At 36.8% G+C, this 288,358-nt stretch overlaps 2 protein-coding genes and 2 pseudogenes across 3 annotated transcripts; 3 read left to right on the top strand and 1 right to left on the bottom strand.

Annotated features, from left to right (window-relative positions):
• Positions 1 to 83,915: 83,915 nt before the first annotated feature.
• Positions 83,916 to 85,195, bottom strand: LOC105884224 (T-complex protein 1 subunit delta pseudogene; annotated as a pseudogene).
• Positions 85,196 to 123,766: 38,571 nt separating this feature from the next.
• On the top strand, positions 123,767 to 141,297 carry ZRANB2 (zinc finger RANBP2-type containing 2). Of its 2 annotated transcripts, XM_012787953.2 has the most exons (11): positions 123,768 to 124,109; positions 126,479 to 126,531; positions 126,615 to 126,723; positions 127,941 to 128,023; positions 132,443 to 132,519; positions 132,761 to 132,895; positions 134,022 to 134,191; positions 135,628 to 135,714; positions 137,643 to 137,801; positions 138,802 to 138,876; positions 139,427 to 141,297. In XM_012787953.2, the coding sequence occupies exons 1-10, from the start codon at positions 124,054 to 124,056 to the stop codon at positions 138,833 to 138,835; spliced, it is 963 nt and encodes a 320-aa protein (XP_012643407.2). In that variant the 5' UTR covers positions 123,768 to 124,053; the 3' UTR covers positions 138,836 to 138,876; positions 139,427 to 141,297. The 2 variants fall into 2 exon arrangements, with proteins under 2 accessions (XP_012643406.2, XP_012643407.2); XM_012787952.2 differs by lacking the exon at positions 138,802 to 138,876 and having other exon boundaries at positions 123,767 to 124,109.
• A 109-nt stretch (positions 141,298 to 141,406) lies between these two features.
• PTGER3 (prostaglandin E receptor 3) lies at positions 141,407 to 246,310 on the top strand. The gene is made up of 4 exons (XM_012787957.3): positions 141,407 to 159,623; positions 194,214 to 194,393; positions 230,690 to 230,781; positions 232,843 to 246,310. Exons 1-4 carry the CDS (start codon positions 158,727 to 158,729, stop codon positions 232,844 to 232,846), a joined length of 1,173 nt encoding a protein of 390 aa, XP_012643411.1. The 5' UTR covers positions 141,407 to 158,726; the 3' UTR covers positions 232,847 to 246,310.
• On the top strand, positions 167,878 to 169,289 carry LOC105884237 (RNA-binding protein 4 pseudogene; annotated as a pseudogene).
• Positions 246,311 to 288,358: the final 42,048 nt, after the last annotated feature.

Raw genomic sequence — 288,358 nt, 5'->3', positions numbered from 1 at the left:
TGCTAGACATGGGGTACTGCGCCACCCTTATTCTTTCTCCTAAACCTGTCTAAACCTTCATAAATGCAATTAAAACTCTCCTGAAACTACCCAGTTAAATGTGTCAACTATTACCTGGCAGTTTCTGACTGATAGTCACACCTCCATTGTTTCTTCATTAGATGTACAAAGCCACACCTTTTACTTTTGGGGCTTAAACACATCCTAGGCCATGGAAATGAGGAAATCCACTCTGGGTGGATCATTTAAAGGCTAAACAAAATCTCAAGGCTTCAACTTTTCTGGAAGATTAAGAAGTACCTTGTTGACCGCTGTCAATGGATGATCTTCACAGATGGGAACAAAAAGGACTCCTAAAAGCTATTCACTTCAGACAATGTATACTATGCCATTCATTTGAATGGAGGCTGGATGAGCTCCAGATATAGCCTCTGTCCCTTCCATCTCCCAGGAGATTGCCTCAGGATTCTGGCTTGAACAGAGCTTGGTGATCACTTGAGGCTAACATCACTCCTGTCTATGTAGTCCCACTTTGCTCCCCTTTCCCATTGCATGGAATTTTATCTAGTCTTGGTACAGTAAAACACTATATCTGCTCAAATGTTTTCTTTTTTATGCTTGGAACATGGCTTTTTGAACTTAAAATCAAGAATTGCTTCTTGGATTCTCTTATTTCCATCATTCCAGGGTTGATGAGAAAGCTTCCAAAATAGGAAGAGAAATGCAATAGAGCATGAAGTGGTATGAAAGCTACCAGTGTATACCCAACTGCATTTTCTTGCCACAAATTTTGATAGATTCTACTTCAGAATGGTAGAGCTAGTACATATGTCTCTCTCTCCTTCCAAAAATGTCCTTGAAATAACACAATAAAACTATAAAAGGAATAAACTTATAAAGGCACTGGGAGTACAATTATAAGATAAATATTTTAAGAGATAGCTGCCAAACCAAAGGCAAGTAAAACCCAATCGATAAAGAAATCATAATGGAAGACTCCAGAACTAGGGATATATGTGGGAGAAAATTGTAAGAGAAGTGAGAACTCCTCTCATGACAGACAGCCTGAATTGATAGGCACAGAGACTAGTAGTAAGATAAGAAAAGCTACAAAGAACAACAAACTGGCTATTCCTGGAATATGCCCTAGGTAGGCCTAAAGCCCAAACCTGTCAATAAGGTACCAGGCCTAGAATTTACCCATAATCTCCCCAGTCTTTCAATAGCACTGAGAAGTGTTTTGGGAATGTTACCAACTATAGTCATTTCAAATGTTAACAGACAAGCTCATAGGGAACCAACAAGTCATGAAATCTATGTGAGAATATCAAGGGTAGCACCCTGAAGTCATCACCCAGACCAAGCTGTATTATTAGAAGTCAAGCAACTTCATGAGGATTTGAAAGCAAGATGATCTTACTCATCCAACTGGCAATGTGGCTCTGTTTGTTGTAGTATATAGACAGTTTGTGTAGTGATGCCCTTTAGTGCTCAAAGGAACTTGTAGTCTTAGCCTTGTATGAGCAGTGTTCTGAAATCACATCATGATCCTGTTTGCAGACTGGTGTCAGGAGTGGGACAACAAACAACAAACAAACAAACAAATGTCAGATCAAATTTAGAGGCAGTATAATATAGTGGTTATAAGTGCAAGCTTTAGTTCCCAACTGCCTTTGTGTAAATCTTTGACATGTAGAAAGTATGTGATGTTAACCTCTCCCATCTCAGTTTTGTCATGTCCAAAATGGGGACAATACTTCAATTCTCAATATACATAAGGTCTTTATAAGATTTCAGTGAATTAATACATAAATATCCCATGTACCTGTCATATAGAAAATGTTTTAAATTGTCATTTCATTATAGTTATTTTAAGACATGGGTCTGAAAACATTTTCTGTAAAAGACAAGATAGTAAATATTTTAGACTTTACAGGCCAAATATGATCCATGTTGCATATTCTGTGTGTGTGTGTGTGTACAACTCTTTAAAAATGTAAAAATAAAAAATGCTTAGCTAACAGGCCATACAGAAACAGACTGCAGGTCAGATTTGGCTCACTGGCTGTAGTTTGCCAACCTTTGTCTTAAACATTCTTTCACTTTCTACTGAAGGGATGAATATCCATTCCTTTCTTATTAAGAAATGGCAGCTTCACACTGAAATCTAAATCACCTATAAAGGAATGAATAAAAAGGTAAAAGAAAATTATTTCTCCAAGATTTGTAGACTTAGAGAAAACAATTGCATTGCCAGTCTTTTCCTTATTTCAGCTGGGCCCAGTCCAAAAGAGTCATCTTCTCTAAACAAAATTATGCCTGTGAGAATAAATTATTTATCATCTTTAGATGAATTATGTTGACAACATTACAATTCAATATTGCTAGAAACCATGTATCATCCTGGAAATAAACTTATAGATGTCAATTTTCAGACACTTTCTGTCTAAACATTTTTCTACTTAGACTAACTAGGAGGGGTTCTGAAATGGATAATATTGAGCAGAGAGAAAATATATAAAGAAGTTAAAAAATTGGATCAAATTTAGTAAAATAACAGGAACTTCAGCACCAGGAATTTGGGAAAGGAATAACCAGGGGGAACAAACTGAGAAATGGTGCAACAGAACACAGCAGGTCGCCTGGCGCCTGCAGCCAGGCCACGCCCCAGAAGACAAAGAAAGGCCAGCAATCCTCTGTGGAAGTGACATTTGAACAAACCTGGTATAGGAACTCATAAGGCCTTCCAAGGGGAAGATGTTCCCTAAATGTATTCTGATACTAACTGGACACATAAATTGAGAGATTATAGTTTTATAGGGTCTCTAACAGATAATCTGAAGTATTTAAGCTCCAAGGAATCCCTTTCATGGAGAAGCACTCAAAATAAAACACAGAATTTTAAGAAAAATTTCTGATCATAGTCCAAATGAGCCTGTCAAGATTTTGGCAAAACTATATTCTAAATATATGGATCTCATGGGGCTCCATTTACCAAATTATAAGAATAAAGTAATTGGAATTTCATTTTAGGGAAATCATATAGTTAATACAAATTAACTTAGGGAGTATAGGCATACTATGCTGTGTTCTATGCAATTACATATATGTAGGGATATTTGAAGTGAAACTTCCTATTGCTAAAATTTAATGAATTTTCAGTTTTTTGTGTTGTGTGAAAATAAAAGCATTAGAAATAGACAAAAATTCTGTAATTATTAGCAAAGGAATTTCAAAATATTTAAATATAGTTTAAATATAATATTGAATATGAAATATGTTATAATCCAATGTGCTATTATCTATTTTGAGTTGAGTCTTGTGGAATGAGGCAATGTGACCTGCAGAAATTGTTCCACCTGAGATGGGGGTTATAAAATATTCTGATGATGCTTGACATTTATGTAGATGTATTATCTAATTGAAAAAAATTAGACTAATACAAATTATAAATACTTGTATATATCCATTATAATTCAACACCAATGATATCTGTCATAAAAGATAAATATTGACAAATGCCCATGGAAATGAAAAGTTAATGGTTAAAGGTTAGTTTTAGACAAAACTTCAAAGATTTGTCCTTTTTATTTCTAATTGTATATAATTCCATATGAAATACTAGGTATCTTCTACCTGTAGATTCTTTATATTTCCTTAGGGAAAAGGTAGATATATATATTTTTTTACTTTTTAGATAGTTTTTCCTCCAAAATGCTGATAAGGGGAGTTTTTTGGATAGCCAATTCTAGAAACTGTAGGCAAAGGATAAATATGGAATAAGAAAAGACTTCTAAATACAGGAGACAAAACACTGTTTGTTTAGAACATGTGGAAGAAGAATAATTTGAAAAAACGCTGCTTAGCATGGCAACAAGTAACATCAAAACTATCAGAAAAAAGAGAAAATAGATTAAAAATTCTCATAATAGAGCTAAAATAGAAATTTGGTTAAATTGAAAATATCAACATGAAATTGCCACTTTTTATTTAAAAAGAAAAGATATATTCTGCTCTATAACTCAAGTGGCTTCATTAGCATGCTGTATCCCTAATTCTCATATAAAGCTAAAATCTCTACTTGTATCCCCTAGATTTTATCTTTATTACTAATTTTTTAACAAAAGGAACTAGAGTCCCTTGGGCAGTGTGGCTGATTGCCTATTAAAGGCAGTAGAATCCAGGATGAGACTAAAACATCTTATTGAAGTTAGAAATCAAAGACTATTATTAATATTTTTGTTTTTGCACATGCCTATACCATTTAGATGTTTATTACTGTATCTGCATATGTGTAAGTATATAGTAATAAATAAGTAAATATAAGAAAATTTAAGTATTGCTTATTATAATTATATAATTCAGATCTACGTTGTATAACAATAGGGTGAAATCCCTGCCACTTTTATGTTCCATGCCTACTCGAAGACCTGCATGCAGTAAGAAACTCATTTAACAGAAAACACCATGGCAAATATTGTCAGTGGCTAGAAAAGAGTGAAAAATCTTTCTCCAAATGGCCACCTTTCACCCACTTAATTGTCCTTTGTCTTATTCCTGCTGATTAAAGAAGTGACAGGTGGGCTTTCTGGGAGTATCTTCAGCATTCTTCTTTCTCCTTTCTTCTCACCTGCTGGGACTCACAGACAGTTTTGCAGTCTCTAGTATTTCCTCAATTATGTTATTGCCTCCCTTACATGCTCTTCAAGCTCACACACAGAATATCCATACCTTTGCCCCCTAGGAAGATGAAAAACTCTTGGGGTTGTCATTTCCAATGGTGAGCTGATAAAACAGCTTTCTGTTAAAAAAAAAAAGTTATAATTTATAGCATTTACCTATTTATATGATGTAAATACTTTCACCATGTCTGACTGCAAGCTACCAACAGTTTAATAACTGGTTCACAAAATTCCTAAATGATCGACAAGCATCTCTTATGGATATGAGCTGGCTTCAACACACTATTGGTCCTGCTTTCTTCATTTTGCCTATCTCAACCTTTCTTTGTGCAAAAAGAAGTCACATCTGGTTGCCTTGGGAAACATTATTTCACATAAATTCACAGATCCCGCTTCTTTGCCACTCCCTAAATTCTATTGTTAGTATTCACACTGAGTGTTGGTAGCTGAGACTGAAATTGCCCACCTGGTGTTTCCTACTTGTTCGTGAAAGTTTTACACATTGTGTATGCAAGCATTGCTGAAAAGGAAAAGAGAAAGGAAAGGGAGAGTAAGAGAGAACAGGAAGAAAGGAGGCAAGAAAGAAGTATCATTCTCTCCTGTCCTTTATAAACTTACTGCTTGTCTTGTGTTACAGTCATGCTTGTACACATATTATCACAAGTGAAAAATACCTTGAGGACTTAACCTGTGTCTTACTCATTTCTGTTTCTCCCACAGCATACAGCTCAATGTCTAGCCCATATAAGCCTCAGTAAATATTTGTTTAAGAAAATGGAATGAACAGGTAAAAGAATTCCCAAGTAAAAATGATTAAATAGAAGAAGCTTATTTCAATATCAAGCCAAATAAATTAGTAGTCAATCTACCGATTTCTAAATTTCTCTTTGTTTGCCATCAATTCTCCACCAAGGACAGGTTGGTATAGCTAGCCCATCATCAGCATGCTCTCACAGTAGACATACTGCCTTTGATTTTTCCTCCTGTAATGAGGAATACATATCTGACTCCTTACTCTAAGGTAATACTTTTTGTTTCATTAAGATAATCACTCTTTGCTGAAAATAGATCAATTATTTGTTGGAAGACTGGTATTCAGTGTTATTTTTTTTCTTCCAGATGAAAAGGGCAGTCCCCACAGACATATTCGGCATGATGTAACTATCAGAATGGATTGGAATTTTTCTTTTAAGAGACAGGTTTTCACTATATCACCCAGGCTGGCCTTCAACTCCGAGACTTGAACTATCCTCCTGCCTCAGCCTCCCAAATTGCTGGAACTACAGGCAAGCACCACCTCCCTTGGCCATGAACTGGGTTTTACTTTTTACTCTTATCATTAAGATACCATTTAGAGCTGTCTACTGTTAAGATTATTTAGTTTGGTGCAGATAATTCAGTACTGAGATCTCTCAAATATTTTTCAAATTTAACTCAACTTAAAACTTAATTTTTTAAAAAAATATAAAAAAAACTATTCTCTCTAAATAAGAAAAGAAATCTTATATACTTCTGTTCAATTTTCACTTTTTGTTCATTTGTTTAATGTAGCAGGTATAAATCAAGCAAACATATTTCATTACTATCTATAAATCATCTAATTTCTATTCCAAGTATCTAGTCCCATCTAGTCCCAACCTCAGTTATTTCCAGGCTTTCTCCCACCCCTTGGTTTGTGCTGAGGTTCTAGGGTTTGACTCCAGATCTAAGCATTAGAACACTGATCACTAGAGGTATCCATCCACATTGGTAAGAGCTGGACTTTGCTGCAGCCACATGATACCATCAACTCCACCACCATGCCATTTCCACGCCATGGTTTATGCTTTAAGGGGCTCTTTAACAAGGCTGGGACCCCAGGTGTGGCATCTAACTTTCCTGGTTCACCATGTGAATATGTCCTTTGAAATCCTGCCACACTCTCGGGAGCTTCCAGGGAAAAAGTAAAAGTTTCCTCTGTTCAAGGACACCTGTCCTTCCCCCCCATACCAGAAAGAAGCTCTTTTTCATTTGCAGAAACTTCTGTCTTTCTTGGTTTCACACGGGGACACCAATTTCCCCTCTTCAAGTCCTATTATCCTCATTGGGCAAACTGAAGCCAGAAAATCCTGCCAAAAATCTTTCATGTGGCAAGGAAGTAGGGTACTTATTATGTGCTTGAATGGAGAACAGAAAAAGTGGAACATTCAAAGAGAAAAATCAACATATTAAAACTTCAATAAATACCTTAATAAAATCCATGTTAGCAAACTATCTGTCCAACATCTTTCTTCTGCTTAGGAATATCTGAGTTTAACGATTTCATTGTTTTAGTCCAGTTAGTATAGCTTTCTTATCCTTCAATTTTCCTCAACATATTAGTTTAGGTACATTTCTGTCCTTTCTATTTACTTGCTCTTTGCCCCCAAAAGATAACATTCTGTTTAAATAAAGTAGGTATAATAGTTGCCTAAGTTTAACTTCAGAGATCCTGGGAAGCCTGATCCCCATTTAAAGATGCTCATTTCCCTGTCACTGATGACTTTTATACTGTTAAACTACCAGAAAACTGATGCTTTGGATTAAGATACATAAAAATAATCCATGGATTCATCTATTCAATCAACAGATATTTACTGATCACATATATATGCCAGAGACTGCGCTAGGCACAAGATATACCACAATAAATAACCATAAATAGCTCCCCCTCTCGTGGAGTTTAGAGTGTATTCGTGAAGACAGACATGACAGAACTCATTTTTGAAATGATTATTTAATTAAAATGACAAGTGTTAGGAAATGGAGGGAAGTGTGGAAATATATAACAAGGAAAATTTCCTGAGGAAGCAGAATTTAGGTTGGAATTCGAAAGTAAGTGGAGAAGAGAAGAGAGTCCTAAAGCAGAAAAAGCAGCATATCTGGAGTCCTTGAAATAGGCACAATATTGTTTAAAATTTTAAAAACAAAGCAAAACTGAAAGAAGACAAAGGCGGCTGAACCACAAGGGTGGAGGAGAATGCCTCTTGAGGTCAAAAGGTGACCAGGGGCTACAATGTGCAGAGCTGTGTAAACCATAAGAAAAATGTTGGTCTTGATCAAACCTCCACCCACCAAGTGTCTTAGGCAGAGGAATAAATGATCAGGTTTCTATTTAACAATTCTGACTGCTGTGCGGAGGAAGGCAAAAATTGAATATGTAAAACATTATGCTGTTATCAGTTATTAGCATCCTAGTCTCTCAAATTCTATCCAACTAGCTGTTGACACAAGAATGTGACAATTAAAGCCATCAGACTGAGATCCTCCACATATCCACAGCCTCCCTGAACTGCAGCTTTCACTATACATCTCTCCTCTCCTTTCCTCATACCCTTTTTCTTAAAATAAAGTTTCTACCTGGCATGTCAGTTTCATCGCCAAGATCCCCATTTTAATCACATGGAGGTTTGTAATCCCCACCACCTTGCATATTTCAGCTGCATCTCTCTCTTATCATTTCTGCTTTATGACCATGGACTGGAATCCTGCCCTTGAACTCCAGTCTAGAGGGTGGAGCTTTTTACCCACCAACAGGTTCAGCTGATAATGCCTCCCCTAAAACTCCTGGTTACCATGCTTCGATGTGCCTGGACACCCCCTAAACTCTATTTCTCACTATCCTTACTGACACCACCCCCAGCCCAGTTCAAGCTTCTGTCTGTCCTTGCGTACTTCAATTGTTCCAACATTCTACTGATGTGTCTTCCTTTTTGGAATCTTGCTTCCCTCCAATGCTTTGGCTCACACTACAGCAGGAAAGATCTTTCTGAACCAAAAATTTTGTGCCATGTTATTTCCCTGCTTAAAACCCTTCCAGACTCTCATATTTCTTATAGACAAACTGCAAACTCCTCCTATGCCATACAACGCCCTTCATAGCTGAACCCCGTCTGCCTTTTCAGTCTTGTCTCACACACTCTCTGGCTTGCACTGTATGCTCTGGTCACTGTTAACTCATGTAGGAATCCCATTAGAGGCTGTACCAGCTGGGAAACTCACCTCTTTGGGGCACATTAGAAATATCAGGCTTACTAACTTGGCTCTCCAACTCCTTGTTTAACTGGCAAAATGAACTCTGGTGTTGCTTGTGGAAAAGGAGTCAGTACCCTCAAATGTAAATAAAAATATTCTCCTTGTCCCTAAACATACTGACTTATTAAGTATTGCTGCAAAATACATTTAGAATAACAGCTGAATGTGGCAGTAAGCTGAATTTCTAAAATCAAATAAAATGTGGCATAGTGATGTTTATCCGGGATGAGTCATTCATTTTATTATCTAAATTTGGCATTTTTAATATACTTCCCAAGAAGTTCCGTGGTTCAAAACACATGAAAGCTGAAAAAATAGAAGAAAATTGGTAACATTTTGCTGAATAATTCCACAGTATCAGCTCTGCTTTAATCCAGCTGAAGTGAATTACTAGGTGAATGTGTTTTGCATATAATTTTTCTTAATAGAAAAATCAATTTCTCCCTGGCCCCAAGAAATAAATATTGAACAAATAGTTTTCAAAATATCCTTTTTAAGGGGTGACAAAATGTTAGCTTGCCTTCGGGCCCTCATTCTCAGTGTGCTTATGCAAACCTCTGTGCTTTTTCACATGCTCTTTCCTCTCTTTGAAATAAGGTTCAGTTCCCTCTTGCTATTGCCTACTTAGCCTAGATAACACTCCTTTAAGGAGACCTCCCATGGCTCATATCTAAGGTAGGCTCTTCCTTATATTCTTCTACCTTTCTATACTACTCTTACCATTTTATTGTGTATCTGTTGCATATGTTGTGTATTTGCTCTTTTTTATTGTATAAATGTTCTGTTATTATATATTTGCTCTATTTTGTGTTCTTCTAGACCTTAAACTTCTGTGGCAGGAAATTCTATCTTTGTTAACTTATACATCCCAAGAACCTAGACCAGTTCCTAGAACATAGAAGGTGCCCAATAAATATTCAATGAAGGGAAGGCAGGGCACAGTGACTCATGCCTGTAATCCTAGCATTTGGGGAGGCCGGGACGGGAGGATCCCTTGAGGCCAGGAGTTCAAGATCAGCCTGAGCAACATAGTGAGATACCTGTCTCTACAAAATATATATTAAAAGAATTACCTGGGCGTGGTGGCGAGCCCCTGGAGTCTCAGCTCTTGGGAAGGCTGTGGCAGGAGGATCACTTGAGCCCGGGAGTTTGAGGTTGAGCCCAAGAGTTTGAGGTTGCTGGGAGCTATGATGACCCCATGAACTCTAGCCTGGGTAAAGAGTGAGACCCTATCTCAAAAAAAAAAAAAAAAAGAAAGAAAGAAAGAAAATAAATGCAATGAATATATGAATAAAAGAGTACTCCACATTAGAGCTCTCTGACTCTTGGCATGAACTGCCTGTTATCTATCACCATGACTTCCCATTACCATATTCTGCTTCAAACTGCATCATTGAACTGAATTAATGCCAGAGACAATTACAGCTGCTGCCACACATACCCAGGCACATTGTTTTCAACAATGAGTATAAGAAAAAGTAAATGCTAAGGCAATAGACACCATGAATTTATTTTTCATCTTCTTTTTTTTTTTTTTTTTTTTTTTTGTTTTGAGACAGGGTTTTGATCTGTCACTAAGGCTAGAGTGCAGCTTTATAGCCTCATAGCTCATTGTAGCCTGGAACTCTTGGGCTTAAGTGATCCTCCTACCTCAGCCACCCAAGAAGCTGGGAACACAGGTGCACACCACCACACCTGGTTAAGTTTTTTTAAATTTTTTGCAGAGATGGGGTCTCACTATGTGGCCCAGGCTGTACATCATGAATTAATTGCCTCCTTCATAACTTTGTTTATGGCTAAACCTCCACATATTTCTTCCCAGTTTTCATAGCAAATCCTTCAGGCTTTTGGCAAAACAGTTCAATTAATGAAGTTCCAACTCTGCAACTCCCAAAGGGCTACAGCTGGTGTGGCTCCAATAACTTCAAAGCTACAAAGAATGTCAGGTGGAGGTAGGTGCCTGAGCAATTATTGGTATACTGTACAATAAATAAAGATTTCTCCTTGCTGACACAATCACTCCAGAGTTGCAACAAGTGTTTACTATATGCCATCCTTTGTGTTGTCCTCTATAAATGCTATTTAATTTAATAAACATGTGAATCTTACAAGATAGATGCAACTATTTTATACCCATTCTACATATGAGAAAACTTAGGCCCAGAGAAGTTAAATGAATTGGCTGAGATAATCTAGTTAGGGAATCGCAGAGCCAGAAAACCAAATAAATCTGATTCCAAAATACAGATACCCTTAAGATAGCTTGCTTCCTTTTCCCAAAATAACAACTTTTAGAAGAAATGTAAGCTGGTCTCAAAACCAAAACAAGTTAATAAGAAACAAAATTACTCTTTCAGTTCGTGATGCTATGATTCTTCATTTTGGGTTCTTTTCAACCAGCTGTTGTATGATCTCCTTTGGGTTTAATAACATTTCTTTAAACAGAAAAGAGGTCTCATTTTATTTACATCTAAAATTAATTAAGAATTATTAGGAAGCATTCAGAAAAAAAGTCTAAGCAAATGACTTTGCATTCTGTAAAATATATGAGACACAATAACTGAAAGATCTTGCTACCATTTTGGAAAGAAATATGCAAAATGTTGCTCAAATTATTATCATTCATAATAGTTTTCTCAAGGAAATTGTAATGCCATGGTTACACATAAACAGCCCATGAATTATGGAATATTTTCCGAGAAAAGAGGTTGGCATATTGGTTGAAGGAAAAAATTAATTTAGAAGATGCTGGAAACAATACTGTATTATGGTGGTAGGGGAAGAGAAAGAAAATAGTGACCTAAAGAGAATTAATTATGGTTCTCCTTCCTCCTGCAGATTTTGGAGAAGGATGTGGCGGAATGTGTGTTTAAGAAGGAGTAAGTATAAAACGTATTTTATCTTAGCATGTTAATCTGACACAGGAAACAGGGCTAGTAAAGGCGATGTCGATAAAGTTAACATGTATTACATATTTGGGTATGCCAGAGTCTGTGCTAGGCTCTGTTCATGGCTCTTTACAGATTTTAAAAGAAGAGATTCCAAAATAAATAGACATAGTTTTGGGGAATAAAAAATGCTATCGTCTTAATTAAGGAAGAAAAAAACACAATTGTTAAAAACCATTTAAACTTTGAAACCAAAAAATAAAAAATTTGTGTGAACTTTCTAGGTTTCCAACATTCACTAGGGATCATGAGAAATTGGAAAAAATATATATATAGCTTTGCTCTGACATCAAGGGCTATATAATTTATGAAAGAGTTAAATCTGACGAGTAAGCATAAAATATAGTAAAAGTTGAGAGAAAGAATAAGTTTCAATAGCTTGTGGGGTCAAATGAGATGCTCAGGACTTGATCTGAACCTTAAAAGAAGTACTAGAATTAGATCAATTTCTCTAGATTGAAGGCATAACATGAGCAAAGCGACACAGGTGAAGTTCAATGTGACTTATTCAAGGCTATAAGATTTGCCTGACCGGAATTAAGAACATGTTCTGGGGAGAAGTGGGAAAGAGTAGACCTATAAATTGGAATGAGATTGTTGCAAGCCTTAAAACATATTATTGAATTGAAATACAAGATACTTGAACTCCAGTTGGTCTTTGAACTCTCTCTGTCACTCCATCTACCTCGCCAAAATCCAAGTTTGCAACCATACACCCAGATACCAACTTAGTAGCTTCCTACCTACATTCATGCCTCATTCCCAATAGCTTCACGTACAAGTGTTGCTTGACAATCCCAAGCAGGATTTGAGACAGGTACAGGTGCAGCTCCTTATCTCTTATGTAGAAAAAAAGTCACTCTAAAGGAAATTTCCTTTCCTAAGAACAGCATCCTGCTGCATGTAGCAAGCCCTTGTTGCAAAGCAGCAGCTTCTCTGGCCCTCCCCCTGCCTCCTTGGGAAAGGCATGGGCTCCGCTCTGCACAAAGGGCCCAGACAGTTAGGACCAATAGTGGGTGTCATCAGCCTACGATGGAAGACGTAACCTGGTAAGCACAGCTCACCCCTAAATCCAGCCCACGGCTGTCACAGTCTCTTCAGAGAGCCCCTGTAAATACTGTTCTCTACAGGCAAAGCGGTTTTCTTTCTCACATTTAGTGGGGGCTGGAGGACACCTTCTTCCAAAGGCGGAATAGTGTGAACGTGAAAGGCTGGACTCCGGCATAACTCGGCACCCTTCCTGCCAACACAGCAAGCTGCTTCTGTCAAATGTGCTGAGTCTCACGTCAACGGTAGTAATTATGTGGGAAAAGGTGCTCCTTGTAGCTACTCTGAGCTGTCGTGGTAAAAGATACTGAAAACTTGAGCACTGTTGGATTGTGAATTTGTTATTCTGAGTAGGACAATGCCTAATGGTGATTTTTTTTTAAAAGTGAAGCAAACATCTGACATTAAATCCTTTTTATGATATTTCCATAGAAATTGGAGGAACACCTACATAGTCCCTAACCTCAGGAAGGAATGTGAAAAGAAAAATGCGGTTTTTAGTGACATGGACTTTCATAGCTGGATGGAACATTCAGGATCATTAATAACCCCCTTTTCAGGTGAAGAAATTGAGACCGAGAAAAATTAGAAGATTTACCCCAAGCTATTATAGCTTTCACAGGCAGAGTATAACTATTTAGAGAATGTCCCAAGTGTCCTGCTCTTTCTGGTGATGCCATATGCTAATAACAACTAAGATTTGCAATACATGAAACAATAGAACATGTATTATCAGGCTTGTTCTTTACTGAAGTTCTGTGAGGGTAGTATTATTATCCCCTTTGCATATATCCAAAACCCAAGGCTCAGAGAGATTAACTGGCATGTCTAAATAGCTCATGAAAAAGGGGTTGGGCTCATATCTACATCTTTTGTCCAAAAGATGGCATTGGTACATGGTACCATGCTACCCATCTTGCAAATAGAGCCTAAGAGAAACCTCCTATTTCTCCCATTGCACTTGTGCAGGAGAATGTAGTTATTGAAAGGAGGCAACTGTTTATCAACCACTTCATTCAACAAGCAACTATTGAGCACCTACTCTATGCCAGACAATGATCTAGGTCACAGAGATACAGTAAGAAGAAAAATAGACAAAGTCACTGCCTTGAAGATAGTAAATAAAAATACAACATAGGTGCAGATGGTGGTAAGTTCTATAAAAGAAAAAGGAAGTAAGGTAAGAGGATGGAGAGTGTTTGGGGAGGTGATTACTAGTTACCCAGAGGCTCTGTCCTAACCTGAGAAAATCAGTGTGCACAAATTTTACATGCAATAATCAGCAAACAATAGCAAAGCCAGAGTCGATTTTTAGGAGTCCACAGCTATGTTCAGTGTTTCCAAAATAGCTACATAAACAATAAATAAAAAGTATAAATTGTATATTTACAAAAAGAAAACTCTAGAGAATTCTTTTTAAAGAAAAAATTTAAGACAGATTATATCAATTCTGTGGAAGAGTCATGAATCCTGATTGACAAATGTACATGTCATAAAAATGGGGACCCCAATCATTACCCAATAAATATAATTTTCCTGGTAGAAAAAAACCCCAAATCTTTCCAAAAATGAGGGATCGAAGGGGGAATTGGATAAAGTAGTCACTGGCTATGATAAAACTCTAATTCACAATCTTCCTAGAACAAAGCAGAGATCTTTTGGAGGTAAACTTCACCCTTTGAGCATCAGGGCAGACTATCCTGAAAAGAACCAAGTCATGTCTTTATTGCAGCTGGCTATGCTGGCCCTGGGAAAACTTGAGTAATTAGCAATACATATATCCATATCACCTTCTAGAGTCTTCCTTATTCACACAACCACATGACCACTTAGCCCTCTCACCCCAATATTTCCTCAGGAGCCAAAGTAGCTGTATATGGTTCTAGCTGCCCATGACCTACGGCTGTGGTCTCTCACCGTTCTCAAGAAATTCATCAGAGAAACAACACTAGGTAAGTACCCAACATGTGTTACATATTATATAATTTACTCTCAAAACAACCAGATGAAAGTAAACACTACTATTTTCATTTTACACATTAAGAAATTAAGGTCTATGGAAATTAAGTCTCAATCATGCCTATGGTCACATAGTCTCTTTCTCCTTCCAATGTAACCTGCTACTTGACCAGCTAGTTAATCTATGAAATGAGAAGGTAAGATCTACATTTTTACATTCTGTTGCAGTATTTTTAAGACAGCAACAGAAATTATACATAATCTTTGCAAAGAACTTCATTGTTTACAAATTTCTTGCATATTCAATATCGCAGTGATAAGAGAATAAGTTGAAAAGATGTGAGTTCTTACCATCTTCAAAGTTAAAATTCATATCTCTTATGTAGCTGCATGTATTTTAAAAATTTAGAGTTTGTAATTAATTAACTTTGGTTAGTATGAAGAATGAACAAAGCCTATGTATTTGGGATCCTTTTCTTGAGAATATTGCTGTTTGTTCTTCCCCTAAAAATAGAAGTACAGGCATAATTTTAAAACACAGAGATTGCATTTAAATTATACAATAGGTAGGAGATAATTAGATGCTGGACACCATGATCTGGCTAGAGAAATGTTTTGATTTTTAGTATTGTCAAATTTTATTTCCCAAAATAAATTAATATTGTTTATAATAGTTCTGCTAGACTTTGTTTAATCCTTGCAACAACTACAAGATGAAAATTATGATCTTCATTTTATAAATGAGGTGACTTGGGCTCAGAAAAGTAAAAGTAAAATAAATTCCCAAGTGACAGGGCAGGCATTTAAACGCAGGTGGATCTCTCCCTGAGGCTTGTGCCCTTAAACATTCCAAGGCTTTTTATGTGCCTCACTCTTATTACCGAAGCCCAAGCCTTACACACAGTCTGACTTTATTCATCTCCAAGCAATGCCAGAGGGTATCCAAGACTAGACACGGACCAGATTCTCTTACAGAGGAACAATGATGTTGGACCATCAGCAAAAGGCACTCTCAGAAGAGATACATACTTAGACCATTGGTTTGGCAATCCAAAAACATTTTAAGTATTAAATGCATTCTGCCACTCACAAAAATGAAGATGAATCATATTCTTGACTTCATATTAAAGTAAAAGATTCTTTTTTTGCATGATTTATTCTAAAATTAATACACCGATGATTCACAGCCCCTTATAATGTCACCTTTGGCCTACCATTTTTTATCAATGTATTATGATAGAAATTGTCTCTTTTGGTTTAAGCATATTCATCTGGAGGAATGTTATTATGGTCTGCATAAATAGCACTCAGTTGTTTTCAAAGAATTATTTTCTCCATCTGTTCAAATCAACTCTGTGTTTGTTACACTGAAACAGGTGACATTACCTACCAGAATTTTTTAGCTGTAAGGGACTTACTTAGCCCCCCTTGTGACCCTTTTATTAAATGATCTGGATCTATTTTACTTCTTTAACAAGTTTTGTCTGAATGTTGTTTTAGTCACGCAAAAAATTATAAGCCAAGATTTTTTTAAATACTGTACAGATTGCACATGGGGGGAGGGCCGGCAGTCTTTCACACCATGTTCATTCTCCGCAGCACAAATCGTCACCACAACAAAGAGCCTAAAACAAAAGCCAAATGCTGCATAAGGAGTACTTTTCCTCCTGAAAAAATTCCAACATTGGGGAGCATACTTTCCTCTGGATACACATGCATAATTTCCATTATTGTTAATGGGAGCTATACATGCATAACACCCATTACTGCTAATGGGAGCTAAGTGCACACACAAGGGTAGAATACAGTGAAATCTGTCTTAGAAAATCACCCAAGAGACTAGCAAAAATCAGTTGCCTGCTAGAGAATGGTTTTAAATTAAAAGCAGAACAGAACTGAAGTTGAAACCACAGGGGAACTGTTTAAACTTCAGGGAGCAGTGGGAATTGGCTTCTCTCTTTCTTACTCTATTCCAGTATCTTGTATTCCTCATCCATATTCTTGATGAGAGCCGATGACCTTGTGATCTGGAAATGAATTTCACACCTCCATCGATTCAAATGGTAGACTTGGGAATCCTTTGGTGGGGGAAGGAAGACAGCTACTCGATTATTACATCACAGCACGCGTGAAATACAAGTCACATGGTACCTTTAATGACAGTTAATGAACCAGGATGGAAACAGTAAAGCAATGTTATTGTGGCAATTTATATCTATCATTCATTAATCCTCAAAAACATCTGTTCTATTATTATGTTATTGCAAAAGTCAATGAAAAATAAACAGGAAAGTGATTTCCATCTACCCAAGTGGGCTATTGCATTTCCTTTGGCATTGCAGGGCTTTGGAAACACAGACTATTCCTACAGTATCTTAAAAGCACAGGATTTTGTCCTAGTCCAGTCTCTTCATTTGATAGGTAATGAAGTTACAGAGAAATCAGTGGGGTTTTTTTTCCCCAAGGTCACAGAATACTAAAAGCAGCTCTTAGGCCCAGAATCCAGAATTTTTGAGACTCCAGATCCACTAGTTTAATGTTCAAAAGCACAAAGTCTCCCAAAGACTTTCATCTTTTTTGGCTTTGCATTGGTCTCTAGGGACTAAATGCACAGATGGGTGGATGAGTTGCAAATTCTAAAAGGGACGATTCTGAAACTCTGGAGAGATGGGGACTAAATGTTCTGCATGCTACCAAAGTAATTGCAAGCTCCAGTTATTTTAAAAAATAGTTTCAAACACAAATCTCAACAAGTGCTTGAAAGAGGAAAAAATAAGCAGTGGAAACAGAAGGTGTGTTATTTCATGATTAAAAAAGAGGAATGGAAATACCATGCTTAAGATGATTTTCCTGTTCAATTTCCCACTTCTCAGTTATCCTTTTCAGATTGTAGTTGTAAGAGCACCAGTAATAAAGTCATTCTTGTATCATCTGTGTCACATATGTGACACGTATTATTTTTGTTATGCTTCATCCTCATTGACCTTGCTGTGGATTCACCCCAAAATGGGCAGGAACAGACAGAAAATATCACTGGGAACTGGCTATTGTTTGCAAGAGCTGTGAGCATATGAAACCCATATTACTTCTCTCTAACTCTCTTTCCAAGGAAGGGTTTTCTGTTGCCTTGTCTGCTAGACCCCTACCCCTCATAGGCTTGCAAATCAGGCCTAAGGGAAATCAAATGGGCAGTAAAAGAACCAGAAAAATTGATTAAAGTTCCATTCCAACCCTGGTATTCTACATATTCTGGTTTGTGGTTTTACAATAAATGTAATCCCTCCTTACACACTTCTTTAAAATTGATAGCCCTACTGATTTAAACCACTGAAGTAGGGGCAGTTTGATCAGGGGAGTCTTCCCTCAACCTGTCTAGTTAGAAATTTCAAGCAGAATAGAAAAGGTCAGGAGAGGGAAAGAAAGAAATGAGAAGAAAGGAAGAGAAATAGGAGACAGAGAATGTGGAATGACGAATGTAGTGAGGGAAAAAAAAGTAGAGGCAGAAATAGAGGGAATAGAGAGAATGAGAAGAAAGTGAAGAGGAAAACGAGCACAGAGAACAAGGCACCATAATATTTGGAAGGGCACAGTATAAAGCTGGTGTGTTGCAGAGAAAAGAGAAAAGATTCTGGAGCCTGAGTGAGTGGGTTTTATGCTCAGCTCAGCCTTTATTTGCCACGTGCTATTTAACAACCTATTTTAGTAAATAAACGTGCCATATCTCAGGTTCCTCGTCTGTCAGAGAAGGAGAAATGGCTACTCATTCTATTTCACAGTGTTGTTGTGAGTAGTAGATGAGGTAACACATGAAAATGCTTTATAAATCAACCATAAAGGGCTGTGTATAGGAATCCTATGATTCTGACAGCTTAACAAAGCAAATGATCAGAGACAAAAATGATCCCCAACTCCGAAGGCATTACCTTTGTCCAGCTATCAGAACACATCTTGATGACCTCGGAACATAAGCCTAATTTACAATGACCACCTTCATCCCAATTCCATTTTTTTCCTATACAATCGCTATCCAATGGAGAGCAAACACTTGGTGCCAAAAAAAAAGAAAAGAAAAAAGAAAGAAATCAGTTCACCATAGCATGTAATTTGATAAAACTCTTTCAAAAGTCAACAAAGAAAAAATGCCTTGACTAAGAGCAAGGTGGCCTTGGATTAGATTAAAAGCTGACTCTACCAGAAACCAATTCCAAGGAACAGAGACATGACTGCAGGCAGGGAAGGACCAAAGACCCATGGCTCAGAACACTGGTTGATCCAGACAGCTAGAAAGCTATTCATAAGGGGCATGGTCCCCACTGGCTCCTCTCAGCTACTGGCAGAAAAAGAAGTGGAACTCTAATTCATTCTCTGGAGTCCTGACATAATTCATTTTTGTTATTTTTTTGTGGCCTATACCACAAACTAGCTTCTGTTGAACCTCTTTTGTGTACATGATATATTTTTGTCTATTCATTTCTTCCCTTCCAACAAACTGTAATTTCTTTGAGGGCAATTACTGTGTCTTTTGTTGCTGTTAATCTGCAGACTTGAACAGTACAAGGCATAAAGTAGAAACTCAACTAATATTTATATGGTTTATTTATGTATGTATTTATTTATTTACCTTTCAATAGATTAAAAAATCATGTAGACATAAGCCATTTTATACAAGCACAGGCCAGCACATAGTTTACATATTAAAATAACTCTATAATTGATCATTTGCATAATTAATTAATTCATGAGTATAAACAAGTGCCTACAAAGCCAACTAGAAAGAACAATTTATTCTATAACAAGCATGAAGTCCTGCCAAATGGTGCTAGAACATCTAATAATCATGTTTCTAAAATCCATTTTGTTGTAGCTCTTAAAAAAGACAAAGGAACAGTGGTTTGGTCTCCAGACACATATTTGAGGATGATGTGTTCTATGAGGACATGTTGAGATAATTGTTTTGTTTCTAAGAAACATTGTTTCTTGCAATTCCATTTAATGGTTTATTTTCTTTGATTTGGAGTACACATTTTTCCTTTAATTAATATTAGCATTGCATAAACTATGCAATCCTCATTTATTCATCTACTTTAGAGACATTAAAAATAAATGTTTTCTTCTTGCAGGAAGATGGCACTATTGCTTCACTCTTAATTTAACATGATATAGTTCAGGGAATACTAGTTAAAAAATTAAAAGACACGGGTGTGGGTTCCAATTTTTATGTTTTATCAACATGTGACTTGAAAGGTTGCTAATTTTGCTAATCTTGCTGACCCTCCATTTCTTATCTGTAAATCTTTTTCTCCAAGAATAAAATCAGAGAATGTCTGATGTGAGTGTTGTCTATACACGCCAAGCACCATATTAAAATGTTCACAAGTAATAGTTATAACAATAGATACCACTTGTTTAATACCTACTAGAAGTTAGAATTGAGCATTCAGTATTACTAATCCTTATAAAAATTATGCAATATAGACATGATTTTTCTCATTTAACATATGAGAAAAAGGAGGCTTAGGGAGATCAATTAACTAACTTTTGGGGGATCAAACAGTGATAAAAGGGAAAAAACAGAATTTCAAACCCAAACTGACCAATTCAAATATGAAACAAGAAATATTCCACTGGATTTGAGATAAGCTATTCATAGAAACTTGCAGTCAGTTTGCTTTCATATGTCCCTCCACACACTTTTTTAAAAATTTCTCTTAGCAAGATGATCTCTAACATCCTTCATTTTTCTAGCTTTGGAGAGGACCAACTGGTGATGATCTGCATTACATTGTTTCTTGTCTTTTGAGGTTTACCTTTACTCCTCCCCATAAGATATATAGGATTTATGCAACATTGATGTTCATCTGATCTACATTGGTTTCACTGGACACTGGAGAGGACACATACAGATACAAGTAATATCTTAGGTGACAAGAGGTTAGGAGTGCTCAGATCCTTGAGCAAAATTTCCAAGTACTTTTGGCGTTGACATTGCATGGCATGAAATGACAAAAGGCCACAATAAGAAGATGAGATTACTGGATGGTACTTTTAAGGACAAATATTTCCAAGTTGAGAATGAATGTCACATTTTCAAGTTCACTTTCCCCAGATCTTTTGATAATGTCTCCATCATTTGTCATGGGATGTGGGTTAGTATAGTTTTGGGAAATAAGCTAAAGTATAAGGATAAAAAAAATTGTTTCAATATGGGAAAGGGGAAGTTTTCACCTATATAAATCTTTATCAAGATTTTCTTCTTGAAGGGAAGCCTTTAAGATGGAGATATCTGGTGGACACTAACATCATCAAAGGGACAAACTACATAGCACATACCTCTTGATATAATATACCTTGAAGGATGCAACATCATCTAGGTAATATTAACTAATAATGAAGAAACAATCACATAAATCTAAATTGAAGGTCACTTCACAGAACAACTGGCCTGGACTCTTATGGGGGTGCCAGAGGACTGAATTAAAATATACTACAGAATAAAGAGACATGCAACTAAAGTCAGTGTGGCGTTTCAGTACGGACGTTCTTTAACAAATTAAAAATAGAAATACCATATGAGCTAGAAATCTCACTTCTGTATATATATCCAAAGGAAATAAAGTCACTATCTCAAAGAGATAGCTGCATTCTCATATTCACTGCAGCATTATTCACAAGACCCAAGATATGTAAACAACCTAGGTATTTGTCAGTGGATGAATGGATAAAGAAAATGTGGTATATATACACAATGGAATATTATTCGGCCCTAAAAATGAAGTTTTGTCACAACGTGGATGACCTGGAGAACATTATGCTAAGTGAAATAAGGCAGGTGTAGGAAGACAAATGCTGTATGATCTCACTTACATGTGGAATGTAGAACAAGTCAGACTCATGGAAACAGAGAATAGAAGCGTGGTTACCAAGAGTCAACAGGTGGGGGAAATGGGAGATATTAGTGAAAAAGTACAAACTTGTAATTACAAGATGAGTAAGTTCTGGATACCTAATGCCCAGCATAATGACTGTAGTTAATAGTAATGTATACTTGAAATTTGCCAAAAGAGTAGATCATACACATAAAAACAGGTAACTATGTGAGGCAAAGGATGTGTAAATTAGCTTAATTGTGATAATTGTTACTGTGTATTATATGTATCAAAGCATTATCATGTTATGCACCTTGAATATACACAATTCTTGTCTATTTTACCCCAATAAAGCTAAAAAATGTTTTCAGAGAACAAAGAATGTTGAAACTCTCTATGTAGTATTAAACTATGTGCTGACATGGAAGGAAGACTATGATTTAGTCAAAAGGCAGGTTAAACAAATGTGTGTATATATATATATACACACACACACACACATACACACAATATAAAAATTATATACATACATATTTGTATGCTAAAAATAGAAATTCTTGGAAACAATGATGGATCAAACAAATTAGGCTGTGGAATTAGTTGCCAGTATACATAAATGTTGTAGGTTAGGCTAGCTTCTAGATGAGGAACAGAGTGCAGGACGTTTATTAGAGTGTGGCACAGGATGAACACCCACAGAGTGAAGGGGAAAGAGGGCTGTGAGCCTGAGGACAGCTTCAGCCAACCTGAGCTAAATGGTTAATGACAGCTATCAGGAGCTGTGTCAAGATAACAGTCTCTTAGTACACCTGCCTCAATCAGTCTTTGGGTAGTGGTTGCCCTGGGAAAGGTGTAACACTGGGCAAGGGGGACTCTGCAGCTGAAGCAAGACCTGTAGGAGCTGACCATTGAGGCTTGTCTCTGGAAGGCTCTCCCAGCAGCTCAGCAGCAAGCCCTTCCTTGAAGGAGGAGCTAGATGGCACATCTCCATCTTCACATGCAACTTATTTTCTTTTGTTTTAGTGCTCACATACTGCTTTTTTAAAAGTTTGGTTTGGCTGAATTGGGGAATCTAATTTCAACTGCTCAGTAAGAAAATTAATAGGCTTACATAAGCTCCACCCTTTTCATTCATAGCTCCACTACTGTATATGGGCTGTACATTAGCTCTTAAATTGTTTAATCTTGCTTAGTCTTTCTTAGTGCCAGCTATGGATTGAATTTTGTCTCCCTAAAATTCATATGTTGAAGCCCTAACCCCCAACATCACCATATTTGGAGACAGGATCATTAGAAGATAATTAGGTAAAATGAGGTCATAAGAACAGGGCCCTCATCCCACAGGACTACAAGAAGAGGAAGAGAGAGCTCTCTCCCCATGCATGTACACTCAAAGGAAAAGCCATATGCAGACAAAAGCAGCTATCTGCAAGCCAGGAAGAGGGCCCTCACCAGAAATCTAACCCTGCCAGAAAGTGCCAATTGCACTTTCCAACCTTCAGAACTGTGAGAAAACAAATTTCTGTTGTTTAAGCCACTCAGTCTGTGGTATTTTGTTATGGCTGCCTGAGGTGACTCATAGAGAGCAAATAATTAGACCATGTAATTGATAGTTCTTAGACTGACAATTTCATACATGATGATTTAATTCCAGTAAGAGTCTATACTAAAGTAAGGTCATATCATGTTCAGCTTTCTCTCTCCTTTTCTTTGTGTCCCTACACAGTGACGTGATTATACTGTTTGTACTTTTACATTTAGTTATCATTGTTTAATTTTACATTTATTTTACTGTTTAAATAAATGATTGAAATAGATTATGGAAAAAGTTACCTTAAAATTGGACTTAATTTTGTTGTTTTTTTTTTATGATCTTGGTGTCACTATGAAGAAACCAAAGTTCCCTAGGATTCTATGAGCCAGATTGGTTCATTTTTCTTAACTTTACCCTGGGATTCTAGGAAAACCATAGTTACTAAGAAAGTGTTAAAATGTTACAGTAACAGTAATATTTCCCTCTTGGCCAGGCTGTTTGATTTTTTTTTTTTTTTCTATAGAAGGAGAAGGTGCCCTTGAAAAAATTCATCCAATCTCACTTTTGCATTTTTGGCCACAATTGAAAAGGGGCTAGCCAAAGCACAGACATGGGAAAGGCATGTCTTTTATGTTTTGTTCAGTGAATACCAACTATCTTTTACAAGATTCAATCCATGGTTTGGGGTTTGTTATCACTGGGCCTTGAGGAAGAGAGCTAACCAGCCCAAGAGAATAAACTTGAAGATGTCATTAATTGAAGCATATAAAGTGAACGTATGTCCACATGTAAGTTAATGTATTACATCCCTAGGCAGAAATCAGAATATGTACTCTTTCAGATGTAACATTTTAATTGGCCTACCTGATAGAAGGTTAAATAAAATGTCCGCTAAACCTCATTACTACTCAATTGTCAAATACCTTCCCTGCAACATGACTAAAACTAGTAGAATGAGTGGGTGCAACCCAGAATTATGAAAGAACTAAAAGTTGTCTTTAGCAGCACTTTGCAACACAGAATTTTAAGTGGTCCCATTAGACCAACTACACTCTTGCTATTTTATCCAGTAGTTTTAAGTACAGAGCTGGGTATTTGAAATTCCCTTTCCATATAATAATCCATTTCAAATGCCCTCCTGGAAATTATCTCTGATAGTACATTTCTAATAAAATGACACTATTAAATGAAACCTAATCATCTGCCAAGAAAACAAAATACTATATCTTAATGTGATATTTGAAGATTTTTGTGGCACGAAGTAGTTCAAGAAACAAGAGATTGCCTTTCCCTAATTCCCCCCAGCCCCTCAAACAACACTCTGTAATGGATCATTTCATTCATAACAAAGATAGATGTCTGAAGATGAGCATTATGGAATATGAGAAGCCTTTGAAACTCCCCAAACTAAAGATGACATTCTAATAAAGATGAATTCATAATTTGCCATGATTATATTTTTTTACTATCTTCTGTGCTATTGTGAATGACCTATCCACATTTCCTCGTTCTTTCTCCAGGTTAACTGCCTGGATACTTGTTCCAACCATCTATGCCTCTCTATAGCCAGCAAAAACAAATACCACAGCATGTGCTGCTGTGCTACTGGAATTCCTTCTGTCAGAAAATATTTTTAAGCCTCTACTCTGTGCCAAATCCATTGGGGGAGAGCCCAGTGAAAAAGATAACTTCTGCCCTTCAGGATATCATTGTCTAGTGTGGGAGAGCACAGGTAGACACACAATAGTCATACAGTGTAATAAGAGCTAAAATTGAGAAAATACAAGGTGCAAGAGAAACACATAAGAAGGGATATCTAACACAGTCTTGAAGGGAGGGTCAAGTTAAAAGTCCATGGAGCGGTAATGCCTAAGCTGAAACTGAAAATGGAGTAGAGAACGGGATCAAAGAAAGATAAAGGTAACAGGAAGTGCAATGATTGGGAAGTAAACCAGGTGCATCAGATTTGTGGGAATTCAAGTAAATTGGTTTATTTACAGCTTAGTTTTCAAGGGAAGGTGGGAGACATTGTGAAAAATAAAGAAAGAGAAGTAAGTTTACAAGAGAGTGGAAGATGTGCAAGCTGCCTTGTGGACTTCAAACTTTATTTTAAGGGCAACATGAAGCACTGAAAGATTTTAAGGAGGGAAGTCACAGGATCATATTGGCATTTTGGAAAAATCCCTCTGGCTTAGATATTAATATGAAGAACACATCGAATTGAAGTAAGGACAGATAGAGATAAGGCCAAATAGTTGATTATAAAAAAAAAAGCTATTGCAGCAACCCAGTGTCAATAAGATGAAGAAAAAGAGATGAATATAAGAAGCATTTAGGAAATAGTTTTGATAGGACTCTATGTAGGGAAACGAGAAAGAGTGAAGAGTAAAATATGAGAATCACGTTTCAGGCATACTAAATTGGATATATCAGATAACAAATAATGATAGGAGGGAAAGGGTATGGAATGATGGAGAACTAGTCTTAAAACAAGATCTGTAGTTCCACTTTCACTGAAAACTATGAGAACAAGTAAGAACCAGTGAAATGCAGTAAATTTGTTGGTAAAATGTCAGGACTTTGAAGTAATTTCAATCTAAAGATTTTTAAAAAATAAAGTCAAAGCCAAAGTCATCTGCTAAGAAGAGAAGCAGGAAATATTGAGGTTTAAAGAGCAGAGGGAGGTGTGCAGAGCAGGATGGCTGAATAGAAACCTCCAGCCATCTGCGCGAACATCAAATTCAAAAGCTATCCATGCAAGCAAGCTCCTTCAGAAGAACCAAAAATCAGGTCAGTGATTGTACTATCTAGTTTTAACATTATAGCAAAGAAAGAGGCACTGAAGAGGGCAGAAAAGAAAGCCATCCCCCAGCAGTGCCACACCAGTGCACCAAGTGGAGAGAGAATCTGTGTGCCCAGGAGAGGGAGAGAGGAGTGATTGTGGGATTTTGTATTAAAAATCAGAGCTGTCCTGGCACAGGGGAACACAGCACAGGACAGAATTCAGCCAGTGCCCACAGTGGGAGCATTTAAACCAGCCTCACCAGAGAGAAATCCTCTGCCCCAACACCAGAGTTCCAGCTAGCCCACCACTGGCTGACAAAAAGCAGCCTGGGACCTGGACTAAATTTGTAAGATAGTTGGGCCACAAAGTCCTTGGGCAAGTCCTGCAGCAGTGCTAGCATAAAGCCAGTGGACTTGGGATGTATGTAACCCAGTGAGACAAGAGTGGTGGCAGCCAAGCCAGTGCCTGTGTCACACACCACCTCCCAACTATAGGCAGCATGGCTCAGGGAGTATCTTCCATGTGGGGAAAGGAAAGTGAAAAGTTCAGAAAACTTTGTTTTGCAACTTGAGTACAAGCTCAACCATAGTAAAATAAAGTACTGAGCAAGCTCCTGAAACCCCTGAGTCCAGGCCTTCATTCCTAGTAAGTTTTGAACTCACCCTGGGTGAGAAGGAAACATGTTTCCCTAAGGGGAAGTAAGTACTGGCAAGATTCACCACCTACTTACTAAAGAGCCTTTGGGCTTTGAAGAAACATCAGGCAACAGACACCACTGGCTTTGGGTGAGACTGGGCTAATATCAGGCATGACCTGGTACAATCACAGCTGTGGGGGCCACAAGGGAGTGCCCACATCACTCCTCCCACAACTCCAGCAGCTCAGCACAGAGAATGAGGGAAGGGAATGAGAGACCTTTCCTGATAATTCCAGGGAATTCTACCATATCTTACCCTAGTCCACCAAGGTGGTATCACCAGGAGTCTGCAAGAGTCACAGCATTACTGGGCTTGGGGTACCCCCAGTTATGATATAGCTGCAGCGACCAAAGACTTAGATCACAATACTCAATTTCCTTTTAATAATCTGAAAAGCCTTTTCAAGAAGGATGGGTTCAGAGAAGTCCAGACTGCAAAAATAAAAATAAGTACCTAACTCTTCAATGCCCAGATATTGACAAATATCCACAAGCATCAAAAACATGTAGGAAGACAAGACCTCACCAAATGAACAAATAAGGTACCAGTGGCCAATCCTGGAGTGATGGAAATGTGAATTTCAGACAAATAATTCAAAACAGCTGTTCCAAAGAACACAGTGAACTTTAAGACAACACAGAGAAGGAATTCAGAAGCCTATCAGAGAAATTTAACAAAGTGATCAAAGAGATTAAAATAATAATAAAAAAAATCAAGTGGAAATTCTGGAGCTGAAGAATTCAATTGACAAACTGAGAAATGCATCAGAATCTCTCAATACCACAATGGACCAAATAGAAGAACTAGTGAGCTTAAAGACAGGCTATATGACAATACACAGTTACAAGAGAAAAAAAAGAAGAAAGGATAAAAAAGAATGAAAGCACTTCTACAAGATCTAGAAAACAACCTCAAAGGGTAAATCTAAGAGTTACTGGCCTTAAAGAGAAGGCAGAGAAAGAGAGACTGAGGTAGAAGATTTATTCAAAGAAATAATAACATAGACCTTTCCAAACCTAGAGAAAGATATCAATATTCAGGCACAAGATCATAAAACACCAAGCAGATTTAACCCAAACAAGACTACCCCAAGGTATTTAATATTCAAGTTCCCAAAGGTCACATATAAAGAAAAGGTCCTAAGGGAAGCAAGAAAAAAGAAAAAAATAACATACAAAGGAGCTCCAATACATCTGGCAGCAGACTTCTCAGTGGAAACTTTACAGGCCAGGAGAGAGTGGCATGACATATTCAAAATGCTGAAAGAAAGAAACTCTTAAGCCAAGAATATCATACCCTGCAAAAATATGCTTTAAACATGAAGGAGAAATAAAGACTTCCCCAGATAAACAAAAGCTGAAGGATTTCATCAACACTAGACCTGTCCTACAAGAAATACTAAAAGTTCTTCAATCTGAAAGTAAAGGATGTTAATGAACAACAAGAAATGATTTGAAAGTATACATCTCACTGGTAACAGTAAGAACACAAATCCAGGATACTCTGTTGCTGTAATTGTGGTGTACAAACCACAGATTCAATGCAATCTCCATATCAATACCAAAGACATTCTTCACAGAAATAGAAAACATCATCCTAAAATTTATGTGGAACTACAAAAGACCCAGAATATCCAGAGCTATCCTGAACAAAAAGAGCAAAACTGGAAGAATGACACTGTCTGACTTCAAATTATACTGAAGCACTCTCTGTAGTAACCCAAACAGCATGTTACTGGCATGAAAACAGACACATAGACCAATGGAACAAAATAGAGAACTCAGAAATAAATCCACACATCTATAGTAAACTTATCTCCAACAAAGATGCCAAGAACATACAGTGGGGGAAGGAGAGTCTCTTCCATAAATGGTGCTGGAAAAACTGGATATCCATATGCAGAAAAATGAAACTAGATGCCTATCTATCACCATACAAAAATCAAATCAAAATGGATTAAAGACTTAAGACTTAATGGATTAATGGATTAAGACTTAAATCTAAGACCTTAAACTATGAAATTACTATGAAATTTCTATGACTATGAATTACTATGAAAAACTATGAAATTACTAAAAGAAAACATTAGGTAAAGGCTTCAATGATATTGGTCTTAGCAAAGACTTCTTAAATAGTACACCCAAAGCATAGCCAATCAAAGCAGAATTGGACAAATGGGATCACATCAAACTAAAAACCTTCTGCACAGCAAAGGAAATAATCAACAAAAGGAAAAGACAGACCAAAGAATGGGAGAAAATATTTGAAAACTACCCATCTGACAAGGAATTAATAACTAGAATATATAAGGAGCTCCAATCAACTCAATTGGAAAAAATCAAATAATCCAATTGAAAAAATGGGCAAAGGATCTGAATAGACATTTCTCTAAAGAAGACATACAAATGGCAAACAGGTATGTGAAAAAATGCTCAATATCATTAGTCATCAGAGAAATGCAAATTAAAACTACAATGAGATATCATCTCATCCCAGTTAAAATGGCTTTTATAAAAAAGACAGGCAATAACAAATGCTGGTGATGATGTGGAGAAAGGGAAACCCTCGTATACTGTTGGTGGTGTAAATTATTGCAAACATTATGGAGAACAGTATGGAGGTTTCTCAAAGAACTAAAAGTAGAACTACCACATGACCCAAGAATACCACTGCTGGATATATATCTGAAGGAGGGGAAGTGAGTATATTGAAAAGATATCTGCACTCCTATGTTTATTGCAGCACTATTCACAATAGCCAAGACTTGGAATCAACCTAAGTGTCTACCAACAGAGGAACGAATAAAGAAATTGTGGTATATATACACAATAGAATATTACATAGCCACAAAAAGAATGAAATCCTGCCATTTGAAACAACATGGATGGAACTGGAGATTATGTTAAGTGAAATAAGCCAAGCACCAAAAGACAAATCTCACATGTTCTTACTCATATGTGGAAGTTAAATATTAAATACAATTGATCTCATGGGGACAGAAAATAGAATGATGGTTACCGGAGGCTGGGAAGTGTACCAGGGAAGGACGGATAAAGTGGGGATGGTTAATGGTGCAAAAATATAGTTAGTTAGATAGAATGAACAATATTTGACAGCACAAAAAAGGGACTATAATCAACAACAAGTTAGGGTATATTTAAAAATAACTAAAAAAGTGAAGTTGGAATAGTCCTAACATAAATGATAAATACCTAAGGAAATGGATACCTCAATTACCTTGATTTGATTAATTCACATTGTATCCCTGTATCAAAACATCACATGTACCCTATAAAGATATATAATTATTATGTACCCACAATAATTAAAATATTTTTTAAATTAAAAAAGAGTAGAGAAATTTTGAAAAAGCTGATTTTCAGGATGGAATAAAAAGGGACAAGAAATCTATAGTAGAAATGTTAGGCAGTATTGATCCTTTTGAGGTTGGAGTTCATAAAATTAATTAGCATTAATGACAATTAAATCACATTAATTTTCAGAGATGTGTGATTTTTTTTTCAGTAATGTTCAGCCTCCTGGATAGAGAAGAGGCATAAAATATCACATTGATCTAAAGTTGAAGATTTTCCAGATGGCCAAGACATTAGGAAACAGTTCAAGAGATTTGAGGATAACAATAACAATAACCAAAATGTTTGAAGATGGGGGGTTTAGTGTGGGTAAAGCAGGAAATGACAACAGGAGGAGGCTGCCAGGAGAAAAGTAAAGAGGTCAAGGGATTAGAGCTCCTAATTATTTAAGGGACAAATCTAGTGATAGTCACAGGGGAGATGCCAGCATCACAAAAGAAAAGAAGGAAAAATGTGGGCAGAGACTAGAATGTTTTAAATTAACGTTTCAGAATTGAATGGAAACAGTTCGAGGTGATGGAAAACAGGAAATGATATGCTCTGGGGTTTAAGATAATAAAGGTAAAGTTCCCTGAAGTTGAGAAAGTGAAGAGAGCACAGAGAGACTGCTGCCATGGACGTACTGCCCTTCTGTACACTGAAGTGACTCAGGAAGGAGAGAGAACTGGGGTGAAGAAAAAGATTACAAACCCACTGTCATTTTCTTAAAAGAATAATGGGAAGTAACTGGCAAGTCAGATGATGCCCCTGACAATTTGGGGTGGAGGATAGAGTGAACTGTTCAGAAACAGATATTTTGTATGAAAATGAAAGAATAATAGTCCAAAATAAAAACTGAAGAATGGAAACCACTCATACAACACAAACCCTGAGACATGTCAGGGTAAGGATGTAGAGGGAAATGGCTTTCTACAAATACATCTTACTCCCCTACTCAGCACGAGGACCATCCTCCATGGGTTTGTCAAAACTGAATCACCATTTTGAATTCAGCTTATTTTATTTGCGGTTAATAGATCCCTTTCTCTTTCTCTACAAAACTAGCTGGGTTTTCATGGCATGAATATTTGGGACCCTAAACTACAGCTGCTGCACATCAATCTTACATGAGCACTGACCAAAAAAGTGCATGTGCTCACAGAAGGTGAGGACCACACTGAGTTTTCCCATCCAGGGATGGTCACCCCGATGTGTGTAATCAATCAACAGGAAAGGTGTGCCTTTTGAAAAGATCCTCCAAGAGGTCACTTTCCTAGGTGTGATCAATCTCCCCCATGCTGATCATGTTACAGCGATTACCACTCTATTCTAACAGCTTCTTCTCCTGGGAGAAACAAAACTGTGTCTGTGAATGTTTAGTGTGGTGTGTCTTGTCAGGTTAAATTACCTTGTAACATAACTCACTGTAAATTCACCTCATAAGTAAAAAGCAATTGGAGATTTTTAAAGCACCACCAAAAAGCATTCTATCTGGGGGTGGAATTATGTTGTGCAATTACAAGTGAACCATGCCAGTGCCCCTCACCATCAGTAGCAAGAGAGTCAGCACTTCTTTCAGTCAGCATGTAAGGAAAAAAAAAAAAAATGTCTCCCATGCTTTATGACCTGAAAAGTTCTTGCTGGGCCAAGAAAGTAGTATTTGTTCTTATGACCTTTGAAGGGCATAGAAAGAAAGCAAGCATTTAATGAACACCTAATGTATGTTATGCTAATCTCCGCACATACTCCCTTCTAGGAGACTCAGTATAAGTACCACCTCCCCTGGGGAACTTTGCTTGACCACCTCCCAAATCAAGGTGTGATGGTTAATTTTATGTGCCAACTTGACTGGGCCATGGAGTGTCCAGAGATTTGGTTAAATATCATTCTGGATGTGCGGTGAGGTATTTTGGGATGAGATGAACATTTGAGTCGGTAGACTAAATAATGCAGGTTGCCCTCCGCAATGTGGGTGGGCCTCATCCAATCTGTTGAAAGGTAAATAGAACAAAAAGGCTGAGTAGGGGAGAATTTTTTTCTCTCTGCCTGTCTTCGAGCAGAAATGTTAGAAGCTGGAACATGGGACTCAGACTCAGACTGCAGTTCATCAGCAATTCTGGTTCTCAGGCCTTTGGACTTAACCTGGAACTATACCATTGGCTCTCTATGGGTCTCCAGTTTGCTGACTACAGATCTTTGAACATATCAGCCTCCATAATCACATAAGCAATTCCTTATTTTACCCTGACTACTAGACAGTTTAGGACCCTATTATCTGTGTTCCTTATCTGCATGTGTATTCCTTAAATACTGTCTCCTTAATCTTGCTGTGTACTATTTTGGCTTCTTGACTAGAAGTTATTTGAGTAAGTCTTATTTCTTTTGTTATTATAAGTTGTTTATCTAATTCTTCTAGATACCTAGAATAGTATCTAGGACATAAGGGTGCCCAATGAATGGGAATAATTAAGTATTTAATACTCATGATATAGTCGATACTATTACTATTTTTCTGAGGAAACTAAAGTTCAAGATCATCAGGTAATTCATACAAAGACATGTAGTAAGTGGTAGGGTTGAGATTTGAACCTGAGAACATTTGAGTTTTAGTGGCTTAAAGATTAATCATTCTCACAAATCTGCAAATAGGCTAGTGTCTACACTAGGCTTGGCTTGAGAGTGGGAGTGATCCTCTGCTTCTGGCTGCAGCAACTGGAGCAGCTGTGTTTCTTACCGCAAGCCAAGGCAGCTACTCATGGAGCAACCTTCCTCCTTGCAGGGCAGATTTCTCTCACGGTGATAGCAGATGTTGAGAAGAAGGGTGGAAACATACAAGGCCTCTGAGGGCCTGTGTTTGGAGCTGGCATGCTGGCCTTTCCACCCACATGTATTGGACAAAGTAGGTGACATGACCACATCAAGGGGTGAAGAAATATGCTCCTCCCACAGTGAGGCCATGGCAAGAATATGGTGAAGAACCAGACAGGGAGGTGCTAAGAACTGGGCCAAAATTTCACTCCACCACTCTATCTCTGAGGTTGTTGTGAGGATTTAATAGGTAGACACATGTCACACAGAAGAAAGACTGGCATGCATTAAGAGATAAAGAAATGGGTTTTCTGTTTTTGTTTTTGTTTTGAGACAGAGTCTTGCTCTATCACCCAGGGCTAGAGTGCCGTGGCATCAGCCTAGCTCACAACAACCTGAAACTCCTGGGCTCAAGCAATCCTCCTGCCTCAGCCTCCTGAGTAGCTGAGACTACAGGTGTGCACCACCACACCCAGCTAATTTTTTCTATTTTTAGTAGAGATGGGGTCTTGCTCTTGCTCAGGCTGGTCTCGAACTTCTGACCTCAAGCAATCCTCCTGCCTCGGCCTCCAAGAGTGCTAGGATTACAGGCATGAGCCACTGTGCCCAGCCAGAGCTAAATAAATATTCTGAATGATCTATTTATATGTTACAAATGAGGTTGCCTCATGGGAAAGCCCTTGCTCTGTTACTAAGTAGCTGTAAGATTGTGATAAGTTACAGGGTCACCTTGTCTCTTTTTTTTAACCTACCACTCAAGTTTATAAAAGCTTCCTCACTTGCTTTATTGTATTGCTCAAAGGATCAAATAACATATAGTAGGTGATCATGTCTCAAAAATAGTAAAATATCCTGGGTATGCAAATTATAATATTCATATCTAATTCTGAATAACCATTTGGTTAAGGTCAGTAAATCCCTCCAATTGTAAGTGATAGGAAGCCATAGTTCTTATTTTATAGATGAGGTAAATGCTTCAAGGAACCAAAGTACTTCTTTTCTGGCCATAAATCCAAATATTGGCTGAGAAAAGATAGAATTAATGTTTCCTATCTTCTAGAAGTTAGCTGGGTCAGAAACTGAACACTGATGCTAACTGTTAAGGTTTATCATCCTTCAGCATGAAGTGGTTCACATTCAAATTTTAGAGGTTTAGGGTAGTAAGGAAATTTCCAGGCAACTACATAATCTCATCCACTCATTCAGCTAACAAATTCTCTAAATTCTAGGCAAACAAAGATGAAATGCCCCAGTGCCTGCTTTCAGGGACTTACAGCTATGGGGTTAAAGACCATGAGAGCTACCATATACCAAAGAAAACAAGCCTAAATACCATGAATTGTGAAATTAATTACCTCAGCTTCATGGATTTCCAGCTGTTCACGAGTCATATTCTATCCACTGTCCATCTCCATTGATGAGACAGAAAAAAAAAATTATATATATATATATATATATATATATATATATATAATTACCATGAAAACCACATGTAGAGAGAATGGAGTGGATGGAAGGTGGCAGCAGCAGGGGTTTCTGAGGAGGAAATGAAGACATGTCCTGGGATGGCATATACACTCAACTCTCTCACCGCAAAGCCAAGGCTCCAGAGTTCTGGAAGCACTCTCTTCTTCTCGTATACTGTTGTAAGACACAGGTAACTGATTGCTCAAGCACTTTCTAGGAAATTCATTTTAGGTAAGCCATGGAGTCATAACAGAATCTGCAGGAATGGTAGAGACTACTGAGGCAGGGCTGAAAGGGTTTCCATCTACAGCCTTGAGGGCAAACAGGCACCAAGTATGCTACTGGAATACAATATAGTAAGTGCTTTGCAGTGGGAACACAGGAAGAGAACTCAAAGTCTTGACAGGGAACAAAACTTACCAGCTGAGATTTAAAGATGAGTAGGAGGTTACCACGCAGACAAGCAGAGCTAAGGCGTTTCAAGCAGAGGCAACAGGTGCAAAGGCATAGCACATGAGAAAACAGAATCTCTTTGGAAAAGAATTATAATACCGTAGCTTATTCATGGGCAGTGTTTGTATGCAATTTAGAAAATATGAAGGCCCCTGTTACTTCTCTCTCTTGAGCCTATGATCTGGAGCAGTTATCTTAGAGTGTAAAAATAGAAAGCGAGGCCGACAAAACATGGTAACAATACAAGGAGACACACGTTAAAATGGAAATGTATACAAAAAGTGCTGTCATAGAGAAAAGAGGCCTTGAGGTATGCCTGAGGAATCAGGAATGCCTTCAAGTATTGTCTCACACTCTTGCAGAACCCCTGTTCCTTCTCTCCCTTAGCATTGTTGCTGTATTTGGCCCAACAAATCACATTCCTTTTCACTCATGGAAACTTTTCTCTCCATGACCCTGCATCTAGCTTCTATCAGTCTTTCCCTGACCCAGTTAATCTCTAAACCCCATTTCCTATGGACAGGTTTCAAGGTCTTTCATATGGAGCTCCTAAAATTTGGAAATTAGGGAATTCAGCTAGATGCCGGGAAGAAAATCACCTTAACACACCAACTACCATTCATTTTGTCAAGAGTTATTTATTAATCACATGCTGTGTGCTAGGCATTGCTCTAGGCAATGGGGATACAATGATCATAAAAAAAAAATCTCAGTTTCTGTAGCGCATACATTCCAACATCTTAGCACCTTGGCTCTATTCCTATGATCCAGCTGGAGGTCAGGTAAAAAATGATATAACAGAAACCCACTGTTCAGAGCAGTGGGTGTTATTAGGAAATTATGAAAGAAAAGTCCACTTCCTGGAGAACCACCATTCATAATGAATTTCTAAATAATATTGCCAATGAGACAGGATCATGTGGATCAGTGTATTTGCACTCTCTTTCTTTCCTTATTTTCTCTATTCCTACTTTTCAACTCTTGATTCATTTTGATCCAATTCCTGTTCTTGAAAATAAGATTAGGATTAAGCTCTGTGATAATCGTCACATCTTACTATAAAACAGCATTATTTGAATTCCTAATCCTATTGCTTTATAGTTCATTCTTCACAACTGTTTAGTTCCGGAACTTATTGTGTTAATCATTAAGAGCTTTAATTGATTTTGAGGAAAGGTGGTTGGAGCCCATTCCATTTCCCATGCATATCACCCTTCCCAATTACACCCCAAGAGTGGACCCATTGATGATTCTATTAAGTTTGGTCTTTATGTATAAATAAAGTCACATCATATGCATATTTAAGTTGCACTTAATTGACTTCAATCCCATAGGCAGAGAGAGAGATAACTTAAACACTGTAGGTAATTCCACTCACCATTCCACTCAAAGAGCACAAGCCCTAAACTAAGTGTGAAAACAAGAATTTCCTCAGTTTCAGGCCTCATGTGCCTCTCACAAATAAGTGTGGTTCCAATGTTTAAAGATAGCATTTTTTCATACAACATTGCCCCCAAATGCAAGCCAACCACTTCATCTGATGCCCAACTGCAGAAACAGAGCTCTGTTCCAATACTGAAAATAAACCTCAAAGTTAGATCTATTGAGAAACCGTATGTCAGTCCCCAAAGTGACATCCTTCTAATGTAATTCCAAAGGTAATTTTGCCTTACGTAACATTTGCCTTATAATCTGTCTTTAAGACTTAACCTCAGTGTAAAATATTATTTTATTCTGCTGCCAAACTGAGACTGATCCAAGATCTTTGAAGCTTATCTCTCTGACCTGGTGTAGCAGATGCTGTCAGTATCTTCCCATATGCTCTCTGCTTCCACCGCTTCTGCACACACCTTCTAAACGTCAACTGCCAGCATCTGCAACTCTACCTGAGGGCTTTGTCAGGCCACCAAAGCCTGCTCTGCTTATGCATGGGGCAGGCCCAAAGTGCAGAGAAATTAGCGAATACTAGAAGCAGCCCATGACAATGATTGACAGGAGATGACAAGAGGCTAACTCCAAGGTACATATTTCACAGTGACCCACAGAGTTCCCCAACTGGACTAAGGTAAAGTCGCCCAGAGTGGCAAGTTGCTTATGAAGACATGTATTGACTTTCTTTCATTCCCTTTCCCTTGCCTACAAGTGTTTTCTGGGATCCTTCCTGAAAAAATTACTCTTGAATCCTGTCTCAGGAGGAACGTTACTTCTGGAGGAAACTAAACTACAACACCCAGAATCCTTGCCCCTGTCTGTAGCATCAGACTCAAGAAGAAAAAAAAAATCATCAAATTGAGTAAAGCTAAATCCTCTGTCATTTCCTAACACCTTAATGGTTTCCTAAAGCTGGAGTTTACTTGGACATTTTTTTACCCAGCACAAACAGTCTCCGAAAGCCTAGTCTGAGCTCATGCATCCTGAGTTCATAGACCATGGGGTTGAGCATGGGGGGGGGGTGACATTGTGCAGTACATTAAGGAGTACAGGGATAAGAGGAATCTTTTTCTCTGCAAGCAGATAGCATCAGGACTGGAGTAACATCAGAAACCATGAGCTCATCCCACCAGGGTAGAGGGTGGTGGGCAGCACAGCAGAACTGTAGGAAGTCAATCCAAGTTGTGGGACCAGCCTTCCTAAGAGTTATATTGGAAACTTACCCAAGAAGAGACTCTAAATTTCCTCCAAAAGGAGTGGCTCGACTATGGCTACTGATTCAGGTGGAAGCAATCATCTAATAAAAAGAGATAGGAGAGAGACAATCACAGGAAAGGGTTTTAATTTAACCCAACTTCCCACTGTTTCTACCCTGAAGAATCAGAGCAATAACAGCATCTAATCTTGCAGAGTTCTTTACAGTTTGCAAAATACTTTCTCACAAAGGATTGACTAATTTCACATAATCTTCATAGCAGCCATCTTAGATAGGAAGCTGTTAAATAATCAGTATTACTATTAATCCTTTTCTACAAAGAAATAGGGGCTAAGTTTGGATGATTGTATAAATTCATCCACTGGTGAGTGGCAATACTGAAGGTCAGGCAGTTTAGGTGACTCCGGTAGATGGCAATGCTGAACCATCCTCAAAGCTGCCTTCAAACTTTCATTCATTTTTTTTTCACATATTTATTCACTCAAAAATATATAGCATGAGTCTATATGTAGCATCCTAGGTTGTAGACCATTCTCAACAATTGCTATAGAGATGTGTCTCTCAGTTCTTTTGAAAATACATGAGCACCTAACATTCATCTTGGAATCTCAGCAAAAATTCTGACACAACAGAAAGATTTGTGCAGTTAATTATTTTCTCCTTTCTATGTGCATGAGAATAAATGAGGATTGTGCATTCTGTTTTCTTTAATAAAAAAAAGTGAGTGAAGTATGTCCAGTCCCTGAATCATGACATTTTATTCATGTACTTCTCAAACAAGACCCCGGTCTTGTATAATCTTTGGTTTATATAATCTGCGTAACCTTTTCCCACACCTATACCTAAAAAAATATCAAACCTGTTGTAATGGTACAAAATTTGAACTTAACCAAATGAAATCCTAATCTGATACCTGATGTCATTTACCCATAGAAAGAGAAAAGTCTAGTGCTTACTTGGCTATTTTCTGTGCCTAGGGAGATGCTTGAACCTTTCAGCGGGAACACTGCTGTCTATTCCGTCCCTTGTATATGAAAGTTTAAAAATTCACATTTCCAGTGTGTTGATCCATGGGTATTGAGTTTGAAGAATTGCTGGTAGAGTTTACTTGCATGACCTAATTAATTTTAAGTTACATGCTTAGAACTTTCTCTGGGTTTAGGAACCTTTAAATTTGATGCATACACTCATACAAACCAAAATAGACAAAATAGTAAAACCCCATTTTAATGGGGAAAATCATTACTATTATTTCTAGATAGCAGATATCCAGAATTCCATAAAATTTCACTCTCAAGAGATAAGTATATTCAGAGTTACATTCCTTGAATAAAGCTTGAAATATTAATACATAGGAGACCCTTACATTTTTCAGGGCAAACAGAAATATAATACTCTCCTATAATATTGTTACATTTTGTCTCAGAAACTGTGGATTTTTGTTGTAAAAGTTGTGATTTTTGTTGAAAAAAAAGATTCAAGAATGTATTTCTCAACAGTGCTTTTGGCAATGTTCCCTCTAAAGTTATATTTTGTTGCAAATTTTCCTGTGGAAGTTTAAGATGTTAAGATGTCATGTTGATCTTTCACCTCAAAGGGCTTTAGTGATTTGAGGTGAAGTAGTACTAGTTGTCTCTTATTATGGTTCTTAACAAATACCTCATTAATTGGACACCCCAGTTATAGTCTCTACAATCTGTATATTTAATGAGAGCCATCTCCTTTTGTTCCCAGTGGGGTGTGAATGCTCCTCTACCACACCTCCTCCGTGCTGCAGTGTTCTGTATGCCAGCTGACGTGGAGTGTTCTTGGCACCCTCGAGACTCCAAATGACTGACTCTGGAATACATTGTATTTTTCCTGCAGTGACATTTGGGATTCTAGCTTGTTCCCTGGCTGGGGTCTAAGAGCAATCCACACCCAGGGCTGCCTTAGGCTTGAAACAGAGTCAGTCTGTTGAGTTTGTACTTCTAAACATTATTTATCATCTGATTCTCTTTAGGTGACCAGCAATGGTTAATATTCAATTTAAAAAATAAAATAATCTGTTCTGTGTATTTCAGAGAAAAATAATAAAAACAGAGCCTGACCACATTGATTTTATGCAGACTTTAAATTTCTTTTTTTTTTTTAGGGAATAATTATTTCATGTTCAGATAAATATAATATAAAAATAATCTGAAATATTCATACTCAGGGGAGACATGACCTATCTCATTCAAATGACAGAAAAATAGTTTCTAAATCACTGTAAATCATAAGGGTGTAGTGATAGAAAGGATACTAAAAAGGCCTTTTTATTTGCTTTTAACATTTTACCCATGCAGGATTGTATCTCATTTCTTTGAGAATAACCCTTTGGTGCTTATTACCGTGCTGTCTTTAAAAGCCATATCTGCTGACTTCTGTTATAATGAGCTCTAAAGAGAGAGAGAAAGACAGAGACAGAGATAGAGACAAAGGATTTTAATGGGAGGATGTCTTGTTGTTAGAACCAATAAAGCTAAAACAGCCCTGGAATGATAGATTACTTAAGTTTCATCATTTTCGAAACATTTGAAGAATATGCCAACATCTTCTTAGAAAGCTATTCTTTCTGCTTATAATCCCAAGCAGGAGCCTTCAGACATTGTGAAAGCACATTCACATTTCATTACCACAGCCGCCCAGGCAGCTGTATAGAAATCTATCAGTCGTTGATGTTTCTGAAGCACTGACAGGCAGTCTGCAGGGAAAATCAAATAAAAAGACTAACCCTAAATTAAAAGGTATACAGATAACTCTCATTTTTATGATGAATACATTTCAAATAAAACCACCTAAGAAACACACACACACAAACACATTTCTCAGTTAATACAAGCAAAGCTACAGTAAATACAAGAAACCCCGCTGAGACTAGTTTGGTACACCAGGAAAAATAAACAGACTTGCCCTAAAGAATACCCAAGAGCAACATGACACCAAGATAATTTGTTTTTCTGAAGGGTGAACAGTCAACTGAACCCTAACTCTGCATCCTCCTCATGGGATTGTGTTTATTAGAGCCAATCATTTAAATCAACTTCATAATCAATATCCATCAGTGGTATAGTATTTGGTACAGTGACCAAAGTCTAGTCATCGAAACCAAAATACACAGCCTCGAGGAAGAAAAGACTTGATTTCTAGGATACTCATGGGTAAGAAACAAAACTCTTTCTCCAATATTCTGCCCATTTCTTAGTTCTCCAACCAAAAATAAAATAACTTATCTACATGGCAAAAAGGAGCTTAAGCAATGGCAACTAATTGATAAAATAGATTAAAGTACTAAGAGTAATGAAATTAGATTGATGAACATGCTAAGATAAATTATCTTGGAAAAGGATAAATGAAGATCTTATAAAGAAAACCTGTTCTGAGTGAGCAGGTACATGTAAACCTACCAGCAAAAGTCAAAGGAGCTGAGAGGCCGAAGAAAGAGGCTTCTGAACCCAGTTTCTCAGAAAGAAACATTTAATAAGGACTTGAGAACAAAAGCTTGATCTCTGATGGCTAAGGCATGATAGATCCCCACACTGGCCCTCCAGAAAATATCCTTTGTATAATAAGCTTTTTTTGGTAAAACAGATGGAGCTACTCATATTAAATATTTTAGTCTTTCTTGCAAAACTTGTGACCACTGGGGAGGTTAGACAAACATCTTTATGTGGGGTTATCTGTGCTCCAGGAACACCTTTGGCTTCAAGATAGCAACACTCTTGTCATGCAACAGGCTGTTTTCCTACAAAACCTATGCTTTGTTTGTTTAAGACCTAAGAATTAAATCTGAAAAATATGAAACATGCTTAAGAGATGGGTGCATTCAGATGCAAACTTAACTTTTATTTATAAATACCATTAATATGAAGGGTAAGCACAGGAATGACCAATCTCTGAGGAACTGTACTGCCACAAACATCTCCTCATACCTATTCCTAACCTTTCTTCCTCTGCATACAGAAACAAGGAGTTTGCAACATATACCAAAGGTGTTATTTAGAACGTTTGTTAGTTAATCCTAATGAAAAGCTACTTAGGTAGTAAAGTACATTTTCTTCTTCTCACTTGAGTATATAATTCTAGTTCACAGAAATCCAGGGGAATGTACAATAATTTGTGTCACTGATCCTGACAGCGTGGACTGAGAAACTGGGTAATTGTATTCCCTGGAATCTGCCCATATTCCTAGTGCTACACTGTCTATCTGGAGAGGAATATCTCTACAATGATTTGGATGAATTGTATGATAGGGTTTTGTGTTCTGGCACACAGAACTGAAATATGATCTTCAATCTCACATACAGTGATTGCATGTGGCAGATTAATGTCAAAGAGGCTTTGAAAAAGGTAGGTTCATCATCAAAATTTTCCTCTAGTACTGAGTTATGATCTAATGTGTTTTCCTGCAGGGTCCCAAAGAGATGAAAGAAGATGGTTGGAAATATTATATAGTGCCCATAAAAGTGGTGTTCTTTCCCATCATTCAGAAAAAAGCAAGAAAAAGATTTCTAAACCATCATGTCCAGATAGCAGTCTATTGCGTGATCACTGAAACTCACCTAAGTTACTTTGAAGTGGATCATACTTTGAATGTCATTTTAACATACTGATATGAGCAGATACACATATTACCAATGCCTCAAGCCATTCACTCACTTTGGGTGTAATACCAAAGTGACCTAAGATTTCCGTGAGTGAGATAGAGTATAAATGAAGAAGTCATGGTTGTGGTTTTAATTTCTATGTAAACTATCTAACTGGGTTCTCTTACAGGGCCAAAGACTACCTTTCTTGTAGGGACCAATTTCATGCTATTGGTCTCAAGATGAACCAGTGTGGGTAGCCCAGTGTAGACTAGATCAGTGCTTCCTTCATTTGGCTGTCCCTCAAAATTGCTTTTTTTTTTTAAACAATTTTTTTTGCTTTTGTTTTCCTTAGGCCACCCAAACTTCTGAATCCTAACCTAAGATGATTCTGATATAGACATTTATCAGCACTTGGGGAATATTAGACTATACTGATCCTCAACTTAGGGGGGAATAAACCCAGACCACCAAAATGTAGTGGATCAGTCAAGTCAGCTCCAGTCCTTGTTTGCTGCCCCATCAAATAGTGATGCTCTCTGCTCCCTACTTTGGTAAGGTAGCTCCTGGAGGAGTTTTCAAGCAAGAAATAGCTCATTTTTTAGAAACCATGAAGACCCTCTCTAACCAAGCTAAGTATTCCTTATCTGCACCCTGAGCATATCTCTACCATTAAAGTTGCTAAAGTGTACTTTGATGTTCTATTAATGTTTCTACTTTCTCAATTAAGCTATCTTCCAATGTCCTTGAGAGCAAGGATAATTTTTGATTCCTCTTGGAGTCAGTTATACAATGTGAACCTCTTCTCAATATGTATCTTTTGTTCTGAAATAAAGTAGAATGCTGAAAGAAGACGCATGTGCTCACACACTATCTCTGACACTACAAGCAAGTTTCTTTGCCTCTTTGGTCTTCTGCTTCCTCAGGAAGGTGCTATACTAAATGAGCCTTCTGGCTTTTCCTAGTTTCATCCATCTGCTACTGTATATTTACATGTAATGAATTGACAACGGCTGGATGAGTAAGACTCTACTCTTAAGGAAATAATGATGTCTTGATTTCTTCTGATCTGCTTAGCTTAGCCACAGAACTGAGAAATATCCTAGGAAACTTGTATTTAATGTGCCTAGAATCTAAAATACTTGTGTCAACTTTTATATCCATTGGAGACATGAATTATACATATTATCTTCCACCTAATGTTGATCAATCATCCATTTGGCTTCATTGGGGTGCATATTACCAGAAATGGTTTTAATATGCTCCAAAGGAGCTGGAATCTTAATATTGAGGGGAAAAGAGAGAGAAAACAGAGTAAGTCAAAAACCATTTTGCCAAAAACTTTATGATTGAAATTATATCTTAATGGGATTTTTAAAAATCCTTCAGTGTCCCTTTCTGAATTTAAGCAGATGCAATCTAAAATTACTCAAATATTTACATTTCTTTCAATGGCTTTAATCCATTTTGTCACTTAATTGTATAAAGCTATCTTCTACAAAATAGTATACTGATATTTTGGAATAAATTGATTTTTATAAGTGGACATGGATAAAAAAGCTACAGATGGGGTTTTTATATACAGTTGTTTGCTCAGTAGATGGAATATTGAATCCTTCACCCATTAAATGTATCCCCACCACAGATTTGCTGCACCTGCTATTTTACATCTCAGTATTTTTCATATTGAATATTTATGGTCCTTTCAAAATAATATGGAGACACACTAAATGGTCAGAGACAGCTCAATGCTGACATCTACTGGATATATAATTGGATGCATTTACTGTCCAAAAAGAAATATTCTATATTCTGCTTTAAACTGTAAAAGTGTAAGAAACATGAAGCAATACTTACTTTGCTATACTTAATAAACATTTTTACTCGTTCTATATAAATTCACATTTCATATATAAACCAAGTATACCATTATATTTCCAAATGGATAATGTTGGGAGGTCAGAGAGTATTGGACTGAGAAACCTAAGGGGTAGGGGAAAGAAACTATAATGCTGTGAACGGGGATGAATTCAGGAATAATGCACTTTAGCCACTAATATTGTCCTTCAGCCACTAATTTGTTTCTGTGGTAAATGGTGCTTTCTCTGTGTGTAAATGGAAAATGTAGCTCCCACCCTCTCCTCATTTGGCCTTGGGAAATCATGCAAGTTCTGCTGTAACTATTCTTTCCACACCAACATGGTTTCTTTGGCAGATTTTTTCTTGGCTTCTATGGGCCTATTATGAATTATATCTTTATTTTGACAAGCTATATTTAATTATTATAAAAGTTGTTCCAATAGAAACAGTTAGACTTGGTTTCAAATTCTGGCTTGGCCTCTTCTATATGTGTCTGAGTGAATTAAGAAAGTTATTTAATTAGTTAACTAAAATTTTTTATATCAAAGACATTTAACAATATATATCATCTTAAAAACTTTTTAAGTACACACAACAATATTGTTCACTAGAGGCACAATGTTATACAGAAGATTTGCAAAATTGATTCATCTTGCATAACTGAAACTTTATACTGGCATACCTTATTTTATTGTGCTTCAGTTTGTTGCTCTTTTGCAGATATTGCATTTTTTACAGTTTTTTTTGTGGCAACCCTGCATCAAGCAAGTCTGTTGGTGCCATTTCTCCAACAGCATGTGATCATTTAGTGTCACTCTGTCTCATTTATGGAATTCTCTTGTAATATTTTGAACTTCATTATTATTATTATATCTATTTTGTTGATCTGTGATCCATGATCTTTGATGTCACTATTATAATTGTTTTTGAGTGTCACAAATCATGCCCACATAAGATAACAAACTTCATCAATAAATGGTTGTATGTGTTCTGACCATTGAGCTGTTCCCCTATTTCTCTCCCTCTCCTTGGGCCTCCCTATTCCCTTAAAAATAGTAATATTAAAATTAGGACAATTAATAACCCTACAATGGCCTCTAAGTATTCAAGTGAAAGGAAGAGTCACATATATCTTACTTTAAATGAAAAGCTAAAAATGATTAAGTTTGGTGAGGAAGGCATTTAAAAAGCTGAGCTAGGCAAAACTAGGCCTCTTGCGCCAAACAGATGGTCAAGTTGTGAATTCAAAGGAAAAGTTCTTGAAGAAGATGGAAGGTGCTATTCCAGTGAAGACACAAATGATAAGAAAGGGAAAAAGCCTTATTGCTGATAATAATTGCAGTGCAACTTTCTCCATAAGAGTCTGTGCAAAAGATAAAACCAGTCATAAAACTAAACCAGAGCATAATCCAGAGCAAAGGCCTAACTCTCTTCAATTCTATGAAAGCTGAGAGAGGTAAGAAAGCTGCAGAAAGAAAGTGTGAAGTCAGCAGAAGTTGGTTCGTGGGGTTTAAGGAAAGAAGCCATCTCTAAAGGTGAAGGAGCAAGTGCTGACGTAGAAGCCAAAGCAAGTTATCCAGAAGATCTAGCTAAGATAGTTGATGAAAGTAACTGCATTAAATAACATACTTTCAAAGTAGATGAAACAGTCTTATATTAGAAGGAGATGTCATCTAGTATTATCATAGCCAGAGAGCAGATGTCAATGCCTGGCTTCAGAGCTTCAAAGGACAGGCTGACTGTCTTCTTAGGGGCAAATGTAGCTGATGGCTTTTAGTTGAAGCCAATACTCATTTACCATTCCAAAATCCCAAAAGTCCTTAAAACTTAAGCTAAATCTACTCTGCCTGTGCTCTGTAAATGGAACAGCAAAGCCTGAATGACAGCATTTCTGTTTACACCTTGATTTACTGAATATTTTAAGACCAGCGTTGAGACCTACTGTTTGGGAAAAAAAGATTCCTTTCAAAATGTTACTTCTCATTGACAATGCACTTAGTCTCCTGAGAGCTCTCAGGGAGATGTACTAGGAGATCTATGTGTTTTTTTCAACTCCCTGGTCAATTTTCATTTGTTTTTATGCCTGATAACACAATATCTGTTCTGTAGCCCATGGATCAAAGAGTAATTTTTACTTTCAAGCTTATTATTTGAGAAATACAAATCCTAAAGCAACAGCTTCCATAGATAGTGATTCCTCTGATGGATCTGGGCAAAGTAAATTGAACTTCTGGAAAGATTGCAGAAGGAGTTTGAAAGAAGTTGATTCCAACTCTCATAGATGACTTTAAGACTTCAGTGGAGAAAGTAACTACAGATGAGGTAGAAATAACAAGAGAACTAAAATTAGAAGTGGAACCTGAATATGTGTCTGAATGGCCACAATCTCATGATAAAACTTGAATGGATGAAGAGTTGATTCTTATGGATGAGCAAAGGAAGTGGTTGCTGTGAACATTGGTTTTTGTGTTTGGTTTGGTTTGATTTTAATTTTTGTTGTTTTTGTTGTTGTGTTTGGTTATTTATTTATTTATTTATTGTTTATTTGAGACAAGGTCACACTCTGACATCTAGGCTGGAGTGCAGTGGTTCAATCATAGCTCACCACAGCCTCAAACTCCTGGGCTCAAGCAATCCTCCTGCCTTAGCCTCCCAAGCAGCTAGGTCTACAGGTGTGTGCCACCACCATGCCAGGCTATTTTTTTTTTTGTACGTTTTTAGAGACAGGGTCTTGCTATGTTGTCCAGGCTGGTCTTAAACTCCTGGGCTCAAGCAATCCTCCTGCCTGTTCCCCCAAAGTGTTGGGATTACAGATGTGAGCCACAAAACTTGGCCAATATTGTTAAAATAACAAGAAAGGATTTAGAATGTTACATAAACTTAGTTGATAAAGCAATGTTAGGGTTTTCAAGAATTGACTCCAAATTTGAAAGGAGTTCTATCGTGGGTTAAATGCTATCAAAGAACATTGCAGCAACCTTCAATTTGTAAAAAAAAAAAAAAAAAAAAAAAAAAAAAAAAAAAATCTGTGAAGGACAATAAAGCTACCCACAATAAAATGAGGTATGCTTATAGCCAAATACGTTTACTTTAAATGCTCAGATTAACATAATCTCTTGTGGTACTTGTTGGGGTTTCTCTCATAGCTCCTTCTCCAAACTAGTATGCCCTCTGGTTACAAATAATATCTTAAGTGCCCTGAGGGTGGAGGAAAGAAGGAACTCTAAATCAGACATCATCTCTTGTTTTTTCTTCTAGAAACTTGTTGGCCTCCATAAAAATGTTTCCTGACCCTTATGATTATTTACATCCCTCTGAAATCTGCTACTGAAATTCATGGCTAGTAAAACATGGGCTATTTTCTCAGCATGCCTGAGAATCTCTATGTGCATTCTGATGACTTGGCCCATGCTAGCTCCCACTCATATGACAGAGAATCTAAAATCTCAGCTAGTTTCCATATGGCCCTTGTCCAAAGCAGGCCTTCTGGCTCTGTACTCTTAGCTACCTCTGCGTCATCACTTCTGATTATTCAGGGACATTCTGCATCTTTTTTATGCCACATGGAAGCCAAGGAAGATGCCTAGTATCCAGTCTTCTCTCCACATTTATATATCAGACTATCATTCTCTTCCCCTCAGCACTCAATGCTGATGTGAGTGATTCTATTAGGTAGGGTCCTCTCAGAAACCCAAATAGGGAAGTAGGGCACAGCTCTTCATATTTCAACTTCCTGCACATATTTTATATTTTGATACTCTGTTCCAAAGTGGACCTTGGTGAGACAGGTGGATCCTATGGATAGAAATCACTAATATCTGAACTTTTCCCTCTTATATTTCATCTCTCTCTCTCTCTCTCTCTCTCTCTCTCTCTCTCTCTCTCTCTCTCTCTCTCTCCTTTGAAACTGAAAGGCCTTTATTTGTCTCCTCATTCCTGTCTGGCAGAGGCTTCCTCTACATCTTATACCTTTTCCTATTTCTCTTCCAAGTAGTCTTAAAACTGAAAGTCTATAGTTGAAGATGCTGTTGTATTAAGGAGTAAAAATACAAAGAGAAGGATTTTTCAAATGATATGCCCATACCTAAGGAAAACTTTTTCTCTTAGAGAAGATTGAGATGATTACTTTGATTTTAGTCATCAAATGAAACTTCTGTCCACACGGTCCAGGAAAAAAATGATATAACTTCAAAATAAAAACTACACAAGGATTAAGACTTACTACCTTCAAAGTCCCAGCCAGCCTATACTGCTATTCCAAAAGAAAAGGTGGAAGTAATTCTTCAGGAAAGATATCCCTGAATAAGACCCCATCTTTGTCAAGAGCTTAAATTGACCCTACACATGTTCAGACTTTTCTTTTCTAAATTGTTAGAGGGTTTAGTTCAAAGTCTTTTACCTTCTTAAGTGGCCAATGGACTGAGATAGTCGTCTTATAGTTCCTCTTACGATTACAAGAGAGCTGTCATGATTCCGGGCATTGCATCCAAGTGTGATGCTGTCCAAGGGCTCTTCCAGTGAAGTAGCAAAGGAAAATATGACTTAACAGGGAGTAATTAATAGTCTCAGCTACAGTATTATATATGCTCAAGGCAAGGGGAAGAACTGCAAATCAAATTTAGCCCTTTGGTAGTTGTAATTATTAGTAGTATTGTTCTTGTGAGGTGCCTGTCATTGTAGACCATAGTAAACGGGGTGTAAATTATCTTAAATAAAACCCTAACTTTAGCCTGCTGAACAGTAGGTAATGCTACCAATACCTACTGCTATAGGGAAGGTGAGAGGGATCCTGACACTTTTCATCTATTTGTCAATTTTGTCTTCAGAGCCCTGGTCTACGAAAGTAGGTTAAAATAGAGAATGTTGGTCACTTTTCTCAACCCCAGTCTATACACATAGTAAGAAATAGCGAGGAACCATCTTCCAATATAACCAAACAGAATGAGGAAAATTCAGCCAAATAATATTATAGTTGTGCCAAATGTATATACTCTACCTTAGAGCAGGACTAAGGAAATAGGCTTTCCTTACTTATAGTAGGCCTGCAACGTGATGTATAAAAATTACTCAGGTTAAGAATTAGGAGTTGGAAACAACATAATTAGATGGATGCCAAGTACCTCTCAAATATGCATGCCAGTCAGTATTTTCAACATCCGTCATCTTTCATCTCATCTCAGCTGCCAACAACTATCTTCAGCAGCCATTTGTATATATATTCAGTCAAACTGGATACCAATAAAGAATTCCTTTTAGTTAATAGTGTGTGTGTGTGTGTGTGTGTGCGCGCGCGTGCGCGCCCTTCCCTTTCACTTTAACTTAAGAAAAAGACCTGCAATTATCTAGTCTCAATTTCTGAATTCCCTAACCTCCACATCCATACTAATCACATGGGTGTACATTTCATTTACTTTCTTTTACCCAATCTACCTTCAGAGGGAGAAGAGAATGAGTGAGAAGTCAAAACTCAAGATAGGGGGACAGAGAAAATGGAGGATGGGTACAAAAAGAAACTACATCCTACGTGTATGGGAATTGCGAGACCTAGATCTAAAGCCATGTTTCGGTGTTGGTCACCATCTTTTTAAATCAGCTCCTCTGCTGACTTATTGTGTATTCACTACCAAACTCTAAGGTGGTGTCAATTAATGTGGGTAGGATAGTTTTTTCATTATACATGTCAGGCTATTGTACACAAGAAATATTCGAGATAGATCAGTCATTGTCATCCCAGTTCTAATATTCCTCTAAATAAAACTATTCCACAATAAGATCACATTGCTTAGACTCACGTTTGGAACTACAGAAACTCCTTCCAGGTATGGATGATTGGTCTAGAGGTAGACACTTGACCCAAGGGTATTCATCATATAATCTGGCCAATGACATATATGGCCTAACTGGAAAAAATGGACAAATTAGCCAAACTCTTTTTCCCCCCAGGAATCTGAACATAGCAATAGAGAGAAATTGCTAGTTGAAACAGAAAGAAGAAACATATGAGGCATAGCTAGTCACATTAAAGTAAAGGCACTAGAGTAAAACTACATGAGTTCTTCCTATTGAGGTCTTTAAAACCATTGAAATCGAGAATCACCCTCTGTCTCCATTCTCTAAGTGTCAGGGACCTATAACCAAGTTTATTCATTCATGCAAAAAGCATTTATTGACAACTGCTATGTACCAAGCATAATAGTAAGCTCAGAAGATACAGTGTTGGCCATGACAAATGTGATTACTGCCCTTATAGAGCTTGCAGTACAGTGATAAAAACACACTTAATAGGAGATGTACAGGAAGCTATAAGAGTAGTTAACAGGGACACCTAACTTAGCTTTTCTTAAGGGGGGGGTGTTATCTATCTCCATTATCTATTCATCCTTCAAGGCTACAATAATAACCCCAGCTAGAAATAATCACACTCTCCTCTGAATCCATTGGTGGTACTTCTATCAAAGCACTTGCTTCATGCCATCCTACTTTTTAATTTATTGTTTCTGAATCTTATTCCTCACTAATCTCTAAACTCTCTGAGGAAAGTAACAGTGTTTCATTTATCTCTGCATTCCTTCAGCTCACAAAACAATACATGTAGCAGGTTCGCAGAAATAGAATTCAGATACCACTCCAGTGTAATAGTCTCTAAAGAACACAGAGAACTAGGAAGATTTCCTAGTGATAATTTTTTCTCATTTTTACAGATGGTAGAAAGTCTAACTATCTTTCTGTGGGAGTCATTTTCAAATCCAAAGGCATTAAAGTTTCATGCAAATGGTTCACTTTGAGTCCTGAGAGAGAAACAGTGATGCTTGGTTTAAATGCTGCTAATTAAAACCGTAAGGGTAGGGTTACATTTTTAAATATGGGAAGTCCTGAAGGAAAAGCTGATCCCCAAAAGAAAGCCCTCTGATGGAGAAATGTATTGATTAGGATTCTCATGGTTGCAAGTAACAAAACCAACTAAAACTAATTTAGAAATTTAGTGTAAGACAACTTAGAAATTTTGTATAAAGTTAGGACAAAGAACTTAGTTGTGGCTGAAGGAAAACTGGAACCAGAAACTCAAATACTATCAGGGTTTACTCTTTGGCTCCTCTTGACATACCAGTATCATTTTTCTCTCTTGCTCAGATTTCTCTGCTCCTCAGACCTCACCACAACTTGATTATATCTGCAAAGACCCCATCTCAAAATAAGAGCACATTCCCAGGTACCAGGAGTCAGTACTTGAACATTATCTTTTTTGAGGGAAACAATTCAATCCTCTACATGTATTTATGGAGAACCTGGCTCAACTTTTTTAGTTCCATGTCCAAATTTGATAGGGAGGGACTCTCTGATTATGGTTAAATGCTCATCCTTGATTCAATCCAATTTAAAGGAGGTGTAATCATACTTTACTAACACAGTAACTTCTGCTATAGCCATATGGATAGTGGCTGGGAAAATTCCTAGAAATGAAGAAATAGGTAGTAAATTCCGTAGATGTCCACTAGAAGGAAGAAGAAATAAGAATTTAAGCATAAATTTATGAGTTAGCACAAGTCATATGGGAATAGGGATCCTATATCTAAGAGCCAAAGAGACTCTCTCAAAATGTTTTCTGGACTAATACTCTAATTCTCATGAAAGTCTTATCAACTCTTGGTCAAAAATTTAAAAGTGCTAAATTTCTGCCCAATGAAAGTCTATCTCAGTCAAAAGGGGAGAGGACTCTTTACCCTGATTTGCCTGAGTGCCTACTATGTGATTCGGATTGACATATATTTATTTATTCAACAAATATTTGTTCAGTGCTGCATATGTGCCATTTACTATCTTAGGCATTGAGTATATCAGTCAACAAAACAGCCTGTTATCTGGCCATTGGGTAGATTACATTCTAATAAGGAGAGATAGACAATAAGCAAAAAGTACAGCACACAATTAATAAATGAAATATCAAGCTGGGAAAGGGGCTAGGTTATTTAAATAAGAGGGTCAGGGAAAGCCTTAGAAAGAAGGTGACATTTGAGCAAAGACCTGAAGGAAGTGAGGAAGTAAAACATCAGGGAAGAATATTACAGTCCTGAGAAATAAGATGTGCCAAGACCCAGAAAGAACACTATGTCATATTAGAGAAATTGCAAGAATGTGTCTGAAGAAGGATAAACAAAGAGGAATTGAGATTGGAGAGGAAACAGAGTTCTAGGTCCAAAAGTTGCTTTGTACGTGATTTTAAGAACTTTGGATTTTACTCTTATAAGGGAAAACATCTCAAGGAGAACAGAGCAGTAATGTGATTTTGATTCATTTTTCTAAAGGGTCATCTTACTACTCTGTTGAGAACAGACAGCAGGTAAAAAGAAAGAGGAAAACAAGGAAAATTATTGAAAAACTGTTGAAATAATCTAAGCAAGATATAACTAGAGTAGTAATGGTGAAGTTGGTGAGATGTCAAATTCTGGGTATATTTAAAAAGCAGAACTGATAAGATTTGCTAATGTGAAGTGTGAATGGAAGGAGTCAAGGATGAGACTAAGGCTTTCGATCTACACAACTGGAACTTTAGAACTGTCATTTACTGAAATGAGTTAGAAACTGATTGCAGAGTTATACTTTAGGCATGTTAGGTTTGAGCTGCCTATCAGATATTCAAGAAAACATATTGCATAGGCAGTTAGAGATCATTTGTCTAGTTTAGAGAAGAAGGGTAGGTTAAAGATGTAATTTGGGAGTCATAAGCTATAGATGCTATTTAAACCACAAGATCAGATGAGATCACAAAGAGTGATTGAACTTAAACAAGAGAATGAGGAACTAAGCCCTAGTACCCTAACAATAGCCCTATGAATTTATTATCATCCCCCTTTTACTAATGTGGAAACAGAGGCTCAGACATGGTAGATAACTAACAAGATCAGAGTTAGTAAACTACAGACCCATCTATAAAACCAGGACTGCCTAAGGCCATTGTACCACACTGCATATGGTGACAAAGAGATCTGACATCTGTCAGTGAAACTAACAACCCTGGAAACACATTTCCAAATGATTCTCTAGGTCACTATATCCCAAATGCCTTTCCACATACCAAGTGCTTACTGAGGAGTTTGTAAAAACACAGATTGTGATGCATGTCACAATCAATGAATGAAAAACATCAGACCAGACAGTGTGAACCGAAACGGAAAATGAAACCTGCACACCTTCCTGGAGCCTAGTGTAGAGATGCCATCAACTCCATGCTGAGCAAGTGGACAGAGCCAAAAGGAAGTCAGGGCTGACTCTGGGCACCACATTGCTCTAAGAGAAGAGACGCAGTTTCTCAGGAAACACTTAACTTATGGCCCATTCACACAGAGGAAGATCATTCTTCTAACGCTACCTGAAATCCATTGAACTATTTGATCTTCACAGGTGATTCCTATTGAGCTTATTGGCCAGTAATCTCCAAATGAGATATAACCAAAAATAATCAGAGTTCTTTTATAAATATAAATCCCTAAGATCCGCTCAAGACTCAGTAATTCAGAATCTCCAGAGATCTGGGAGTCTGTCATTTGAAAAGCTTCCCAAGGGACTCTTATCAGTATCAGTATCAGTATCAGGTGGCGAACCCACGCATTGGAACCACTGTTGTAGAGTATTAAAGCTCCTAAGTCTTTTTCACATGTCCTCATGTTAAGCTATGAATCCCTTGTTGAATAGTGCATATACACTTTAAGTCTTTTTGGACATAAGTGCAGACTTATCATTGCATCGTTCAAAATAGTAGCCACTAGCCACATATGGCTACTGAGCACCTGAAATGTGGTTAGTCCAAATTAATATGTGCTGTAAATGTAAAATACACACTAAATTTCAAAGATGTAGTGGAAAAATGTAAACTATCTCATTAATTAATAACCATGTATTTATTATATGTTAAAATATTATTTTTGACCTATTGGGTTAAGTAAAATATGTTATTAAGTGTATTATTAAGGTTAATTTCACATGTCTTTTTACTCTTTTTTTTCTTTTTTTTTTTATTTCAGCATATTATGGGGGTACGAATTTTAAGGTTTCAAATAATGCCCTTTCCTCCCCTCCCCCCACAATACTCTTTTCAATGTACTTCCTAGTAATGTTAAAATTACATATGTGGCTTTCATTATTTGCTATTGAACAGCATTGACTAGGATGTATCCTTATTGATTTTTCTCATTGTTTGTTAATCACATTATATTCTGGACTCCCACAGTCCTTTGTTCATAACCCTAGAAGAGATTAGTCATAAAATACTTCAATTATCTTTTTACATGCCAGTCTCCACTACCAGTTTGTGAATGGTTTGAGGGCCTCGCCTTTGTTCACCTGTCTCCTCTGGACCTAGCACAAGGCGTGGCACCTGACAGATGTTCATGAACAGCTAATTCCGTTGTCTTCCTTGCCCTGGGCCACACAGATTGTTAATTGCAGAGCACAGACTCTAACTCAGGTTGCTTGACTTCTGCTCTAATGTGCTATTCATGACATCCCACTGCCTTAAACCCTTTCTCTAAAGATTAGCACAAGAAGCAAATAGAAGTAAAACTCAAATCAGTCCAATTTACTACTCATTAGCAGTTTTTATGAAGACTGGTTGTGGAGGAGATTGAAACTCAAAGCTAATGTGACATTTTGAATTATCTCAAGTTGTCACTTTTCCATGCTGTGCTTCACTCTCATTAAGAAAAGTAATCAAGATGTGGGCCTATTATTATACTGTGTCCCTCCCTGTTATTAAAGCTCAGCACTCGGAGGTATCTAATGTTCATGTTGCTGCTGCTAGCTTTTTTCGTTGGCACAAAAAGTTGTCTATTCATTTTTTTCTCTGATTAATGTTTTGGAGTTTCCCCTTTTTTTAGACTATGCCCTCAGCCTACCAATTAGGTATACATATTGATTTTCTCTGAAAGCATTTGCATTTCCATAACTTGATGGATACATTCAGGTCCTTTTATAATGGAGACATCCTATGATGCCTGCAGTTTCTTCTGGGACTGTCTGCTAACATCAGGACACCTCTGGGTTGTACAGGACCCTGGGAAAATACTTTTTATACACAGTATAATATAAACAATTTGACTTTAAAATGCATTTAGAAATTCACAGCCCATGTTAGGCAAGCTATCCAAATAAAATTTCAAAAATAATAGAGAAGAAATATTTATATTACTGTCCAATCAGTGTGTGTAAAGGTACTTCATAATGTCCAGCCACCATCTCTTTCCATTCAGGTCCAGAAAACATAGCTTTATCGTCAAGTGCTCTATTTATTCCTGGCTCATTTCATATCTCCTACCAAGAGAAAAATGTACCAATGCTGCTATTGCTCACAACGCTGTGGCTGTTCAGTGCCTTTTGTTGAAACATGATAGATCTTCTTGCCTCTGCAGTTCCCTAATACCATTTATTTAATGCTGGTTACATCATTACTCATGTAATAATGTAATCATTCATTGTGCCACCCATGAATATTGGCTTCCAATGACTCTTTCAAAGGTTGTTGCTATTTCATTGATGCAGGTCTTACCCAGAGTATTGAGGAAAATGTGAGTGATAATTCATTTCCCGATAATTAAATTTACTGTTTAGAATTTTTATTGCCTAAACAGAGGAAAACACTTCTTCCAAAAATGTCTTCACTTGAACTCGTGAAGCCATTTTCACTGCATTCTGAAAATGCGGTCTCTTTTGATGATGACCACCCCTGACTTCCACATACCACCACTAGCAAGGAGAATACAGGAAGGGCTCATGGGCACATTGAAAAGAATGGTTCCATTTATTGAAGGAATGGAGCCATTCAGCAAGCACAATGTAAGATCATCCATGCAAAGTATGTCATTGTCTTATCTATCAGAAACAACAGAAGGCATTGATTAGAAGAGCCCATTTCTGTTGCAGAACAATGATCTGAAAAGCCCTCCAAGCAGATAGTTGAGGCCACGCCAGGTGGACCGCCTGCCACTTGACATAGATCTTATAAAGGGGTTGGGATGGTGCTACAGTTGTCAGTGGCAGTGCGTATATAAGGTAAAATACTCCAACCACCATCACTACAGCCCTCCAGTGCTGTGGACCAGAGGTGGCACCACAATTGGAACACAGCTGGACAAGAACTGATACATGGCCTATATGTGCAACACAAGGCCTCAGATTGGAGTTAGCCCACAACTCTGTCCGTGACCAGAGCCCTGAACTCATCCTGTGTCATATATAAATGAGAATCATCCAAAATTTCATGTGATCCTGCAAAAGATATACCATCCCGGCCAGTAGGAACAATACTGTGATCATGCTCTGCGTCCCAGACAGGACTTTGATGATAATCTCATAGGCATAGGTCCCAGAGCTCCTCAGGGCATCTGGTCACATGAAAGGGTCAGAGAAGAGGATATGAGAGCACTACAAAGGAGATAAAGTGGGACTGATCCAGTTGTGGGCCACTCCTCTCTAACTGCACTGCAACCCTGGCAGTCCCAGGCATAAGAGGGAGAATTAAAAGTTTCAAGAGAGGTACTCCAAAGTGTGAGGGTGTCCCTGAGGGACTTGGGTAGCACTGGTTACAACATGAGGAATTTAGGAAGCAACATATTGAATTTAGGGATAAAGAGCTTTAAAATGCCTTCAATAGTAAACTAGAATGAAAACAGTATCTCCAAGGTAAACTGTAACATGTTACAGGAGAAAGGGAAATTCATAGCACACTCCAGGTGATGGCACATTTGTAGCTATGTCCCACTTACCAACCTTGTAGGTATATTTTAAGTTATATTTTTTTAAAGATTTGGGGTCTTGCTCTATCACCCAGGCTGGAGTACAGTGGCACAATCATATAGCTCACTGCAGCCTCCAACTCCTAGTCTCAAGCAATCCTCCTACCTCAGCCTCCCAAGTAGCTGGAACAACAGGCTCATGCCATCACACCCAGACAATTTTTTAAATTTTTTTGTAGAGACATGGTCTCACTATGTTGTCCAAGCTAGTCTCGAACCTCTGGCCTCCAAGGATCCTCCCACCTTGGCCTCTCAAAGTGCTGGGATTACAGGCATGAGCCACCACACCCAACCTATATTTTTTATAAGTCAGATGAATGTAACTCTGACCCTCCACCTGCCCACCACAAGGATGTGCAAAAACTCCTTTCCTAAGCCACCCCTCCAGGATTTACTCATGAATTTCAGGCTTGTTCCCTCTCCTTTTGCAAGTGTAGTTGTTTACTACACTTGCACATCCACTTGAGTCTGGTTTTGAAAGCTGTTTTGGAAATTTGCAATGTTTTCTTTTGGCCTAATAAAACTGCATAGTGTAGGGCAAGTATTAGTTACACAAAATGTGATCATGTCAAAGATTGTCTGTATCACCTGCTTTTTTTTTACCTTCTAGGCAATGTAGGATATTAGTAAAAAAAAGCTTGGCTTTAGAATCTTGTAGAATAGGATTCAAATCCTGCCTTTATGATTTATTAACTCTGAAACATTAGCAAGTTGCTTAATATCTTAGATTTGTAGAAGAGTTTAAAGATCCCCTCTACCCATCTTAATTCTTAGTGGAATCTTCAACTGGGTCTAGGAATCAATTGATACAAGACAGGTTAGCAGGAGAAAAGCAGACAAGTTTTATTAATTTTTACATGTATGTGAGGACCCTCACAAGAGAGTAAATATTCAAAGATATGGCCAAAGTAGAAAGCTTTAATGCTTTTTAGACAAAGAGCAATAAATTTTTGAAGAAATTTCAGGACAAAGAGATTTGAGCTAGGGGCAGTAAATTCTAGGGAAGTCCCTAGGAGACTTATGGGGACAGGGGGTGTAAAGCTAGTAGAAGAGAAGGCTTTCTTCAGTAAGTTTATTTATACAGGTCCATTGCAACAGCAGTTTTCAGTCTCTCATGATAGATTTTCTTACCCTGCTACAGAGAGGGCATCCTCCTCAAAGAAATTTTTATGGCAGGCTACAGGTAGGAAAGGACAGGTCAGATGGCCCGTTCTGCAATGACAGTTTCTCAAGTGCTTTCAGCCTGAAATAATCAATATGCCAAATCAGCATATTTGAAGTGATTGTCCTTCTTCAACTTCAATTTTGTTTTCTGTGAAATAGAGTAATCATGAAGATTGAATAGGATAATGCATGTAAAGTCCTTGGCAATAAGAGGCAAGCAGGACATCCTAGTCAAGTTCCCTCCTATTTTACTTTGCCAGTGGCCTCTGGCCCCATATCCAAGCACAGAGGGTTCCTGATTACCCAGTTCCCATTGATGCAGTATCTTGGCCCCAGACAAGCCCATGCTCACACTCCTGACTACACACTCCACACTTTCAGAGGAATTTGTGGCATTTGATTCTCTCGGGAATTCTGTTATTCATGACAACAGCAGGAATAAATGATTAGTTCAAAGGTTAGCTAGGTTCTAACATGACTAAGAACATAAAATAGGCACCACTCTGCATTAATCACTTCCTGCTTTAACATGGCCTCCTCTAATATATTTGTATCATAATCTTAAGTATCAAGTCACCATATTACCTTTATTGTCTAAAGAATATAAATTTTGGAGCATATACTCAAAAAGGAGCAAATTCTCCTTTGTCTCCCACTCACCCAACCCCTCACTATTGTCTGGGTTAACCAGGTAAATCTTGCAATTCAGGATCACATGGTCTGGATCTTTACCTCAAAAGAAATAGCAACAGATGATATTCTTTGGCTTTGACCTTTCACCCAATGGACTATCTGGAACCAAAAGCATCCCAAGTTCCTTTCCCTAAGTCAATCACCTTAAAGTGAACTTGCTGCCAATATGTCAATTTCTACTCTCTTGGAATTGTGGATGAAGCATTTGAATCGAGTAGCTATTTGGGACAACTCTGGTCTTGTCTTCTTCAAATCATGCTGTGCTTTCCAGACCAGTGTTTCTCAAACTATACTGCCCATTACAATATACTGTCCCACCTTCTCAAAATCCACATGTACACTTCCCATCCACTTATATTCTGAGATTATATATCTGGAATAGAGCTCAGGCTTTTGTTTTTTTCTCAAGCTCAAAGATGGCTCTGATGTGTACCAGTTGTTGAGAACCATTGTTGGAGACTGATGATTATTCTTGGATATAAAGCTATTCCTGGTTTTATATTCAGATCTAATTCAGATCCCCAAAACTTCTAGGTTTGGGGTTTTTTAAAAATATATTTCTTTCATCTAAAACTCTGTTGTCAATTCACACACCTTATCATTTGAAGAATATAACCATGGGAGACACAGAAATTCAGATTAGAAAATTAATTTGCACCTCCAGCCTATAAGAAAGAAGAACTACATGAGAACAGATAATCCTGTAGCAGGAGATTTGATTCAGATACTAGTCTCATTCTATTTTACATGCCCCATTAAATATTTTGAAATATCATGGTTGTTCTCTGTGACATCAGACTGAAATATTAGGGCATTCTTCAAAACATTCCTGAGCTTCTTAACAAATTCCATTTATAGATGCCTCCATTAATTTAGATGAATCTCTTGTAAAGTTAGTTATATATTTAGCTTATTCCACTCTTAAAACAATGAGTATTTAAAGTTTACTACTGTGGCAATCATTATATCCATTCCCAAATGTTCAGATCTCTCTTGCTTACCATGTGATAGGATTGCATTTCCCTACACATTGAACTCAATCATAGCCCTGTGACTTGCTTTGGCCAAAAAAATGCAAGTGAAGTCAAGTGTGTTACTTCCTAGAAGAAGGTGTAACAAGAAGTTCATGTCTCTCCATGTCCCCTTTCTGTCTGCCAGCAATGTTCTAGGTAATGATACTGTTATTAATTTGGGTTCCAGAATAACTAAGATAATGACATGGAACAGAGTTCCTATTTAGTTCTTTAGGAACAACACTGTTATTGTTTTAAGCCACTGAGATCTGGAGATTGGAACCCCAGAAACTACCTTTTAGGTAAAATAGTACTTCCTTCTATTTTTTTCTCAACTTCCTTAAAGTTTTATAAGTACCATGTTTCCCCAAGAATAAGACAGGGTCTTATATTTATTTTTCCTCAAGAAGACACCCTAGAGCTTATTTTCAGGGGATGTGTTATTTTTTTTTAAGTACAGTACAACAATCTACATTTATTCAAATATAGTTAAGTCGTCTTCTTTTGGAACATCATCATAACTCTCCAAAGCCTGAATTTCATCCTGAATTTCTTGCGACTCTATTTCCTTTAGAACCATTGGCCTCAATCTCTCCTGTCCAGCAATAGAGCTCTCATGGGGCAGATGAGAAGGGCTCCTCCTCTTCTTAATCACTCAGCGACGAAATGCATGGATTGTGCAGATACGCTGTGTAGCCACGCCTATCACTAGGTCTTATTTTCGGGGTAGGCCTTATATTGTGCAAATGCTTAGAAATCCTGCTAGGGCTTATTTTATGGGTAGATCTTATTTTCGGGGAAACATGATACTACTCGTTTTACTCTTCCAGTGCTACAGAAGTCAGTCTTCATTTTATTCATACAATTCATGATTTTCTGAATTTTTATGATATCCTTTATTCTCCCTTTGAACTCTCTGATCATACTTCATTATTCCACTTAATTTCCTAGATTTTTGCTCTTTTATAAAGCAGGTCCTCATTCCTTGATTTTAAATGCCCATATCTGAAACTTCTGTGATTCTCTTATAACTTGCTTGAGGTGTTAAGATTTTCTGAAGTAATTTAAATGCAAAGGAAGACAGAATGGAGTTTTCTGTTTTGGTTCAGTACTGTGCTTCCCTCCTATCCCTGGGAAAACAGTTGCCCACATCTCTAGAAGATTACCCTGGAATATTCTTTAAAGGAGTTACTGCCAGGCCCATTTATTGAGAAAGGAGTTTTACTATTTTAAATCTCTTTCTCAAATTCTTAATCTTAGCTCTTATGCACTTCTCTAACTCACATTTTGTTTCAATTGACTCTTAAAAACATAAAGCTCAGGGCGGGCGCAGTGGCTCACGCCTGTAATCCTAGCACTCTGGGAGGCCAAGGTGAGTGGATTGCTCGAGGTCAGGAGTTTGAAACCAGCCTGAGCAAGAGTGAGACCCCGTCTCTACTATAAACAGAAAGAAATTAATTGGCCAACTAATATGTATAGAAAAAATTAGCCGGGCATGGTGGTGCATGCCTGTAGTCCCAGCTACTTAGGAGGCTGAGGCAGTAGGATTGCTTGAGCCCAGGAGTTTGAGGTTGCTGTGAGCTAGGCTGATGCCACGGCACACACTATAGCCTGGGCAACAAAGCGAGACTCTGTCTCAAAAAAAACAAGAAAAAGAAAAGAAACATAAAGCTCAGTGAAGTATTTTGGCTTCACTTTGACTAGGTTCTTTCCTCCCATCTTAGCTTTGGCATTTATTTGACACTTTTCTTCTAATAAGGATAGGAGACATTGCTACTCTGGGTTCCACTATATTTCACCCTATGGTCAGTGGAATGGAGCACACTCTCTTGTTGACATCCAACATTTTATTGGCCTTCTTTAACACATTAACAAATAGAGATTAATATAATTTTTAATATACTTTTAACATAATCTATATAAACCTCATTTCCCAAGAAGCACAGCTTTTGGTTTTACTCTTATATCTGATGTTTAACAAACTATTTTTTGAAGTGTTTCTATGTTTCTTATTTGAACAAAAAATTTGAAAATTAAAACCCCCAACACTGTAATATTTTTTCTGAAGATGAGAAGGGTTCTAGCCAGTGGAAAATTTCTTTGGTATTTATATGTATTTAACCAATTCAATAATCTAAACTGTTTTTGATTTCCAAGTGTAAGACAATGGCATACACATTACTAATCATTTTATGGATCAGTTCATGGCATATTTTCACGAGCTACCTAAAGATACAGTTTTTGAATGAATTACAGAAGTTAGAATTTAAGTGATGAGATTTGTAAAAGTAGCTCTAATAGCATTGCCAGGAGATAGGAAAAAATCAAACTGAAGAAATGGTTTTTGTAATGGAGTCGATTTGCTCTAATAAAACGCAAAGGGCCTGTATAAAGCAGTAATGGTGACATTCTTAATAGCTGAAGACAGCTCTACCGGGAGTGCTGCACAATTACTACAAAGAGTGAATGAGGTGAGAATGTTTATCTATTGCTGCTTATATGCATTCACTTGCTCTCCTGTGATCTTTTAGTAAAACTCCAATCTTACTTGCTTGAGTTCTAGTTACAATCAAGACCCAAGTCAGAAACAGAAGCTTTTAAGTGGATAATGGAAGCCACATGCTTCACAGCGATCCCCGTTCAGTGAGTTATTTCAAACTGTTCTAATTCTTAATATTGTTAAAAGTTTCCCTTAATAATACCGCTACTATGCAAGGTGTCCTAGCCCTTTACCCTCTAGTTTACCGGTGCAAGTGGGTAACAAATGTTCCAGACCATAAGATCATCTCCATGGGAGTAAGGGAAAGATAACAGCTGGGCTACCTCAAGAGGAAAAGTAGCATTTCAAACTGTATAATAACGGAAATTATGACCACCTTCAGCAATGAAAAGTCAAATTAGTATTTGCTTAGCTTTCTTCTGGAACTCTAAGTTCCCCAGTCATTGTAAATATTTTTTAAAAATTCTTTTTTAATGGACACCACTCTGAGAGGCAAATATTCTGCTCTTCTATGTATGTGTTCCTTTCTCCTTCTTCAGTTTCTGGCATCTTTTATCTAGTCCTTTTGGGGGGAAACTAGGTTTATGAGTACACATTGAAATCTTTCTTTCTTGTGCTTAGATCAATGACATTTTTGCCTAAGAGTCCATTAGTTTCTGCCCTTAATTCTGGTTCTTCATTGGATGATCCAAGTTTATCTATACAAGCCATAAGTGGATAAGCAAAGGAGTTTCATGGGTATGGTTAAGAGCAGAAGAGAAATAAACCAATTATTACTTAAGAAGCTATCCTTCCTACTGCCAATTCTCATTGTCCAGAAACAGAGCCAGTACATGCTGTGAAATATCACTAGATTTTAAGCTTCAAGGAGCCAGGGACTTTTGTCTATTTAACTTACCTCTATAGCCCTAGGCTCTAGGTCATTTCCTAACACATAGTAAATCCTCAATGAATACTATGTTAATAAATAAATAAAAGAATAAATGAACAAATTAGCTCTGCCATCTGCTGAATAGGCTGAATGAGTTTAAGTGGCTTATCATTTCTGTAACTTGATTTCTTAACTTTATAAATAAACTTCTGCTAAATATTTAAGCAATAAACTTCTCAAGGTCTAGGATCTTCAATTCCATATATCTAGCATCTAGAAGTGCTTGTGGAGGTATAGAAAGAAAGAATGAAGATAGAAAAATGGGAGGATAGAAAGAAGAAAGAGGAATCTCAAAGAAGGGGAGGAGAGGAGGAAAGAGGGAAAGGCAAAATAAAGATAGGAGAGGAAAAGAAAAAATAGTCATAAAAATAAAGTTAAGCATTTGTTTAATAGTTTTATGTAGAAGATAAAAGAATATAAACTTGCATGTAGCTGTATGAGTATAGAGTCAGGAAAGGGAGGGACAACTTGGTAGGGATGGGGGCAGTTGTTTACTTATTTAATTAACATGAGTTGTAAATCTTACGCTTAAAAACTTCCTAAAGACTATAATAATTTTTATATCAACAATTAAGCTAGTGTAGAAAAAAGAAACATGCATCAGTGGACATTATGAGATTGCTTTTCTGGAATAATTCTAGAATAAATAAAATGTCCATGGCTGGTGGTTAAAGTATTTTCTTACCTAGAGGAAATTGTACTCAGTAACCCCATAAGAACCCTCCAAAACCTATGGTTATTTATTTGAAATCTCATAGAAAAGTGCTTTGAACTATTTAAGAAAAGATGTCATGAATATTAATGTAAATATACTGGCTAAAATGAATGGAAAATTCTTTCAACTTCAGATTCCATCAGAAATACTTTGATGGGCTCTTTCAGAAAGTTTGCTATACTTTTAAAATATAGACTTTTATCTACCAGTGTTGGCTAAATTTTGTTGTACATCGACACTGTGTGTATATAGTAAAACATTTTGACCAAAACTAAGGCTTTGAGCATGTAGCTAACTTGGTTGTAGTTACAGCACTTTGGAGGTAAATGAGCATTTTGCATTGAAATAAGAAAGAACAGGCTAAGATTTTTTTCCTATCAACCGGGTAAAAGTTTTACATATGCATTTGCTTACGATTGATTAAAAACCTGCGTACATATTAGTACACACACATATAATCTTTAGTTAAAAGCATCTTTTAATACATACAGAGTTCAAAAACAAAATTAAACATGGTGAAGGATGATGAAACAAAGAATTTTAGGTTGCTTACAAAGAACATCAATTCTCCATAATACCTCACATTTCCCATTTTATAATACATAGTTGTTTATTAATTCAGTAAATATTGTGCACTTACTGTGTATCAGACACAAACAGCTTTTATGCTGTTTACATTGTATGGTGAGGGAAGATTTAAAGAAAATATTTCTAACATAATGTCAAATAGTAATAAGTTCTATAAAGAAAAATAAAGCAGGGTAAGGGTATAAAAAGAGGTGGTGGAATGTCGACATTAGTAATGGAAGGTTTTCCTGAGGTGACATGTGAGCAGACTTGAAAGTAGTGAGGGAGTTAGTTAGCCAAGCAGTTATTTGGAATAAGCCATGGTGGCCGGAGGAAATTGAAGGCTAACGTGGTGGCCTTGGGTGTGAGGAACATTCAGGAGCTGTCATGGCTGAAGCAGAATCAGTGAGGGAAAGAGTGGTAGGAGAGTAGGTCAGAGAGGTAGCCAGAGCCTGCTTCCTATGAGCAGCAGTCCTCAACAAGGAGGAAGGAGGCATTTGGCCCCCAGCAGACATTTGGCAATGTGTGGAGAGTGCACGAGTGCTATTGGCATCTAGTGGGTGGAGCCCAGGGATGCAGCTAAACATCCCACAATGCACAATACAGTGCGCCCTACAACAAAGAATTATCCCATGTACATTATCCCACGTAAATTATCCCACGTAAATTGTCATAGTGTTAAGATTGAGAAAGTGTGATAAAGGACAATGATTTTCAACCCTGCATGCACAGCAGAATCACATGAAGGGTTTTTAGAAATACTGGCCTTACCCAGAAATTCTAGTTGGTTTTAGGGGTCTAGGCATCAGTAATTTTTCAAATGTAGATAAAGGTTTAGAACAACTAACAGTGGGCATGATAAGCACTCACCATACTCACAGTCAATAAAGCGCCTGATTGCTCTCCTTCTTTCAAGAGGGCAAGTTCCTTAAGGACTAGGGCCCCGATTATCTTGTTCTCAGCAGTATTTCAGTCTAGCACAATAACACACGTGAGGAACTAACAAGAGAATTGAAATTGAAATCGGAAATCAAAGTATCACATATGATGATTTCAAGATCTGCAGCAGCAACCTTGTGAATGACTTTGACTGAAATGGTCAGTGAGGGAGTTGTTTACAACTTTTGCCTTTGCTTTGTTGATGTAAAAATTAAAAAAGAAAATTTATTTTTACTCAAGCAACAAGGTTTTAACATCCACATTGCTGCAGTCAAAGCTTCTGATGACTCATTTTTTTCTGGAACCAAGAACTGTCACAGCCCTCTATCAGCTCCAATGTTTTATGTCTATTAAACATAGAGTCATGGCCATGCCAGATACTTCCTCTATCTTAAAATATTTTATCTTCATGGTTCCCTGATTGATATGAAGGATTTGAAATGTTTATATTTTTTTAATCTATTGATGCTGGGCACCAAGCAATACCTTTGTTGCAAGATTTCAAGTAAAAGGGGTACAAACAGTCAAAAACCACCAGGAACTCATAAGATGTAGGCAGAGGAAAAGGGAGACTTCCAAGAGAAGGCATCTACTGATTAGCCAGCCCTCTTCCTCTGTCTTCTTCTTGTGAGTTTTTATCATTTTTTAAATTTTCCATACAGCAGCCCATGTGATCATTTCAAATAGCAGTACCCTGCTTAAAATCTCCAGTGACTTCCCACAGATTTATGATAAAATCTAAACTTCTTAGTATGCCTTACAAGGCCTTAGTGATGTGTCTACCTACCTACCTCTCTCATCTCATCTCCTGACACCTAGAATTCTCACCTAGAATTCTTCAGCAATACTGGTTATCTTAGGTCCTCCAGTCTGACTACCCACATTCATTCTAGTCTTAGAGTCTTTGCCCTCCCAGAAATCTTAAACCACGCATGTCTCATCACATGAATAGCATGATTTGTTACTTGGCTAGCAGCTTAAATAACACCTCCTCAAGGAAGACTTCTCTGATCATCTAAACAGCTCCAACCACTCTCTATCACACTGCCCCAATGAAGACTGCACATAACACTTGGCCTGATATTTTTCTTCCTACTTATAAGGCAGTTTTTGGGGTGTTTTTTCCTACCTTATCAGAACATAAGTTTTATGAGAGTTTGGACTTGGTCTGCCTTGTTCATCATTGTTCCTCAGTACTTTGAGCAATTCCTATCACATAATAGGCACTCAACTAAATTTATTAGATAGACAAATCAAGACTGGTCTTTGAACCTGGTCTCCAAAGCCATTTCCTAAGAAATAAAGAGAATATCCTGTAAAAGCTAAACTTTACTATCAAGCCAACAAGCTAAAAAATATCCATTGTTTCTAAAAGGCCAGAGAGATGCTAACAAGGCAACAAATTTCTCTTCAATATGAGTTTAACATTGTGCCAAAGGCAAATTAATGTGTTTCTTTTGTATCTTTTGAAGTGCTCACCAATGGCCTGCAGTTCTCCTTAGTGAGGAGATTCAGTTAGAGCTACAGGACCCACGGCTATACCTGCTTTAAGCCTCTCCTGGACTTCAGTAGGAAAGAGTCCTCAGCCCTTTCAGAAGAAGAAGCTGTCATGCCTTTGGAGGTACAGAAGAGACCCACACTCTTGGAAGCACAGAAGAACATGTATACAAGAGAGGTAAGGTAAAAGGCCATCCTAAGGACAGTGGACACTAGGGGGGGGAGGACACACAGCAGGAAGCTTTAGCTGAGGTCAAATTTCATTAAACTTGAAATGTTATTTGGAGGTAGTCCTAAATGTACCAATTGTTATTTACTTTGTAATGTATCTCCTGTTATAGGCATCTCTTTATCCTCAATATATTTTTAGGAAGAAAAAAAAAGTCTCCAATTTACTATACAGGGTTTTAAATGAAAAGATTAAAATACCATAAATGTGCAAGCTGGAGGGTGTACTATGCCAGTTTTTGCATGGAATTTATTTGCAAAAAGTAAATGTCAACTTTAAGATCTCAAAATGGAATATAAGATGATACTACTGTATTGAATTCATAATGGCATTCAAAAATGCTACAATGAGACACATTACCAAATTGCAAATGATTTCAGGGTCTGTACATACAGATGGATCTTACTTAAGGTGTTTAAGTGCTAAGAGTCAATAGGTTAAAACAAATATACTCTATGTGACATTAATTCAAGTTAAAAGTTTTAAAACGGAAAGTGCTCTTCCACTAAATGGTAATGTTGTTCCCTAACAAACTGCCAAATCATGCCCTTGTCAGGAGAAATATGAAGAATATCAAAAGATATGCCCCCAAGTGCTTGAGAGGCAGAGTATAGCATATTAACTAAATCACATCTTTCAAACTGCAGTTCCTCCCTCCTGCTAGGCAGCATATCTGAGCAGCACTGATCCACACAGCTCCTGCACACACACAGCTCAGCACAGATATGATGCTACAACAGGGGGGCCCAGAGGCTTGCACACTTGCATAGGAATAAGAGGTCATGCCACCTTCGGTCCTCCAAAGATATCAAAAGTGCCTTTTAAGCCCTGCAAGATACTACCTGATCTAAGGCCTTGAATTCCTATGAGTGCAACTTACTGGAATTAAAAAAAAAGAATATTGTGCTGAGACTTTTTTGCTCGTTGTAATATCAATAATTTAAAAGCATTGTCCTTACATCAAACCATCCTAGAGTACATTTCTTCCATTGCCATCTTGGGATATTTCCATTATTAATTGGTCTTCTTCCTGATTCAAGCTACAAACACATCCCTTCCCAAAAGACCCTATATTTCCTCTCCAGCATGGCTGGACCCCTCCACCCATTAGATTGTTTACTAAACAGGTAAAAATACCAAAATTGATGCTAGGTGTTATTGCAGGTAGTTTTCCAATGAAACTGTGTAGACAGTTTCTCTAAGAGGGGAAGAAAAGTGTTAATTAATGTTCACATTTATAGAGGAAGCCCAGTCAGGAAGATTCTGTTTTTCATTTCCAGTAGTGACAAAGGCTTTGGAATGACTCTTCCCTTCTCCAACAAGCCTACAAGGACATATTTGTGACTTGCTTTTCTGGTGGCTGAGATCACCATAAGCAAGACATTCTTTTGAACACAGGCATAATGACACAGTCAAGGGATGTGGAGGGTGATATAGAGGAAGGTGAGGATGGGGGCCATGGAAAAACTCACATGAAGTTGGAAACTTGCACTCACGTTCTGCTATTAATCAATTACCTTTCTTTGCCTCAATTATTTAATATCTCTGAGCCTCATTTATATCTGTCAAACTAGGATGATAATGCCTAGCTTACAAAGGTGCTATGTTGTTATTGATACTCAGCAGTGAGTGTCACTATTCTAAATGCTTAGAACAAAGAAGGATTATGAGGAGGAGGAGTAAGAGAAGGAGAGGAAGGATGAGAAAAGGACCTGGGCACTTTATAGCTTTAACTATATAGTAAATGAGAACTAACATGGAAAAAAATAATTGGATGGCAAAGTAATAGGTCATTAGGACAGATTCTGACAACTGGAGCCATATGGACACAATCCCCCATGACACTACATCACCACCACCCCGACTATACTACCAGAACTCATGGAGAAAGCAGGAGAGATGTGAAGGTGAAAATTCTTAAGTGATTGAGGATCTAAAGTCAGTATGTTTACTCATAATTACTTAGATTAATTTTTCTATAATCAAACAAAATAGACTTGAAGATTATGTCAAGATCCCCAAAAGTAGATCCCGAGCCAGGGAATCGTATGCAAGTGAGTTATTAGGGATATACTCCTGGAAGAATCCAATAAGGGCAAAGGGGAAGCAGGGTTGGGAGGAGAAAGAAGCCAAGAAAGGCTTCACACAAAGTCTCACAGGGAACGGCTTCAAAGTATGCCCCAGAGTGGTCCTGTCCTTTGGGGTGGGACTCTCTCACCATCCATTGTCTGAGAGCTACCAACCGTGGAACTACCCTCTAGCTCTCTGAGCTCCTCAGTAAAGCAGCTCCAGTAGTCTGACGGTGTCCTCTGAAGAACAATCACAAGTGCAAGCTGAGGGAAGCAAAGGCACACTCCAGCCAGAGGAACAGGGCACAGGTGGGCAAAGGGATATGAGGGACTGTCAGAGGAGCATTGACAGCATCCAATAGAAGTAGAGGCACAGAAATGCCAAGTTACACTCTCTACACCTGAGAATGTGTTCTGAAGTATTATAATGGCTATAACCACAAGATAGAAATATTATAATAAAGTTATAAACAGTGGATGACCATGGAAACACCAAGGAGGCAGTGACCAAGTTTGAGGTAGATGGAGAGATTTTTAAGAGGCTGTATGAGCCCTCCTTTGAGGAGCCTTTGTGTTTACAGGAGTGTCTGCAAAGCGACTGAGTCTGGGACAATATCTTCATCCTTTGGGGTGGTTACCTCACATGCTGGGAACAAAGTCAGATCTAAAACCCTATCTGAAAATTAGTGATAAGAGTCAAGTCATAAAATCTAAATCCGTTTTCAGAAACAAAAGTTTGGGAGTTCAATAATTATAAGAAAAGTATCACAGGCAAGGAACCAGATGATGAAAATTGGGCATAAGGTCTGCCCACGGGTCAGGGTGACATGAAGGGTGGTTGGGGAGAGAGATGGAGGAATGTACAGGAGTCAGATCAGGGCCAGGTGTTGATGAAATGAATGAGTTTCCAGATGCAGAAGGAGCATATGGCATTAGAGAAAGAGCGAAAAGCTTATGCATGGAGCTAGCAGTTATTGTGATTTGAATTTGGTGAGGAGAGGGAGAGAAGGCTAGAGTGGTCACTTTTAGCTGGCTTGTGGAAGACCTTGCAAGCCATATTAAAACATTTTTACTTGTTCAGGCGGTGATGCAAGTGATGAGGGGGGGGCGGCTGTAAATACAAATGAAGCTTCGCTTAATCAGTGCTCACCTCCTGCTACCCCGTTCCTAAGTTTCATGGAAGACAGTTTTTCCATGAACATGGAGAATTGGGGTTGGGTGGTGGGGGAGACAGCAGAGCTCTGAGACCAGGTCCCTAACAGGCCACTGAACAGTACCAGTCCATGGCCCAGGGGTTGGGGACTATAGATACAGAGGATAAATTAGAGTGGAGACAGAGATGAAGAGATAGGTCTGAAGGTTGTTGCAAAAGTCCAGGTGAGAGATAATACACTATGTAATCAACATTCTTCCCAAAGAGAATTTGTAGATCAAGGAATTTGCATGTACCAGGTCATTCTTAAAAGTTCTTTATCTCTTTGCATTCTATTCATGCAGTGTTAACTGCTGAGGGAGGAAACAAAATCTCATCTACGTTTTAAAACTCTGAAAAAGGCTTGATCTTCAAAGTATCTTGCCCTTGCAGAAGAACATTACTGAGATGAAATATGAACTAGATTCTTTTCTAGCAAATCAAAAGCAGAAAGATACCTCAAGAAATAAAATCCTACTTCAGGCCTGTAATATTGGGGAAGTAAGAGAAATGAAATGATGAAAACATCTCAAATGGCAGAGAATGCTAGCATGAGAACTACAGAATGGTCAAACGATAATGGTTAGCAAGTAAAAATCACTAATGGTTGATAAGATAATAGATAATCTATAAGCACCTATCTACACATGCTAAACTAAAGTAATGATAATGAGATTGGAGATGAGGGGCAAGATTAAGGGGCTCCTTGAAGCTAGAATCAATAGAACTCGGTGCCAGGTTGCACACGAGAAATGAGGGAGACTGAAGAGTCTACTATGAAGCTTAGGGAGTGGAACTGAAGGAGAAAGAGCAATTTAGGGAGAGAAAGGAAATTAAGAGTCCAATTTTGTACGTGCTCGGCATCCGAGTTGGAGGTTTCTGGTAGGTGGTTGGAAATATGTATCCACCTGAGAGAAAAAGTGGCTCTAGAGATACAGAGGTAAGAACATCACTATTTAGATTGTACCTCTGCCCTAGAATGAGTAGGAGTTTGGGGGAGAAAATAAACATTCTAAGAATAGAACCTTGGGAAGTTCCAATATTAAAAAACCATCTCATAGAAAGAGGAAGATCTAATAAAGGTTATTAAGGAGTGGCCAGAAAGATAAGAAATGACTGGTATCCTCTAAACCAAAAGAGTCAAGAGTGCCCAGAATGAGAATACAATCATGACTTCCTTAGCCTGTGGATGGCTCCACCCATTACTCAGTGTGTGAAGTGCATGTAACTTAATCTCTTTGGAATTCAGTCTTCTCATCTGTAAAATGGGGATAATAACACCTACTTTATAAGGCTGTTGTGAGAACTAAATGACTTAATATATGGAAAGTGCTTAGAGCAGGGCCAGGCAGAAAGCAAATGCTGTATATATTAGTAAAAAGAAAAAGAATGATGCAGAGACAACTTTGGATAAATTGGTTGATGGCTTAACACAATTCATTAGATTTGACTATTAGAGGGTCACTGTTGTTGCTGAAAGGTACTGCATATAAAAGCACATACATATAATAATTTTTTTAAAAATGTTTACCTTTTTGTTTGTTATTTAAAGTTTGTGAAAATGAGAGATAAAATGATGGTAATATCCCTATAAAGAACAAATATAAAAGCTAACCTATGCACCAGAAATATATCAAAAACTAGATGAAGGATGAGTTTAGCACAGCAAACTAAAGTATGGAATTATCACCCACACAAATGTAAAAGACACATGGAGTTTTTATTATTAACAATATTAGGTGTCTGAAATCTCATTGGAGTCATTTTAGAAGCACAGATGGTCAGACAGATGTATGCTGTATGTGAATATGTGAATAGTAAGTGACACATTTTGTAGCTGGGCTAATCACCTTAAACTTACACATCTTTCTTTCTGATTATGACATTTCATGAAGAATGATACTGCTCTATAGAATAAAAATCCTTATTTATGAGCACTATTATATCTAAGTATCATATTGTTCAATTTTATAGCCAGAAATTATTACTATTCTGTATACTTAACACTTACTGTTTATTGTGTGCCAGCAAATACTAAGTACTTTATATGTATCTATCCATTTACACTTCACACCAACCCAATGCGGTAGTTAGTATTGACATCTCCATCTCACATGCAAAGAAGCTGAGCTACAAAGAAGGTAAGCAACTTGCCTTTGGTTACAAATCTAGTAAGTAGCACAGCAAAGACTGAATCCAAGTGGGCTGGCTCTAGAGCCCATGCACTTAGCCGTTATGCTACACTGCTTCTCAATTAAGAAGGAGAGAATAAAATAATTAAGATTAAAAGGAAGAATCTATGCTGCCTTTCAGAGATCTATCATATTTTGTTATGGATTAAATTGTGTTTCCCCAAATTCATATGTTGAATCCCTAATCCCCAGTACCTCAGAATGTGATGGTTTGGGGAGATAGGACTTTTTAAGGGATAATTAAAGTTAAACGACAGCATATGGGTGGGCCCTCATCCAATCTGGCTGATATCCTTATAAGAACAGAAAATTTGAACACAGAGAGACACTAGGGATGCACACACAGAGAGAAAGACCATGTGAAGGAACAGCAAAAGGTGGCCATCTGCAAGCCAAGGAAAGAGGCCTCAGGTGAAACCAAACCTGCTGACATCTTGATCTTGGATTTCCAGCCTCCAGAACTATTAGAAATAAATTTCTGTTATTTATAAGCCACCCACTCTATAGCACTTTGTTATACCAGCCCAAACTAACTAAGAAAAGAATCACATGTGCCATTTCCTCATAAGAAATCTCCTTTTGTGCATACATGTATCTTTGTGGTTTTTTCCCTTATTCTCTTTTCATATACTATACAATGTATGTATTTTATTACTGCATCATAGTGTTTAATTATTTTTAATTTTACATCATAGTATTTAGTTACAAGATATCAAAGAGTAAGCATCACTCAAGGAATTTACCTCCTCTTCTGGGAAAATGGTTAGTGTGGTTTTACTTGTACACAAGATAGTCGTATCATGTTCGGTGGAATTATGACCGTGTTATTGTCTTCGGTTGGAGATTAAGTATGGCTTTAGAAGACTTTCATGGGTGCCAGGTTGACAAGGGATAGATTTGGGGTGATGAATTTTATTTGTCAATTTGAATGGGCCACAAGGTATGCAGATTAAACATTGTTTCTGGGCATGTCTGTGAAGATGTTTCCAGATGAGATTAATGTTTGAATCTGTGGACTCAGATTGCCCTCTCTAATGTGGTGGGCATTATCCAATCAACTGATGCCCTAAATAAAACAAAAGGCAGAGGAAGGAAGAATTTGTTCCTTTTTATCTTGTCTCACTGCTTAAGCTGGGACATTTCAATTCATGTTCTTTTGTCCTTGCACTAGGATTTAGATCATTAGCTCCTCTGGTTCTTAGGCTTTTGGACCCAGACTGTATTGTATCACTGGGCTTCCTGGATATCTAGCTTACAGATGACCAGATGACAGATTATGGTACTTTTCAATCTCCACAATTGCATGAGCCAATTCCTCATCATAAATTTCCCTGTGTGTGTGTGTGTGTGTGTGTATCCTATTGATTCTGTTTCTCTGGAGAACCCTAAGTAATACAGGTGCCGAGCTCAACCCAGACACTTTATTTACTTTTTCTTGCTTAGTGTCTACTTTTCCTGTCCTTCCTGTGGATTTATTTAAGACCAATTCTTTCGTATCTTCTAGTTCTATGGCCATTTTCCAAATCCTTTTATCCAGAGATCATCTCTGATTCACACATATACCCACATGTACTATCCAAAAATTGTATCTATCTTCCCTAAATAAGCAGTAAAACTTTTCAAAAGAAAAAAAAGGCTTTTCGTGCAATGCTAAGAGACTGCAGAAAAATTAGTATCCCCCTTTAAAATATTAAGTGGCAAACTCTTGAGATTCCAGGAATTCTGTAACAAGTCCTGATTATGTCTTAATTAAGTTCTGCGTAGAGGTCACCATACATGTTTGTTTTATCTTGGGAGCAGTTACCTGGGATTCTTAGGACCTTCTCTTTGTATGTGAGTAACTAACTCACTTATGGCTCCCTGAAATCTTTTTCTAATCACCCCTCACAAAGCTTCAGAAATTTCTTGAAAACGACATTTATTACCTCTTTCTACTTTCTTAGGTGAACGGGAATAATCAAGCCTTCAGTAGACCTTAATAACAGTCTATATAATCAAGTTTGGCCTACAAAGAAACAAACCATGATGGTGGCTTCATAGTAATACTGTTTAAATAAATGAAGAAAGGAAATATAAAGCAAAAGAAAATGGAATCCATTGAAAGACAAACCATTTCAATTCATGACATTTTTTGAGACACATTGCCAGGATGGAGATGGATAGAAGTTGTAATTCAAAGATGTCCTACCTAAATCAAGTGAGTTTACTTAGAGGACACTATATTTACAGCATAATTTATAACTTATTAGATACCCCAGGAGCTTCAAAGAAAAATTAGCCATTTTTATTTTGAAATGTACAGTGTGTGGCTGGCTGGGTAGATCTTAGCTATGAAAAAGCTCAATTTTGAAATCCATTTGAATGTTTTTCTATTCTTGTAAAGTTATATAAGACTCAATATGTTTTAATAATTCTCCTACCTTCATATACTATCTCATTTTTTTGTAAAAGATTATTTTTACAGCATGTTTTGCCATACCCTGAAGATATTGCAACACTGCAAAGTTGGCCAGGCAGAAAAGTAATTCAAGATATGAACTGCAGAAATGACATCAGCACTGAGAATAGACCCCTTTCAGGTAGGAAGGAAGCCAGGTCAATAGCTTATTGATGGCAGTGAAGAATGATATCACATCTGGTACACAGAGCATGGGGCTGAGAGTCCAGAGACCTAGGCTATATCCCAGCCAGCCAGGCTACTGGTTCACTTAGTGAACTCGAGCAAGTCAATTGCCTCTGTCCCAAGTTCTCCACCTGCAGAGCTGTGATAAGAATATTCTTAATTCATAGGAATAGTGTCAAAATTAATGGTTTGTTATGAGACTTTGTGGAATAAGAATATGGGCCATGTACAGCAATCAGTGAAAATAAAAGAAAAATTTTGCTTGTTTTTTTCTACCCATTTTTTTTTTGAGAATCCAGTGTTTCAAGGATTACAGTGAAATATAATCAATATATATGCCCCCCAAATTCTAATACTATTAGAAGTCTATTAGTTCCAGCAGGGCAAGTTGCTGGAACATAATGAATGAACCACAATGAACCACAATTGCACAATGTGCAATATGGATCAATCTTGCAAAGAGATTTTTGAGCTAAAGAAACCATACATAAAATAAACATCTCTATGTGATTCCATATATATGTATATAAATTTCAAAAATAGACAAAACTGAGCTCTGTTATTATTGATTATAGGGTTACTGCCTAGAAAGAGCCAGGAAACATCTTTCTGGAGTGCTAGCAATGTCATTTTCATGATCTAGGTCATGGATATGTGGGTGTGTTTGCTTTGTGAAAATTGACTTGCACAATTATGATTCCATACTTTCTGTAGTATTCTATTCAATAAAAATTAATAGCATTTATGAGAAATGAAATTTTCCTTTATTCATTGTATTTTTCTAAATATGCATAGTAGTAAGTATTTATTTTCTTTAACAGCTTTATTGAAACATAACTTACCTAGAAAAAAATCAACTGATTTTAAGGTACCATTTAATACAAAATTTGACAAGTATGTAAAACTGTGTAACTACCACCATGCTCAAGATCTAGAAAAAAATAAATAAATAAAAACATATAGAACATTTCCATCTCACCAAAATTTCCCTTGTGCCCTTTGGCACTCATTCCCTTTGCCCTGGTTGGATCTCCGATCTGCTTTCTATTGCTACAATTTTGCCCTTTCTAAAAGTTTCATATAAATGAAATAATACAGTATGAAGTTTTTTGTGTCTCACTCCTTTTACCTAACATATTGTTTTTAAGAAGGATGCATGTTGTTATGTGTATCAGTAGTTCTTTCCTTTCTATTGTGGGGTTGGATTCCATTATATGGGTATAGAATAATTTGTTTATTTATTGAGCAGCTAATAGACATTTTGGTTGTTTTCTTCTCTTTTTTTTGATATTATGAATAAATCTGCTAGGAGCATTAGAATACATCTCTCTTTCACCTGGGCAAATAACTAGGAGTAGAATTTCTCAGCTTTGTAGTAAGCATATATTTAATTTTATAATAAATTTTCCAACTATTTGTCAAAATGGCTGTAAGATTTTGTATACCTATCAGCAACATATGAGAGCTCCAGTTACTCCACCTCCTCACCAATATTAGTATTATTGGTCATTTTCATGTTATGTAGTATTATCTCATCATGATTTTAATGTGCATTATTCTTATGACTATCGGTGCCATTTGTTTATCTTTTTGGTGAAGTGGTTGATCAGATTTTTGCCCACCTTTTTTATTGGGTTGTTTTTTACAGTTGTAAGAGGTCTTTATATATTTTATATAAAGATTCAAGTTTTTTGTCAGACATATGTGACTCATTTTTTTAAATCTTTTTTCACCATAGAAGATGGAATCAAGTGACTCATCTTTTTATCTTCCTAATGATGTCTTTCAGTGAACAAAAGTTTTTCATTTTGATAAAATTCAATTTATCAATTTTTATGGCTTGTGATTTTTATAAAATATTACCTTTATAGAAAATAAGATATTATATAAAAAGGAGCTGATAAATGACGAAGAAAGTAAGAAGTAGAACTAATTTGTCTAACTGGGGCAATCCCAATCCAGAGATTTAAACTATCTATTATGTAACTGTAATGGGTTGTTCAGAGGAAGAATAGTACAAAGATGAAGAAAGTTGCACATTGCGATCATAATGCATGACTGAAAAGGTAATTGGTTTAAGGTGGAGGGAAAAGAAGAAGATCAATTCTATTAATATAATGGAAGTTACTTGTCAGACATTCTTATCTTTGTTCAAATCTTCTTTCACAATAAACACCAAAGCAGAGGGAATCAGCTCTAATAAATCAAGAACAGTAAAAAGAGGAAAAATGTTTTATAAAGAAAAATTAAGGAAAAATAATAGAAAGAGGAATATGGAGAATGATTTAACTGAATAATTAAGCCATATTCCAGATAGGAAAGACAGAGAAGGGTATACTATTAAAATAAAAACATAAATTCAATTTCAGTACACAATCAAGTTTAAACTGTATGTGAAATAAGCAAAACACCTAACTATTGTTAATGGGAAAAGCATTTTGAGAATGGATTTTTCTAATTAAAATTTGTATTTTTTAATACCCTATATTATTCAATAAGCTAAAATTCCATATCCTCCAAAATATGTGTAGATGAAGTAACTATGTCATTTATCACTTTTTTTTTTTTTTTTTTTGAGACAGAGTCTCGCTTTGTTGTCCAGGCTAGAGTGAGTGCCGTGGCGTCAGCCTAGCTCACAGCAACCTCAATCTCCTGGGCTCGAGTGATCCTTCTGCCTCAGCCTCCCGAGTAGCTGGGACTACAGGCATGCGCCACCATGCCCGGCTAATTTTTTATATATATATCAGTTGGCCAATTAATTTCTTTCTATTTATAGTAGAGACGGGGTCTCGCTCTTGCTCAGGCTGGTTTTGAACTCCTGACCTTGTGCAATCCGCCCGCCTCGGCCTCCCAAGAGCTAGGATTACAGGCGTGAGCCACAGCGCCCGGCCTATCACTTTTAATTCATGTTGTAAAACCCAAGAAAATATAACTTTTGAAACCTTAAAACATTAGTGGGCTTTATAGCTGAATTAAAAATAAAATGAGAGGCTTATCTCTTTTCCTGGTATTCCTAGTGATTTTGGAAACACCCTATTAACCACAAGCACAAAACCAATTGCTAAAGTTTAAAGATAGACAAGATTTAAAATGAGCTCTGCCTCAAAATTATAATGTCAATAAAAAATTGAGGTGTTTTCCCCCCAGCCAGGGCAACTGTATAAGTATAATTTATTCATTTCTAGGAAAAAAAAAATAAATCAATAGGTTTAATGCATGTTGTATGTTATTTCTATAGAATGAGTAGACGGTAAAAGAAAATGCATACAAACTCATTATTTGATATTTTCAATATCTCGTGATACAGATAAGGAATACATTTTTAAAGATGCTTTTTCAACATATTGAGAGTTTGGGTTTTTTTTAAGACAGAAAACTTTCCTAAATTAGATTTTTAAAAAAAATTCTTCAGGATACTAAAGAAACAAGGGAACAGATTGCCTTTGATAAGAATCTTTCTTTTAAATGTGACAGAGATCCAATTTTCCTATCTAACTGGATTAGAGTAATTCTAAGTAATTTATCCTCCATTTATAGTTTAGGTAAATTCATTATATGTGAACACCTCGTATCTCCTCTCCTTAAACTCTTTTTGATCAACAAAATGTACACTTTTTTTTTTTTTTTTATGAGATGGAGTCTCACTCTGTTGTCCTAGCTAGAGGGCAATAATGTCACCGTAGCTCACTGCAACCTCAAATTACTGAGCTCAAGGGATCCTACTGCCTCACCACTCTGAGTAGCTGGGACTACAGGAACAAGCTACCGCACCCAGCTAATATTTTTTAAATATATATTTTGTAGAGATGAGATCTTACTATGTTGCCCGCACTGGTCTCAAACTTCTGGCCTCAAGTGATCCCACTGCTCTGGCCTCCCAAAGTTCTAGGATTACAGGCATGAGCCACTGTGCCTGGCCTTTAATGTACCTTTATAGTAGGAAATGTACAAAATCTCTATAGACTATTATACAAGTTATTATATTTTTCTTCATATTTTATTCATGTTTTTATGCTGAAGAAGGGAACTACAATTTGTTGAAGCCTAAAATGTAAGCTCCTCATTAGAACATAAGTTCCTAAGAATATTTCAGTTTCCCAGTAGATATAACCCCCTTACTAGAATGTAAGCTCCTTGATGGTAGCAATTTTATGAATTTTGTCTTGTTCACCATTATAACTCCACTTTCTAGAACAAAACTTGGAACACAGTAGACGTGTTCAATAAAAATGTATTACTGTATGCTGCTACATGCCAGCAGAATATTAGGCACTTTAATACATTATTTAAGACACCAATGTCTATAAAAATAAGAAAAAAATAGATATTACTCCTTTTGTCAGGTGAAAAATTGATTCTCAAAGAAATAGGTAACTTTCCCCAAATCTCTCAACTGTTAAGTAGCGCTAGCTTAACCAAATCCAGGACTTATAAGAGTACTAGCATGGGGCTGACATCGGGTTACATAAACCAGACATAAATTCAACTCGCTCTCAAAGACATTTAATTGATCCTTCTTCCCATATCCACCATGCAGGAATTGTTTTCCTACATATGTATGGCTCCGTACTCTCTGACTTTTTTTTACAAATGACAACAATCTTCTAATATTTTATAGAGAGAGAATAGAATGGTAATTACCTTTGTCTTTAGCACTATTAACTTAATTTTTTTAAATTATTGATAATTAAGTGATTTCTTTGAGATTCACAACTTAATGTTTTTATATAAATGTTTAAGTTTTTGTCAAATTGGGAAATTCTATAGGATAGAATACAAAAAATGACCATAAATTTTTTATAGCAACTCTTACCAAAAAGTAGTGTCTATTTCCCCACTCCATGTATCTGGATTGGCCTTCTGACTTTCTTTGACCAGTAGAATGTAGAAGTAACAACATGTGAGTTACAAGCCTAGGCTTCCAGAGACCTCACACTCTCACTTATGTTCTCACTCTGTGAATGTGAACTAACCCATGCTGTGTTGCTTCCTGAAAGATACAAGACCACATAGGGAAAAGAAGAAGCACTAGCCACCCCAGTGGAGACCCCAGAGTTAATGTGCAAGCTTCAGCAAACACCACGTGGAGCATGATAAGCCATCTTAGAAGAGCCCAAGCCAAATTGCCAACCACAGAAAAATGATTTTTGTTTAAGCCAATAGGTTTTAGGGAGGCTTGTTTTGCAGTAGTAAATAACTGACACATTCTCACTAAAGTCTCTTTAATATGTAGACATTATAGATATAGTTGGTATTTGAAAAATGCTACATATTTATCCTATAGAAGTTCTGAAAAATTCTTTTTCTCCACCAGTTTTATTGAGGTATAACTGACAAATAAAAATTGTACATATTTAAGGTGTACAATGTGATTTTTGATATACATGTATGTGTTGTGAAATGATTATAAAAATCAAGCCAATTAACATATTCATCACTTCACATTGTTACCATTTGTGTATGATAAGTATATTTAAGATTTATTTTCATAGTCAATTTCAATAATACTATAATATTATAATATAGTGTTAGTATTATTCATTATGTATACCATGCTGTATATTAGATCTTCAGAACTTACTCATTCAACCACTGAAACTCTTTACCCTTTTATCAACATCTCCCCACTTCCCCTACCCTCTAGCCCTTGGAAACCATTATTCTACTCTTTGTTTCTATAGGTTTGACTTTTTTAGATTCTACATATAAGTAAAACTAATTTGGCAGTTGTCTTTCTGTGTCTGGTTTATTTCACTTAGCATAATGTACCCTAGCTTCATCCACGTCACAAATGACAGGATTTCCTTCTTTTTTAAGGCTGAATATCCCCCACATTTTCATTATCCATTCATCCATTGATGAACCCTTAAGCTGATTCCATAGCTTGGCTACTGTGAATAGTGCTGCAATGAACATGATGTATAGATATATCTTTAACATACTGATTTCATTTTGTTTGAACCAATGTCAAGAAGATTTTCCCCTATGTTTTATTCTAATAGTTTTATAGTTTCAGGTATTACATTTAAGTCTTTAACCCATTTTGAGTTGACTTTTGTACATGGTATAAGATAAGGGTCTAATTTGACTCTTCTGCATATGGATACAACTTCTAGCATTGGGCTGAATAGAAATGGGAAGTGTGGGCATTGTTGCCTTGTTCCTGATCTTAGAGGAAAGGCTTCAGCTTTTCACATTTCATATAGTGTTAACTGTGGTCTTGTCATATATGGCCTTTATTAGGTTGAAGTACTTTCCTTCTATACCCAATTTACTGAGAGGTTTTTTTTTTTTAATAATGAAAGGATACTGTATTTTGTCAAATGATTTTTCTGCATATATTGAGATAATCATATGATTTTTATTTTTATTATGTAAATGTAGTATGTCAGGTTTTCTATTTCTTCATGATTTAGTGTTGGTAGGTTGTGTGTCCCTAGAGATTTATTCATTTCTCTTAGGTTATCCAATTTGTTGGCCTATAATTATAGTAATCTCTTATGATCTTTTGTATTTTTTTGGCATCAGTTGTAATATCACCTCATTTATTTATAATTTTATTTATAAATGTTTTTCTTAGATTAGCAAAAAGGTTTGTTAATTTTATCTTTTTAAGAAACCTCAGTTTTGTTGATCATTTCTATTATTGTTCTACTCACTATTTCATTTCTTTCTGCTCTGATCTTTATTATTTCCTTTATCTTGCCAACTTCCAGCTTAGTTTGTTTTTCTTTTTCTAGTTCCTTGGGGTATAAAATTAGGTTGTCTGTTATAAATATAGTTACCTCTGCCCTCTTTTAATTATCATTTGCATAAAATATCATTTTGTATTTCTTTCTTTAAACCCCTTCCTTTATTTCTGAAGAACAGTTTTCCAGATATAGTATTCTTAGTTGACAGTTTTTTCTTTCAGTACTTTGTATTATTCCACTGTTTTCTGGCTTGTAAGATTTCTGCTGAGAAACTAGCTGATAGTCTTGTGGGGTTTCTTTGTATGTAACAATTCACTTTTCTCTTGCTGCTTTCAAAATTTCCTCTATGTCTTTGACTCTTAAGAATTTGATTATAATATGCCTCAGTAAAGATTTCTTTGTGTTTAATCTATTTGGGGCTCCTGAGGATTCATTGATATGGCCATTTATTTTCCTATCCAGATTGGGTAGTTTTCTGTTATTATTTCTTTCAGTAAGATTTCTTCCACTTTCTCCTTCCCTTCTCCCTCTGAGACTCTCAGAAGTCATATGTGGAAATTGACTTATTTGATGGTTTCCCATAAGTCCTATAGCCTTTCTTTGTTCTTTTCCATTCTTTTTTCTTTCTGTTCCTCTAACTGAGCAATTTCAAATGACCTGCATTCAAGGTCATTGATTCTTTCTTCTGCTTAATTGACTCTACTGTTGAATTTCTTTATGTAATTTTTCAGTTTAGTCTTTGAGTTCTTCAGGTCCAGAATATCTGTTTGGTTCACTTTTATGATTTCTATGCCTTTGTTAAATTTTTCATTTTGTTAATATACTGTTTTCCTGATTTTATTTAATTGTCTTTCTATGTTCTTTTGCAGCTCAATCATATTTTGTTGTTGTTTACTTTAGAGACAGAGTTTCTTGGTCTTGTTGCCCAAGCTAGAGTCACTGAACTTCTATAAGAGACCATTTTGAACATTTTGGCATGCAATTTATAAATTTCCATGTTTTCAGGGTTGATTACTAACATTTTATTTTGTTCCTTTGGTGGTTTCATTCATGATCGTTGTGGCTTAGCATTGGTGTCTGCACATTTGAAGAAGTGGACAACTCTTCCAGTCTTTACAGACTCACTTGGCATGGAAAACTCTTCACCAGTCATCCCCATCCAAACATTCTGGGAAGGATGGCTAGTGGGGTCTCTGTGAAGACTTGCTTGGTATGTGGGTCAGCTCATGGTGAACCTGAAACCTAGGTACGTGGGGGCCAGGTCAGCACTGGGGTCTATTGGGGTAGGCCTGGACCCTGAGTCTGCTAGAGTGAGCCTTTACCCTGTGTCCACGGGAGCCTGGGACCACAGGTACTAGTCTGGAGACTGGAGCCATGGAGAATGGCCTGGCATTACGGCATGCCTTGAGCCTATATCTCTGAAAGCCAGTTTGGCTCTGGGGTGGGCATGGAGCTTGTGTGGGTCCACAGAGGTAGACCTGGGTCTGGGACTGCAAGAACCAAATTGATGCTGTGGCAGGCCTGGAGCCTGGGTTTGTAGAGGTCAGTTATAGCCTGGGGCCATGAGGGATGTCCTGGCATTGGCATGGGCCTGATGCTGGGGTCTTCAGTAAAGCCAGATGCTCACCTCACTCTCCTGATCCTATTGGGAATGGTACCCGTCTATGTACTGCAGTATGCAGGCTTTTGGGAGAGGTGACATGGATAATGTCAAACTGTACCTCCTACCATCTTTCTTTTTTTTTTTTTTTTTAAGATTTGCTATTTGTTTATTTGTAGAAGGAATCTAATTAACACAGCAGGGGTTATTATTGGGGAGAGGGATTAGCATAGTAAGATAAGGGAGGCTTTCATTTTTTCATTTTGTATCTTTGTGAACTACTAACTTTTAAGACAGCATGTATCTTACACTTTGATAGTTTTTATGCTGATGGACATTTATATTGGGCCACTTTTTCTTCTAAATACTTGTTTAAAAAAAACCACAAAAATCAAATGGATAGATGCCCATGTAGAGTAAAGGAAAATCCCCAGGATTAATCTATAAGAAAGTCAACATGTAAAAATAAACCAATTTCTTCCCTGCTTCTACGTTTTTCAAAAGTATCAGAAATAAAAGAATGTTGGGTGGAGAGTTAAATTAACCTGTCTTTTCAAACCAAATATTTAATATTTTCATTAAATCGTTTCAAGACAATTTCAAACAGATGCCAACTGAAAGACCAAGCTCAGGAATTCATAGAGGAAACAATCTTCCAAATAACAGGGACCACCAAGGCGATCATCTTCCACTCTAGCCGATGTACTGGTGGCCATTATGATGCCAGTCAGCCAGTTATCCAGATTATCAAGTGTTTACCACATCATCAATTTTCAGAATGCTCCAAACAATTTCAGTTGCTAGGGTCAAAGCACTCACTGAAACCAACAGAGGCTGGACAAACAGTTCCTCCAAAATGTTGGAAATGCCACCCTTTTGGACATTACAAATGAATTCAATGTCTTCTCTTTCAATATCCTTAATCACCATAATCTTCATTTTGTTCAAAAAATGTAATGCAAGATCACTAAGAGCATCTCTTAGAATAGACTTCTGTATGAGAAGGACATTACATCCTGTTTTTTTTAATTTGCTTCACTAAATTTAAAATATAGGCTCTTTGTTCTTGCAGCACTCGATCCATCTGGGCGTAGTCAGAAACCACTATTTGATTATCCATATCTGTTTTGGGAGCACATAAGCAAAACTGAATAAGCCCAATTTTAGCCTTTTCAACTCTGGTTATGCCAGAATTTGCCACTTTTTTGGGTGAGAACCAGCCTCTCCACCAGTTCACATTCATCAATTGTCCCACCAAGCTTCTTAACTATTTTAACATCTCTAAGATCTACACTAGTGGCTGTGGCTGGGTCAATCACTTTCGTCACTGCATTTACACTCATTGGAGAAAGTAGACTTGAGAGACAACCTTGGAGTTCAATAAAGTGGTTGCACTATTTAACAAAGTTTCTCTGTCACTTAGTTCCACAACCAGTCAACCACAAGTTGAGACATGTCAGTCAAGACTTCAATGCCCTTTCCCAAGGCCTTCTGGAATGACTTGGAAATGATGGTTGGATGAATCCCTTTCTGAAGAAGCTTAATGCAAGATTCCAAGAGAAAGCCAGCAATGATAACTACTGATGTGGTGCCATCTCCTGCTTCTGTATCTTGAGCCTTAGACAGCTCTACCAGCATTCTGGCTGCTGGATGTAATACCTGCATTTGTTTCAGAATGGTGGCACCATCATTGGTAATGGTCACATCACCTTTTCTATCTTGAATCATTTTATCCATTCCTTTTGGTCCAAGTCTTGTTCTAATAGCATCAGCAACCGCTTTCGCCTCAGAAATGTTGCCGAAGCGGATCTGGGCTGGCTTGTGGCAATCCTGATAGGCGCTTTTTCCGCGGCCGCCAGCTCCAGCTGACGCTGAGCTCCAGGGTGCCAAGTTCTCTGGCATGGCAAACTTGGCTGGGTCTGCACGGGTTCGGGAAGGACAGATGGACCCGGATTCAGGCCGGCCACAGAGTAACAGTAAGCGTCCACCAATATGTCTTTTCTTATTTCTGTGCTCCATTCAGGCACTATAATCTCTTACCTGGATTCTTTGTGAGTGTATTTTTGTTCATAGGTGGTTGTTCACATTGATATTTTTTGCGGGGACAAGCACTGGAAACTCTTATTCTGCCATCTTGCTAATATCATTCCATTGTTGGCCAATCACAAGTCCATAGTGCAGACAGGATTCCATAAAGATATATTCAGGTCCCAGTCATGCATCTCCAAAGTTCTGTCACTTCCGCTTTAACTGATGACTTTAACCTCAAGCTGGTAGCAGATGGTTTGCAGCCACTTCAATGTCAAATATCCCCTTACAAACTCGATTTCACATAATTTAAAAATCTATGATAAATTTATATACTGTATTATTAAGAATATTCCTGAGACTACTGATAGGAACCAAATCTTCCACTTATAGTTTTATGTATCTGATGATTAGAAAAATTTCCACACATTAGCTTTAGTTCCATACACTTCAAACCTTGTTTTTGTTCCACTACAAACATACTTTAGATGCCGGGCACCTTAAGACATATTTATATCACATATTCATACTACTTTGGCTATATACTAGTGAGTCACAACATTAATCAAGTTGGCAGAGTGGGCAAAACGAGTATGCCCGGAAGCTATTCCTATGCTAGAATGAGGAAGTCGTAACTTAAATATATGGGAAGTGATGGTGTGAGACACACACATATATTTCACTGAACTAAAATAAAATAAAATATATTTTCTACTCAAATTTCCTTAGAGAAACAATGTGCAGGGTGAGTCCAAAACCACCAAGCAGAGGAGAAATGCACTGGAAGAAAAAATCAGAATAGAAAAATATAGTACAGTTAATTGATTATAGTTAAACATATTGCACAATTTTTACAAATGTGTATGGCCATGTTAACACATTGCTAGGGTCCCTCTCAAGGTGTTGGAAATATTTACATACATGTAAGGGACCAGGAAGCTTAAGTTTCATTACCTTCAAGGTAGATCAATCTCCAATCTGCTCCCTCTTCCTGACTCCCTTCTTTCTCTTATTCTCAGAAGTAGCAGTAAATTCTTCCCCCTGTGTCTGAGCCCCTTTGGAATCCTACTTTTCTAACATGAGCACTTTTCCCAATCTGTATTCATATCCATTTTGTTTTTTCATTCTCTTTATTCCACACCTCAGAACTTGAATTTCATGGCATTTCAAGCCACCAGAAAAGATAATTGCTTGAATGTGATAATGGTGACTGACAATTTCATCTCCAAACTATTTATCAGTTCACACTACATATATCAGGAATCAAGAAACAGGACACCTCTTGTCAGTAAAACAAAAGAATCTTGTGACAGCATTTCAATTGAATTTTTCACCTGGCACTCACCACATTAGCACTCAGTTAAAATAACTCCATTCATTATTCAAAAAAAATGTTTTTTGATGCTCTAGACAAGGTAAATGAATTTATATACAAATATAAAAAGCTAATACTGCACCTGATCCCAGGTTTTCACCAGCTTCAAAATAACCTGTCTTGATTTATGATAACTTTTTTTATTTGTTTGCAACAATAAGTCAATCACAGGTCATTCTTTTCTACAAGTGAATCATGCTTTTCAGCAGAAAATGACTATGTGCAAAATAGTAAGCAAAACATGTCAATCTGAAAGCTCAAACTAAAGTGTCTCTTAGTTACTTGTAAACATTGGTAAAGATGCCAGTCCAAAATTTAAGTAAACTCTCAACTGTTCTGTAAAATGTACAGCTCAGATATCTGAGGGTTTGGGTAACTTCCCAAAAGTTATCTGTAATTTAGATTATCCTGTTTTCCATTGTACCCGCCTTTTTTGTTCCCAAAGACACTTCTTAGCCTTCTGGAGTCAGCAGAATGTGGTGCTCCAGGTCATGGGCCAAACTGGAAAGTTAAACCCAACTGTGTTCACATCACAGCTCTGCCATGACTGGTGGTATTTAGTCAAATTGTTCAAATCATCTGAGCCTCAGTTTTTTAGTTGATAAATTTCAGATAATAACACTATGTTCTTTATAGAATAGTTGAGTGGATTAAATGGACTGAGATATGCAATTTAGCACATTGACTAGCAAGAAAATATAATCACTTCCAATTATGTTTTCCCATTTATATTTTCCCATTATCATTGTCATTTTGTGCTGTGAAATATCACTGGAGAGTGGCCTAATAAAAGTGAAAAATAAGTCAACCTGCCCTTCTAGGATTGCTCCTAGCTTCTTATTTCAACCACCTAGGCTGAGTCACTTCAAAGCAAGAGCTTTCTATTGCTCCTCCTTTGGATACCACTTTAGTTTCAAATTTTATAAGATGGCCTTTGTCTCTACAGTTTTTCACATATATCTCATTCCAAATATATCTTCTTTACATATATGTTCTTCCAAAAAAACAAGTGCAAAGGCAAATATAAATTTAGCTCATCAAACTGTATTAAAAATACTAAATCAGACTTCTGGTTCTAAAATGGTGGTGTAAAAGCAAACTGGCTTCACTGCCTTACCCCTAGAAAACCAGAAACAAATATACAGCCTCAAGATTAACACCAGCAATATCCCAGAACTCAAATATAAGGAGGAGGCAGTTCCCAGGGCCACAGAGAAGTGAAAAGCGTCAAGCAGATGGTAAGAAATTCAGACTTTCATATCCATGTCACCCCTCCCCTCAATCTGCCTGGCACCAAATGTACAGAATTTTTTTTCCCAATTCAGAGTTTCTATACTTGAAAAAGTGAGATTGAGGTAGACAGTCAGCTTCTCCACTATCTTGGGTTCCCTTGAAGGAGATCTGGCTCTTCCTTTACCCACAGGAAGCATTGGGAGTCCCTGAAAAGAGAACTATCCCTAAAAACAGCCAGAGACAAAGCGAAGCAGCAGAACTACCATCCCCAGCCCTGGAAACTCTGCATGATAACTCAGACAAAGGAGATGCCAAATCAGAGTAGCTGTTCAGCAACATCATACCATACGAGGTCCATTCAGTAGGCATCCTTGGCCTGAAGCTCTAGCAGCCTTCCTACACTGCCAGGATAACCCTTTTAGGACCGCCCCCATTTGGTACAGGCAGTACTCTGATCATTTACTAAAGCTGAAGCAAACTGGGGCTTAAAGTGCCATCTAGTATCAAAAAAGAGGCATCAACCTAGTGAGAAAAAAAAAACAACCAATTATTCAATGCAAATACATAGTCGTTAATCCACAAGAAGCAACAGCAAACAGGGAACCATGACCTCCTTAAATGGACAGAACAATGAACCAGTGACTGATCTTAATAAGATGGCAATATGTGAGCTCTCTGACCAAGAATTCAAAATATCACTTTTAAGGAAACTCAATGATCTGAAAGATAACATAGGAAAGAAATTCAGAAATTTATCAGATAGATTTAACAAAAGAGACTGAAATAATAAAAAAAGGTCAAAAAGAAATTGGAACTGAGAAATACATTTGTTGAACTGAAAAAGTCATTAGAGGCTCTCTAAATAAGACTGGATAAAGTAGAGGGAATTAATCAGTGAGATCAAAAACAGCCTATTTGAAAATATACGAAGGGGAAAAAAGAAGAAAGAATGAAAAGGAACAAAGATTGTCTACAAGATATAGAAAATTACCCTAAAATACCAAATCTAAGAATTATTGATGTTCAAGAGGGAGTTGAGTAAGAGCAAGGGGTAGAAAGCCTATCAAAAAATAATAATAATAATAATAACATAAAACTTTCCAAAACTTGAAAAGATATAAATATTTTGGTACCCAAAAGTCAGAGAACATCAAACAGATTCAACCCAAATAAGACTATCCCAAGGAATATAATAAACAAACTCTCAGAAGATCCTAAAAGCAGCAAGAGAAAAGAAGCAAATAACATTTAAAGGAGCTTCAATGTGTCTGGCAACAGACTTCTCAACAGAACCCGTACAAGTTAGGAGGGAGTGGCATGACGTTTTCAAAGTCCTAAAAGAAAGAAACTGACATCCAAGAATACTATACCCAGAAAATCCATCCTTCAAATATCAAGGAGAGATAATGTCTTTACCACACAAAAGCTGAGAGAATTCACCATGACCAGGCCCATTTTACAAGAAATGCTAAAGGGAATTCTTCAATATGAAGCAGGGGAAAAACTAATATGCATAAAGAAATATTCGAAGGTATGAACCCACTGGTGAAATTAAGTACACAAACAAACCCAGAATACTCTAATACTTTAACACTGTAATTGTGGTGTGCAATCCGCTCATAACTCTAATATGAAGCCCAAAAGACCAATCTATAAAAACAATTATAGCTAAAGCAACCTGTGAAGAGGTAGACAATATAAAAACATGTAAATTGAGACCACAAAAGTCAAAATGTGGGAAGGTGAAGTTAAAATGTAGAGATTTATTTTTCCAATTTTTCTTTCTTTGTTTCTACTTTTTTGTGATCTAAGATACGTTGCCATCTTTTAAAAATAACTTATATTTTATATATTTACCATAAAGCTTACAAAATACATCTTACAAATGTATTTTATAAGCTTCATGATAACCAAAATGCAAAAACCTATAATAGATGCACTAAAATAGAAAGTACCAAATTAAAACATACTACCAGAAAAAATCAATCACATAATAATAATAAAGGAAAAAAGAAAGAGAGGATTTATGAAACAACCAGAAAACAAGCAACAGAATGGCAGTAGTCAGTCCTTACTTATCAATAATAATACTGAATAAAAATACTAAATCAATTTTAAGAGAAGGAAATACTGAGAAAAATTTCAAAACAAAGATTTGAAGATAGTTTTCATAAAAAAATGTTCTGGTGAAAAGTTCTAATGAACCAAATTTTATTTTCCATAAACTAGACCATTTTCAAAGTTTATCAAGTGCCTACTCAATGCCAAACACTATGTTAGATCCTGGAAATACAAAGACGTAAATGACAAAGTCTCTGCCCCGAAAGAGCACATTGTGCAGTTGAAGACACAGAGCCAACATGAAAAGACACTATAAAGTCTTGAAAGTACAAAATCAACAAAAAAGACAAAAAAAATGTTTCAGAATATAAAGCAATCCAGGACGATCAGTAAAGTTTTTACACAAAAGGTATGATTAAGGCTTACCTTTCACTAAAACATGAGATCATGAAACCTTAGACTTTTAAATTGTCTATAGTTACTACTTCAAAAGCTGACATCAGTATAATGGTTCTTAGTGGCATCTTGGAAGAATTGCAGACTTCATTCACTTCTTCTGTCTACCCCAAACCCACCTTATGTCATTGCTGACCTGGATGGTTAGACTGTTCTCTCAACTGAATCATGGTGGAGTTTTCAAAGAGGTAAAAGTCACAAACTTACGTGATTTCTCTCCCTTCCCAGATAGTTTAATGGTAATAAGGAGAGAAGAAACCTGGCTAACTCTCCCCCCATCTTTGCTTTTCTGTACCTGACTTCCAAGAGTGTGGTGAAGTAAGGCTAAGCTTGGGATCTGTACATATTTCTTTCTTTTTTCTCTTCAGCTGCTGTCTTTCTCTTCCACAAAGCAACCAAATCAATTGGCTTATTGACACAACCCAAGAGGGTCCAGGTGTCTTTATTTCACACCTTGGCAACAGCGAATGGAGTTTCCACAACATGGTTATGCTAATAACCAAATGTGGGTTGGATATTGGAGTAGAACTGGTCAGAACAAGCCTTTTGTTCTTCTTTGCTTCCAAGACATTCAAGCCAATTCAGTATGTACTGTATAGCTCAGGAGTGTTTTACCGAGTCCTGGTTGGTTCCATCTTGTTCTGTTTGGGAGTTGGGGAGTGAAATCCCAGCAATTGTTAAGCATGATGTCATTGTCCTCACTTGGTCAGTGTATCCTGCACTTGCACTTTCTTTGTGGATTTCTCAGGGAAGAATGGCTAAGGCAAGGCAGGATCTGGATACTGGTCCTCTGGTCAAATGGCATCCAAGTATCATATTAACATCAACTCTTAACAGCTCCCATTTCTTTATTCTGAATAACTCTGCCCAGAAGACATAAGAAGAAGTAAGAATATTGTATTCTGTCATGAATGTGTCCTCCGTCTGCCTTTTCAAATCACAAGCAATTAGTTGAGGACCAGAAGTAAACTCCTTATCTCTCTTACAGGTGGAGTGCAGGAACCTAAAAGACAGATACCGTTTTATTTTCACTGATTAAATATTGGCCAGTCAAACAGGATTTTCTTCATCTTCAATTTTAGCAACAAAAACAGCCAGATTCACCTGAAAGATCATATTCATTTTAGTAGACAAGTTTTAAAAAAGAAAAAAATGGTCCAGCCCTTCATTTATCTAGTAAAGCGTGCTCAGGCTGGGGAGGAAAAGTGGGAGGAAGAGGCAGGTTGATGGCAGTAGGCCCAGTCCTGCTTGTTCTTGGCTGGCCCTGGGGGTAAGTTACTGAACCTAACTTTGGCTGCCTTCACAGAAATCCTTATTCTGCGAGGAGTTTAGTATCTCTTATGCTCAGCTTTTAGGTTTAACCAAAACTTTGAGACAATGGGAAAGTCCCACTTAAAAACCTATTAAATTTATATACTTGCTCCAAATTCTGTAAAATGTCAGCAAAAACAGCAATATATAATGTAAACTCTGGAAATGTCAAAATAATCAATGAAATATCATAATTATTAAAGTTTTCTTCACAGTTGGAAAATTATCAATCCTCTTTGCCACAAGCAGTTCTGATTTTATTCTCAAAGCCTCCTTGGCTATTAAAAATAGATATATACAATGTATTTATAGATGTGCATCACACTCAGAGGCTGTGCCAGATAGATATGCATATCTGGTAAAATGGTAATATTCACAAGTCAGTTGCTGACTTTCTCTTTAAACCCTGTGGGCTGGCTATTTGTCAGTTGGCTCACAACAACCTTCCCAGCCTTCTGGAATCTCCTCTGTATCACAAGATGGCTGGGAGCCTGCAAACTGCATCTCACAGACTTCCTCACCAGCTGCTTTCCAATGAGGTTCTGCCAATGGGAGGCACTGTTGGGGGATTGAAAGGCAGAAGGGAAGGAGAAATCTTTGTGCGTTTTTTTCTGCTTCTGGTGGTGCATTGAAGCATTAGTGGAAGGGGCAGGGCAAGTGCAGTGTGATTCCACAGCAAAGGCAGACATGGTGCTGCACTGGCCACAGCAGCATGGTGCTAAGGGCTCTGGCTCCAACAGCAGCAACTGCAGCCTCTATAACAGAAGCCTATAGACCTGGGTTCCTGCAACTCAGTAGATGTGTGGGTTCCTAGCTGCCTACAAAGGGTGGTGATAATTGCAGCAGGAGCAGAACCTCAATAGTCTCATCAGTATGGCAATCCTAGACTCTGGGTAACCCCATTTCCTCTGCTGCTCCTCCTGCCAGACAGGTGGTAGGTAGGGGTAACCTCACTTCACATCTTCCCTCCAGTCTTCCTACAGTTTCCTAACCAGCTCTTTAAATGCTTTACTAGTTTTCATGAGTAAACATTTATTAATACACCCTCTGTGTCTTTCTTAACACTAATGAATCAAGAGAAAAATAATAAAGATACATATTTTTGTTAATTTTCCATACAGGCATTTACATACTTGCTGTAAGCTGCAAAATCTTATGATTTAAAAATAACTTACAGACACACAATTAGTAAATCTCTGAAGTGAGAAACATTAAAAAGTTACAAAATGTAAGTTAAACATGATAGATTAAACACATACATTCAATCTTGAAAAAGCACTAAAATAAGAGTAAAGGAATAAAGAATGTATAAAACCACTAGGACAAAGAAAATGGAAGAGGGAATGAGACAACAGGGAATAGTAGACAAGAGAAATCAATGAAATTGTGTAAGAAGAAAAGGACATGGACTAGTTGAAATTGATTAGCAGAGCTTAGAAAGCTGAAGTTGAAGATTCAAGTAGCAAACTCTCAAAAGACTCAGGATACCATAGAGCACTATTCAGCTTTAAGAAACAATGGTGATATAGCACCTCTTGTATATTCCTGGATAGAGCTGGAACCTATTCTACTAAGTGAAGTACCTCAAGAATGGGAAAAACAGCACCACATGTACTCACCAGCAAATTGGTGTTAACGGATCAACACCTAAGTGGACATATAGGAATAACATTTATTGGTGTCAGGAGGGTGGGAGGGGGGTGGAGGAGATGGGTATATACAACCACAATGAGTGAGATGTGCAACATTTGGGGGATGGTCACGCTTGAAGCTCTTACTCGAGGGGGAGGGGGACATGGGCAATATACGTAACCTTAACACTTGTATCCCCATAATATGCTAAAATTAAAAAAAAGACTCAGGAAAAAGCAAGCAAACAAATGAAAGTTTTATAAAAAGGCTTTGAGGAACCAGGTAGCTCTGAAGGCAGGCATATGGGATAGGGTAGGGCTGAAACAGGAAGATAGATTGAAAATCTGCATCAGGCACAGTTTGCCTCCTCAGATCCTCTACCCCAGTCCTTACATTTATGCTACTGTCTTACCCTACCTATCATTTGGTTCTTCAGAAAAGATGGACCATCATCTCTGGACTCAAGGACGATGGCATAATTAACTTCAAGAATGAGGCCCTAGCCTAGATATGATGATAAAATGAAAGTTTCTGTACTGAACGTTGACATCCCCACCCCAACTGACCAACCAACTTTCTCTGCTTAGAATGAGCTCAGGTAGGTTTTGCCCTCCAAGATAAAGATTGGAGGATTAGCTGCTAGGGAAACTTACTGGCCTAAGAGAAAAGATCTAGAGACCGATTTTCTGGGGTCCCCCAAATAAATGTCTTCAAAAGGAAACATACTTAGACCAACGTATTTCAAACTGGGATATGTGTACTTTTGGGGCATGAATAATTTCAAGGGTAATAATTTCTGGATCCTAAGCTTAACATGTACTCTTTCCTAAAATTTAACTGCCTGAGAATATTCATGCTAGTTTTTCTTATCCTTGTCACACTTTCAAAAAGAGGTATGCCTGTCATCCATTTTGCCATTTTACTATGGTACCTTAACCCTGAGTGTCAAAATCTCCAGAGTTCCAAATAATAGGACAATTCAAAATATTGGTGTTGGTGTTGAGAAAGTAAATGACTCTAATAACTGAATAATAAAATCTGAAATTAGTTTCAATTCTTTGCCTTAAACAAAATTCAAAGGAGATCTAATTGAGTTGACAGCTGGTAGATCATTAAAAATAATTTTTGGTGATAGATAACTATGTGATTTTTGGCATATAACTTGGAAGGAGTTCAAATATTTGAGTGACATTGCTGAAACAAAAACTCTTGCCATTCTCATCTACTTATTTATGGGAATACATTTTCTCAGATCTTGTATCCATAAAAACAAAAATAGAATAAATTGATGCTGAGTTTTGTCTCATTCTAGCAATAAGCAATATTCATCCACAGATATATACATTTATTGAACAAAAATTAGCCCAATTATCAGAATAATACATACATTTCTAATAACTTTTAATTTATGTTTATTATCTAAATAAAAAATTATTTATACTGTTTAGATTAATTGTGCATTCATAAGTACAATGAAAATTCAATGCAGAAGAAATTTTAACACCTAAAGTCTCACAACCACAAATTTTTAATTAGTTTTTCAATGTACATACATATTTTTGTCACAGGAAAATAGTGATCACTAAGACTTTCAGGCAGAAAGAATATATTAAAGTATGATACATCCTATTAGAAAAGTGGTATGGAAATAGGAATTCAGGGAAAAAAATGATAAATAATTTCTAACTGTTACAGATTAATTTTTCCAAGTATTTTAATACTGATTTTGGTGGGAATCAAAAGGATATATTTTAAAGAATGATAAAATTTTTGTCAATATTTACAATTTGCTGTAAACTATTTTACAATGATTTAAGCTTATGATGAGAAATTTTAGAAGTTACTTTAAAAATATGTGAGAAAGGATATGTTTTCAAAATTTAAGACCATTGGCCGGGCGCTGTGGCTCACGCCTGTAATCCTAGCTCTTGGGAGGCCGAGGCGGGCGGATTGCTCAAGGTCAGGAGTTCAAAACCAGCCTGAGCAAGAGCGAGACCCCGTCTCTACTATAAATAGAAAGAAATTAATTGGCCAACTGATATATACATAAAAAATTAGCCGGGCATGGTGGCGCATGCCTGTAGTCCCAGCTACTTGGGAGGCTGAGGCAGAAGGATCACTCAAGCCCAGGAGTTTGAGGTTGCTGTGAGCTAGGCTGACGCCATGGCACTCACTCTAGCCTGGACAACAAAGTGAGACTCTGTCTCAAAAAAAAAAAAAAAAAAAAAAAAAAATTTAAGACCATTGATTTATAACCTTAAAATTACCCCCAAAGTAACATAAAATTTGAGCCTAATGCAACAGTGAGTATTTTACGTAAGAGTTATTTCTGTTGTTAGCTGAAAGAAGCTTCCGAATATTTTCATATCCTGTTCAACTATACAGGTATTTTTATTGCACATTGTACATGTAATTGTGAGGCAATTGAGTAGCACAATAAAAGAATATCTTGTTTCATTAAACCTGGCAGAAAATTGGTGTGCCTGAATTTTATTATTATACAGGAGAATAATTAGAACTGAGATTTCTGGTTTTACCTAGAAATTCTTTTTTTTTACATGCACACAGAAACATGCCTATAGTCAAAATCTCTTTATTCTGACATTTTTGAGGAGTATGGGACATACAGAGAGACAGAAACAAGTGCTTGTTCATTTCTTTTGATGACTACTGGTGATGTTTACTAAACACAAGATGTAGATATGTAGATATGTGGATTCAGTGACTCAGTGCCCCCCCCCATAGTAAGCTGGCATACCCAGCCTCAAACAATCTTAATGATATTATTTATCCCAAGCCTCATCATGGTGCCTGGCACAGTGGTAATCAATATCTGTCAAATTACTGAATTAATGAAAGAAGTGAGATTTATTCATTCAGTGAGTTGGTTTTTAAGTCTTTTGCACATTCAGAAATGTTCTGTTAAAGTGTAAATTTACATTCGAGTTATACTGTCTGAACAGTGGTTCCCAAAAGTCAGCTGTACCGTGACTACATCAGTGTCTCCCAGAATATGTATTATAAATTTAACTTCTTGTACCCCCACTTCATACTACTACATTCCATACTTTGGGAATGTGAGGTCTGGGAATCTTCATGTTTAACAGGTTTTCCAGTTGACTGACATATACAGAATTGACAGGAACCTGGAGAATCAGTTTTGGAAACAAGAGAAACTGGGGCAGACTCATCTAGAGAATTAGAAAACAGGAAATATAGACAGAGTTGCAAGTAAAAAATAGTCTGGTCAGGGCACCACCGCTGGAAATGAAGCAATGCTAAACATTTGTCACTGTGCTTAAGATTCAAATTTGAGGAAAGAAGTGACTGCAGGTCTACCTTGGGTCAAGGTGATACCCCTTGTTTAGGGTAGGGTCAGGGGCATGCTTAGTAGTAGTTCCACTAGACTGCATCTGATCAAGGAGAGTTTTTTCCATAAATATAAATCAAAATGCTGCTAGAAATCAGGAATATTTTCTAGGAAGCCAAAAATAAAAATTACAGATATAAGACCATACACAATGAAATGGAGAGCCTTGTAAAGTAGCATGTACCCTGTCGACAGGAATGAAATCCCAGACTTTCACTTAACCTGAACACTATAGAAAACACTTCTGCATCAAGAGTGATTGAATAACCTTGAAATTTTTCTCTCTTCTCAGAGTCTGCAGCTCTGTATTACTAATTGAATTCCAAAATTATCCAGTTTTTTAAAACAAATATTGTTTGAAATCATTTAGAAAAATTAAATAACTGGCTATATCTGTAAGTTTTTTTGCTGTTACACATTTTAAATTTTATCTAATTACAGAATACTAGGTAATGTCTATCATAGGAAAGAAAATTATCTGCTCAGTTCTCAAGCCCTTTTAGCCAGTCTAACTCCTTCCACTCATCATATGAACACCATTCCATAAAGAAAACCTCAGTCATCTTATCCCCTAGCATTGTCAAATGAGGAAATTGCAAAGAAACCACCTGTTCACTCTCAAATGGCTTTTGCTCTTTTTGTATCTTATTTTTTGGCTAAAAAATTTTGGCCTAATTTTTGGCTCTGCAAATCTAATGTCCTCTCTTTCCTCTGACAGATTTCTTCTTCTTGTCCTCTGACAGATTTGAAGTTTGTATTTGCCAACTGTTTTGGCTCACTGCATTCCCATAGCCCTGGGTAAGAATTGCCTACTTTTCACCATCATGGAACCTAATTAATAACCCCTTCTCCAGCTTGGTTCATGTTGGCTGAATCATTCTCTGATCCTCATCGAAACAGGGAAGTTTAATTATATTCATAAATCTGTGACACAGGTGAATGTGGAGATGCTTACTCTTTAGCCAGGAAGTAATCATTGACAAAACATCTAAATAGTTAAATAACTGCATATACACATCATATTTTAGGAATTTAAATGTATATGTGTTCAGCTTTTCTAACTCATGTCATTATTCTTCCAGTGATAGATTGGGCATGGTACACTGCTTTGTGAAGAATACCTCATTACCTTTCACAGTTCTCTGAATTTCATAGTATTGCCTAAAAATGTCTTTTCACTAGAAGAGTCTAGAAGAAATGACACTCAAAAGAGAGTATGTTTTCCATTACATTGATCTTAGTCAGTAGACTCCAATGGGTGATTGAACTGCATACTGCTAATAAATCAACACACATTATACCTGTTCTCACCTGCATGTTAGTTTTTCATCTATGTGCTGAGTGACATTTACTGTTAAGCTAACGCAAGAGTTGCCTTTTATCTCTTCAGTTTGTTTTGGATTATTTTCTTTCGTATGTTTACCAATGACCAACCTCTTCAAAAATTCATATATACTGATGATCTATGTATCATATCCAGGAAAATAATTTTATTTCTCTCAAGAAAAATGTTACATATTCATTGACTCAATTCTTAGCTATGAAGAACACCTACTTTTCTTTTCAAAGCATAACAGACAAGAAACTACCAGAAGCCTCACTTTTTCCTAAGAACCGGCAGAAGGAGCCGTGCCCTGGGGTGGGAGTGAGGGAAGAAGGCATGTCAACTACAAATAGGCCCTGGAGCCCCTCTGCTAGGCCCAGGTATTGTAGCTGGGCCTCTTATTTGGACTCAAGTGACCACAAAAAGGGAAACCACTACTCTGTTCCTAGGACCTGGGGTGGAGGGCTTTGGCCCAGGTACTCTCGGGGTTTCATCCTCCTCAGTCAGGTGTCACGGTCTTTAAACAGTCCTGGGCCTTACTGCTCAGCACTCAGCACTCTGCCAAACAAAACCATTTATTCGGAAAACCCAGCCCCTCCAATAAGCTGTTGACACTGTTTTTCCTTGCCAAATCGGATTGTTGATTTGTTGTTCAGAGGTACAAAGTTAGTTGGTAATTAGATTGTTATTTGATGATGCCAGCCTGAAATGCAACCATCTAGCAAGAAATAAAGCAGGCATCTCTGGACATTATAAAAAAAAAAAAAATTTCATAATCAGGCTGTAGTTGAAGCTTTTGCTGGTGCCACAAAGAAGTCAAATGTAAAATAGGCCTGTAATAGAAGCTCACTGACTATTCACCTCAACTCTTTTCATACAGGGGATGATGTTGGTCCAAGTCTTATTAAGGTAAATGAAAAGATGATAAAAGGTAAATCTAATGCCATAAGATAAATTCCTAAAAATTGGCTGGTTCCACGCAGTAAATTAACCTGATTGTTTTAAAAATTGCTGCTGTTGTCTAATTCTGAGGTATAGTACTCAATATATAGATAATTTTCACTTGGCAAGAATAAAGCTCCTAATTAACATTTGAGGGATAACAGGAAAACCTACACCAGATATAAAAGTAATCAGGGCAGAGGAACTGCCAAATGGCACTGAACCTAGCATTAGAACATCTGATTTGATCTTCCACAAACCAGTGGCTGGGACACTATGTATGTCCTTGAGCCTACATTTCTTGATCTGTAAAATGAACGTAATAACACCTCCCTCACAGGGTAGTGGGGAAACTAATGGGAGATAATAAATATAAAAATGCTTTGTAAATTTTAAAGTGGTTGAGTTATAAGATACTATCACTTTGTTTCTTGTTAGTGCCATACCACAAGCCATTAAGGCATAGTAACAGTTCTGGAAAGTTCAAATTTAAGACAAAACATTTGTCAAAGCAATCCCATTGGAAGAAGCAATACAAACCAGCTTAATGAGTAGTCTTATGCTTCTGGATAGAATGGTAGATTACCAAAGATATTAAACGAGAGCCTCTACAAAAAAGGCTGTGCTAAAACGCACATAGAGCCCATGAGATCCATTCCGTAAGAACTCACACAGACAGCTGAACCCAGAAATGCCTGAACTGTTATCCAAGCAAACTTTCAAAAATTAATCAATTGGAGTTACTATCGCAACACCAACACAGATGAATACAGTGCAGTGATGGTCCTGGAGCATCTACATGTTTGCCAGATCCCTGTTAATAACTAGTTGAACAAAGAACTTTCTGGAAGAATGAAAAAAGCCACTGCTTATATCAGTGATAGAAAAAAAAATGGCTAGAGATAAAGACTGAATTAATGATAGAGGTGAGCACACAGAATAGCTACCACTTTAAAAGCTATGTGGCTTAGGCTTCCCAAAAGTCCCAGACCTGTCATTCTCCTAGCTACTATCACTCCTTACACCAAAGCTGTCAGGTCTGAATAATAGAAAAGCTTCTGTTGCTTTCTCCAGATACCGAGTTCACCGAAAGGGAGGCAATTTAACTATCCCACCATAGTCTTGGTTCTTTCTTCCCTGACAGATTCAATGTCTTTTGAGAATGATCTTCACAGCAATCATGAAAAATGAGAGTTGGAAAAAAATATTGTCACCAATTCTGACTAAGGGTTTAGTAAAATAGTTTAATAAGGCAAATGATAAAATTTTGGAGTGAAAAAAATCCCCCAAAACAGAATTTTCTCCCAAGCCTTCTTAACTTGGTTAAGACTACCGCTCCTGGCAGTTACTTAAGCTTAAGCAAGCATGTGTTTGATGGCTTTTCTGCATTTACTACTAATATTAATTACTTGTCAAATTTTATTCATATGTAGGCACACACTATGGGAGTTGTATCTCATCTTCTCTTTGTTAGTCCCTCTGTTACTAATTTGTTTCCACATTATTTTAACGAAATAATTACAATCATATTCCAATTGGCCTCTCTCCTCAAATCTTTCTCTCACTTTAATTCACGCAACACTACCAGATGTTTCTTCCCTGTTTGTACCATTATCCAATTCAAACTCCTTGAGTGGCTCACCACTGCATAGAAAATTAAGTCCAAATTTCCTAGCCTAAAAATTAAACATCCGAAAATACCAACCATCGGAGAGGCTGCAGAGCAACAAGAACTCCCATATGCTTCAGTGGAAGTGTATGGATAGGATCAATGTGGAAAGTCAATTCACAGTATCTATTAGAGCTGAACATGTTCATATTCTGTAACCTACAAATTCCACAAAAATAACAGCCATTTTGATAAATAAATTGAGGCATATTCATGCAATGGAATATCATAAAACAATGAACATAAATAAACTACAGATACATTCGACAGCATGTGTAAATCTCATTAACAATGTTGAGTGAAAGAAGTTACACACAAAATAATATACACTATCTAAGAACATATATATAGAATTCAAAAATAGGTAGCACTAGTCCATGGTGTTAGAACTCAGTGTAGTTTCCCTCAGGGAGAAAGAAAGATGTAGTGTTTGAGAGTGGATGAGTGGAGTTTCTGATATGTTGGACATGTCCTATTTTGTGATCTTGGTAGTGGTTTCATGGGTGTGTTAATTTTGTAATAATCTATTGATTGTACACTTATGATTTATGCATTTTGTTTTTAAAAATATAAATTCATAGTTTGGCACTTCATGATCATGTCTCTATGTATTTCTCAAACCTCAACATCAAGCTGCCACCTGAATATTATGTTTCAACTATATTGATTTATTCATGCATCCCAGACCAGGTTATATTATTTTTAACTGTATTCTTTTGTTTATGCTGCTTCTCACTGGAAATAATCTTCTATGTCTCTTCATAGCAAAATTCTATCTATTTCAAAGCTAAAATATACCTCTTTTATGAAAAGTCTTCCCTGATTTCAGCAGATGTTCTCTCTCCATCCTCTGATGCAATGATAATTTGAACCTCTCTTATCAACTTGATTTTAACTATCTCTGAATTACAGATTCATTATTTTTTCTTATCCTCTAACAGGTATATAAATTATTAGTGAGCCAGTAACTATGTCTTACATATCTTGAAATTCCTTTCATTACTTCATATGCCATCAGTATATGGTACTAAGTGGCTACTGGATGAATGTGTGAATAAATGAACAAGCAAATAAGCCATTGAGTCAGCTTCTTATAAAACACCTATACTCATTATGTAACTCCAATTGGACCCATGGATCAAGTTTCAACCCAGCCCAGGTAAGTCCTCCTGTGTCCTCTTGGTTCTGGCCAACAAACCAGTAGATAAATGGTGGAAAGTTATATAATGGTTTGTATCTTACTAAGCCCCCAAAGCAAAAGAAAGACAGACTGAAAGCCAGGAATTGGTAAATCTGCTACCAGCCCAAGACAAAATTGTGAAATAGGAATTGTTTCTTTCCCATTTTTCCTCCAATGCTCATGTCTGCCTCCACTCCCACCTCTGTGCTGTCTCCCTCCTCTCTTCCTTTATTTTCAGAGGTCAATAATGATATCTATTGATTGCTATATTAGTCAGCATTCTCCAGAGAACAGAACCCATAGGATACAATATGTGTGTGCAAATTTCCGTGTCAAGAGTGAAGTAGGAAGGTTATTGCCAGACCAGCTCTGCAAGGTTGTTGAAGTACCACGTTTTTGGCATGTGGCTGAGGCAGAGCTTCGCCAGATGTCCTTACACCCACACTGCTGGCTCATGGAAGAGTAGCCAGACACTGCAGAAATACCCTTCCTCCTGCAACGTCCTGCCAGCGTCCTGTGCTGAGAAAGTTTAACACAGGTCTCATTTTAAAGGAGAAATACTAAAAGGAATTGTCTATTTTCATAAAACATATATTGAAGGGTAAATTTGGAGCGCTGGGAGGCAATAAACTGATAACTGGCACACAGGCTATAAATATCAGTTATGGGAGTCAATAAATTCTCTTTTGGTTTTAGACATTTTCAGGTGGATTTTGTGAATATTGCAATGAACTATTGCTAGCTGATACAGAGCCCAGTCCTCATATCATCTTTAGCTAATCAACACTTTTGCATTGAGTATTGCTTGCTTTTCTGACAGTCATTCTCCCACCATTTCCCATTAAAATCTTTTTTCCCTGGTCCCATTTTCTTTTGGCTTACAATCCTACCTATTGTCTTTGATATATATGTTAACAGCCTATCAAAACATATTTTTATTTTAATAATAGCATTCCAGAAAATAAAGGCTTTAAAATAGAAGGATGATGGAGTTTTTAGGTATCTTGAGAAGTTGACAGAATAGCTATTTTAGGGTCACTATCACTGTGGGTTCTCCTCAAATAATTAAGCTATTATCTATAATATGAAATACAGCCAGAATGTTTCGTTGAATTAGTATTGCTATCAATTCTGCCTGCTCATTCTAGAATTCTACAATGACAACAAAACATAGCCCCAAAACAAATCATTTATTTCCAGTAGGAAATAAAAAAACCTAAGGAAGCAAGACTTAGACTAGACTATTTAAGTACAAAGCAAAGTATCCAATGCAAAAGACAATTGCTTTTTGTGTTTTTTTAAGAAACAGAACTTCCAGGGAGTAGAGGAATTAAGGTAATAAAAACTTTACTCCATACTATTGATGGTTAAAATAATTACTTTATGCAGTAGACTCCCAAGAAATGAATGAAAGTTTCCCATTAGATAATACCAGACAATATCAGCCCTTTGAAAAGTTTGATTTTAAGATTTATACTAATATCTCTCTCTTTTTTTTTTTTTTTTGGCTTCAGCAATTTCTCCTGTCTCAGTAGTCTTGTCTTCCTAGGGTTTTATAACCACAAAGTTTATTATTAAAAAGTTTTAGTTCACCTCAAATACTTTCTGTGCTATTTTGGAAAAGTATCCAGGGGAAAATTCACGTAAGAAGAGTAAACCCAATTTAACAGAAAACATGAAAAATTGTTGATGAAGTGCTTTCTGTGTGCGTGTGTTCAGCCCAAAGGAAGCATTGGACTGGCTCTGGGAGTGGGAGGCAGCGTGAAAAGATGCAGTATCTCCTCCTCTCCCTGTTTGTGTTGGATAAATGGATCATTTTATTGTCAGGTTGGCTGAGACTGAATGTCAACATTATACAGGAAGGTCCCAAAGGTATGCAACAGAGGGGATGCTATTCCAGCTTCCTTCAGTTGATGCTATTAAATGAGCTCACAGTCTGTAAGATAAAAGTTAGATAAATTGAAGGCCAATAAGTACTTGGTTTTATAGCAGTAGTTTACATTCAAACTCCTCATGAGTTTATATGTGTTTCTGTGGAAAGACTGCATCTCAAATAACAATTTATTTTATTATTTTTATTTTTTTATTTTATTTATTTATTTATTTATTTTTGAGACAGAGTCTCACTCTGTTGCCTGGGCTAGAGTGTGTGGCGTCTGCCTAGCTCACAGCAACCTCAAACTCCTGGGCTCAAGCAATCCTCCTGCCTCAGCCTCCCGAGTAGCTGGGACTACAGGCATGTGCCACCATGCCCAGCTAATTTTTTCTATATAGTTTAGTTGGCCAATTAATCTCATTCTATTTTTAGTAGAGATGAGGTCTTGCTCTTGCTCAGGCTGGTCTCAAACTCCTGACCTTGAGCGATCCTCCTGCCTCGGCCTCCCAGAGGGCTAGGATTACAGGTGTGAGCCACCACGCCCTGCCTCAAATAACAATTTAACTGATGAAATTTACCAGAGTAAACAAGCTCTGTAAATTGCTGTACTTATTGGTAGGGTTATTTTTCTTTCAATAACAATAGCACAATAGTCACTTAGAATGTATTAACATTCTAATCCCTAACAATGGACAGTACATTAGATTTAAAATATTAGAAACATATTCTATTTTCATTTAGAAAATTTTGCCCATGTTACATAAAGGAACATTCTCCCATTCATTTCACAAAAATTTATTGGTTACCTTCTATGTGCCAGGAAACAATGGTTTCTGCTTTTGTAAATCTGTCTAGCATATGAGAAAGTTTTATTGCTATAAAAAACTGTGATTATCATATGTTAAATGGGCACCACACTTCAAGCAGGATATAATAAAAATAATAACATTTATATAGTAATGCAATTTGCAAAGCACGCACACATATAATACACACACACACACACACACACACACACACGAGTTGGAGGGAATGGTAATATGCAATATATTTACCAATTGGTCCAGCACAGGTTCCAACAAACCAAAATGCAAATTGAATAAGATTGATTTTAGAAGAAATCTATGGAGTACAGAATCTCAGCCACTATGTCCACCTGTGAGTGTGGTTTAGAAAGTTCCCACTCATCCAGTGGCAAGACCTTAAAATTGGTCTTGTTCCCCCACCCACCACCACAAGTAAGACGAGGGCTAAAAAGGGGTCATAATATAAGCAATTAGAAATGGCTCATAAATACATATATATTACATGCATACTATGTGTTGGAAACTGTGCTTGGAGTTTGATCAAGACTTAAGTCAAGTTCCAAGTTACTAAGGCAGTGGTCCCCAATCTTCTTGGCACTGGAACATTTTCACGGAAGGCAATTTTTCCATGGATGGCTGGTTGAGGGGAGGGAGGGGTAGCTCAGGTGGTGACACAAGTAATAGGCAGCAGTTGTAAATACAGATGAAGCTTCGCTTGCTCACCCACTGCTCACCTCCTGCTGTATGCACCCCACCTCCTTCCTAACTTTCATGGAAGACAATTTTTTCATGGATTGAGGCTGGGAGGTCACAGAGCTCTGTGGCCTGGTCCCTAACAGGTCACTGACTGGTACCAGTCTTAGGCCCAGGGGTTAGGGACTACAGTATTGAGGAATAAATATAAAATAAAGAAGAATAAGCAAGAGTTATAGTAAGAGAACATTGACTATGGTGGAAGCAAGGTTGAGGAAAATGTTTGTATGATAGAGAATATTTTTTGTATGTTTTATCCTGTGGAAGAAGTTGTGGAAAGAGATAGATTGCAAAAGTAGGAAAGAAAGGGCATAATTACTAGAGCAAAAGAGGTAGAAGGTTTGAGGTCAAGGGTTAAGGTGAAGGAAAGGAGGAAGAATGACTCTGTTGAAGGAAGAAAGAAGAAAGGATGGGAGAAAACTGTAAATCATTTCAGAGGTGTAGAATAAGTCCTAGGATGAGAACAGGAATTTGGAAGGATCCAGAATGAGAAAGAATAAATGACCCTCAAGGAGAAACAGGTTGTAAAAGAAGATTTTTCACAGCTATTAACAACTATTTCCTCTGTGATGCAGACAAGGTAATCCACTAAGGGCAGAGAATCCAGGATTAAGTACTAAGTTTAAAAGGTGGTAAAAAAAAAAAATTATCATGAGAAATGGGCAAGGATGGGCAAAGATTGAGAATCCAACAGAGGTTGGAAATCATAAAAGGATAAGGCAGACAATCAACATGGTTAACATGGTGATTTGCTTCAGTATTATTCAATGCCTGGTATCAGGATCAGAACAGATGGTGAGGTTACACCAGGATTGAGGGTTAGGATGATGGAGTAAGAAGAAGGTCATGAGAGTGTTGGGAATTAAAAGTGACAGTGATAGAGTGGTTTAACTGAATGACCACGGGTCATCAGTTGGATCGAATAAGGAAATGAAGCCAAAGAAGGCTTATTGATCAAGACCATACGAAGCCAGCAAAGTACAAGAAGAATCAATGAGAGTGGAGAGCAGTCACTCCAATGAGTAAAACCTCTCAAAGGGTGTTCTGTAGCCTGGAAGACAAAGTTCAATTAACTTCTTATAACATACAAAGCTTTCCATAATCTTGCCTGCCTCTCAAGATCATTTCTCACTCCTTCCCCCAGGCATTCTGTGTGGCCTGGTATGCAGACCAATTGTGTTGCTTTCTGCCTTCGTGTTACTGCTGTTCTTTCAGAAAGGCTGCTCTTCTCCTAAGTCCCTCCCTCCATTCACCTAATGAACTTCCCAGCCTTCAAGACTCACCTCAAGCATCTCTTTCTTATTAAAGTCTCCTGTGGTAATTTGTCTGCAAAAAAAGGCTGCCAAAGTTTCCTTCCATCGCCATACAATCTATGCCATCACTCTCAACCAAAAAACCCTTGAGTCTGGGCAGACCAATAGAATGCTGCAGAATTGACACCATTCCAGTTCCAGCTTAACTCAACTTCTATGCTGTAAAGAAGTTCAGTCTCTTCTGGCTGAATTAAGATACTATCTGGAGAGAAAATCCATAAGGAGGAGTATCAGCACCTATACCCCAGACGGATGAGGGAGACCTTGGCCCTTCCTGCCCATCCCAGACCCCAGCTGAATGTGGGTAGAACCCAGTCAATGCAGAGAATTGTGAGAATAACCCATTTCTATTTTAAGCCACTAAGTTTGGGGGTTTAGTTATTCAGTTATAGATAAATAATCTCACTCCCATTTTCAACTCAAGTGTAACTGTTTAAACTTTCCACTGTATCACACTAATGCACATATATGTCTATTATTTTACTTATCACACTTGGATTGCAAAAATTTTTTTACATATCTGCTCCCTTCTTATTCTGTGAGATTCTTGAGAATAGAAACAATATTTCAGTGCTAGAATATATGCACAGTAGATGTGTGTGGAGTGTGTATGTGTATCCTAAATATGATACATATTGAATAATTTATTTGAACTAAATTAAATATGGATTGAGTTAGTGGAAGGGAGGAAGAAAGACATATAGTATGTTTGGTCATTGGAATTTCATGTTTAAATATTTCACAAGTGAAGTAGCTCCCAGATTGACAAGGAAACATAATGGAAGTGGAGTTGGCTTATGTATACTCTAGGAATTCAGATGAGTGTGGGGGAATCATCAAAGATGTAGACTTGTGGCCTAGTATGATTACAGATATTTGTGTAGAGTGGAATATGGTGATATGGAATGGGAAGAGACTGTGAACTTCAGAAAAGGAAAGTCTGTGAATAACAGTTTTTCAGTTATAACAAGGCACTTAAATAGTAAACAATCAAGAAGATGATGGTCCAACCTTCTGCCCAAGGTATGCTCTAGGGGCAAAAAGTAATTCTCCACTTTACAGACGTAGGTGGAAGTTGTATTTTTATTAAAGGAAGTTTTTCTTTAAGCTATTCGAGTGCTTTTTCTCAATCTCCTTCACTGACCTCTTTTGTTCCACTGCCACTGAAACCTTTCTGCATAGTCCTCTTCCCTTCTCACTTCACATCTATTCTCTGGGCCATCTGAGTCACTCTGATGGCTTCAATCATGACTTATTCACTGATATCTCCTATGTCTGAACTTTCTGACTCCATTTCTTTTATGAACTTCAGAACTGCTCTTTCAAATTCTCTTCTGAATATCTCTAATAACTACCTGCCAGGTACATCAAACTCAAGATGTTAAAGGACAAACTGATTATCTTCCATTCAAAACATGCTTTTCTTCCTATATTTCCTAGCCTGGTAAATGGCATCACTGGCTGGCCAATCAGTCAGCAAGGAAAGAAGCAGTCAGCACAGTGGTTAAGAGACTGGATTCTGGAATTAGTCAAACAGAATGTGCTCAAATCTTACCCCCATAAATTAATTATGATAACTCTAGTCTGCTCAGGCTGTTGTAACAAAATACCATAGATTGGGTGGATTAAACAACAAACACTTATTTCTCACAGTTCTGAAGGCTAGGAATTCCAAGATCAGGGTTCCAGCGTGTTGGGGTTCTGATGAAGGCCCTCTTGCTGGCTTACAGACAGCTGCCTTCTAACTATATCTTCACATGGTACAGAGAGGAATAGAGAGAGAGTTTTCTGGTCTCTTCTTATAAGGGCACTAATCTCATAAGGAAGACCTCACCTTCATAACCCTATCTAAACCTAATTAACTCCCAAAGGCCCCATCTTCAAATGCCATCATATTGGGAGTCAGGGATTCAACATAAGAATTTGGGGGGCACACAATTCCGTGTGTAAGCAACCTTGGCAAATGACTCAGTTTTTCAGAGCTTCATTTTTCTCACTTGTTGTAATCTTCAAAAGCTTGTGAAGAGTATTAAATAAATTCCTATCCAACCCTCAAAACAAATCATGCCAACTAGACCTCTTAAAGCCAATCTTAACTTTTCCCTTTCTCTTAGTTTCTGCCTCCCCCAAGCAACTGACCACCAACTTCTGTTAATTCCATTTTTAAAATGTATCTTAATATACGCCTTTGTCCATTGTCACTTCTACTTCATTGGTACAGAACCTGAACATGCTTCAACTTGCCTATTCCTGACCTAATTTAAACTATCTTTCACACCATTATCAGAGATAATTTTTAAAAACAGAAATCAGATCATGTCCCTTTCTTCACTTTAAAATTTTTTCAATAGCTCTCTATTTCCTACAAAAGTCATGAAAACTCTTTAGCATCTGATATTTGTAGTCTTTCCCTGAATTATCTTTCTAGTACCACTCTACATCATTTCCCAACATCCCCTATATTTTACACTGTCATTCTCCAAACATACTCTTCTGCCCCTATGTCTATTTCCTTTTCTCAATCATCAGCCCCCTGCTTCTCCTCAGAGAATTCCTGCTCAATCTCTAAGGCCCAGCTCAAATGTGCTTTCTTCTATGTTGTCTTCCCAGAACCCCCAAGTGACATAGATTACTCCCTCATCTGTTTTCCCACAGGACTGTATACAAACCTGTCTAGCCTTTATCACACTATAGTATAGTTATTAATTCACTTGTCTATCTTCCCAGCTAGACTCTGAGCTCTTCTTCAGAGGCAGAGATAGTGAAATATTTATTTCTGCATTAACAGTCCACAACATAGTTCCTGGAACATACCAGTACATGCAGAATGCTTGAAAAATGTCCATTGAGGTAATGAATAAATAAATAAACTATGTAACTTAAATGGTGTCTGCTATATGTTATTTCAATATTAATTAAGTCCAAATTTTTCAAGCAAATATAAAAAGTAAATCCTTAAAAGTAGACATTAACTTGAAATATATTATCTTTATCTTACTCAACTTCAACATTCTGTGATCTTATTGTGAACTGGCTAAAGCTTTTATCCAGACATATAGGATTAGAATCTTGTCTGGGATTAGATTTATGTTTGTAGAGAAGAATCTAGTGGGTTGTTTAGAGTATATTGCCAATTTACTCTATTATATTAACTGTAACAAATTGTATTTTGATAATTTTATATTTTCAATTAAACAAACTTGAATTATGTGCAATAGTTGATTTTTTGAAATGGTAACATGGTAAAGAAAGGGTTTTTTGTTTTTTTTTTTTCCTGAAACCTTGTCAGCTTGAGTGACATGTGAGTACCCAGCACTAAGCATCTGTTAGGGAAATCTTATTACTCTGTGTCTGTTACTAGAAAATTGGAACAAACGTTGCAAGACCTTACACACTTAATGTATTATGATGTGTTTTTAAAACTGCTTTCCACAGAAGGCCCTTTATTAGAAAATTATAAGCAAACAAGCCTTGTTTAATGGCTTTCAAAGTATAAGCACATTTCATGTCAAAATTGTATCACTTTCAACTGCTTTCTTGTGTGAGAATCTGTCAGGCCCTGGTGCCTGAGAAAATAGGGTACCATGGCAAAAGATTTCTTGCTGAAGGATATAATGTATACTCAATTAAACCAATACAGCGTGTGTAATGGTCTGATTCCATCTCAGGAAGTACTGTCATCTTTCTGTTCTAAGATCAAAATTTTCCCAATGCCTGGATATTTTGTTGAATCCCATGTAACAAGTGATAGAAGCTGTGAACTTATATCTCAGAAAAGGTTGGGCTTTTATTTTTTCTCCTTTTAACATTCAAAAATTCTTAGAAATATTACCCTCTTGTTCTGATATTCTATGTACCTCTGCTCCCTTTCGTGACTCCCTTAGCTTGTTAAATAACTAACAATTAAAGAAAATATATATGAAATGCCAAAATTACAGCCGGTTTTTCAGAAGAATCAATTATTGGTTGTGGTGTCATTTTATTTGAGAATTATTCCCAAGGTCTTTATCTCTTCAAATATCAAAAAATATCTTTATGTGCTTCAAAATGAGTGGAGTGGTATTAAAGTATGGTGGAAAAAAATCCCAGAAAATTCCAATGTCCCTTTTATAGTCTATTTGACAAGTTTATAACAACTCTGTTTCTCTAAGCCAGCAGAGATCATACACAGAGGTGGTAGATATTAACTTTTCCACAAAAATGACAATAAATACATAACATTTAAGATATATATTTTCTTATATATTTTAAGAAAAGATGACTGCTAAATATAAATTCCCCACAATGACAAAATGATATTGTATGTTACTAAACTGCCATCTACTGGACTTGTTCACCCAGTACATAGTATCATCTTTTATATTATAGATCCCTTTTTCAAAGAATAATGATTTTTTTCCAGCTATTTCTTGACATTCTTCCTTTCCCTAGTTCTAGCAATGTGTGCTTCTAATGATCAGGAAAAATTGTTTCAACTAATTATATCCCAGCCAAAGTCATTCACATCATTTACGACTTAGATTGATTATTCACAGTACCATGAAGACATGTCAGTTTGAGACAAGGAGAGGTTTAGAGAGGTTTACACTTTGCAGAGTGCCACCTATTTCCAAAGGGCACATTCATTAAAAAGCTCCAGGTGCAGGTTTGGGGAGCAAAACAGCATAATGAAGTCCTTTGCCTCCTGGTGCACCTTTTGATTAATAACATCCTCCTTCAGTTCTAGCAGATTGTACACCAATGTTTGCCATAAGAAATCTGGAATACCAGCATACTTTTCTATTCTTTGACCAATGTAAATCACCATTTATCTGTGACCAGAATCAAAAGAATTAACAAAAATAAGGTATTTCTGGCAAATCTACCTTTATAAGAACAGCTAATAAGCCAACTGATAATGTTTACTTGATAAGCAATGTTTAATATGTGTCACTGATTAAATTCTACCTAATCTTCTTTGTTCTATATCCACACATAGAAATTCAGTTGATACTTATACTGATAACCTGAAGGCATTGTAAAACTGAGTTGTCTCCTGAATCATAAAAATGGAGGGTGGGGGGAACTGGCATTTATCAAATACTTACTATTTACTAGACATTTTCATGGGCACGATCACATTTTATCCACATAACAACCTGGGCAGGTAAATATCATCATCCTCATTTTCACCACTAAGTGTGGTTGAGGTTCAGAGTAATAATAAGAATTAACATTTATTGACTACTTACCATTTTCCTGCCATTGTCTTTATCACTTTAGAGGGATTGCCACAATTAATCCTCAGAACCACATTATGGAGTAAATAACATCAATACCCTCATAGTTATTATTATCCCCAAGAAGTTAAGTAACTTGCCCAAGAAAGATTACACAAATAATATGCAGTGCAGCCTGGATTTGAACCCAGGCAAATGGGTTTCAATGCCTGTACCTGTTAAGTCCAACATACTGTTTATGTGTGTGTGTGTGTGTGTGTGTACTTAAGTATTAAATGGGTTATATTTTGTTTTGTTTTTGAAAATTGGTAATTGTGTACTTACTTTCAGGCTCTTTACATGAATTATCTCATTTGAAATTCACATGTATATGTAATATTATCTCCATTTTACTTTGATAAAACTAAGGTTTGGAGAATAACAATAATAAGTATAATCACAGCAAACACATGGCAATTATTATGTGCTAAATACTCTTCATGCAAAGAGTTTTAAACATAGTAATTATTTAATACTAACAACAATATGATACATTATTATTACTATTATACAGATGAGGAAACTGAGAGGTAGCAGCACCTTGACTGAGGTTGCAAGGCTAGCAGGAAGCAGAGCAAGAAATCCAGTTCCAAACGTCTATGATTTTAACCACTACTTTAAACTGTAAAACAATTTAGTCATTCCTTGCTTATTGCAGTAAATGTTTACAACATGACTTAACTATAATAGAATTCATCACAATCAAACATTTTGTTGAGTACCAAGTAAAATAATTACGTACTTTTGGTAGACAGTGAAAGCCTGTACAATTTCACATTGGTCAGGTTTGGACACAGTTTCAATAATGGTAAGAATAAAATTCCTCTCTTCATTTATTCTTTAAATATTGAGCACTAACCATGTTCTAGGTGCTGGTGTTATGGAAATAAAATTTATTCCCTATCTGTGAGAAATTGGAGCTATATAAAAATAAACAGGTAATTACAACATAAAGAGATCATTGCTCGGCCGGGCACGGTGGCTCACGCCTGTAATCCTAGCTCTTGGGAGGCCGAGGCGGGCGGATTGCTCAAGGTCAGGAGTTCAAAACCAGCCTGAGCAAGAGCGAGACCCTGTCTCTACTATAAATAGAAAGAAATTAATTGGCCAACTGATATATATATAAAAAAATTAGCCGGGCATGGTGGCGCATGCCTGTAGTCCCAGCTACTCGGGAGGCTGAGGCAGAAGGATCGCTCGAGCCCAGGAGTTTGAGGTTGCTGTGAGCTAGGCTGACGCCACGGCACTCACTCTAGCCTGGACAACAAACCGAGACTCTGTCTCAAAAAAAAAAAAAAAAAAGAGATCATTGCTAGAATGGAGTTTCACTTCCCAAGTCAAAGCCAAAGCTATGAAACACTATATGTTACCTGGTCATACAGCCCCCAAAGAGTTCACACACAGGGTAAAAGCTATCAAAAGAATAAAAAGGCAAAAGAATATTCTTTCATAAGTGCATAGAGTAGGGTACTTAAAAATACTGTTATCATATTTGCAATATTATTTAAAATTCCAATAATGTTTTTGCATGAGCCAAGGGTAAAAGTTCAAAACAGCTTTATGATATGTATATTCCTTGTTTCACATCTGATACTTTCTCTCTTAGAACTACTCCTTTGTAGTAGGCTTTCCTGGTCCTGAGTTCCCAGGCCCTCCCAATCAGGCCCCGCTATCAAATTCCTGCTATAATATTAATCAGAATTCTTGCTTGCAAGTGACAGAAACATAGTGTAATCAAGCTTAAGCAAAAAGAAAATGTTTTGACTTGGCTTAGGTGATTGGGAAGTCTAGGAAATAGACATGCTTAAGATAGAAACGCTATATTCAGAGTTCACTGTTTCTCCCTATCCTTTACACTTCCTCTCTCTTTAATTCTCTTTACCTGTCAGCTCTTAATCTATCTGTTTGACTTCTTTTTGTGGGTAAACCCTCTCCATATAGTGGGTCTCACATTCATGTAGAGCTTAGCAACTCCAATGAAGAGAAAACTTCTCTCCCAATGTTCCTAAATGAATCCTAAGAGATATCCTAAGAATGAATCCTAAGAATATTCCAATTGGCTTTTACTGGTTCATGTATTCATTTTTCAACCATGACCAAGGGAGCTAACATAAAGGATGAGATTATCAAATAAGACTCACATAAATCAAAGATAGCATCAAACTTTACTAATAATTTTAAGAGTACAGAAACAGTTTGGGCTATTCTGTGTGGCTTTGCCAGATTCTTCCTATCCACTGACTCAGGATAATTGACGAAGTCTCTGTATGAGGTTTTGCAGATTATTACCTCACAGAATGGGAGCATGTAATTTATGAAACACCTCCATTTTATATGTCAGATTATAAAATGACATGCCATCACATGGCATTCTCCAGGGAAGCCATGTCCCATAAATCAATAGATTCTAGGTTTATTTACTAGAAGTAATCCTTACCCAAGGAGATCCTGCTAAAGGCTTTCTGTAGAAAGGTCTTCTCCTCCTATCTAAAATCATTATTCAACTTACCTGGATGTCCAGTTGACAAGATTAGAATAGGTCACCTGCCTTTTTTTGTTTCCTCTAGTGGTATCCCTCTAGGAGAGGAAGTAAATGGTCCATAGGGCTGCTGCTTTACTTCTTCCTCCCCATCATACTGAACAGCCTGAGACAAGAATCCCAAATTGTGCTTGGAGTTAAGAGAACAATCATGAATGATGGGCTCCCACAAGCACGTGGACTATGAGATGGCAATAGAAAAGCACATTGCATAGAAACAAACTGTGACTGCCCTTGTTTAATAGACTACTCCTGTCCAGATAAGAGGCTTTTAAGAATTCTAACGATGCTATAAATTTCCTATTCCTAAACTCTTTCTACTTCTCTCTAGTTTCTAGCTGTGAAAAACTCTCCAGCTATGTTCTATGACTCACAGATTACAGCAAAAGCACAAATACTGACAGCAAAGAATGGAAATAACTAGGCTCAATCTCAGGGACTGAAGGAATGAAAGTTAAAGGAACAAGATCTCACAACCCTTAAGTGGAGAAAGAACATCCTAAGTAGGTGCTTCCCATCCCAGTCCTGTGTCTTCATATTCATTTGCCTACAGAAATTTAAAATTCTAACATAGCAACTGAATTCCTTTAATAAGCAGGGTATATAAACAACCATCCTACAGACCTAATAATCCAGCAGCCACTTTTTGTTTGGCTAAGACAGCATTCATTTTTAGGTTAAATGTAAATGTCTTTGAATAACTCACCACAGTCTTCTTCATTCCCCAGTGTTTTACACAGGCTTGCTTCATGCATTTATGTTACTGCCTGGCCCCTGTAAACACTTGCATTTTTGACTCATGGTTTAAGACTTGATTTCTGCTAAACTGAAAATCCTTTATAAGAATGTAAACTTTAAACTTTTTTTAGTTTTATTAACACTGGTGTGAATGAGTTTCTCAACTGTTTCTCATTAGAGAGACAAAAAAAGAAATTTCTGTAGAAGACGGAAGGAGTAACAAGATGGAGACAGGAGTGAGCCTGATATCTAGGGCTCAACATACACAGAGGCTGTCACTCTCGGTGATACCTCCAGCCTCAGCACCTGAGAGAGGACACCTCCTTAAATTCCAAGCCCTATGTGACTTGTTTGCTTCACTCAAAGGTAAAGTTTAACCTGATTTGGTTTCTGTTACTTGTGATAAAATAACCTCCATGCATTTCCCTTCCCTACCCTTGAACTAGGGGAGTTGTTTCTCCTGGAAAATCCCATAATATCCTGTGATTATGGCTATACTATACTTACAGCACTATTTTCTAACCAATTACACATCTATATCCACTAGCACTTTGTGCTCTCCTTAAAGAAAGCAACTATTATATAATCCTTTTTGTAGCTGCAATGTCTAGCCCTGTACCTGTTGAGTGAGAGAGCAAATTAATGAATAAATAAATGAATGAACAAATGAGTGTGCTATTAGCATTGAGCATACCATACCTCCTGTGGCATGGGACACCTGTGTTGTTTTGTGTCAGCTAAAATGTTTTATTTTTGCCACAGATTGATGGCAAATTTCATTAAGTTCTTATTTTAACTGTGATATGCTTTCCCCCATATATTTGCATGTAATCTTTGTATTGTTCCAGGGATTTTTTTAAACATGTGTTCAAGAAAGCACTGCAGTAAATTTGCAACTGACACCTTATACATGCTTTTCCTTTCAGTCTCCAGCAGGGCCAGCCTCCTTGACCTAATTAGACTTTTCCACTCCCACATAGCTAGTAAATACTATAATTAATTTATAAAGGACTCTGAAACACCAGCTGGCAAAAATTTCCTACTAATGATTTCTACAGAATGAAAAGAGCATTTAAGTTGTAGGAGAGTTGTCAAGTGTGTGTGTGTGTTCACATTTTTTAATCCACTGAATTCCCAAGAATGTCAAATCATAAAATGTACTAAGTAAACACTAATAATTTGTCATTTCTTTCAGCACATTTATTTTAAACTGTAGAAAGAAATGTAACAAAATATTCTGAGAGATATATATTTGAGATATGCAAGACTTGAATGTCTATGAATATCCACACATCACAAGCACTGTAATAAACTATGTTTGTCAAAGAAAGTCAAAGATAAAAAGGTGAAGCACAAGTTTAAGAAGGATTTCTCAATGCCTTGAGAAAGCGACAGCTGTAGTGGTCATCTTTGAAAGTATTTGCCTATTCAGCAGCCAAAGTTGGAAGAATTTTAAGATGGCTCCCAAGATCTCTGCCCTCTGGCATACATGCCCTGTATTATACCCTCCCCCCCCTTGGGTGTGGACAGGACCTATGAATATGATGGGAATAGCACTTCTTTGATTAGGTTATGTTATATAGCTAAGGGAATGAATAATTTCTCCTATGATTACATTATATTAAATAAGACTGTCGTCGTAATAGTAATAGTAGTAGTAACAGCAGCAGCAGACTATAGAGAAATTCTCCCACTGGCTTTGGAGAAGTAAACTCCATGTTTTGAGGGGGCCATATATTTCAGAACTAAGGGCAGTTTCTAGAAGCTCAGAGAAATTCTTGGCCAACATCTTATAAGAAAACGGGGACCTCAGTCCTATAGCTGTAAGGAACTGAATTCTACCACAACCTGAGTAAGCTTGGAAGAGAACCCTAAGCTTCAGATGAGATTGCAGCTCCAATCTGCTACTTGACTGCTGCCTGCCTGGTAAGATTCTAAGCAGAGAATCCAAGTAAGCCATGGATCCACAGAAATTGAGAGATATTGAATATGTGTTGTTTTAAGCTGGTGAGTTTGTGGTAATTTGTTACACAGTAATAGAAAACCAATACAGGAACCAACTTTTTTTTTTCTTTCCTCAGGAAACTACCCTTTCCCCACAGGGGTGTCTCCTAGCAGTCAGGTTGATACATTACACCAGGGGTCCTCAAACTTTTTAAACAGGGGGCCAGTTCACTGTCCCTCAGACTGCTGGAGGGCCGGACTATAGTTTAAAAAAACTATGAACAAATTCCTATGCACACTGCACATATCTTATTTTGAAGTAAAAAAACAAATGGGCAAAAACACCCGCGGGTGGCCTGCAGGCCATAGTTTGAGGACGCCTGCATTAGTAGCTGAGCTGATCAGAGGTGCACATCTGACCCAAGCTAGGGCAAACAGAGTCTGTCTGAAAATTTGAAGCTGGGGCTAAGAGGTACCAGTTGGGAATCTCTTGAAGAAATTAAAAACTTGAGGACCCATTAGCAACACTATCTTCTATGCGGGGCTGCTGTTAGGGTATTCAAAGCCCTGGGGAAATATTTGGCATGTGAGGTTGGAATTGTCTGTAGCAACAATTTGACTATACAAGTAATTACAAAAGTCATGGGTCCATGTGAGGTGTAGCAATTTACTGATAAAGATTTAGGGCAAGGAAAAGCTAACATAGCTCCTTATTGTCCAATCAATGCACATGAAAAAATTTCCTAGTTTCCAAGAATCACTTGTTTGTGTACATTATTGTTAAAGATACCTTTCTTGGCTAATTTTATATCTCCCACTGCAAGGAAAAGGTAGAGACACTATTATTATTCACAATGCCATGGCTTTTTGGATCCTTTTTTAATCGAAATAATATAGATCTTCTTGCCTCTGCAGTTCCTTAATGCCATTTATTTAATGCTGATTACAGCATTACTCATAACACTGCAACATCCATTGTGCTGCCTGTGAATACTGGGTTCTAATGACTCTCAAATGTTGTTAGTGGGCTTTGTTGATGATGACCACAAACACAAGTCCTACCCAGAGAATGTATAAAAATGTACACAATTATTCATATTATGGGCATGTTAAATTTATTGTTTGGAATTGTATAGCACTTATTTATAGAAGGTATAGCATTAACATAGAACGACACATCTCCTAACCATGTCTTTCCCTTGAACAGTCTAGACTTTGATCACTGCATCCCTAGAATGAGACTCTTTTAATGTTGACCATAGCCCTGCCTTCCACACATTGTTATCAGCATTGAAGACAGGCTAGCCATCTGGGCGGATCAAGAAGAGCAGTCCCATTTGGACAGGCAATGTCCATCACTTGTTGGATATGGCTCAAAACCAACCCAGAACAGGATGTCACCATATTGATTAAAGGCAAGAAAGGACATCTAGCTATGGAAACAGTCCATTGACTTTGCATTGCTAGAGTCTGGAAAGCCCTGGGACGGGATAAACATGGTCACAAGTAGTGTCTGATGCAGTCGGAGCTTACAGCTGGGGACCCCAGGATAAAGGATGTCCACAGCCACAGCAGAGGTGGCTCCTTGTCTGACCAAACACAGCGGAGAACTCACACATGGCTCATATAGTACTGACGGTGGACAGTGGTAGACTAGAGCCCTGAATTCATCCTGTGCCCAATATTAGTGAAAATCACTTTCAAACCAGCAAATAAACATCATTCTGGCAGCCCAAACATGTGCAATCCCAAGAAAGAAATAATGCCCTGACCAGGGAGCTTTGGCTCTTCATCCTGCCCTCCAGGAACCAATGGGCATGGCCATGCAGACCTAGGGCACTCCACAAGAGCCACTCCCAGAGATCCTGTGGCAGAAACTGAGGCCAGGGCAGTCTAGGTCTAGTCAGGTCTAGGCTTAGGGCAGTGGTTCCCAACCTTTTGGCACCAGGGACCGGTTACATGAAAGGCAATTTTTCCATAAATTGGGGAGATGAGGAGGCCAGAGAGACCAGAGCTCAAGTGATGGGAGCAATGATGAGGAGGGGCTGTAAATACAGATGAAGCTTCAGCTCTCCAGCCACTGACCTCCTGCTGTGCAGCCCAATCCCTAAGTTTCATAGAAGATAATTTCCCCAGAGGGGGTGAGGTGGGGGGAGATCAGGCGATGTGTTATGCGGCCACTTCCTTTCAGGTTGTTGGGGACCTCTGGCTTAGGGTGTCAACTGAAAAGATCCTGCAGACTTGGCTGGTCCCCGCCAGCAGGGGGCGATAGAACACCTCAGGGCTTCCATTGTCCAAGACCCACACCGGACAAGATTCAGGCTTTAGGAGCCTGGCCCTGCAGGATGGTCCCAGACATCTGAGAGGACATTTCCAGGAAGGATTGGTGCAGGGCCAGGTTAGGAGTTCAGCTTGCTCAGGTCTAAGGGCGGTATTGTTTCTGTCTCATCACCTAAGTAGCAAGAAAAGCTGGTCTAAAGAAAGAAAAGAATGATGAGCATGCAGAGCGAGGCCCGCAAGAGACAAAGAAAGTGCACTGCTTGAATGCAGGATGGCTTCTTTTAACCTTCTTGAAACTGTGTTGCACTCTTGCCCTGGCATTCCATCAGACATTTTCTCTTTATAATACACTTCCGCCACTCCCTTTCTGTTTGTGCCATTTTCTTGCAATTTTTGTTACTTGCAAGCAGAGAGCCCTAACATAATATCTAGAGCCAGATTCTTAGCTTTGTAGATTCAAAAACTTTACTGTTTTCACCTGAGCTAATTAACAATCTCTTGGCAATGAATGTGTTAAGAGGACCCATAACAAACTGATATGCACCTCAGATTGCCGATTTATCAATCTATAAAGATAACTTATTCTAGAAGAATAACATATGGATAATTCACTCTGGGTATTTCCCCAAGGTAGGTTAAATATGCTCAGGAGAAGAGACAGAATAGCAGAAGATTGTGTTATGAGCATATAACCAGACTAAAGAGAATTGGTAGGATTTTTCTTTCAAGTTAAGAGAGTTGAAGGAAATACCGTTTCTAGGAATATTTCTCTTTGGAAAATCACTTGTAGTCCTTGAACTCAAATAACCTGTTCTGGCCATTAAAATAACAAAATATTCTTATATTTTCTTCAATTTTATCTTAGACTTATTGTAGAGGATTTTTCTGCTGACCCATGATGCTTCCAAAAGTTTTACTAACTATGGTTAATTAACTTTTTTTACATTAACTGCACATCATTTACCAACTCTAGCATCTATTATCCTGCATGTCCTCTTTCAGTTACTATAATGTCTTCTCCCCACTTCCCAGGGTGATCACTATCCAAGATTAGTTTTGCTGCTTTTGAACTTCATGTACATGGAATCATATAGCATGTGCCATTTTGTGTCTGGCTTTTTCAATTCAATATTGTATTTGAGTGACATACATACTGTTTACTATGATTGCAATTTATTATTCTCATTACTGTATATAGTATTCCAACTGTGTGAATGTACAACAATTTATTTATCCAGGCTACCATTGATAACCAATTAGGAAGCTTCCAGTTTAAGCTATTATGAATAGTACAGCTATGACCATTATTAAACACATCTTCAGTAAACATATGAGGACTTATATTGGAAATATACTTAAGAGTGGGATTTCAGGGCCATAGTGTATAAAAATGTTCAGATTTAATAGATTCTGACACAAACATTTTCCAAAGTAGATGCATCAACTGACACTTCTATCAGCAGTGTATGAGAATTCCAGTTGCTCTACATGTTGTCCAATACTTGGTATTGTCTGAATTTTTTAATTTTAGGCATTTTGATGGATGCATATTATGGTTTTAATTTGCATTCCCCTGACTTGCAATACCAGCCAGGATATAGTATGTCCATGATAACCTATTTTTCCAATTGATTACAATGAGAAACTCAAGACAAAATACAAAAAGCAACTACTTGAGGGCTCTGAAGAGTAAACAAAAAGAGGTAAGTTGGACTGAAGAATGAAAATTAGGAGAAATGAGCTAGGTACTTGTTTTTCCTATTTTCTCCTACAGCTTTGATCTAGGGCCTCACACCTAGTGAAACTGTAGCAGCAGCAGAATCAGCAAAAACTGAAAGAAACCCATATTTCTTGCCAGATAAATGGGGAAAAGGGGCTTCTGTGAGCCAGAAGTTTGTGGGGGAATACTTACCTCCCTCTCCCCTGGTCTTTCTTCTTTTATTTTTTCCCTCTGGGCTTTAGCCTAAGGGCTTAGGCTTAGGCATGTACATTTACAGGACCAAGACAAATTCCTGTCTTTCTAGACAAAGGAACTTGGAAAGGAGGCCTCTGTGGTCTGAAAAGGATGAAGGGAACCCAAATTTTTTCTTGCTACTTTGCCCCAGCCCCTGCACAGCTGCTATAAGTATGGCAGGCAGCTAAAACTCCAAGAGAAACGTCGTATTTCTGGCCAGAGGATAAGGAAAAGAGGACCTTGCAAGATAAAGTGAAGGCCTGGTGTGGTGGCTCACGCCTGTAAGCCGAGCACTCAGTGAGGCTGAGGTGAGCGGATCGTTTGAGCTCAGGAGTTGTAGACCAGCTCTGAGCAAGAGTGAGACCCCATCTCCACTAAAAAAAAATAGAAAGAAATTAGCTGGACAACTAAAAATATATAGAAAAAAATTAGCCAGGCATGGTGGGCATGCCTGTAGTTCCAGATACTTGGGAGGCTGAGGCAATAGGATTGCTTGAGCCCAGGAATTTGAGGTTGCTGTGAGCTAGGCTGATGCCATGGCAATCTAGCCTGGGCAACAGAGTGAGACTCTGTCTAAAAAAAAAAAAAAAAAAAAAAATGACAGAATGAAAGGAAAGGAATATAAGAGGAGAGAGATGGAGAAGAGGATCTCCTAATTCTATAATTCTATGTATGAACCCATGCAAGTTCTATGCTCAAACCTTAACTAAGCATGTGCAGGATAAACACAAAGCAACATATCAAAGGGATCTCTGAAACGAATTACAATTTAAACTACTGCTCAAGTCCCAAAATAATCCCTGGGTGTTGTGTGCATAGAATAGACTCAAAGCAGCATAGGAAAGGCTTTGAAAACCAAACTGACATGATACCAATACTCACAGAAGGTGAGAATGAACTTGTGATCTGAACCAAACTAGATTGCCTTCTTAAACAAAAGATGAACATTCTCTGAAGGCTCTTAACAGGACCCAGAGTCTACGAAACATAATATTCAAAACGTCTAGGATAAAATCCACAATCCAAAAGCAGTGGGAAAATGTGACCAACTCTCAAAGGTAAATATAATCAACAACTGCCAACCCCTAGATGACCAAGATGTTACAATTATCAAAGATTTTAAAGCAACCATCACAACTAGGTAGTAGTTGAACAATTTCTCTCTTAAATAGTCATATGCTGCATATATCATGGTGGTCCCATAACATTACAATGCTATATTTTTACTGTGCCTTCTCTACATTTAGATACACAAATCTTACCATTGTGTTAGAATTGCCTAAAGTATTCAGTAAAATACTGTAAAGGTTTATAACTAAGGGGCAACAGACTATACTATATAGCCTGGGTGTGTAGGAGGCTATACCAGCTAAGTGTATCTAAGTACACTCTATGTTTGCACAACGACAAAATCACCTAACACTGCATTTCTCAGAACATATCCCCATCATTTTAAGTGATGCACAACTGTATACGCTGTATTCTAAAAAACTTCTTGCATTATTTATCAGAATCCATAAGTATGCTCATACGAGTTTTCTTTGTAATGGCAAACCTGGAAAACGGAAGGAATAAATTGTCACATACACACAAAAATATTGCCAGTGTAGAACAGTGAAAATAAAGGAACAACAGCTACACGCTTCTACTTGTAACTACCTATGATGAATTTACAAGCAGTGTTGAATGAATAATAAATATTATATAAAAATAAGCTATCCGTATATATTAATGGCTCATAGTTTATCAAATTAAACATACATGTACATAAACACATTTTAAAAAAGAGAATAAAGCCCAAATACAGGAGAGTGTTATCTCTGAAAAAAGGTAATGGGATGGGATCAGAAAAGACACTGGAAGCCTAGCACAGCATGGCTCACGCCTGTAATCCTAGCATGGGAGGTTGAGCGAGTGGACTGTTTGAGTTCCGGAGTTCGAGACCAGACTGAGCAAGAGCGGGACCCAATCTCTACTAAAAATAGGAAGAAATTAGCTGGACAACTAAAAATATATATACAAAAAATTAGCTGGGCAAAGTGGCGCATGCCTGTAGTTCCAGCTACTCAGGAGGCTGAGGCAGGATTGCTTGAGCCCAGGAGTTTGAGGTTGCTGTGAACTAGGCTGATGTCACAGCACTCTGGTCCAGAGTAAGACTCTGTCTCAAAAAATAAATAAATAAAAGCAAAAGTTTACAAAATGTAACAGAAAAGACACTGGCATTTTTAACAATATTGGCAATATCTTAGTTTTAAAATTACCAGTTGGTTCCAACGTGTACGGTGCTTACTTATCTGTTACACCTACTTGTGTATCAAAACAGTTTTCTAAACGTCATCACATGTGCATGAAACAACAGTGTTCTCCTTCTTTAATAAAATAACTTCTCCAAACGAACAACTCACGCCCCCATATTCCCTACCCATACACAGGCTTTCCACGGCCCTGAACCGATCACAGTCACTTCCGCCTCCACCTCCCTAGCCCCGCCAATCTCAGCGGAAGTACTTTCCTCTTGGGTCCTCCCGCCTGTAGGGGGCTCTCCGAGGCTTCTAGTGCCACGAAGCCCTCCTGTCTGGGCTGTCCCTATGACGCCTGTTAGTTTAGGCCTAGAAAAAAAATTCTCATTATAACTTTTCAGCCAGGAAACAGTAGCACGGGCAACTTAGTCTGGACAATAATGCTCAAACTCAACTTTTGCTTAGTGCCCTCATTATGAAGCCCTGACGCAGAGGTGGACGCCAATCAGGCGGTATGGGGACAGCCCTGAGGCTCTGAAAGGCCCTGGGCCGCTTCCTCCTGTGAAGACGTAGCTGCGGGTGGCTGTGGCGGTGGCGTCCAAGATGTCGACCAAGAATTTCCGAGTCAGCGAAGGGGACTGGATTTGCCCTGACAAAAAGTGAGTTCACGAAGGGTCTCAGATTGAGGCAGAGTTTATAAGTGGAGGCTTTCTCAGGTCGGTTCGGCATTTTCCGTTTCTACAATCTGTCGTGCCTGAAGCCGAGCTGAGGTGGCGAACCGCCAGCTCCCGGGCGGGAAGAAGGCTCCCAGTCTCCTCACGAGAGAGGTCTTTCGGGGAGCCTTTGTTTTAGGTATGTTGCTAGCGTTTCCGCAACATTATAATATCCCCAAGGTAGCCTCTCTTTTTGGAATGCGAGATGGCCTCCCTTTTTGCCCCCACACCCCACCCCCGCCTCAGCCGGGTTTCAGCGATAAGGAAATCTCGTGGGTCGGGCCAGCTTGGTGTTGGTTCTCCCCCACGTGACTTTTTTCTGCAGAACTTTATTCTTGTTCACGGAAAGCGTTGGTTTCTCGCACTCGCCCTTTTGCTTCTCATAGTTCATCTTGTTTTGTATTTTTAATGAAAACTTTTTCTCCGTACTATTTTTCCCTTTTTCCGAATCCTTTTTGTCCTGGGAAGTTCCGACTTTTTTCTTCGTTGACCTTTAGTTTCTCCACAAAAATTGGGCTTTTGGCCCCCACAGAGCCGAAAGGGAAGAGAAGAGGCCTATTTTTGCCTCCTTGGCTCCGAAGATGCCTGCAGCAGAGTAGCATGTAGTGGCTGTGCTTTTTGACATTGTCGTTAAAGCCAATGTGCTCTGAATTGTTAGATTTTATTGAAGGGTGCACAAATAGGTGTACCTATTTGGAAATGTATGGAAAATAATCTTTTATTTTTTTGTACCTAAGTTAGTAGTAGATAAAGAGAGTTCATGATAGTAAAGAGCAAGAACATACCTGGGTTTAGTTTCTATTCGGTTACTTGTAGACCATGTGACTGTAAATAGGTTTTATAACTTTGCTGAAAAATAGGAGAATTGCTTCCTTATAATGAATACATGGAATGGCATGGATAGTGTGTGTAGAGCAACTAAATGTTGCAAATACTTACAAATTGGTAGCTATTGATAGTATTTTAGTATTAAGATGACCTGCAGAAACTCAAATCTAACTCATTGAAAAGAACTACAGTTATATGTTATGAATAGTATTGCCCTGAGTGGTAAGACAGTAAACGTTCAAAAGATTTAGACAGCTTCTGACTTTCATGTTGTTGATCACCTGTAGAATAATGTGCTTTCATTTGTGTCCTTGATGGCAGCACACACAAATATTTGAGGTACAATGCTAGGAGAGTACATTTCAATTCATTTATAAGAATAGATTTTTGCTTCTACAATATGCATAAATCCGGGAGACATTCAGTGTTTATTGAGGTCATGAGAAATATTTTTTTGGGGGGGAACATAGCCTAAAAATTATTTAGAGTACTTCTCTGAGTTTATTGTCATCCCATACTTCACATCTGTATTTCATTCAAATATAACACCTTAAAAATCAGCTTTTCAAAATTTAAGCATTACATGTCATTCAGACCATTTAACATGATTTCACTGATATGCACATGCACTACTAAGGTCATGTGATTGAACCTGTAATTTTTTAGTTTTGTATTGAATACTCCATGTGTTGAAGGTATTGATTGTCATGTCACTTTCTTCAGCTAAGTCTTAGAGGTTTGATAAATACCCTGAAAACTGAACTCAGTTTTCTTACAATTATTGAACATTTTTATATATTTTTTTTTTTTTTTTTTGAGACAGAGTCTCGCTTTGTTGCCCAGGCTAGAGTGAGTGCCGTGGCGTCAGCCTGGCTCACAGCAACCTCAAACTCCTGGGCTCGAGTGATCCTTCTGCCTCAGCCTCCCGGGTAGCTGGGACTACAGGCATGTGCCACCATGCCCGGCTAATTTTTTATATATATATCAGTTGGCCAATTAATTTCTTTCTATTTATAGTAGAGACGGGGTCTCGCTCTTGCTCAGGCTGGTTTCGAACTCCTGACCTTGAGCAATCCGCCCGCCTCGGCCTCCCAAGAGCTAGGATTACAGGCGTGAGCCACAGCGCCCGGCCTTTATATTTTTAATAAATACCATCTCACCTAATATCTGTAAAAAGGGTATTTCATAAATTTTCTCCCCATTGGTCCAGTTCTAGGATTCTGTGTTTCCTATAATACACATTTTTATAGTGTCAGATTTTTGTATATGTCTGTTTTCTGTACTGAGTGTTACTTTGCCAGTGATTATTGAAGTGGAGTCAAATCTCACATTAACTTTGCGAGAGATCTTGAAGGTAACATTGATATTATCATGACTAAGATAAATTAGAAGTTCTGGATTCCAGATATGTAGTAAGGGCACATTAAACTTTAGAATTTTACAAATTTAAAAAGTATCTCTATAAATGCTTTTTATTTCATTTTTAGATGTGGAAATGTAAACTTTGCTAGAAGAACCAGCTGTAATCGATGTGGTCGGGGTAAGTAAGGAGAGTCTATTAATGTTTTATATATAATTTCTTCGTTATTTCTTCACATTCATACTGCATTTTTCTGTTTTCAGAGAAAACAACTGAGGCCAAGATGATGAAAGCTGGGGGCACTGAAATAGGAAAGACACTTGCAGAAAAAAGCCGAGGCCTATTTAGTGCTAATGACTGGCAGTGTAAAACGTATGTGTTTGAAATCATTGTCCACTCTTCCTTTCGTAATACTATATATCCAACCACTACTCGGTATTAAAAACAGTTTTACAAACTGTTATTAGTCACTTCGATAAGCCAGGGTAACCTTTTAAAATCAAAGTCTGTTGATTGTTATTCAGTCTGTATCTCATATTTAAGTATAGTATATAAAGAAATTTTAATTTTTTTGTTGTATTTCTAATGGTAACATTAGTTGTTACTATAATGGATAACAACCAAAAGGAGGAAAGAGTATTTAAAAGTATTTTCTATTATTGAAAAATCCTCCAAATTTTTAGCATGTTATTAATGTGAAATATACCACAAAATTCATTTTGCCTGTTTACAAAGAAATGTTAGAATCATAAGTTGCACACCATAAATAATTACTCCTAATTCTATGGGCTTGTTAATATTTTTGATTTTCAAGTTTAGATATTCCTTCTTGCTTTTTTCTCATCTTTTCTCTATGCAGATGAATCATATGTGAAAGAGGACTGTCTTAGAAAACAGTCTTATGTAAATTTCTGATCTTATAGATATTAAATTTTTATTAGAAATTTTTTCAGTAACAGACTAAGTCACTGGATTAAGTATACTGTGGAATTCAGTACTTGAATTGATTCCTTTAAAAAATATTTAATGTTATTTAGAGCATATAAGCTTATTCTTATTGAGGTGAATTCAGAGACTGAGAAATTCGTGAAACCTTTAAAGTGATTTTCTTTTTTTTCCTTTTTCTGGGGGGTCGGGGGAAAGCATCAGAATCTCTGTACAGATTGAATATTCCTTACATGAAATTCATGGAACCAGAAGTGATTGGGATTCCAGATTTATTCACATTTTGGTTCAGTATCCCTAATCTAAAAACCTTTAATGCTCCTTTGAGTGTCATGACAGTGGTCATAAAGGATTTTGGAACATTTCAGATTTCAGATTCTAAAAATCCTCAATTTCTCAAAATTACAAAAGCACTCTTCAAATGGTATAGATTTCCTTCTCTGCTTAATAGCTTAGTTTGTTGTTGCAACCCACATTCTATTGTTAAATCGGTGTTCGTTTTCTTTATTTACATTACCTTTTAGTGAACATTTGATAATGATTTCATCCTGGTTTATATTTTAAAATTCTAGACTGTCTAAAAATTCAATATTTTTTTAGTACTGTATCATGGCCTTTTAATTTGACATTTTTCACTTCTAAAGTTGCAGTAATGTGAATTGGGCCAGAAGATCAGAGTGTAACATGTGTAATACTCCAAAGTATGCTAAATTAGAAGAAAGAACAGGTAAGATAATAACCACATTTTAACTAAGTGATTTTTTTTAAAGAACTAAAAATTGAATGGATAATTTTATCACTTTCACATAAGGGCACAGTAATAACCAAGGGTTCTATCTGTTCTGCCCTTAATGTTTCTCACTAGGATTGTATTTCCCTTACACACAAAAATATTTTATTTTATAATTTCACAATTTATAAAATATAGTGTTAAGGAGCCGTATCCTAACAAGTAGGGACATTAGAATACTTTTAGAAATGTTTCCTCTCCCCCCTTCTCTCTTAGTGGTTAAGATATTTGTTAATAGTGATGATATAGTAATTTATTTTTATTGTTTTAATGTCTTTGTATGGCAAAAGGGCAAAGGTGTACCTTTTAAAGTGTTCATCTAAAGTTCAGACAGTAATTCTCAAGCTTGGCTCTACATTAGAATCATCTGAGAAACTTTAAAAATACAGATTCCAAATTATGTAGCTGTGTTCTTGGTGTCCCAAAAATCTGTAGGTTAGTTGGATGGTGTTGGTAATCATTGGCCTGAGTAATAAGTTACCATTGATTTTGTGTGTTGTCAGTGGTGAAACAAGAGTATTTACCTCATAGAATATGATTTTCCTGATATCAGCAGTTAGCCCAACCACATTATCTGTATACTTCAAATCTGGTTTTATCCCTCAGCTACTCATACATTACATAATCAAAATATTCCTTGTATATATAGTCACTGTGTCAGGCCTAGACTTGGTAAACTACTTCCCTGATTTCTTTTCCTGTCTAACTTTAGACCAGCTTCACCTTATATTTAGTTTTTGGGGGTAACAAGCCCGCGCTTGAATTTTTTAGACCTATCGGTTCTGGACTACACCAGAAATTCTACTCTCTCCCTCCTCCCCTAAGTTATATTCTTAAATATGGCAACATTATAACCTAATATTCTAGATCTTCCCCCCCCCCCTTTTTCAACCTTCAGATCCCACCTCTTATTCTCAGAAATGATTTTGCCTTTGTACTGATTGGGTAGGTTGAGGTCTTCTGACAACGGTCTCCTTTTTTTTCTCTCTTCCTCTCTCCAAGATTCCCCTGCCTACCTCCCATCCCCCACCCTTCTGATTGTTTATTCTGTCCCTTATAGGTTGTTCTGCTTCCTGGCCACTGAGTGTTGAGATTCCTGAAGGCCTAGTCCCTAGGCCCTCTTTTCTCTATTTTCTAGGTATTTTCTTCTAAGCCAAAGTTTAAGTAACCACTGGCATGCCATGATACCCAAATTCATGTCTCCAGCTCAGACTTCTTTAACCCATATATCCTGCTGCCTAATCATCATTGCCATATAAATGTCAAACTCATTATATTCAAACTGAATTTGTGATTTTCCCCTTGGGATCTGGCCCTCTTCCAGTGATCTCTTTCTCATGATTAGTACCATTTACCATAAATCTGTTACATAAGCCAGAAATCTAGATGCCTTTCTTAGCCTAGATAGCTCCTTCATCTTCTTTTCCACCACCAACCTAGGCAAAGATGTCTCATGGGAAAATAGCCACCTAGCTGTTCTCTATATATTCTCTTCCTGCCCAGTTGCAAGCAAAGTTTCTGTTTTTTAATTCCAAATCAAAAACTACTTTTGTTTTAAACTCTTGGATGTTTTTAGGATGAAGTCTAAAATCTTTTAACAGGTTGAAACACTAATCTCAAAAAGCTTTTTTTCTACTTACATTCTCCTTGACCTATTTCATGACTACTTAACTAAAGTTTCACTATCACAAGAGCAATGGTCTGACAAACTGACCTCGATTTCCTTTACTCATTATCTTCTTTCTATCATTCTGGTGTCTTGAACCTTTTGCTACAAGTATTTGTCTTCGCTGGTAACAGTTGAAGGTGTGAAATAACTTTGTTATTCTCTGATTTCTCTTCACTATTTGTAATAAAACAAAACACTATTTGTGCAAGGTTCAGGGGAGCCATTTCCTGAATGTAGGACAGTATGTGAATAAAAAAGAACTTGACTCACTACCTCTGAAAGATTGTTGACTTTTGCATAATTCCATCAAATTGTTGTTCGGTAATTTACTTAGCCATTCTCCTGTGGTTGGATTTAGGGTTATTTCTATTTTTGTCTGCTTTTATGTTTTTTTAAACCATGAAGGGTAACTACATAGAAACATTATGATTTTTATTCTTTTGGATTATATCTTTAGAATAAATTCTCAGGACTTTAATTGTTCAAAGCATAGAATCACAGAATTTTCAAGTTAGTATCTTTGTTCTTCCTTTGAAGTGTGTTATATTTGTGCCCTATTCTTTCTTCATTCCATTGTCAACAACCCTAATCCAAATACTCATACCTTTAGCTTTTTACATTAAACTGAGACAATTTTGAAAGGATTTTCATTATAAGACTTTTATTAAAAACCTACAGAAATTCTTGATTGCGTTGTAAAACCTTTAGTGAAATTCAGTTTCTTTAAGTGGTAACAGAATTGTCGTCTTTTACCTATTCATTGAAAAAAATATTTATAGGCCACTGCAAGGTGTTGGGGATACCTGGGTGAGCAAAATAGACAGGTAGAGCCAAAGATTAATGAAGTCCTTTTTGAGAAAGCTATGATTAAGCTAAGAAGTGAACATGAGTTCCAAGCAAGAGCAAACAGCTTTTGTGAAGACTCTGAGACTTGATAGAATTTAGTATGTTGGATGAACTCTTCCTCCTTAGTTCTAGAAAACACTTCAGAAATAGGCAGAGGCCATATAGATCATAGTAAGAAGTTTATTTTTTATTGTTACAATGGGAAACATCTGAAGGAAATTTTAAAAGCAAGTAGCACAATCTACTAGTTTGTGAAAAGAATTGAGAGGAGGTGGCAAGAGCAGAAGCAAGAAAAACAATTTTTATAGTATTACCTGCAGTGTTCCAAACCAGTCCTCTAACTCACATATTACTCTGTGGAAATGATATGCTCAAGTTTTTTCATGAAAAGCAGCTCTACTGTATTTTCCATATATAGGGAAAAAGTTCTTGAACTGGATTTGTAATCTCCATGCCCTGTCAGAACATAAAAATAGCTTTGTATTCGCTGTGATTTTCACTTTAAAACTGTCTTACTTGTATACCTTCACATTACCTATGTGAGGTATAGTTCACTTTCTAATCTTTACTATGTATTTTTTAGCTTTCCGTATTTACCATATCACTTTTTCAGTTGTATATTATTACATGTAAACGAAGAACTCTACTGAAAGCTTAAGTCTTGATTTTAAATAGGATTATTGTAATATTTTTACATGCTTCCACATTACCTCCAATTTAACAAACACTTTTCTGCATTAATGTCCTAGAGAAAACGGCAAGGTTTCATTACATTGGTGTGGTTTGGTTTTTCTTTTTCCTTTGTAAATTATTTCCCATCTAGATCCTATGGATTTTGTTTAAAACTTTTATATTTCACCTACTTCTAAATATTTTTAAAGTTTTCACCTGGTACAAAGTGTAATGAAGAAAAGATGTTTTATTAGTGTGATTTGTTTGTTTGTTTTTTTCTGGAAAGTGAAATTTTAAAATGATTTTCTTAATACCCATGATTGGCATATTTGAAGTCATAGTTCTAATTTTTAAGAAATTCTATTTTTTAAATAAATCTATTTAACATTTTGCTGATACATGAGGTCCATACGTCTGTGAATCACTAGCTTTATGCACTGATACTGCTCTGGAATATGTGACCAGTTAGATTGTGTTACTCTTGACCACATACCTCTTTAATTTTTCTTTTCTTTTTTTCCCCCTTATTTTTTTATAGAGACAGGGTCTGGCTCTTGCTCAGGCTGGTCTCAAACTCCTGACCTCAAGTGATCCTCCCGCCTCAGCCTCCCAGACTGATAGGATTACAGGCATAAGCCACCGCGCCCAGCCTCTTTAATTTTTCAACAGGCGACTTATTCAAAATCACTTGTCTCACTTTTTCTAAAACTAGCTGGCTCTCTTTCCTACTCCAGTCTCTCTTAGGATTACCTCAAAGACCTGTCAATTGAATTGTAAATATTAGTTGTAACATCAGAGAGTAATGGTTTCCTAAACTTGACTACTTTTTAATTTGAAAGTTTATTGGCTTTTTCAGAGAACGTGAATGACTTTGAACTATGTATTTAAAAAACAATTGCATTAAACCAAGGCCAAAAGATGGCCTTTATTGTGTCATTACATTTACCTATAATTAGGAACTTTCTAAGCGTTAATGTCCCACTATATTTTAGTTCAGTAAAATTTCAGTGTGTCAGATTTCAGACTATCTGCAACTGGCAAACAGTAAAATTAGACGGATAGATGACTGTTGTTGTTTAGAGTTTCTTTTTCTCTGAAGGTGATTTAGGCATAATGTGTTTGTTATTCAAATGAATTGTCCTAGGATAACAATTTATGCTCTCTTTTAGGATATGGTGGTGGTTTTAATGAAAGAGAAAATGTTGAATATATAGAAAGAGAAGAATCTGATGGTGAATATGATGAGGTACACTGTTTATTAATGTTCAGATTGAACATCAATGAGAAAAATACGTTAGAAAATATCTTAAATGCAAAGGAAAATTTTTAACTATTTCAGTTTTGTAAGTACAATTTGAGTCTTCTACAGGAATTTATCATTCTGTAGAAAATCATAACCGACTTAAATATATAAAAATAATATTTTAGAGAATGTTTTAATTTTAATACATTTTCAGGTGACAAATATTTTAAAACTTTTTCTCTAGTTTGGACGTAAAAAGAAAAAGTACAGAGGGAAGGCAGTTGGTCCTGCATCTATATTAAAGGAAGTTGAAGATAAAGAATCAGAGGGAGAAGACGAGGATGAGGATGAAGATCTTTCTAAATATAAATTAGATGAGGTATATACAATTTCTCCTATCTCACTTCAACTACACCATGACGTGGATGCTTTGACAAGCTTGGCCCTTTGGTGAAGATACATTGTATGTTTTCATTTATTCTCACAAAGGTTTTGAGCTTTTACTCTGCCAAGTACTATTTTTGTTCAGGAGATAGACTAGTGGCCAAAGCAGAATCACCCTTCTCTTATTAAATTGTAAAGAGAGGAAGATAAAACTAAACAAGATAATTTAGATATCAGTAATGTTACGAAGACACATGGTGTGATAACAGATAATAGAAGAGCTACTGTGGTTTCAGCAATAGAGAATTTTCTGAGGAGGTGAAATTTGAGCTGAAACTTGAATGATATGAAGAAGCCAGCAAGAGAAGCCTAGGGTAAGAGCACATTCAGGCAGAGAATAGCAAATACAGGTTCCCTAAGTGGGAAACAAGCTAGTAACCTTTAAAAAGTGTAGTGTAGTGTAGTTAGAATAGAGGGGAGAATGAGATGAAGGGACAGCACTTACTTCAGATCTAGTGATGTGATATTCGTGGGGCCAGAGTCTAAGTTTTATGGTTTGGCTGTGTAGAACCAGATTAAGAATACTCAAGTCTTACATAAGAGGCCCTGGAATGCAACTAAAGAAATTAATATGGGCCCTTTTAAAGTTTTTATGCAACAAAGATAAATTTATCTGACCTGTGTTTCAGGGTGATGACTGTCAGTATATTGAGATTTTAGAAAGGCAAAATGGATATTTAGACTTTGGGAGATGAGCTAAGATGTTACTGTAATATATTAGAGATAAAAAGCAAAGTTCTTAAGAGTAAGGGTGGTAGATTCAAGGACTTTGAAGGAGGTAGAATTGAAAATTCTTGACAAGTGATTTGGTGTAATGCATTGCGTGTGACAGAAAAAAGAGGAAATGAGTATGACTTCTAGGTGTGTGTATGTGAACTATCTGAGACAGTTTCCAAGTCTGTTTAGCTGAGATGATAAATTGTAGGTGAAGTTCAGAATTGGGAATGAACTTGGTGAGATACTGCTGCTGATAGGGAGATGTCCAGTACCCAGAACTAGTCATTTTTTCTAGAAGGTAACTTCAATATCTAAATGTCTAAATATAATTGAATTTTTGTTAGGATGAGGATGAAGATGATGCTGATCTCTCAAAATATAATCTTGATGCCAGTGAAGAAGAAGATAGTAATAAAAAGAAACCTAATAGACGAAGTCGCTCAAAGTCTCGATCTTCACATTCACGATCTTCATCACGCTCATCCTCCCCCTCAAGTTCAAGGTCTAGGTCCAGGTAAACGGGTACAGGTCAAGGGTAACACCAGTCAAAATGTCAGTATCTAACTTCTTTATTTATAACTTTTATTTTTCTTGATTAAATAAGCTTTTCTTTTTATTTTGAAGATTTAATTCAAGCCACCTTTTACAAGACTTTTTATCTTAGTGCCATGAAGTTACTGTCCAGTATTTTCAGAAAAGCAAAATCTTAACATAAACTTCCTTAGCCTATTTTAGCATCATGCTTTTTTATTAAAGTAGACTTAAAACTTGATTAAATCATTCCATGCACTGCTATTTAATCATCTAAATAGCTTACATTTAGGAATTGTTAAGTAATGAAGTGAAGATTTATGTTTTTATTCTAGATGTTGAAATTAATACAGAAATTTTCTAGGCATTAATCAGATCATTGCTTATTAACACTGTTTCAGTAATTTACTTGGTTTCAGTATTCTGAATAAAGGAGCAAGATTAGCAATATTAGTTTTGTTGACTTAATTTAAGTAGAGGACTCTGTTGGATATTCTTTTGTTTGCTAATGTAAAATATATAATCTCTGGTTTTAAAGTTAACAATAAAAATAGAATTTTAGGTGAGTAAAAGCAGTGACCTAAACAATATTCTCTTGATGAACCCTGTTCAAGTGATACCATGAACAATGAATTTTGATCATACTTAGTGATAAAATATTAGCTAATGAGTACTTAATAATTAGGTAGTTTTTAATTGAACACTATAAAGCTTGGATGCTTAAAGAAGTGGTTATAAACAGTAATTTTGAGATGAAAATGTAATGGTCTTTTTTTCCAGGTTATTATTTTAAGGGACTAATTAATGATGTGAATTAGATTAATAGATTTTATTTCATTTCTGGTTTTTAGAATTCAAATGGACCATACTTCTGTGTCATATTTTTTAATAATTACCTAAACCTATGATAGAATTGTTATATACTCTTCCTTTAATTCTCCAAGCTTTGAGTACCCAGAAACATAGGGGGTCAAGTATACACATTGCTAACATTTACAACTTTGTGCTAACTAGAAACTGTGAAAATAAATATGAATAGAAGGTTTTTTATAAAGGAAAGTGATTCCTTTATAGAGACATTCTAGAGAAATTCAGTGTAAATTACAATATTCCATTTTCCTGGATGTGATAAAGTGATAATGTTCAGTATTTATATTTTTACAGTTAGGTGATTTTATAGCCAGTAACTTAATCAAACGTGGAAAGTGATAAAGCTAACTATTTTTTTAATTGCCTTAATTTTTGTTAATAAAATGAAAGATTTATTTAATTTAAAATACTGTATTTTGAAAATATATATCTTGTATAGTTACATTTTTATATGAAAATGAACTTTAATACATGTCTTCCTTTCAGTGTTCATATCACAAAGCTCAATTAAGTTGTCCTGGAAAAAAAAATCCTTCCATGTTGTTCCAGGTCCCGTTCAAGAAGTTCTTCCAGTTCGCAGTCAAGATCTCGTTCCAGTTCCAGAGAACATTCGAGATCTCGTGGGTCGAAATCAAGGTGAATGAGGTAGCATCTCTCTGTAAAGCAGAGAGAAGAAATATTTAAAGGCTGCGGAAGGTGTTGCTGCTTTTTTTCCCCTTATTTTGCTTCTCTATTTGTCAATTTTATTTTTTAGCATTAGAAAACTAATGCACTTGCCTCAGCTTAATTTTTTCACCATGGAATGTTTCCATTGCCAGCAGTGTGCCAAGACATTCCCATGATTGAATTAAGGTGGCTATTTTGCATTATGTAAGGGTTTGTTATGTGGTGCTAAGATGTGATGAATAGAAAGAAATATGAAGCCAAGTCTTGTCACTACATCTCTAGTATATTAAGATTATGTTTGCAGTAGTATTTCAAATAAAATTGGATATGTAAAGTTTACTCCATTATTAAAAGAAAGAAAAACCCTATCTCAAAGCAGGTTTTATTTGGCAAAGCAGTTGTTTCAGTACTTACAGAAACAAATTTGCTATTTATATCAGATAAAGTTTCTATGGAGTGTTATACACATATTTTCATTCCCAATTCTACACAGAGTATTAAAAACCATATTCCTAGAAAAACCCCTTCTCTTAAAACTAAATCAAGAAGTATGGTTGGTTAGGGTAGGCGTACGGAGTACATGATCCTTAGTAATAAATGTGGTAAACTTTCAGGTTGTACACTTAGTCAGACCTGTGGAGGGACTGGTAATTTCTAAAGATGCTCTCTTGCAGAGTTTTTTTGGTAATTAGTCAAAATACGATGCCTTTGTTTAAAGTTCATTTATAATGATCTACTAAAGACATTTAACATAAATAACTAAAATTCCACTTGTGTGGAAATTCACACTAAAGCTTAATAATGGTTCTTTTGATAATTCTGGTTGATTTGAGCCAAATCTAGCATTAGAGAACAACTGCAATATAAGTCACATTAAGGAGGAAAGAATGATATGCACACTTGTTTGTATTAAGCCAATATAAAATGGAGAGCAAATGTGTTTATTATTATTTAATATCAATATTTTAGTCCTTTTATTTTAGTGCCTTTTAGATAAAAATCCTTAAGTTCTGGTATTCCCTTTGGGAACCACTATAATTAAGGTTTACAGAACAGCCTTCATACTCTTTCTACACATTTTTTCATTGCTTATAACTTTCCAAAGAATTCTCTTTTTGGGCTTTCTGGTTTTATTTTAAACCCAAAGGTGAATTTTTTGGGAAGTTTGAGCTAAATTCCTTCAACCAAAATATATAAATGAAGAAAAAAATTACATTGAAACATTTACATATTTCCTTCTACCTGAAGCATGTGAATGTCAACACTTCATACTTCATGAATAGTGATTCTTCATAAGAATGAGTATTATATATTGTTTTAAATTTACTCATTTTATTTTTCTTTGAATATTTAGCAACTTAATACAGTTTCTGGTTGGGTTTTTTTGTTTTTGTTTTTGTTTGGTTTCTGTCCCATATGCCCGGTTTTTCCATAACAGCTTAACTGTTGAGTTGCATAATTCCACAAGGAAAATTGTTTATTTTCCTCACAAGTTGAATATAAGATACATATTTTCTCCCCAAATGAAAGGATGCATTTCCTAATCATAAAGTCATGCAAATGCAGTTACCTATTGTTTTTTACTATTTATGTATACTTCGAAAAGCCTTAAACCAAAATGATTTAAATTCTATTTTAATACAGTAAGCTGGTTTTTAATTACAAGTGGTGAGCACTTATAATTTTAAAAAGAGATGAAATTAAAGTAATTATATTTAAATAGAATGTTTTCATGGTTGATCCAGAAGTCTTCTGTTGACTAAGCAGTAAGTATTCCTTAAAAAATTTTCATAGTTTTAAATCCTGTTTTGTTTATTTTTGGGGCTGTCTGATAACTAAACATTCTTCCTCATTTCTTCCTTTAATAAAATGTTTGATTTGTTTCTCAATCAATGAAGATCCAGCTCCAGGTCCCACAGGGGCTCTTCTTCCCCACGAAAAAGATCTTATTCAAGTTCATCATCTTCTCCTGAGAGGAACAGAAAGAGAAGTCGTTCTAGATCTTCTTCATCTGGTGATCGCAAAAAAAGACGAACAAGATCACGGTCACCCGAAAGGTTTGGGTTTCTGTAGAAATAAGAATGGGTGTTAAGTGTGTTTAATAGATAAACTTCCTAGTCAAGGGTTAGCTTTTTATTATCTCTTTTGATCCAACTTTAAATTATACTTTTTAACTTTGAACTTCAAAAAACAGATTACTTTGTTTAGTCTTTGTACATTGATCAGGTTGTTCAGTATAGTTACAGATCAAACCATTCTTTGATCATTTTATTGTTTAAATTTTTATTTCCATACATAGATACTATAGCCAACTCTCGGTTATTTCTGTCTTTTAAGATTGCAATTCAGAATGTGTATTTTGAAGTAATATAGCTTGATTTTTATATTTATGCTATTTTAAATTTAATTAGAAATCATAAGAATTCTAGGGCATATAATAAAAAATTTCAGATCACTGGAAATCTGTCCTCATTTAAATATGTGTAAATGCATTTCCACAGCAAATTATTTCATACCCTTTATCTGTAAGGAAATTGTTCCTTGTAGCCAATACATGTTTCATACTGCAGTCCAAATCTTTTTTTTTGAGAAAGACCTTTATGAGGTTACTTTATCTATATTGACATTTTTAAAAATTTGAAAAGTGCAGCAACAGGCTAATTGCTCAATTTCATTAACTTTCTTGGTTTTTAATGTCTAATTATATAGTCATTTGAATGGCTTTATTTGTAATATTTGCAAATTTTCCATATCCTATTAGCTTGTGAAAATAAAGATTATGTAAAGTCTGATAATTGCTTGTTTTGGTGGTAGGATTATCTCATGATTCCTACTTGTACAGTTTTGCTTCTTCACATTTTGAAGTTTAGATACTAAGATTACACACAGTTATCTTGTTTCTGTGCATTTGTTTCTTTGTAAGAAAATTACTCTGTATTTGAGTGAAATTCATTCTGTTGCTTTCTTACCACTTCTGCAAATTTTTATCTTAGCCACATATAATCCCCCTAGTTTGTTGTCATCTAAACTTAATGAACATGTTCTCTATTCCATAAGCCAGGTGATTGGTGAAAACACTAAACAACCCTGAGCCCAGGGCCAACCCCTACGGAACACCACTACTTTACCCAGGTTGATATTGACTTATTCATATTAGCTGCATGAATATAACCCTATAACTAATTGTACAATCATCTTGTGTGACCTAGATTTCCAAAACTTAATTATTTATGAATATATTTTCTCATACACAGTCAGAAGCTTTGCTGTTTCTGTTTTACGTATAGATTACACTTTCTACAGTGTATCACAGAAATTGGTTTAGTCACACTTCCATTACCAACTTTATATATGACTTTGTTGTATATTATCTGTAATTTTATACATTTTTGCAGGTTTTTCTTCATTGTCTTAAATAATTGAGAGGTGGCTATATTTTGAAATGAGAAGATATTTTGAAATTGTAGAGAGTTTTAAGTTACACTTATACCATTAATGGGTTCACATCCAAAGTCTAAACACCAGATAATTTTATGTGTGTAAATTTGTATCTTAGTTTTTAATGACTTATTTTGCTAGCATCAAGATATTTAATTTTTTATATTTTCACAGTCTTAAGAATGTTTGCTGAAGTTCAGCTCTAGCTTACTAGGTTGCCTGCTTTTTCTGTTATGTCTTACAGGCACCACAGGTCATCTTCTGGATCATCCCATTCGGGTTCCCGTTCAAGTTCAAAAAAGAAATAATGTATTAAAATTTACATCAAAAAAAAAAAATCCAGTACAGTGCATGAAGCATATTTTTAAAGAAGTTGGTGTCATATTTGGTCAGAAGTGCTAAATCTGCTAGTAGAGGTGCATGCCTTTCATTGCTTTTCAGAAAAATACAGCTGTGTTTATTTGTAAAGTTAAAAGTAAATAGCATTTTAAGCCATAATGTCCCAAAATAGATGCTCTATTTATCATTTATTGTTTACAGCCATTGCTTCATTCATCAACCATCTCAGCTGTAACAAAGTACTTTGTTTCCTAATTTAAACTCTTGTTTTTCTCATTTCTAAATATATCCTGTCTATTGGCTAAAACAGGATTACCAAGGCTTGTCCAAACTTTGGACATGGAGGCAAGACTGGTAAACTTATGGAAAACCACCTTTTTATGTTAATCTAGTAAAAGAGGTCTACCTGTTTATGTTGTTAACACATGTTAAAGTTATTCTTACCAGAAAAGGTCAAACTGAGTTTAAACAGCTAGCTGGAAACTTCTTTATTTTTAAATTCCCTATGCTAAGGGTGCCTTAGAATCATTGTCTCTCTTTTATCCAGCTGTACTTTTTTGTACCACCACATTTAATGCAGAAGAATCTTGTGAATTGCTGAAGGAGAAAATGTTAATTTTCCTTTCTGACACATAATTTGGGGCAAGAAAGAAAGCCTAACATTTCATCTCTTCTTTATTGGTATGGTTGCCTGAGAAGAGAAACATCTTATTTCAAAACATTTATCAATATTTTAAGAAGCTTTGTGTGATATCTTTTAAAATCCAGTTATCAAATATGATAGTGTAAAAAGGCTAAATCATAGTTAATGAGAAAATGTAAGAAAGTTTTTGAATTAATATTTCTCTTTTGATGAAAGGACAACACAGACATTGTGAATTTAAGTGAACATTTGCCTCTAGATGATTTACTATAAACATATTGCATAAAATTTTCTTTTGAATAACAAATGAATGCTTATTTCTATATAATGTAAGCAAAATCATTATTTTTCCTATTCACTTGAAATAACTTATGGCTTAAAATGCTTTCAGAGTTTGTTTTATTTTTCAAAATTAAAATCTGGTCACTGAACTCCATTTTGTTTTCTGGTTTAAAAACAAAAAGGTTTCTCTTAACAGTCTCTTCAGTGACAATGCAAGGTAAGTATATTAAGGGAAATCCAACAATTGTGCGTGTGGGCTTTTTGTTACGGGATATTGATTTCTTTTTTCCCTCAACATTGTCTACTGCAACTTAAATAAAAATTAAAACATTTTAAGGTGTTTAGTAGACAGACCAAACAAAATTATATTTTTTTTATTTTAAAGTGTGTTTTTCTCTTCAACTGATCTAAAGATGAAAGAATATCTTATGTAGAAATATTTTGATAATATTTTTACAATAAGCTTTCTTGTGTTTTTTATGTCTTAATTTTTTTGCTGCGTTTACTGTAGGTTGCACAAGAACTTTTACTCTTGTAATTGTGCCTCAGACTTTTTGAAAGTCTTCCTTCTGAGTTGCCCAGATGATCCTCTAGATTCTACATGTTACTATTGGTTTATTCTTGTGCTTTCTGTATTTAAAATTTTGGCTGTACTAAGCAAATGCAAGGTTATAAATTTAGCTAATAGTAGTTTACAGACAATTCAGATGATTATGATTTCATTTGGTTTAACTAAGCTGTACTAGTTCATTTCATAAGGAAATGATGCTGTAGACAAATGTAAATAAAGCCTGTGAGTCAAGCATCAAGTGGTGTTTGTTAGAAATAAACTAGAGATTTTTAAGCTCTGATCTAATGTTCATTTTTAAACTAATTACAGTTTTGTTTGTTACTTTTGACTGATCATTTTTTTAAGCTCTTTATATTCACTTACCCATTATATATGAGTGCTTGTTTTAAAACATTCCAAAGCAATGGAGTCACTGCAGCCTTGGGTACTCAGAATTGTTAGTTGTGACTTTTTGAAATGGAGAACTCCCAAGTTAGTTGAATACTACCTGCCAGAATATCACATACCTATCCCACATCGTGAAATAGCATATTGCAGTGCCTTTGCTGAATTACTCTTAAACTGTCACTCTGTAGCACTCAACAACTGTCCATTTAACTGCTAAGTTTTCTTAAGTTTCTATTTAGAATCTATTCATCTAAACAATATCGAATGGTGTTTGGTAATGTCTAAGTTTAGAGCAAACTCTAAATACAAGGCCATCTCTAGGCCCAATTACTAAGGTAAATGAGGTCTTTGTTTACCATCTCGTCTCCCATTATTGCTATCTGGTGTCCATAGCCAGTGTTGTAGATGCTGATAAGAAGGTAGGGAATTTCTGTATTCTTCCCCCCATTTTTGATGTAAATGTTAAATGTTTTTTAAATAGAAGTACCCTGAGAGTTTTCCTGACCTGAAAATTGTATTATTTTTGTTTCTGGGAAATAGAGTGAACAGTTTTAATTAACAGTTTAATATATATAAAACAAGTGATTAACAGGCATTATCTAATTCTTACAGTCCTGTGTAGGTATATACTAGTGCATATCTGCTGTTTTACAAAAAGGAGGGTTTCTGTACAAGGAAATTAAAAATCTGCCCAAAGAAGCCACAGGAGTAGCTAAGTGGGGATTTGCCCCCAAGTGTGAAAGCAAATTTCAGTCTTAGGTCTGATTAAAACCAAATAACCTCTTTGAGAAAATAAATGTGAAATCATTAAGCCACATGGTCAGATGTTTTTTAATCTAGTAATTTGGTGGAGAAGGTATAATTGCAGTCATTTATAAGTAGGTAGCTAGACAGTATTTTGGAATAATTTTAGAATTACAGAAAAGTTGCGAAGATTGTATGGTGTTCTTGTATGCCCTTACCCAGTTTCCACTGTCATTAACATCTTGCATTATCATATATATTTGTCAAAACTAAATGTTAGTATATTACTATTAATTACATTCCAGATTTTATTTGAATTTTACCTTTTTTATTAATCTGTTTCTGGATCTAATCTAAAGTACCACATTGTACTGGTTGTTGTATCTTCCTGATCTCCTCTGATATGCAGTTTTTTGATCCTTTTCTTGCTTTTGATGACTTCAAAAATCTTCAGGAATACTGGCCAGGTATCTGCTAGAATATCCCCCATCCCATTCAGGATTTGGCAGTGGTTGTGATTGGACTGGGGTTATGGGTTTTTGCAAAGAGCACCACAGAGGAAACATGTCCTTTTCATCACTTCCTCTTCACTGGTAATGTTAGCCTTCATCACTTAATTAAGGTAGGATTTGCCCAGATTTCACCAATGTAGTTAGAGTATTTCTCCTTTAAACTATTATGTTTTTTCAAACCAAATTTTACTAAGGGTAGCCCATCCTCAGAGTAGGGCGGTGGGAATTAAGCTCCTGCTACTGTTGGGGGTACTATACATGCTTGGAATTCTGTAAGAAATATTTGTTTCTATTTGTTTATATTCGTATGTATTTGGGTATATTTTATACTTGTTATTTATTTTGCTGCTCAATTTGTTGTCCAGCTTTGGCCATTGGGAGTTTTTTCATATTTACTCCTTTGTCCTTTGACATGCCTCCGTTCTCCAAGAAAAGGGAAAGTAGATGATGAAGAGAGGGAGGAAAGAATTGTTGGAGAGGTATCAGATAGAGGAGGGAAATGGAATCTAGCTAGAGCTATGGTTGGGGGTTAGGGAACTTTAGCCTTAAATAGGAGCCTTGACAGTTAATTACAATATCAGGAGGGTTGGGTCCAGATTGCGTTAAAGCCAAATTTGTAATTGAGAGTGCCTTATAAACATCTTACGGGTTTTTTTGCCAGCCACATTTAACTACACAGGAAGTTTATATAAGGGTACTGGATATTGTAACATTATATATAGGTACAAAAGATAAGCATGTTAAAAATAATTCATAAATGTCTATTTAACAAAATAAAGGATACTGGGATAAGAAAATATTTACAATAACTAGGTAAATTGCTAAATACCTAAATGATCAAAAAGATTTTTAAGGAAAGCTATACAACTTTATTCAAGGAAATAAAAATACCTGGATTCAAAGCTAAACTACATAGGACAGCCCCTTCCCTTAACCATGATTTAGTGGGGGAAAGCTAGTCTCAGTATCTGGGGGATTGGTCCAGGATCCTATGGAATATAAAATTGGAGGATGCTCCAGTACCTTATATAAAATGGCATAGTATTTCCATATAACCTATGCATGTCCTCCCATAGGTATTTTAAATCATCTTTAGATTACTTATAATACCTCATACAATGCCTACACATCACTTCATTCACATGGGTTCAATGTAGTACTTAACACAGCAAATTCAAGTGTTGCTTTTTGGAACTTTGGAATTTTTCCCCTAAATATTTTCAATCCATATTTGAATCCATGAATATGGAACCTATGGATACAGAGGGCCTACTGTTCTGAAGTTAGAGATTTGTGCCTAAATAAAGAAGCAAGCTGTTAAAGGAATTGATGTGGCAGTCTTGAAGGGTGAGTAAGGTGAGCTAAGGTTATTCTCTTGCATAAATTCTGACGATTTGATAATGTTTTAAGGGAAACAAAAATATTGTGTCTGGGGGAAGTCTTGGAGAAAGAGAAGGAACTTTCTAATAATGCTGTCAATTAAATTGAGCCACATTAAACACTGAAAACAGTGATAACTTAAAGACGTTAGTGTTGAACTCAGAACAAATTGATTTTTGCACCTACCTTAAAATGAAACATCTGTGGCCTGTTTTCAGTGAGGTTATTAGGTTGCTGAGTAGCTGCAACCTAAATGTGATAGGAAGTTAAGTTTGCTTTAATGGGTATGGTTCAGTGGTAGAGTTTGCGATGATATTGGATTTCTATCCTGCTGGAGTCAAAATGTCTGATTTGGATTTTAACTTTATGGTAGTTGTATGACTCTGGGGATGTTTATGCCTAAATTATTATACCTATAAAGTAAAAATAATAGAGTCTGCCTTGTAGGAATGAAATGAAGTTCCATACATGATTACAATGGTCTCTGGCACATAAGAACATAGCAAATATTATCAGTTATTTTTACCTCCTGCCCCTGTGTTTATGTTTATATATATATATATTCATTCTCAGATGGCTGTTTCCTACTTACTCATTTCTAGAACACCAGATCCATATATCTAGCTGTCTTCTGTATATCTTCCTTTAAATGTCAAGCAATTCACCATATTTAAATTCATCTTAAATCCTCTGTACACCAAAACCAATATCACATATTTCACATTAATAAACAGCATTGTTAGTAACATGTGAATCTTAAATTTCCTTTTTCTCTTCCCACTCCAAAATCTGACTTACCTAGAATTGAGAATTCTACCTCCATTATTATTAACTGTTCCATTATTAACACTACCAACTGCTTTGATTTATAGACTACGATATTGCAGTTGTCTGCTAAATGGCCATCTGGCATATAGTAGGTTTTTGTAGTGTTTGCTGAATGACTTTGTTTCACCAAGCATTAATGCTTTCATCACTCTGATGCCAGAATACTCTTACTAACAGACAACTCTCTGCATGTTATTTATTTGCTTAAAACCTTTCAGTGCCTTCCCATGGCTTTCAGAATTAAACCAAAATCATTTTACACATAACTAAAAGTTCATGATTTTTTTTTTGCACTTGCACTAACCCCAGCCCCAAATTTCAGCATATGTAGGAACATAGAACCTATATACTAGCAATCTTAACCATGCAGACCTAGTAATATTAATAGATTTTATCTTTGTATAAGTTTTTGATACCTGTAATGCCCTACACACACCCCACTGCCATTCGTTTCTTATTCAGTCTTCATGACTCAATTCAGAACAGTAGGATGCCATCCCTGGTTCCTCTTGAGTTTCCGTAGAAATTAGGTGAAAATCCTGAAAAGGCTTGTTTTTACCCAGTATCCTTAATAACATAGTCTTTCTCATTATCGAGCAAACACTCTGTATTTGATGAGGGAGTCAGTATCTGTTATATTTAAGAGACTGTGATCACTTGTGTTGTTTCCCCATTACTAAAATAGAATAAATGCTTATTTTTACAGAAAAACATTCTTTGATTGCTAAAGGAGTTTTTATTCTAAATACATCTTTGCAAAATCATCCTGGAAACTAGTCATTAAACTTAAGTGTTGAGAAAGCATTTTTTTTCTGTTTGTCTAATAAGGCCATTTCTTCACAAGCTGAAGAAAGTTTGAAGTTACCAGTTCAGCTGTACTTCAGTGGAAGATAAAGTTTCATGCAAGTGAACTGTGTTCATTGTCCTCAGTTTTCTATTAACATTATGCCAACTGATATTTTATGACGGACACCTAAGATAGGTTGAGAAACAAAGGCAGCCTCACTATATCACCAATGATGGAAGCATTAAAAGTTACTACACTGGAGGCCATCTGCCATCTGCTGAATAGGCTGAATGAGTTTAAGTGGCTTATCATTTCTGTGACTTGGTTTCTTAACTTTATAAATAAACTTCTGTTAAAGATTTAAGCAATAGGCCGGGCACAGTGGCTCACGCCTGTAATCCTAACACTCTGGGAGGCCAAGGCAGGCCGATTGCTTGAGGTCAGGAGTTCGAAACCAGCCTGAGCAAGAGCGAGACCCTGTCTCTATTATAAATAGAAACAAATTAATTGGCCAACTAATATATATATATAGAAAAAATTAGCTGGGCATGGTGGCACATGCCTGTAGTCCTAGCTGCTCAGGAGGCTGAGGCGGAAGGATTGCTTGAGCCCAGGAGTTTGAGGTTGCAGTGAGCTAGGCTGACGCCATGGCACTCACTCTAGCTCTAGCCTGGGCAACAAACCGAGTCTCAAAAAAAAAAAGTTACTACACTGGAAGTAAGATTTGTGGTCAACTATTGGCTTTATTCCTAACATGCCACATGATCCTTTGCAAAAATATTAACCCAAGGAATTTTGAATTGGCAAATTGATTTACTGTTAAGCGTTTGATGACCCTTGAAATAGTTGCAGTGGTTTGCATCATTTGCAAAATAAGCAAATTTTTATAAAAAGCAATTTGCATGTTAATAGAGTTCAAAGTGGCTTGGTATATGTTAAAGTAACTGTCTTATAAATACAATTTGTTATGTATAACTGGGCATATTTATTAGAGATAACCAAATTTAATAAGTATATTTGCAAATCTTAAAAAAATTAAGAAAGTAACACAAAATACATTATTGCAAAGTAGATTTTATTGGCAAAAATGATTTGGATATTTACTTGGGCTTATGTATATATAACACTGTTAGGAGTTCTTTCTGTGGTCAGCAGTGAAATAAAAACCTGAAAGTCAAAAACAAAGTGGAAGTGTTCAGACAAATTGTTAGAGTAAAACAAGTCTGATGAATTTTAGTCCCATTCTGTTAATCCTCTTGGTGACACATTGCCTCTGTATTCTAACCTGTTGACTAGGGACTTGTCAAAGATGTTGGTTTTTCAGTAATTACTTTACCATATCAGAATTCTGATCAGGGAAAATAAATTATGTGCATTCTTATAATTAAAATAATGTATTAGAGTTTAAGAATTTTAATCTTATTCTAGTGACCATATGAGAGTAAAAATATTTGCACCCTTATAAATGGTGTGATTGGAATTAACAAGATTTGTGTTGCCCTGTATCACACTCAAAACTGTTTCCTGTTGTTGCTCATGTGTTAGAATCACAGAAAAGGGAAAGATCAATTTAGTTCATTCATCAGCGGAAATGAAAACCATGTCAGTATTTATCAGGCTGCACACCCTGTACCACAGAACCTATGGTACTAAAACTCCAGGATAGAAGAGTGCTAAGCAGGAAGAAAAAATAGAATCATGAAATAGTATGTTTTGTGTTGGCCCCAAATTAACAATAATGAAAATGTGTAAACTCAGGCTTCTCATAAGCATTCCATATCATAGAGTCTAAAATAAGTACCTGACCATAAAAAAAAGAAAACTACATTTTGAGACAAATGTTTACTGACATGAGAAATAAAACATTTTTAAACTGTAAGTTTGGTGAATCAATTGGAAAGTAATAATCCTAACCTATTTTTCCTCTACATTTGAAAGACTGTACATCTGTCAGCAAAGGATAGGAAGGAAGCAAATGTCAAGGTTTATAGTTAATTTAGATGCAGAAGAAAATCTTGTTCAAGGACTCCAAAGGATGATATATTTAACACTTTATATTAAACACATTGAGCATTTATTTTAGGAGCCACTGCATTTTGTATCATGGATCAGTGCTCTTGATTATATTTGCTGGGGCTGTTTGAATCAATATAACCAATATTTGTAAAATCCTTAATTTTTTTCATCAAAGAATATGTTAGCACAGGCCTTTTAAGTGATGATTGGAAGTAGCTGAATTAGAATATTAGCGGTGTTGGCATTTAGAACATACTAATGAATTATGTTAATTCATGCTAGCCAGTGAACTGAGTAATTAGTGAAATAGCGCAATATTCTACTAGATCTTAAATTGAAGCAAGGGAAATAATTATAAAGTCTCATCAGTATTATGAAGGAAATAAAAAGTAGGGCTGGCTGTATATTACTCTAAATGGGATAGGAAGAAGGCCTATGGGTCAGGCAAGTTATCCTTGGGAACAGAATTCTTAAAAGATCTGTGCTAGAGGAAGTAAATCCATTCTTGGAAATGATGAGACACCAGTGAATGGCTTAGGAAAAAATGGTAAGACAGGGGGTTGTAGACTTCAAGGCCCTATCACACAAGCCCTTGTAGGCCAAAGGAAGGAATGTCATTGTTATTGCAAAATATGGAAAGGTTTGAAGTGACCTAGTTAGTTTTCATATAAACAGGTTGACTGCTGCTTGGAATATAGATCAGAAAGAGGCATAATGGATGGGAGGGGTGGGAGTGGTTTAAGAGGAGGAAAAAAATGGTCTGTTGAGTTTTTAAGTAAGTAAGAGTGTAATACACTTCCATAAATCCAGAGTATCAGACTGGGTTAAAATAAATACATAAACCCAATATTATCTTTGTAAGATGTTTCAGAATGAGAACACAGTTTGAAAATAAGAGAATGGGAAAAATAAGTTAAACATCCCTGTGGGTCAGAGAAATAGCAGTGGGAATTTACTTGAATGAAAGAATGAAAATAAAATTAATTGACGCCTAAGGGATTCAGCTAAAGCAGTACTCAGACATGTATGACTTGGAAAGTCTGTTTTAGGGAAAATGAAGTTAAATCTTAAGCTTCTGTTTCAAGAATACTGGAAAATAATGGCAGATCAAACAAGTTAGAGAGTCAAAAAAACAAGCAGGGGACTTCTACTTCTGGCCAAGATTTATCCTGTCTGAAACTAGACAAAATATGTCAAGGAGCATTTTTTGGTACGTTTAACATAAGGCTGTGGGAGACATACCTCTGAAAGGAAAATAAGGCAATCCTCCATTCTTGCTTCCAGCATATTCCCTTGTAAGTTTTAAGTTCATAGGGCACATTAGGGGGAGTCTTCCTAGATGGGACTCTGCACTTGAGGTTGAAGGGGGATGACAGGAAGCCCAAAGCCACTAACGTTAATATGGAAGTTACCAGAGGAGAGATTCCTCTTCAAGTCTTCAGATGAGTACAGCTTTTGAGGAAGAACCACAAATGCAAGAAGCTTGACAAGCCCCAGAGAAGGCATGAAGATAATGGCAAAAAAAACTTTAAAAGGCTTAAAACCAGTGATAAAATCTGAAGGCAACCAAAGCATAAAAACATTTACTAGAGGAACAATGGTGAGAGTGATACACTTGTCAGAAGCAATGCAAGCCAAAGATGCAACATTTTTTTAATGTACTAAAAGAAAAAACAGACTAGAATTCTATGTTCAGTGAAAATATCTTACAAAATTACAGGTGAAATACAATTTCATCTCATAAAAATCTGAATTCAACATCTCTAGTACAAAAAATAAAGGATATCCTTTTGGCATAAGAAAAGTATCAGATGGAAATCTGGCTCTACCCAAAAGTGAGAGCACAGGAAATGCTAACTGTGGATAAATATAAAATATTTCCTTGATACTTAAGTCTCTTAGAAAGGTAACTGGCTACTTAAAACATAAGTATTGTAGTACTTGTATGTACACAAAAATTACACAGCAACAATAGCACATAGGCCAAAAGGGGAGGAATGGAAGTGTATTATACAAAGTCGCATGTCATCTTAAAAGGTAGACTGATAATTTAGTATACATACTATAAACCTCAAAGCAACCTCTAAACAGGGAAGAGTTATACATAATAAGTCCATAAAGGAGTGCGGAAAAGTGGGATCATATGTACCTGATCCAAAAGCCAGAAAAAGGAAACCACAGCCAGATGTGGCTCACACCTGTAAATCCCTGCTGCTCAAGAGGCAGGAGGACTTGGAGTCCAGGAGTTAAAGCTGCAGTGAAGCATAATTGTGCTATAGAAATTAAGACTGGGTGACAGAGTAAGATTCCCCCCTCTTAAAAAAACAACAAATGGGACAGAACAAATATTGTGGTAGGTTTAAACCCAGCCATATCTACAATGATAGATTGAACACCCCAGTTAAAAGACAGCGCTTGTCAGAGTGGATAAAAAAAGCAATACCTGTATGTCCTGACAGGAAACCCATTGGAAACAAGAAGACACAACTAGGTTACAAATAACCAAGGATGAACAAAAAAGAAACATAGCAAATGAAAAGATCTGAAGAAATAAGAAGAAAGCTGAGGTGGTATTTCTGGAAAGTAGATTTTAGAATAAAGAATATTAGGGTTAAAGAAGGTCCTTTCATAGTGATGGAGTCAAAGAAAACATCTTAAACATTTATGTACATATTGAATGTCAAAATATATCAAACAAAAATTGATATAATTGCATGGCAAAAATAGGGGATCCACAATAAGATTCCCACACCTCTCATTGATATAGAAAATAAGGCTATAGGAGACTTGAAAAACACTGCCAACCATCTTGACCTAATTGACATATGTTCTTCTAAAGTGTACATGGAACATTTATGGAAATAGTCCATATCTAGAGCACAAGTATATACTATGGTTCTGTTATATGAAGTTCAAGAATATAGCATTTTAACTATTGTGATAGAAATCAAAATGATGATTATGTCTTGGGTGAAGGTGGTCATTAATTGAGTTGGGACACAGGGAACCTTCCGAGTGGTTATAATGACATATATGAATTTGGATGGTGGTTACAATTGTGTGTACATACATATGTAAAAATATGAAGCTACACAGTTATCATTTTTGCCCTTTGCTATATGGATGTTAATGCCTGAAAACAGCAGGAGCCACCTAGAAATACAAATATTCCAGTGGAATAGAATAAGAAAATACAGAAAAATTTTCAAGCCTATGTGAGAATTTTAAACTTTTGGGGAATAATTTTAGATTTACAGAAATGTTGAAAAGGTATAGTTTCCTTATAGCCCTCTTCCAGTTTTCCCTATTGTTAATATACTACCATAGTATATTTATAAAACATAAAAGGCCAATATTTGCACATTCTTAACTACACTCCAGATTTTATTTGAATTTCATGAACTCTTCCACCTATGCCCTCTTCCAGGATCCAATCAAGGATAACACATTGAGTTTAGTTGTGTCTCCCCATTGTCATCTGGTCCGAAATTTATCATTCTTGATGGTTTTGAGTACTGTCTAGGTATCCTGTAGCATTATCTCCATTCTGGGTTTATTGTTTTCTTTGCATGATAAGACTGGGATTGTGGATTTTTTTAAAAGAGTACTATAGAAATGAAGTGACTTTTCTCATCACAGCATGCCAAGGGTGTATAATATCCACTGCATTATTCGTGGTGTTAGCCGTCACTTGGTTGTGATTGTATTTGCCAGATTTCTCCACTGTAAAGTTAGTGAAGTTACTATTTTTCCCTTTTCATACTATGTTTGGAAGTCACAAAGGCTAGCATACCCTCAAGTGGAGAGGGAGAATGAAGTCTCCCCTTCCTGGTGGAGGGATTACCTACATCAATGGATTTGTCTTTTCTTTCCCATTTATTTATTCTATCATATCAATACAGACTTGTGTATATTTTGCTCAAATTGCTTTAGCTTTGGCCATTGGGATTTCTTTCAGATGACTCTATTGTCCCTTTGACGTGTTCCATCCTTTTACTTTCTAGACACTAATTTCTGGCTTTACAAAATGCTCTAAGCTCATCTTGCATTTTCACTACAATGGCTGTAGAATTGGTCATTTCTCCAACGACCCCGTTTTCTCTTAATGAAGAAAGGTGTTTAAAAATCAAGATCTGGGCACTAGGCTAAATTGGAATTTAGTATATTATGAAGTAGGATTTCAATTAAGAGGAGAATCATTGTTAATAAATGGTGTTAGGTATGTGATAATCATTTTTTAAAAAGTTAAACTTCTACCTCATTACCATTTAATAAATGGTAATTTAGCAAATTGCCATTTGCTAAAATAAAAATTTTTTAATTTATTTGGATAAAAGGCATGAATATTAATGTAAAAATATTCCCAAATGTAACTTGGGTATAGGAATTAAGACCACATTAATCAAGCAGGAATACTCAAAACCATAAATGAAAAGATGGACATGTTTTTGAATTTTTTACATATGGTAAAAAAATCACAAAAGACAATGATAGTGTAGGAAAATTAGAAACATGATATCTCTATACAAAGAGCTCCTACAAATTAAGAACATAATGATAATCCAATAAAAATGTATAAGATTCAGTTAATAGAAATTATAACTTCATTAGTAGAGAAATACAAATTACAGTTAACGATAAAAATATATTTCACCTGTTAGATTGTAAACATTTTAAACAGCAATAATACTCAGACATTCTAATGATAGACATTAGAAAAGCAGAAACATGCATTTTTGGAGTGGAAGTATCTTTGAGCATAGAATAAAGCATGAAAAAAATACACTCCAGCGTGTTAATGTTGGTTAATTTGGACGTGAAAATAAAGAACAGAGAAGAGCATGTTAACATTTTAAAGTATCTAAATGCTCATTAAACTAATTTGCTACAATAAACAGTTTAAAATTAAGGCAATTATAAAGGTATTGCAATAGATTAGATAGATTACGTAAAAGATTGTGGCGACTTGAACCAGGGTGGTGACTATTGTGATGGAAACAAATGAATGTATGTTATTTTTTTGGAATTGGAATTAATATCACTGGATAAAGAACTGAAAACAGATGATGGACAAGGAAGAATCTGGGATAGCCATTGGATTTCTGCTTGAGTATGTGGATGGTAGTATTATATACTGAGATGGGAAAGTCTCAGGGAGAATCAGTATTAGAAAGGAAAATTTGAAGTTCTGTTTGAACATACTGAGATGTCTATGAGCTATCCAAATGAGATGACAAATAGTCCATTGGATATATGAGGCTGGCATTCAAAAGAGAAATGTGGGCTGCAGATGCAAATTTGAGGCTCATCAGCATATAGCAGTCCACTTCCAGGGATTTACCATGTATAAATAGGTCCCACAAATATATTAATGCATGCCAGTATATACAAGGATGTTACCAAACCCCTGATTGAGTTAGCAAAAATTATAAGTAATCCATTCAGAAAGAAAGAATTAGTTAGATTATTCCTGGTATTTAAGAATGAGGAATTTCTGTGTATACTGACCAAAAAACATAATCATGTGTTGTTTAATGGGAAAAAAATAAAATTGCAAGATTACTGTCAGTAAGGATGGAGGGCTAAAGAGTTCACAAGTATTTTTCTCTTGTTTTAATCTAAAAGATTTATAGTTTTAACAGTTACCTTTAAGTCTTTGATCTATTTTGTGTGTGGTATAAGGTGAGGTTTATATTAATTTTTATTTCTACATAGATATCTGGTTTTTCCAGCACTATTTGTTGAAAAGAGTGTTCTCTATTGACTTACCATAACGCCTTTGACAAAAATTTATTGAATTCAAATGTATGGGTGCATGTATATGCCTCTCTCTCACACACACACACACACAAACCACACACACAAGAAACTCTCCAATATTCTCCTTCATTGATCTGTATGTCTGTCTTAGTCCATTTTGTACTTCTATAACATACTACCACAGACTGCGTAATTTATAAACAACAGAAGTTTATTTGTCATTCTGGAGGCTGGGAAGTCCAAGATCAAGGCACTTTTATCTGGTGTCTGGGGAAGGTCTTCTTGCCCTGTCCTCAAATGGCAGAAGGCAGAGGGCAAGAAAGAGACCAACATCCTTTGTCAAGCCCTTTTATAGGGGTAACTAATTCCATTCACAAGGGAGGAGCCCTCCTGGCCTTAAAAGGTCCCACCTCTTAGTACCATCACATTAGCCATTAAGTTTTAATACCTGAATTTTGGATGAGACACAAACCATAGTAATGTCTGTCTGTATGCCAATATCTCATTGCCCTGCAGATAATAAAATGTGGCTAGAATTTTAATAACACAACTATTTAAATTTTATTAAACTATTACATTCATTGGAAAGCATTCAAAAGCATACAGAAATTAGAGATCAATCTCAAAAATGCAACTGAAAGTAGTAAGAATTAAGACTTACTGGTTTTTTGGACAGAGGGTGTTACCCAACCTTAATAGGAGAAATAGTGGTTGAAAAAATCACAACCTTACTGGCAATATGTGCCAGAGATTGGAATTCAAGGCTTGAAAGGCCACTACAAATATAAGTAGGAGATCCTGGGAGTGAGAACCAAAGGAGAAAGACAGAGAACTGCCCAAATTAGTGTCTCACAGCTAAACTATTCTGGATGAGGGAGACCCCATGGAGCCTGGGGAAAGCAGGCAAAGACCACATAGTTGTAGAACTTAAAATTATACAAGAATACATCCATGACTTTGATGCTTTTCTTAAGGGAATGGATTCCCCACTGTGTGCACCTTGAGTGGCATAAAGCTGAAGCTTTACCAGCTTGAAATGTATGGGCATAGCCCTAAGCTGGTGGAGCAGCTGGACTACCAGAGAATCACTAGAATCAAGGAAACCACAGAAAGGCTGATACCCATTGCTGACTGACCAGCAAATTACATAGGCATAAAGGAGATCAATTCACAGGGAACCAGGCTAAATGAGCTGGCATGGAAAACCATGAGAACGGAGTAGAGATAACAATAGCTGCATGCCACAGGAGAGGTCATATTGGCATTTTGAGTCCAGACAAGTTAACTGTCAAACAGAAAGAACAAAAAAAAAATCAGTAATCCTCAGGGGAAAAAAAAATGGAAACCAGACTCACTAAATATATTAACACCAGTGTCCCGTTTTCAATAAAAAGTTATTAGGCATATGGAGAAACAGGAAGAAAAGGCAGTTACAGCAAGAGACTCTTGAGTATATTCAAATGTTTGATTTAGCAAAGACTTCAAAGCATCTCTTTTATTTTGTTTCTATGGTAATTTTATTGATTGATGTTTGATTTACCTTGCATTCTACCAATTTTATTGATTGATGTTTGATTGATGTTTGATTTACTTTGCATTCTACCTCCATGGCAAATTATTCTGAGAAGACAAAAGCCATGGGGATCATTGTTCTTCTGTTAGGCATTTAAAATCAAGAGTTTTGCACTGAAATATAAACTACATAAACATAGAGAATGGTATGTGTTGCTTTTGTATCCTTGAATGCTATAAAAGTGTCAGACATAGATTAGGTGCTCAATAAATATTTACTGAATGAATGAATGAATGACTAAAATATATACTAAAATTAGTGGTTGGCTTCATGGAGAAAGAATTACAGATATCTTCCATCCATAATGAGGCAATCAAGGGCCTGATTATGTGAAACTAGTTATTAATCTTGTTTTGTATTCATGCTTTTTAAAAGATTTTTTAAAAAATTAATAGTAAATAGCAAGATAAATTCATTAACACTAGGAAAATATTGATAAGTGATAAAAATTTAAAACTATAAGGTGCAGGAGGGGCACAATTAAATAGTTTTTGTATGAAAAGCATTTCTAGGGCACAATTTCAATTGAAGTATATGAATATATAGTTAAAATTTTTCAAACATTTGAATATGTGGTGTTTCAATAATTCTCTAATGGTTTATTGATTAAACAGAGATGTCAGTTTGTAAACTCAAAAACAAAGTGACCACAATTATGTATTGATGAGAAGAAATTAAAGGTTCTCTAAGCAAAGCATACATTGGTCATTCATTTAGAAAATCTCTTTAATATGTTGTGGCATACAGCATGTTATTATCCTTTAGATCACTAGAGGGTGGTATTGTTTCAGACCAACACAATTTAGACCATTTCTGCAGTACCTGATTAACCACTTGGGTAGGGTGCTCAACTTAAGCACTCATAGTCTGCAAGATAGTTTGTGCTGTGCATTGACGACGAATCCCTTTAGCTTTTGTGTGATGAGGAAAGCTTTAAAGCACTGAAAGCTTGTTTTACTTTACAGGCAGCTTTACTCGTAATGTAAATCAGAATAGATAACATATACATACATGTTTTCATTACATTATTTTTAAAAGTTCACATTTTTATTTTGATAAATGCAAAATTAGAAAAGTCATATCACGGCTGTCGGCTAAAGTCTACACTCAGTTCATCTGTGGCTATTGACTGTAGTCGACGCTTGTACCGAAGTGGTTAAAAAGTGCCACCCAGAATTCCACTGCCAGTTTCATATGAGATTTTGTTACTCCTCAGATCTTCGAAGTAACTATTTACAAGGTGAATAAGCAGACAACTTAGAATAAGATGAAGCAAAAATGCTGAAAGAAGTGTTTAAAAAAAGATCTGAAATGCAACACATTTAGTGCATTGCTGTAAACTTAGTAAAGGAGGCTAACATTAATTCTTTGCTAATATGTGTCCTGATGATTGTTGTGCTCATTAAGTCCATTTGACTACAGCAAGCATTGCAATGGGAGAAATAAAAGTTTCAAAGAAGCAAAATATTTGTGAATAAAAATGAGAATTTTTGAGGTAACTGGATATTAGCTTTGCTTCCTTTGCTGTGTGAATCATGAAATGGTCTTAAACTTTTAAATATATCATTACACTATAATTTTATTAATTGCAGAAAAGTTACATTTGATATGTATTTTTTTATCCAAATGCTTTGGATAAAGCTTGTATCTAAGAGTAACAACAAATATTATTTTACCTGTCAAATGACATTATTCTAGAAAAACATTTTCCCAAATAGGAGGTTGAGATTAATTCTAAATAATAAGACAAATGTTTGGGGAAGGTTTTTAAAAGTATATCATGTCACTATTCCTTCCTAATCATGACATTTTAGTAAATAAAGAAAGTGCAAAAAATTTTTAAATGACAGCAGAGCACAAATTAAAATGAAATCAGTGTTGTGATTAATGCATGCCATTAAAATGCATTTTAAATTGCATCATTGCTTTTCCTCCTTTAAACACTATATAACCCAATAATGATTATTTTTTTCAAGCTCTCATACAAAATCAAAACAGCACAGAAAGAAAGCATGCAGAGGGACATAATCCTATTATTGTCTTTTAACACTCATTTACACCCAAAAAGAATATCAACTAAACTAGGAAACGCAAAAAACTGAGTAGACTTGTTCTGAAAAATCAATCTAAGTCACTCTGAATTATGGCCTTCATAGTGCTATATGGTTAGGTCTAATTTCATAAATATGAGTGAAAATACAGTTTGTAAATAATTTTTAAATTCTTTTAATTTTCTGGACATTGTGAAGAGGTAGAGAAACCAGGCTCTCCCAAGATTAGGGGAAAAAATGGTCTTGCAGTTAATTTTCATCTGGTGAGAGCAGTTAGATATCAATGTAAAGAATACCGCTTCAAATAAGAAGACAGGACTGGGAAATTGCTAAGAGACTTGGGCACATCCTTTAACTTCATAGAGCCTCAGTTACCTCACCTTAAAAGGGGACTAATAATATCAACAGTACCTTGGAGGATCTCTGTGATAAAACGAGAAAATCCTTGTGAAAATACATGATATATGGTGAAAATACATAAAATTTTTGCTTACTAAAAGATGTTGCTAGGTAATTATGCCTATTTTTGCTGGATGGGTGTATTTCAAAGGCAGAGTTTCCATATGGATGAAGGCCTTTTGTAACATCTAAATACAGTTTCTAGTATAAAAATGGTCCGAGGCTTAGTAAGAGAATGCATCTCTCCCATGCCTCCACTGACTCCTCTAGGCTGGCAGCAGTTGATTTCACTACCTCAGATATGCAATGGCTGCCACCTGCCTCTAGTCACTTTTGCCCTAGTTGGCTTTTGGGTGAAGGAGGCAGGATTAGCTGACGGGTGATAGTTGGTACTTCTTTGTCTTTGAATTTTATCATACGATTTTTTTTGTTTCCGTGTCTATTCCCTTAACATCTCCAGACATTGTCTATTAATTTTATAATTTCAGCGACAGACCGAGGATAGGACAGTTTGGCCTTTTCATGATCAGTCTAGAGTCCCAAAGTAGGAAGGCAAAAAGTTTACATTCAGCGATGCGAAGGAGTGTGGCTTGCGTAGATTGCTTAAGGGCAAGTGATTTATCCCTTGCCAGAATTTAAAAAGGGCTTCAGGAAAAGGATCGGGTCCCTGTATGAGCGTCTGTGGATGGAAGAGGAGGGCGGGTGCTCAGGTCCTCGTCTGCAGCTAGCCTTGGTCGGGAAGCCGGCTGAGACGGTTTAGCTGCTCGCTGCCCACAGCCATTCCTCTGGCGGAAAACTGGAGGAGGCGCAGAGCTAGGCACGGAGGCGAGCGGTCGCCCCGTCTGGCTAGGAGCAGGGGCGTTTCGAGGGGAGTCCGCCTGGAGTTTTCCCAGCCCAGAAGGTCTTGGGAGCAGGCAGGCAACAACCGAGAGAGGCGATGAGTTGCTTTTGCACTCTCCTCCCACCTCAGTCTGCCCACACCCACGGGCGCCCCGCCCCTCGGCCTTATAGCGGGGGCCAGGCACCTCGGCGCGCATAGGAGCCAGAGGCTTCCCGGAGCTGGCCGCGCCGTTGCCTCCGTCGCCTGCGAGCACTGGCGCCGCCGCGGCCGCGGCGCGAGTAGCAGAGTGAGGCGGCGGCTGCGCCCCGCACCATGGAAGGCAGCACGGCCCCAGCCAGGGTCGTCACCAACCTCTGCCACCGCCCGCGCCGCATCTGCCAGCTCCCATTGCGGCTCTCTGGGCGCCGTCCCCTCCTCACCTCTAAGGCAACATGAAGGACACCCGGGGCGACGGCGGGGGCAACCCCTTCTGCGTCCGACTCAACTACTCCTACCCGGGCATGTGGGCGCCCGAGCGGTCCGCGGAGGCTGGGGGCAACCTCACGCGCCCTCCAGGGCTGGGCGAGGATTGCGGGTCGGTGTCCGTGGCTTTTCCGATCACCATGCTGATCACCGGCTTCGTGGGAAACGCGCTGGCCATGCTGCTCGTGTCGCGGAGCTACCGGCGCCGGGAGAGCAAGCGCAAGAAGTCGTTCCTGCTGTGCATCGGCTGGCTAGCGCTCACCGACCTGGTCGGGCAGCTGCTCACCAGCCCGGTGGTCATCGTCGTGTACTTGTCCAAGCAGCGCTGGGAGCAGCTCGACCCGTCGGGGCGGCTCTGCACCTTCTTTGGTCTGACCATGACTGTTTTTGGACTTTCCTCGCTCTTCATCGCCAGTGCCATGGCCGTCGAGCGGGCGCTGGCCATCCGGGCGCCGCACTGGTACGCGAGCCACATGAAGACGCGCGCCACCCGCGTCGTGCTGCTCGGCGTGTGGCTGGCGGTGCTCGCCTTCGCCCTGTTGCCGGTACTGGGCGTGGGCCAGTACACCATCCAGTGGCCCGGGACGTGGTGCTTCATCAGCACCGGGCCAGGGGGCAATGGGACTGGCTCTCCGCACAACTGGGGCAACCTCTTCTTCGCCTCCACCTTTTCCTTCCTGGGGCTCTTGGCGCTGGCCGTCACCTTTGCCTGCAACCTGGCTACCATTAAGGCCCTGATGTCCCGCTGCCGGGCCAAGGCCACGGCTTCTCAGTCCAGTGCCCAGTGGGGCAGGATCACGACCGAGACAGCGATTCAGCTCATGGGGATCATGTGCGTGCTGTCGGTCTGCTGGTCACCGCTACTGGTAGGTAGTTCCAGGATGTGGGGATTTCAGGGTGAGCGTGTGAGCGAGCGATCAGGAAATGGAAACTTCTCGAGGTGGCAGCACCTGCGGATTTGTGTTTGTAATCTCAGAGTGTTGTGGAATCCTCTCCTCTTGTGCGGTCTTGGTTGTGGCTTTGGAGTTGAGCTCCTCAACTTACTCGTTGGGCACCTTCCAAGTGCTAGGCTTCCCATTAGGCACTGGTTATGCGCACATGGAGATGCCAGGGCTGCTCATATTCTAATTGGGGAGGAGAGAAGATACCCAGGTATCATTTCAGTGCATATGCGGAGTTAGAGGTTTGTCCTGGGTGTTTTAGGAGCAAAATGGTGATGACAACTATATAGCCTGATATTGTGGGGTTTTTTCTTTAATCCTAAGATCTCTCTCAACGTTAAGGGGATTTTCAGTCTACAGAAGTACCCTAGCTGGAACAGGCATGGCCCTCTTGCAGCTTCTTAGACACTGAGCGCCTGCTAGGTTCACTCTTGACAGGAGGCAGGAGAGTGAAAGATGCATCTTGCTTTAGCAGTGAGCCTTGCCCCTGGGAATGGTGCTTTAACCTCTAGGAAGCGCTTGATCCAGCAATCGATGGGACCTGGCAACCCAGTACCTCCCTCTGACCAGCATTTTCTTGTCCTTGTGGCAATCAATCAGGGCTGGGTTGTGGCCAGTCCTGGGATAGGAGGTAGGGATTTCTCCACTTCCTAGCCCCTCACGCCAGCGCCCTTCAGGGAAGCAAGTGATGTTTCCACATGCTCCTTGTCTAACACCTACTGTCTTACATGGTATTTTTGAGGTTTTTGTCTGTGTTCATTCTAGCTAGAAATGTGTATGGGTAAGTGTTGTTTACTAATTCCTGAAGAATGAATGCTTATTTAGGCCCCTGGGAGCCTGGCTTAACAGATGTTGCAGAAAGAGCGACATGGTCACTGTCACAAAGTTATAACCAGTTATATATTGGACCTGGAAAAGTATTATACAGTTGTGGAAACCGTTTGAAACACATGGGGCACAGTTTTCAGAACCCACCTATGTGGATTTTCTTTTTTTTTTTAAATTGTGGTAAAATATATAACATAAAATTTACTATTTTAACCATTAGTATGTTTACAGTTCAGTGGTATTAAGTACATTTACATTGTTCGGTGCACCATATATAGCTTGAAATCCTTGTATTTTAAAATAGAAATGTAGTTGCTTTCTTCCTCTCATTCTCCCCAACATTTGACAAGCAGATATGTGAGGATACCTGTGTTTAACTGGTGTGGTACATTTGGAGTGCAAACCTAGGCTCCAAATGAGTGACATGTGGGGACAAGAAGAGTTATGTTGGGACCTAACTGCCCCCAAGTCACCATATGGTCATAGTTATGCATTCCAGGGGCTGGAACTCAGGCTGATGTCATCACCCTAGCTTATCAAAACCAGCACCAATTTTAGGCATACAGTGTTTGCTTCTGTGGTTGGGGAATGGGATGTGTAAGTGATCAAACAGGAGGGGGAAAAAGACTTTTAAATAATAAACACTTTTCTAATGTGTTCTAATTAACATATCTTTAAAGGCAGAGTATCTGAATTTTCACAACTGTCGGTTTGTGTCCCACAACTTTGAGTTTGCTGTATCACATGATTTATATACTAGAAAAAAATGCAGTTAAATCATATAAATAAAATGCTTACCCATACATACAGTTAATCATACTTAAATTTTGTTTGTTTGTTTTGTTTTTAAGTCAAAGAGGAACTATGTAGTGTGTTTTTATTTAGAAGCTTTAATTCTAAACCATGAGTATGGTGGCCTCAGAAAGAATATAGATCAATCTTGGAAATTTCATCTTAATATGGCCAAACTCACTGTCTTAAGAAAGAGTATATTTGAAACTAGTCTTACTTAATTTCAATTAATATCTTCATTCAGATAATATTTATTGATTTGTTGCATTTTATCAGACACCATTAATTCAGTTATCATCAAAATATTAAACTTAAATTCAACATGCAATCACATCGAAGAGGAGAAATTCATGGTTTCAAAATAGGTATTTTTTAAAGAAATGGTTCCATCTTCTGTTTTGTACACCATTGAAATTAAATCTCCAAATATCTTCAGAAAGATCTGTACAGTACAAAGTTGGAGCTATTTCAAGGAAAAGAAAGTGGCAAAACTGCTTTCTGAATAGGTTAGGGAATTATAAAAATGAAAACAGTAGAACTTAGTGAATTGAAATTTCAGCCTATTAGTGTTAAAATGAGATTTAAATTTTTTTTCTACCTATGGGTAAAACATAGATTTCCCGTTAGCTTTCGTTGAGTTGGGTATAGGATAGTAATCCAATTTTCCAAACTCCTTACTTGAAAGGACGCAGAGTATATCTTATCTTGACTATCATGACTATAAAAATATTCAGTTGTTACTGCTGGAAAACTTAGAGCAGAGACACCTTAATAAGAAAACATCCCAACTGCTACAAGTTACCACTGCATAAATACTTCAACAGAGGCTTAAGCATGGTGTAAACAGAAGCTTTCTTCTTTTTCTTTTTCCCAGAAACTTTGCAAAATACAATATGAGATGTGAAATTAAATGAGACTACAGTGTGAAGTAATGTCACCTTGATAGATAACTACAGTTCATAGTCACTGTTTTTGCCATTCTGTTGGAATCAGCCAGTTGACTCAGCAATAATGTTTGACTTATTATTGTTTTACTTTCTATGAGCCATGCTCACCAGAATACAGTTATTTGACATGATAGCTAAATTGCCAGAAGCAGACATAACCTTAGGGTTTTATTCAAAGGAAGCCATGATAACATTTTGTAGTTTTATAACCTGGCACTACCAAACAGGTAGAATGTGGCTTATAATGTAGCTATCTAAAAATAGTAAATATAAAGTTAACTGTCAACATCATGAAAAGTGAGGTATGAGGAACAAATAGTTTCTCATCATCAGCCTTGGAACTAGATAAAAGCAACCTTGGAAGTTTTTGCCTTTAATCTTGAATCAGCAAATTCCCCACTCAGTATCCACAAATATAAACTGAGATGCTTCAATTCAAGAAGATATTTCATGATGTAGTTGTGATTTTTTAAAATTAGGGAATCACTGATATATTTTGACAAGTGAACTTTGCCTTTGATATGTCCCATGTGGTAGATGTATGTGATAGGTTATTTTACAGAAATAATATTGTTTTACCCTATATACAAACATTATTCAATTGCTAATCTTCTCTGCCTGTACATTTTTGCTATATTCAGAATGTTACTTCAGAGAAAGTGATTATGCATATGAATATACATTGTAGGAAAAATGTTCTATAATTGGCTTTTATAAGAGTTGAGATTATTCAGATTTCTTTACATTTTTTACTTTACCACAATATATTTTAGATACTGTGGAAGGGATAGTAAGTACACATTTTAAAACTAATCAATGAATTACAATCTGTTAAGAGAAACAACCCAAGTACCCATCAATTCATGAGTGGATTCATAAAATGTGGTATATGTATACCATGGAGTACTATTCAGCTTTAAGAAACAATGGTGATATAGCACCTCTTGTATTTTCCTGGATAGAGCTGGAACCCATTCTACTAAGTGAAGTATCTCAAGAATGGAAAAACAAGCACCACATGTACTCACCAGCAAATTGGTATTAACAGATATCAGTGGACAGTATTAACAGTCAGTGGACATTATAGGAATAACATTTATTGAGTGTTGGGCAGGTGGGAGGGGGGAGGGGATGGGCATATACAAACACAATGAGTGAGATGTGCAACGTTTGGGGGATGGTCACGCTTGAGACTCTGACTCAAGGGGGGAGGGGGAGCATGGGCAATATACATAACCTTAACACTTGTACCCCTGTAATACCCTAAAATAAAAAAAAAGAGAGAGAAGCAGAATTTCCACATTTGTGAGTAAAACAATTAATTAAAGAACAATGATACAAGACAGGATGTAATTAATCTTGGCTGTCAGAAGAAAGTGGACCTGAATTTACCAGAGTAGACTCCCAGGAAGAAGAGAGTTGGCATAACTTGACCTCATGGCTGAGGGCCAGCATGCCCAAAACCTGCCAGAAGAAAACAGAGAGTGCACACTGGAACAATGGGAGTTATGGTTTGAAGATGTTCATACTGTTTCAAGGAAGCAGATTTGGGTAGTTAGTCCCTGAATGACAGGATGAGGACTTACTCCTTTGCCAAAAGGCAATAAAACCTCTGTTGTGGGTTTTTGAACAGGGATGATGGTTTATTGGCAGGGTTGTAGTTTGTGGATAGATTTGGGCTGGAAAACGAGGCTGTGAGATAAGTTATAACTTGCATTTGCAGGTCATTTGGGGCCGTAGGATAGAGAGAGTGGGAAGAGATGAGTCAGAAAGAAAAATAAGAGAGAACTGATGCTGTTAGAAATGGTCAATTTCAGTAGTGATTGATTCAACAAACATTTATTGAGCATCTACTATGTCCTTTGCACTGTGGTAAATGTTTTCACATACATTATCTCATTTAATTGCATCCTGTAGATCTATTATCTACATTATTCAGATAAAGAACTTGAAGGTAAAGAATATTAGAACTAGATATCTAATTCAGGATATCTTGAGTTTTCCTTTTGTTGTTGTTATTTGTTTAGTTTAGATAGAAGCCAGGAATTCTAGTCCTAACTGCAGCACTGGGCAAGTTATATATACTCTCATCTGTAAAGCACAAAGATAAGACTACTAAATATCAAAGGTCTTTTTCCTTTTATGGTATTCTCAAGATTTCTCATTTGGGAGAATCATGGTTCAATGAACCAAAATGGTTGGTTTGGAAGGGATAGTGTTTGGCAAATGTTATGTAAGGATGGTTCCCCTTAGGTGACTGGGGCTTTGGGACATGGAACATATGGAGTGATGGTGGATTATCTAAATGATATATTCAGAAGCCAATATAACTTGAAGATTAATGAGATAAATCAGGGCTAAAAAATGTAGTTTTTTTTTTTAATTTTAGTTTATCAGATTGAGCCAAGAATTAAACACTTCTTAAGCCATCATCTTTGAAGAAATTCAGATGGTCTGGAGTTGTAGCATAATTGTGACTCACTGGCCTTTCTCCTTTGAAAAAGTTGTGAGGGTCAACAACTCAATTATAAAAGTTTCCATAGGTTCAGTTTTCTGGGAATAACACTCAGGAATATGCATTGCAAGCATTTGTGACAGACTGATTCATCTGGGAGTGCTGCATGGTGGTAGATGAAGGATCCTGGGTGCTACGTTTCAGTTTTCAGTTCCAGCCTTGCATTGCAGGGAAGCAGGGCCGGGAAGTCCTCCCTATAAAACTCCTTGCATTTTGTATAACATTTTAATAACCCACCAGTGTTCCACATTTATCTCATTCATGCCTCACAGCTCTAAGATCTACAAATGTAACATGTCAAATTCTGACTCCCCACTTTCCTCAATTCCTTATCATAGAGATAACCAAGTTTGTATTTCAACTCCTGCCAGCTGTGCTTCTTGAGGATTATTAAACAATCTCTCAAGTCCCCCTTTTCCCTAGAAAATGCCAGCTTTCATAGAAGACAGATGATAACCAAAATGGAGCCCAATTTTTCATGGGGTTCCCCTTATATCTTGCCCCCTAAGTGTATGGTAACATTTTACAATAAACATAGTTCAGACAATCCCTGACTTAACGATTTTTTTTTTAATTTTTTTTTTTTTGAGACAGAGTCTCACTCTGTTGCCCGGGCTAGAGTGAGTGCCATGGCGTCAGCCTAGCTCACAGCAACCTCAAACTCCTGGGCTTAAGCATTCCTTCTGCCTCAGCCTTCTGAGTATCTGGGACTACAGGCATGCACCACCATGCCCGGCTAATTTTTTCTATATATATATATTTTAGTTGGCGAATTAATTTCTTCCTATTTTAGGATAGACAGGGTCTCACTCTTGCTCAGATTAGTTTCCAACTCCTTACCTTGAGCAATCTGCCCACCTCGGCCTCCCAGAGTGGTAGGATTATAGGCGTGAGCCACTGCACCCAGCCATGATCTTTCAACTATACTATGGTGTGGAAGTGATAGACATTCAGTAGAAAATGTACAGATTATTGAATTTTTATCCTTTCCCAGACTGGCAATATACCACACGATTCTCTGTGCAATGCTGGGCAGTGGCAGCCACCTGCAGCTCCCAGTCAGCCACGAGGGTCAACAACCTGTACTCTACAGTGAACTGTGTCACCACCAGGTGATTTTGCCAAACTGTAGGCTAATGTAAGTGTTCTGAGCACTTTTAAGCTAGGCTAGCCTAAACTCTGATGTTCAGTAGGTTAGGGAGATTCAATGCATCTTTGACTTAAAGTATTTTCAACTTTGAGTTTGTTGGGATGTAACTCTGTCCTAAGTCAAGTAGTCTCTGTATGTCATTCTTTTTTTTTTTTTTTTTTTTTGAGACAGAGTCTCGCTTTGTTGCCCAGGCTAGAGTGAGTGCCGTGGCGTCAGCCTAGCTCACAGCAACCTCAAACTCCTGGGCTCGAGTGATCCTTCTGCCTCAGCCTCCCGGGTAGCTGGGACTACAGGCATGTGCCACCATGCCCGGCTAATTTTATATATATATATATCAGTTGGCCAATTAATTTCTTTCTATTTATAGTAGAGACGGGGTCTCGCTCTTGCTCAGGCTGGTTTTGAACTCCTGACCTAGAGCAATCCGCCCGCTTCGGCCTCCCAAGAGCTAGGATTACAGGCGTGAGCCACAGCGCCCGGCCTGTATGTCATTCTTATACAGAAAAGACGGTTGAACAGCGTGTGACTTCTTTAATGAGAGGCCTATACACACATGTGCACAGAAGTAACACTACAGAATGGAAATTCTCTGTGACTTCATGCAGACTGCCCTTTTTAATCAGAACACTTCTCTCTCCCGTTTTCAACTTTCCATTTTACCCCGCAGCCATTCAACAATATCTGCCGAGCAGTCACCCCTCTTGGATTGGCTAAGATCTCAAGTTAGAAGTCACATTCTTAGAGAAGCCGTCCTTGACTCTCTCTGGGCTTGGGGGCCCCGGCCCTTTGGTACCACAGTACATTGCATTTGCCTGTTATAGTCTAAGTCACACTTCACTGGACATACTGGTTACTTGTCTTTGTTCTATTAGCTCTCCTGAGTCTAATAGGACTGTGTCTGTCTTGCATGTTCTTTTCCTGGGAACAGTTATAATTGCCTGCCAAGGTCTGCCCAATGAATGCTATTGACTAAATACCTGAACACCAAAAACAGAAGACAGGGAGGGTCTGGTTCCACTTACACAAGCAATTATTGTGTGACCTTAGACAATGCACTTGATACCTTTGTGAACTATTTTCTTTGTGTGTGTGTGTGTGTGTAAGATAGAAACAAAAACACCTACCCTGCCCATTTCACAGGATTATAACAAAACCCAATAAGATTAATACATGTGAAAATAATTGGGAGGTGTACAGTGCTATGAAAATGCTTTATTACTGAATCCTTTTAGCAAGCTGGGAATATTTCTTCCATATTAGGAATATCACTGTGATGTTTTACTGGATAACAATGTTGACTTCTTGTGTCCAGATAGATATTTTCCCCAGGAAACTGGAGAAAAGAGGCAAGTAGTGTTTCACAGCTTGATTAGTTATAGTTCATTGGGGGGAAAAGTACAGTAGAGAATGTAACTTCCAAAAAAAAAAAAGAAGAAGAAGAAGAAGAAAGAAAAATGGCAAAACACCTGTGTATAAAGTTTTATAAGGTGTTGTAATTAATCCCTCCTCACCTCCCTCTGCCGCCATCTCTCCTCTGCATTCTCTCAGCCATGGAATCCATTCCCCTCTGCAGCTGCCAGTTAGCTCTCTAAATCCAAAACACACTGGATCCCATCTCCCCTTTCCCTTAAACCCGGAGGAGTAGCCACTACCTTGTGTCCTGAAGACTCTGTCGCAGATCTGCAATGCTCTTCCACTCCCTGTCTGCAGTGAGTTGTGCCTCCCCACCTAAAAGGTCTTCCTCTGTGTGGGAGTTGAACATGGACCTAGCCAGCACCCACGTACTCTCGTGGGAGCCCTTTCCAGTCAGGGTCCTCTCCTTGTTGTTCTCTATGCACAAACCTGTCCTCAACTAAATGTTGCATTGAATTAATTGTGCATCTAGCTGTTGTCTTAGGCCAAGTCATTTTGCAACAGTACAGAATTGAATTTACACAAACTTTATAATTCAACCAGAGTGTGATAATCATAGAGTTGTAAACTGCCTCATACAGTTTGACCAAGTCCTAACAACACGTTCATCTTATTTGCAGCCCACAAATAGCACAAAGTGTTATCTTCCCAACCAGTGACTCTGCCAGATGTTCTGTGGGACAATGTTCATAAGAGGGACATTTCAGTGACTGAACGAGGTGCTTATTCAAAATCTATACATTATTTTAGCAGCACCGATTCTATGATAGGTATTTGGAGGGTCATAAATCTAAAAATAAAAAACAGTGTCAGAAATGAAAGAAGCAGCTTGATTATTCACATCTTAATTCTGTTAGGAAAAAAGAACATTGCTAATTTAGCTAAAAGTCATGTAAATAAAACCTATACCAAATAGCATTACTATTTAAAACATCTTGACAATACAAAAACAAAAGGTCATATTGGAGCTGGAAGCCTATTCATTTCAAGCATTAATTGATCAAAAAAATCAAGTGTAGATTTTAGCGTTTTGTCAGAAGCGTCCGCGTGGCGAGGATGAGCCCCTGCTGATTTCCGTGCGGGCTCTTGTCAAAATGGTGAAGCTGTTTATTGGAAACCTGCCTCGGCAGGCCACAGAACAGGAGATCCGCTCACTCTTTGAGCAGTATGGGAAGGTGCTGGAATGTGACATCATTAAGAACTATGGCTTTGTGCACATAGAAGACAAAACTGCAGCTGAGGATGCCATACGCAACCTGCACCACTACAAGCTTCATGGGGTGAACATCAATGTGGAAGCCAGCAAGAATAAGAACAAAACCTCAACAAAGTTGCATGTGGGCAACATCAGTCCCACCTGCACCAACAAGGAGCTTCGGGCCAAGTTTGAGGAGTATGGTCCAGTCATTGAATGTGACATCGTCAAAGATTATGCCTTCGTACACATGGAGCGGGCAGAGGATGCAGTGGAGGCCATCAGGGGCCTTGATAACACAGAGTTTCAAGGTGGGATGTGTGTGGGCTGAAATTCCGAGCTGCGGTTGTGCATGAGAATACACCCTTCGTGGTACCCCATCTCCGGGACGTTCTCGGCTCTGTGCATTCAGTCTCTCAGGAACCATGGACCTTAATTTACCTTGCTGAGTTCAGACCTTCTCTTCCTTTCCTTTACTGCCCATTTTCCTATTCTTCGTATCCTTCAATACTTCTGTAGCCTCCCATTCATGTTCTATTCTCCCAGCAGGCCTCATTGTGTGCAGAAATTGTGGTGGGGGCTGAGCTACCTCCTCCCTGCTTCCTGCCTCCAGTGGGTTTTGAATTTGGGGATGACCTTGGTGAGAGTCTCACTGCTTCTGGATCTCTTTTTGGCCCAAAGGCTAGACCTATAGAGTTGAATCACTTTCTTTCCAGTGAAATAAATGGTTTTTCAACTTAAAAAAAAAAAATCAAGTGTAATTAAAAAATATACTTTTCACTAATTATTTGATATATCTTGAGAGTAGATTTGATTTGTCTTTTTGTCTCTCTTTCTAAATACATAGTAAGTGTCATTTTCTATGGTTGAGAACATGCTGCTGTTGTGATTCATAAAAATTTGGAAAAAGGAGTAATGTTGTTAATGTCGAGAATGATGACAGAGAGATTATAAAAGATAAGATTCTGGGGAATTCACAAGACAGTAAAGTGGAGCACTAATTGCTGTCTTGATGTATGAAGTTTCCCTGGTAACTTCTTGCTACCACCCACCATGTTTAGGTCAGAGCTTCTGGCAGATCAGACAGGTCACATTTCCTCAAATAGAAGAGCAGCTCAATGGCTAGCTCCTCCACCCAGGAGTGTCAGTCAGTGGTTAGGTGACCCTGCCTCATGAGCACTTCTCTGTGTTTCATGAGAAGCACAAAAGAAAGTTATTGAATAAGCAGGTGAAAGCCACAGAAAGAATAAGTTACTGGATGTCAGGAGACCTGAGTCTGGCCTTGGCTTTGCCACATGATGGAAGTCACTTTATCTTGCTAGTCTTCCTTTTTCTCATCAGTAAGATAAAATGATTACCAACTCTAACCTTTATTTCAGTTCTGACTTCCTGTGGCTATAAATAGATAAAACGATCCATAGCAGATAACTAATCCTTCTGATACACAAACATAACCAGCCTGGTGGGTCTACTGCGGTTGTTCTGACTGCCACACAGTGCCACTGCTGCAGATTGGCCTCGTGTGGGCAGAAGGGCAGTGCTGGCTCATGCTGCCATGATGCCCTTGATGGAACATGCCCCGCCCACGCCTAGTGGGTCTGTGCTTGGACTCCATCATCAGCACATTAATTCACACCCATGACTCCTGCCTTAATGCTTGTCTGTAATTACCCATAGCAGCACCACCGTGCTAGAGTAAGCGTGTGGACTCAGGTTGCTGCCAACCTTGGGCCACACGCCATTACAGAGCTAGCCTTTTCTCTTGGGTTCTTAGGCTCTGGGTTGTACTTAGATCACCCCCTGACAAATATGCAATTCCCTTTCAATAAAACATTTTTTAAGCCTTTCATGGCTTTTCCCTCTAGTGAATGTGGCCAAAGCTAACCTGCTCCAAGTTTCTTGCCTTCACATCTTGGGATAAAAGACTAGGTTTCTTGCTCTCCTTTTTCCCAGAAGGCCTTGGACCCCCTAAGCACCATCTACCTCTTCCCAAGTGACTAGCAGTGTATACCCAGGAGTATTGTGTGAGTTTTCCTTTGTTATGTCACACAGATTCTACTATGTAAACCTAATCATTCTACGTGTACCAAAATAAGTAATTCTTTTGCAATATCTGCTCCCATGTGATTTGCTCTGCCCACTTGGCCAGAGAAGTGGAAGTGGCTGCTGATGTCTCCTTTTATACATCAAAACAATGGGCACACCATTAAGACAATAGAAAGGTGCTTTGGGAGAGTGTCAGAGAGAACCCCCTCTCAATGCATCATCGGGGTTTGGGGAGTTAGGGAGGGCATCTCTGAAAAAAATGTCATTTATGATGAATCTTTAAAGGTGAGACTTTGAAGGAGAAAGAGCAGTATGTGAAGGCATCAATGTAGGAACAAGCTAGGGGCATTGGAGGAACTGGAAGAACATATGGATGGATTAGAGTCAGTAGAAGGGAGAGCACATTCAAGGCCAGGCTAGGGAGGTAGGCAGGGCCAGATAATGCAGACTCTTGTCATTTGTTCGGGAGTTTAGATTTTTACCATAAATACAATGGAAAGCAACTAGAAGCTTTGGGTGAGAGGGTGATTTGATCTACTTTGTATTTTAAGAAGATGGCTCAGGTTGCCTTATGGATCAGATGGGTGGGGCATCAGAGCCCAGTATTGAGGACAGATGGCAACATAGAGACATTAATAAAAAGCGAAACTTTTTTTTCTCTTTAATGTTGCTTTAAAAGATGGGAGGGAAGTGGCTTGGCATAGAATTGGTGGGGGAGAGGAGATAGCAGTGGGTCTGAGCAGGGACACCCAGGAAAACATTGAACCAGGTGTCCTGGGAAGGGTAAGCAAATCAGTTTTTGTTCAGAATGTTGAAAAATATTATGAGTCAAATCAGGATTGAAGGGTGGGGGAGGGAGAAGCTCATTGGTAGATCGCCTTCAGATTAAGAATAAGAAATTTTATTTCATCTTGGGCAAGTGGTATTGCTTTTCAGTACTTCTGCTTTCTATTTATAAAATAAGAGAGTTCACTTTATAAAGTCTCTGAATTCACAGAAGTCGTTTAGTAAAACAACTCATCTAGTGTATGACCTTTCTAGAATATTCTTGGTGAAATAGTTCAAGCTTTGTTTGAACATCTTTACTTATACAATATTTGTTGCTTCTCAAGGGACACGAAGAATTTTCTTAAAGCCAAGCATTGTGCCTGGCTCTTACTCACACATAATTTAAAAAATTTCTTACAATGACCCTACAAGGTAGGCATTATTATCTTCAACTTACAGATGATGAAAAAATGAAAGCTGAAAGAAGTTGAGCGATTCATCAAAGGTAGCAGAGCTATTAAGGGAACAAACTGGGATTCACAGGCCAGACTCATGCTAAGGGTAGAAACTGGAAGCTTGTAGTCCCAGCTACTCAGGAGGCTGAGGTGGAAGGATCCCTTGATTCCATGAGTTTGTTCCAGGCTGCAGCAAAGATATGATCGCTTTACTGCCCTCCAGCCTGGGCAACAGTATCTAAAAAAATGAAATTAAAACAAACAAACCAAGAAAGAAAACAAAGGCCAGGGAGTAGGGAACCTGCAGCCTTGGGGCCACAATGTGGCCTTCTGGATCCTTGAGTACAACCTTTTGACTGAATCCAAATTTTACATGCCTTTTAAAATTATTGGAATAAAATTATTATCCAAACATTATTTCATAATTTTAAAAGTGAATACAAATCCCTTTTAATAAAGGGATTTGTTCTGTGAAGTTTGGATTTGGTTGAGAGGCCGAACTCAGGGACCTTGAAGGCCACATGTGGCCTTGAGGCTGCAGGTTTCCCACCCCTGCCTTGTTTCTATTAAACAATACTAAATTTATTTTTATTTTATTATTTTTTGATCATAAAGAGGCTGCATTTATTTTGTTGACAACTCAATCTCTGCATACATACTCTGTTGCACAAGTTATAAGTAGATCAACAATTATAGTAACCAGCAAACTCACAAGCATTTACGTAAAACTATTGCTGTGGGTTTTGGTGCATTTTGTGCCAGATAGTTTAGTAAATATGACAAACAAAGGAAATCAGCTATTTTAATTGATGAGAATCAACTTTCTAAAAAAACATATATGTCATCTCATAAAATTCTTAATATGTCAAACTCAGAAAAATTAATAACTAAATGACAAAAGGAACACTTTAAAAGAAAAGTTGGTGATAAAATGTTAGATTAAAATATTAGGTTTAAAAATTTTAGCAATTGCATTTAAGAACCAGAAAGTGCACACATATTGGGAATTTTTGAGAAAAGACCTGCATATTCTGTTTCACAGTTACTGCTCCATTCCAAAAGAATAATTCAGAGTTACGACAATGTCATCCCTGGTATAAAACATTATTTCATAATTTTCAAGAAACAAGATGGTGATTCATATATATGGGTTTCAAAATAAGATTCTTCCTAGTCCAAATAAAATAAGATAAAACAAATATGATCTCCATCAAATTACAAAGAAATTCTATCAAAATGTTGACCAGATAAAGAATCCAGATGTGGGCACATCAGAACAATTCTAAATTTACTTAAAGACATCTTTTATTTGTAAAGTTGTATGATAACAATCTGTAACGGATATGAAGAATGCTACTACATTTATGTATGCATTTATCTGCATTTATCTGCTACTGCATTTATCTGCATCGGATATGAGGAATGCTACTACATTTATGATCAGGAAAATAACATGGAAATTACCTTGACAGTGGCAGAGTCAGGAGCCATGATTTATTAATTTATTTAATAAACATTTATTGAATATCATATGTGAGTGAGTTAGTGCTACGGCCTGATGTAGCTCTTGTTTTCAGGGAATGTGTTGCCTGTCAAACGATTCCCTGGAGAAACTTGAGTTTGATTTTAAAAAGCTGTGTTATTTTCCATTGTTAATTTACTATAAAGAAACAAAGCTGAGAACTATTTGGAATTCATTTGTCCATACCTGCATTCAACATTTGCTTATTGAGTACATACTATGTGTCAGGCACGGTTTTAGGTGCTGCAAATATAGCAGGCAATTAGGCTAGTTTCATGCTGTCAGGGAACTTGCTTTCCAGTGGAAAGAGAGAGGCAATACAGAAACTAGGAGTCAGAGTGTGATAAATGCCATTAAGAACATAAAGCAATGTGATGTGATAGAGGGAGCTCAGGGAACTTTTGTAGAATGGATTGTCAGGGAAAAATGCCTCTAAGGGGTAACATTCCAGCTGAGACCTGGATGAAAGGAAAGAAACAGGAATGAAGATCTACAGGAAGGGCATTCTAGGAGAGGGAACAGCAAAGGCTCACATCTGGTGTTCTCAAGAGATAGGAAGAGGCCAGTGTTGCTCAAGTGAAATGAAGGGCGGGAGGCTGGGACTGTAAATTGAGGTCAGAGAGGGTGTGGAGGACCAGATGGTGCAAGGCCACGCTAAGGAGTTCAGGTATTATTTTGTGAGAACCGTGGGAAGATGTGAAGCAGGGGATGGCATTATTGGGTTTATGTTTTTCAAAGACCTTTCTGGCGCCTTTGTGGAGACTGGATTGCAGAAAGGCAGGAGTGGGAGCAGGGACACCAGTTAGAAGGCTGTTGAAGTCATCCAGGTGAGAGATGATGACAGCTGGGATTGGAGGCGAGAAGTGGAAATATTCACAAAGTGTTTCGGTGACAGAGTTTACCGGACATTCTGAAATGTCTCTAATCCCTGTCCTGTGACTCTGACAAGAAACAGGACCCTCTCTTCCTCCCTGGACCTTTGGTTGTGAGGTGGCCACCTGTCCACAAATGGCTTTCCACTCCACTCCCCAAGAAGCAAGTGACTGGTACAAGCTTACGCAGCTAGAAACGGGTAGAGTCAGGATGTAAGTTCTGTCTAATAGGTGCTGTTTTCCTTTTCCCAAGACATGAATCAGAACAGTCACACAGAGACACAGAGGTTAGCACAGTTTGCTTATAAAATAATAGAATGTCATAAGAATCATGACCCCCTAAAGAAGATCCAGACCAAGCTAATTTCCAGGCAAGGTCCCAGAAGAAATTTTTTATTGTGGCTGTTCTTATTAAACTGGCTCCTTTTATTGTTTGCCTTTTTTTCTCCTAAATGGGGACCGATTCTTGAATTAATATTCCCTACATTTAAAATCAGGATTCTTTGGCTGCAAATGACTGAAACCTAATCTTAAGAGGGAAAAAAAAGGTGGAGGAAGTTGCCTGATTTGCATAGTTTTCAAGGGCGTCAAGAGTGGAGGTGGCCTTATTATACAAGACTGAAGCCAGGACTGTGTCTCTGTGTCGCTAACTCTGGCTTCTCACCATGTGTCAGAATCCCCCAATCAGATTCTGCTTCTAATGAACCAAGCTAAGATGTAGCTTTGCAGCAACTTGGCTAGGCCCTGTGTTCTTTTCTCAAAGCTTCAAGTTGATCTGTTTATATTTGCAGTCTGCACGTGAGGTTTTAATTTTGCTTTTATAGCCGTACGATATTTCACTGAATGCGTCATCTTGAAGCACCATTTGGACATCATAGATGTTTCTTTTATCCTTTCTATTGTTTTGTTTTGTGAATACAAGAAATAGCTATGGATGGCAAAAAGTCTTAGTACCCTCCTTCATTTTAAAAGACTAGTGTGAGTTTTGCTAAGTTTACTATTAAAGATTCAGGCTCAGAGAATTCTAAGTTAAAAGTATAATGAGAGGCTGTAAAAGACTATAAAAATCTCACAAATACTCCATAAGCACCCTTGTGAAGTGACTAGAGAAAAAAAAAAGTTCTTTCTTGATTTTTCCATAAAGGGTGAGTTGTAGTCTGGGTTTGATGTTAATCTGGCAACTGACTTTCTCTTTATAAATCAATAGCTATGCTAATGGCCAGCATGCTGGGTGGCAGACTTTTGAATTTATTTAATGGTGGTAATTTCTTCCAAGAATAGACTAAGGATTTGTCTGGCACCAAAAGTAAATTTCTTAATATTGGCTTTTGTTCTATAAAAGACCTTAGGGAACATTTTGAAATTCTTTTCTCTAGCATCTATTTCTAATTAAATTATGTTATAGATCAATATCAGGAAGATGGAAATATCTTCAGACTTGAGAGCTCTAGACTTTTCACTAGATTTGGTTCTGGGTTGCAAACAACAAACTCTGACTTCAAGCACAAAGGCTATACTGGGGGTTACTGGGGGGCTCACAGAGTCCAGAGAATGCTGGCAGACTGGGTTTGGAAGACATACTAAACCTAGGATGTTCTGCATGCTGAAAGTCAGGCCACACAGCCAAATCCTGCTGTAAAAGTGTAGCCTCGAACTCCTGGTCTCAAGCTATCCTACGCCTCAGGCTCCCAAGTAGCTGGAACTAAAGGGGTGGCCACCACACAGGGCTAATTTTTTCTATTTTTAGTAGAGATGGGTCTTGCTCTTGCTCAGGCTGGTCTTGAACTCTTGACCTCAAGCAATTCTCCCGCCTTGACCTCCCAGAGTGCTAGGATGTGTTATGCTTTTAAAATTCAAAGTTTTGGTGCAAGCTTGACTGCTCTAGCATGGATTATTTATTTACCCCTAGCTATATCAAAGGGTTAACTGAAGGATTTGGTTTTGGAAGTAGGGGATCATAGTGGGAAGTATGTGCTGGGATTTCTCTCCTACCAAGAATATAGAGAAAAAGGAGTTCTCTAAAACTGAAATATTAATAATAAAGGGTAAGGCTTCATTTTTACCCTCTACTTCATTCTTAGAAACATTATAATAGCAACATATCTTTGTAGCTGTGTGGGCATGTTCGTGTGTGTGTGTGTGTGTGTGTGTGTGTGTATGCGTGTTCCTCTCGTGTATCTATTGGGGACATGGAGTGGCAGTGAGACTCATAGAGAAGAAACTGAAGAGAGCCACAAAGAATAAACAGACTTCAATTTACTGAATGCCTACTATGTGCAGGTTCCTACTCCAGAATTACCTTTTACATATATTCACTTGATCTTCCAATTTATAAAATTGGAATTTTTTATTCCCATTCTTCAGTTGCACATACCAGGACAAAAGATTATCCAAATTTCCTCAGTCATACTCCTGGTAATTGGTAGATCCTAGGCTTTTTTACACTATAATGCTTTGTTTCATATTGCTTCTCTCTTTGTTATTACCTTAAAAAAAATTTTCAAATAATTTAATTGAAAATATCATACAGGGTTGGTGTCCCAGCAGCCAGCCCGTAATCTTATATAAAGAAAATACAAATGTTGTAAAGAAAAGAACAGATTGAGAATAGTAAAAAAAAAAAAAAAAATCACAGAAATGGTCTGGGTCAGATAATCATAGTGATTAAAGATTTCCTATAGAATATCTATTGATTCATTAACTGATTGGCCTTCTTAAGAGCTTGGATTTCTAAGGAACATATTCTGATGATCCCTGTAGATGGTGACAAAAATTGTCTCTTGTCCAACAGGAATTTATTAAAGGATTCCATTCACCATGATACCTGCAATTTAGGAGGTGTTTTCTGTAAAGGTGTGGCATCAATTTATTTCAGTTCTCCGTGTCTTTCAGGCTTAGAATACTCACAGAGAGTGGTGAAGTTTTACTAGGCAAACATTTTTCAGCTAGTACATCTTACAAATATTATTCTTTTCACTAAACTATTTATAAAACAAATAAAACTGTTTATTGAGTACTCTTTGCTTAGGGGGAAAGTGTTTGACTACAGTCAAAATTAGAAAATTTGTTTTGACAGTTCTAAAACTTCCAGCATGATACAGTGCAATTGGGGTTCTAGCAAACCTGCTTTCATCTTTTTTTCTTATAATTACAAGGAAGAGAAAGAGCCTTAGAGTACTCAGTGTGACCACAGTGACTCTCTAACATGGAATTTAGGCAGATTACTCTCTGTCACCCTCTCACCTAGATTAAAAGGCTTCAGATTCCTTAGCTGGATTTGGCTACCCTTACCACTTTGCCAGCATTTTCCATCCTTCTGCCTGCATTCTTACCTTCAGTCTTAAAAAACAATTTGCAGTTCCTATAATGATTCACATAGTTTCACACTCTGAAGTATGAACTATTTATCTTTTAAATCTCTCTAAAGCATCTCCTGCATATTTAAATTTTTATTTATTTTTGAGACAGGGTCTTGCTCTGTCACCCAGGCTATAGTGCTGTGGCATCATCATAGCTCACTGCAACCTCAAACTTCTGGGTACAAGCAATCATCTCACCTCAGCTTCCTGAGTAGCTGGGACTTCAGGTGTGTGCCACCATGCCTGGCTTAATTTTTTATAGAGATAGGGGTCTCGCTACATTCCCCAGGCCAGTCTTGAACTCCTGGCCTCAAGCAATCTTCCCACCTGGGCCTCCCATAGTACTGGGATTACCGGCCCAAGCCACTGTTTTGGGCTGCACCTGCTGTTCTGAAAGGCAGTGCTTCCCTGAAACTGGAGACTGATTCAAATGCCCCTCCTCTTTATTCCATAGTGCCCATGCACACCTTTAGCAATTATGCACAGTTGTATTTATAATGACGATGAGGATGATGGGCCACAGTAGACAAATGCTTACTGTACAGCCTATGCACGTTGCATTTCAAAGACTTAATCTCCTTTTGTTTTGTCAACAACACTTAGGTTAAAACCCTTTATATCTTATGGCTTACCCATCCCAGCTAGGATTTCAATATGTTACCTATCTCCATTTTCAGAAAAGGAAACTGGTTTTGAGATGTTAAGTAACTTTCCCAGGGTCACAAAGCTAATAAAAAAAAGCAGAACTGGCCTTCAAATCCAGATTTGTTGGATTTTATTGCCAAAGTAATTAACCATTAAGTTTCATGGCCTCTCTCTTGTTAAAGTCTATTTATTTGTCTGATTCACTGGAAATTATAAACTGCTTAAGAGCAGAGATCTTGCCTTATTTGTCAATAAATCTTCCTGGCCCAATAGCAGCCACTCAATTAATGATTATGGAATGAAAGAAGAAGGGAAGTTGTAATAAGGTGAAAAGGACACTAGATTTGGAATCAGAAAATCGAGGTGTAAGTCCTGGCTTTAAGAATTTTACATATATTAGATGGTTTTTAATCTTCACATCAATCTTGCAACACAGGTGATATTAATCCCTGTTATTTTATTTTATTATTTGCTCAGTAAACAACTTGCTTCAGTTCCACAGATGGCAAATGGTACTGAATAAATCAAACCCAAATCTTTTTATTCTAAAGTCACTAGTCCAACTTATATCTAGTAAAAAATGGATATTATTAATACAGTAAAATTTGTGAGCATTTAAATGAATATCATACATTTTTCTTTATTCATTACTTTTATTGTTTATACCTTGTTAGTAATGAACATTCTTAGGAAGATTAAAAAATATCTTTGGGATAGACAATAATGGGAGAGACAACCTTATTTTTGCAATGGAAGAGAGAAGTTAATTAGAAGCAGCAGGTGGAAGCACTCGAAAACAACTGCTCTTATGTCTGGTGTCCAAAGAAGAAAAACCTGAAAAAGATGTTTGGGAAGGTGCCTTAGGGATAACATGAAACAATGAGGAATTTTAGTATCAACAAAGAAACATAGTAAAAAATAACAAGGAAAAGGAAAAACATAATGCTTCAAAAGATGCTCAAGAGTTTCATTTTATTTATGTTACCCTCAGTCATTATTAGAGATGGTATTATATAATGTAGTGGTTTGGGAATAAAAAACATGACTGCAAGTTCACAGTTAAGGCAGCCTTCAGAGTTGGTTAATCCAAAAGTTCAGCATAGTTATCAAGGAACAAGGCTTGCCCCATCTCTCTTTTGCAGTACAATCTTGGCCTCATCCTATGGCTTGTACCCCGCAGGTGGTAGGATAAGTACTAGTACATGCTTCCAAGCTAAGCTCTAGCAGGAGAGAAAAGCTGTGTTTTTCTATGGCTGTCTCCTGAAAATAAGGAAACTTTTCCCCAGATGTCTTTAGGGGACTTCCTTTTGAATCTCATTGACTAGTATGGAGTTACATGATCATCCCTGACCCAGGTGCATTCCTGTAGCTAGGCATGGGGTCAGCTCTAGAGCACATAACCTCTAATGAAAATAGATACATTGATGAGAAGGGGAGACAGGAGATTGGATGCTGGGTAGGCAACTAATAGTAGCCACTACAGTGATGACACCTGTGCAGTTTAATTAAGAGAATATATGTGAGAGGGCCTCAAAAAGCATTAAGCACTAAACCTGCATTGTCCAATATTGCAGCCACTAGCTACATGTGATAATTAGGCAGTTGAAATGTGATTATTCCAAAATGAGATGCTGTCAGTATAAAACACACACCACAGTTTAAAGATTAAGTACAAAAAGGCAGAATGTAAAATATATCATTAATAATTTTTATATTGATTACATGTTGCAATAGCACTTCAAGTATATTGAGTAGATTAAAATTTGACATATTTCTTTTTATTTTTTCTTTAATGTGGCTACTAGATAATTCAAAAGTATACATGTGGCTCACATTTGTGGCATGAATTACATTTCTTTTGGCTAGTGCTGCATTAGACCAATGATTTCCACTTGCTTTTGGTGGGGAAACTATTTCAATAAATCTATTTAGAGAAACAGACAAAAATAGAGCTGTTCTGGTTAAATGAGATGGGAAACTGGGTATTTCCAAGTCCCAGTAGCATCTATTCATCAATCTCTGAAAATTTATTCTTGAAGATACCTATATCAAATATAGGATTTAAAATGAATTCCTCAAAAGTATTTTCCCCAAGATAGTAGTAGGAATAATTCTAAATTACTTAAGATCTTCCCTAAGAAGTTAAGAAGTGCAGTAAACATTGCTTTCATGGAGCTCAACACATTAAGGAGAGAGGGAACTAATGAAGTCAGGTGTTGGGATCTGTTTATTTACTGGAGTTTGTGACCTTCATAGGAATTAGGCATTTGAGTCATGGTAAAAATAGATTTGTTTTTTCATGTTTGCTTCCTTCTTGTTCCTATTATTTACTTCGCTATTGGACCAAATAGTATTACTCAAAATAAATTAATAGATGAGACAGAAGCAGCCTAAAGGCATCAACATAGAAGATGAATAGATCATCATTTTCCACTTTCCTACATTGCATATCATGTGAATTATATCTTTCTCAAACTTCTCTCAAACCTGGTATGAAATTGTGAGTGCTAACCATATTTAAAGTGAAGTTTTAAAATCTGATTTCATGACAAAGGAAATCAGGATCAAGCAGGATCTTTTTAGAAAAGTGTTTCAGAAAACAAAGCTTACAATGAATAATGTAAATATCACAGGGCACTTGGTGGTTTTCACCTGCCAGCTATGTAATAAACGAAAGGAAAGAGTGATTGTGAAGATGCAGCACAATGCTGCTACTTAAACTTTAATGGGAGATGAGGTTAAAAAGGGCCCCATGTTCCTCTTAGACGTAGCGAGTTACCATTCTGTGGTATGTCATAGCCACACTCTTCCTATTTTGAATTCATATACCTAGGAGGTGACAGTGAAGATATCCTTTTATGTTTCCTTTTATTATACTTAAATCTCAATAATAATAAAAATAACAAAACAGCAATACCCACATAGTACTTACTATAAGCCACAGATTATAAATATTACTTAGCCCCTATTTACAGCCAACAGGGCAAGAGTTAGCTGTAAAGAAAGCTGGTAAATTTGTTAGGGGTGTATTTTGTGTTTGGAAAAAGAAAACGAGTTAATATAATGTTAGGAAGTTCTTGTTGCTAATACTGACTAGAAGCCTAACATTGACAGGAAATTTTCTAAGTACTAAATTAAACTGTTATTGATGTGTTACCTCTTAGACTCTCAGGGGTGCTTTAAATATCTATATAACATAAGCAAGAGCTGAGTAACCATGCAATGCCAGATCCACAACTGGAGGGGCTTAAAGTGTCACACAATAGCATTGCTTTGTTGACATTAAGAACATTCTGTGATTTCCTAATCATGACAGGAAGCTCGGCCTTCAATGCCTCAAATTTTCGAAAGCCTTCGATGCCTCAAATTTTCTAAAGAGAGCTGTGTTAGCTGGCTTTAAACCACACTTTTTTATTGCTTGGATTTTGTGAAGGGGAAAGTCTACAACCAAACATTTCTGATGACTTTCTCTCCTTTTGGGGATACTAAGTACCAACACTGAAGACACTGATTTTTACAATTCACTTACCTCATAGGTGTATATAGTAAGTACTATAACTTATAGTAAGTGCTAGGTATTAGTAGCTGTTTTGTTATTATTATTATTCAGATATTAGGTATAGATACGGTCTTATTTGTGGATAAGAATTCTGTAAGCAAAGACTGCTAGAATCATATGTAACACTTTTATAGCAATAAAAGGACTTTTGATGCTATGTATTAAAAATTTGATGGCAAGTATTCTTATTAAAGATTGTGTTGATATTCATAATGTCTTCTTCTGTTTTTTTTCCCTTGGGTTATATTTTTGAAAAAAATGTTATTAAATAAGGAGGCAATCGAATATTTCCTTTCTTATAGACTCAATATATTTTATTTTAAATATTTGCTACTTCTTTTGATTCTATAGCTCCAACTTATCAGCCTCAAGATTACTACTGCAGCTATAATGTGGACACCATAATATTCTACTTAAAATCATGAGTGATAAGATGTGCTTGTAGTTCATTAGCAGATAGATTGAAATTGTCATCCTGGATGATTATAATAAAAGGAAGGGAAGGAAGGTGAGGAAGGAAGGAAAGAAAGAAAGAAGGGAGGGAGGGAGAGAGGAAGGACCCAGAATCTTGTAGAGGGTTGGATATTGGTAGATTTGTCCATTAGATGAAAACTCTGGAACCTGTTACCCCCAAATGGGGAGGATACACTGTACCTTTGCCTTCATCTATTCATTTGTTATTAATAATTCAAAACACATTTATTAATCTACTGGGCTTGGCCCTGTGGGGATATACCTAAAAGGATAGAAGTGATCACTACCCATGTAACAATTTTCATCTATCGGGAAAGACTGACAATTAAAAACAAGCAACAATATGAAATGTTTAGGGATGATAAGGGAAGTAGAATACTATGGGAGTTCAAGTAAAGACCATATTATGACTTGCTTTTGGCAAGGAAATACCAGATAAATGGATGTTTCAAGGAAAAATAAGTCAGAATTAGTCAAGTAAAGAAGAAGGGAATGAAAATTTTAAGATCTAGGGGTACACATTTTATAAAGTTCCAAAAGCAAGAAAGGACTGGCATTTTCAAGAATTGAAAGAAGTCAAAGATGATTGGAATATAGATGCAGGGTAAAGAATGGGGACAGATTTTAGGCTAGAGAATGCAACAGGTGCTATTAAGTGATGATGAGCCTTGAATTTAAGGGTTTGGCCTTTATACTCATGACAATCAGTATAAATAAACTTTTCAAAAGTGGAATAACACAATCAAATTTTCATTTTGCAAGCATTCTTTGTAAGCAGCAGCATGGCAGGCCCCAAATTGGGGCAAACAATCATGTAATAGACTATTGAGACAAGACGTGGTGGTGGCCTGGGTTTATAGTCAGTTGTGAATGGAAATGAGAGAAGTGATAGATTTTAAAAAAAATAGGAGGTTAATTGGAACTCAATGATTGATTGGATGTGAGAAATATGGCAAATGAGGTGGAATGGCGAGAGACAAAGAGAGATAGAGAGACACACACAGAAAGGAATCAAGGATAACTCCCAGGCTTCTGTCTCAGAAAACTGGGTTCACTGAGACAGGCAAGATTAGAGAAAAACACTTTTGAAGAAGATAGGATTTCAATTTTGAATGTGTTGAATTCAATATAAAACATCTAAGCACAGCCATGCTATAGCAGCTAAATTGGTCAGTCTGGAGCTCAAAGAATAGATATTGCCTGTAGCACATGGATGGCTTTGAAGCCATTGGGATGGAAGAGTTCACCCAGTCAGTTGTATACACAGCAAGAAGAGGAGGCTCCCTAAGATACAACTTGGAAATGCTAACATATTTGCAGTGGATAAAGAAACAGGAGCCCACAAAGAAGACTGTAGAGAGACACCCAGAGAGGTAGCAGGAAAATTAATTAGAAAATCAGAACAAATGGTGACCTGAATATTAGAAAAGAGAATGTTTCAAAAGACAGCTACGTTCAACTAGATTTAATGTCACAGAGAAGTCGAGGTAAACAAGACTGTCCAATGGATTCCTCACCCTTGTTGGGGGCCTTGAGAAAAGCCCCTTTCTGGGGACTTGTGAGCCCTGAGGTCAGGCTGTGGCAGGTTTAAGAATAAATTTGAACATAAGGAGTGTAGGCAACTCTTTTGAGAAGTTTTGCTGTAATGTCTGAAGCAGTATATGTAGGTAGATGAGAACTCCATAGTTTTATTTTCTCAAGGTAGCAAAAATTTGGACACGTTAAAGTGGTAATGGGAAAAAGCCAAAACTAGGTGACGTTAACTACAAAATAAGAAAGGGATAATTGATAAAATAAAGTCTCTGAAATTCAGGATGGATAGGATCCAGGGCACAGATAGAGGGTCAGCCATAGATGGGGGAAAGGCTACCTCTTCCAGTCAAATATGAGGAAAAGGGGAACGGATAGCTGCAGATGCTGAAGTTGGTGGTAAGAAGGTGAGAGGCGCCCTAAACAGATTCTATTTCTTTGAGAGAAAGAGAGAGAGAGAGAGAGAGAGAGAGAGAGAGAGAGAGAGAGAGAGAGAGAGAGAGAGAGAGAGAGAAAAGAAGAAGAAGAAAAAGAAGAAGAAGGAGGAGGAGAAGAATAAGAAGGAGGAGGAGGAGAAGAAGGAGGAGGAGGAGGAGGAGAAGAAGGAGGAAGAGGAGGAGGAGAAGAAGGAGCAGGAGAAGAAGGAGAAGGAGGAAAAGAAGAAGGAGGAGAAAGAGGAGAAGGAGGAGGTGGAGAAGAAGGAGGAGGAGGAGAAGAAGGAGGAGGAGGAGAAGAAGGAGGAGGAGAAAGAGAAGGAAGAGGAGGAGGAGAAAAAGGAGGAAAAGGAGAAGGAAGATGAGGTGGAGGAGGAGGAGGAGAAGGAGGAGGAGAAGGAGAAAAGAAGGAGGGAGAAATGACTAGAGAATGAGATGGGGTTGGAGACCATGAATTTAAGGAGAGCCTGATCTGCCCATATCACCCAATGTCCATCCCAAGTAGAAGATGCATTTATTTTGGATGCTTCTATGAGATGAAGTTTCCCAAAGCATAGATTTAAAAGAGTGTCATTTCAACATCATGCAAAGTTAAATAAGAATTTATCATATCAGGTTGGAACTGCAACCACTAACTTGCATTGTGTACTGACTGTGGAGCAGGAAGGTATTCTTGTGCATGCCATGGCCATATTGTCCATGAGTTCAATCACAGAGGCCAGTAATTAACACTAAATATCATATTCCCTTTAGTAAGCCATAATGAATTTAAATGTATTGATCAATTACAGAGTGACAGAGTGTTTACCTATTGTTAAATTATGTACACATTGACTACCTACATACAGATTCAAGCTAATATGACCATATTATATTTGTATGAGAGATTGTGACACTAGAATTTTACTGACAAATGAATATATGATTGTTGATAGATAAATCTTCAACTACTCTAAATTTAATTCTTTTCTAAGTATGCAAATAATGTTTATTGTGAAGAATTTAGAAAACAAAGAAAAATATAGAGAAGAAAATAGAAATTGTCTTAACTTTTACCCAGAGATAACTGCTTCTAGTGTGTACATATATATATATGTATATATATACATATACATATATACACACAGTTATTTTTTAGAATTGGTTTATACTTACTGTGCAATAAATACTTGTTTTCAATTTTCATATCCTGAACTTTTCTTCAGGTTACTGAATAATCTTCAAAAACATGATTTTAAATGTTGGCATTGGAATACATATAAATTATGCATACAATGGATATCCTATAGTTTAAATAGTGCTCTATTGTCAGCCATTTAGGTTTTTCTACTTTTATATTTTTTAATTGAGGTGAATATTCCTGCACACAAAACTAATCTCTCTTATTTTTTCCTTTAAGCTTTTAGCTACTTGTAATTTTCACTAAAACTGGGTTTTGCTCAGTGGATGATAGTAAAATGGAACATTTTGGGTTTAAATGAAACTACATTTTGGAAGAAAAGAACTCTTAAATATAAACATTTTTGAGGTTTAATATTCTTTAAACTTTGACAATGACATATTGTCTAGGCTTTCTTTTGACACCTGAGATATGAGTTCAAAATATAATAAAGTCAGCTCTTCTTACATGTATATCACCAAACTAATCCATCACCTATAACCCAAGGAAGGAATACTTTTATAGAGTAGATTTTGCCTTCCCCCTTTTAGACAGAATTTGAGTACTTACTTGGTTATTGACATTCTGTGACTGTTCATATACAAAGATAAATATTTATCTAGCCATAACATATGTATCAAGCTATACTGGGCCAAATCACATAGAATTTACAATTCATATTAATTGAGAAGGAAATTCTTATGTACAAATATTGTGGTAGCAGACTGTTGGTTCTTTATAATTTTGAGCTCCCCTATTCGGTGACTGAATAATTATTCTGAATTACCAAACATTTTTAAAGTACAAATTTGAAGTGGACATTTTTTAAAACAATTCCGTTAACTCAAAATTTAAGGAAAACACATATAATACATTCATTTCTTTGCAGTATTTCCCAAAGCATCCACTGTCCTCATATATCTGAATGTCAAAGCATTTTATTCTGGAAGGATGTGCAATAGTACAGTAGTGCCTGGGGGATGGGAAGAGGTATGCTATGTGAATTGAAGGTATTAATTATTCTTATCTCATTTTAATTTTTTGCAACTGCACTACTAGATAGAGAAGATATGTAGTAAGTATGTATGAATCACGTTTTAAAAAAGGAAAAAGTTAAAATCCAAAGTTAGATAACTAGAAGCAGAACTGAATCAGATTTAGTGAAAGTCTTTAACACTTGGTCAGCATATTTGCCTAAATCTCCTATTTGTCCTAAAAAAAAGACAACCTCTCCCTAAAGCTTTATGAATCTAGTCTTTTGTTCTCATCCACTGTCTACTGTCTAACTAAATTTTTTCTCTCCTCCATTTAGAGGATATTTGTCTTTTGTTCCCTATCTTTTCCCCTTAGGTTTCTTTTCTTTTCCAAATTAAATCCTTACTTGTTTTCCAACTTTGCCCCAGAATTCATCAGAAAAAAATGTAACCATAGAAGTCTATGTAGAGGCTATCCAGTCCAGCCTCATTGTTCACTAGTGAATTTACTAAAGCCCAGAGATAAATGACTTTCCTAAACTTATAAATGGTAGCAGAGCCAGCAATAGAATTTGGTTCTTCTGATTCTTAATCCCTTGTTCTTTGAAAAAATTTTATAAAATTACATGGTAGTAAAGATTAAATGACACTACTACTAGTAATTTTTTAAATGCTTGTGAGCTGTTTATTTGCAAAGTTTTCAGATTGGGTAAGGCAGGGGAAGCTTTTGAAATAGTAGAGATGATTTGACAACCCCAACACAGAGTCGTAACTAGATTCAAAAGACTACAATTATTTCTTAACACACAGTGAAGCTTCTTCCCGTGAAAATCCTTCAAATTATGTAATTAAGTGGTTTAAAGGGCCCAGACTGGTTTCAGTGCATTATAATAAAATATACTTATTAAACTACAGGGGAGAATTTCCAGTAGAGCAGGTTATCCTCCCATAGCCTAACAACAAAGAATTGTGGAAAACAAAACATCATAGATAATAACTGGCTTGTGAGGAAATTTCTCTTAAACACTTAACATTAGAAATAAACTGGAAATGCATAAACACCCCATATTGGAGCCTAAGGGCAGCAACCAATTTTATTTCCTCCCCCACAAATTCATTTTTCTGGGTTTACTCATTTATCATCATCAATAAATATGTATGGCCTATAACTCAAGGCATTTTTGAACGAAGAAGTGAAGTACTAAAAAATTTTAAATGTGTAATTGGAAACCCTGCTGCAATAGAATAAAATGCAAAGGCAGAGTCTTAAAAACAGTCTCCCTGGTTAATTCTTTGCACACTTAAAAGAACATTATCACTGAGAAGAGGACAAATCGTTTTTTTCATTTAGGTTAGAACAAGGTAATTGTGCTTGACAGTAGACAGGGATGATGAATTTAGGGGTCACTGACATAGTTGTGTTCCTGGTTATCTCAAGTACATAAAGAACTCTCTATTCCTGCTGATAACTAAAGGGGAGCACTGCTAGAGGGTCTGGGAGAGTCACATGGAGCCTGGGAAGAGGCTGGCAGAAGAGCTGCAGCTGTGTTCAGCCAGAATTCGTCTCACCACTCACTTGACCAGATCATTTGTTATGTGAGGCTGCCCAGAAGGAGCAATAGTTCAGGGTATACATACGTTTGCTAAAAAAGTAGCCCCTGCACTGGCCAAGCATCCTGATTTTGTTTGCCCCTTCTTCCTTGTATAAGAAGTAGAGTTGGACTAATAGGAACAATTAATTATACTAGAAATCTACATATTCATGCCAAAGGTTTTCTCTTAAAGTCTGAACAGTCTAAAAAATATTTGCAAACACATACACATATAATTGCTGTTTAGCTCCTGAAAAGTCAACAGATGGATACTAATTTACATTTATATTCAAAATTAGACGAAGAATTTGGAGCCCCACTTCCATCCCTGCTGCCATTTGGAAATGGCAGTATCATGCTCACTGCTTCTAATTCCAATTATATCCATTTTGCACATCTCATGACTTCTGGGAAAAGCTAGTGTCTCTCCTCATGTGCCAGCTATTGCTTACAGACCTTGGTTTCATAATTTCATAATCATTGCATTCTCAATAGTAAATTACAGGAAATTACAGTGTACTAAATGATATAAGGCATATGAAGACTATATTAGCCTCATAAAAATAATTTTAAATTATTAGCCACATAAAAATTAATTTTAAAATAATTAAGAAGAGCTGTGTAAAATGACTGAAATCTCATTTTAATAAGTAATTTGGTAAATTTTCCTGATCATAAAAAGTTAGAGAAATCTAATACTTTATTTTCTAAAAAAAAAAAAAGAATGTAATGTAAGTGAGTTTTTAGATAATTCTAGACTGGCCCCCGAACACTTCCTAGAGCATGGTAAGTAGTCAAATATATTTAACTATTGGAATTGGTAAGGAGCTAAAAGATATAGACACAACTTTTCCTGTAGTTTATTAAAAAAAGGAACAGAGGATTAATAAGCATTTTTTTCTATAAAGGCAACTGAGTTGGAAATACTAATCTTATACCTTTTAGTCAAACATTGCAATCTAGCTGATGCCACTGGAATAATAGGCATTCATTTTTGCATGTTGCAAATTTAGAAATTGAGATAATTTGGAGAGGAGTTAGGATGAGGTTTACTATTACTTTACTTATATTTAAAGAAAAAAATTTCCTAAGAAAGTGAACAATGTAAACAGCCTTACTAGGCTGTTTTATCTATTAAAAAAGAATCATTTTCAAGCTCATTCCTTTCCATCCCTCTTAACATTTGTTGAGAGCTCATTCTGTGGATGTATTAGTTTTCTACAGCTGCTGTAACAAATTACTGCAAGCTTGGTGGCTTTTAGCAACACAGATTTCTCTTATAGTTCTTCTGTAGGTTAGAATTCTGACCTTGGTCTCCCTGGGCTAAAATCAAGGAGCCATAGGACTGCATTACCTTCTGGAGGCTCTAAAAGAGAAGCATTTCCTTGTCTTTTTCAGCATCTAGGGGAAGCCATCTACATTCCTTAACTTGCAGCTCCCTTCCTCTATCTTCAAAACTAGCAACATTGCATCTCTCTGACCATTCTTTTGTAGTCACGTCTCCCTCTGACCACAGCTGGGGAAGATTCTCTGATTTTAAGGATCCTTGTGATTATACTGAGCCTACCCTTAATGTATTCACAGGTTCCAGGGACTGAGAAATGGATTTCTTTATAGGACGACCATTACCACAGTGGCAGGTAGTATTCAGTTCACAGGACTATGAGCCAGCATCAGAAGATATTAATGTAAATATTTAAGTAAATTTGGTGTATAACAATGCACATTTATTAATAAGGAAATAATCATCCACTTTTTTAAATGAAAGACTTTCTTAGGTCATTAAAAATGTTTTTATGTACATAAAAATGTTTAATTTAATGATTATTGTTTAATAGTAAATTATTAAATATAGTAATTCCATTGCCTTCCATAAGTCTATGTATTTTACATAGTATGATTGTAATAACAATAAAATTTCATATACATAATGCTATCTTATATTCTATTTTTTTCACTTAATTCTTATATATGCTATTTTGTGAATTGGCTGTATTTTATTCAGCTTTATACCTAATATTAGATATATATGTGTTTATAATTTCATACCAGTATAGAAAATGCTTCCTTGAACATGTAATTATTGTGTAACTATTTTTTACTTTTATTGAATAAATCCTTTAGAAAAATTCTTATGAAAAAAGATTACAGAGCTATGTAGTGGTTGCCTACCCATTCCTCTCTTCTTATTTGTTTATAGAACAATAATTTTGGTTGTGTTTTAGGGGACAATTTGGCCAGGGACCATGGGTCAAGCCCAAGAATATGAATTTTCCTTATAATCCAAAACTTTAAGTTCTCATCCTCATTGCCAGTGATCAGTTTAAGAATAACCTATGACTCAATAAAATGAAAGGGAAATGGCTGGAGGCCAATGTGTACACATAGTCTTGCAGGAGTTTTTGTGTAATTTTTTCCTCTCTTTCTTGTCTATCTGCTTTACCTGCCTGCCTGCTTTTTGAATTTTAAACCTGTATTTTTTTTGAAATAAAATTGGGATTACTTGTGCAGAATTGGCAATAACAGAAATCCTATGATCCAGCTCTCTTTTCCTGTTGACTTATCAACTCTGGGACCAGTCAAGATCAGCTTGGCGTTATGAAAGTTGATTGTATGAATTGGGTCAGCCTTGCTATACCCAACTGAAACAGAGTTGAGAGGCCAGGGGAATAAATTATTCAGAGCACATAATTATTGCTGCCTGACAGCTGATTCTGCCTATTGTAACCTCAACCCAGTTTTATCTAATGGCTACTGAAGTGACCTGCTACACCTCTAAGACTAGTTTTACCCAATGCTATCACTCATGATCAAAACTTGCCAGCTTCCCAGAACCTTACTAGGGCCAACAACTTTCTTGAAGAGCACCATGTAATATTTGTACTTTTAATAAAATGTTTAACCTTCTCTTTTTTCTTTAGACATATCAAAGACCAGCTAGTCTGCATATATGTCCTGAATTGCAGTTATTTCCTCTGACATTAAATGTTTTAATTTCAGAAATTTATCTCTATATTTTATTTAGCATCAATAGTGGAAAAGACATAGAACATAGGAAATTCAAATAATCAAATATGTACAAACATCAAGCTAATGTAGCCAGTTACATCTTTTATCTTGCAATAGGAGTCCATTATGCCAACAAGAGTAGAAAATACTCAAACCCAGTGGTTAAATATCCTTTTCCCCAGAGCAAATAGATTCAGATATGTCAATAATTTGTTCATTTGCTTGCAGTCAAGTTCACTAACTTCAGAGCTAGGTTCCTACATGTTGATGTTATATATATTTTAACTGTTAGGGGCCCGCCTTTATTACCCCTCACATCCAAGTTTTTGAGGGACATTATGTTGCTAATATTGTCTGTCTGTCTATCTACAAACATGTGTATACATATTACATACACATACACATACACATATTGTAGGCCTTTGAAGGATAATGGTTTGGAGTGATCAGAAAAGACTAACATGGTCTTGAAAGACACGGAATGTCCAGAAGTAGAAATGGATTTTAGGATCAAAAATATTCCAGGGGAAGAAAACAGGAGGAGTAAAGGCCAAGAAGCAGGAAAGAGTAAAGGATGTTCTACACCACTGAGTCACAGCTGGAGTTTAGTGTCTGTGTAGGCTAGTAGTGGAAGACAAGGCTGAAAAGATGAGTTGGGGCAGTATTGTAGAGGGCTTTGAATAGCCAGAGTTAAATTTTTGTTTGGTAGCCAGTAGGAAGACATTGATGTTTTTATAGTTGGAGAGGGTTTTATCAGAGCTGGAATTTGGGAAGCTTAATCTGTGATGGGTTGACATCTATCTACACTTAGTCTGCCTGGGCTGCTATAACATTATACCATAGACTGGGTGGTTTAAGCAACAGACATTTATTTCTCACAGCTGTGTAGGCTGGGGATTCTAAGATCAAGGTGTTGGCAGATTTGGTTTCTGGTGAAGGCCCTTTTCCTGGCTTGCTGACTACCATCGTCTCTTCCTGTGTTCTACATGATAGAGGGAGAGAGTGCTGGTCTTTCTACCTCTTCTTATAAGAACACTAATTCCATCATGGGAGCTATATCCTCACGACTTCATCTAAACCTAATTACCTCTCAAATGCCCCATCTCCTAACACCATCACATTAGGGATTAGGGCTTCAACATGTAAATTGAAGGGAGGATGGGCACAGTGGCTCAGGCCTGTAATTCTAGCACTTGGAGAGGCAGAGGAGGGAGGATCATTTGAGGCCAGGAGTTCAAGTCCATCCTGGGCAACATAGTGAGACTCCTGTCTCTACAAAAAATAGGAAAATTAGCTGGTTATTGTGGCATGGACCTGTAGTCCCAGCTACTTGGCTGGAGCAGGAGGATTGCTTGAGTTCCAGAGATTGCTGTAAGCTATGATGTTACCACTGTACTCTAGCCTGGGCAACAGAGTGAGATCCTGTCTCAAAAAAAAAAAAAAAAATTGAAGGGGGACATAAATATTCAGTTCATAATATGCAACATTTGGATGTCTGTTATTACCATAATTCACATGAGAAGAAGATCTGAACTAGGATGAAAACCAAACAACAGCAAAAGACATTGCAGAGGATGAAGGAAAGAAGAATGCAAAGAATCTGAAGTGTTGAGTCAGGGTAACTATAAAAAAAGAAAGTGCCATTGTTGGAATTATGTGTGTGTGTGGATGCTCAGGGATGTTGAATTCAGTTTGGGTTATGTGACCTGAGGACAAAAACATACAAATAAATGTGAGCCCCAAAAAGGGGAGATTCAATAGAAATATACTGTGAGAAAAAAAAAAAAGGCACATAAATAATTTTAAGTTTTCTAGTAGCCACATTAAACAAGTAAAAAGAGTGACAATAATTTGAATATTTTATTTAACACAATATTATCATTCCCTTATATAATCAACATTACATATTCTAACATCTCAATGTGCTCCAGCCACATTCCAAGTGCTCAGTAGCTGTGTAGGTCTAGCATGGTAAATTTAGGAGCCAGTTACAAAGTCAGCTCTTTGCTTGTGAATGTGAACCCATGATTAGATTGTTCCTGCTGTTATGAACAACACTATTATGAACAGTCATATACACAACTCCTGGTGTGGAAATTCTGGACAGTATGTCCCTAGGAGGAGTACTGCTGCGAGGAGCAGATGAGAGAGTGCCAAATTGTTTTCTAAGGTGGCTGCTCCATTTATACTCCCACTAGTGGTATGCAAAAGATCTCTTGCTGTTCCACATCCTCTCTAACATTTGGCATAGTCACATTTCTTCATTTTGGTCAAACTAGTGGGTATAAAATGGCTTCTTATTTTGGTGTAATTTGCATGCTTCCTAATGATTAATAAATCTGAACATTTTTTCATATGCATAAGAACCTTCATTTTTTTCTCTTCTATGAAAATTACAAATATTCATTCAAATATAAATATACTTATATCATATACTCATATTTGTGTCATATAGTAAATACCTTCAAATATATATGTTTGTTCACTCACAAATATTTATTGAGCACCTACTATCTGCTACACTGGGAATATACAAGTGGGGGAAAAATAGTCCCAAATTCCTGCCATCGTGGAGTTTACATTCTAGTATGTATTGCAAGGGGAGACAACAATAAGTAAAATAGCATATGTCCTATGGTGTTAGTGAACTTGGGTTTAATCCTGGCTCAATCATTTCATATCATTAAACCTTGGTTTCTGCAACTGTAAAAAGCAGGTAATAGTATCTATCTCATATTGTTTATTAAATGCATACGAAGCACTTGACTCAGTGCCTGGTAGATAGTAAGAATTCAGAAAATGCTAATGGTAATAATAACAACATTATTATTATTATTTTCCCCTTTATTGCTTCAGTTTTTTCTTCAGTAATTTTTTTTAGTTAGAAATTTTAAGATTAAATATGTTTTGGTTGTGGTTAGAATCTCTGCTCTCGTTTGGGTGCCAACCTACTGGTGTTTTCTGTTACAAGACAGATGACTTTGGCTAATTTTGAGATGTGTTATTTTCAAGCTTCTTACATTCCAAAGACTAAGAGCCTGAGAACATATACGCTATAAAAAGCTACATCATGTTGAATAGCCACAAATTTGGGAAAATCCCTAGGAATGTCTTGTGGAATTCAGAACTGTGTCCTGTGAGTATAAATGTTGCTTGAATGAATCATTTCAATCCAACCACCAATTTATTGAAAACCTACTATGTGCAAAGTACTGTGTAGAAGAGACACATATGACCTTGTTAATCTTTGGAACAATTATTTGTCCCTCTCTCTTAGATAATGATGTTGAAAATGATCTTCAATCAGACATCAGTTGAGCACTGCAAGACAAACACGGAGAAGCACAAAGAATGCAACTTCTTCTTAATAGCTGTTCGTCTGGCTTCACTGAACCAGATCTTGGATCCCTGGGTTTATCTCCTGTTACGAAAGATCCTTCTTCGAAAGTTTTGCCAGGTAGCAAATGCTGTGTCCAGCTGCTCTAATGATGGACAGAAAGGGCAGCCTATCTCATTATCTAATGAAATAATACAGACAGGAGCATGAAAGAGAATACTTAATCAACTTGCATGTTTACAGCTTTTGGCAACAAATATCCCTAAATGTTACTGTGAATTTAGACATTTCTGGCATGCCACTGTCTGTGCATTTAAGTGGAATTCTTGATATAATGCTAAATGGTCTCAGACTATAGAAAATTCCTTATGTGCCAAAAGTATTGAAACACAAACAAAGGAAAATATATTAATAACAGTCTAGTGTTTTTTGGGTCTCTGCCATTTGTAGCTGAATATGTGATTAATTATGTGATGAAAACATATTTTATAAATGATCTTGGTCTGTTAAGGGGGCAGGAAGTAAATATTCCAGTACACTGAATATATGGGGAATTTAGCCACATATATCATCAGACACAAGGAATAGCGGTTTGTTTTGTTCCAAGGCTTATCTTCTGTGTTCTCTTTCATCATCTAACTTTTTCTCTGTCACTTTTTCCCCTCTTATGTTTAAAAGAAGAGTTTAATTAGGGTGAAAAAATGTATAATGTATCTACAATATTAATTGCTACTGATGTTATTTAAATGTTGCTCAATATATCAAATTAGTTCTTAATCTTACAAAGTTTAAGTTTTGGTTGAGTTGGTAATTAGGTTTGTTCTAAGAGCCAATTCTGTTTGTTTGAAAAATGGCGGAGTTTGTAACTACCCAAATTGCTAATTGTTCTTTCTTTTGAATACACTGTGCATATTTTGTATTCCTACAAGCCCAACGAAAATTCAAGAAACTGATCTATGAGGGTCAGTGAGGTGATTTTCAGAATGCTAGTTAAGGACTGATTTGAGTACTAAATATAGGTACTCTGATTATTTCCCTTGATTTTTTTCCCCCAAAAGTATTCCACCAAAAGATCCAGTCTTCTGGATCTTTCAATGCCAATTCTTATTCTAAAATAAATAAATACTTTGAAGGTCCAATGAAGACTTTCCATAGTTTTTTGTCTATTTATAAGATAAGAAAATTAATAATATTTTGTGACAAAAGTAGATCACTACATTAAATTTTGGTAATTGCAATTTTTAAAAAAGTCTCCCCAACAAACACAATGACCCTTTAAGTTACGTCTACACAAAATGCTTGCATATTCTTTGGTGCATTTGTTTTGTAAACCCGTTAACTTTTTCTTGTGAAGATCTTAATTTGCAATTATAATTAAATTAAAAGTCATTGTTTTTCTAGTTTTTTAAAATCTTGATATTTATTTATACTTCTTACCATAACTGTATTTTTATTTGCATTTAGTAAGTATTTGGAAAAGAATTAACTTTAACAAATATAATGTCTCTATTAGATTAATTTGTATACCAGCCTTTGTCAATCACAAATAATCAATTTAAATAACCATGTCAAATTGAGACAGATGACAAAATCTATAAAAGTGCTTATGTAATTCATGATAGTACCACTAATTTAGATTTTAGAAAAGATGATAAATAACCTATACTAAAACCCCATTATAAAATCCCATTATGCCATAGAACTGGGTTATCCCATAGATCACCTTATGGGGTGTAAAACAAAACTACCTACATTTTTTCAGAGAAAAAAGTGCACTTAAATGACCTTATCATAAAGAGGCTTTACCTCTTGGGTGGTCCACCAACCCTAGCTTATAATCAGATAGACAAACATGTAGCATGGATAGTATGGATTTGAGTGATGCCACCATGATTAGGTTATTTTTTCTATTACCCAGTATAGCACTTGGAATGTAGAAATTGTCCAATAAATATTTGTCCAGTAAATGAATGAATAAAAATCTACCAAACTTAGTGCATGTTGGTGAGGCACATGCCATACAGTTGAAGTGCTTCATGCCATTACGGTCTGTCAAACTGATAAAGTGAGTGATTTCTGCTTATTTAATTACAGAAATACAAGTTTATCTTCAAAGGCATAGTGTCATATTGCTGTACAAGTGCTTTATTTGTATTAATAATTTAGGAGACTTCTGATAATTCTAAATGGTAATAGAGATTGCTATCAAAAGAATATCACTTTTCATCAAACCACAAAATTACAGAAAAGCAAAAGAGCCTGAAACCTATCCTTTACTATGAAATAAATTCCTGTCCTGGGGATACATATTAGAAGGGGATGAATGACAGTTTTTGAATATGCTTGAAAAGGAGGAAAAAATGAAAGAAATTATGTAAATGGCACATGAATTTCATTATCTAGGCAGCCATTTGTTAGTCCAGAGAAAACCTGGTAAGGAATGAAAATCTCAAATGATTTCTACCTTTCGATTGTAGTTGAGGTTGGATTTCATAGATGTGCAGAGGAGGCTGAAACAGTGGTTAGAAAGTGGACATCTTCAGTCACAGCAGAAGGGCATATCTGTTTCTATGTTTAAGCTTATTGCCCTTAAAGTTCATTCTCATATATTTAGTTTGCTCATACATATATGTGAGCAGGAAAAAAATGAATGCATAAATTATGACAATTCCTAAACTTTGAAGTATTGGCGAAAACACAATTAAGAGGCTTAGAAAAAGAAGTGAGAAAGAAAGAAGTGAGTGAATGGAATGTATAAATATACGTAAAATCAGCTGGTGTCAATTTTACAAAGCAGTCCTGATTTTCCAAAGGATGAGTTTATGTGCTATGCTGTGTCATAGAAGAGAATGATGATGTGCTATCCAATGACAACAGTTTGCTTTTCAAATAGAGTAAGTATGGTGAGTGTCTTAAAAATATTTTAAGTTGGAGAAACAAAATATGTTATCTCAAGATTTACCAAATTTACCTAGTGCCATATATTAAGATATTTTAAGTGTTTAATTGTGCCAGATTTAAACTACTCTGAAATAAAAGGTGCACATATATTTTCACTTGACACATCTTTATTTTATAAAAGATTTCTTGATCATGTTACAGGAAAAATTGTGGCATCTCATGTAAGTTAACTATGAAAGGTTCTGTGACCACACTTGCATTGAGTAATAGGCAAACTAAAAACTCTGATAAACAGTATTTTAATAAGGTGATTACTCTGCGGCAGTATTCTACTATTAGATTTTCAAGTGGATTAGGACTTTTATTTATTCAATGCTTTTATATTATTGTTGGCTTTTCAGTCTAAATTAGTGATCATCTTTCAACCTTCTCCTTGTCAACAATCACTTAATAGTTCTTTTGGATAGGAATCAAATCAGAGAAAAAAAAAAACAGAAAAATTTTGTCCTTTGAAATTTTAGACATGCATAGTGCCTACTTATTTTCATAAAATTATCAAGTTCCCAAAGCTTCTCTTGAAATACACAGAATACTAGAACTGAGTGACATAGTGAGACTGCATAGTATTTATTACTATGAACACACTGAGAGCTTAATTGAATTTTCTGTGTTTTATCTATGTAAAAAGTTAAGGCCATCAACCATGATCCATTTTCACAACTGCTTGTTTATTGCTTGCTTTATGCTTTTATATATCTCAAAATCTGTTAAAATTAAGGTCTAAAAAATGTACAGAATTATGCAACGATGGCTAATCCTTAAGACTATTTTCTGAGTTGCAACAAAATGCTAAGAGGTGACATATGTTTGTGATGTTTCATGACATAGGTTCTGATAGAGCCAATTTATGAAATTTAAAAATCAACCTAAACTCACATGTATTTCTTAAGAGGCTGACATCAGTTCAGTATTATAAGGAAACTAAAAAGTAGCAATTACACATGAAACATGAATCAGAGAATTAGGAAAAATATTTTATTTTATATATCCTCTGTTTTATAATTCCTAAAATGAAGATTCTATTTAAAGGCTTATAATTTATACAAGTTTAGTTTTATACCATTATATTATGATACCGTAAGCAGAGTATGTTATGATTCCCTGGAAATACATTTAATCAGATATACTTTATATTGATTTATATGTCACACATTTTGTTTACTGAGAATGAAAATTATTTTATTTTCAGAAATTCTGCATCAACCAGTTTCATATAATAAGCAACCCAAATATCCAATGGATTATATACTTCTTCATTAGGAACTAAACTGTTTCCCCCTTCCCCTCTAGTCTCTAACCTATGTATTCACTCTCTCATGGAGAGAAAGTAACTTAAGTGTTTACTAGTAGTGAAGGCTGGGGCTGATTTAAAGAGGAGACAGAATAACTTCATATTTTTAACATACCAGTGGCCTAATATGTGAAACATCTGAATCTATTTTCTGATAAGTCTGCTTTGATGGAGCAATTTTTTTATGGGAGTAAGGGTAGGAAAGAAAGAGATCACCATCAAGAATCAATCAGGGTTTTCGTGCTTTTTGAGCATTTTGGAGATGACCCCACTTCTCAAGTTATTTTCAAATATGCACCTCTTAAATTCTATTGTCAAATACTTTAGAATTAGAATGTTTCGATCCTTTAATGAAAGTGAACTGAATGTCTAGGCAAAAGCTAGCCAATCACCAAACCTTAATAGTAATTTGAAAATAGTTTCCTTATTATAGTTTTCAGTGTCTGGAGAAATCAAAGCTCTAATGTTAAGCAGGGGGAAATGCATATGACTTACTGATAAATTTCAATATCTTGCTCCTTTTGAAAGGATACTCATGTGGGTAGGCATGAGGAGATGGGGAAGAGAACTTAGAGAAAGATATGACAGAAAACCTATCTGCTTCCAACCTGTTAAAATTCTTCATCCTTTTAGGCTAGACCCCAGAAACAAAGAGAGGAAGGGACTGCGTTTATCTTTGCACACTTGGGCATCAGGAGGACAGAGCGAAGAGTGGCCAGAGCACTTTTCTGTAAAAGCAAGTGATGATAAGTTCACTCCGGTCATTATTGCCTGCTAAGCTCACCTCCTTCCAAATTCTTCAAAGAGAGAAAGAGAGAGAGAGAAAAGAAATACTTGACTTTCTTTCTCCTTTTACTAAATCTTTTGTACATATTAGAGTAAGGTTGTTTAAGCAAACAAATCAAACAGGTACTGATTGTCTTGATCTGTTCACAAGAAATGAATGTAAGTACTATCCTCATAGTGCACCTAAGGAAGCACTGAACTCATTGGCACTTTAATACATGAGGTAAAGCTCAGTGTAGAAAGCGTACAGTTCTCCATCTTCCTCCTCAACATCTCATGCCTACACACTTGGTTAAGAGGGAAGGTACATTTTGTCACCTCTTTGTAAAGCTTTTTGGGTAGTTATCTTCAGCATATTTGAGCATATCTTTCAATGTGTCTTAAAGGCTGGTCTTCGATATTGTGGAGACAAAGAATAAAAGAGACTATGAAAAAGTACATTAGAAATTTTTTGGCATTCAAGTCATAGCTAGTCTGTGTATTTAATAAACCTATGTTATTTATGTTGTGTTTGCTAATGGAAAATAAAGTTGAATGTTCTGAAATGTCCCTGTCTTTTTGTCCTGATGTCAACTCCTGTCAGGAATATTTTACTTATTAACTATATTAAGTATTTTGCCAGAATCCTATTTGACATGCTTTGTCAAATAATAGCACAATGTAATGCAATAGCCCCCATGCTCTCTGGAATAATTAGATCATTTTGTTTTATATCCCATAATCATATACAGAACAAATTATTATTGGTTTGCTATAAACCTAAGAGATGCTCTTTTATCATTTTCAACATGATATTTTGTATTATAATCCCAAGATTGCTATTTTTAACATAAAAATGCACTTACAAACTAGTCTAAACTCAGTTCTTTCTTGTGGATTCTGGTGCAACATATAGACATCCAAAATAAGAATTGCCCTTGTTTATGGTCAGACTTTTAACAGACTCGTACCTGGGTATTGGTGTGAGCTGAGTCCTGGTGGAGACGAATGCTGGGCTACAGCACTACCCTGTTCCACGAACTTACTCAGGTCACTCTTCTTCCTTCTTCAATGAAGGGAGAAGTTCTGTGAAATGTAGACTACAAAGTCAAGCTCATTAAAAGCAGCAGCACATGGATCTTATCCTCCTCGCTCCTAGGAAAAGGCATCTAGGGAGAACTTTGTCCCTAGTTCCTCCTACATAGGGATTCTAGGCCTCAGCTCAGATGTTATTGACCCTACAGTCTTCATTTTTTAGCATTTTGGGTAAAAGTCACTGCGGCTACTATGGCTGTGGCTGGCCAGAAATTCCCACTGTTGAACCTACAGGCCACAGGGTGAGACATTTTACAGTCAGTTTCATGTCCTGATAGGACATGGGATAAGATATCTTTGTGGCCAATGTGCTTGCTCATAACAGTCTTGAGAAAATCCAGTGTGGATGTCGGGCATGGAGAATCCAAGTCCGTTCCTGTGATTTGTCCTTCCCTTCAACATATATTTGTTGTGTATGTGCCAAACTCTGGTAGGTGCTAATACATGAGGATTGATAAAACCAGCAAGCTTTTGATGAATTTATAATCTAGTAGAGGAATAGGAAATAACTTGATCAGAGCTACAGTTAGCATAAGCATATGGTAGTATGCGAACACATGGGGAGATGATGCTAAAATGGGAAATAATTTCCTATAGAAGGTGACATTTAATATGCATTTTGGAGAAAGGAATATGTGTTAACCTAGAAGGAGGGATGTTATAAGATATTTTTTTGCTTTGCCCTGCCCAAAACATTACAGTTACCAAAGCTGCCAAATGGACTAACATTAGTGGCCCTGTGAGAAGTGTGGGTCTAAATAGTATTTATCTCTATAACCTCCTAGGGTGGTCAAACGTGGCATGGCCTTAGAGCAGAGTTTCTCAACCTTGGCTCTACTGACACCTGAGCCAGGTAATTCTTTGTTGTGGAGGCTTACTCCTGACAGGCACTGTTCTGGCATTTCTCAAGGCAGCAGGCATTAGAATGTCAGTTTGTGTCTGACTGCACAAAAATGTGGCACTACCACTCCAACAATGCCTGGATCACCGCAGGTCCTGATCGGCTTCCATAATCACATAAACCTATTCACAGATGAGAAGGTACAATTTCTTAGAAAGTATCATCTTTCTATGATGTTTCCAATCCCTATTCTGTTTTTGATAAGATGCCCTAGGGTTATATGTCTCTCAAAGGGATATCTAAAAGGAGTCCTTTTCTCCCGGAACGCTTAAAGAAATCTGTTATAATTTTACATAATTAAGTACACATTTCCAGACAGGTGCCTTATTAGGAGAGAACTAATTTACCAAACTCTTTTTTTGATGGGATTTTTGCATATTTGTTCTCTGTAACTGAGCTGTGGAAGCTCCATTTCATTTGAAAGATGATTTTTATCAAAGGGCAGTTAAATATTACTCAAATGTCTCTTGATGACCCTGTGCCAGTCTGAGTTCATGCCAGTCTGTAATTCCTCAGGCATAAAGTTATTAAACATTTTGAAAACAGTTCAAATCATGATTGCTATAATCAACACTACTTAAACCTTTTATTTCTATGAAAGGTAAAGATGGATTTCCCTAAAAAACTTGAAACCCAAACTGACCAAAAAAATAAAATTAGAACAAAGGTACTTCTTTATTAACTATAAATTTCTGAGGCCAAGTCCTTATGAAAGGACTATGAATCATCAGTTTATGCCTAGTATTCTTACACAATTTTTTAAAAAGAAGGCTTTGAATATAACATACAAAGTTGTTTGAATCTGATTTTGAAAAGAATACTGGAAGAAAATAATTCTGAAATTATCCCCAGTTGAGGTTTTTATAGGTTAGATTTAATTAGAAAGTACCTTGAGGAACATTGGTTCTTAATAACTTTGGGGTTAGGGATCCCTCTGAGAATCTGATAAAAGGTATGGATTCCCTCCCCACAAAAAGTACAGATGACCTTTGCAAAGTACCAGAAATTGTACAGGCTTCCTGAAGTCTGTCTATAGACTTCTTGGGAATTTATGGACTCAGGTTTAGAAATCTTGCTGTGACAGAGTCTTTATGATTCAAGGAACTGCAGAGGTTTCCATGTTTGGTTAGAAAGCTACAACCTAAAACTGGAACTAAGTCAACATGGTTACCTCCCTGTGAATGCCAAAATTCCTTGACATCTAACTATATGCCCATAATAGTAAATCAAAGTAATCAGGGTAGAATTATTACAAGGATCTACAATTATTTTTTTAAAAATTGCCATCGCATGACAGTAAGAAACTAACACAATCCAATCCAGGAGAAAAACAATATAGGTTACTCACCCTAAAACAGATTGAAAAGTGAAAGGACCAATTTTTTTTCTTCGTTACAAATTATTCAATGACACATTTGCCTTACACAAAAAGAGATTTAATTTTGCCTTGTGCTGGCCCAGCAAGAGAAATTTAAAATGCCATTATTCAAAAATCAATAAAAAATCATCCTTCACCCCCCAAAATGCAATCTCCTCTACACAAATAAGCTACATGGTTGGATTATAACTTTATGTTACTAAGATATGTATACACATAGCTATTTATACTTCTGAAGGCACTAAATCTGTGCATTGGTATTTAGAATGCAAGCAGCAGGGATGACCTTATTGATTGAACTTTTGAGTAAGAATGCAACGCACACACTTTTAGATTTTCTTACAAATGTAAAATTAATGATGCTTTAAGCTATCCCTTAAAGCTATTGGTATAATGCCAGACTGGTGTTTATAGCTTGTATTTCTCCAGAGGGAAAAGTGTGGAGCAATTAATGACATTTATCTTTGCATTTCTCTTGCCTTATTAAGGAAGATGGAGATGAGATCTTAGAGAATTAAAGTATTTGTCAAATAGAAACAACTCTTTGATACTAAAGCATTCTACATTCTGAATGTGTGTGCATGAATTGAACAGCTGCACTCGGATGGGCATGAAATTGCAAGTTGACATTCATGAATTAGTGCTCAGTGGTTTGAGGTCTTCTCCTAGGAAGATCCATGAAAGGCTGGTTTTAGAGGAAAAGCAATTGCTCTTTGTTATTGTCAGCATTCCTTAGCCATTTAAATTTTTTTTGCTTAGCATCTTTTAGTCAACAAAATTAATTTTACTTGACAAGTTTTGGAGAAATAATATTAGTATATCACCAATGGAAACCAGTGCCTTAAATGTTGTGCAGCTCTAATTAGATACGCATGATTCTTATGCTTATCCCAGATTTTCTCCCATCATGGCCATTTTGAATATTTCTGCTACTATCCATTCAGAAGATTAATAATTCAAAGCTGAAATAATTAATTTATATTGACCACTACTAAGAAATTGTAAATTTAATTTTAAATATTTTTCAAACAAGTTCATTTACAAAATGCTCCCTAAAGTTTTATGCGTCATAATGAAAGAGAAAAATGTCTTTAATGAGTGAGAGCATCTAGGTCCAATTATCTAATTCTCTATTCACTGGTTGTTTGTCCTTGACAATTCAGGAAATCTTTCTGAATTTGAATTTTTTTCATCAGCACAAGATTATTAGGACTAAATGAGATAATTAAGATAAAGACACTTCTGAAAGTGCTATACAAGTGGTTAATATTATTTTGTTTTCCTCATTTGATTAATGAAACATTAAAAATTTAACTATGATTGCTCTCATTTCAAACAAGTTTAATATAGTCTTCCCAATTTAGTAGTGAGTAAAACACACTCACTAGAGTACACAAGTGATATTACAAGACTGGTTCTGGTCCCAGATGGGATGTATGAACTTGGAAAAGACCCATAACTTCATTTAGACTTAGTGTCTCATCTGTGAAATAAGGCATTGGTATGTCTATATGTTATCTTCTAACTGAAGCAATATGATTCTCTTTTCTCTCTGGAAGTGTTATGAAAATTGTCTTGTCATCTAAAAACAGACAAGCTCCCCCCACCGAAGTCTTAGAAAATAACTCATAGGAAGCTTCTAAGAGACAAAAATAGCAAGACTCAAAAAGATTCTGGTTTTTGTTTCACCAAAAACAAATTTTAGGTTCCTACTGTCCCTCCCATATGAGATTGATCCCTTTTCTCAACCAAATTTGCAAGAACCTTGAATTCAAGGGCCGTACCTTCCATTTGTAAAGCTTTTCTGCCTCCTTTCTCTTTACTCCATATCCAAACTGCTAAATCCCATGCTTTCCGTTGTGAGATGATGGGTATTTATTTATTTATTGCTCAGGAACTATTCCAACAAAGATTAGGTCATGTAGATTTTCATACACTTGGGCTTATTAATGTGTGTGTGTGTCTGTGTATGTGTATGATATCTATTATTTCTCAAATATGCATTTCTTTTCTTAAATAAGTTCTTTTCCTAAATAAACTTTTATTTAAATATTATGTGTATTTCTTTAAAAAGTCAAATAGTGGTACAAGGTTTATTAAGCATGAAACCCACAGTCCTTATTCTAATTCCAGCCCCACCACCTTGCTCCCTATTGGCTATTTCTTCAGCTTATTTTTAGGACATTTTCCCCTATATATCACCATATTTCTAAATCATATACTTATGTTGCTATCTCATGCTTCATCAACTTTAGACATTATATGTTGATTTTCTATTTTGCTGGATTTAGATCTCTCTTCATCCATTTTCCCATTATAATTATAGCACAATTTTTATTAAATCAATATCCAGTGTTTGCATTTTTACAACAATATAAATTTTCTTTACTGCTAAATCAGTAGTACTGTGATTATGTTTCCTTTCTTTGTTCTAGAGTTGAGAACTCATCAAGTTTTTGATTTGTTTAACTTTTCTTTGTGTCAATGGCTAAATCCTAACAGTTTTCCAAGTGCCCAAACCTATCTGATAATCTTTATCCCTTCTGGAGTCCAACATTTTTCTGGGTTTCTCTGCTATTTCTGGGTTTCTTTGCTATTCATCCTTTATTGATGACATGCTCCCTGGATCCCACATCTTCCTGTCTTCCTCTTGCTTGAATTATTCATTCTTTTTACTATACATGCTTTAAAATGGACTTCTCAGGCCGGGCATGGTGGCTCACGCCTTTAATCTTAGCACTCTGGGAGGCCGAGGTGAGGATTGTTTGAGCTAAGGAGTTCTAGAAGAGCCTGAGCAAGAGCAAGACCCTGTCTCTACTGAAAAAAAATTAGCTGGACAACTAAAATGTATATATTTACATATATATGTGTGTGTGTGTGTATATATATATATATATATAATTAGGCAGGCATGGTGGCGCATCCCTGTAGTCTCAGATACTTGGGAGGCTGAGGCAGGAGGATCACTTGAGCCCAGGAGTTTGAGGTTGCTGTGAGCTAGGCTGACGCCATGGCACTCTAGCCTGGGCAACAGAGTGAGACAGAGCCCAGGAGTTTGAGGTTGCTGTGAGCTAGGCTGACGCCATAGCACTCTAGCCCGGGCAACAGAGTGAGACTCTGTCTCAAAAAAAAAAAAAAAAAAGTTAAAATGGGCTTCTTAATAGGAAAACAAGTAAGGAACCAAACTCCTAGAAATGAAAGAGAATGTTTTCAAAGAAACACGAACAAGGCCAGGCGCCGTGGCTCATGCCTGTAATCCTAGCACTCTGGGAGGCCAAGGCGGGAGGATAGCTCAAGGTCAGGAGTTCGAAACCAGCCTGAGCAAGAGCGAGACCCCATCTCTACTAAAAATAGAAAGAAATTAATTGAACAACTAAAAATATATAGAAAAAATTAGCCAGCCATAGTGGCGGATGCCTGTAGTCCCAGCTACTTGGGAGGCTGAGGCAGAGGATTGCTTGAGCCCAGGAGTTGGAGGTTGCTATGAGCTAGGCTGATGTCAAGGCACTCTAGCCCGGGCAACAGAATGAGACTCTGTCTCAAAAAAAAAAAAAAAAAAGAAACATGAATAATAGCAATAACAATATTAGTGATAATGACAATAGTGACAGGTATCATTTCATGAGCACCTATACTTTACATATGTTATCAGATTTTCATGCCACTGCCCCAAGGTAGGTGTTACTATCAGCACTCTCTGGATAAGGAAACTGAGGTTCATGGAGGCTAAATGACTTGACCAAATCCACAGAGTTAGTGAGAAATGAAGCTAGATTTTAAGTGTATATTTGGGGTTACAATATATACTAGTGTGATTATTTTCCGAAGCTTCAAGTTTACCTTTGAGTGCTCCTCTTCAGCCCCATGGAAGAAAGACTTTGACTCTATTATTGATGTCTGGGCATTTTCAAACAGCCAGAAATAATCATGGGGAGCAGTGAGAAGTCAGCTTTTCCAACAGTACTAATTATATTCTGCAAACAAAATTCTCAGCAAAAAATTGAAAGTGCCTATGTCCAATCTGGGCATACACGAAGGACTACAACAGACATTCAGACCCTTCCTTGTTAGGTCTGGGACCGCTTCTGCAGTGGAGAGACGACTATTGGTCACCTGGCTGCAGATGGCTGGACAAACATGCTGCATCTCTACTTCTTGCCCAGGCCTGAGCTTTTTGCTAAAGCTTATCATGATTTGGGTTACCAGATTACATCTTTTTCAGCCCTGTTATTTTTGTTTCTTTTCTAATTTTCCCTTTTACATTTCGTCTCCAGCCTGTGACTTGGGAGGAGGCTTACTCAGAAGTTGAAAAGCAAAATGTACTTACAGAGTGACCGACTCTTCGGAGAATCTATAAAATTCAGGATCAGAGAAAAGAGCAGGCCCTTTCTCAGCAGTGCAACCATTCTGATTACTATCTTCCTCTGTTTAATTTCGAAAATTGTTCTGGCTTCTTCCTATAAAATACAATGTGGTTTCAGAGTGGAGCATATTTTGTCTTTGAGAAAGAGAAGAAAAGTCCTGCCCCTGTTTTTGAGTCTTCCTCCTCTTCTTGTTAACAGGCAAATTCTATTTGGTGGATTTGATGCTTTATTCATTTACCAGTCTTCTCTTCAACTGGCTGCTCTCTGATTTCCACAGAACCGGTCAGACTGATGAGAACAGGGCAGAACATTTTGTTCAGGGAAATAAAATCTCAGCATCTCCCAATTCAAATTCTATTGTTATTGTTAAGTGAATTCAAAAGGCAATCCATCCATAGCTATATCAACTTGAAAAATTGGTGCATATTGGAGTTTATCTTTGGTCTCATTTTACCCATTCTTTCGGCTATTTCAATGTACATGCAATAATAATCAACAGTTCTCAGGTTTCTCAGAGATCAATTGACATTTATGCAGAATAGATTCAACCCAATTATATGTAGTGAATCTTTATTTATTTATTTATTTATTTATTGGCCTGGAGTTAACGAAACCAAATCAAATTAGTTACTGTTAAGGGCAAACAGTTGAAAGACAAATTCCCACTCAACCAGCCCATTTCTATATAATTTTCATTAGAAATGTTGCCTGGAGATCTTCATAATGGTTTGTTGTTAATACTAATAGAATTTTTTAAATAATGTAGTAATTTATGGACCTAATTTTATGAGAGCAAGTTTTATGAAGAGAATGGCTTCAGAAAAAAAAATAGCGAAGAATGATTACATTGCTTGAAGTTTCTTAATGGGAAGCACTGTTCTTCATTTCATTGAATGAAGAATGGTCCACTCAATGATCCTCCTTAGAGGATCATTCTCATTTGCCAAACACAACCATATGGAAGGGGGAGAGAGGGATATCCTTGGAGAAAGGGAGGAGGCAACTAGGATGCCAGGTAGGTTAGTAGGTGGTGGATGAAAAGTGCCATCATCAGATCACCTTCAGGGGTGTGAGAGTATGTGTTTGGAGTCTTCTCTGGGATCAAACTTTAGGTTAAGGGCAGTAGAACTTGAGCAAAATTCCTTAAACTGTCTAAGACTTTTGTATCCTTATAGGAAGAATTGGAATTTTGGCCCTTACCTTATAGAGTAGCTAAGAGAATTAAATGAGGTAATATATGTAAATCTTCCAGAACAGTGATGGGTACAATGAATATGGAGGGGGCATTGTTATTGTTATTGTTGTCATATTAGCAGTGGTAATTGTTGTAGCTACAAGAGCAATAGTAAATATTCGAAGAATCCATAAACCATATAGATAATATGGAAAAAAGATATCCTGAGCCCTGTAATAGTCCCTTAATATTATTTTGAGAGACTCAAACATATAGCATCTTATTTGAAAGCATGGAATGTAAAAGCAGATGAAATTTGGTGACCCATCCTAGTTCTGTTAATTTATTACTTGGCTGGCCTTAATCAAGTCAATCTTTTCTAGATCTCAGTTTGTTTAGCTGTAAGTGAAGATAATATTAATAATTTTACCTAAAAACACAGTTGCAAGCATTCAATGAAATAATACATGCAAATGTTTACTTAGTACCTGGCACGTAAGCACTGAATAGTTATTATTATGTTATTATAAATTATTAAAATTAAAAATTAAGTTCAGAAGATTTAAATTGGCTCAGTTTCCAACTGAGGCTGTATGTCTTCATAAGCATGTGAATGTTATCCAGACTTCCCAAGATTTAGGATGAGAAGGTCAGGATGTGAGTCAACTCCATAGAAAGTAGAAGAAATAATAAGAAATAGCAAAATAAAGAAATTTAATTGAGTTTCTTTCTGGCTTAAATATACAGTTTATATGAGATAAGGAAATGGTTCTAGTAGCAGAGAAGAGGTATTTTGAAAAGTCCCTACAACAATGTCCTTAAGTGGAACATAGAAAAAAATAAGGCATATGGACAACCAGGTGAATCTCAGGATAGCAGGGCCTGGTTAAACTGGGTAATGCTTTCTCACAACTATCTAATGTAGACTAGTGTAACACATATCCACCACCTCAATTTCCTATCTGTAAAGGACTACTAGAATAATAATTTCTAGTTTATAGGGTGACTATAAATGTTTGAAGAAGTAATATATGAAAACCACTTGATATATATGCCAGGTTTTTAATGTGGTATTTATCCATCATCATCATCATTTCATGTGCAAAATTCTCATAGACAGATCAACATCCAGCAGAACAATTATTTATTTCTGAGTATGTAAGGTCATCTCTAGCTGTAAAGTCATTAGCAAATAGAACTACCAGAGAATTTTTGGACAATGATGCATTTGAGAAAAACACAATGAAAAAGGGCATTACATCAGTTTGAATTAGGATAAAAGTGATCCTTTTCCTCTTAGTACTTAAATTCACAGCAATAACAACTTGATTCTTAGTGGAGTCATTACTTCCCTGGTCATGACTATGTCCATGGAAGAAATGAGAGCATATTATTATAACATCTGTGTTGGATTTTAGTAGATTTTGATCAGTGATTAAACGTATGATTGGTTGATTTATTTAGTCATTCAGATATTTTTAATTAGCCCCTATCAGGTGAGTCTAGGTCCTGGGGACACTGAGGTTTGTCACTCACAGATTCCAAATTTAAGATTCTGTGATTCTTCAAAGTGAAGTCTCAGGTCTCATTTATTACAATTAAGACTTAAATATTTTTCCCAAAGTATAAATAGCTCTACATTTGCTTTTCATTATAATTAGAGTATATATATCTTCATGTATAAAATTCAAGTAATGCAAAAGAGTACCAAGACCAAAGAAAAATTCTCTGTACTCCACTTCAAAGTTAACCATTGTTATTGTTTTGATTAATACCCTTTAAAATATTTGTCTTTGCAAGTTTCTCCTCAAACATGACTGCAACTAAAAACCATGGTGAGCATCTCTCAAATGTTTGAAGGAGTGTCACATGAAATAGGGATTTATTCCATATGCCTTGAAGGCTCGACTAAGACATATGGGATGAAGCTACAGAGGGAAAAAGTTTTGTCCTAATCTAAAGAGGAGCCAGATCAACTCAGCCTAATGTGGCATGGCTGCCATGGGAAGTAATGAGTTTCCTGTTACCACAAATGTTCAAGCAAATGTTAGGAAAACCACTAGAGAGTTTGCTGTAGAAGGAACGAGTACAAATATCTTCTTTAAGGCTTCTTCTAACTCAGGATTCTATGATTCTATGCATCAAACCAGTCGTAAAATGGTTGCAATATTTGAATTGGTGTCAAAGAGAAAGATTTGTCTGAACTTACCTGTCGAACGTAGTGCTCTGCTTTAAGCCTCTTCATATGTGGCTTATATCCTGATTTATGTGTTACTAAATGTGTTGTTGATGGACCTAATCTCAAAGTTAGCCTTTCAAGGTTCTATGCTCATTTTATGAGCTTACGATTTTTTTAAAAAAAACTTTATTTTATATATTTTTTATTTCAGCATATTATGGGGGTACAAATTTTTAGGTTTCAAATAATGCCCTTCACCCCCTCACAAGTCTGAGTTTCCAGCATGACTATCCCCCAGATGGTGCACAGCTCACTCATTATCTCACTCATATACCTGCCCCCCTCCCCCCTCCCCCCTGCCCTATACCCAATTACTGTAGTTCCTATGTGTCCACTTAGGTGCTGCTCGGTTAATACCAGTTTGCTGGTGAGTATATGTGGTGCTTGTTTTTATCATAAAAATAGCAAAAATGTTATTAACAAAAAGAGCTACAGCAATTATTTTTCAGTGGTAAAAATCAGAATATCTGGTTAATTAATAAACAATTGATAACATTAATAACATTAATAAACAATTACAGTTGCATTATCTGATTGTCTTCCTTGAATATGAAAAGCTGCCAAGAATATGAATTTGGTCAAACTCAGCTTATTATCTACTCTGATCATTTTTCACAATGTGTAAAATATATGTGTATTTAAGAAGAATAAGTTCATCATGAATAACAATCATCAAATTTTTGTAAAATATGACCAAGCCTATTATCATTTTTTTTTAAGTTTCATGACCAAGAAGGAAGATAAATATACTTTAAAATACAGAAACAAACGATTCTGTAGATGTTTAGGAAAGCTTTTAAAGTTTGAAATAACCATAAGGAACCAATATGATCACATAAACAGGGAGGTTTTTGTTGTTGTTGTTGTTGTTGTTTGAATCAATAACGAAATTATTCTTAAAGACATCATTTTACCTCAGAGGGTGGGACAGAATGATGTTTTTCAGATAAGTCTAGCCTAAAGGGAACATACTACTTATCTATTTAACATGATCATTAACAGGGTTAGAAATAGCTACATGTCTTTTAAAGCACAGAATCAGACACTGGCATCCTTGGAAGTGTTGAAAATTCTAGCATCATTAATTGCTCCCTGAAGACATCATTTCAGTATGCCACTGCAGCCTAAAAGTTTTATCATATTGTCAATAGAAAGGCTATGAGTAGCTTTATAGCAGGGGTTTGGGAATTTCTATAAATTTGAAGTCTGGTTTTTGACTTACCAGCTATGTAAGTTTTAAATCTCTTTCAGTTTCTGTTTATTCGTCTATAAATTGGTGATAACAATATGTATCTCACGAGACGGCAAAAGCAAATGACATAATACATAAATGAAGCACAATAGGAACTCAATCATTTATAGGCAACATTAACACTAAGTAACACAAATTTTCTTTGCAGAAATACATTTATCATACTTTAAGGAGTTATATTAATTGAATTATGATGATAATAAAATAATACTAATAACTCTTATAGAACTCTTTAATAGTTTCTAAGGCATTTTAGTATCTACAAATTTACTTAATCAAACCTTTTAAGTAGGTAAGGAGTATTGCTATTATTCCCATTTTTATAGATGACTAAATTAAGACTAAGAGATATATCAAAACATCATGTTGTATACCATAAGTATATGCAATTTTTGCTTGTTTATTAAATGATTTTTTTAAAAGATGAAAAAAAAAAGCTAAGACTAGGTGTAGTATATAGTCTAGTCTAGTGTTAGACTTCAGTTCAAATATTAATACTACCTCTACACTGGGTTTAGAAGGAATTTCTTACCCCTTCTAAGCTTTGGTTTTCTCATTTGGAGAGTGGAAACAGTAGGGTATCCTCAGAAATGCCCACTGTACAAAGCCCAGCTGCTTTTGCTTATTCAAAGCTCTCAGTATACTGATCCCAACATACTATTCCAGTTTTATCAGCCTTTTGGGAATCCTTTCCCCAAACACATTTTGCAAGTTCACAATTCTGCTCCTATTGTTTTTTATTTATTCTATGTTCCTCTTAATTGAGAAAATTCTACTCATTCATTATGGTCCAGCTCAAAGGACACTTTCTGTAAGAATTTTTCTTTACGTCTGATTCAGAATTAATGATTTTTCTCCTTCATGCATCCATAGTATCTCATTTGTGCCTCAATGATCCCCTCTCACCACCCGACTTGTGTTACAGCTGTGCGGGCTTCTAGTGCCCACAGTGGACTGTGAGCTCCTTGGATGGGAGACCACATCTTTTTGATCTTAGTGTCCTGGCGCCTCCCATTTCCTCTCCTCCCCAGACCTCCAGTTCCAAGTCAGTGAAGGCTTTGAAGTATATATGCATAATATAGAGAGAAATATTTATTAAATTGATTTTAATATGACCACAAAAAATAGTACAAATCACAAAATGCAAAAGTGTCCAAAAGACGTTTTAGTTGAAAAAAATTAAGGTTTACAGACTTACCACATTGCTAGATACAGTATTTAGCACATGTTTCAACAAATAGTTGTTAACTGTAGTTAGGGACTGAAATTAGAAATTATGGCACCCAAACTTTTGCATGCATGTCACTCTTTTCCCCTCCCAGTAAAGGTCCCTTGGTGTCACAGAATGTTAAATTGAATGGACTGTTAGTCTCAGTGAATGCAACATTTCTTACATACTTATCCAAGTTTTTGAGGTACTGTGAAGGGGAAACAGTGTTTCCATGGATTCAGATTTCTGTGCAACAGTCCTAGCAGGGGAATGGACAGGCTGAGAGACCACTGTCCGGGCTAAAAGAGGGAAGGGTGGCTGTGGTTGGCAGGAGTAAAGCAGCCTCTGGCTGCAGGGTCTGAACAGACTGAGCTTGAAGCCCACATCCCTGCTCCCAGCCATCCTGCAACACAGCTGTGAAGTGTGAGGCTGATAAAGAATGAAAAAACACTTCCCTTCCTAAAACCCAGGCTTCTAAGGGAAACTCTGACCCTTTCCTTTTGACATGCAAGGAAGTTGAGCTCATGCTCCAGGGCTGTGACTGGTTAACACTTGGAAACTCTTTTCTGCTTCTTGCCCTACACTCAAACCTCTACAGTTTCCCCATCAGTTGTAGTTATCACTTGCTCTGTCTCTCATTCCCTCACTTAGCCAGTTTGTATTCAGCTTCTACTGTCTGCCTATTACTATGCTGGACCATAGAAGGGTACAATTTGCCCTGGAGAAGCAAAGCATGCAAGTAATATTAATACATCTTAATGACTGAAAAACTCTGAATCACCCTTGAGCAGTTCCCAAAGACATTCCCGAAAGTGTCTCCTCTTAACCATTCAGATTACAGAGTTTTCTGCCAGTAATGCTCCTTATCTACAACTCAGGTTTATTAATGAGCTGCAGCAAAAGGAGAGGCTAGCGTGGTTAGATGTTTTAGCCTAATTGTACAAACTCTAGATTTCTGACCAAGACCAGTTCATTTTTCAGTATTGGTGAATTCCTCAGAAAACTAGTATAGGAGTCCTCTAGCTCTAGGTATCATACACTCTATCACAGAGATGTAGTCACCAGTGTCCCATGCATACTCAGGCACTTTAAAAAGCCAACCAAAGAGCTAGGAGTCTTGCTTGGTCTCTCTGGGAGATTTCTCTTTAACAGGAACACCTTCTGTGATGCATTCTGCCTTCCTAGGGAATGAATAACAAAAGAAGGACAATGACACTGAAAAACAAATGAATTAAAGATGAATGTGTTCCACGTGTAGAAATGAAAAATGAGGTTCTTAAGAGAGTACCTGGGGGTTGGAAGAAATCAGTATATCCAGGTGTAACATCCATATTCAGTGTGAGAAGATGGAGGAATTTAACACTGAGAGACCTCATATGTACTTTTATTGAAGAGGCAAAACAAGGTTAATGGAATTTATTTTCAAGAATCTAAAGGAATTAATTTCAAAGAGTTGTGCCCAGGGTGGTTTTGTTATTTATGTTGTGAGTCTTGGATACAGTTTTGCTATAGTATAGTATTGTGTGTGTGTGTGCGTGCCTGTGTGTGTGTAAGGTAGAATTGGGGAGAAGTGGTAATGGGCTGGATTTTGAAGAGTACATGGCCAGATATCAGCAGCCTGGGCTCAAAATCTCTCTTTTATCTGTCATATATACTGGGATTTTAATTGGTATTTTATTTAAATAAATAGTTCTGCCTCCAAAAATACCAAAGACATAAAGCACAAATTTAGTTTAACTGAGACCCAGAGAGTTTTTTTTTTTTTTTTTTTTGAGACAGAGTCTTACTTTGTTGCCCAGGCTAGAGTGAGTGCCATAGCATCAGCCTAGCTCACAGCAACCTCAAACTCCTGGGCTCAAGCAATCCTTCTGCCTCAGCCTCCCGAGTAGCTGGGACTACAGGCATGCGCTGCCATGACCGGCTAATTTTTTTCTATATATATTAGTTGGCCAATTAATTTCTTTCTATTTATAGTAGAGACGGGGTCTCACTCTTGCTCAGTGCTGGTTTCGAACTCCTGACCTCGAGCAATCCGCCCACCTCGGCCTCTCAGAGTGCTAGGATTACAGGCGTGAGCCACCGCGCCTGGCCGAGACCCAGGGAGTTTAAGTGATTTGTTCAAGGTTGCACAACTTCTTACAGGCAAAGGCAGGACTAGAACTCAGGTCTTCTAACTGCCAGGCTAACAGCTATCTAGATGATTAAAGAGCAGGGATTCTGGAGCCAGACTACCTGGGTTCATTTACTTACTAGCTGTGTGACTATGGGCAGCACTTACTCTCCCTGTGGCTCAGTATCTTCCTCTGTAAAGACATTCATAGTACCCTCCTCTGGGATTGTGATGAGCATCAAATGGGCTAAAATGTGTAGAGCACTTAGAAAAGTGCTTGACATTTATTAAAAACTAAATAAGTATGGGCTATTATTATTCAAAACGTTTCCAAGAGCTCCTCTAATTCTATAGGATTCACCATAGGACCTAAAATCCTAGTGTTTTTATTCCTTTGAGCAAGGAGATGGAAGGTCCCTATCAGAAAGTAAATGCATTACCTGGGTAATAATAACACAATGAGCCACTGACATTCTCTAATATCTCATAAATAATTATTTTCCATTAGCTCTAGCCACTTAGTATGGTCTTAGAGGAATGGGATGTAGAACAGTTAAGCTATAATAAGGAGTTGGGGTTAAGATTTCTTTAGAGAAACCTGGGGAAGGTACGAGGGTTGAGAGGGGACATGTTAGGGGAAAAACCGATGCCTGAAACAATTGTGGCCCTTTGAAAATTCTCTTCTGTGCCTACATCAGAGACAGGCACAGAATGAACATCCATGCAGTTCCTGGAAAGGACTGATGTTAGTATCTCTGTGTTCTCACTTCCTGTATGCGTTCTCCTCTCTCTTCTTGCTCCACATATTACTATGAGGGCTGTCCGGAAAGGATCCAGCCATGTAACCATTCTTGTTACTAACAATGGCTGGATATTTTCCGGATAGCCCTCGTATGTTCTCTACTCCCTAACGTTCTGGCCTAGATGGTATAATGAAAGGAGCAAAGGAAAAGAAAAGAAATAAAGCAAGTTTAAAAGGAAAGACTGAATGTTTAGAGAGATGATAAGAGAGAGAAATATTATTAGTGATGATAAGTGGAGTGAGGGTGGAGTTTTCAAGAGGGTAGCAGCGAGATGAAATTGCAGTATCCATTTGTCCTTCCCACGTTTCCTTGGACTGTCAGAAGTGTGAGGGCAGGGCCAAGATCTGAGTTCGTGTTTTTATCGAGTGTCTCATTTTTCTAGAGCATATTGCAAAAGAGAAGTTCTAATGGTATGTGTGTGTGTTAGGGGGTCATTGAGTGGAGTTTAGGGTTAGGTGACTATTAATCAATGGCAGCCTAGGGTCACCTAGATGCACATTGGAAGGGAGCCTATGAAGTGAATCAGGTCAGAAGGCAGTTCTTGACAATGAAATTCAAATAACTTGCTTCCTCTTGAGCAAGAAATTCAATATCTCCTTCACTGTCTGTGAAATGGAATTATAACATTTTTCATTCTGTTCCAGGTAAATGTTAATACTTCACGGATAATCTAGTGTTAATATTGCTGTTAATGTCTGCATTATAAATATGATTATGGAGTGGTACACATCAGTTAGTTAAATACTTAAGTTCCATTGACTGGTAATATTTCTTTGATAATTCAGAAGGCACTTCAATATTTTGTAGGCCCAGGGTCATATTTATGATCAATGATAATTGTTCAATGCTGTGAACATAAATTCTGCTATGTGAAATGTCTGGGTGCTTGATTTTAGGTTAAAGGGAATTTGTTGCACATAGCATTTAGATTTCAATCAGAAAGTGACATATCCTAACTGCTCAGTCTTCTATAATTAGCTAATAAATTTGTTTTTATTTTCAGTGTCTGTCCCAAGTGCATCTTCTGTGCTGGTTTCAAAAGAAGCAGTTGCAAGTTAGCCAAATAACTATTCCTAATAATATTCGTTTAGCCTAAATACTTGTATACATGTAGCTCATAAAAATTCAGATATATAAACAAAATTCTTCTACAGAACCATGAAAGTGAGAAGGTAGAGAAAAAGTTAATATGGGCAAAAAAGAGTCACTTCTTATGGTAATTATCCCAGAAAACTGAAAACAAAGTACCTCTCCCAGTGAAACATTTAAGTGAACAGTAAAATGATTTCAATAACAATGTTAAGCCGGGCGTGGTGGCGCACGCCTGTAATCCTAGCTCTTGGGAGGCTGAGGCGGGCGGATTGCTCAAGGTCAGGAGTTCAAAACCAGCCTGAGCAAGAGCAAGACCCCGTCTCTACTATAAATAGAAAGAAATTAATTGGCCAACTGATATATATATAAAAAATTAGCCGGGCATGGTGGCGCATGCCTGTAGTCCCAGCTACTCGGGAGGCTGAGGCAGAAGGATCGCTCCAGCCCAGGAGTTTGAGGTTGCTGTGAGCTAGGCTGACGCCACAGCACTCACTCTAGCCTGGACAACAAAGTGAGACTCTGTCTAAAAAAAAAAATAAATAAAAATAACAATGTTAACACTTCGACATGCATTTATTTTATTTGATTATCCCAACTTCCTTATGAGGGAAATGGGGCTGATATTTAACATTGTCATTATCCTCACATCATAGATAGGAAACCAAGCTTTATAAAATTTAAACAACCTTTCCAGGCTTATAGTGAGTTAGGATTCAAGCCTAGTTTTTCTGATTTTAATTCAGAGTTCTTTCCAAGGCCACTATACTGTGTAAACACAGTATGGGGAGAGGGTAGATTTGCATTATTCAGTAGTATGATGCTATGCCATTTCTCCTTTTCGAAAATACCAAAATATTATACAAATCTTGGGAAAATTACATGCAAACAATTTTAAATTATCGTTGAATTTCTGGGCATGACATATGTTAGATCCCAGTAAAACCAGTCTCCTTATGTCAACTCCTGAAGTCTTGGGGACAGAAAATTTTAGGTAAAACTTCATTTTAGGCTGGCTATGACAAAAGCTTTTAGTTTCCTTTTATTAATACTGCTTCTCTTTGCATTACTTTAGGTTTTCTCTTGACAACAGCTTAGAATTTATTCTGGCTGATAAGATGGCTTTATTTGTGTGTTAGATTTTGGTCAGCTTCAGAAAAAAACAAAATAACAATGGCTAAATAAACATAGAAGGAGCCAGATGCAGTGGCTTATGCCTGTAATTCCAGCACTTTGGGAGGCCCAGGTGGAGGCAGGATTGCTTAAGGCCAGAAGTTCAAGACCACCTTGGGCAATATAGCAAGACCCTGGCTCTACAAAAAAATATAAAAGTTAACTGGGCAAGGAGTTCAAGGCTGCAGTGAGTTATGCCACTGCACTCCAGCCTGGAAGACAGAGTGAAACCTATATCAAAGAAAGAAAGAAAGAAGAAGGAAAAAAAAAAAAGAAGAAGAACTTAGAAGATTATCTAACTCTTAGAAGGTTATATAAATTCTTAAAAGGTTATATAAAAGGTTAACTCTCTCTTAGGAGGTTATATAAATTCTGGATGTAGGCAGGCCAGGGCTGACTCACTTCCTAGTTATCAGAGATTGAAGCTCTTTCTAGCTGTCACTGTTAGTGCCTCACAGTCCAATATGGTTGCTTGAGCTCCAGCCATTAGTCTGTCTTCTGGTCAGTAGGCTGTGCTTCTTCCCTTTAAAGAGACTTCCCAGAAGTCTTATCACATCTGCTTCAAATAATTGGCCAGAATTTAGTCACATGACCCCACCTGAGAGGGAGTCTGGAAATGCAGTGTTTTCATTGGTGCCCAGCTTATAATCAGGGTTTTGTTAACCACTTCTGTAGGGCGCTCACCAGCTGGGAAACCTTGCCCACAGCCGGCACTCATAGTCCACACGATAGTTTGTGCTGTGCATTGACGACGACTCTGTTTTGCTCTTGTGTGATGAGGAAAGCTTTAAAGCACTGAAAGCTCGTTTTACTTTACAGGCAGCTTTACTTATAATGTAAATGAGAATAGGTAACATACACATATATGTTTTCATTACGTTATTTTTAAATGTTCACAATTTTATTTTGATAAATGAAAAATTAGAAAAGTCGTATCACGGCTGTTGGCTAAAGTGGCTGTGCGTGTTCATCTGTGGCTGTCAACTATAGTTGACACTGGTACCGAAGTGGTTAAAAAAACGGGGAGGGGGATACTAGGAGGTAACTGGCAATCTCTGCCACGATCAAAGGATGGTTCCTTATTTTATATACCTGTATTTCTTGACTTTTTAAATGTCTTTCTTCTGTGTGGGTCATTTTATGTCAGAGAATTTATCAAAGTTTTGCCTGAGGAGCATAGTTCTTATATTACTAAGAGAATGAGAAGCTAAATAATAAATAATTTGCTGTACTTAAAATTAATCAATTGGCTTTTTAACCACTTTTATATGAGATATAGATTCTAAATGGCCATATTGTGACCAACAGGGATTTAGTCAGTTTTATTTTTATGCTCTCGTCACTTAGGGAAATGGAATGCGTTGTGCATGTCAACTCCTCATAATCACTAAATACACACAATTTGCACTGCATAGTGAGCACTGTTTCGTCATATACAGTTTTTAAAATTTTTATTGGTGATGAGTCAAGATTTTTTTAATGCATAGCTCAGTGCATATACATAAAAGATATGTAATCAATGAGTGCTAAATTGAATTGACCTTCACTACTCAGCTGAATTTATTTATTGGATATGTACAAGACCCTTTACAGCTTCTGCTAGTATCTAATCATTATTTCAAGACAGTGTTAAACTAGCTCATTTAATTTGATTGTATTGGATAGTTGTGGATTATTCTAGGCATAGCAGGGACCACAGGGAACCAATTTCTTCTGAGCTATGTAAGTGTTTTGCCCCAGACAGTGACCACACCCGCAGCTTCAGGGATGAGGAAATCCTCCAGAACACTGCAGTGCATAGAGATGAATCAAATCAGCTGTGCCCTGCAGAATAAGGATTGATTTAACATAAAATTCATTATCCAGTGCAATTACTGTATTTCTGATAGTCTTTAATCTTATTTAATCCTTTTCAACTATTGATGTGATAATATACTATGAGTGCATTTAATTATTTTCTTTTTATCTGAACTATATTTCCTGTAATTTACCTTATAAAAACTGTAGACAAAATTGCAATGAGATCTATGATTGACTCTCTCCGATTATCCATTATACAACAGAAAATAACTCACACCTTTTATTAGACTTAATTTGTCTTTAGACATATATTTCTGACTTGTTTGGAATTAAGATGGCCTTTTATTAGTCATCTTGGGCACTGTTTCAGTTTCTTTCTGGTCACCTTTATAATACATCAAACTGGAAAAGGAAAGGGCCAGATTCATAGATTTATAAAAGGGATAACCCTTTATTTAGTGCCATTATAACTGTTTGACTCTTAGAGTTTCTATTTTTGCAAAAAATTATACACTCTACAACGGGGAGGTGATAATACAATTACAGTAAATAGTAAATGTAAAATTAATACAATTTTAGATATTTAAAAATGTCTATTTTAGAATTTTCTATATATTATAAAACAAAACTTCCTTACAAATTCTCGTTCTCTGCTGGCTGGGGCAGGAGCTAGGAGGTGGGAGAGTGGGAGACAGAGGCTCTTAAACTTGCAGTTGAAGGTATTTTGTCCATCTGTTTTTTTCTCAACTTGGGTTAAGTCAGTCTCTTTGAGGCAGATATTCAATCTTTCGTGTTTTCTCCCGGAGCCCCTTCCCTTGGCCAAGATGGCATCTATGTGAAAGAGAAAGCTAATATCCCCTCAGGATAGTGGGGGCAGATGAGGGGAGGCAGCTTATTCACATGGGTCTTGATCCTGCCCTTTAGGTCTTCCCTGCCCTTTCTTGCCCAGTAGCCAGACAGCCACTGGCATCCCCTGTTGAATTCAGAGCTGGTGAAAATGTGAACTGTTAACTGTGAAACCTGTGAACTGTTCCCTCAGTATGTTTTAGCCCTGTGGTCCTGCTCTGCTGACCCAGCCCACTGTTGTCTCCCCAGGGCAGAAGACCCTGGAGGCACAGCCACCTCCTTCCTCACGACATTGCCTTGGGCACTTCGACTCACAGGATCGGCTGTCTCTGCCAGGGCATCACCTGGGCCCTAATCATAGCAGCTCCATGGCAGTCCCTCTGGGGTTCAGCTTCCCACTATCTTCCATAGACCCCAGGGAGAGTGCCGGGAGGGTAGAGGGGACTCAAAGAATCATCACTGGCTCCCTCCTTCATGCCCACACACATTTGCCGTGGTGACACCTCCTGTATTGTCCCCTCCTCCTAGCACTAAAAAGACTTTTGTCTGCCAAGACCCCTCCATGCAAAAGTTTCTTCCTCTCGCTCAAGTTGGCATTTGTTTTTCCAGTTCCCTGGGCTATAATGATGGAAGGGTTTACATGAGAGTAGGCCAGGGACTGGAGACAATATTGTCACCAATCTAAGAAAATATATTAGGAGATTTTTAAAGATTTAGAGAATAGTTTTGTTGTCTCACCAAAATACCTTTCTGATTTTCCTGAACTGTACAATTTCATTCTTAACTGTCTTTGAAAACTACATCTTTTTTCTTATTTTTTTTCTTTAAGTTGATGACCAGGATGTGAGTTCCTGGGATACCTTTATTGTTCTATTAGTATAGCAATTTTGAATAGTTAAAATAATTTTGTTATTTCAATTAATAATGTTATTATTTAAATGGCTTACCAACATAGCAAATAGCTACAACAGCTAAGCCTAACAGTACTGTTTGTCTAATAACAGCAATTTCTAGTGCTCAGTCCAGTGGTTATGTGCACTAATAGGCCAGCTCAGGCTCTCCATGGCAGTAAATCCCTGGGGCCTGGGATCTTTCAGGAACTAGTCTCAGGTTAAAGTCTACTTCCAGGGGTATGGCTGTATCCTCCTAGTTCTGAGAGCCAGGAAACCACAGCTGTGGAATAAACCAACCAAATTCAATGAATCGGAAAGTGGCAGAGATGGTTCAGGGAAGGGTTAGTCTCTAGATTACGGCATTTTTGACACCAATAATTGTTTTCCCTTTTGTATGGTTTACCTTTATAGAGCTGGGAAGCACATAAAAGATAAGGCAGGATGTGAATTTGACCAGGTGTACATGTTTATCACCAAGCTTAAAGAAAAAAAATATATATCCCTTCTACATATAAAGTGCATTCTAGATCAGCCAGCAAATAGTAACTGGTGTCACTCTGTGTCTAGCATCATGCTGGGCTCTTTGGATTTACAGGATATTTACGTTATAGTCCCTGATTTCAATGAGTCCCTTGTTGAAAAGATCATTCATTCATTCATCAAATATTTATTGAGCTCTTGCGTAGTGCCAGGCACTGTGATATGTGGGAATACAGTAGAAACAGGATTGCTATGAACCCTGCCTCCATCGGACTTATAATCAAGTGGCACCGATATTCAATAAGTGACTCTGGATGTATCCAGATATCCCTAATTCTAGCGATAGGGAATTCTTTTTCTTTAAGATCAAATAAAAAAACTCAAGCACATTCTGGATGACTTCATGAGGTGCAATCCCTCCTGAATCCTCTGATGACTCCAGGGAGTCCTTGATGTTCTGGCTGTCACTTGGCAGGTCTCACTCTGGTTGTCCTCTCTCCATGGTGCTTCCTACCCAGCCTGTCTGTGAGCCTTTCTTTCTATTCTCTGAGGCTCCACCCACATAAAGCTGTTTTACTTATGTAGTCTCTTTTAAGAATTTTTATTATTTATTTTATTTTTAACTGACAAATAATCATTGTATAAATTTCATGTTTATAGAGTACAATGTGTCAATATATGTTTACATTGTGTAATGATTACATGAAGGTAATTGACAAACCCATCACCTTTTTGTAAGAGTCTTTACTGAGAACTTCACCTGAGACAGGGGTGAATGGGAAGGAGGAAGTGAACAAATAGAGTAGAATTTAAAACCAGAGATAACTGCTAATGTTTATTGACTGTTCCCTTTCATGGACGTCCACAAATGGACGTTATCTTTCTTAGCTCTGCTGATATGGGGAGGGAGGGAGAGAGAGGAATGAAGGTGGAGAGGTAGACAGGAGTCTTGTGAGCTATAAAATAGACTTTGTTCTTTATTCTAGAGATGATAGGAAATAACAAGCAACTTTACAAAGCACATGTGTGGAGATGTTTGTGTATGTATGTGTGTAATGTCCAGGTTTTCTTTAAAAACAACTGTGTGGAGAATGACTTAACTAACAATATCAGGTGGTATATGCTAGATGCCAAATGAGCAGGAGCAGTGACGTGTACTGATGTTTTCCCTCCCAAATGTAGATTTGTTGGATATCAGGAATTCCTTCCCAGGGTCCCAGGATGGAGGAATACAGTAGTCCAATCACAAATGATGTGCCCAAAGTGGGAAGCAGCAGGGATAAGACTGAGCTAATTTATGAAGCAGGTCTGTGTGATTATCCACACTCTTGAAAGTGTACCTGGTGAAAGAATTTCATGAAGGAAAAGTTCCTACTGAGCTGGTCTCAGAAGCAGATGTACAGTGAAGCTGATGAAACTCAAGTTTTAAAGTCTCTCACTTGTACAGGCCTTTTCCTAGGCCCTGGGCCTGGTTTTATGTTCATTTTGTTAAAGCAAGTTGTATATGGTTCAGGTTCCACAAAACCTTGATCCATATCTGTCTGGTATGGTACCCAGGTATTCATGGGGAAAGTGGGATTTGAATTAGCCCTTGAAAGAAAATGAGTCTGCATATGTCAAAAAGAATGGAAGTCCATTCTGAATGAGGATGGGGACAGTGTGTAGGGTGCACTCCCAAGGCTATGATTTGATTGATTAGCATTGGAATCACTAAAGTAGGAATAAAATTCCCCAACTTATCATCTAAGGTGCTTGCATTGGTTAATTATTCAGGTTCTTTGGGACGTAAGAAATACACGCCCACTGAGCTCAATAAGAGGAGGCTTATTATAGTAGAATACAGTATAGTGGAATGCAGTGTGCAGGCCGGAGTTGGAGCGCCGATCAGGATCCCAAGAATCACAACTGGAATAGATGAAATTTCATGCCTGTCCTTCACCATGATTGGACCCAGATATTTTCCACTTGTCATAATTGTGTTTCTGTTACTAACTGCCTATTCTTTCTCTCCACTGTCAATATAATTGTTAACTTCATAATGTGCTTTCTCGTGGCTCTGATCCAGTTGCTATCTTCTTTATTTTCCTGACATTTCCAAATTCAGATTCTCACGAGAGGAACTCTCTTCCTTGTCAGCTCATTGTTCCTAGACTGGCAAAGTCATAGGTCAATGGCCAATCTGGGGCTTGGGTTTGCAAACATATTCCAATCAGGTGTGTCTGGGATGCACAGAATCTTTGCATGAAATATGGTGACCTATGGTTGTCCCTTCAGCTGGGGTTGTGGGCCAGGGAATTTCTCTTATAAGGCCCCCTCGGTGAGGCTGGCATAATAAATGCAGCTGAAATAGTAATAGCTAATTCTTCTGAGCTCTGTGTCACTGTGTCAGGTTCTTTTCTGAACTCTCCACATGCAATAACCCTTTTGATCCTACTAACAATCTTAGAGGGTAGTTACTATCATTATCCTCATTTGACCAAAGAGAAGAACTGAGGCCTAGCAAGTTCAAGTAACTTGCTCCAAGTTACATAGCTAAAAACTGGTGGAACCAGGATTCTAGAATTTTTTTGTGGCATGAAGTAAAGAACGTTTCTGGATGAGGTACACCTTCAGTGTTGACATCCAAGCTTCTCAGAGTCTTATGGGGACCCAGGCACGACAGCAGACGTGCAGACAATGCACCAGGTGTGGTAGTGGTGTGGACCATATTCTATGGGAGACTGAGGAGCTACTATTTCTGCTTGGGAAGCTGGGGAGGTACTTTATACAAGGGAACGTTTCAATATTTGATCTTTTTGCTTATCTTAGGTTTTTGGCTATCAGCCATCAGTTTGTAATTTCCCCAAGTTGTGTCAAAGTCTTAGACTTGTTTGAGTGGGGTAGCAGTTCTGTTTCTCCAATTGCTGTCCAGCCCTAGCCAATCTTAGTCCAAAAGCAAAACATCCATTATAGCCACCTGGATGTGCTCACTCTCTTGGACTCTCCATCATTGTCATTCAAGCCTTCCCCCTCTGCCCTGGCAGTCCATCTTTTCCTGTCCTATATGTCTTTATGAAAACCCAGTCCCACTAAATTACTTTTATATTTTCCCTTTCTCTGAATTCTTAAGGATTTTACTATCTGTGTACTATTGTGAGGAAACCAGTGTAACTGTATTTAAGTTCTATATTCCTTAAAATATATTTTATTGCTTTAGAAGGGGGAAAAACACAGAACCCTCTTAAAAGACTAAAACTCAAATAGAAGTTCTGAAGGTCACAAAGCCTAGTAACAGTATACTCTTTTTTTGACTGTGAGGCTGTAAAAATCCTATAAGATGAAATTATATAAGGAGAAGGTTGTAAAACATGAGTGCCTTTAATATAGTTTGAGTTGCTCAGAGTCTCATGGAGAACCCTGAGAATGATCTTTAGAAGGAGAGGTCCTGGCCTACCCACTTCGGTTTCTCTAGGCGGTTTGAACTCTGAGAAGAGAGATAAGAAGGGAAGGAAACCTTGGAGAGTAAGAAGGGGAAACCGTTTCTTCTTGTTGTTAGTGTGATAGAGCAGGCCCGCAGCAGAAATGATGGCTCACTCTCAAAAGAGTAGCAAGTAAATAATGACAATAGATAATGTGCCAGCTGTACCCATTTCCTTAGAATTTTGCTGAGGTTGTATATCTATCTTCATCCTCTCCATATAATAATTAACTAATTCATTTTTCCCCTAGACAGTGATCTTTTTAAAGTTAAATAATGGATTAGGCAGGCACCAAAGGCCTGTTTTCTAGTCCTGGTTCTAGGTCTAGATTTGAGAAAATTACTTAACTTTGCTGAGCTGTAATTTTTTTTTTTAACCTATGAAATGGAAATAATATCTACTTATTTACACACACTGGATATAAAACCCTTGGAAATTGTTCATTTAAACACCACATAATAATGAAGCTGCACTGTGGCAGACTCTGATCTAGTCTCTGAGAGTCCATCAACAAACAAAAATCTCTCCCCTTGTGGGGCTCATTGAGTAGCAGAAATGGCCAGGTCACATGGTACAGTTCTTCACTCTGCTCAGTTATTCATACCTTTCTTTCTTTCATTTTTTTTTTTTTTTTTTTTTTTTTTTTTATGAAACAAGCATTTGCTAAATAACATATACTCTGGGGTGTTTCCTGTGGATTAAATCTGCAAATCTATTATTGGGCCTAGTGATGGAGGAGAAATAGGAAGCTGGATTCCAGATAAGACTTTGCTGCAAACTAGCTTTGTGACTATAGAAAAGAAAATTTGGCCTCATATCCTGCTCTGTAAATGAGAGAGTTGGATTACATGATCTCCAATGTTCCTTTTAGATTTAAAATGTGCAGTTTTGTTTACTTCCACAGGGATCACCACCCTCCTGATGGTAGCTGGCGTGGTGCCTAAGAAGAACTTGCCAGCACTCAGGATATGCCTTGCAAATTCCAGCAAATTAGATGAGGGCAAACATCACCATCCTATACTCTGGCGTGTGATTATGTGCCATTTTCTATTATTTCTTGTTATTTCAATTGTTTTCCTACTATAATACACATTCCTTCAAAACAGGCAGCAAGAAGTGTGTAATACATATTATGGTCTGTATCAGAAAAGACTCCTTTGATATAAGAAGCCTGGATTTACATGTTAACATTATAAAATTATCTATATATTTCCCCTGTGAGTAGGTCAAATTCTGCCACTACTACCTTGTATGTTTTATTTATTAATTCAACCAATGAACCCCTTTTTATATATCATGAAAATATAAAATTTAGTTCAGCTGTCATCAGAATGATTGTTCATTCCAGATTAATGAAGTTTTATTATACTTGTGTAAAAAAAAGAGAGACAAGTTTATAAATATTAGAGCATAATGTGCAGTACAGGTATAGCTAGCCTGAGTACTACAATACCACAGTTGAAAGCACAAACCTAAAGTTTCCAAGAGATTAGTTTTATAGCATAGGTGCGAAAACCAATTATAGGAAGTTGGAGGAAGTAAGGCAGTAGAGTGTGGTTAGCACATGTGTCTGCAACCAGACTACTTGCATTTGATTCCAAACTCTACCACTTACCTGTGGGTGAGTCTGGGCAAATCACTTAACCTATCTGTACCTCAGTTTCCTCATATGTCAAGGGGAAATGATAATAGTGCCAACTATAAAGAATTAAATGAATTAATACTTTATATTTCTGTTCACTTGTACACAAGGGAGAGGAAATAAGAGAAGCAGGGACTAAGAAGCTAGTGGTAAAGGGAGGTGAGAGATGGGACTGCACTTACAGGAAGGGGTAGAGTCAAGTGGTCGAGCACAGGTGTTTTTGTGTATTTTGTTTCCTAAGATACGGGAGCCTACGCATATTTGCAAGTGGATGGAAAGGAGCCAGTGGACAGGAAGACAGAAGAGGGAGGGGCAGTTGTGGGAGCAGGACAATCTGTAACAAGGATGTAGATAACTAGAGGTGATGGGAGGAGATTTGGGGATGGTTTTCCCTTTGTTCCTTCAAAATCCAGCTAGCCTTGATAATATGTTACAAATCTGGCATTGAAATTCTGAAGGCATAGACGGTGATAGTCCTCAGTTGTTCAGGATCAGGTGGTGGTTGGGGACAAGTTAGAGAGCTGCTGTGGGTGAGCAGAGGGAACTCTTAATGACATGATGAAAAGTAGCTATAGCAGTGGAGTGTAGCTGAGTCATTCTGGAAGGAAGCTCGCAGACAGACTCACACATAGTTCGGCACGCAGTGACAATGTGGCTCTGTTGACACAGGCATCAGGCATCCCCAGCCAACACAAAAACAGCCAAACAGGCTCCACACTCAGGCCATGGCAGAATGCCAAACACATGGGCTGTATTCAGGGCTCTGTGGAGTGACCACTCACACATGAGTATTTATCAAAACTGCCACAGGAAACAATTCGGTCCAGGAGTCAAATTCAAATTGCAAGACCACTCCCCCCGCCACACACATACACACATAGTCAGCACTATCTTCACTGAATTTTTAAAAATTTCCTGAGATATGGCTTAGTAAATAAAATCGCTTTTTCTAGAACTTTTGGCCTTTCATACCCAGAGAGAAGACAAGCTTTGCTAGCAGATTGGATGTCATGCGTATTTGGCAATTTGGGAAGAACACAGAGCTGTGAGCTTAGTTGAAACAGGAGGAAAAGTATGTATTTGATGCCTTGGGAAGCACAAAGGAAAATCTTCATGGTGGCAAGAGCTGAGGTGTCCAAGAGAGGCCTGTGAGTACCTGCCCATCCTACACTCTCAGGAAGGGCCATACTTGGTGTGAATGAAAGTCAGTGTATTAAAGGGGTTAAGCATTAAATGGCATTAAATGCAAAGGGGTTTGGCATAACCTCACACATGGTAGGCTTTATTCTTTAGCAATGGGAAACTTTCAAAGATATTTATGATTTGCTGAGGTTTTCCTTGGAAACAGTATGAAGGATGTATTAGAGAGAAGGAAAACGCGGGTGAGAAACAGTAGTATGAAGGCTATTATTAGGTTAAATCATATATAATCTCCAATAGACAACAATTTTTTAAAAATAGAATTTATTTTTTAGAGTAGTCCACAGCAGAACTGAGCAGAAGGTAGGGAGATTCTCCCTGCTCCCCCCCACATGCATACCCTCCCGCTTTAGCCACATCCCCCGCCAGATGTTTGTCACAGTTGATGAGCCATATTGACACATCATTCTCATCCAAAGTACACAGTCTACACTAGGGTTCACTCTTGGTGTTGTGCATTCTATGGGCTAGGAAAAATGAATAATGACAGGTCTCTACCATTATAGAACCATACAGAATAGTTTTGCAGCCTCCAGAATCCTCTGTGCTCCACAGACAGTGCAGTAAGGAGCCTACCATGCTTCAGAACTCCTGGCTTTTCACAAACTCTCCTGCATCATTTCTTTAGTTCTTCCCGGCCCCACCCCTGGCTATTTGACTTTGGGCAGGCATACAATAATCAAATTGCATCTGCTACTAAAGTTTAGCTTACAGATAACACAAGCACAAGAGCATTTACTTGGTTAAAGCAGTCTAAACAAGAACCAAGTAGCCTAGTGTCAGGAAAAGAAATCTAGTCAGCCAAGGCAGGAACTATCCTGACCAGACTGTCTTTAGCGTGTAGAGAATCTTCTCATACAGGAGTACAGAGGGGGTCTGAAAGTCTCACAGAATAAATAAGAAACTTGTTTTTCTTTCTCCCTAAGTCTGACCACTCTTCTAGGGCCATGATATTTCTGTGGAAAAGTGTCACTAAACTTTTTCTGTTTGCTCTGAAATAGATATTGGCCAAAGCATAATTTTTACCACAAAGAAAACATTATTTTATGATCCTTCAAGCAGAACTACCCTCTCTAAAACAGACATTCATTTGCTTAATACTGTCAAGAAGTGGAAAACTACATGTCTGTCTGGACAACTTATATAATGCCATGCTACATAGGAGGGCCATGCTGTTTAAGCTGATCTTAATTAAATTTTTGAGGGGAAAAAAGGACTCTAGGAAGCCAATAAAAAAGACTGAGGAAACATCGAATTTTATTTCTTTCTGCTTTTTTTTATAACAATTTCTTATAAAATTTCATTTCACTCTGCTTTTTCTTATAGGAGAATTACTGAGAAATATATATAAAAATATTTTTTCAGCTATGACAGTCAATGAAATTAGGCTATAATTTATAGAATGCTGCTGAGGGATGGGCCTCAGGAACAATTATGCAGCATCATCCATTCAACCTCAAATACTTATTGACCATGACTTATGTACCAGGCATGGTTCCTGCTCTCACAAAACTTACACCTTAGATACAATGACAAATATTCAATAACTGATCATACAAATAACTATTAATTTCAAACTACATGAGTTCCTGAAAAGAAAAATAGTGAATGTCATAAAGTGGAGAGCCAGTCCTAGTCAATGGGATGTTCTCTGAGGAAGTGATTTTCCAAGTTGAGACCTGTAAGATGAACAAAAGCTAGCCAGGTGATGATGGAATGGAAGAGTGCTCCAGGCAGCAGAAACTGCAAGTGCAAAGGCCCTGAGGTAGAAAGGAGGATAACGTTCAAAGGTGGCTAATGCAGTCTAAGCACATAAGAGCAAAAGAGCAAAAGGTTTGAAACAAAGCTGGAATTGCAGCCTGAGGCCAGATTAAACAGGGCCTTTGACGTCATATTAAGAATTCTGGTCTTTATCCTAGAGCAATGGGCTGGAAAGTGATTGAATTAGATTTGCCTTCATCAATCATTTGAGGTCAATGCGTTTTTATTCAACATTTAACAAGTGGTATGGTAAGTTCTCTGGGGATTTAGAAGTCATATCAGACATGGTCTCTGCTCATGTAATATTTGTTGTAGGAGAAAATGAGTGTGAGTGAAAGCATGAAGGTAGGAATGAGATCGTCTTGGGAAGATAATACCTAAACATCTTTATTTGCTCAATCACAGCCACGATGAGTTAATGTGTGCAGGTTTTGGTTTTGCTTTTCTTTCAAAATGCTAAAGGAAGTGTCATCTGACAAAAGGAATCATAATCAATAATTCTGTCCACTGAAACCCTCTGTCTGTTCACAGATCAGGTACCACACAAACAACTATGCATCCAGCTCCACCTCCTTACCCCACCAGTGTTCCTCAACCTTGATGTGGAGCGACCATTTGGAAAGGTGAGATTCAGTAGCTGCCTGGATGTTTAGCATAGCTGCCCCCACCTCTCTATTCTCCACTGAGCTCATACTACAAAGGCAGAATATCTCTAAGAATTAAAATTCAAATTAAGCATACACATCTGATTAAGGAGTATTGGATTCCTCAGAGAAGCTGTTGTTGTTTTTAAAACTACTTCTTAAATCTTCTCCAGCTAAGGGCTTTTTGAGACTGGCTCCAGTCGGGTCTTGTGACTGATCAATTCTCTTGCCATCAAAGAGTCTGCATGTCACTGATTTTTCATATCGAGGACAGTCTCCAGGAGTATTTTAAAGCTAAGCTACTCCAGTTTTAATTAGACATCAGAATGCAGTGTGTTTACCACATGACCAGCACACTCTTGGTTGTGCTTTTGATTAGATTTATTTTGTATAAAACATGTACTTCCATGAATGAACATTCTAAAAAGCAGAACATAATGTTGAATGTGATGTGTGATTGGCTGTATCAAATTTCAATCTCCATCAAACAGTTCTTTTTGATATTTCAGTTAGTGACTCTGGGGTTAATTGAGCAAAATGTCTGCTGAGTATTATTGCATTGTGCAATTTTTTTTTTAAGAAAGAATGTAAATTAAATAGATTTAATTATTTTTTCAAAGATAGTACACTTGACTTACCAAATAAATTGAACTCTTCATTTTAATGGGAAGTCAACCTGCTCATTTTATTTTATTTTCTGGGTAATGTCAGGTACAAGTTGTTATTATGGATGTAGACCATTCAAGCAGCTCAATTTCTTTGGCTATTTGTCCTCCCTGGTTGAAGTAGCTGAGAGATAATCTGTTTTATGGGGGGCCTGGATGTGTTTTTCAATAGAGATATAGGGTACAACTATGCCTATTGAATAAAATAACTTGGTTGATTTTGGAAAACAGCTCAAAAATCATGAAGCCAATATAATTTTTACTCAGCTCTCCTTTAGATTCCTACATCCTTTCCCTAATAGGTAATAGATACTGTGCACTATTTTGCTATAAATACAGATTCCCCAGAGAAACAAATGAAGTGGGGAAAGGGGGATACTTTGTTCCCATCTCTTTCTTGGTAGGTTCACTCTAATTACATTTTAAATTTTTAAAGTAAATCTTATTATACTTTTTCCCCATTATAAAAAAACATAAGTCATGTTCTCTCTAGAAACTTTGGGAAATGAAGAAAATTAGAAGGAAAATCAGCTTACCTAGCTTAAATTTCACTACTCAGGAAAAACTCCCCATTGTTTTGGTATGTTTCTTTCTGTCTTTTTTTTCTTTGTACTTTAAAACTTTTTGTTTTATATACTTATGGTAATATTCTGATACGCATTTTTGAAATTTGCTTTCATTCCTTTTCACATAAATAAGCCTTTCAAGACTATTTTCAAATTCCTTTTAAAGTTATTTTAATATTTATGGACTTGTCCATCAAAAGTAACACTATAGTTTATCATAATCTGCAGTCAAAAGTGGCACCACAATGAATAGTACTGTATCATTACCTGAGGACTGAAATGCAGAAATTTTTTTTTTAATATTTGTAATTCTTTTTTTGCCACAAGAAGACTTTAATGAATAAATAATATATAATTTTTATTGCTCTTTAAAGATGCATATAGTCTGACTGCTTTCCCAAATAATTATAGAGACTTAAAATTTCCTCAGCTATGTGATGAAATTTGCTTTGCCCAAACCAGCTCTGTATATTACCTTAAAAAAAAAAAATAAACAGAATGCTTTGCTGGTTTGATAGGAGAAAAATTGTATTTCCCGGCTATTTCAACTTGTACTTTTACTTATTTCTTTTTAGGTTATAGTTATGTGCTAATTGGGGCTTGTTTTTATGGCAAGATTATTTGAACATTTGATGTGCCTACAATTGCTTTTATTTATAAAACACCTGTAATTACTTCAAACAAGAATGTTCGGACTGTCTAAGGCAAACAAATTTCTCACTGATATCTTACTCCTCACATCATACACAAAATTTTAAAAAATTATCCCTATTCATGCTTATTGCATCTTTCTCTCTCTATTCTAACAGATAATGAAAGAACGAAGTTGGACTTTTTATTGCAATTCCTGCTTCCCTGAGTTTGTGTATTTCTTCCCACCTGAGAAGGAGAATTTTATATTTTGATTTGGATTGTATCTTCATTTTTATCTTGTTTTTGTTTTCATCTTAATGATTTTTTGTTGTCAGTAATATCCATGGAGACCAAGTTTATTATAATCTATTCCTCTGAATATTAAATTGGCTTCTTGGATAGGATTTTTGAATACATATTTAAGAAACTGGGCAGAATTTCATAGATAATGATTGGTGGAAAAACTGAGAAAAAGAAAGACCCAAGTTCCAAGAGTTCTCTCATTTCAAACCTTTACCCGAATATTAACTGATGTGGACATCTTTATATTTTTATGATAGTTTCGATTTTATAATATCAGATTGAAAAATCGGTATATGTTTTTGACAGTGAAAAAAGTCAACATACTGAGAGAAAGAATTCAATTAATAGGACATAAATGTAATGATATAGAAAAGCATGTGAAATGAAGGCAGGAGGGTACCATGACAAAGGATGTTTATGCCAAACGTGATTAACATTTTAGAGTCCTTGTGTCCCTGTGGGCTAATCTTAGAATTAAAAGTTCCTGTCTTAATTCTGGTTATATGTCATTTAGTAACTCAGGAATCTGCTTAATGGTTATTTCTAAGGCTTTGAAGACATTAGTAGTAATACAGCATAAAAAGCAATTTTGAAGCTAGATGATTAACTGTTCAGTTAGAGCAATTAAAATCCAGCATGGCCTTCTGATTTACCACTGTCAATTTAAGATTTTTTAAAATTTCATCAGCAGCATACAAAAAGGCAAAATTAATAAATAACATAATTATTGAATATCAAATTTTGACTTTTTGTGAAATAAGGGGTTCTATTTTGTCTGTATTAAAATGAAAAATTCTGTGGACTTTTTAAAAATACTTTATCATCTAATATTTTTCAGCTGAAATTGTCCTTACCTCCTTTTAAATGTAACCATCCTTCCTTTCTCTTGCCTTTTTTTCTCATTCTCTTTGTCCCTTTGTTCCTTACCCTCATTTAAGCACTGTGCTAAGAGCCCTGTTATCACCTAGGAAGAGATGAGAATACAGTATCAGCAGATTTGCCCTAGGATCCTGCGTTGTGACTACATTGTCCTTTCTGTCAACTAGATTAAACCAATAGTTGATTAAATAGTAGAACCGTTGTGTTAGCTATAAAATACAATTATTTTCTTTCAAACCTATATTTGAAATGATCTTAACTAGCACAAAGCTGATGTTATACCCAATACCTTTATTCATGCTTAAATGTAATAAATTTTATTGAACACGTAGCATTTGCCAGCAGCATAGGAATGTCCATACTCCTGTTACTTCTATCTGTCCATTATTCATCTATGTGGTTATCTAGTTGTCACTTATTATTTTATTTTTATAAAAAAGATGAAACAGTTTACAGAGGGCTTACCTTGTGTAGCATGGCTAATGTAAATAAGAACTCAGATTCAAGTTCATGTGTTCTTTTTTTTTCTTTTTCTTTTATTCCAGGTGTACTGTTCTTCCTACAGTGCAGTGGGATGTAAGATTTGCTACAATGATATTCCAATTCATAAGACAATGTGATATAGTAATAGAAACATGGGTTTTAGAATCAAACTTGGATTTAAATCTGGCTGTGCCACTCACAAGCACTGTGACCTTGAGAAAGTTAATTAGTTGCACTGAATCTCAGTGAATTAATCTATAAACTGAAGATAATAATACTTATTATTGTAAAGTGTAAAGTGAATGTAACACAATAGATATTCAGAAAGTATTAACTGATTAATACTTTATTCAGACTTATCCCCAACTATATGTGTCTCAATTTCAACTATAAAGTGGCTTCCCGACTGTGTAGGTTTAAATGTCATGGACAGAATTAAATCCAAATGCCTGGATGCTATTCTTGTTTATAAAACTGCATGATTATTTTTGCCCATGCAAAACCTACCCACCTCCCACTTGTTCAAATCTTACTCTGTCCCTAAGGCCTTGATCAATTGAGGATCTTTGTTCTCTTCTTTTCTTTATCCCCAACTTAGAAGTTACACATTATTTATTTTGATTATTATATTATTTTAAAAATATTTTCATTGTGTATGTCTTTTACCCTTGTCAAAACTCTAATTCATGGTGGATAGAACCCGTTTCTTATATTTTCTTCATAGATCTCTTAGCCCTACCATAGTGTTTGACACCAAGAAAGATGCTACTTATTTAGTAAATTATCACCAAAGGTAACATTTATATACAAGATTATCAGCTGAAAATTTAAATGAATGTGACAGAAATTATTTCCTTGTTGTTGTTTAAGATGGCAAATTTTATGTTAAGCTTTTCTGATTTAAAAATGTCTATATCCAGGCAGAATAATCACATGCAGTTTTGTATAGTAATGTTTATTAAAGCTCTTCTTGTAAGAGTAATAATTAATAAAATAATTGAAATAATTTTTTAAATAACCACTATTTGGCAAAGACATTTTTTGTAAAATAAGGAATGATCTTATTCCAATTAGTTTGAATTCTAAGGGAGGGAAAGTATATGTCAGTATAAAATACCTATGAAACTGTTTTTAAAAACAGACTTTAGTTTTTAAAGCACTTTTAGATTCACAGCAAAACTGAGTGGAAGATACAGAGGATACTTCTCTTTAGAATCCATAGAAATGTATCCATTGCATACTATCTTCACTTAAAATAATAAATTCTGTTATATATGTATGTGCTCAAATATTCTGGATCATGATTCAGCAACACACTTAGTGATTTTTGACAAGTACTTTTATCTTCATTTTTGTTATTATCTTTAGTAAGCACAGATTCTGATCATTATGTAATGCTATTCTAATGAGGACAAAACTAAACCTCAAAATAAAATAAGTTCCTTAGGAACTCTGCCAAAAAATGTTATAGGTGGAGAAATGGTGCTTGATCCACAGTTTAATGTTAATTATAGTAACTACTGGAAAGCTCTATGAGATAAATATGCAAAGCAATATGTAACATTAATATGTTTTATAAGTGGGCTGTATAGACATGGTTCCTGACTCTCTCTCTCTATATATATGTATTTTTATTATTTCATATACATATATTATATGTAATTTTAGACCTATGGCTTTTGCATTGGAAGAAATGAACTCCTGCCTACTCTAACACCCAAACTCTAACACCATCCAGTTGCAGCACCAGTGCTTTCGTTCAGCCCTAGTGCAACCTAATGTGAAAGAAAACAAACAAATAAACAAACAAAAAACCCAACTGTGCTGTTCCCAAGAGAGGCTGGGGCAGGGTAATGTGAAGAGGCATGCCAAGCCATGCCGAGATGTTAGAACCAAAGAGAACAGGAAATATTAGGTTTAGAAGATTGGGTTTTCATCAGAATTCCATCCAAATTCTTACAAGTGGGGAAGAGAAAAGTAGTCATTATCTTTCACATGTACGTGTATGTGTGTGTATGTGTCTGTGTCCTACGCTTATTTACAAAATAAGTCCACAAAATATATGAAAATTCAGACAGAGTTGAATTGGCATGACTTTTTACTTTCTACAAGAAAAGCTTTTAAAAATTAAAAAAACAGTGAAACAAAGGCTATGAGGAAATGATATAAACTAAGAGATAGTTTTGTTTTTCAACGTCCTCATTTTTTTAACGGCCTCAATAGTTAGAAACACATTTAAAAGAAATTTGTTCAGATAAATGTCATTATATAGGTATCTTAAAGATATGTATACAATATATCTTGTCATACTTTTAGTTACTATGACTACTTAAATATTTAATTTCTGTCTTAAAATATTTGTACTCATATTTTTTGGTAATCCAGGATTTTACTGAATATTTTGTTAATTCAAAATATCTCTAGGCTCATCCTATGGATAAAAGTGTTTCTTCATTTCTCTTTATTTTCATTAGCTGAAATGATTTTTGCATACAAAAATAATTTGTACAATATATATTTTTGAGAGCTTTTGTAGTTTTAAAAAAAAATACTAAACCACATTGTAAGCTCCTTGTGGGCAGGACCTGTACTTTATATATCTCTTGTATCTACAGAGCCTAGCACAGTCAGTGCTAAGCACATAAAAATTGCCCAATAAAAACTTGGTGGATAGCCTAAGTGACCAGACTGCAATATATATGAGTGATGCTTAAGACAATTGGGTGATGTCACACTATGGGTAAGGGTGGCATTTAGTTGGTAGTTGATTCTCTATTTACTTTTCCTTTTTGATATGTACTATTTTGGTCAGTCTTCAAATTTGAGTAGTATAAGGAAGTCTCTTTCAGACTTCTTAAAGAAAACAATTATAAATACTTTTTGAATATGGGATGGTTGCTATTAGAAAAAAAATGAGAGAAATATAAGCTTATGTATAAAATATCTTGTTTTATAGCCAGCTATCTAGCTGACTATTTCTTACCTTGGCATGTGAGCTGAATTTTAACTCTACACCTACAGGCAAATGAAGATATTACAGAAGATAGATAGCCTGCAAAATAAAAGGAACATAATATGCATATATGAGGACATGACAAAATATACATTTTACTATTACTTTGAGAAAAAGTATAGTATTTTCATAAATAAGGACATCAGAGCCTTAGTAAGTGATAACAGTCTTTAGTTTAAGTCTTAATGAAAGTTGGTGATTGCTGATTATGGTTTTAATCAAAGTTTATTGATTAACTTATAACTCAGATGGCAAATCTCTTTAAATGCCATGGAATTACATAAAAAATACTTATGGAGCATTCCTTTGAGAAAATAATAAAATGTAAAATTGCAGGTACACATAAAAATCTGAGAACTTAACTACTAAGCAGAAATACGATGGCCCAAGAAGAGTGTAAGAAAATACACACTAAAAAAAACACAATGCTATTAAAAATACAGCATAAAAGCAAAGGGTACTAATAAAAATGAAAAATAAAACAGTGGAATGTAAATTTGTTATAAGAGTGGACAAAGTATAGCTTAGTAGTAGATGCTCTGTGAATACTTACTGCAGGGAGATGCTGCCACTGCTGGTAAACAATAAGAAATAGGTTTTCAAGCAAAATTAGGTAAATGTCAAACTAGAAAAATGTGGGTGGAATGGGGAAAGGGTAGTAATATATTTATTTATTTATTTATTTATTTATTTGCTTCTATTTTTATTATTATGTAATATTTTACATATTTATAGGGTGCATGTGATATTTTGTTGCACACATAGAAGGTGTAATGATCAAGTCAGGGTGTTTGGGGTATCCATCACCTTGAGTATTTATCATTTCTATGTGTAGGAACATTTTAAGTTCCTGTTTCTGATATAAAGACTCAGAAAAAAGTAAAAATAAATAAAAATATTGAATTAATCTCCTTTCTATGTATCTAACCATCCTTTATGGATTTTTTAAAGAGATGGGGTCTTGCTATGTTGCCCAGGCTGGTCTTGAACTTCTGGCCTCAAGCTAGCCTCCTCCTCAGCTTTCTGAGTAGCTGGGATTATAGGAGAGAGCCACTGCACCCAGCTCATCCTTTAAGTTCTATTAATTCTACAAGTATTTCTCAATTTTGCCACTCCATTTTCACTGTCATGGTCTAAATCTAGGCCTCCATCATTTCCCATCTAAATTATCTCAGTAACAGGTGTTCTGCTTCTGATCTTGGGCCCTCCAATAATATTCCATACCTGCTTACAGAGTGATATTTGGTTAATAAAATACAAATCTGTTTGTTTTTTCTTTTCTTGACATCTTTAATATTTTTCCATGACCTTCAAGATAAAGTTAAAACAACTAAATTTAGTACACAGAGCTTTCTACAACCTGGTCTCTGCTGAAGCTCTTCCATATTCATTTTGTTTTTCAGCAATGCCAAACTACTATCTCATGTCCCTGTGCTTTGCACACGCTGTTTCTTCTCTACTGAGTACTCCCTTCTCCTCTTCCGTACGTGACTAACCCTTACTCATCTTTCATGTTTCCACTCAAGTACCACTTCCTCCAGGAAACCTTCTTTCTTGAGAAAACATCTCTCAGTGTTTAGTTTGTTGGTTTATTTGTCCATCTTCTTTGCTAACTAAGGTGAGAACTATGTTTTTCATTTCCGTATCTGGTGTGTCTGCCATGGTGTATGGCACAGAGCTGGTACAGAACAAATCCTTGCTGGTGAAAAAAAGAACAGAAAGAAGATACAACACAATCAACTATGAAAGCAATAATTCTAGATAATTCAAGACCGAAACTATCCTTTTGTTATTTAAAACAGATACTTAGCCACACTTTCTGAATAACCATCCAACTGATGGCTTTCCAGTCACAGACAGAACTGATTTTATATTATACTGGAAGCAGGCAGAGATTCTGTGGAGATAGCAAACAAAACTGAGAATGAGTGCCACAAACTTATCTCACTTTGTAGAGGTTTAAACTCAATCTTGGAAACTCCAAGGAAATATGGCAAATTAAAAATGTTGCTTTCCAACTTGATCCAGCATTTCTTCAAAGGAAGAATAGTGTAGTCTTGTAGAAGGAGCTTAGGCTTTGAAGTTGGACAGCCATGGGTTTGAAATCTGAGTGACACTAGGCAGTTGTGTGATTGAATCTATATTCTATATCTAATCTACTTCTAATCTTGCTTAGCCTCAGTTTCCTTACTTGTAAAATAGAGTAACACCTAACTTGTATTCTTGCTGCAAAAATTGGAGCTAAGGTATGTAAGGTCTTTATTTGTAAGACTGCTATAAATCCCCAAAAGGCAAAGATGGGCCAAAGAAAGCCATTTACAGGATGCCTCAACTTTGAATTTGTAGAAAGAATTTGGATCTGAGAGATAGGAATTCTGTGAACCCTCAAAGCAGCATATGGGCATAATAGGGCCCCAAGCAATTTTACTACAAGCCCTTTGCAAATTTCCAACCATTATTTAAAAAGTTAACTTGAATTATCTTTAGCCAGCTCCTGAACCAATGGGATTTCGTCTACAGGTGGCAGCAAGAATATTCCTGCCCAAAATGAGAAGGTGGTTTTGAAATAAAACTCCCAGAACATAACTCACAAGTAAGTACTTTCAAAGTTAAGAAGAAACAGCCTGAGGCTAGAGCCACCATTAATATTCAAATACAGATGTGTGTTATGTGATAAGAAAGAGCAAGAGAAGCAGAGAGTTACTAAGGAAGCCTACAGCAGGACCTGCTTCAGAGTTCCTCTGGACTACATCATGCTATCAGGGCTGGTTGATACTAAGGGAGACTGTCTCCCAGGGCACCTGGTCATGAAAAAGAGGAGGGTGCTGCATTCAGCCTATACGACCAGAACATTCAAGTTACGGACCTAGTAGCTGTGCCACTCTTAACTTACCACGCAGCTACCGTCATATTGCAAAACCCATTGGTGCTACATGGAAAAACGGCAGATGCTAAAAGGGAACTCATGCACCTTTGGTGTAGCATTTCCCAAACTTGCCTAATCATACTAATTACCCAGGGATTGTTAAAATAGAAAATCCCGTTCCCTTTCCTGGAGGTTGAGTCAGAGAGTTGAGCATAAGGCTGAGGATTTTATGTTACTTTAAGTAAGCTCCTCCCGGGTGATTCTTCTCAGCAGGCAGGTTTGCCCAGATTGATGTAGTCCAGTGGTATATGAAGTATTGTCCCTAGATCAGCAGCATCAGTGCCACCTGGGAACTTGTTAGAATGCAAATGCTTGGGCTTACTCCACACCTACTGAATCAAACACTCTGGGGTAGGGGCAGAGAAGGGGCAGCAATCTGTGTTTTAGAAGTCCTCTGGTGGTCCTCATCCACACAAAAATTTGAGATCTGCATTTGTCAAATGTGGCCCAGAGAGCTAGAATTTGGGAGCATAGCTGCAGATTAGGAAATTCTCTTAGTCCAAATTCTCCCAAGACTAAAAAGGGCTTGACTTAAATCCAGGAGCTGACTGCTGCTCTTCCTTTAACAGCACTATCTCCTTTTCTATTTCCTAAGAAGTTTACTTTTGTGGTTCCCTTTTAATTTCCCAGCTGATCAAGCTCACTCCCCTCTCTCCTTACTGATAGCAAAGATTCTTTGTTTTTTATTTTCCTACTTGAATTTCTCCTGCTTCTTTGCTCCTGCCTTAATGATATTGGCTGAATGCCCAACTGGCTTTGACTATTTATCGTTGAAACTTACACTTCTGTCAAAATGCCTTTCAATACTAAGTATATCCAGAGATCTGCTCTAATATTTTTTTAAAGGAAAGTTTTAGAAGATAACAAACTATCTTGCCCCCTTATCAAGCCTGACCTTTTTATTTTATTTTATTTTATTTATCTTGGAAGTCCAAGGCAATGCTTAAAGATATTATCCATTTTTTAAATGGCCATCATTTGAAGGCTAAGTCCTGGGATCACTGATATGCAACTATTCCCACAGGAGCAGAGATAATAAAGCAATCAGTAATTAACCAGTGAGATAATTTGCTGGCATAGCAGTGAATAAGGTATATTAGTATTAGTTTCTTAGGAATAAGGTATATTAGTATTAGTTTCTTAGGGCTGCCATAACAGAATACCACCCAGCCACCCAACCAGGCCTGGGTGGTTTTAAACAACAGAAATATATTGTCTGACATTTCTGGAGGCTGGAAGTCTAAGTTCAAGGTGTTGGCAGGGTTGTTTCTTCCATGGACTGGGAGGGAGTCTCTGTTCCATGCCTTTCTTCTAGCTTTTGGCAGTTTATTGGCAAGATTTTGAATTCTTTGGGTTGCGTTGCCTCATCTCTGCCATCATGCTCACATAGTGTTCTCCTTGAGTACCTGTATGTGTCCAAATTTCCCCTTTTTATGAGGATGCCAGTCATATTATAATTAGGTAAAGATGAGGCCTGCCCTACCTCATCTTAACTAATTGTATCTTCAATAATCTTATTTTAAAATAAGGTCACATTGTGAGGTACTGGGAGTTAGGACTTCAACACATTAATTTTGGAGGGGATGAAAAATTTGGAGGAAACCAAATCTAAACTCAAAATCATAAAGATCTGACCCGATGTTACCTGTGGGATTTAATGGGTTTAGGAACTAAATAAAAATCTTAATGACATGTCAGTCCTGGCTACAATTAAGAAATCTATAAAGCGCTGCTTAAAGAAATTGAAGAGGACACAAATAAATTGAAAGATATCCCATGTGCATGGATTGGAATAGTTGATATTGTTAAAATGTCCATAACACACATAGCAATCTATAGATTCAATCCCTATCAAAATACCAATGAATTCTTCACAGAAATAGAATAAAATTAGAATAAAATAGAATAAGATCCTAATAGAAAAAATAGAATAAGATCCTATTTTTTCTATAGAAAAAATAGAATAAGATCCTAAAATTCATATGTAACCACATTAGATGCCAAATAGCCAACACAATCCTGAGCAAAAAGGATAAAGTTTGAGACATTATACTACCTGACTTCAAAGTATACTACAAAGCTGTAGTAACCAACACAGCATGAATCTGGCATAAAAACAGATACATAGACCAATGGAACAGAATAGAGAACCCAGAAATAAATCCACGCATTTATAGCCAAGTGCCAAGAACACACATGGGAGATAGGACATTCTTTTCAATAAATGCTAGGAAAACTGAATATCCACATGCAGAAGAATAAAACTAGACTTATATCTTACCATATACAAAAATCAACTCTAAATGGATTAAAGATTTAAATGGAAAACCGTAAACTGTGGAACTACTAGAATAAAAGGGAAAATGATTCATGAAATTGGATTGGCCAAGGATTTTTTTTAATAAGACATCAAAAGCACTGGCAAGGCCGGGCGCTGTGGCTCACGCCTGTAATCCTAGCTCTTGGGAGGCCGAGGTGGGCGGATTGCTCAAGGTCAGGAGTTCAAAACCAGCCTGAGCAAGAGCGAGACCCCGTCTCTACTATAAATAGAAAGAAATTAATTGGCCAACTGATATATATATATAAAATTAGCCGGGCATGGTGGCGCATGCCTGTAATCCCAGCTACTCGGGAGGCTGAGGCAGAAGGATCACTCAAGCCCAGGAGTTTGAGGTTGCTGTGAGCTAGGCTGACGCCACGGCACTCACTCTAGCCTGGACAACAAAGTGAGACTCTGTCTCAAAAAAAAAAAAAAAAAAGCACTGGCAAAAAAATCAAAATAGACAAATGGGATTATATCAAATTAAAAGGCTGCTACACAGCAAAGGAAACAATAAGTGAAGTAAAAGACAACCTCCAGAATAAGAGAAAGTATTTTTAAACTATGCATCTGACAAGGGGTTAATATACAGATTACATAAGGAACTCCAACAACTCAATAGCAAAAACACAAATAGTTCAACTAAAAAATGGGCAAAAAACCTGAATAGGAAATGAAATTAGTATGTTGAAGACACATCTGAATACCCATGTTTATTGCAACACTATTTACAATAGCAAAGATATGGAATCAACCTAAATGATCATCTACAGATGAATGCATTAAAAAATGTGATACACACACACACAGACACACATGATGGAATACTATTTAGCCATAAAACAGAGTACAACCCTGTCATTTGAGGCAATGTGGATAAACCTTAAGGATACTACATTACGTAAAACAAACCAGGCACAGAAAGAAAGACACTGCATGATCGCACTCATATGTGGAATCTAAAAAAGTTGATTTCATGGAAGTAGAGAGTAGAGTAGTGGTTACTAGAGGCTGGGGGTGGGGGGCAGGGATACCAGGCAAGGTTGGTCAATGGGTCCAAAGTTACAGTTCGAAGAATAAGTTTTACTGTTCTATTACACGGTAGGGTGACTATAGCAAATAACAATGTTGTCTATACTGCATGACAGCTTAGAACAGAAGAGTTTTGAATGTTGTCACCACAAAGAAATGTTAAATGTTTAACATGATGGATATGTTAATTACCCCAATTTGGTCATTAAACTACATATATATGCATTGAATCATCACATTGAACCCCATAAATATGTAAAATGATTGTGTCAGTTATAAATTTAAAAATTAAATTAAAAAAAAGACAATTCAAAAGTGATGGTATTTCTGACCCTGAATTATTTGGAAGTTTTCCTGTAAAAAAAAAAAAATAGTACAAAGTTCATAAAGCACATAGTGGACAAGATATTTGTGTTGTTTGTGTCAGATTTTAAATGATCAAATTGGATTAAAGTCAAATTGCTCTGTTGGAGAAGATGAAAGTTTGTAGGAATCCCTGTACTTATGTTATCAAGTCAGGTTGATTTCACTACTTTAAATACTCAGATTTCTTCCTGGTAGTTTCTAAATTAGAGCAACATACTCATCTAGAGGTTGAAGTTTGAAGAAAAATCAGATGCTTCCCATTTAAAAGACGATGAGTAAGGATTTGCAACATCCTTTGGACAAGGGAGCATTCAAACAGGTGGATGACACTATTACTGAGCACAGAGGGGAATGGTGGCCCCACTGTTGCCTTCTTGAATCAGACTTGCTTACTTGGGGATTTTAATTTACAATTATGGACCTGTACACAGACAAACCTTCAGAAGAATGTAACAAACACATCAAACAGTTGTATTTCAGTTGTTACAGTTGTACTGTAACAAACAGTTGTACTTCTACTTTATTCATTAATAAAAGCCTCCTCTCAAGGGCGCAGTCAACTGCCTCTGCTAGTCTCTTTGATTTCAGAGTCTAGTTGTTGGCACCAATTCATCTTGGTGCCCTAGAGGCCTCTAAAGCCTGTACATGATCACCCAGAACAGTGTTCAGTTGGTTTCTAAAGTGCATATTATTAGTCTGATCCTGACCTTTCGGTTGTGCCAATAAAATTCCATTGACTGCACTTTTTGATTTCATCACTGTATTTATGTACTCCCAGCCCACTTTTTAAAGCAAAAATAGTGGTTGAAAAGACATGTACTTGTGTTCTAGGAAGTGATGCAACTGTTTTTTGGAAAAATAATGAAACTTTAAGCATATTTCTGCAGTTCTTTTTGTATCAACACTTCTCACTGTGTTTTCCCAGACAGGGGTATTTACCAAACACTCAGCTGATACTAATCTGGTACACAGCTGAACAAATAATTTTCTTAAAGCAGTTCCCCAATAAATGCTTACAATTATAATATCTTTCTATATACTAATGATTATAGAAATAGAGAGCCACTTAACAACACTTACCGTGTCCTGCCATGATTTCACATTTCACTCAGACTCCAAGACTATATTATATAAGAAACTAACCCTTGCTCACAGTGGAGATAGCTGCCCAAGCCTGTGGAGGCTCTCTTCTCTGGTGAGGATGGAAATAGCTACTTGAGATGCCATGGACACAGCCAAAGTCCAACTATGATCAAAGTCCAACTACCCCCCTAGACGGGGTGTTGGGAAATTTCTTTGTCTTCCAGGTTTATATTAAATATCTTGTGGTGGTCTAAAAAAAAAAAACCATGTTATTGTACATAATGATGAGATTAATGGCCCTAAAATGTATTTATGTAACAATTGCAACCTTGAATAAATGCTAAAATGAAATAGAACTGAAAGTCTCTCAAGCAAGAAGTGCTGCTTTAGGAACTAATGGCCAATTTCTAGTGATATTATCAGATTTGTTATAAAAAATGTTTTGTATTTCCTGTATCTCTACTGAGGAAAGAGGACAAAGGCAGAGTAACTCCAAGTGCTTCCAATCTCTCTAACAGAACAATATCAGATCATTCGGAGAAGAAACATGTCTCCACCTGATTTCAATATTGTTTTTCTGACTAGGCATTTTTTCCTTCTCTCCTTTCCTCATTCCTCCTCTCCCTCCTTCCTCTCTTCTCAATTATTTCAAATAATAAATGAATGAAATCCACTTGACGGTACATTACTTGGGAATAAATCAGGTTATCTCTAGAATTATGAGAATCTATATAATGCAAAAGGAAAAGAGAAGTAACATTTTAAAAAATTTACCATCTATAGTTTCTTTATATCCACTATCTCATATAATAGTCACTGCCTTTCTACGAGATTGTTACTATAAACTTCCATTTCAGAGATAAGAAGTTTCGCCCCATTTCTAAGATAGGGCTTAATTAACTTGCTTTCCCAAGGTCTATAGTTTTATACAGTGGAGTTAGAATTCAAACCCAGATTCGTCTGGCTACAAATCCTGGATTTTCACTGTGACTTTCAAGGTATTTCCAATGTTTAAAACGGGCTGAGATAGGATGCTCGAAATTATGTTAGCCATAAGAAAGCAATTTCAATTTTTTAAAGAAATGATGAAATTTAGAAACTTAGCATCCTCCTCTATTTCTTTCTCTCATTCTTCATATAGGTGGAGATGAAAATTATCTGAAACTGTGGGTATTATTCTTAGCCAGAAAACATAACTATAAACAATGCCTCACCTTAATTTTATCTTTAAGAGCATATTTGTACCTTCTTTCTTAAACTCTGATATGTCTTTTTTCCTCTTTTTTTAGTTATTTGATATATATAGAAAACAGAATTTCATATTCCCAATTATATGACTACAAAAAGACATCTGTAGTCTATGATAGCAAAATTCTGTCAAGAAATGATATTGAATTTGCTTTTCCAGGTAGAGAAAACTCTAATAATGGAAAGGAAAAAGGATATTAGACTTGAAATCAGAGGTACTGGCTTTGGATATAAACTCTTCTGCTTATCATCTATGTGAATTTGGGTGAATGATTTAAGAGCTTTAAGCTTTAATTCCACTCTCTGTGACAAAGATCTTAATGCCCTTTTGCAGGATTGCTGTGAGGATTAAAATAAGGATGCTATGCTAAGACTCCATACATTTTTAAGAGTAGACATCCAGCACTAGTACTGCCAGTCCCTCCTCCTGAGCCCGTGGAAGATCTTGCCAAACTATCATGCTATTCTTTCCAGCAGATCTGGACAACCTTGTAAAAGGAAGCCTCATAAAAGTCTTTTCTAGAGACTTCCCCAGGAGACCTACCCAGCTTAGTGGACCTAACAATCAAGACAAATCCTCTTGGCCATACTGGGCTCGAATGAAATGCATCCCGTTGACTTTTTCCTCGTAAGGCCTAAAGTAGTGAGTTGGAGCCTTGGGCCTTTAACTTAGTTCCTGTTAAAATACAGCTATTTTAATGAGCGATTTCTATATTCTTTCCTGGGGGCAGCTTTCGATGGAGAAGTGGGGGCAGGGCAGAGAAAGCATCAGGGTACTCAGAGGTGACAGAAAGGCTTGCTCGTGACTAGGAGGAGGTTGGCAGGGGGAGAAGAGAGGGCTGGAAGGGCTGTAGGACAAGGTTTCCTATTTCTGCAGTCTCTTCAGACTCAGCCTCGCCTATGTGCATGTATCAAGATTTTTAGTCTATTTACCACGACCCTTCACAAAAATAGCTGTTCTCATTGAACATCATCTATGGTTTGGCATCCCGCTAGGCACTTCACGTATTAAATTATAGCAAACTTATGCTGTTTTCTCTTTTTCACAAAGGAGAAAAAGAAGGTTCAGAGAGCAAGTAAGGTGCAAAGAAGTATTAAAACCAGGTCCATTTGAACTGAGACCACCTCACCTTCTGTCAATTATCCTGTTTGTCATATTTCCTTAACTTGAAAATTTGTATTTTCCTTCCTATCGAGAATGTGAAGGAAACTGTACCAGGCAATCAGATTAGGTTACACAGCGGCAGCAGCAGCAGCAGCAAGAACAGCAACAACAAACCCCCAAACCTTTGTGTTTTAAAATGTTCCAAGTTCTTTTGCCCTCATGTTGCATGCGTGCTGGAAATCTGGTGGGAGAACCTGAGAGCACGTCTCCCTCATCGGGACACAGGCTAAAAAGGTGCCAAACGTAATTAGCCTCTGCAACACAGAGAAGGGGAAAATTGTATAGCAGTTCTTAAATCCTTTCAGAGAAAATATGCCATGCCAACTTAAGGAAGTACAGTCCACCTCCACCTCTGCAGACGGTGGTTTCCTGCAAATACCCAGATCCCGGGAGGCTCAAGTCTCTGATACAAAATGGCATAGTATTGCATACAACCTCTGCACATCCTCCTGTCCACGTTAAATCATCTGCAGATTACATATCATACCTGATACAATGTCAATGCTATGTAAATAATAGTTATGCTGCATTGTCTTTTTACTTGTATTATTTCGTATTGTTATATTGTTTTCTACTTTTTGCTCCCAATATTTTCCACCCACGGTTGGTAGAATCTGCGGATGCGGAAGCGTTAGGTACAGAAGGCCAACGAAACAGTGTGAGGAAGTAGGAACCCATCAAGTCCTGAAATGCAGGAGAAAAGGAAGTACTGGTGAGCAGCCTAGTATACACACCAGAATCTCAACACAAAGGTAGAATAAAAATGAAGAAAATAACTGCAGAAATGCTGAGTTTAAAAAAGCAAGTTTTAGCAGGCGCGGTGGCTTATGCCTGTAATCCTAGCACTCTGAGAGGCTGAAGTGGGAGGATTGTTTGAGGTCAGGAGTTCAAGACCAGCCTGAGCAAGAGCAAGACCCCATCTCTACTAAAAAAAAAAAAAAAAAAAACAATTTATCTGAGTGTGGTGGTGTGTCTATAGTCCCAGCTACTCCAGAACCTGGGCGACAGAGTAAGACTCTGTCTCAAAAAAAAAAAAAAAAAAGCAAGTTCTTTCTGGCTGAGCTTGTGATTCCAAGCCCTGCTAATTTTAAGCTTTTTCCATGTGTTGACTGACTTGGCAACGTGGGAGATTATCAGCAAGCAGGCCATTTTAAATATGGGCAGATACAGGGATATTTTTAGCAAAGCTGACAAAACAGGTTGGGCACTCAAATTACCCAGTTTAGACTTTATGGTTAGAACAGCATATGGTTCGGAATTGCTAAGACTGGTGCTTTAGTCAACGGAAACATTTTCATAGGCATGGTGGTAATGCAGCACATCTCTGGGAGAAATGCAAGGGTATTTTCACATTTCATGCAGAAGAAATGTATATGGAGTGCTTGTAGAATTTGTTGCCCTCTCTAGTGAAATAAGGTTATGGATCTATGAACTGAAAATCTATAAGTTGTTCAGGTTATTAAAGCATATTCTAATTCAAAATCATTAGACTGGCAGAAACTTCCACTTTAAAGACTTTATAAAACTTACATTGACCTTGAATTATTATAATAAAGCTAGGGAGTGTGATGCAGTATAAAGGGCTTTAAAGAAGGTAAGGTTTATAATCCCATCCTAAAGTTACTTAACTATAAAAGCTTTAGTTAATTTCCTGCTCTTTCAGGCTATTTCTCATCTGTTATGTGAGGATATTAATACGTTAATGTGGCAAGTACTGTTGAATCTACCTCCAAAATATATCTTGTACTATTCACTTCTCTTCATTTCTAATATTTCTAATTCAGGCAAAACTCATCTTTCTACTAGGCCATCACCAATGCTCCTAATATTCCTCTAATACTCCTAATATTTCTACTCTTGCCCACCAACCCATTACTTACTCAGTATATATAAGGACTGTTCTTACCCCAGGATCTTTGCACATGCTATCTCACTCTTTTCCCGTATCCTACATGATACAGCTCTATTTCTTTCTTTGCTTAATAGCTTAAATGCTTAAAACAGTCTCTTTTGGTCTTCCTTCTGTAGTAGTTCCCCTATTACTTGCTATCTCAGCTCCTTTATTTCCTTCATAGTACCTATGCTAATTATTTGTTTTTGTTTGTCTGTTTACCTTTTTCTTTTCTGTACTGGGATATGATTTTCACAAGGGCAGAGGCTGGCTTTGTCTTGTATATCCTTGTAGCTACTGAGTACAGTGCCTGGAATATTGGAGTTGCTAAAGAAATATTTATGTAATGAGTGAAAGAGTTTCTGTGAAGGATAAGTGAGTTAATTAAGTGCATCTTAAGTACCTAGGTGGCACTCAGTAAATACTGGTATTCTTTCCCTTTTCTCTTTACCAGTGCTGCCCCATCTCCACCTCTTCTAATCCATACCTTTCCCTGCTGAAGGTATACTAGCATATTTTCCCATCACATGCAAATATCCAGGAACTAAAAGGAAAAAGATCATGAAGTACAGGGAACAGAAGAGATTCCCCTTGACTTTGGTATGTTTCTCTTTTAATATATCTGTGTTTTCGTGATTCATGCAGTGACATACTTATTATATGACCTGTCCCAATCCAAAATTTGAGGTTTGGGATTAGCTGACAAACATTAGTTTCTTACTGTCTCTTTCTATAGATTATATAGTACCTCTAAGTTTGTCTTGAGACGTTACAAGAACATTTAAATATTTTATTGTTATTTTATCTTATTAATTAAAAAATGAGTGGAAAATGGAAATATAAAAATGTAGAAACTAGTGATAAAAACTCAGAGTAAGAAATAATACAATTAAGACTAAGGCAAAAATAATTAAACATGCAATAGATAGTTAACATTTAATTTCCATTGGATACATAAAAATTAAACTGATTAATAGTATGCTCATTTATAAAGGAAAAGAATAATTTTTTTTTTTTTTTTTTTGATACAAAGTCTCACTTTGTTGCCTAGGCTAGAGTGAGTGCCGTGGCGTCAGCCTAGCTCACAGCAACCTCAGACTCCTGGGCTCAAGCGATCCTTCTGTCTCAGCCTCCCAAGTAGCTGGGACTACAGGCATGCACCACCATGCCCGGCTAATTTTTTCTATATATATATTAGTTGGCCAATTAGTTTCTTTCTATTTATAGTAGAGACAGGGTCTCGCTCTTGCTCAGGCTGGTTTTGAACTCCCGACCTCGAGCAATCCGCCCGCCTCGGCCTCCCAGAGAGCTAGGATTACAGGCGTGAGCCACCGCGCCCGGCCGGAAAAGAATAATTTTAAAGAATAACATGAAATGCTGGAATTTATTATCAGGTATTATATCCAAAGAGTGGGGCATAATTATGAAGTTTAAACCAGTTTTAGCTCTCTGTGGAACAAAATCTTACTATAAAATATATTATTTCTTGCATGTTTGACTTTCTTATGTTTTTAATCTGATTTTGTTTGAAAGTAGTAGACTTCAGTACATTTGTCTTTTAATATATCTTTTAATATAGGCGTGCTTATTTTCCCCCTTGAAAGATGGGCAAACCACCCCATCAGTTTACTTATGAGGAACTTTTGACCCAGCGAAGTGCAAGGCGAAATGTGATAACCACTACACTCCAGAAATCAAATGAGACCCAGAGAGGTGAAGGAATTAGTCTTCCAGGCCTGCCTCAATTCTTACTGATAGTTGCCTGAATCATTTTAGAGTCCAGATCAGCAGGCACAGGAACAAGTGTCAATCTTTTTTTTTTTTTTTTTTTTTTTTGAGACAGAGTCTCGCTTTGTTGTCCAGGCTAGAGTGAGTGCCGTGGCCTCAGCCTAGCTCACAGCAACCTCAAACTCCTGGGCTCAAGCGATCCTGCTGCCTCAGCCTCCCAAGTAGCTGGGACTACAGGCATGCGCCACCATGCCCGGCTAATTTTTTTATATACATATCAGTTGGCCAATTAATTTCTTTCTATTTATAGTAGAGACGGGGTCTCGCTCTTGCTCAGGCTGGTTTTTGAACTCCTGACCTTGAGCAATCCGCCCGCCTCGGCCTCCCAGAGAGCTAGGATTACAGGCGTGAGCCACCGCGCCCAGCATTTTTAAAGTAATCTTTCATAATTCTGGACAAAAATTAATTTATAAATGGTGTCCAGTTTGGGCTGGGAAATTTTAACTAGCAGATAGCCAATGATTCTAGATGTACAAGAAGAAAGATCCTCAAGATGTCCTCTACTTTGTTTTCCTCTTGGTTAGTTAATATCTTCATATGAAATAGGGTGTTTACTTCAGTCTATTTCTCCTTTAAGACAAGAGAAGGTCAGCCCAAGGGGACCACACTCTGTATCTTCCAAAACAACTCTATTCTAATGAATCAGATGCACAAGAATTTTTCTGACCTTCCTATATGTTTTCCCTCACTCCTTAACTCCCTGGTTTGTGCTGGAATTTGTTTCTAGACTTTGACAGATTTACTCTTTAGATGTGGTTATGTCCTACAGTTGCTGGACTTGGCCATGTTCATAATGTTGCTCTGGATTTGTGGAAGGGGTTGTGGAGTTCTGCCCATATTCCCAGCATCTAATCCCCAACAAGCCTATCTCTGTTTTCCTCCACTATCCACTTCCCTGAATGCAATTACCATCCTCATTGCATGAGCCACATTTCAAGTTCTTGATAGCCACATGTGACCAGTGGTCACCATATTGGACAGAATAGAAAGTTGTATTGAACAATGCTTCTTTGGGGTATCCAGACCTTCACCTATCTATGCCACCACCAGTATAGATGACAACCTGTCCAAAATCTGAGCAGCCCAGACTGGAATGCATCCAATGTCCATACAATTCTTTGCCAAGCTAAGTCTCAATACAAATGTCCTTGACATTTTTTCTTTTTAGTTAATCATGCATGTCATTGGTTTCCAGTCTTTCACAAGGCTTACAAAATATATCATGACCTTTACTATTTGTCTAACTTTATTATTCCTCTTTCCCATGAACTGTACTCTTCTGAACTACTTTATATTTCTTTTTTTTTTTTTTTCTTTTTTCTTTTTTTTTGAGACAGTGTCTCACTGTGTTGCCTGGGCTAGAGTGCTGTGCTGTCAGCCTAGCTCACAGTAACCTCAAACTCCTGGGCTCAAGGGATCCTCCTGCCTCAGCCTCCCAAGTAGCTGGGACTACAGGCATGTGCCACCATGCCTGGCTAATTGTTTCTACTTTTAGTTGTTTGGCTAATTTCTTTCTATTTATAGTAGAGACGGGCTCTCGCTCTTGCTCACGCTGGTCCCGAATTCCTAAGCTCAAGCAATCCTCCCTCCTCTGCTTCCCAGAGTACTAGGATTACAAGTGTGAGCCACCACACCTGGCCTAAATTATATTTCTTGACTCCAAGTTTAAACTTGTTATTCCTTTTGTCTGGAATAGTCTTCCTTTCTCAATCAATGTCTCAAGTATTCTTGTCCCGATGGTGTTGTGGGACACTTTAAGAGGAGGTGCTTAGTCCTTTTGGATAACTTAGCGATGTGGGGTTAATTTAATGTTGCTTGACTATTTATATCATTCAACATCAGAAAGCAATTTAGGGCAGAGGGAAAATGAGAAACTGAATTTTGTACGCAGAAAATTATGAAATACCAAGCTTCTTAAGGGAGGAGACCTTCACCCCAGGGACTTAGACTGTTCCAAGTGTTTTGTAAGAAAAAAATCTTTTGTATTTTATCTGTAGATGTGTGGGTATGTGTATGCCCCCCCCACTAAGACCTTTTCTCTATACACCTTCACCCCACACATGAAAAGACAATGGAGGAGCTCTGTGGATAAAGTCCAAACTGTATTTGAATCTATTCCAATATTTAATTCTAAGAAAAGTATTTTAATACTAACCAGAGCCTTTGAAAAGTGTGCTCCACTCTTCCTTTCTTTTTCTTTATGATATCTACTTAGGTGGAATGTTTGTGGGGAGACTCATCCATAGCAAGAGTAGAATTGTCAAGAGCAGTGTAGCTCACAGCTGGGCTGTGGTCCCTCCTACAAGGCAGCCCCCGACTCCTATTTGGTGAGGAGCATTTGGGGAGACCAGACTGAGCTGTAGCAAAGAATGCAAAGAGTTAGGTTGCCTCATAAAAAAATACTTCCCAGTACTAAAATAATTTTTAAACTAATATATTTAACTGGATATTAAATATGGGCTGGCATCTCACCCATCTAGCTTCTTCATTATCTTTCCCTGTTCTCACTGTCCCCATGTTTGGGGTGCAGAGATTAAAGGTAGAGGTCTCTGCAGGAACTGTAATTACTTTGTGACAAAAGAAAGTACATGGTGCCATTTCTGATATTTTTACTCAAGACTTCAGAATTGAACCTGATGCACATGCTTCATACTGTGAAGAAAATGAAAAGGAAATTGTGATATTTTGTAATATACTCGTGGTTGCAATATCATCCTGAAAACATAGTAACTATGACAAAGATTTCCCAAATTCCATTGAATAGATTTACATGTGGCCAAGATCAGAATATTCACCTTAATTTTAAGGATTTTAAACTAAGAATTCATAATCTTTATCAAACCAAAAGTGTAGATCCACTTAAGAAATTATTCACAGTTCACATAAAATGCCTCTGGTCATTTTTCTTTCTCAGTTCATGGAAAGCCTGCTTTACAGAAACATGCTTATCTATTTCTGTATAATTAAAAAATATCCTGCGTAAGTAATGAAGTACATGAAATCAAACACACTTGCTAAACTAAAGGCATATGGAGTTATGCTCACAAGTCTCAAGCCCCAGTGATTAGATTATGTGTCTGTACTTCCTTTATGACTGCAAATTGGTATCCAACCATTTTCAAATTAACACAATATGTAAAGCTCAAAGATTCATGTCCAATATTATGGTGAGCATTGATTTTGTATGATAGTAGTTACCGAATCCCCCATGCAGCAACGTGTGATGCAGCCACTTTCTAAGGCATTATAAGAACTTTCTGCTTTTCCATTGCACTCACTATGCCTACAGCCATGAGGAAATCCATGCTTGTGTTCTCTGGCACTTATATTATGCTTTGATTTCCATGGGTAATTTTTTAAAACATTTTATTTCTTAAGATTCCAAAGCACAAATAATCATACATTCCTATTGAAACAAAACAAACCATAGTATGTATAACTATAAACTTTTAGAACATGTATATGTACATAAATAAGTCTATGGAATATATAAGGTTTCTAAACTATATCACACTGCTTATTTTAGTTATAAGTACTCGGAGAGGCAAGATGGCAGATTAGAAATAGCCTGCATGTGCCTCTTTCAAGGAGAGGACCAAAAGTTGCAGGTGGGTGCCCACTTACAGATGGGTCTTCTTGGAAAAAGCACTGTGACCCATCAGAGAAGTAATGGGTCAGTCAGAGTGAAGGGGAAGGTGACAGACTATTCATTCAACACAATCAGAAGGTACCTGGGAGAGGCATCCACACTTGGGGAAGAACAGGAGGAGAGAGCCCTAGAGCTTTATGCTCCCCCTATGGGCACTGTAGCTGAAGCTGTGAGGGGGCCCATCTAGCACTGCAGATCTTCATACTGATCAGGGAGCTGCTTAGAGTCTGTGCAGCAACAATGCACTGAAGAGCAGGCACAGCAGGAATTAGGTGACCTCTGTTCCTGGGTCACTGCAGCTAATGACATGCTGAGCTCTTAGGTACAGAGTACCAGGTCTACACAGAGCTCAGCTTTGCTATAGCCACCTCTGCATCACCCTGGCCAGGCCAGGGAGGAGGGAACAGGGAGAGTGGATGTTCTCACATGCTCATGACTGGGCCCTAAGAACCTCTCCCTTATGGGGGAGTTGAGCAGAATGGGCACCACAAATGACACCTGGGAAGCCCCACAGTTACTGCCTCAGCACTCTCTCTCCAGGGGGAGAACCTGGACATCCAGGGGCTTAGCACCATGCCTCTGTCTCTGAGGTTTCCACCCACCACACAGTGGGAATCACCTGCAGGGTCCAGTCTTCCACCTGCACCCTGGTGGAATGAACACCCACAGCTCTGACACCCAGACCACTGCCTACATAGCCTTACCCAGGGGCCACTATCACTGCCATGGGGAGACCCAGGCAGAGTAATCTCACACAATGCCAATGTCTGTAGAGAGGGACCCTAGCCACCTGCCTTAGCTTCTGATAGCAGCCTAGGTACCAACTCACCACTCCACACTAAAATCCCCCTGAACCAGGTTGGACTATGACAACCATGGGAGAATGGGACAATGTAGAAGAGCTACATTACAAGATTTCAGGGCATCTGCCCCTCTCTTACCAGATCAGTCTTCCAAAATAGGACACAAAAGAACCACCAAGGTACCTCTCCTTCTTCTCACTAAATAGGAAAGTTGCCAGCAAAGGATAACAGTTGTGTTGCAAACCTATCTGCACTGGACTAATAGAAGAGGTCTCAGATGAGAACAAACCAGCAAAAGAACTCTAGCAACATGAAAAAACAAGCTAATTCAACACCCCCAAAGGATCACAACAGACCTACCATAACAAATCCCAATCAAAAGGAAATTATCAAAATGTCAGAAATGATATTCAAAATATGAATGGCAAATAAGACAAATGGGATTGAAGAGAAAGTTGAAAGCCAACACAAAGAAGCTAAAAAATATATCAGGACATGAATGAAAAAATGAAACAGTCACCAAAGAACTAGACAACATAAGAAAGGATATAATAGAACTTAAAGGAACAAAAGATTCATTTGGAGAACTTCAAAATACAGTAAAAAAGCTTTAACAACTGAACCAAGCAGAAGAATCTCAGAGCTTGAAGACAAGGCTTTCAAACTAACCAAGTGAGTCAAAGATGCAGAAAGAAGAATGAACAGTGACTCAGTCACCCAGAGAAACATGGGACTATGGAATATGAACTAATATATGAATTATAGGTATCTATGATGGAGAAGAAGAAAAAGCATGGAAACCTATTCAAGGGAATTATTGAGGAAAAGCTCCACGGTATTGCCAGAGATGCAGATATCCAGACACAAAATGGTCATTGAATAGTGGGAAGATTCATAACAAATATGACATCTCGAAGACACATAGTCATCGACCTGACCAAAGTAAAAATGAAGGAGAAAATTCTATAAGCTAAAAGACAAAAGCAACAACTAACCTACAAAGGAAAACATCAGGCTAACAGCAGACTTCTCAGCAGAGACCTTACAAGCTAGAAGGGATTGGGGCTCCATTTTCTTTTACAGAGCAATTGCTAGCTAAGAATTTTGTATACAAGACCTGCCCTACAGGAAATACCCAAAACTGAATTATACATAGAACAACACAATAGATACCCACCAGTGTAAAAACACCTGGAAGTTAAAGCTCACAGCTCTTATAAACACAGTAGCACAAGAAGGATATAAAAACAAGGTATCATCCAACATGAGGAAAAGCACAGTATCCAACACATCAATACTAGCATTGAACATGAATAGTCTTAATGTCCCACTTAAAAAGCACAGATTGGCTGAATAGATGAAAAAAACATAAGCCAAGTATATGCTATCTCCAAGAAACACATCTAACTAAGAAGAACTTGCACAGACTCAAGGTAAAGGGATAGAAAAAAAATATTCCATGCAAATGAAAACCAAAAGTGAGCAGGTGTAGCCATTCTCATGTCAGATAAAATAGACTTTTAATCAACCATAGTATAAAAAGACAAAGATGGTCATTATATAATGGTAAAAAGAGCAATTCAACCAGAAGACATAACAATCTTAAATATATATGCAAGTAACACAGGAGCTCCCAGATTCATAAAGCAAATTCTACCAGATCTAAGCAAAGAAATGAACAGTAGCATCATAATTGCCAGGAACTTCAACATCCAACTGACAGAGCTGAACAGATCATTGAAGTACAAAATCAGTAAAGATTTTGTACACTAGATTTAAATAGGACTCTAGAACCAATGGTCCTAACAGACATTTACAGAACATTCTGCTCCCAAACTACTGAATACACATTCTTCTCATTAGCACATGGGACATATTCAAATATTGATCGTATCTTAGACCACAAAACAAGTCTTAACAAATTCAAAATAATCAAAATCACACTATGTATCTTCTCAGATCACAGTGGAATAAAACTAGAAATCAAATGCAAGAGAAACACCCAAATCTTCACAAGATCATGGAAATTAAACATGCTGTTAAACTATCCTTGGGGCAATGATGAAATTAAGATGGGTACCCAAGCATACAAAATCTATGGGATATAGAAAAAGCTGTCCTAGGGGAAAGTTCATAGTCTTAAATGCCTATATCAGAATAACAGAAAGATCACAAATTATAATAACAACCTAGGGTCCTATCTCAATGAAGTAGAAAAAGAAGCATAGACCAAATCCAAAGCCAGCAGAAGAAAAACAATAACAAAGCTCAGAGCAAAGCTAAATTAAATAGAGACCAAAAGAACAATATAAAGGATCAATGAAACAAAAAGTTTGTTCTTTAAAAAGATAAACAAAATCAATAGAACAATAGCAAGATTAACCAGAAATACAAGAAAAAGGATTCAACTAAGTTCAATCAGAAATGAAAAAGCAACATTACAACTAGTACCACAGAAATACAAAATATTATCCATGAATACTACAAAAACCTCTATGTACATTCACTAGAAAATAAGGAAAATGTAGAGAAAATGGATAAATTTCTGGTAACACATAACCTCCCAAGCCTGAATCAGAAAGAAATAGAAATCCTGAACAAACCAATAATGAGCAGTAAGATTCAAACAGTAATAATAAAATCTCCCAGTAAAAAAAAAAGTCCCACACCAGACAGATTCACAGCCAAATTCTACCAGATATACAAAGAAGAACATGCTCCTATCCTACAGAAATTGTTACATAACATCAAGAAGGAGGCCACCTGCCCTAACTCATCCCATGAAGCCAGTATCACATTGATAACTAAGCCATGAAAGGACAAAGATGGTCATTATATAATGGTAAAGGGAGCAATTCAACCAGAAGACATAACAATCTTAAATATATATGCACCTAACACAGGAGCTCCCAGATTCATAAAGCAAATTCTACCAGATCTAAGCAAAGAAACAAACAATAGCATCATAATTGTTAGGAACTTCAACATCAGAAAACTATAAAATAATATCCCTTATGAACATAGATGCAAAAATCCTCAACAAAATACTAGCAAACTGAATTCAACTGCACATCAAAAAGATAAATCACCATGATCAAGTAGATTTAATTCCAGGGATGCAAGGATGATTCAACATATGCAAATCAATAAATGTTACAACATAAACAAAAGCAAAAATAAAGATCATATGATCTTCTCAATACATACAGAAAAAGCATTCAATACAATTCTGGATCCTATCATGATAAAAACTCAGAACAAACTAGGCATAGAAGCAACGTACCTCAAGATTATAAAAATCATACATGACAGACTCATAGCCAACAGTATATTGAATGGGAAACAATGGAAAGCATTATCCCTAAGAACTGGAATAGACAAGGGGATCCACCATTACCACTTCTATTCAACATAGTACTAGAGATCCTAGCCAGAGCAATGGGGCAAGAGAAAGAAATAAAGAGTATCCAAATCAGGAAACAGGAGGTCAAACTATCCTTGTTGCTGATAATATGATCTTGTATCTAGAAAACCCCTAAAGACTCCACAAGAAGACTCTTAGAATTGATAAATAAATTGAGCAAAGTCTCAGGTTATAAAATCTGTATACACTATGGGTCTGTCATAAATGGCTTGTATCATTTTTAGATATGTCACTTCTATGCCTATTTTCTTGAGTGTTCGTATCATGAAAGGGTGTTGAATTTTGTCAAAAGCTTTTTCTGCATCTATTGAGAGAATCATGTGGTCTTTGTTTTTGCTTCTGTTTATGTGGTGAATTGCATTTATAGATTTGCGTATGTTGAACCATCCCTGCATTCCTGGGATGAAGCTGGGGAAAAACTGAAAGCATTCCCACTTAGAACCGGAACCAGACAAGGCTGCCCACTATCTCCACTTCTATTCAACATAGTACTGGAAGTCCTGGCTACAGCAATCAGACAGGAAAATGGAATTAAAGGTATCCAAATAGGGGCAGAAGAGATCAAACTTTCACTGTTTGCTGATGATATGATATTATATCTAGAAAACCTCAAAGATTCAACCAGGAAACTTCTGGAACTGATCAATGAATTTAGCAAAGTCTCAGGATACAAAATCAATACACAGAAATCAGAGGCATTCGTATATGCCAACAACAATCAAATCGAGAACCAAATTAAAGACTCAATACCCTTCACAATAGCAACAAAGAAATTAAAGTACCTAGGAGTATACTTAACCAAGGAGGTAAAAGACCTCTATAGGGAGAACTATGAAACACTGAGGAAGGAAATAGCAGAGGATGTAAACAGATGGAAATCCATACCATGCTCGTGGATCGGCAGACTCAACATCATTACAATGTCTATACTACCCAAACTGATCTACAGATTCAATGCAATACCTATTAAAATCCCATCAGCATTCTTCACAGATATAGAAAAAATAATTTTACGCTTTGTATGGAACCAAAGAAGACCCCGAATATCAAGAGCAATTCTAGGCAACAAAAACAAATTGGGAGGCATTAATATGCCAGATATCAAACTATACTACAAAGCTGTAGTAATTAAAACAATCTGGTATTGGCACAAAAATAGGATTATTGACCAGTGGAACAGATGTGAGAATCCTGATATAAAACCATCCTCATATAGCCATCTAATCTTTGACAAAGTAGACAAAAACATACGCTGGGGAAAAGAATCCCTTTTCAATAAATGGTGCTGGGAAAACTGGATAGCCACTTGTAGAAGGTTAAAACAGGACCCACACCTTTCACCTCTCACAAAAATCAACTCACGCTGGATAACAGACTTAAATCTCAGGTGTGAAACCTTTAGAATTCTAGAGGAAAATGTTGGAAACACTCTCCTAGATATCAGCCTAGGCAAAGAGTTTATGAAGAAATCCCCAAAGGCAATCAAAGCAGCAACAAAAATAAATAAATGGGACATGATGAAACTACAAAGCTTCTGCACAGCCAAAGAAACAGTCATGAAAGTAAACAGACAACCTACAGAATGGGAGAAAATTTTTGCATCATACGTATCCGATAAAGGGCTGATAACTAGAATATACTTAGAACTCACGAAAATCAGCAAGAAAAAATCAAATAACCCTATTAAAAAGTGGGCAAAGGACATGAACAGAAACTTTTCTAAAGAAGACAGAAGAATGGCCAACAAACATATGAAAAAATGCTCAACATCCCTAATCATCAGGGAAATGCAAATCAAAACTACAATGAGATATCACTTAACTCCAGTGAGAATGGCCTTTATCAAAAAGTCTCCAAATAACAAATGCTGGCATGGATGTGGAGAGAGAGGAACACTCCTACACTGCTGGTGGGACTGCAAACTAGTTCAACCTCTGTGGAAAGCAATATGGAGATACCTTAAAGCGATACAAGTGAATCTACCATTTGATCCAGCAATCCCATTGCTGGGCATCTACCCAAATGATCCAATGACACTCTACAAAAAAGACACCTGCACTCGAATGTTCATAGCAGCACAATTCATAATTGCAAGGCTGTGGAAACAGCCCAAGTGCCCATCAATCCAAGAATGGATTAATAAAATGTGGTATATGTATACCATGGAGTACTATTCAGCTCTAAGAAACAATGGTGATATAGCACATCTTATATTTTCCTGGTTAGAGCTGGAACCCATATTACTAAGTGAAGTATCCCAAGAATGGAAAAACAAGCACCAGATATATTCTCCAGCAAACTGGTATTAACTGAGTAGCACCTAAGTGGACACATAGGTACTACAGTAATATAGTATTGGGGAGGGGGGGGGCGGGTATATACATACATAACGAGTGATAGGCGCACCATCTGAGGGATGGTCATGCTGGAGACTCAGACTTGTGGGGGAAGAGGGGGAAGGGCATTTATTGAAACTTTAAAATCTGTACCCCCATAATATGCCGAAATAAAAAAAAAATCTGTATACACAAATCAGTAGCATTTCTATATAGAAATAACAGTCAAGCTGATAGTCAAATCAAAGACTTAATATCATTTAAAATAGATATAAAGAAAACAAAATCTCTATGAATATATTAAACCAAGAAGGTGAAAAAACTCTGCAAGGAAAACTACAAAACACTGAGGAAAGAAATTATAGATGACACAAACAAATGGAAAAACATTTCATGCTCATGGATTGGTAGAATCAACATTGTTAAAATGTCCATGCTGCCCAAAGTAATGAAGAGATTCAATGCAATCCCCATCAAAATACCAACATCATATTTCACAAATCTAGAAAAATTAATTCTAAGCTTCATTTGGAACCAAAAAGAGTATGATAGCCAATGAAACCTTAAACAAAAAGAACAAATCTGAAGGCATCACATTACCTGACTTCACATTATACTGCAAGGCTATAGTAAGCCAAACAGCATGGTACTAGTGTAAATGTAGAGACACAGACCAGTGGAACAGAATAAAGTACCCAGAAATAAAATAATCTATCTACAACCAACTGGTCTTTGAGGATGGGGACAAAAATGTACTCTGGAAAAAGGAAGCTCTATTCAATGAATGGTCCTGGGAAAAGTGGATAGTCACATGCAGAAGAATGAAACAGAACCCCTATCTCTTGCCATACACAAATATTAACTCAAGATGGATAAAACATTTAAATGTAAGACATGAAACCATAAAAATCCTAGAAGAAAAAGTAGGAAAAACTCTTCTAGACGTCAGCCTAGGTGAAGAATTTATGACTAAGACCCAAAAGGCAAATAAAGCAATAAAAACATTAAATAAATGGGACTTAATTACATTGAAAAGCTTAAGCACAGCAAAGGAATAATCAACAGACTAAATAGACAACCTATAGAATGGAAGGAAATATTCTCAAACTATGCATTGATAAAGGGCTACTGTCCAAAATCTACACAGAACTCAAACAAATCAACAAGAAGAAAACAAACAATCCCATTAAAAAGTGGGCCAAAGACATGAACAGAAGTTGTTCAAAAGATGACAGACAAATGGCCAACAAACATATGAAAAAAATGCTCAACATCACTTATCAGGAAAATGCCAATTAAAACCACGATGAGATACCTCCTTACCCCGATCAGAATGGACATTACTAAAAAGTGAAAAAAAAAATCATTTCTTAGCCTTTTGGCCATGATCAAGTGTAAAAAATCAAAAAACAACAGATGCTGGCATGGTTGCAGAGAGAAACACTTAATACACTGTTGGTGGTACTACAAATTAGTACAACCTCTACGGAAAACAATATCGAGATTTCTCAAAGAACTAAATGTAGATCTGCCATTCAATCCAGCGTTCCCACTACTATGTATTTACCCAAAGGAAAAGAAGTCATTTTATCAAAGACACCTGGACTCAAATTTTATTGTAGCACAATTCATGATTACAAAGATGTGGATTCAACTAGGTGCTCAGCAACTGAGGAGTGTATGAAGAAAATGTGGCATAGATATATACCATGTAATACTACTCAGCAATAAAAAGAAATGAAATAATGTTTTTTGCAGCAACTTGGATGGAACTGGAGACTATTATCCTAAGTGAAAGTATCTCAGGAATGGAAAAACAAACACCACATGTCCTGACTAACAATTGGGAGCTAAATGATGTGCACACATAGGCACAAAAATGTGAAGGACAATGGAAACAAAGAATAGGGGTGGGAGAGAAATGAGGGGTAAAAACTATTAGGTACAATGAACACTTTATGGTGAATGGCACACTAAAACCCCGACTTAAGTATTATACAAGGTATCTGTGTAACAAAAACATTTGTTCCTCCTTAATATTAAAAAAAAGACGCTCAATATTGTGCTCACAGGGAAAAAAAGTTGCAAGTACTCTACAACAATGTAAGCAATTCCTTCAGCTTTGATGACTCTTAGCAACGAAACCTAAACCTCAGCAAAATCTGCAGCAGTGTGACGTGAGAGCCTGAGTTTGTGCATGGTACAATTTGAAGGTTAACTTGAATTATTTTTCTAGACATATGGAGCTCCCCTTTACTTTCAGACAGAGAGAGAAAAGAAATTTGTTAATTGTCTACCTTAGTTTAAACATAGTGCTGGATATATCTACATATGAGAGTGCATTTATTTCTGATTTTTTTTCACATTAATGGTTATTGCACTTATTATTTTCCAGCCAAAATCAACCTCAGGAGTCTGTGAGTATGAAGACTTATAAATCCTTCCATAAAGTAAGAATTTTTATCCCCATTTTTACTGATGAGGGAAACTAAGGCACAGAGGAAATAACTGACTTCCCCAAGAACACCATGCCGAGGCTGAGATTCAAACTCAGGCCTGGGACACTTAAGTTTATTCCTTTTCTGATGTATCATGTTGCTTCTGGTCACTGAATATCTTCTTACGTAGTTATATCTGGAATGATATAAACCTGCTCAAGGACTTGCAGGGACAAAACAACCAGTGAAAATAAAGTACAGCAGGATGGGGAACATAAAACCTGTGAGCAGGGACACCTGATTCCTGGAGCAAAGCCAGTCAGGACCCCAGCCGCATGAGCTGGAGGTTGGGTCTGGGCCACAGTCCCGTTGGAAACAGAAATGTCAAACAGAAAAACTGTAAGTCCAAGTATGCGAACAGTGCCAATCGGGTGGACTGTTGGAGATAGTTTTGGCATGGTGGGCCCAGGAAATGCCAAGGCCTTCCAGATATAACAGCTTCACAGCAACAGACTTCCAGACTCCCAAACTGGCTTACTATATGCCTGTTATCGTGTTAGATGCTTTGTGTGGATTATCTGAATTAAGCCTCACCACAGCCAAGAGAAACAAGGTTATTTGATTATTTGCTGTAGTTTAGCATGGCAGGTTAAGTAGTGGCAAAGAGCATGCACTTTGGAACCAGACTGCTTGGGTCTGACACTTCTGGTTCTCACTGACTTTGTTATTGCCTATTTGTGGAAATTTACTTAACTCTCTCTGTGGCCCACTTCTGCATTTGTGAATTGGAAGTAATAATAACGCTCACTTTTTCAGGTTATTATGAGTATAAAGAGCTTCAAATAGTGCCTGACTCAGGGAAATTGCTATAAGAACATGAGAAATAAAGAAGGAAACTGAGTACCTTGTATAAATTCATAAAGGTAATTTACGCGTTGGATCTGGGACTTAAATACAGAGGTATCAGACTCTGCGGATGAGGGGCCTCAGGAACGTCATCTGCGAGGGGACTAGGGAAAGCGGAAATCGACAGTATCCCAAGATTTCCTCTTATTTCTCTCTTATCCTATACTGGCTACCATCTCAATGGAAATCATGACATAGCTGAAAGTTATTTCAGAATCTCCTTTCCAGTGTTAGCTGTACTCTTGAAACCTTTAACTTTGCCTTACTGAATCCACCTCCATCTTAATTCAATAATATTTAGCATTCTCTACTTCTGAGGAATCAACAATGATGGATCCTAGCCAGAGATTTTAGGTCAGAATATAAAGAATTCTACTGAATTTGTCTGTATCAGTAATTACTTCTCCATAATAACAAACATGTTTTACATTTACATCCTAAGTTAGATTTTCCGAAACTATTACATATTGTCTTGATGTGCTTCCATAAACTAGGTATTTCAAAAGATAATAGCTTTTTCTTTTAAGAAGAAATTGCTGCTTTATGAAATTTTCCTTCTTAATTTGACATGAAACAAATTTTAGCAATATAGAGCTAGGTCTGCTCAGTCTCATCAATATATGAGCAAGTAAATTTCTGTAAAAAAAAAAATTCACCTAGGTCAAATCAAGTCCTATTAAGTTTATGTATAAGGTCTGTTATCCCATGACTTCATGTCTTTGGACTGCATCTTAATTTAGTCTATCAGAGTCACCGTCTCTGGATTTCATATGCACAGACACACACTTAGTAGGCAGAAATACACTATGAATTTGGGAGTAAGTATTTTTTGTAGTAAAGGCCATGACCCACAGTTTTAAATGAAAGCAAAATCTCTCATGTTGCTTTTCACAAAACTGCAGAGCTGTAAGAACAAGATTAAGTGTAAGGAGTTGCATAAGTATGATTTGGTGCATTCTCTTTGGTCAGCTTTTGTGCCTCACTATTAGTAGTTTCTCCAAGTTAGAAGGGGCCAAGTTTAGCTTGTTTTTCAGCTCAGAAAATAGAATTCTATCACGGAGTGATGTACTAGGTATAATAGCAGGGAAATCAAGCAAAGATTTCGAAGTCAAATCCTGGTGTGTTTGAATATTTCCTCAGCCACTAGCTACTTATGGGACTTTAATTAAGTTACTTAATTACTTAAGCTCTTTGAGCCTTGGATTTTTCACTTGTCAAAGTAACTCAAAGAGATAAATGGAAAGGTTAAATTTGATAAAGTAAAGCACTTTATACTTGTAATAAACTATATTTATAAAGTATAGTAAAAAACTAAAATCAACATTAATGTTGATATTATTAATTTAAATAATAATATTCCTGTGCTATCTTCATTATTGTGAATATTTTAATATTAATCTATATGGCATGCACAGTATTGTTGCCTTATCTACATTGTCTGTAATTCGTATAGCAACCACAGCCAGAAATCATGATTAGATAGCTGTCTCTCACAATGTTGTGTTAAATGGATGGGAGAAGAGAGTCTGGAGACATGAGCACCTATCAACAGGCTATTGCACTAGTTCAAATGAGAAGTTCTCATTAGAATGGAGGTGGTAAGATGGAGAAGAAAAAATGCCTTAGGATTTGGCGTTTAGGAGGCAAATGTCATTGATGGGCTCTAGTGGCAAGGAATAGCAATAATTCAACACCCTTTTAATTTAATCCCTCTGGCTACAATCACTGATGATAGAGCATGAATTTGGTGGACTATTCTGATGAAGGGATAAGGCTCTAAAAGACACATCCAAATATGGCATGATGAGGGTAGCATTTGTCTTCTTCATTCAGTATCAGCAGATATTCCTTCAGCATCTACTGTATTTTAGATACATTGCTAAGCACTGAATTTGGTGCTAGGTGTATATATTAAAGTGTCACCAAATCAAAGACATACAAGAAATGCTGTCCATGTTTATCTGTACTTTTTGATTGCAAAGATCAACAACAAACTGTTTTTTTTAAAAATGACAGGTATTGATGAAATAACTGAAGAGTCTAGAGCTTCAGAAATCAATGAATCTTGATGCTCAAATGATACATAAAGAATCTGTCTTTGTTCATCTTTTGCTCTGCTTTCTGCATTGTTTTCATTCCCAGAAAGGTACTCTTTTCATGGTGGTAAGATGACCACCATCTGCTCCAGGCCGTCATCTCTATTTAAGAAATTTCAGTGAGAATAAAATGCTTCAACCTCTCACAATTTCTTAACCGTTCCAGCAAATATTGCTGATAGAGTTATTGGCCCAATCTGAGTCATGTATCCCTTCTTGAGATAGTTGCTATGCCCTGCAGTGAACCTTTTGAACCTAATGAACCTTATGGATGAGAATAGGGGAAAGTAGCTCCAAAAAGGATGATTAAACTGTTATTACCAAAATCAAGGAAGAATGGATTGAGTGATCAAAGATTACAGATCTCAATTATCTATCCAATTGATTCAAGTAAGGACTCTTTTTTATTGCAAATAACAAAAATCCACTTCAAACCTGCTTAAACCAAAATGAAATTTGCTATAAAAATCTCATGGAATCCAAGTTCAATAGGCCTTGTAAAGAATTGAAATGAAGAAATGAAAATTAATTGGTATTACAACTGCCTCTCTCTCTCTCTCTTGCTTAGGCTGCACGTTGGTAATTGTTTTTCTTTGCATATCTTCTGTATTTCATATATGTATCTCTTTTAAGTCAAATGTCTCTTCTTCTCAATGCATACGATTGCCCCACAATTCTGGAGTTTATATCTCCTCAGTTTTAACCACTCAGAAGAGATTGAAGTTAGCTTCTCTCATTCTCAATTCAAAATTTGTGAAATAAAATCTCATTAATCAAAGTTGAATCTAGTGACCATGGTTGTCCAACCAAGTGCGGCATAGAGACTGAGTTAAACCCACCCAGTCTGGGGATAATTCTTGGAAAAAGGAGCCTATTGTAATATGGACCAAATATTATACCAAAAGCAGTTCACTACAACCAGCCAACCAATATACTGAAAGAAGATCTTGTTCTTGCTATAAAATCTATCTTCATCTTCTGGACTTTTGAAAATATGCAAAGGTATGGAAACTACATCTTTAAGTGATGTCCACCAACAATATAAACAATGGCTAGGCAGAGTCTCCAATCATGAGAGCCTGTGTCAAAATCAGTGCTGCATGTTTGGCACCCTGGCCAGATATGCAAGGAAGCTAGACAAAAAGAAGCAAGTCAAACAATTACTTACTCATTTACTTGCTGGTAAGCTGCAACTTGTGGAGAAGAAATTAATCCATTCTAAAGAACATTTATCCATTTCTTACAAATCTCCAAACATATTGTCAGGGGTTAAGGAGGCAAATGAATAGACAGAGTCACTTTCCCTCAAAGATTCACATACCAGTTGGAGAGACAGACAAGTAAATCACTGATTGAAGAATTGCTGTGATAATTGATAAAGATGGGGCATGTTCAGGATGCCACTGAATGTCAGAGAAGAAAATATCCTGCCTCAAGGGGTGTACTTGTTTGCTAGGGCTGCCATAACAAAATACCACAGACCAGCTGGCTAAATAGAAATTTATATTTTCATAGCTCTGGAGGCTAAAAGTCTAAAATGAACATGTTAGCAGGTTTGGTTTCTTCTTGGCCTCTCTGTTTGTTTGCAGGTGGATGCCTTTTCTCTGTGTCATGTGCCCACACATCCCTGGTGTCTCTCTGTGTGTCCAGATTTCCTTTTCTTATAAGGACACCAGTCAAATTGGATTAAGGCATACTCTAAAGACACCACTTAACCTTAATAACTTTTTAAAAAACCCTATCTCCAAACATAACCAGCTTTCTGAGGTCTTGGGGGTTAGGGAATCAACATATAAACTTTGGTGGGCCACAAGCCCATAACAAGGCGTAAGAGAAATTTTCCAGAGGAATGATGCTTGACCCAGTCTTAAAGGATAAGGCAGGGAGGGTGTAACCTTGTGTTAGAACAGCGGAAACAAAGGCATAAATGTAAGAAGAGTAAAATGACTTATCTGTGGAATTTTATATAGTTTGATATGGTTGGAGCTTAGGATAGGTAAGAGGTATTGGTAATTGTAAAACATGAAGTTGGAAAGGTAATTAGGATTGAATTACAAAAGGTTTTGTATTGAGACAGGCTAAACTATGGTAACAAATACGCCTCAAGATGTAATTAACTCAAACACAACAAAAGTTTCTTTCTTTCTCAAGGAACCGTTCAGGGTTGGCGTTACAGGTCCACTAGGAAATCCCTTCCACACAATGATTCGGGAAACAGACTGCTTTCATCTTAAGGCGCTCATCTGTGTAGTCACAGCTGGGTGGCCATGTCCAGAGCTTTCGCTTTAAGGTCTGAACAGCAGGTGGCATGCCTCACTCCTGCCGTCCTGCCAGTGGTGACAACTATTCACACAACCTCTCTTGGCTGCTGGTTTATGAGGAGTAAGATATCATTAGTGGGTTGGCTGAAGAACCCCTTTCTGGCTATAATTCTATTACTATAGAAAGATACAACGGCATTTTGTACACAGGATCTGTCTTTATCACAGTCTTGTAAGTCATACTAAGGATTTTGAGGTTTTTATACTGAAGATGAAAGCATGAATTTGAGGATTTTTAAGAAGGAATGATGCGATTAAATCTTAATTTTAAAATGTAATTTCTGGTAGCATCATAAAGAAAGGATTTATGGGGCAATATTAGAAGCACATATATAATATTGAGAAGGCTGTTTTGCTAATTCTGGCAAGTGGCTCTGATTTAAGGGAATGCTGATAAAAGTGGAGAAGATGAAACAGATTCCAGTGATATTTTAGACATAAACTCATCATGACTGCTGCCTGATTTCTTATGAGGAGAGAACAAGAGGAAAATTCTAGCTTGGGTGAATAATGAGATTTTGGTAACATTAAACGAAAAGGAGTGGGCTGGGGCAAGTCTCGGTTCAAAACATACTGAGTTTGAGACATCTGTGGGATTTCCAAATGGCAGTATCCAGTGAATTGCATGCATGAGTCGTATTTTCAGGAGAGAATGTGGGATTGAAAAAAGTACATTTTATGGTCATTATAATAGTGATAAAGGGTAATTGAAATCATATGTGGAGGTCACCTCTAGTAATCATAGATTTTATGTAATGACACAACATGTTGTTTCCAGTTTCCATTTTAAGCCCAAAAAAGGTCTTAAGTAAAAAAGAAGAATTTAGATAATACCAAATTATGAAAGCAATAGTTTAGCTATTTTTTAAATATTTAATGACAAAAAGAAAGCAAAAATTCCCCTTCAAAGATCAGATTTAAATATTTTAAAACTAAATACTATAAATATATAAATATAAATAATATAAATATTATAAAACAGAAAATCATTGCAAGAGAGATTTTGCAAACTTGACAAGTCTCTATGCATGAGTATTGTCATTAGACATGTACAGTCATTGAAGTATATATAACCTTATGCTCTTGTAAATATCCACCAACAATATTGATGAAACAAGAGATGACCAAGTTTATTCTTTCATCCACCTTCCTGGAAAATAGCCATCTCCTTTCTGGAAACCCTGAATCACTTATATTACATTTTTATTAACCTGCTTATTGGAAGACAGGCCCAAGGTAATTACTACTAGATTAAAGATGATCATGTGACCACTGAGTTAGTTAGAAACATGAGTTAAAGAACTCAGTGAAAGATCCTATAAAATAACTGTTAAGAAAAATGCCAAATAACTAAATAACATCCAGATATTTGAAAATATTCAAAATTCCTTTTTTTTTTTTTAAGATAGGATCTCACTCTGTTGCCCTGGCTAGAGTACAGTGGCATCATCATAGCTCACTGCAACCTCAAACTCCCGGGTTCAAGAGATCTTCCTGCCTCAGCCTCCCAAGTAGCTAAGACTATAGGTACATGTCACTATGCCTAGCTAATTTTTAAAATTTTCTGTAGAGACAGAGTCTCACTATGTTGCCCAGGCTGGTCTCAAACTCTTGGCATCAAGCGATCCTCCCACCTCGGCCTCCCAAAGTGCTAGGATTACAGGTGTGAGCCACTGTACCTGGCCAGAAAATGTTCGAAAATTTCTTTAGATGATGCTACTAAATTCAGGAAATGAAAATGTAAAATGTTTTTAAAATATAGCACTATTATGGAGTACTTTCCAAACTATATTTCCTTTCAGTGAGGACCAGTATAGTAAGTTTTATAAATCATCATCATAATTTTAGTGAGGGTCACTTATAAATTATATTTGAGTTAATTGTACTGGAAAACTCTATAGTGATTTGAATTTTTCCGTATCTGGTCTGTTACTCAGGCTCAAGTGAGATATTTGGGTATTGACCCTTGGGAACTAAATTTGGTGTATTGGCATTTTCATGTTCTTCTAAGTTCTGATTTTCTGTTTTTATTTCAATGTCATTAATTTTTTTTTTTTTTTTTTTTTTTTTTTTGTGACAGAGTCTCGCTTTGTTGTCCAGGCTAGAGTGAGTGCCGTGGCGTCAGCCTAGCTCACAGCAACCTCACACTCCTGGGCTCCAGCGATCCTTCTACCTCAGCCTCCCGAGTAGCTGGGACTACAGGCATGCGCCACCATGCCCGGCTAATTTTTTATATACATATCAGTTGGCCAATTAATTTCTTTCTATTTATAGTAGAGACGGGGTCTTGCTCTTGCTCAGGCTGGTTTTGAACTCCTGACCTTGAGCAATCCGCCCGCCTCGGCCTCCCAAGAGCTAGGATTACAGGCGTGAGCCACCGCGCCCGGCCTAATGTCATTAATTTTTAAATAGAACTTTTGCTAAAATGCACTATAATTCCTCTCCACTCTTTTTTATTTAAAAAAAGAGGAATGGTGTAAACAGTATTTCAAAATAGCTATCTATAATCTGGACTGTAGAGCCTTTCAGTTACAGAATTTGAGTTTGACTTCCAAACATTATATTGCATCTCAAAATTAAAGGCCAATATCTTGAATAAAAGTTAACTCTTACCACATTTGCTAGGATTGAAATTATAAAACTAACTTCCTATTCGTTGTAATAAGAGAAAAGTGAAATATGTTTAAAAGTAAAATGAACCAATTGCTTTATAAATATAATAAACAGTGATTAACTTTTATTTCTTTGAAAGTATACTTTTTTCATGTTTTGTATTTAATTAATCATGTAAAATATAAAGAAAAACATGGATTTTTTAAATGGATAGAGATAGTCACTAAATTATCTAAGTATATTTTTTTTGGAGGGAGTGACCAATTCAAATTACATTAACTCACACGTTTCTTTAGGCCTGGCAGTGTCAGGTACACCCCAATTCTCAGGAGTATCTTCCCCTAACTATTCCCCTTGGTGTTTCCCAGGGATTTAACTTGGTCTTCTTTGTATAGCATACTCTCTGTGTATTATGTCACTTAAATTTGCATCCACATGGTGATGATTGCCAAATCTCTCTCCTGTTCAGACCTTCCACTTGCATGTCCCTGTATATCCAACAGCTGGCTGGACATCACATTCATTTTGAACCCCACTCATAACCTGCTCCTTCCCCAGGACTCCTGTGTCTTGGCCACCAACCCAAGGATCATCCTGGGTGACCTTTTGTCCCTCCTGTAACTATATCTTCGCATGTACCGATTCTGCCTCTCTAATGTTCTCAAATCTGTCCTTTGTCTCTTTTCCCATGGCAGCTCAATTAGTTTAAGCCACCCTGTCTTATGGTTTATGCTAATACTTTCTCGTTGCCTCCAGCCTTTCTTCCCACTTAGATTCCCCCACCAACATCTATTCACTGTGCCACCAAAGTGATCTCTCCTCCACATCATTTCTCCACACTATAGCCAGAGAGATATTTCTAAAGCATAAATATAAATTGATGTTTTATTAATTAGATATTTTAAGAGGTCTTTATTTCTTCTATAATAAATTCTAAATGTATTAGCAACACACACATGGTCCTGAATAATCAGAACCTTTCATACTTCTAGTCTATTTCTTATTTAGTTCCTCAACTGTAGTAGGACCCTCTGTGGCTTCTTGGACTTTGTTGAGGGTTGTTCTAACTCATGGAACATGGGTTGGTCAATTAGAGATCTTAGTGATGTCCATGAACCTATGTGAAGAAAACACTGTTATGAAAACTGGTGATATAATTTTCAATGTAATAGAATGTTTACAAGTGTGGAAGAGTGGAAAAGGGTAAAAGTGGAGAGAGATCGATAAAATTCTTGGCAAGAGGAGTGTCAACATTGTTCAGGAGCTCTGGGAAAAGGGTTTCTTTTCTGAAACATAGATTTGCCTTTTATTACCAAATATGGAAAGCTATGTAATCATTCATGCTTCTGTTTGCCTTGGCTGCCAAAATCTCATGATTTACAGGTATGCATCTCTCTTCCATTTCTTAGGAGATTTTTCCTCTTTTTTTCCTCCTTTTTCCTCAATCTGGTTGTTGATATCTTTTATTCTTTATTTTGGCTATCTGTATACATGACATACATGTTTTTGTATAAACTATTTAAAAGTCTTTGTGGAAGTAGATGAGTGTTGTTTGTACGTATATAGAATATAGCATGTTAGAGTATGTAGCAGAAAATGGGCAAAATGAGAAATTTAATATCCTAACTGCAGCCAACAGACAGATATATGCAAAAAAATATGTAGAGCCAGCAAAACTCAGTTAAGACACCTGGGGAAGCCCATAAATTGGAGAAGTTAGTTGGAAAAACAAAACAAACAAACAAAAAAAACCCTATGTTCAGAGAAGGACATATTGCTTGTCTTAGTCTATTAGGGCTGCTATAACAGAATATCATAAATTGGGTAGCTTATAAACAACAGAAATTTATTTCTCACAGTTCTGGAAGTTGAGAAGACCAAGATCAAGCCACTGGCAGATTTGGTGTCTGGGGAGGACTGCTTCTTAATTCATAGATGGCCATCTTTTCACTGTGTCCTCATGTAGCAGAAGGAAGAGGGAGCTCTCTGGGATTTCTTTCATAAGGGCACTAGTCCCTTCAATGAGGGCTACACCCTTATGACTCCATCACCTCCCAAAGGCCCCACCTCCAAATACCATCACCTTGGGGATTAGGATTCAATATATGAAACCTTCTGCCATTTCAGATGTTTTCACTATCTCAAGGGAAAACCTGGTAATTCCTTCCAGTCCTTGAGTCTATTCTAGAGGTATTTGCTAGCATGAGAGTTAGTAGACTGCTCAAAACAGATAGAAAAGTCATAGCAATGATATTTGCAAAGAATATTCCTTTCTGAATATTAGATTGCAACCATGCATATTTTTATTTTACAAGTTTTAAAAATTCATTTTATTTTATAAATCAGAACATATTCATGTAGAGGGGGTTCTTTATTTAGACTCCTTATAGAGGGACCATATATGAACATTAGGTTTGAGAATATCTCTAAATTATTTGGTGTATAGCTTTTTGTTTGAATTTTTGTAAGAAGAGAATCCATAAATTTCATCACATCCTCAAAGAGGTCTATGAATACCTGTCCCACCAATCAAAAATAGTGAAGATCATGGGCCTAGGTCAATGTTAAAGTGAATGTAGTCGCACAACTTTAATTGCTTTATTTAGTTACTAAACTAAGCAATGCTATAAACTAAATTTGATTTTCTCCAAAAAGTCATATACCTCTTTGTTTTTCCCTGGTTCCAAACCAGCTCCAAGGAGACATTCCTTCTTAATACATTTTTCCTAAATTGCTCTTCTACTAACTAGCAATTGATCTTGGGCAGGTTGCTAAATCTAATTTTTTTTTTCATATGAAAGAATAGAGACGATAACACTTGTTTTATTGCTGCCAAGAATAAATCATATAATATAAGGAAATTGCCTGAAACAATAACTGGAACATACTAGGATGGTGATCAATAAATTTAGTTTCTTTCCCAGTACCAAATAGCAATCAAATGGAGAATCTGACCTAGAAAGTTTTGGAAAAGGGGGAAAAAAGAAAGCCTTCCTCCAGTTATGTTCTGTGCCAGCATCTGTGAAAACAACAGAAGTGCTCTTCTAAGTACCAAGAATAGAAAAATGTGTAATGATTCACAGACATTAACGCTCACATAAGAGAGAGGTGTTTTTGGTCTTTTCTTCAGGCTTTCAATGTGCATTTGGGAATATCTTGGAGTAAAGTGTGGCCTGTGCTTTCTATAGTTTGATAACTCAATCTGAGATTGAGATATAATGGCACAGATGACACTGTCATAAACTCATGGACAATGAAGGAACCAGAGTATGGCCATTACAGAGCCTTTACTAATTGTGCTCTGTTGCTTAACAAATCTATTATGCTGAGAGAAAATACATGTTGCATTATAAGTGCCAACTTAAGTTGTTAAAGTTGGGGACATTAAAATATATGTCCTAGGAGCACACCAAATAAGAGATATTCATTAAATAGTTTATTGAAGACACTACATGCTAAATCAAAAACACTGGTTTATAGATGTCTTTGGTGACACTAGATAAAAACTACATCAGGTTACAGCAATTCCAGTCCCAAATTTTCCATTGCCACAAGGGATTTTCGCCTGTTATCCCTTCCTCGTCCTAAACTCATCATGTTTATAATCATAATATTCCTCTCTATCTTACTCTGAGACCAATTACAATTTGGTCTCACAATTACAACCTAATTTCCTTATGTCTTTAAATGGCACCGACCTTGTTTTGAGCAAAAGAACCCCTATTCAAGTGTGCAAAATGGGAAAAAATGTCTTGGGCAGGAACTTCTTCCCCTTTTGGATGCTTTCTACAAACTTGTCACTTATTGGCCTGTTCTCTAAAACTTGGTGTTCTCACATTCTGGTCCCAAACATGCTCAACTTTTTACTTTTCCCTGAAAAAACCATGTATTTTTGTGATTTCATGCTCTTTCCTTTTCCCAACCTACTTTCCATCTTTTTCATCTTGGTAAAATCTAAGACCCAGTTCTACTGTCCCCTGTTCCATAGAATCTTCTTAGAATTTCTTGGAGGTCACTAATTCATCCCATTTCTTTCCACCCATGGATCACTGTGCTCATCAATACTATTGAGCACAGTGATCCATGGGCGGAAAGATTATGCTTAAAAGGCATAAAGTTGGACATATTTATGTTTGTATCCATGGTGCCAACATAATGCTTCACTAGAAGTATTTTACAAGTGTCCCAATTACTTGTAAAATATTGTAAGTAAAAGCAAAAGCAATATAACCAAACCAATAGAACAACAACAAAAAGAAATGTGTTATACATAGAACTTACTGAATTGTCATGCACAATACTGAATAGCAGTGAGGTCAATATAGGTGGATGTTCCTATTAATGTATAACTTTAGGTTTTATTTATGATTTAGGCTAAAACATATCAAATAGAAGAATGATATATTTATTGCTAGTCTTGTTTATAAATAAGAACTGAGCAGAAAGGGTAGGCAGAAATGAGAAATATCTCTGGTTGGTCAATAAGACTGACTAGATGAAAATTAAAGGAGGAGGTGAAGAAATATTTAGATTTGCTCTTATATTATAAATGTATATGAAGAAAAGCATCTCTGATGTCATCTACAGTGAGAACTTTCTGAAAATTGCTCCCATGACTTCTTACTAAATATTTCTGCCTTTAGTGTACTTCTTCCCAAAGATTTGATTCTTCTCTTCAAGTCCAATAGATGTATTCTTGCATGTGACTTTAGGATCAAGGTACCTTGGTGGGCTCGCTATAGACTTAGTTCCCTCCTTTTATTGCTAAAATATAAACCACGTGTAACCTCTATGATATTTTGTACAAGATGTTTCTGTTTAGAACTGGTGATCAAAATGTACCTCAAAGATCCAAGAAGAGAAAGTTTAGAGCTGCTAGGTTAGAGAAGGTCAATTTGAGGAAGTAATCATTTCGACAGCTGACATTATGGCTTGTAATAAACTTGCCCAACTGTTTCTTGTGGAAATTTTATTGTTCTGTTGTTATGGCTGCTTCTGTCAGGGAAGGAGATCTGGAGAGTGTTTTAGAAAGCATGCCTTTCATAATTCAAATGATAAATCATCTTATGTAACTATCACACTTATTTATATCTTCACATGGATATAGGCAAATTTTCTGGAAAGTAAGGTTGCATGTGGCCTTTTTACACATATCTATGGAGGCACCTAATTTTCCTTACAGTCAATCCATGAGCATTTTTATAGTTTAATATGTTTAAAGCTGGATTAGTGACAGACAGGCTACTTTTGCTGATATGGAAACTATGCAGGAAGAAACTGAGTTTCTCAAGCACAGAGTTAATGCAAAATTACGGAGTCAGAGGATGTAGAAGATTAAAAGAAGCTCAGCCTTGCCAAACTAAGTTTCCTCAGCAGAAGCAGCTAAATTCCTGAAGTGGAGCCAGTCACTCAGAGATATGTATTTTATTCATGCTGCAACATCTACACAATGATGCATATTACTCATGTGTATACTCAGAGACACATGACTGTGAAAGAAAGTAAGAAATAGAATTAAGTAGGCTAATTTTATTGGTTAACTTGGATCAAAGTCTTGGTTGGAGTTATTGGTTGAGATCAGTTTGCTTTGTGGATTGTTTAATGTGTGGTCTAATGTGTTCCCCTTTCCAGGTAATTAAGAGTTTAGTTTTCTAATTTGTATCTGTTCTTCTGACAAACTAAAGTGAATAAAACTATGTTTTTAAGTCACAGTGACATGTATGGGTCACTTATGCGATACAATGAGGTCTTTAATTAAAACATAATAGACTTATAATATTAAAATATTACAATGCTAATATAATACAATTTAGTTACTGAGGGAGTCCCTGACTCTGCCTTAGTTCTACAATCACGTGTGTGTGTGTGTGTGTGTGTGTGTGTGTGTGTATAGGAGGGAGATCTAGAAAGTCTTTTCAGAGGAGTCATTTGAGCTAAGTCTTGAAGAAGAGTAGGACTTCACAAAACTGCCCTGAGGATTGAGAGAATAGGAGCATTCCAGGTGAAGGAGGAAGGAAATCAAATTTTCTTAGGAAACTGCAGGGAATGTGTCTGAGGATAGTGTAAGGAAATGTAGAGTGGTATCTGGGAGTGGGAATGAGAATATCAATCATGGTTTGGACACTGAAGGAGAAGCAGCTAACACTCAGGTAAGGACCACATCCTACAAGGCTCTGTACAAAGCAACAGGGAGCCATTGAGGTGGTTGTGGTTAGCTCAGTGGCTGAGCCCTGCCATGGTGAGTCTGGGCCAGCACAATGTAATCTGCTTTATCTGTGTATCAACTTCAGCTACCCCTTGTTCCCACTCCCACCCATCTGTGTGCAAATATGTGCCTTGTATGTTAGTCATGAAATCAAAATCAACTGGTATTGTTTGAAATACTTTGGGAATATAAAATATCACTCCACTTAGTTTGGAACTGTTAGTTTCAACTTTGGATATAAATGTTGTAATATAGGTCAGAAAAACAAGAGGTATAAAACAGGGCAATATAGGTGGAAGTGTTTTCAAACTGATAAGAGATCTTATATTTTTTGGGTAATAGTTAGGAAATAGTTTCTTCCACCTTGAGTTACTCAGAGCAATTAATTTTCTTTGTTCTTAAAACATTAGAATATTTGTCCATATTTCCTTTACTCATGTGATTTACTTATCTCCCCCACTGGTGGAGGTTTTCATGCAGATGGTTTTTCTCCATTGAGATTTTGAAGACCAAATAAAACGTTGGAGATGAAATTGCAAGTTAAAAGTGTCATTTACTTCCCCATCAGTTACCAGTGATTTAAAGGGCAGCAGAGATAAGAGCCATTCCCTGGGAACTTCTGGGAATTTGGTAGGGGATTATCTTTCCACCTGCTTCCCAGTTCATTACTCTGATATAAACACTGCTCAGAGAGACCTGGTTTAGGGTGAAAGCAATGTCATTTTGTACAAAGTGCTGTGTGTCACTAAGTATTTGATTAACCAGGGTGGCCAAAGACAAAGTTAATTATTTGGTCAATATTTTACTAGGTTTTTCAGTTATTACCCATTTTATTTTTAATTGCTTTATTTTCCTATTCTCCTCACCTACAAATCTGATGTTTTATGTAAATATACTTAAATTGTAATGTCAACTGCAAAAGCCAGCCCAAAGATTAAATCATATTTTATCAGAAATCTGTACCTGGCTTCATTCTGTTAAGATTTGTGGATTGCAAAAAAGAAAAATAATAATAAAACAAAACGACCTTCAGAAAAAGAACTCATAATTAGATTTTTCAAACTTCATCAAATTTCTTTCAAATTCCTTTCTAAAATAAACCCACGTTGAGATGTGATAGTAAAATGATAGACAAGAACTACACAGTTTTTATAGTTTGAGTAAGTAAAATCCCTTTTGAGAGTGGATGTCATGAAAAGTGAGGAATCAAAACACAGCTGTGTCTGTTAGCCTTTATTGCCATTTTATTTCATAACTTCAGATTAGTCATTAAAAATGCCAAAGGTGTCATATGTTTTCGACAACAGAACAGAGTATTATATACAAGGTCAATTTACAAAGCTCTAGTTTGTAGCTCTCCTGAGAAGTTCTGCAAACTCTGTGTTCTGGGGGACTTTCTCAGTTCAAAGCAACTAGCAGGAATTTTGCTTAAGTCAAATCTGAGAACTGGGTTCTCTAGTTGCTAACTTATAAATATGTGTGTTAAAAAAACACAATGTATATATATTCCTAGGATAAAATATCAGGCTAAAAAATCAATTTGAATTTCTAAAAGTTTATACTGAGTGATATTTTGGGTTGTAATTACTAGCAGTGCTAATTGTAGCAAGTCAAACAATACAAAAGCATATGAAGAAAAATATTAGACTTTATCCTGCTTCCAATTTCTTTCTCCCTGAGAACAGCAAGTGTTCTTGTGTATATCCCTTCTCATATTTTAAAATATATCCTGCCACATTACTAATCAAATTTAGATATTTTTAGTCACTGTGAGCCCCAGAAAAAAAAAAAGACAAAATTAGATATTTTTAACTTGGTCAATATGATTTATAATTTGAAATTTCTATATAATATGGTGGTGTGTAAACTTTTTTACAACAGAATGCTTCTTTTTATTTTCTAAATTAAATGTCTCATAAAAGTTTTGATACTTATAGGCTTAAAGGCTGGTCTTAGTTTAAATGTCACTTCCCCTGGGAAGTCATTTTTATCTTGTAAACTAGATTTATAATTAATTCTTGAGTGATTTTTGTTTTTTAGTTTAATGTTATAAGTTCCCTGAGACAGAGAAAGATACTATTGCTCTGTTATCAACAGTTTCTAGCCCAGTTCCTGGGATATAATGAGAAAAAAACATATGTACACACACACACATTCATACTTATATATGTTTATATATACATGTATTATGATGATGGGTGGATTTATTCATCATTAACAGAAATTTCATAATTAATTTTGAAAACTATTGTCTTTACAAATTATAAAAAGAAGACCTTACATAGTGCCTGGTAGATAAAAAGTCACTCAGTATATGTGGGATAAAGAATCATGTCCCTCTAACCATTCCAAGTAGCTCTGGCATGTTCTGGGGCACAAACTGAAAACCATTATATTAGTGGATAGGGCAACTACAAAGGAGCTAATCTCCTTGATTATCTGGTGCAGTCTGATTTGAGTTTTGCAAGCCTCTCTGTGTTTCTGTTACAATTTCTAATTCACTTCTTTTATCTGGCGGCACTTAACATTATTGGCCACTTGGATTTCCCATATTTCCCTGTTCTCTCCTACACCCTTGAGAGTTTCTCTTCAGTCTCCTTCATGGTGGATGACCTCTGTGGGTCCATACAGCTCTCTTCTCCTTCTTACCTGACGTGCTCTTTTTGAATAATTTCCTCTACTTCTGTCATCTCAGTTAATCAGTATGTTGATGACATCTGGGTATTTACGTCCAGAGCCCACCATTCTCTTAAGCTCCAGAATTTCTAAATGCTGCTGGACAACCTCATCTTTATGTTACGTAGGCTTCAAACTCTCAGATATACAATGTTATCCTCTGTATCATTGTACTTCATTAATTATGCTTCTTTTACTGTATTTTTCATTTTGTATAATGGCATTGGTTGTTCAACCTAGGAAATTAAAAGTCATCTTAAATGATTGTCACTTCCCTTATATATCACCAAGTCCTGTTTGTTCCACCTCATAAATAACTCTTCAGTAGTTCACTTCACATAATTTGTTCCTGCAGCCACTGCATTGGGTCAGAATCTCAACATCTCTCACATGGATTGTCTCTCCTCTACAGTGTTGATAAAAAGTATTTTTTTAAAAACAGAAGTATAAGCATTTTATTCCCTTACCAGAAAAATATCAGTGGTTCCCATTGCCTAATATAGTAGTTTCTGTGTGGCCCCAGGAGGGATCTTGACGCTCAGGAAGAAAATATTGGGACTTCTATTTATGTTCACCTTTTTTAGTGCAATGGTTGATATTCACTAAAGAATTCAACACATCTATCTTATAAAGTATTAGATATAATAATTAAATGAATGCCAGTGAACCCACTACTGGCTTACATCCTAGAAGATCCCTAGCACCATCTCATTTGCCTTCACCTTTCCCCTCCTTCTACTTCCACCAATCCAACCCCACTCAAGGTGAATTTTATTTTTTATAATTCTCTTACTTCTTCACAGATATACTACATATCTGTTTATTTAGAAATAATATATTGTTTAGTTTGTTCTTAAACTTTATAAAAATGGTATCATATTGTATTCTAACTTACTTTCTAAGTCAGTATTATGCAGCAGGAATTCTCATTCATTGCTGGTGGGAATGCAAAATGGTACAGCCACTTTGGGAGACAGTCTGGTAGTTTCTTACTAAGCTAAACATAGTCTTACCTAATGATCCAGCCATTTGTGCTCCTAAGTGTTTACCCAAATTACCACTATATACACACAAAAAACCTGCACATAGATATTTATAGCAGCTTTATTCACAATTGCCAGAAATTGAAAGCAAACAAGATATCCTTCAATAGGTGAATGAATGGATAAATAAACTATGATAATCCATACAATGGAGTATGAATCAATGATAAACATAAAGAGCTATTGAGCCATGGATAGACATGGAGGAAAATTCAATGGTTATTGCTACATGAAAGATTCATTTTTATTGAGGCATGAAGCTGAAATTCATTCATTTTTACTGCAGAATAATATTCTATTGTATGAATACAACAAAAGTTATTTTTCTACTCTCTTGTTGATAGGCATTTGGGTTCTTTTGAAATTTAGCTATTATGGACAATGCTACTGCTGATAGTATTGTATATTCTTTTGTTGCATGTACAACCTTCAAGAATATACCTAGCAGTGGAACAAAATGTTCAAAGCATAACATATTAGCAGTGATACATGCACATGTATAATTTTTTAATGAATTGAAGATACAACAAGAGTGCTTAAAACTTATTTTTTTCTGAATACAATTATGTGATCAAAAATGTTTAGAGACCATTGGTTTATAGAATAAAACATTACTTTCAGACCTATCTCTGAATTTCCTCTTTCATCTCCATTATTTATTTCTAAGCAAGCCTCTTATGCTCCTGTTGCTATAAGTTTCCATTGCATATATCACTGTGATAATACTTACCAGGCTAAATGGTAGTTGTTTATTTCATGTCAATCTTCTCACTTAATAGTCAAGAGCAGAGTTAATAGTCAAGACTTAATAGTCAAGAGCAGAGTTGCATTCTCCTTCATTTTTGTATCTCTAGTACCTAGCCCAATGGTAGCATGTAGTAAGCAGAAATTAAATATTTATTGAATGAACAATAAACATAAAAATGTAGTAATATCACATTTTTACATAGCTGAGAAGACAAATGAAGTATCACAGGAAAACTCTGGGCTTTCTGGAGGAAAAGATGTATATAAATGCAAGGTGTTAATGTTTTATGATAGTATTTAATCAATGTGCTATTCTATGGCCTAAATATCAAGATACACAGTTTCACTTAGAATTAGTCAAGAAAGCCAAAACTGTACTTGTTCCTTATCTTTACCTTAGATGCACTAGCACCATAAGCAAAGAAATGGAAAATTCTTTGACTTATGTTATTTTCATTAGTCTTCCTAGGAGGAGAAGGTTATGTTAGAATAGGAAGATAACTAGACAGACAGACCAAGATTTATCTCAGTTTGTCCTTGGCTAGTTATGTGATATTGCATAAATCACTCAATTCTTTGATAATCTGTATAATAATTTAAAAGAACTATTGCTTTTTAGCATTTTTAGTTATTGCTTTTTTAAATTTCAAATTATTATGGGGGTTCAAATGTTTTTGGTTACAGGGATTGCTTTTGTAATGCTTGAGTCAGGGTTAAAAGCATGCCCATCACCCAGATAGTGTTCATTGTACCTGTTCCGAGCGTTTTCACCCATCTCTCTTCCCCCTCCCCCTTGCTTGATTTCCTTTGAGATTTACTTCCCTCTATGCACCTGTTACCATGCTGTTTTCATTACTATACCCTTGTAGTATAGTTTGAAGTCTGGTAATGTGATGACTCCTGATTTGTTTTGTTTTGCTTAACATTGGTATGGCTATTTTGACTCTTTTCTGGTTCCAAACAAAGCATAGAATTATTTATTCTAGATCTGTGAAATATTACATTGGTATTTTGATGGGGATTGCATTGAATCTGTAAATCACTTTGTGTAGTATGGATATTTCAATAATGTTGATTCTACTTAACCATGAGCATGATATGTTTTTCCACTTGTTTATATCATCTGTAATTTCTTTCCCCAGTGTTTCATAGTTCTCTTTGTAGAGATATTTCACCTCTTTGTTTAAGTATATTCCTATGTATTTCATATTCTTTGTAGCAATTGTGAATAGTATTGAGTCCTTGGTTTGATTCTCAGCTTGGCTGTTATTGGTATGTAGGAATGCTACTGATTTGTGTACATTGATTTTGTAACCTGAGACTTTGCTGAATTATTTTTCAATTTCAGGAGTCTCTTGGTAGAATCTTTGGAATTTTCTAGACATAATATCATATCGTTCTCAAAAAGTAATAGTTTGACTTCCTCTTTCCTCTTCCTCTTTGGATACCCTCAATTTCTTTCTATAGCCTGATTCCTCTGGCTATGACTTCCAGCACTATGCTGAATAGAAGTGGTGAGAGTGGGCATCCTTGTCTTGTTCCAGTTTTTCATGGAAAAGCTTTCAAGTTTTCCCCATTTAGTATGATGCTGTTCATGTGTTTGTCATATATGGCTTTTATAATTTTGAGGTATGTTCCTTCTATGTTTAGTTTGCTGAGGGTTGTTATAATAAAAGGGTGCTGAATTTTACTGAATGTTTTTTCTGCTTCTATTGAGATGATCATATGATCTTTTTTTTTACTTCTGTTTATGCAGTGAATCATACTTATTGATTTATGTATGCTGAACCATTCTTGCATCCCTGGGATGAAGCCCACTTGGTCATGGTGGATTTTTTTTTTTTTTATGTACAGTTGAATTTGGTTTGCTAGTATTTTATTGAGGATTTTTGCATCTATATTTATAAGGGATATTGGTCAGTAGTTTTTTCTTCTTATTATTATTTTCTTTTTGTTGTTGTTGCTGTTGTTGTTGTGTTCTTTCTGGTTTTGGTATCGAGGTGACATTAACTTTGTAGAATGAGTTGGGGAGGATTCCCTTATGGACTTTTTATTACTACTTAGCTACTGCTTTTTCAGGCACAGTGATAAGTGACTTACATGGGTTACATTATTTAATGATCAGTATAAATATTATCCCCATTTTACTGAAGTAGTAAATGAGGATCAGAGAAATTATTCAACTTGCTCAAGGACACAAGTCACAAGTTACTTTTCATCCTCTTCTAGAAAACATTTCTTGATCATTATACTGTTCTATTTGGGTCTTTTAAATTGAGCCAATGAATATCATGGAAAAGTTTTAACTAGTCAAGTACTGTGATATTGACAATAATAATAATGATGATTGTTTTGATAACAATCATAATAAATAACATTTATTAAATCCTTAATACTTACCAATAACTACATTACTACATGGCTGATTCACTTATTCTTCACAGTTACCCTACCAAGGAGACACTGTTTTTACTCCAGACACTGAGCCCTTCACCACATTCTCACACTGTACGATACTGATGACTCCAGAATGTCAACACAAAAGAGATTAGATGAGGCAATCCTCTGGTACAGGGTGAGAGGCTAGATCAGCTACGTTTTTGTTTTGTTTTGTTTTCTGAATTTGCATTTAGGAGCTCTAGTAGCAGAATCAGTTAGTGCACGGTACTTATATGATTTTGCATTTATATAGAAAACACATTAAGTTTTCTTGATTTACTTGGGACGTCTTGAGAATAGGATACTGGTAGACAGTTTTCTCAGGTGCCACCACTGGGAAGCAATATGGAAGAGAGGGTGGATTTACAATGAATTCTTACTAGAGTATATCAGTAACACTACTGGAAAACACCAAGGGCATTGAGGTGGTGGTAGGAACATGATTGGCCCAAACACACAGCAGACTTTCATGCATGGATAAGCTTACTTATATATGTGCCCTTATGTCCTGAAATCACTGCTGACCACAGCTTTGTATGACAGCACACTTCAGATGCAGTTAGTCATGCATTTGTCATCTACACAGAAAGTGAGTAAGTAGTTTTAACTGCAAACATTTCACTTCTACTAGTAAACTAAACCTCATGGGTAAAAGCAACCCTTGTTCTAGGTAGAAAAATATTCTGCAGCAGTGCAAAACCATGCATTACATATGACCTCCAGGGATGCTTGGTGAGAGTTTGTACTGTTGAAATTTCTAGTCTTGCAGTTCCTGTTCTTTTTCCACACATAGGAAAAAAGTGTGCTGGGCCTTATATTTAATGAATATTTTTTTTTGACAAGCACAAGGGTATTTGTTGGAGACCCAGAAACTTTCTCCAGTAGATTCTATCTCTGTGAAAATATTTACTTGGCTGGAGAAGAATCCAGAAATTTGGACAATAACTTGGACTTAAGGACCGGGCATATCTGATTGCTTAGACCTGCACAGATATTTGTTAACAGTAAACCAGATGAAGCAAACAATTACCCAGATTTGGTAGCAAAGAAATGGTGCTCCGGTAGTAGGCAACATACGAATTGCTTGTATAGATACATATATGTGACACTTCTTGCTTTATATATTCAGAGATGCACAGTCGTGGTTCTGTGGGTACATGCCTATCTCTGCTACTAGAACGTATGCTCCTTGAGAGTGAAGACTTTCTAATTTTTTTTTATTGCTGATACTTAGAATAGCACTTACAGTATAATAGATTCTTAGTAAAACTTCTCCTTTTACTCATTTTTCAAAAAAAATTAAGCACCTATCATGTTTATTTATAATTCAAATAATTACATGAGCAACCATTTTCATATGAATAAAATAGAAAATAAAGAACTTTAGCAATAATAGCAGTGTGTATAACTGAGCATAATTAGCTTCCTGAGTAGTCTTACCTGTCACTAGTTTATTTGTAAGAGTTAGCTTTGTATAGAATATGCAGAGTCAACAACATACAAAAGTTTCCAGGATTCTCAATTTCTCCTTTAGTGCTTCTTATCTTTCTTCATCTAACCACATTTAACAATCAGTAGTAAAATATGAACAACAGATGTCAAATTGAGAATCCTGTTTCAAAAGGAAAAACTGAAACAAATATTTTCTTTGATCTTAGGATGTGCTCTTTCACAAGTTATTTCATTTAATGCTTACAATAACCCTCTGAAGTAGGTAGTATTATTCTCATTTTATATCCATGAAGAAATTAAATTCATACTTGTATTAAGAAAGAGGAAACACTTTTATTCTGTTCCCATGTAATTATTTCTTCATATATGTGTCTTCCCATCTTGATGAGAGTTGATGAAAAATGCTTCTTAACCAAAAAATTTCAATCTCTGACTTTGCATCTATATTTAAAATTTCCATATTACTTATACTTTGGTACATGGATACTGATACTATATGTCAACATGCAAACATAACCTAGAGGGGAAACAAAGTAAACCATAATTAATCATTAACACCTTGGTTCAAATTGATTTCTGAGATTTCTTTTAGTAAGCAGAACCCAGAAAAAGTGAAACCCTGGTCAAGATTATTTCTAAGCTTTGCTCAATTCCAGTGGAACCTTGGAGTCCTGAAGAGTCAAATTAGACAAGGGCTAGAAATTTCCCCAGTTTTCCATTGTCTTCAGCACATTGAGAGGCTGTCATTGAAAACAACAAGTTAACCAACAGTCTGGAAGGGCACGAATCACAAGCTTAGTCTGATGTAGAAAATGAATCCAAAACCTCTAAAGTTTCTCCAGAGACACTTAGTCTGTTTCTTGTACATTCACTTCACCTTTCACTCATATACTTTTGAAAAACTTGTGGCAGTTTCTACACGTAAGAGAGAAATTGAGACAATTGCCAGGATTAACCAGGTCCAAAACTCATAGTTAGTCCCAGCGATTGCCAGAACCAACAGAGCCTCTGCAAAGGACAAGAATATGAATGTGAAGCATCTCAGCTCCAGTAAGGCCTAGGGCTCTTTTTATCATTCGCAAAGACATATCTTTTCTTAAGCTGGTAGAACTCAAAAACTTTTGGTAAAGTGTTTAATGATTTCTTTGTGGCTGTGATAACTGGGTATTCACCCCAGTCCTTTGCAAGTCTTTTTTCTTAAGAAAGCCTTGGACAATGTACATGGAACTTTCTCTGTAGCTTTTCTGGATTTTAAGGATTTTCCTCTCTACTGCACAGAGTATAGAATAGTATTTCCATTAAATGTATATTTGGCAAGCAATACCCATATATTATATTCATCTTCTTTTATCTCCCAGCTATAGCAAAATCAAAAATGAAAAAGAAGGCTTTTATTCAATAGAAGCAAAGATTACAAATGTCCACCTAACTGCCTGAGTTTTACTCACTGTGGATTAGCCACCACAATAATATTTGTTGCCTGAATTGAAATAACATCTAGCTATTTAAATACACACAAGTACATGTATCAGGCACTACCTACAATCTAAATGGGATTCTATCTAGGTAAATTTATCTTTGTAGATTATGCTTTTTACTTTGTGTTTACTGACCAGCTGTGTTCCCAGATTTCTCACCTCCTCTCAGGTCACTGGAAAGGAAAGATATTTCGTGATGGGTTCTGAGAATTAGGAAAATCAAGGAACAGACTCTTTATAGCATGACCCCAAAGACCTTCATCTAAACATACAGAGCAGAGAAATTTTCTTTTAAGAAAGGGAAAAACTAAGAAAATTATTATTATTATTAGATCCCTGCAGACTAAATTGCAGGGCAGAGTTGAGGTATGGTTTAAGTTCTTGGAGAAATAAATTGCTATGAGGCCTGGCAGGGGTGGAGGCATGAGAAGAGGGATGTAGAACCCATTCTTTACTGATGGCCTACTTGAACAGAATGTAGCATCATTCCAGATAAGCCTCGGGAGCAGTACCAGACTCTGTGTCATTCAGGGTTCTACTCCTTTCTGAAAACCAGAGCCTCTTTTTGT

This window comes from Microcebus murinus, chromosome 2 (assembly GCF_040939455.1).
Source record: "Microcebus murinus isolate Inina chromosome 2, M.murinus_Inina_mat1.0, whole genome shotgun sequence".
Taxonomy (NCBI): Eukaryota; Metazoa; Chordata; class Mammalia; order Primates; family Cheirogaleidae; genus Microcebus; species Microcebus murinus.
This window is presented reverse-complemented; position numbering and strand designations above follow the sequence as displayed.

Bases quoted from the DNA above. Each gene is read 5' to 3' on its own strand.
- ZRANB2 (XM_012787952.2), top strand. From the start codon at position 124,054: ATGTCGACCAAGAATTTCCGAGTCAGCGAAGGGGACTGGATTTGCCCT. The intron at 124,110-126,478 runs GTGAGTTCACGA...TTTCATTTTTAG, and splicing joins TGGATTTGCCCTGACAAAAA to ATGTGGAAATGTAAACTTTG. The intron at 132,896-134,021 runs GTATATACAATT...AATTTTTGTTAG, and splicing joins CTAAATATAAATTAGATGAG to GATGAGGATGAAGATGATGC.
- PTGER3 (XM_012787957.3), top strand. From the start codon at position 158,727: ATGAAGGACACCCGGGGCGACGGCGGGGGCAACCCCTTCTGCGTCCGA. The intron at 159,624-194,213 runs GTAGGTAGTTCC...CCTCTCTCTTAG, and splicing joins TCTGCTGGTCACCGCTACTG to ATAATGATGTTGAAAATGAT. The intron at 194,394-230,689 runs GTAGCAAATGCT...GTCTGTTCACAG, and splicing joins TTCTTCGAAAGTTTTGCCAG to ATCAGGTACCACACAAACAA.